The sequence below is a fragment of the Solea senegalensis genome, linkage group LG1, assembly GCF_019176455.1.
Source record: "Solea senegalensis isolate Sse05_10M linkage group LG1, IFAPA_SoseM_1, whole genome shotgun sequence".
Lineage (NCBI taxonomy): Eukaryota > Metazoa > Chordata > Actinopteri > Pleuronectiformes > Soleidae > Solea > Solea senegalensis.
Genome location: NC_058021.1, coordinates 42,313,008 through 42,601,365, shown reverse-complemented (window position 1 = coordinate 42,601,365; position 288,358 = coordinate 42,313,008). Strand labels below are relative to the sequence as shown.

Below are 288,358 nucleotides of genomic sequence, written 5' to 3'. Positions count from 1 at the left end.
GTCTGTCCCCGCCCACTGCTGCTGCCGTTTCTCATCCTAATCACGGAGTCACAGGCTGCTATTACAGACGTCAGGAGTGCTTAAAAGTTCCTCAAAGTGTTGTACGTGCATGAAAACTGTGAGTAGTGAACTCTGGACCTTTGAGTGCAATGTGACTGCAGCTGTATGTCACGTGACATGCAGCATTTTCTGTTATTAGTGATAGTCACGTTTTTGCTAGCTTAACTGGGTTAGGGTGATGTTAGCTCTATTGTAATGTTGATTACATGCTAATAGCCATAAAGGCTAGATGTGTGGAAGGTCCGCACAGGGCGACCATCTTGCCACAGTCAGCTCGCTCACCCATAACATGTGTTGTAGTGGTACATGGACTTTTTAAATAACCATAACTTGCTCAATTTCCCACCGATTTTCAAACGGTCTGGCACTACATGATTATGAATGACATTAAACAGAACATAAAGGTGCAATGAATACATACACACACAAGGTATTTATGCTAAATCAATATATGGGCTACTAAAACTCAAAATACAGAATGGCATGAGATATATGTATACTTTTATAATAGGAATATTACTAATATAATAAAATAATTTATTTAATAATTATTACTTGTTTAAACTGGGTTGTAGTAATTCAAATTGTTGGATTATGTTAGTAGTATTCCTATTATAAAAGTATACATATATCTCATGCCATTCTGTGCCGTGTGTGTATGTATTCATTGCACCTTTCTGTTCTGTTTAATGTTATTTGAAGCCCATGGTTATAATTATTCATAAATAGGTAGTGTCATAATAACTACATCTCTGACATTTATAACAAACCAAATCGTTTGAAAATCGGTGGAAAATTGAGCAAGTTATGGTTATTTAAAAAGTCCATGTACGTTCAACTCCATTGGCCAGCAGCGTGGACGAGACATCTAGCCTTTATATATATCTATGCTAATAGCTGTTACTGCTAACATTAGATGTGAATGGTAATTGTGGTCTTATTAGATGAAGTTTGTTAGCTCATGTGTGACGTTTTGTCACTCATTCTCTTGAGACTGAGTGGGAGTTTTATACCCTTTTATCCCACCGCTGTTTATGTTTAATGTTATGGAGATCAAGGTTTCTTATTTTCCTGTTATATCATTGGACTAATGTTATAATGTTAATGCTCTAAGTTACATATGCATATGGTGAATCTGAAGTTATTGTGCATATTAGGTAAATATACAATGTTTATTATTTTCAGGGTGTTTGAATCCTATACTAACCAGCATTAGTTTCAACGGGTGAGAGCTTCCAAAAGCTAACCATATTTTTCAGGTGCCGAATCGGCAATGCTGGAGCTGCTCATGATTTATTTAGGCACCTTCAGCATAGTTCTTGTTTTTCTCTTTGTCCAAGTCTCATTTTCTCACTCTTGGTTCTTTTACTTTTGTAATTCAGGGAAACCAATTAGCAGATTGTGAACAGCAGTGTTTCATTATGGCACCTGTTGATCCACATGTCTGATTAGGCCTTTTTCCTTGTACCTTAACTGCAGCACACATACCTAACTTAACCACTTCAACTTTTTCACTTTAATAATAGCAGCCCATATATAGCTTGAAACCCCAGTTATGATATGAAGTTTGAAGCAGTTTCTTTAGAAAATGTCGAACATAAAAATGCATATCTGTTGCAATAAATTAACTGCAGTGTAGAGTAAATAGTACATGGATTATGGATGTGAAAATATATTTGAGTGCAGTGTACTGCTAATCATACACAAGAGTTACCAGGTTCCATGCACTCGTGCTATTTCAGGCACTGAGTGTCCTTTTATTCCTTTACCTCCTAATAGCCAATCTGTATTGATTTTTCCCTCCAAACATCTGTCCTATTAGTATGTTCTCATAAAATCTCTGATGAGGCCTATTTCGAAGATGAGATGGAGCAAACTATGAAGCCTTAACAACAGAAGTCCATTAATGTTACCCTGAAAAGGTACCTACCTACAAGTAGATGGAAAATGATGGAGGAAGTAAACAAGGGCTACAGGATAAAATGGAAATAACCATGAAATAGAGGAGTTCCAATCATAACCAACGTTACTCCTGGGTTGAGAGTGGTCTCTCCATAAATGCAATCCATCTTCATTTGGCCTGGGCCTGTATCAAAGCAGAATGTGCTCCATATTACCAAGGAAACTAATTCCTATTAGCTTCAAACAGCTGAGAGAAGACAGGCGAGCTGGGAGGTGAGACAGAGAGAGGCAGGGTAAGTAATTGTTGATCAAAACAGTACAGCCCGTGCTTGGACAGCCCCTGTAATTGGGCCAGGCATACATTTCTCAAAGGTAAAGACAAAGTGCCTTTGGTACTTTTTGTATATTCTGTGTTTCATTACAAACAAGGAAGCTTCAAAGAGCTGTAAGATAGTGAAAATGGTTTGAAAACGCAATAACGTATGAGTATATACCAGCCTGATTAATGAAGAGCATTTGGGAAATTATGGTTTTCAAGTGCACTACCCGTTCAGTATGTACCTGTTTTTTTTAACGGGGGGGATATCTTTTAGCAATAGCAATTTATCCTTTGAAATCTTTCTTGCCACCTGTCTCCTCTTAGCGGTCAAAATGTGATTTTGTTTCTGCTGTGTGGCTGCTTTAGCATGTGTGCCACATCAGTCATTTTTAATATTTAATGTTCAATTTCCCAGACAATTTTACACTGATAAGATCAAAATGTCACCAACCTACAGAAACAATTGTCTGTATCACACTACACAAACTGAAGTTACACATCACACCCCTGTCTTGTCTGACATGTGAACATGACTCTGCTCAATCAGTTACTGCAGGTGGGGAATGTCACACTAAAAACCAGCTGGCAGTACAAAGAAGAGGACAGAGAGTGGTCCATATCTGATTTTATTGGTAAGATTAAGAAAAGTTTGGCTCCATTTAAATAAGACCAATGTTGGTAATGGGAAATAAAGGGGATCACTGTTGAAGAGTCGGAGGGGAAGTGACTGAAGAGGCATAAATCATACAGAAATTGTATGCATGCTGGAACTTCTGAAACAGCTGTGCAGCACAGCATAAATGCACCATGAAGACAGGTGCTCCCTAACAGGGAAATACAACCACCACGGCAAAAACAGAGCGGTCCTTTTTCATGTGGCGCTGCCATGTGGCATAGCCAATTCACAGTTCATCTCTGCTGACCCTCCTGTCCTTCAAAACAATTAGCCCCGTGCACAACTCAGAGCTAAAATGGAGGCTGCCCAGGCAGTGGATGTCTGGGTCTGGGTGCATCCCTTTGTCTGACTTTTTTTTTTGGGGGCATCTAATCAATGCTAAAAACACAGTGGAGCGAAGCAATACAAGAAGAACTGATGCGTAAAAGTGGCCAGCGTGCTGAAAGCAGAAGCCTTCACCAGTCTCAACAGCTCTTCAATCAAACTGATGCAATTTCCCTTTTTACAAACGCACTGAGTCGGTGAGAGGACCCCGACCCCATGCCCCCCCCACTGAAAATGAAGTCTGATTTCAATATGAAAGTGAGCTCTGTGCATAATGAAGCTCAAAGGGGACCTAGAATTGGACACACACTGATGGTTGAGATGCTTTTTTTTATGTTGATGTCCCAGCTCTGCACTTTTTTTTTTTTTTTGCTTTACCCTCTTGTATCCTATATACAACACATGGCTGGGAATTAAGATAATAAGGTTTTAGGATAGTGGCAGCAGGACAGAAGTTTTAAATTTCTAAGATTAACAGGGTTTTTTTTTTCTGAAATGCAATACTGGGCACATATTGTGCCAACTGCGCTTTTGAAGCCATTGGGGAAGGGGTTCAAGCTGTGATGATTTTTGACTCCACAGACTTTGTGAAGATTAAGGGCTAAGAGAGGCAGTGACAACAGGTTACAGGCTTACATGCAACACATGGAAAAGTAAAACTTGTAAGAGAACTCTCCATTTCAGAACTCCACATGTGTTGTATTTGGAGATGAGTGAAGGTGTTGTTTCAGAGGTGGGAGCTTAGCAGTCACACTGTGTCAGTCCCTGTAGAGCAGCTGATTCAGATGAACAGCTTGTTACTTGTTGACTTAGACTTAGACTTCCTTTTATTGTCATTGCACAGCTCGTCATTGCACTCGTTCATGTGACGAGCTGACCATCTGAATCAAGTGTGTTGGAGCAGGGCAACATCTACTGTTTTAGATGTGTTTAGATCTACAACACTATCTACTGATAGTATCTACTTATTAGCAATATGTTTGTACCCTGACCTTATAAATCATGTCAAGTTGTCAAGTCAGTTCCTTAATTGTTGTCTTACTTGGCAAAGATAAAGGGTAAAAAAATATCAAAGTTCTCTAATGTACCATTACTGCTATGATAGGATGAACTTGTAGTAATCTCACAAATTAAGTGAGATTACTGTCCACATGCATATCACTTGTTACCGTCTTTTGTTATATGTATCTGTTTAGATTCAAAACGAAGGTAGCATGACAAATGGGGAACAATTCTGTATTGGAAGGATCTGAGACTTCACAGTCAAAAAAACATTTGTTCGAAAGAGGCAACAAAATGCCATGATTAGCCAATGTTTTACTAGAGCACTGTTCATGTGATGCCTGTTTATATTTACTTAGATCTTCAGTGCAGGATATTATCCCTCACTGTTCAGTAGGGCATGGAGCCATTGCCATAAGGATGTCCTAATGGTGTCTGACTGACGTCCACCGTGTCACATAAAGCTTCATTTGTCTAGATCTGGACAGGGCAAAGCCATTACTGCACAGCATCGCCAGAGACAATAGCACGTGTTGAGGTACCAGTCCTCTATTGGATTAGTAAGAATAACTGAGAGAAAGACGATAGCCCATAACGACGTGTCATGGCTGCCTGTAAAGGCCCGGTCTCTGATGAATCTCAGTGTTTGGCCTCATAAATTATAATTATTTTGACCCAGCAAGCTATGAGTGAGCCACTTAGCATAACGGCTATCTATCAGTCCGCCCATATGGCACCGGGATTTACGCTGGACTTTGTTTCTCTCTCTCTCTTCAGGAAAATGACTCTGGGGGAGGGAGGACAACAGAGTGAAGTGGTTAAGGAAGCACAGTGGCTGCAGTGCTTGTATTAACCCTGCAGAGTTTAAAAATGTCTTTCATTTTGCAAAAATGTCATACACTAGAATAAAATCTAAATTAAATCGTGTTTTCATATGATCGTTGTTTCTCTCTGCAACTTACCCATTGAGCTAAAGTTAATCTTGACATGTTCAATGAACCGGTATTCACCGAGACAAGCAGGACCTCACGTTAAAGCCTTTTACGGTATCAAGGACATTGGGATACCTGTGCAGTTGCTTTTGATTACACAGGCAGGCAGAGCCTTTTTCAACTGTTTCTAGTTTTTTCCCCACAGTTCAGTTTGGCATTTGTGCATCTGCTCTGGTTAAATAACATTTATATAATTGTCAGTTGGTATCAAGAGCCTCATCTATACTGCTCAAATGAGGAAACAATAAAATCAGGACATGTTTTATTCTGGAAATAACATTAGATGCCAGTGCCGTGTAATTTTCATAACTTTCTGTATGTGTGGCATCCTACATTTTTTTGTTTTCACATGTGGTTAAGTTTAAATTCCCATCTGTTATGAAAGTGCTTGGCTTTTCCCCTTGCACTGAGTCTAAAATGGAAAACCCTGATATGATGCTCGTGAAATCCCACTTGAGCAGAGCGACACATGCTCAGACTGGCTTCTAGAGCCAACACTTGTACTGGGTTTCGTAATTTACAATTAGTGTGCAATTCCAAGTCCTAATTCAATCTTGGCTAAACTTATTTGCCAATTCATGTGGCAAGTCGTGCATCATCTAAAAATAACCCTTTGAGACATCTTGGAGTGAACATGTTATTGTCAGTCCTGGTTGCTTTGGTTAGTCTGAAACCAACAGATGTCTGCAGTGTAAAGAATAACCAAGTCAGAAATGAAATATAAGTTATATCAAAGAAAATAACAAGCAACCAGACTGAGCAACTGACAACATGAAGCCACAAAAGGGTTATAATCTAAACTTAAGAAAATGCTGCTTCCCACCTCGGTCTGGTACCTGACCAGTGGCTCATCTACAGCTTCCCTGATGTTTGTATACGACCAGACAGCAGACCACAGTGCACAGGTTGCTCTGCAGGTCCTCACATCTTGTCTCCAGTTTTCCTGCTCCACCAAGCAGCGAGCACTAGGAGACAACCTGCTGTCTGACCCACTGAAGGAGCGTTGGCCTTGGTGCAATGCAACTGTGGAGATTTCTCTCCATTCAGAGCCAAGTGTGGAATGAACATTTATGTTCTGCAAATTAAAATAGATACACTGCTTTAAAGAGGAGCCGCACGGTTGGTGTAGTGGTTAGTACTCTTGCCTTTGCAGCATGGAGACCGGATTCGAGCGCTGGTCTCTGCCTTCGTTCCACAGTCCAAAAACATCCAATAATCGGGATTAGGTGCATTGGTCAATAACCATAGGTGTGAATTTGAGAGTGAATGGTTGTTTGTTTCTGTGTGGCTCTGCGATAGAAGCCGAAGTGTCCAGGGTGTATCTGCCTATCGCCCTGTGTCAGCTGAGATTGGCACTCCCGCAACCCTCTCGTGGAGGATAAAGCGGTAGTTAATGGATCGATGGACACTGCTTTAAAGGAAGGAGTTTTCTTCCTTTAAAGCAGTGTCCATCCATCCATTATGGCAATTTCTTTCTATATTTTAATTAGCACCATGCAAAAGTCATTTAACTCATGTCATTTCACTGTTGTAGAGGTGGAGAAATTTAAGTTCTCAGTGGCACAGGAAGCCCAAATCATTTTTGGTATCCTTGGGGGCCACACAGGGGGGCAGCACAGTTTTCCCTGTATGTGCATAGGTTTCCTCCCACAGTCCAAAAACATGCAGAAGTTAATTGGACACTCTAATTGACTGTAGGTTTGAATGCAAGAGTGAATGGTTGTTTGTCTCTATTTGTTGATCCTGCGATGGACTGGTGACCTGTCCAGGGTGTACCCCCACTTTTGCCCTGTGTCGGCTGGGCTTGGCTCCACTGACCCTCAAATAGCAAAACAATCTGACACTGGGTCAACTACCATTTCTAGAAGATAAAAAATAAACTAAACCCATTTCATCCCCGAAAACCCAGACCAGGGCATAAACAAAAATGAAAAAAAAAAATTTTAATTCATGCTGCCAAAACCAGCATTCACCTCAACCAATCAGACTAATCAGCATGCATGGCCAACACCTTTGTCTTGCTCCTGCCTAAGGCAGAAACAAACATTCTAACAAAACAACCTAAATAAAAGATCCCCCTTTTGCTATGACCTGGCACTAGTGGCCACAACAAAAGGGAAGGAAACCAATGTTAATAATGAATGAGGAGTATCTAATTAAGCTAAATTAATTTCCAAATTAAATTGGAACCATGGTGTGTGGAAATCAGTCAGTGGTGCATGAATATGGGTTTGGTTGATGCAAAGCGTTAAGAAGCATAAGGACGAACACACTAATGGCTTTTCCTTACAATCTCCATTCAGACGAGCATTTTAGCTCTGAATTTGAAATAATAACTATTGATACTTACACCTGAAACCTTTTGTCATTGATTTTAAAATGCTTAATTTCCACATGTTCTAAAATGACACTCCAAATTAAACTGAACGTAAGTAAAACATCATTAACAAAAGTGTTGACTTTTTTTTGTTTGTTTTTTAATTAAAGCACATTAGTGTATGTATAGGCAATGATTATATAACCAAAGCCAGCAGATGAAGGGTCTGAAGAGTGGAGCAGTGAGCAGAGGCAGGGATTAGTCTGAAATGGAGCCTGGAACACACTGACCACCACAGGCACATAAGCACCACAGCAAAGAGATACAGATTTGTCTAAAATCCAAGCTTCAAAAGGACCCCGGGTTCATCACAGTGAAACTAAAAATCTAAATAAACACTACCTGTTCAACACTTGGTTTTGTTTACAGAGATAAGATGCCCAGAAGAAAATTTAAAGCTGGACAAACCAGGCAGTGATATTCTGTCGATTACAACTGTGCTTCTTCTCCCTCACCAGTGTGTTTACTCAATGTGCAGTCGAAGGTCCTGAAGCTAAAACACACTGAAAAACACATCACTGGGTTTGGTAAGTACAAGTCCTTATTGGTCACAATACATGATATTTACTTCAACCATCAAGCTATAGTAGTCATAAATACATATAAGTATAGTTTATTGTTTGTTTATTGTCCCACTTCAGTAATTACTGTGTGTTTGTCCTACTTGTTTTTGATTTATGATGCACTATAATGTAAACAAAGTTTAAAAACAGCTAATTTGATACTTCGGAAAGTTCACAATGAAGTCATATTGAATGCCAACTGAATGAATATATGAAGACACTTGAGTTTAACCTAGTAGTAGTTTTTCACACACCAAATTAAAGCACTTTAAACCTGCATCAATACTATAATATGCCATGTTTTTGAATGACCTATACATGTTTGTCACATGTTTTCCAATGTTATGTGTACCTATTGAAGTGATAGAGATGGTGTTCTTAAAAAGTGGTTATTTGAGTTGCTTATGGCTTTCTATCATTTTGAATCTGGTTGCCATTCTCCTCTGAAACCTGAACAATACATTTTCACCCATGCAGAGAACTGCTGCTCACTGGATATTTTCAAATTGTCTGACCATTATCTGTAAATCCTTCAGAAAGAAATCTCAGTAGATCTGCAGTTTCTGAAATACCCAGACGGCATCAAAAAAACATTTTAAAATAAAAAAATGTCCCCATTCTGATGCTTGATTTGAACTTAAGTACATCTCCAGGCGCCACATACATAAATGTGTTTTTGGCCAAATACCTTATGGTGCACTAGTGGCTCACCTGGTATACCCGATATTACAAGGCCAAGCAGTGGCCATGATTCAATGATCCCTTTTCCTGCATGTCATCAGAGCTCTCCCTCAATGTCTCAAAGTAGGCTTTCAGGGGAGCTTGTGCCTTATCCAGGGGAGACGAGCTCCCGTTCACTCCCCCCTTGATTTGAACCATGCTGTCAAACAAAGACATAACATCATGAGAATGACAATCGTTGTCTAAACCTTGACCACACACATAAGTGAGTCAGCCTGCTGTAGCAATGCTACATGGAAAACCAATAAAACACTTTCAATGTCAAGGTAAAGCTAAATAATGAACATAATTCACAAAATACACAGTTGTGACCTACATTGTAAGCTCAGTGCAAACACAACAATGATTACATTGTGATAAGGTTCCTAGTGGACACATTAGGCAGTGTTGTTATTTTAGCAGATAGGACTTTATGGTCCATTTATCAGCGTGTATTGTGTCTCTAGGTTATCTCGGACAGAGAAAATGGCTCAAAGGAGCCAGAAACCATATCATTAATTGGGTTTGTTGTTTCTTGGGTTCTGGATTTGCGTGCATTGATTTGTTTGTCTTTTTTGTTGGTTTTGTTCTTTTTTCATGTCTGTGTGCATTGTTGTGAATTAGCTTCAGGAATGGATTTTTGGTCTCATTTCCTGGCTGCAGAAAGGTGGAGTCTGGCAGTAATCAAGTAATTAATCTGACTAATCAATGTTTGATGCCTTAGGCACATGTTTAGAGTCAGCTGTTTGAGCGTCACCTGTTGTCTTTGTTTGTATATGTAGGTGAGGGTGTGTAGCCATTACAAAAAGCCAAAATGAGCCACTTCAATGTCCTTTCCTGACAAAGAGAGTAAATGTCTGAGGTCCATGACGAAAGTTTCCATGTGCTACTATGGTGACGCTTCATTACTCTTACTTTGCATAAATGAGTCAAGATAAATAAAAAATCCAATTTGTATTGTTTGCTACACTCAGATTAGATTACAGATGTATCAGCTAACTGATGCTAATTCGGTTGGCAGCCTCTGTTGTTCTGATGAGAATGGAGAGGAGTGAGGAGGTGGGTGCTGATTGTATGTGCATTGCTGTTTGTCACCATCTTCATTTAACTTCCGGCCACTCCACAGGCTGCAGGCATATGGCTTATGATAATTAGAGTATGTGTCAGGTTCTCACATCATCTGTGATCCAGCACTTCTCTTTATTCACTTCACTTTCAGCCTGAACCTCCAAATGTGATATCGTTAGAACGTTCAAATTACCATATGGCCCAAAGGTGAAAATTCTTCATCTTTCTTTTATGGCCTGTTCTTATTTTCCTGCTCCACAGAGAGGCTGCACAGGGAGGCGGTGTTGTGGATGTACTGTTTGTGATGATAATTTTATGTCCCAGTGGAAGCTGATAAAACAGTTTGGTTGTTATTCCTCTCTACATCAAGGTCTCACAGCAACAACACTGATGTCAAGAGAAAACTCGCTGCCGTCACATGATTTTCAGAGCAAAATACTTTACCTATCTCCATTACTTACAGTTTGCAGCAGACAGGAGGTGGAGCTGGTTGCGGCAGAGCATTTCATTTGGAGTGACCAGGATTGACAGATTACAAATTAGCATATTTGAGGGACAGTTTAGGTTGAATCGTTTGGAGATTAAGTATTAGAGGCAATATTGAGATGGTTTGATCACATGCAGATGAGGGATAACTATTATATTGGACAAAGGATCTTGAAGATGGAGCTGCCAGGCAAGAGGAAAAGCAGAAGACCACAGAAAAGGTTCAAGGATGTTGTGAAGGGGGGCATGTGGACAGCTGTTGTTATAGAGCAGGACACAAGGGATAGGGTAAGATGGAGAGAAATGAGCTGCTGAATGGAGAGAGTGGCTTTATTTGTTTTCATGTTTTCCAACAAACATATCTTCCTTTAGTGTCCTGCAGGGAAGTAGAACTTTAACTGTGTTAAAGGAGAAGGGCATGTTCTAACTTCATGAACAGTCAAGGAGAGAGGTCTCAAATTCAAATGACCCGTGGGCCTAAAAACATCTCGTCTGGTCAGGAGTGGGCCTGTCAAGTGAAAAAAGTCCAAGAGTTTGGGAAAAAGCAACTGTTCAGCAAGGGTGGGCAAAATTTGCTTAAGTTTATACCACAATAATGATGATGATTCATGATGATATCTCACAGAATTTCAACAAAAAAGTATTTATATTGATATGGAACAATTTACGTTTCACATTAATTTAGATTATTTTGACTTGACTGATTAGACCAGACTAACGAAAGAGTGAAATTAAATAGCCAATGCCAAAATTGTAATATTGTAGCTGTTGTTTGACCAGAGAAAGGCAGTAGGTAACTCACTTTTACATATGCTTTAACATATATAATGTTAACACTTTACTCTAAATTGTGCATCTAGATGCATCTAGATCAGTAAACAATCACACACATACACAACATTGTACACTGCTTTTCACTTGAAAACAGTGGTTTGTGGTTTTAGTTTTAGTGGTGTTTAAGTTTTTCATCAGGCAGTGGTTGATAGATAGCTAGATGGATCGATAGAGTAAGTTAAGTTAGAAGTTAAATCAAAATTCATTAAAGTGCAAAATGTCAGGACATACTCAGTGACAGAGAATAATGAATAAAAATTGGACTGCAGTTACATATCTGAGAATCCAAATTATTTTTCTTTTCTTTATCAAAGCTACCAAGGAGCCATTTGAGAAGGCCTTTCACTCTCTTTCCAGGGTATGGTTGAGAGGATGGTCTGGGTTATCTATGATCAATAACAGTTTAAGTGTCGTCCTTTCCATCACCACTTCAAATGTCTCCAGTTTGCAGTTTATTATGCTTTCTGCTGTCCTTACCAACCTATTCATTCTGTTAGTGTCCCTGGCTCCATAGCTGCTGCCACAGCAGACTACAGCACAGTACAGAATTCTGCTGCACACACTGAAGGATCTCCGCTTCCACCTCTTGACCTGTCAGTTCATTTTGTTGTTCATGTTGACTCCTATATTTGTAGTACCCGTCGTACCATATCAACCTCCTTACCAAGAATGCTCTCTCTGGTCTTTGTCAACATTTAGCACTAGGGTATCTTGTTCAGTCCATTCCACAAAAGCATCCACTGTAGTACTGTATTCCTCTGTCCTTGCCTGATACACCAAACCAATGCAAGGTCTTCACACAACTTCTGCAGGTAGCACAACTCAAAGATGTTACTGAACCCAGTCGAACAAACTGTGGTCAGGATGCACTGGAGAAATCAAAGAAAATTATTCTTACAGGGGCCACACAGTGAGCTAGTGAGTTCTTGCCGGGTTTTGCAGTTTCCTACCACAATCCACTAGTTATGGTGAATGGCTGTTTGTCTCTATATACGTTCGCCCTGCGATGAAGTGGCATCCGGTCCAGGGTGTACTCCACCTTTCACCTTATGTCAGCTGGAATTGGCTCCGGTGGCCCTGTGACCCTCCTGTGGAGGTAGCCAATGAATAAATGAATGACCCTCGCAGCACGGCCAGTGCCACCCAGGTGTGAATGGGCTCATTAAAGGTGGTAAATGATAGCGTCATCCACCCCCTAAAGGTGAACTGTATTGCGGGTCAATAGACAATTTCACTTGAGGCCTCAGGTGGTCCAAGAACAACATCTCTAGCACCTTCATCCCACGAGATGTGAGGACAAATGTTCGGTAACCGTTGAGGTGGTCACAAATGTGGTCTTTGGTGATGACAGTAAAGGTGTAAGGCTGCTGTGTCTGAAGCTGTGCAGCAGAGTGGATGATGTCACTTGCTAGCTCTGCATCAGTTGACAATAACTCCCTGGCCAAATAGTATGGATGTAACCTGACAGTAAGCAGTTCAGTGATGATGCCTCTTAGCCAGTAGAGGTTGACCAAATTACCAGTTTTGGCAAATTATCAGCCCTTGCTGTATTTCTTTTGTCTCTTGATGTTCTGAAATGTATAATAAAAGGTTTATGATCACTGTAATGGAGCAGCATTGTGGTACATGGGCTGGATTAATCCCCTGTTCATATGGTATGGACCCATTGTGTTAATTATGTTCAATTTAAGGGGACGATTTTTCTGACTTTGAGGGAATCTGCGGTGCACAGTAGATGTGACAACTTATTGTGTAATGCCATTGTGAAAAGTAGCCTGAATTAGAAATCTTTTTTTTTTTGGGGGAAAATAATTGACCAGTATTGGTCTTTGTTTACAATACAAAGCGTGGCGGAAACATCAATTTGACTGTAACTTTACTAACCTAGTTGACATTCTGTCTTCCAAATAATCCAGCCATTCATGAAATTAGATAGCACACTTTAGGATCCTCATTTACCCTGGCACATGCACAAACATTTAATGGTTTGCAAGAGTTGCTTTAACTGTAGCAGAAGTAATCCTGGCCTGTGAATAACAGCTCCCATTGTAAATACAACAATCAATGTAATCAACCAGATTACACACCACTATGTTCAGTTGAAGCAGTTAAACAAACACATACACTATATATACACAAAATCTCATCATGTGTCTCTGTATTTGTTATAGCAGGTCAGAGAGCAATGGGTGGTGACCAATAGTCTTCTACAGCTTTGTTCTATATTCAGCTTTCAGCAATGCTCATCAATAAATGAACAAATTAGTAAACCAGTAAAAATACGGCAATAAAAAAACAATGTTACTGAAAATTAAAAACACACCGACCATTATGAAACATCAAAGACTGCGGGGGAATTTGAGTTCTCAGAATCACTTGAAGCATCAAAAATGCTTCTACTTTCTTACTTTAATTCTTAAATTCATAAAGCACATTGAACGTCATTACAGACAGCTGATTAAAAGCGTTTCATCTGCCAGTGAAAGGAGTGAAAGTCAAATGACTGAGGAAAATGTCTGGAACACATTCACTGATGTCACACCATGTGGAATTGTATCTCTGTTAGCAATCTGACCCACAAAATATGAATTTGCAATACCCGCTGTTTAAGTAAGAATGCATGCATGACATTAATGCAGTATTCTAGTTGTTTGCAACGTGCATTGTTAATGTAATTAGCTGTAATGCTGTAATTTCAATTATTGAATTGAAGTTTGAATGATTTTTATTTAATCCAGCTATTTCCCCTAACTTGTTGAACCATGCTAACAATATTTGCAGCTAAAACTGCAACTCAGTGTAAACAATCATGTGTGCGAAGGTTTGGTTCGAGTTTGCCTTTACTGATATTTATGAAGTGGCCACTGCTGCAGGCCTTCTGTGCCAAAGGTCATGGCTGCCGTTTGGTGCCATGCTTATTCATGACATTTATCCTTTTTACTGTCACTTAGGATCACACATGCACAATACCATGACGGGTTATCCATGCCATTAATGAACGACACTGAGACGACCGGCAACAAAGACGAGGCTGTCTGAATGGTGAGGTGGTAATGTGTTTACCAGGGTAAAGAAGAAGAAATGGAAGAAGGAAGGGAGGGGATCATGAATACACAGCAAGAGAATTGAGGCTAAGAACTGGGATTTGTCTTACATTTTCCTGATCTTGTCCTTGAGCGTTCTCTGTTATTACCCTCAGAGGGAAGAGTTTATTTTCTATTCATTTCATTTTTATTTGGGTCTCTGTCTGGATGGATATTCATACGTTCATTTGTGTTGCCATTGGTGTGTGAGAGGCGAGCCGTGAAGTGCATCACATTAAACGTATTGACATAAACAGCTCGGCAGGCGTATTGCCTCTGCCTTTGATGAGGGTTTAAGTACAAAGCCATAGAGAGACTTATGGAGAAACATTCCCATGGGATCAATAGATTAGAGACCTAACTAATCTCACTGAGCGAGATAGCAGAGCTCGTAAGGCAAAATGACAGTCATATCAGTAACACATGGTGTGTCATCACTTCTCTCTGCCCTCAAACTGTAATTATTCTTCACTCTAATACGGGTCATGAACGAGTAAGAACAAGAGATAATGTTGATTTGTGTTTGTGTTTTGGTATTGAGTCATTTTTTTAGTATGTTATGGTTATATTACATTTTTATGTTTTACTTAAGTTCCGTTGAATGCAACACCAAACAATTTTAGAGCCCACGCTTGAATGTATGGAGATGTCATGTGTGAACGAGCTCTTAGCTGGCAAGACTCACCGAAATGACAAGCACTTCCCTACCATATGTTTGCTTGGTTGTACTTTTTGCCTTTGATGGTTGGGTCAGTCAGGGTGATTAATTGTGGTTAGTTGGTCTGCATAAAGGTTGAGGCAGTTTTTCGCCCGTGCACCTTAGGCGGGTGTTCTCTTTGTCTTGTTTCCATCAACAGAAGTCAATAAATATCCATGACCACTGCAGAGCAATGCATGCCAATTGTGCCCTTTCACGCTAAAGACAAAAGCCAGATGTTAGCTGGTATTTTCAGTCCGGTGTGAAAGAAGGTCAATAAATGGTTCTCCTGAAAGCAAGCTTCCACAAAATGCTGAGATACTGACTGCATATTAATGACGCAATCCTGAAACTGTTAGAAATGTCAGCCCAGCATCATATTTGGCCGTTTGTTGGCATTTTGGCTATATTTGGACAAACAGCTCAGATCTGCCATCTCAAATGATGTGGATATTTATTTTTCAAAATAGAGCGGAAGTAAAGAAGATAAACTCAAAAGGAAACCAGTAGAGGTTATGATTGTGTTAAATGATAAAGATCAACAGTCCAACAAAATATACACCAAAATGGGATTACTTCTGTAACCTTAACCAAAGCTTAGTTGCCTATACAGTCATTCATGGAGTATAGACATTTTCAAGTCTTTGATACTGGCTCCTTATGACTATGTTTACACTAATATGCAATATTAAGTTGATGTAGGTTATTTCCTGGTAGATTTGTCTGACATGTCCTTCCCCATCTCTCTGACTGAAGTGGCCCTTGCCTGACCGCTCCAAGGTGAGGGTCCCAGGACAGAACCTTTAGATCTATCTGCAGGGAGGGAACATCTGCATTCATCATGCCATTTCAATTAAACCCATCAAAGAAATGATTAAATAATCAGTTGTAGGCTAATAGAGCCACATATCCTTGTTATAGGAGAGCATTGGTCATCGGCTTGGGAATGTCTGGCAACTGCCAGATGTCAAACAGCAATGCCAAAAAGAAAAAGACAGATGACAGAGAGAGGGGGGAGGATGGCAATGAGAGATGACGGAAATTGAATGCTTATTAAGCCAGGGAATGCAAATGTGAATTCATTTCTGAGAAAAGGTCTCTGTGTAGGATTCTGTCCACATTGTAAAACACTGTGTGCATACCAAAGCAAAACAATGAGGCCTGCATGTGGCAGCAGTGGACAGTAAGTGGTGACACAGAAAATGTCATGATTGTTATTTTGTCTGCACTAATGCAGAGTCCTGTCACTGTCAGCTTCAACACAGATTCAGTTAGCTGGATGGTGCTGAGGAAAAGAGTTGTGTCTGCTGTAGATGGTGACAGACACTAAAAGAGAGCTAAACATGCACACACACACACACACACACACACAGTGTTGTAAATATTTGTCTTGATATGTTTAATAATTTCCATCACCCAGGCTTAACTCCCTAATTACACAAAGTCGCTTTTGGAAGTATGGCATGTGATACTCACAAGAGCCATACATGGTTAATCCTCTTATGGAAAGTTTTATTGCAAAATCTTTTACAAACACACACACACAGGTTCAATAGCTGTCATTATCTAGCTAGGTGGTTATAGAATGGATGTGACCCTGGACAGCTCTCCATCTTCCTGCCCTGCAACTGCACATTAATGGTTAATTGATGTCACATGGGACTGCTGATCAAAAGCTTTCTAACCAAGCCCCCTTTTTTAAGCACGCTCCACTGCTGTTCTATTAGCAAAGCAGGCCATCCAGATGAATGTGAGCACTGGGTTGCGTGTTGGGAGGTTCGAGGGTAGACAAGGGATTGGGAACTGGGACTGGGTGTGGGGGTGCGAGGATGTTGTTCTCGTACTTTTCACTCATCTCCCAACACTCCCTCCTCCATGATAATTAGCCCCTGCCATTCACGGTGCAAAACACGTATATACACACACACTCGGAGCTGCCACTGTATCTGCAGCTTAAAGTGTTGGTTTCCTGACAGCCATCAGCAGAAATAGAAGCACATTTTATTTACCTTGCTGAGTTTTCAGTGCCCACCCACCACCCTCATCCCATTTCTACATCACTTTCATGATTTCTCTCCTCAATATTGTCTATTCACCCAGTAATCTTGACTACAATGATTGATGTACTGTAGATGAATAACATAAATGAAAAGGAATTGATGCAGTTTATATCAGTCCAAATTCGGAGTCCAAATGAAACATGGCAATATAGCCTTCTAAATATTACAAGAAGATGCCACCCTGTATCACATGTTTTGGACCTGCTCAATGTTGGCTCTTTTCTGGGTGCTATTATTGACACCTATTCATACACTTGTATGCAACCAGACCCAGCAATCGCAATACTTTACAGTAGAACCGAAGGATGCTTCACAGGCTAATGTACTTGTCTCCTCCTCATTATTAGGACAGATGCTAATATCGTTGCAGTGGATGTCTAATGAAACTCCAACACATACCAAATACCAAGTGTTATTACAGTTTAGTAATTACAAAAACTAAAATATGCAACAGGAAAAACTAAGCACGGGTCTAGCAGCCATTTTTCCTATACTTTGAACACTAATCTGTACCCAAGCAGCAGAACGAGATCTGTCTGACTATTCTTTTTCATTTTGAAATTAAAGTGACTGAGCACGAGTGCATCATCAACTATTGTGCTCAACTCAAGTTTGTTTCACTTAATTGCATCACAGTTCATGTGACAATAGTGCATCAAAAATATATTAGAATTATTCCCAATTCTGTGCCATTTATTTGAAATTGCCATTGATTTGCAAAGGTCTTATGCCTTCACTTTGTGGTTTGCTTTGAGTGAATGACTGTTTCAGGGTGAACCAAGCTAAGCTAAGTTATCTTTCTTTTTTGCATTTTGTCAAGGTGGGAGTAATCTTAGTGTTGTGTATATTTAACATTGCACCAACAGTCACTGAAAAGTTTTGTGCTTGAGCTCAACATCAGCATCAGTGAAAAGCTGTGACTGCTTGGATTTCAGTTCCACTATTGCCTAAAACTCTTGTTAACAAATCAAGGTATGCAGGATACACGAGTCCATTTGCACCTTGTGCCTTGGGATAATTTAACCACAAATGAGATCCCTGCAACACCAAGCACCACATGGAGGCACATGAGGCATGATGAGTTTGCGAAGCTGTAATATTGTGAGTTAGGCGAGCCACTTGGAAGGTTTTGTGCTAGGTCTGAGCTACTCTTTGCTGGGTTTGCAGAGCATCCCCTCTCAGGCTCGTTGGCTGCCAATTAGCTCACACAAATAATGTTGCATATGCCCTGAGCTGTAATCTTGGAGTATGCAAACCTCATTCGCGTGACTCTTCTAATGGTTTGCCTTATACATTTCCACAATATTTCACAACATTTTCTGTGATTAAAGAGGTCGTGGGAAAGAGTGTTGCACACATACTGACAGAGAAAGAGGCTCATTGTGGATACACTTAATTAACACACTTGCTTGTTTTAACCAAACCCAAAATTTTTGTCAGAAGAGCAAAAAGCATCTAAAGTTTGATGAATCATAACTGCTTGTTTGAGCCATACTGTGCACTGAGAGCAAGGCCAGCAGAACCAGTTGTGCATCACAGAGGAAGCTAGATAAACGCATCATCCTCATCGCTCTCGCGCAGTGATTTCCCAGTAGTGGGTCTACTTGATGAAGTGCCAGTTCCCCTCCCTGTTATTCTCCGTGCGCCAGCCAAGTGTCCACATGTATGAGTGTATTCATCAGTCAGGTGGCACAAGCCTGACTTTTTTTCCTTCTCCTATTCTTCCCTCTTGCAGTACCCAGGTGTGAATGAGATTGGGCTTATTTATCTCCTTTGTGCTGCTTATCAGTAAATTGTAGTGATAACCAAATGAACTCAGGTGCACACGCTTAGTGATTAAATGCATTGTTAGCATGCAATTATGTTCCGTATCACATTTGCAGGGCATACTGTACAGAATATAATAGCAAGCCTGCCAATGAATCACCCGAGCTATGCTCTAATTCACTAATGGTAACAGCCAAGAAAAAGAAGACTGGCACATGTACAAGTGGCACATGTACAAGAGAAAAACTGCAGTGATCAAAACAGAGCTCCAAGCCATTGGCACATAAGACTGATATTTCTCAGTTTCTCAATCTGTTTCTTTTGTTTTTGGGGCCTAAGTGTCGGTGTCAACATAGTCCTGTCCTCACATGCAGCATACCACGCTCACGTTTTGTGTTCACTTTCTGTTTTTATCAGTCACATCCAAATCTATACAACATGAGTAGAGAGCAGGCCCTGCAATAGAATGCCCCACTCTCCGACCCTCATGTGAATGAATGAAATGAATGAATGGATGAGATGATTGTGATTAGTACACACCACCTTAAGACACAGTCGCATGCATCTGCTTGCATCCACGTTTTGGTATGTTACCATCATGGTATTTCATGTTTGTGACAAACCGCTGATCCAGCGTCCACCCTGCTATTTTAACCCTCATTACCGTCACCTTAAATGTACAACAACCACACTTATCAATTTAAATGCAACAATGCTGGTGATTTCTCTCAAACTCAAACAACCATCAAAGGTGGATTGATGATGCTGGATGAAGGGGGCTCTCTGATGAGCAATCTCTCTCACAGCACTTCAAAGAGGGAATTAACAGCATTAGCTGGTCAATAGAGGGGATAGTGGCTGCAAATGTCAGATGGAGCTAATCATCAGCTAGAAAAACACTCGCTGAGACAATGAGTCATTGCGTGGCCTTTGGACTTTGAGAGTTTCTGCCTGTCAGTGTTTATTGACAGACAGACATGGCCTGACGTCGTGGCCAGATGCTTTGTGGGTCATGTCACAAAATGCACTCAGCCAGGGGAATAGACAGACTATCAAAAAGACTATACCTGTTATCCTACACATAAAAGGAGAAAAAGGAGCCTCCACAGCATATTCTCTATTTAGTGGGAAAAATGACAAGTTTCCAAATAATTAAACAGGAAAGATTTCCATTTGAATCTATTCCTTGTGGCAACGGTCTACAGTGTGGATCGGTTTCATTTTACTTTGGTTTTATAAAAAGGGACACTGTGTTTCTATTGTTCCCCCTGATTCCCTGCACAAGCATGATGACACACATGCAGCTGGCAACATTGTAGACATTGCACCATTTGATTAAATTGCAAATATATACACTGCATTTAGAGTTCAATGATCGTTCACACTCACCAGATCAACCAAATCTATGTGAATTCATGCCAGGTTCAAATTAATTCCCATTGTTGTATTAGCTTTCCTCACAACAAATAAATTGCACTAAAATCCAGTTGGAAACAGACCAAGACCTACTTTTCCTCAGTGTGTTGTTTAGTTAACATCCAGTTAAAAGAAACCAAGATAAAGGGGCATGCATTCCTTCTGTATTATTTATGAAACAATACACTTATGATGTGATATACTACGCTGAAAATCTACATAGAAATGATAACAAAAACACCAGGACAACAAATAAATGCTCAGCATCAGTACAAACTACTAACTTTTTGTTTTTGTACAGTTGTTCATGGGTTTTGCACCACCCGTGCTCATTTGATGTGTGTATATATACATATAAATATATGTATATATATATATATGAAAAATGTTATATTTTTCCAAAATACAATCTTACATAGGACAATATTTAATGTAGTCCCCACAATTAGCCACATGTTTTTATATTGAGTATCTCATGCACATTAGCTCCAAAAGAACTCTCTGAGCATATGCTTGAAGCACTTATGGCTCTCATTTCTCTGTCATATTTCCATATTCCACACCATCATGATCGTCTGTATCCATGTGATTCTCATTAGTGTCCTCTGTCTGTTAATCTGTTGCATCACTTAGGATGTGCTTTAACGCAAGCTCTTTTGAAGTTTGTATAAATCCCTGGGTGTGTATGACTGAATTATTAGAGGTGGGAATGTACATTTCTGCAGTTATAGGACACCATACGTACCCACCCTTGTACTATAATGCCTGCCTTTTGTGAGGTTTAATTAGACATGATATCTTAATTTGCACACACATGTACCACAAGGTAATTATAGACTATTTTCCAAAGACTAAGCAGAACATAGTGAAATCCCCCAACTGCCTGTTGACTGGTAGAGTAAAAATAGCTCATTTAAAGACAGTGGAAAGCTGTCGTCTTTGAGTAAGACTTCTATAGTATGCCCTCTTGGGATGAGGCTCGCTCCAATTTATCAGAGCCACTAATTATTCCCGTTATAAGCCACTTTCTCTTGGAAAAAAGGGAAACATTTTAAAAACAGTCAAATACAACCATGGAATCACCATTTGTGTGTGAGCACTGACACAAGAGCAGAGCATTGAAAGCGCCATATGTCTAGATTGTGTGCTGCTCACTGATTATAAAACATGTGTCTCATCCAGAGGGAAAAGAAGTCTTGTGCTAGTTAAGGGAAGTCTCTGCTTCCAAGTCTTGATTTTTCAAAGAAAGAAAAATATGTCGCAATGTGATTACTAATCCCTTTCTACTCCTGTGATTCACCATTTTTGTTTTCATCTGAACAAACAGCTTCCTCGATGACCTCTACTTAATTAGTAACGCGCAATTTATTTGATTTAGCTCAAAGTATATGAAGATCCAATATTTTGACATATAACACAAAGGCCTCATTTCACTCTATGAACAATAATGTGTCTACTTTTGTGTATTATTGTTTTTGTGTTTTTTCCCCGTTTGTTTGTTTTGTGCATTTTTGTTGCAGTTGAATGGTTAATAACAGACGGACAGGCGGGGCACCGTGTAAGAAGAAGCAGAACCAATATCACTTTGCATTTCTCATCTAAAGACTGTAAAAATGAACACGGATGTCCTTATTGAGTCACCTCTTATGCGACCTGGATAGAATATTTGTTGGTGCTGTAGTGTGTAACTATCTCTTGCATTTCTTATCCACACACTGCCCTTAGTAAGTCACCTGCCAAGTCTGTTAAGTGACCGCAATTATAGATATGAGCTAAACTAAGAGCTCTGAGAGTCTACTTCACACTGAGTGTCATTTGTCATAAAGTTGCCCCGCATTTACTTTATTCTATGGTGCCCCTTAAGACCCATGATAAAGCAATCAGCGCAATTTAGACTCATTAGCTTGTTTATATTATTAATATGCAGAAAAATAAAGTGAGAAGCATCTTTAAACACACTTTTAGCATAGTTCACAAACAGATATTTTATGATATTTAGATATTGGAAGGTTGTGGGTTTCGATGTGTCCTTCGGCAAAATACTTAACCACACGTTGCTCACAGCATTTGAATGAGTAGAAAAGATGTGTGATGCGCTGCACACAGAATGTACATTATTTCAAGGCCCTGTACATAATCAACATCATCGAGAGCAGAGAAACTCTCCAATTCACACGATGAGCAAGCACTTTTAACAGGAAGAAATCTCTGATAGAACCAGACTCAAAGATGTACAGCCATCTGCCTCGATCGGTTGCGGTGAAAGGGAAAATTGGGACTGAGGAGAAGTCAAGTATACTTTATCAGAGAAAGGGTAAACTGGCACAGTCCACATTTCCAAAAAATAAGAGGAAAACAAATAATAGCATCTAATTACAGATACATAAACAAATATATTCAGAGACACCCCCTAAAAAAAACCCTAAACATTCCTTTTTTCAGATTGCATGGTAGCAGTGTGGATGATGATGGAAAGCAGAGAAAATAGCACAGGAAAAAGCTCCGAGAACACTTAGTTTCACCATGTGTGTCTTTAGGTAAGAGATGGTGGGCCGTCTATGTGATCAACCTGTGATACTCTTTATAGATAACCTTTTATTTTCAAAGTGCACAGTATTTTGTCAGTTCTTTCAGCCACAATTTAAAAGTTCATCCATTTTATTATATCCCTTTTTGCCACTAACTAAAGTGTTTTTTTCTGTGCTTTTTTTTTTTAAATGTAGATAATTTTCAATATGAATAGTCAGAATGTCAGAAAGTGTTTCCATCTAGTGTTTCTCTAAATTATGACATATTGCAAATACATATACCTCTGCTGTAGTGCATTTCTCACAATGTGAGAAGGAGCCAGTGTCTGGAATTGACCGAGCAAGCATTACTTTCTTTTCCCAGGTTGTGTCGGGTATTCTCTCCAACTCATTTCCTCGTGCAGTTTTGATTGTTTTCATAGGAGGTGGATTGACAGGTAGTAAGGAGTTAGAAAAGACACCTTCCCATTAGGAACTGTGAGGCATTTGTCTAAAACTGAGGCTGTTGCAATAGCAAAGGAAGGGATGTACCCTATATAAAACATAGGGCTGGCACAGTAGCAGCTTTGATGCCCATGTGAAAAACAGATGTGTTCAAAACGCAGCGATGCATTTGTCACGTTGTGCATCTGCACATCTTATGTGGCTTTATGTTGAAAAGACGAGCTGATTGTCCTCTCAGTGCTGTAGGGCTTGCCATGTAGCAACAGCTCAAACGTTCATACTCTACATAAGGGAGCACTATGTGTTAATGTGATTCAACATTTTAGCTCCTGTTCAGTTAAACCTGGAGAGTGAGCAGGTTAAGTGAACAGGGCTGTTGAATGATTATGCTCCTCATAATGGGGAGCAATAACTCCAGTAACGCTAGGTGAACCAGGGCATGGTGAGTCTGTTAACACAGCCTGGGTTTTAAGGATGACAACTGGAATACAACAGAGTCAGTCGGTTGTGTCGCTGCAGAACGGAGTGACATGGGCGCGACAAAGGAGAGACAATGACACGCTGCCATTTTCATTAACCTCACAATAATGATTAGAACTGTGGATAACACAAGCCACAGACATTAAGAGATACATGACGTCATTTAAATTACACATATATGTATGTGTTTATTAAACAGATGCATAAATATAAAGTGTGTGTTCAAAATAATGTGTCATATAATATAGGTTTGTGTTAATGACCAGTGAACAATAAACTAATCTTGTGTTGCTGACAAAACAATATGAATTATGACATGCTACGATATTACACACAGGGACAAATGTTTGTCTAATGCCTCAAGGCAGTAATTGTATATTCATTGTCCTTTTTTTAATATTCAAGATAAGTGCAGAGCAAGAAAGGTACTGTATTTACTCTCTCTGTTTCTTACATAAATCTGCATCTTTGTAATTCTCACATTTGTTTTTAAGAGATGCACAGCAATCTGTAGATGACTCTCGTGCATGACCGTGGATGAAAACGCTCAGAGTCCCAAGATGAACTGCATTTCAAAAACAGAAGCTGGTGCATGGGAACGTTTGTCAGCAGAAATATATAGAGAGGCATATGGAGAGATGCAGCTTCAAAGAGACACATCGGCTTAAGGTTGCACATGGTGAATGTATCCACTGAATGCCTGGGGGAAAGTACATTCACCAAGATCTCTTTTATCAAAGCTGTGCTGAGGTATAAGAACATCACAAATGCAGCATTGAAAGTCTCTCTCACTCACCAAATCCCATTTATGACATGTTCAGTCTGATTCTCAGCAATTTATTATATATACATGTATTTATTATGTTACAGAATATAAAGAAGGGCCAGATTCTCTGTGGTTGCTGCTATTGTGGCAATGTGTCTACTTATACTTCTGTATAGAAAGACTTAACTCAATAAGGTAAAACTGCACTTTTACTACTTTACTACGTGCAGTACAGCTACACTTTGGCATTACCTTGAACCGTACCATACTCATAAGCTGAAGGGAAAACACAACAAGCGTGGTTCATAAAGGGAGCATTCAAATATATTTTTGTGCAATGCAACGTTTATCATGCAGCAAAATAAATCATACATATTGCCACGGCTAGGCTAACAGAGTGCTGATAGGTACTAGACAAGAAAATATGATGAAAATCAATTTTTGTATTGGCGTTGTATCGACAGAGGTGCAGTGGCTGCACTGTGGCCTCAAAGCAAGGACGTCTTTCTGTCTTTCTGTGCAGAGTTTGCATGTTCTCCCCATGTGCACATGTTTCTCTGGGTACTGTTCTTCACGCGTGTCCAATTAACAATTCATTAACTTGAAGCCTTAAACCACATGTGTCAAACTGGTGGCCCGGGGCCACATGTGGCCCTCCATTCAATTACACTGTGTGAGGTGATGGAATAGAGACAGAATATAAGACTAAATGTATTTTCCGGCAATATTTTTTATAATAGTAATAAGACATTTGGTTGTAATCATAGCTTTATTAAATGTGTTACACTCAACATGAAATTACATATGTTTGCGCTGTTGTAATCACAATTATCCACGTCATTATTTGCTAAATTTTCAATTTAATTTTATGTTTTTATGCATCATAAATATGTTTTTATTGTGAATCATTTTATATCAAAACAAGCACTTTTACTTTGCTATTCTGTCTAATATCATAATGAATATCTTATATCCACCGTTTTTTTGACTTTTTTTCCTCTATGTCGGCCCCCGCTTGACCAGACTAGATGCTCATTGGCCCACAGGTCATTTGAGTTTGACGCCCCTGCCTTAAACTATATACAAATACCATATATAGACTGTAATAATGGTGAAAATTAACCCTGACGACTATGGTCTTTTTTCACTTGAGTAACACACACTTAACAAGGTCATCTCAAATGCAAAACCCAGGTCAGAACTTAACCCTCTGATCTGAATGCAACACCAAAAGCAAAATGTAATAACCAGCACAAAATGTAATGCCATACACCAAATGTAACATCATTTTATGACAATATGCACAGTTCCAACACATTTCTAGAGGCCACTTTCTGTCGAACCAACAGTCAATAAATAAACTGTCACAGTTTGTAAAAAGAAAATGCTTTATCCATCCCGCTGCATGTGTGGGAGTCCATCTGTTCATTTCAATAGCATACATGATAGATACAGTGCTGGGATTACTGTACACAGTGATAGAGGGACTACATTCCCAGCTTATCTTCCCAGTAGCCATTCATATTGCCTACTTGGCCAAGTACTCTGTTTCACACCCAAGGATATGATTAACCAAGAGAGGCCCAATGACTACCACTGAGAGTCAAGCCAAATCTCACAACTTGCAAACCCACATTCATTTCAATTTGATCCACAAGCTTCACATGACAATGGCGCCACATTACAATTCAGCAACATCCATTCAGTGAGTTTAACATTAGATGTGAATGTGGGTTGAATGTGCTTGATAGTGCATGTATTCAATTATGAGGGATTGAATGAGGGCTTAGCCGAGTATAATGCCGGTGCTCTTCCCTATTTGGGTTGTTTATTTTTGGCTTATTGTTTGCTGCCAGTGAGTAAATTGTTTAAGTGATCTAATTGGCAAGATGACATTCTTCCCTCAGCCTGGAAAACAACACCACAGTAAAGTACAGTTGAATGTATTCCAAGTGGGCGGGTTGATTAAGGATTAAAAGCCCTTTTTAAATCATCTTTCATTCGGATCACTTGTACTGAAAAACAAGGACCTGACTTCTCGCCATACCTGGGTCGCACATGTCTTTCCCCTCCATGTGCTGGTATACACAATGTGGACTTAAAACTTAAAAACAGGCCATCAGGAAAGCACGAAGGAGGCCGTCTAATGGAAGACACGAGGGAGTGGAGGGATGAAATTGCTCACTAATGGCCTCTATCTCCCAGCTGTAAGAGCTGCAGCTGTCTGATGTTGCTGAGACAAATAGGGGTGGCTCATGTAGGGACAACAGCCGCTCACATTTTTCCCCTCATACACTATTTGGCCACAACAAATTAATTCTGGACCACTGAGGAAGAAGCGGCAGCCAGCTGGGTGTTGGCTAACAAACATGTAACGTGTTTTCCGTGTGCCGAGTCCGCTCCATCATGGAGATGCGTGCATGACTGAGAAGTTGAGCGAGTTGAAGATACATTTCCTCCAGTTAGGGAAGAGATTCACCACAACATGACCTAGAAATGAAAGCGCCACAGAAATGTGAATCGAGAGCGCTTGAAGGATGAGCATGGAAAGGATAATGCAATTTGAGGAAAGGAGGAAAAAAATAAATGAATCCCCTCCAATTTTTTTTTTTCGGCATCTCCCATCTCCCTCCCTTTTATTTGATTTGGCAGAGGTGTTGAACACGGGATGCCCTTCCTGACACAACCCTCCCATTTATCCAGCACCAGGACTGGATGTGATCCCTATGGCTGGAGTCATTTTACAGTGTCCGATTAATCCAATCAAAGGGAATTGGGCACCTTGCTCAGGGGTACCTCTGCCCTTGACTTGTTGGGATTCAAACCCACAACCCTCCAGTTACAAGCCATGTTCCCTATGGAACATGCCCCATCACTACCAGCCCTGTGGCCAACATATTCTTCTATCCACATTTCTTCAACTGGATTTAGAAAGACATGGAGGTCAAATAATGAATAGTATGGATGATAGAAGAGCGATAGAGAGAATATTCCACACTTTAAGATTTACATTCAGTACCATTAGGACACCCTGGAAAGTACAGATGAAAGGTTCCCTGTTCTCAATCATGTTCTTGATTGAAAGCTAATATTTATCTTCCAACACAATGCAATGGAAGTAGTTTTTTGTTAATTAAAGTGAAATACTATTATTGTGACTTGAAAATGACTTGAATGGCTCAATAGCTGACATTTCACTCAACTATTTCAATTAGTTTTCGAATAAAGCAATAATTAGGATGGCAGAAATCTTTTTTTAAGATAATATAGACTCACCATGTCATGTAATGGTGCTTAGTTTTGAATTTCTTGCTATTACTACTGTATGAATAGTGATGTCAAGCGATAGTTGAGATTAGATTTTAGCCACTAAAATGATCTCTTTCTAACCAATGACAATAGTTGCTGTGTATTAAGATGTTGTTAACGCGTATGCATGGGATTAGATAGTTGTGTAGTTGTTTCTTGTCTGTTAACACACCAAGAATAAAAAGAACTACATCACCTTAGAAGTTGAGTTTAATTTGAGCTTCCATTAAATTATCATCTATTTTTCACTTTGATGGTGGATGTGTGATGAATTCATAATTTCGAAATGACAAAAGTTACCTTTTGTCTGGCAGCCCTCACAACTTGAGAAGAATATTGTGCACAGTGGATGTGAGCCTGGTGGATGGGTTTTACATCATCTCTATGGCCACATGATTTCATATTTGGAGACGAAGAAATGACATTTAACACATGTGTTGCACCTGTGTTACTTTTAAAATCAGGGCTAGCGTCCACATCCAGAAGCCAGTTTTTGCATTTTATTTTTGAATCAAAATGACATCCAATAGAGAACTTGCTACAGTTAAAGTTTAATTCCGCTTCCTTCGTATTGAAATGGAGACTTGTTTAGTCCTTGACCATTTTCATGGCCAAGGACATTTTCAAAGAGACTGGTAGTGTGCAGTGGGTTAATTGAACCCGTTTGCTGGAAAAAAAACAGCCTCTTGCAGCGTGAGATGAGGCTAATGAGTGCAAAAAGATATTACACGAGTTGTGAGCCATGAAAACTTAACAACCTCAAATACACGAGAGCTCTCATTACTGCTGGGAAGAACAACAGAGAGAAGAGAAACATCTCTGCTGGTTCACTGGTATAAGAACTCCAAACACATCACACAGTCATGTGATCCACTGTTAGCTGTAGGCTAAATGAGATTTGCATGTCATTTTCTTTTTTTTTTATTGTTTTTATGAAAACAAATGACCAAATCAACGTTTTACTAAAGCAGCAGGGTTTTGTAATTTTATCTCAGGATGATAAAGAGAAATATGAATCTGTAATTTTTAATTGTTGTTTTTACTACTGTTTCTTGTTACTCTTGATTGTTGTTGTCTTTTAACTCCTTTTGATTGCTTCTGTAGCACTTTGGGGTTTCTTTTTAGAATATAAAGTGTGTTACAAATAAAATGTATTATTATTATTATTATTATTATTATTATGAACAAAAGTAGCAATATTTGAAATAAATAAATGCAATATGGTCAAACTGACATGCAGTGCCACATAGAAGAAAGATAAAAGAAAGTTTACTTCAGGGAACCAACACTGCATTTTATATTATTTATACTTTTAAATGATATATTATGAATATTTTCATTTAAGACATAAAATAAGCAATTGAAGACACACATACAGTACTCACATCTGTATATTCTAACTTATATTTAAAGAAATGAAATAAAAATAACTCATTTAACTGCATACGTTCAATTTATTTTGAATTTAAAATGCTCATTTATTTTTACTTTGATGGTGGATATGTGATTCATTAATAATTTTGTACGGACAAAAATCTACCTTTTGTCTAGCAGCTCTCACAACTTGCACAGGTTGCGATATTATTTGCTGCATATTAACTCTGTGTTTGCTGAACACCGTCAACTTCCATGCTGATTCCTCCCGGAGATCATATACACGCTGTCTCCTTACTGTGGGGTTCAAAATGATCAGTGTTTTTTTCACAAACTCTTCAGTACCTAAATTAATTATGCTTCCTCTCATTTTTGAAGTGGAGCCGTACGAGCCATGATGGCCTTTGAACTATTCCTCCCAGACCAAAGACTGGTTATTAATTCATCTATTCTTTAGAAAAGAGTGCTTCATTATCATCCCCACATCAGCCCGTCCCGTGAGAAGTTGCAAAGCCAAGCCGTCAGGATTTTTGTGTGCCAGCTTCACAGGCTTGTCAAATTAAAAGGGTCTGGCAGTGACACTTTGAGGATGGCTCCCCCCAAAAAAAACAGAGGAACGGAATGATGAATTATGTAAGCTCTTTTTGAATATTGCATTGCAGAGGAGGGTGTCTCTATATACCCACAGTTGCCAGTCTCCGTTTCAAAGAAGACATCAATTACATGCTCACACTGGACCCCAAAACCTTCTCCTCTCCCCAATTGGCTGTTGGATGGATTTAGTGGATTCGGATAACACCAGAAGTTCTTGGAAGACGACCTGCATAGATACACCTGTCCGCTTTCTAACCCCTTCCCCTAATTCTGCTTTATTCAAGATTAGAGGAAATTCGATGTTTGTTTCTGTTAATGAAACAGACGTTGTGATTCAGCACTTGTTCAGGGATCAGGGGATTATTTCAGAAATGGCTCTCACTAAAGAAAATGAAAGGCACAGTGCACACGTGACTCGGGACATCAGGAAACTCAGCAGGGAAATTGCAGTTTTCCATCAGAAATGAATCGAAGTTGCTTCCGAAGGACATCAGTAAAGAAATACGCTCAAAACTCCCATTTCTGACTGAAACAAAGCAACTCAAATGACTCCCTGAGTACAATATTCCACAATCTATTAGTTTTACTGCTAATCACTTTTCTCTTTCACGCTGTTGCTTTTATTGACCTTTTATCGGTACCGGCAGCCTCCTGCTATTTCACTGTGTATTGTGGTTCCATCTATTCACTTCAATCCCTGCAGCAAAACAAAGAGATAATTGAATTGCACCCAACAGGCCACCTGATAAGTCGATCTCATATTCAGAATTTTTGATGAAGTCTCACCGTATGGTCTGCGTCCTTATTTTCAGCTCAGTAAGCCCATACCTAATTGTTATTATTATAATTACTTGAATTGTAACAATTGTTTCACTGGGAATAATGAGGAATGTGATGCAGCTGTTTTAACACCAGTGAATTAAACACTTTGATAACTTGGTGGCGAGCAGTGTCAGTGATGAATGGGACCACCAGAATGGAGCTGGAACAGTTGGGTTTACTTTTTGAATCCCAATTTCCTAATCATATCAATTATACGTGTGTAATTATAATAATTTAGTATTGTGTGAATCTGGAGAGGTGTGCCAAAGTAAAATAAATAACCCAAAAAGAAAAGCTATTCATGCAATGAGTAAGGACCTCAAGGGAGATTAAACGTATCCTACTGTCCATTGTACCATAATGTATTCAAATATGGAATGCTATAATAATGGTTGTATACTGGTAGAGTAGATAAAGGGAAACTGGTGGAGATGTAGTGGCGACAACTTCCAGCTATTTCAAAGCATGCGTCTTTTCTCTTTTTCAGTAAATAATGAATAAAAAAAAACAGGAATCACCGCAGAGGCTGTTAGCCTCATTGCCTCAGAGGAGAGGAGAAGATGGACCCTCATTCTTCTTCTGCAAACCACAAAACAGGCCCTTCAGATCCTCCCTTAATTATTTGCGGCTCTCTCATCAGCTGAGCATCTCGCTGCAGGATGCACAGTAATGGGAACCTGAGGTGAAATGCATGCTGGGTCACAAGTTGCAGGGACATGTTTAACATACGTTGGGAGCAAAGGAGGGCAAAGAATGAATGTGAAAAGGCAGGGGATGTAGTAAATGTTACAAACACTGAATATTACAACCATAGGCTGTATATTAAAACAGACATAATGAAGCCTTTAGATTCACGATTTGATCACTAGACGTTCAGTCTGGCTGCAATATTTTTTCGACTCCACCATAAACATCCATCCTCCCCCCTCCCTTCCCGTCTCAAACAATTTGTGTTTCTCGCAAGACCGATTCACGAGACCTCCTGATTCTGAGGACTCCAGTCCGGAGGCCCTGATCTAGGAAGGCCGTTTTCCTACTAGCAGATGGGAGGGGGAATGGAGATAACGCCCTAGCTGTTAAATTACAACTAATCCTGCATAGTTCTGCTTTAAATCTTCAGTAAAATGTTCATTGATTTTATAAATCAAGTGAGAAATCGACTCATTTTCGTCCAATTGCTTCCTCCATCTTACTTCCTGGGCTTCTCTTTTGCACACAGATGATGATGTCAACTTTATTTCTAATCTATGTTTACGACACCATCATTTAATATCATGACAAAAGAAGTCTTAAACGATTCCTCCTACAGTGGATTTGTGCACTGAGAACCAGGGAAGACATCGCAGGCAGAGTTGTCACACATGTCCACCATCTGTTGCGTGGCCCCTACGAGGCACATTTAGACAGCTCCTGGCAGTTCCAGAGACACGCATGCCAGTGGGCCTCTGCTGAGTGGCCATCAGCTACCAACGAGCCTCGCTGGAAGTGCTCATGCTCTGACATTAGCTAAATTTCTCATTTGTTAAATATTCATCATTCCTTCTGCACCAATTGCAAGCAGGCTGTTCTTACATGTGGGCCTTTGGTGCAACACATTTTGAGCGAAAATGTGTGGAGGAAGTGTGAGTGTGCACCGCTTGACAGCAAATAAGAGTCATGACAAACCTGCTGCACAATTTGGAAACTGACCGTCATTGATGAACTGGGTGTTTCTTTCACACACCTTTCTCAGTAAATGTTGCTGTCTAGTTAAAAATGTATATATTCCCTATTTTCGTTCATCATTCTGCTCAACGTTCAAACCTTTTGCACACTAGGACTGATCGATGTGGCAAAAAAGGTTATCAAGATAAACACTTTTCATATTAGTCAGTGTCAATAATTATTGTAATTAAATGTTAGGTAATTAAAAATGGATTTTTTTTCTCCTGAAAGGGGGACAAAATCATTTAATTGTAGAGTTTTAAACGTCTTCAGGAACGGAAAATAAACAATGAACAGAAACATTTTGAGGAAAAACCAATTGACTGATTAATCAAGGAAATAATTGAGTGAATAATCGATAATTGTTTGCTGCCCTGAAATAACTGTCTTGCCCAAATTTCTACTATTATTTTTGTTTAGATTTTACTTGTGAATAAAATGTCTCTGATATTCTGCCTGACGCCATTGGCTTGCCTCCAATGTGTTTGATCAACCAGATACTTATTTTCCTTGCATCGTTGGACATTGTCATGGCATTATCATGTTTTCAGGTCACATCTGTTACAATCTCAGCGTAATGAACCACCACAATAACTACAATACAAGACCAAAGCTTTAATTAACCAGATCCTTTCACCACATTGTAGATTGAATTAGTAAAGCCAATTAAAAAAGAAACTATTATCTTGACTTGCATGTCATTTTCTGTGAGCCAATATTGACATACATCATTTGCATATACGTAATCAGGTCACTGTCCTATTAGGATTACATGCCAAACTGTCATGCTGTTGCAGACTGAGCTGTGACTTTGCCTGTGTTGGGTTTAATAGGGATCTAGACCTCGTCCATTTTTGCCCACGAGGAAATCAATGGTGTGGCAAATCTGAGCTCAAAGCATTGAAGAAAAATTAAGGTTTCAAAACAGATGGTCTCATTTCATGCAAATGTTATTATGCAAAACTATGCCTGGAGCCTTGGCTATTTTTTAGCCTTTTAATTGGCAGAGAAGAGAGAGAGGTGCCAGACATTGCAGGTGGCAAGGTAGCCCCACTTTTGCTTGTGTTACATACTGAGAGATCATTCTTTGAGAATTGTATTTAGTGTTATTTCCACTGAGGCCCCGCCACAACCATCTGTACCCTACGAGGCTTGGTGTGATACTGCAGCTTCTCAGAGCCTGGTGAACTGGTGATGTAGCACACTTGTGCTCACAGCGGGGGGGCTGGCTCACCAAGACAACAATGTCTGAGAATAAACGTTCGCTTAAGAAGGTGAGCATTACCCACGATGCTCTGCTCCCTCCCCTTTATGACCCATACACGCTGAGCAGCTGATTAGCACCGGGTCGTCTGGAGTATGTCAGGATAATTAGGAAATAAGATCTGAATGGGTCTTCACATGGAAAGGTTTGCTCAAGTTTCCTCCTGACTAACGTCACAAACATTTATCTTCTGACATTGGCTGGCCTCTGAAATAAAACAGTTCAATTCAATTTAATTGAAATTGTGTTTTCCAGTAAAGAAAATGTAACACTCAGACGTGGTTTACGATAAAGGAACACACAAAAACACAATAAAAGCCATTTTAAACACAAACCAGTGAAGTGTGACGTCAGCTGATTAAACAGACTCAAGACACTATATTCGTGTGATCTGAGAATTAAGTAATGTAATTCAGCAAAGGCTTGAGTTGTGTGTTTGCAGAAGCAGCACAAACATACAAACCATTTAAGAGAAGGGAAAAAAAAGACTTGCAAAGTAAAACAGCCCAAACAGAATTACCCCCTTCAATACCTGATGAAATCCAGTTTTTTGGACAGTGATCAAATGAACATATTCTTGGGATTGAAGGAACTTTGAAGTCTTTAAAAATAAAACCGATCCTATCCTATTATATTAAGACACGCTTTTGATGTAGCATCCTCTTCCCAACATCAATCTTTCTGAAAAATGTGCTCCTCATCAGTGGCATATATAGGATATTTTGAACTTGCTTTTTTTTGTACATTCTTTCGAAAGTCTGCGTGTTGCAGTCATCTGCTCACCATAGGACCAGAATTACAGGAAATAGTGCGATTAACTGTTGGCACGAACTGTACACGTAGAGACCATATGTGGAACTGCTGTATCTGCCGTGGTGGTAACTTCCGAAATGTGTTAGCTTGATATTTAGTTTTGTAATAAAATGTGTAAAAATTATTTAGCCTTTTTTTTTTTTTTTCATACAGGCGCTTGTGTTTTAAAGGGGTAACAAAGACATGAGGCGCTCACATGTTTTTGCCTCTCAGTGCTTGTAGAGGGGTAACAAAGAAAACATGCGGTAACACGAGATGCCATGATCTGAGTGGAGCTGGACCTGTGAGGCAGCACAAACAGGCCTCACAACACCTCTGACTCTATAAATATGTAAAATCCTTGCCATGTTCCACTATCCCTGTTGAGCGCTGTGAATCATTCACGCCACCCCACCGCCTCCACTCGTGCCCCTGCTTGGCCTCTTTGTGGAACAGCTAGCGTAAACAATGTAAATAAGTCATGACGACGAGGACTTTGTTGACATATGCTCACAGAAACTGCAACACTTTGAACATGCAGCACAAGTCGCAGTCTGGAGAAGGATCAGTTGACAGTTGTTGCCTGAAAACAATGCAGTTATTAACCTTTTTCACAGATTTTGGCTTTTTTTTTGTGCCAGATTTACAGCAACTTGAATGCTCTTACATTTTGACGCTTAAAAAAAATTCCTTCTTAAGCTCGAAACATTTGATAATTTATCACTGTGCACAAGGTTAGGTTCATTCTTATTATAAGCTAGTTACAATCTGAGACAAAGACGATAAAGACTATTTTAAAACACACTGGAGACATGCATCAACCTGGGTCCATGTTAAACATGGTTGTTAATGATCGTGAATGTGATTTGCACTTTATCCACTTTTTTATTATTATTTCTAAACCTATTTAGACAAACAAGTTTATTTCCCCCGGGCTGCTTTAGACAAGCTCAATGCTTGCCAATTATAAAGCTGCCATTCAAATGCTGCTCAATTAAATTTTGCAAAATAACCAGGCTTTATAAAAGCAGTAGATTGAATACATTTGTGTAATGCTGTTAGTATGTGTTGTTAGTAAATGGAAAAAAAGATATTTGCTAAAATATTCTAAAATATTTGACTTGAGACTTGGTCAATGTGTTTATCAGGGAGTAAAATTATCCAGACAGACACATACAAACGTCTGGAAGTGACAAAGATGAGCCCACAGTTATAAAGGTGCAGAATGCTATGATTATGAAAGAAGAAAATTCCTAAATTTAACACACTATACCTTAAGGTTGTCAAATATGACTTTGTTTTTAATATCTCCATCTATTACAAAGTCAGGGATTAGTCACTGGATTAGAGGAACTGCACAGGACACATGAGTGAAGGTCAGCTGTGTGTAATGGGACAGTCAACACACGGGCTGTGTTTGGTTTGTCCAGTTAATTCACAACACAATGTGTTTGAATACAAGTATACACAGCTGTTGACACATTTCAAACACTGCAATTACACCGTGATGCAATTATACGTCATAGATCTGTGATTATTTCGGGCGCATTAACAAACACCAAGGCATCTGCTCCATGTGTGGGATAAAGTACATCAAATTATCAATTTGTTTGAGGATAGCCGTTCACGTGCCAATATTTCATAAGCAAGACAGCATTACAAACCTCTGTATCTCTGACACATCTTACCAAGTTTGGCTGCAGAATGGTACAGTACCACAAATAAAGAAGGGTGAATACCGGGTGCTCCACAATCCAAAAACATGGAGATTGGGGATACAGCATTTTAATTGCAGACTGAAGACGTAGATGGTTGTCTCTATAAATTGGCCTGGTGACCTGTCTGCGGTGCACTGTGTCTTAGGATCGAGGCTGCAGCTGGGCTCCAGCTCTCCTGGGACCTTCAAATAATAATCATTTTTGAAAAGCTACTGTTGAGGCAGAGGAGGACGGCCACTGCACAGATGAGATGTCTGATGCCAGTCACTCCCAACAATTAACCCTTTACAGGGCAAGAAATTGGACTGTATTATTGGAGGATATTTTCAAAATGTGTTATTTTCACATAGAAAATCAAGGTCGATGAAGTTACCATATCCTTGCCCCACCTGAAAAGAGTATATATTAGAATATACAAGAAAAACAAAAACAGTTTTTCCCAATCCTGGTCCTTGGGGACCGCTGTTCTGCATGTTTTAGATGTTTCCCTGCTCCAACACACCTGATTGATTTCATCACTTTACCATAATTATTTTCTGATGCAGGAGAAGGCTGAGCCATATGACCATACTTTTTGCCTTTTGGAACTGTTTCAAAACTGTTTTGGATGTCTGCGGAATTTACCAAATATAGTTCTTTGCCCGGTAAAAGCAATAAAAAACATAGCGGACTACATTTTTTTTGTAACTTGTATTTTGATGATGAAAATACTAACATTTTGCATCAAAATGCTGTAAAAATAATTTCTTCTTTGAAACATTTATTTATGGAGGTATATTAATTTAACTTTTCCAGACTTTGATATTGTGTATGTTCACAATCCTTCAGATTGTTATGAAATGTACAACTTCACAGGGTCACTTCCTACATCCAAATGTTGCTTGCCCATTTAAAATGTGGGCTTTTTGGTATTATATTTTGAAATGTATGTATTTTTGCCCATGCATGACCTTCTGTGTCTGTAAGATACATTTATAAAGCAGCACAAGAAAACTATGACATTCAAAGTGTTCTCCAATCAACAAAGCAGAAACAAAACAAAACATCTTAACCTCTCTTTTATCCCTCTGTGTCCATGATACAAGTCTATAAAGTTTTATAAAATTGGGCTGGGGAAAAAAATACGATGAATATTGTAGACCATTCATTATTTCTCCCATTTTTATGAAAACTCTCCAAATTAAAGGGCAACTATTTCTCAAAATAAAATAATGAATGTGAACATCAGTGTGCAGGTAGAGAGCCGCTCTGGGTTTAATTGTTGATAGTCCATGTGTTTTTCAGGACAGCACATTAAGGGCAAAAATACATGTGCCAATATTTTCTGTTTTGAGTTTCAACAGAGGAGAATTACTTAAATGGAAGTGGAACTTTTTTTTTTTTCCTGGTTGATAAGAGTGGCAAGGGGAGACACAAAGCAGACAGGGGAGCAAGATGAGTAATAGTGAACTTGATTATTGAAAGGCTTCACTCATAAGACGTACTCATCTCCCTACGGACCCAGCTCAGAACTGCGGGCTAAGCTCACGCTGTTGTTTTTTTTCATTACCAGAAATGTCCTCATAACACCATGGCAGAGAAAACAACACCCCCAGGGGCTGAGACGCAGAAGAATGGATGCTTTAAAACACCTATGAGGCCTCCAATTAATCCTGAGAGCATGTTACTGACTCAGTTTTTGTTCTCTCAATAAAAACATGTCCAAACTCAAAACGGGCCACAAAGAGAGGATGATGATGGGAGCTGAATTAAAGGCCACATTACATTACTGCCTGGCACATTAAGGTTTTCAAAGCAGCTCAGACACAATAGCATGGAAATGTTGTTCCATGTCTTCAAGAGCAATCAATGAAGTTCTTGTCAATGAAGATATTTTTAACTGTCGAAGGTTGATCCATTGTTAAATCTGAACCCAAATGCCCATTTAAAGAACCTTTGGCACAATCATGAATAGGCTATTGGTCAAGTACGCCGAGTGCTCAAATGACACTTTGAAAGCTTTTTGGAGTCAATAATGGACTGAGATGGATGTGGAGTGGACATGAACATAGCTCATTAAACACAGGGGTGAAAAGCTCTCAGCAGGCTCTCGACTGCATGGCTGAGCACTTCTAGTCAAAGGCGACCCACTGGCTAGAAGCTCTGGTTAGAGGACCTACTCCAGTCAAAGGTGCTTTATGTTAGTGTATATAACAACAGTTTAGCACTTGCAGCAAGGTCAAGGGAAACAGATTTGGACGTCTCTGGTGACAAATCTCTTTGCGGAGCTAAGAAAGGACTTTTTGTCTCAATTATTCTACAGCACAGTGGCATGAGACGGATTTTAAATGATACTTTTTATAGCTGGAGTCTTGTTCATGGTCCCAGTCTAAATTTAGAGCTCCTAAATACCCTCCTAAGTTAAAGTAGCTGTCCCCAAGGAGTAATTGTACTTGCCTTGAATGCCAAAGTAACAAGTAAATTTCGGCATTTAGCATTGGCCATAAAATGTTTATCTGTAACTTATGTCGGTTTCAGCTCTCACTAGTTTCTGTTTGGCTTAATATGCATGCGTTAATGCACCGAGACAAAAGAGAGCTGGTTTTTATCTTGCTAACGTTTTTTGCCTCCCAGTTGGTCTTATTAACCACATTCTTACTCTCTCCCACATGACTTGTTATCAGGGTTTACCTTGAAAATGAATTAGTAGGTTCTATCAGCCGATAATTTGTCATTAAGTCTGTTGTAAACCCTGCTTTATCATCTGTTAAATTCTTTATGCAGCCTGTAGGGTCACTGACCTTACAGGATGTGTCTGACTGCGGCGAGCAACAGCTACGCTCTGAGTAATTATGCTGTAGAGGGGACAAGGTCAATTAGAGAGGAAATTCTCTGAGTGCAATTAAATTAATGTTAATGTATATTATTTTCTACCTGAATTAAGTGCCTGTACTATCAGATTATTCTGTTAGGAAGGCCGTTAAGAAGTGAGCACTTCGGCTCTGCGTCAGCTAAAACTATTCTCTATTCTCAAGCGTCATCTTTTATTGTTCTGGATCTGCATTTCTTTTTAAATATGTAAGAGCCATTTGATCTACATGGTCTGTCAATAACTGAGATGTTCTGATGGGCAGCGGGAAATGGGCAGAACATCAGTCAGCCAGAGACAGATAAGTGAGACACAGGTAATGGGAGGAAGCCAGCGGCAGCTGCCGTTGGTGGTGATATCTCTATGGAACAGACGTAAAGCTTGAGAGGATTTGGGAGACAGTGCTGGCTGGCAGGAAGCATCCACACTGGAGGGAAGATACTGTAGCTGTCTCAGTGGGCTAACAAATGTCTACTGTAAGCACTTTTAAGTGTTTGTAAATGAGATGACTTCAGTTTTTATTTTTTTATTTTAAATGAAAATCATAGATATTTTCTTGCTGCCTATGGGGTTTCATATCAACACTGATATATTATTTTAATCCAATTTACACTCTTGAAAAGTGGACACCCACCTCTCTTTTAGACTGACGGTGGCTGCCCTTTCAGTGACAATGTGTCCCACAGAAAGTAAGCCCAAAACCCAGACAGAGGGAGGAAGAGCTGTCACTCTATCCTCTTATCATCCACCACAGCATTGTGGACGTCGGGACTCTCACTCTTAATTTCTCCAACCCCATTTTTCTATTCCTCCCTCCCAACCTTTGTTGTTTCTCCCCTGGTATTTAAGCATATATAATCTTCAACCAGCCAGTCTAAAGCCTCAAAGAGTCACTCAGATATGGGCAGATGGAGGTGAACTAACCTGTAACCGTGGGCCTAAGGCGATAATCATTTCAAAATTGTGAGGGGGGGAAATGGTTTTAATAGCACTGTAAAGGTAACATTTGTCTGCCTTATCACGCCTGGCAGATGCATCAGAGGGAGGGAAGGGGAAAAGGAAAACAGGGGCAGTGGGAAGAAAAAAGAATCAGCTGATAACAGTCCCTCCCCAGGGATGGATAAGTGTGGAATTAAAAAAGTGCTTCCTTCAGGAGAAAGTTTAGGGGATTAAGCTGAGGTGCTTTTCCCCTCTGTTCCACTGGCTCCTCATCCTCAGCTCACCTCATCCTTCCTCCCGCATCAGCCAACTGTTAACCCCTGGAATAAGCTTTTATAAGCCTTACAATGTGATTGACTGACGCTTTGTATTTTTACCCTTAGGGTTCAACAATTTCCTGACATTTCAATATAAATGTGACTTTGTTTTGCACATTAACTCTTGTCCCTTGTACCGACCAATGCAGTGGCAGCAGCTCCACCTGCTTTCAACCAAAGCCCCTTTTATGTCAGAAGAGTTTCCATGATAGCTGGCCTAAATTGAAACACCAAACCCATAGTTTCAAAGGCCTTTCAAAGGCCCGTCTCCCCTGGTTTATACTTGACCTGTGGGGTGATTCAGAAAGCTTCAATTGATCTTTTATGGGGAGCAAGGCCCTCTGTGCAGTGTTAGGGCATAACTGTAATATTCCACCATGGTCAGACCTGGATTCAATCTCTGGCTCCAGCTCTTGGTATTTGACAGTATTTTCTCGCCTGTTTCTGTCTCTTTCATCAGTGGTGTCTGCACTGGTTTAAATTGACTGGACCAACAATTGTTCACTTCTACGCCAACTTTTCTGGAGTTGTTTTGGAAAAAAGAGAGTGGTTTCTGCAGGTGCAGGTGGTGCCTTGTTGAACACTGCATAAGTAAAATGACAAATAGACTTTAAAAGCATTCTCACTTAAGGGGAATTGTAAATGTAATACTTTTCATTGAAATGTGATATTTGAAGGAATTTGAACAAAATTGAATGATTCCATTTGAAAAGTGTGCAAGTTAAAATATTTTCTATTTCTATTTATGGTGAAACCATGTTTGATGTAAGAAAAATCTGTGTAACAATTGCCATCGTATCTGATGAAGCTGCAGTGGTCATGACACTTGTGTTTATAGTGCACACATTCCAACTGACAGTCCTCAACTCCTGCACACGCCCATATGACGAAGACAACCCAGGACACACACCATGACCTGCAAATATAATTGGCCAATACTCAAGAAAAATCAAATATTGGTCCAATTCTAAACCAGAGCTGAGTCCAATTGTACTCAAGTCTATGACGATCCTCCCTGTGATGGCTGATTGTCAGCAGCCATGTACCACTGACAGTGATTTCACTTTAATGGCTGATTGAGCATGTCACCAGTCACAGTATAACCTGCAGTTTGATATGCTGCAGGCCGAGTCGTTTGACAGGCGTGACAGCGGCTGTCACCCTCACTCAAAGCAATAACGTTCCAGCAATCAGCTGGAGATGAGAGAGAATCGGCTTCCTGTGCACCTTTACATGTGGAGAGAGAAGAATTCCAACTCTGCGACTCTGCTGAGGTTGAAGATAAAGAGAAAGAAGAAGAAGAAGAAGAAGAAGAAGCGGAGCAAGTGCAAGCGATCCATAATTGTCCTCACATATGTAAAGTAACATTTGTTCTCCTGCCTCTTTCTGTCATATATAACACTTTTAAGTGTTTAGCTATGTTTAACATCAATTATGCTGCAGGGGGGAGATAACTCTCAACCCACCAATCTCCTTTTCGCTTTCTTCTTCCTCTCATTGTCTGCTTTCGGCTCTCAGAGGCATAGATACCGTTGCTATCTGCAGCTTTAATGTCGTAATTAATTTCCTGACACACTTGTCATCCCAGCAGTGTGAATTATTCTGCTACATACCTGTAGGTATTAGTTAACACTTTTTACTTTGAGAACAAGGGAGGTGAAAATGAACCGCGCCGTCAGTGAGACAAACTAGTTGGCATAAAAAGTACATTTTGACTGACAGATTAAGTTGTAAAATACTTTACTTTCTGATAACAATATATAGTGGAAAATTGCAGCCCAACATCACAAACAAGGAGAGTTATCTATCTGAACTCAGGAAACCAATTCTCCAAACAAGAAGTTTTATTATGGAAAAGATTTGCTGATTTTATCGTTTTGTTTTGACCTCCACATTTAAGCGAGCAGGGAAAATACTTACTCTTAAAACTAGATTAATCCTCCATGTTTGAGATGCCTTTTTGTTACGCCAAACAAAAGAATGGGTCACTGTTCCGCATTGTGGTGCCCTGAAAACTAATACCGAAGTTGACAGTGATGACATGAAATTCAGCAAATCTTTTGTTCAGTCAAACAGGGCTGCCAGATTGAGAATAAGTAGAAAAACACTTCTAGTGTGTTTTTTTGCCCCTTGATGTCCGTTGTTCATGCGAGCACAGAATTACGGAGGAATATAAAGAGAATAGTGTCTTCAAATGAACAAAAAGGTTCAGAATGCACATCCCAAATGCTCAGTATAGGCAAACGTGATTATTAAGTCATAAGTTAAATAGCATTCTTTGCCGTTGCCATGGACACTGAAGCACAACTGTATGAGAACTGAATATAAGTATTCACTTGGAAGGTGACGTGATATGAAAGTACATTCTAACAACATACGACCTTCCAGGATGTTTTTTTTTTTTAAATGTCATAATTGATGATTTAATTGAAGTGGTACTGTAGTAACCAAGACTTTAGATGGAGTTCTTCACTGGGCCTCAGCTGGAACAGCCAGCAGAAGAATCTCACTTGCCTTGATAAGCTTTACTGCTCACTGTTTTTCCTGTAATTCTCACCGTCTGACTACCCTTCACCAGCATCCAAATCCATCTCCCTAATCCTGCCTCACTTCCTGTCACCAACACCCCCTTTCCCTCTTTCATGGTGCGGCTGTCTGGTTGCTCTTAAGTCAACTGTGGTGGAAGCTTAGCAACAGCAGCAGCTAACTTTAAGCCCTCCACATGACTCTTAGACAGAAGGAAGTGGGGCTCAGCATCAGAGGCGGAAGAGATTCATCTGCTCTGGTGTCTCCAACTTTTCGTCTCACACAGCTGACACATCCTTTGCTGCGATTTCAAGACTGTCTTGTATTTTTGTACTAGACTCATGAAACATAAATAATTGTCAGCTCAGATGTAACCTTGTGTTTGAGTTGTGTCTGCTAACTACATCAAATATAATGTTATTTTAAATTCAGTATAATGGCAGAGATGGAACTTCTGCTGCTAAAATGTCACAGAATTTACCATTAATTTGGACTTTTGAACACATGTTATTTCTGGTAAGTGGGTGTTTGTAGGACATGTGTCTGTCACACACACACTCACAGTCTGGTTTCCATGACTTCAGAGGACATTGTCTTGACCTACATTTATTTCTTGAAGACTTACTCTAACCATAACGACCACTGGCCTAACCCTGACCCTAACCCTAACGTTGACCTCATCCTAGCCATACAACATTTATTCACCTTGAAATGTAATAATATATGTTCTTGTGACTCGATTGTTGTCCCCATAGAGAAGACAAGTCCCCATAATGTGACAGTGTGTCCCCAATAAGATTAGGAGTAATAGCTGGAACACACACACACACATGGTGGATGAGATGGTGTGAAACTGCTCAGGTAAATGGTAAATGGTCTTGAATGTTTCTAAGATGGACGAAATTCAAAATAAAAACCAGGCTAAAATCACATCATGACGTCATGAACCATGAGGGCTATGCTGCAGCAGAGGCTACAGCCTGAAACACAGATGTTTTGGGGCCCTCCATGTCGCTCTGACCTGTCGGAGCTGTCAGGGGAAATCCTCCTCCTGATTTTGCAGCACAACACCACAGATGTAAATCTGCAATTAATCCATATACCATGTAGCACTCCAGGAGGATAGGTGTTCCATACAGAACTGAGGTAAAATGAAGGTTCAACAATACTGCCTTGAACCGGCTGTATAAATAGGACTATTTTGTGCACATTAGCACACCACCAGTGGCATTCAGTACAGCGTAAGAGCAAGTACAGCCTCACAGGGCTGTTAGCAAGGCATTTACTGTCTCTGGCTTAAGAGGGTTTGGATTGATTGAGCCATTCTGCCAATCTAAGGTGAGGATGTTTCCATGATGCTCATCCTTGTTGTCAATGTCTAGATTTTCTGACATGAGCGTCAAATAGGAGGAGCCAAACTAATTAGTATAGGCCTCAATATCTCCCCATTCATTTTGTATTTTTGTTCCTTTAAAATCGATGATCAATAAAGGAATGAGGGAATGTAATGAGCTGTGGAGAAACTGGATGTTTGTTTGAATGTTTTTACAACTGGGAATTTCTTTGACAGTGGATGGGAACATATCTATAAGTACTTGCTCTTCCCCTCCATGTTTCTGTATTTTTAAGTGAAGTAAATCGGGACAGCTGTCAGGGGGCTGGTGTGTTTTCAGGAAAAGACACTCCTCATTCCTTCCATCATTGATGATGACTTTTTTTTTTTCCCTCTAATGTCAATGTATATGTTTGTGCATAGACTATATACACAGTGTCTGTCCTTTGTTCACTCTGTGTTACATTCTGCTGAGTGTAATGGGGAATAGCAGGTGGAGCTGTGGCCCACGCTTCTCGCTCTAAGTTTAACCTGTGAGATTCAACACCCCCTGAGGTGGTGTGACATGTCTCTCCCAATGGGTGCCTCCGTGAGTATTAATAAACTTTGGCGGAAACTAAACTTGTGTCAGTAACTGCTGCCATCAGCGATATGACTGAAGTCAGTGTTCTTGTTCTCGAGCAATTCTCTTGATAGTGTGGCCTTCCACTTTTTCACGATTTAGCAGTTTTATCTGTTTTGCTCCGTCATTATTGTCTTCACAAAGTCAGAATATTTACTTCTCAATAGCTGAGAGCCCAACTTGCAATGGCACACGGGCAGATACCACAAAAAGGCATTTCATTCTTTGTCATCCGTATAATTCATGAAGTGACATTACACAATGACATTTATGAACGATAAATCACTGAATGAATGAACTGTATTCTTAACGCAATAATGTATTGCTCTGACATGAATGTAATTACAACAGTCTCATTTGTATCAAGGCATTCATGTTTCTTAATGAAGTTACAGATTACGTAATCACAACACACGTTATCTCAAGGCCTTTTACATAGTAAGGTAGAAACCTTACAATATTATAGAGAGGAGAGAAACACAATGGGTCACACAAAGAGCAAGAACTTCCAGCTCACCAGTTTTTTTTGTTGTTTTTTTTGTCATGCTCCAGTGTTGGAGGAACATCCATTCATCCCTGCTGTTATTTATGGTTATTTGGATTGAAGATGCATTCTTTGATACCTTTTGTGAATATGTGTTTGGGAAAATTGTTAAAGATCAATAAACTATGATTGATTGCTTTCTGTGTGCTAATGCTTCGTTTGCTTACATTTGCCAGAAGGCCAATTAACTCTTCGGTTCCATCTGTGGAAAAAAACTAATACGAACCCTACAGTCAGCTCATCTAACAGTGACAAAGACAGAGACACAGATCAAGTTTGAAATTAGAGAGGTGATGATGCTTAATGGCCTGGAAGTCCTGCATTGAACCATTTCCTTCTTCTGTCCTTCCACCTCAGTGGGGTTTCATTATGTCTGACCATCTACTTTACTATCTATATTCTATTCATGGTTGACAATGCAAACGGCTAACAGACGTTAGCTTCTTCTGTGACTGTTACACCGCGCGGCGTCGCATTCACTCAGCTCTCAGACAGAAGGTTTGATACTGTGCATAAGTGCCATGGTCTATCTGTGACGGATATGAAGTTAAACCTCGTAATAAAAAAATCACATAGTATGATGATGCATAAACATCACTCTAAAATCTGTTCAAGTCTCCAATGGTAAAATGGTAAAAGACAATTCTAATCTTTCGAAACAACATTCCAATGTTTATTAACTTAAGTCTCCCGAGTATGCAATTCATCACTTAAGACTTGGATTGTGTCCCCCAAATACTGATCTCACTTAATTTGCTGGAATGGCACACTGTGTGGTCATACAGCTGAGAAAACAGAAGAAGAAAAGGCATGAGCACATTCAGCTGTTGAAATTAAAGGCTGAGATTCACATAAAAAAGTCCATGATGTGCTGAATTCATGGAATATTGCAATACTTAAAACTAAATTATCACACCTAAGGTGGTTTAATGTCTTAATCACATGGGGCTATAAAACCTTTACTGGCCTCATTAATCTCATGCACTCAGCTGTTGTGTTGAAAGTCATGTTAAATATCACTGTTTTTACATACTTTACCCCCAAGCAATGGCAGTTTAAACAGCTCCCATGCACAAAACGTTCCCTCGGTGCAACATTTCACAACATAGCTCTCTTCTTTCCTGTCTCTGTGTCCATTTCACTCTCCACCTGTTCTCTGTTCATTTCCTCTGGTCATTCGCTAATGTTCCAGTGCATGTCCTTGCTAAATAATTACAAAAAGCCTATTCTCACCTGTCACAGCAGTCAGGCCCTTTACTGAGAGTATGACAGCCATCTTGTCCCCTCACTCCTCTATTTCCATTAGCGTTACAGGTCTTTGTCACTGTTGGTCCATTCCGGGGTCAGAGCCCTTGACTAGGGGCTATAATTGCAGAGCGCCAGGAGCTCCAGTGCCGCTGCACCCACCTAATGAATTGTCACCCAATTTAATATTAAATTACATTAGCGTGAAGTGTAATAGATTAAGAGGGTTGGCAAGGTTAGTCTCAAAAGATAATCCATTTCAAATTGCTGATTACCTTCCTGAAATTATGATAAGGGACATGCAAAGATTGACTGATCACAATTGCTGGATTACGTTGGAGACGGGTGCTAATCCTTATCCTTCTTTAAAGGGTATTGACCATAAGCTTCTATTTTTGATGCTCTGTTTCATGTGTTTAATAGTCACTTTATATATGATCATATATATATATTTATATATGTATATACTGTACATATATATGTATATATATAAATAAATAAATAACCTTAAAATCTCATTTTATGGAGGGAACAAAAAAGTCATAGTTTAGTATGTGGTCAAAAATGTGACAAAAAAGTCATAGTCGTCCAATATTTAACCAATAAGTCATACTATAGTATTTCGTCCAAAATGTGACAAAAAAGTCATAGTATAGTATGTCGACCAAAATTTGAAAAAAAAGTCATACTATAGTATGTCGTCCAAAATGTGACAAAAAAGTCATAGGTTAGTATGTCGTCCAAAATGTGATAAAAAGTCATACTATAGTATGTGGTCCAAAATTTGACAAAAAAGTCATATGTTAGTATGTCGTCCAAAATTTGACAAAAAAGTCACAGGTTACTATGTCGTCCAAAATTTGACAAAAACGTCATACTATAGTATGTCGTCCAAAATTTGACAAAAAAGTCATACTATAGTATGTCGTCCAAAATTTGACAAAAAAGTCATAGGTTAGTATGTCATCCAAAATTTGACAAAAAAGTCATAGGTTACTATGTCGTCCAAAATTTGACAAAAACGTCATACTATAGTATGTCATCCAAAATTTGACAAAAAAGTCATAGGTTAGTATGTCATCCAAAATTTGAGAAAAACGTCATACTATAGTATGTCGTCCAAAATTCGACAAAAAAGTGGTTAGCACTCTTGCCTTTGCACCAAGAAGACCCGGGTTTGTGACCTGGTCGGAACAAGGGCCTTTCTGCACGGAGTTTGCATGTTCATGTGTACGTGGGTTTTCTCCGGGTTCTCCGGCTTCCTCCCACAGTCCAAAAATGTGCAACGCGACCCTCATGTGGACGATAAAGCAGTAAAAGATGGATGGAAGGATACTTTTGTTGGCAACAGTTCATGCTACTGCTTATATAAATGAAATATCATACATCTGCTGCTAGTCTCTGTCTACTGTCTCTTCCTTGCACCTCCCTCATGCTCTCCCCCTTGTTGCCCCCGCACCCCTCCTCTGACCCCCCGTTCACCCTAGCCGGCCGAGGCAGACGGCTGCACGTCTTTGCATCTGGTTCTGAGAGAGATTTATTCCCGTTTTCCCATTCGATTTTTTTAAAAGCAGGTGAGAGTGCAGCACTGAAAAGAGTGGTGATTAACACAAGTGATGTTTCTGTCTGGAAAACTACAACAAAGAGCTAAAAGTTGCCACAGAGCCGTAGCTGCCACAATTCTCAGTGGGTTCATCAACATGCAAGACCCCTCACTTCACCTCACTTGTAGTCATTAGATCATTGTTAATATAAACATCTTGATAACTGTAGCTTTAAGCGGCAGCTGCTGCGGAAATATGCAAATGACTTTATTGTCTAATGCCAACAGCAAATTATTTTCTATTCATCATTTTGTCTATAAAATACCAGAAGGTAGTTAAAAATGCTGATTATAATTTCCCAAAGGCCAAAGTGGCATTTTGAAATCGCTTGTGTCGTCCAATCAAGAGTCAAAAGCACAACAATATTCAGTTGACTGTCATAAAACAAAGAAACGCAGCAACTGGTCTCATCGGAGCAGCTGGAGCAAGTGTCTCCAGTGAGATATGGGTTTGTTTAATTTGCATATCGACGACTAACATCACATTTTATGGCACCATTTCAAGACAGAATCAAACGCAAATGAATGCAGGTTTTGGAAAATCAATACGGTGCTTGGTCTGGGTTGGGATTCTGATGAGACAAGACACAACTGCTCTTCTAATGCAGCGTTTGTCTGTTCATACTCTTTGCTCTTTGTTAATCGAGGGGATCTTTGTTGTTTTTCACTTGGGTCATAGTGCTAAGCTTTAATTATTACTCTTTGAATTTCAATGCAGTGAGTAATAATGCATATATTATAGGTTAATGGAACTGGAACTGGGTAATAGTGTCATATCAGTGTGATTATATATACATTCTGAATTTATTAAGCCATAGCCATTATGGAATAGTAACTATATTCTGACCAATTGTAATATTTGTATATTACTTAAAACAACAATAATTAACAAAGTTACATGGCGGTGCAGTGTTGCTTCACAACAAGAAGGTCAACAAGAAGGTCACAGCTGCTGCCACAAGGGACCAACCTGACCGAGTGTGTCTAACATTCATAAATGCATTCATTGAGGAAGGAACCCCACACAGACACAGGAACACACAGAACAGTTCTAAACGCTACTAGTTATTGATATTTAAAATGGTGATTTATCAATAATCTGAACAGTAAGAGCCTGCTGTGCTTAAAACTTTACTGGCAATAAATCTCATTTACTTTAAATGGGAGCTGCAAGGTGTTTGGACCTTTTTTCCTTGAAGAAGATTTTTTTTAAAAATGATCCAGCACCCTTCTAAATATTTTTATTGGATGTGCGTTCAGTCGGATATGAATTAGGTGACTTGACAGACTGATTGAAGACGGACTCATCTGTAATCTGAGACGGATGAGACTGCTATGAAGTGGCTACAAGTTCTGTTGACAGTGAGTATAGAGTGTGTGTCTCCAAATGTATATAGATGGAGCAGTGTGCCACATCATTTTGTCTGATCAAGACACACAGAGCAGCACATTTGCCATTTATCAATCATATACATTTTCAACTCCAACTCAACACCAAACCGAGCCCACACTGGGACGAAGCAATTAAGCAAAACAATGATAAGCGATGATGAAAATGATCCATGAGGTTGTGTCTCGAGCCTTTGATGTTGCCAAACGACAGCCTCACTGTGAAATCAGATGGCAGCGAACACAAATGAGACACCATCTGCATTTTAAGCTCACAGAAACACAGAGGCACATATAGCTCGAACAGACATTGCTCAGCAAACACACAAGCAAACAGCAACTGTGTGTCAGTCTCCCGGAATGGTAGTCATCTAGATTATTGCGAGACAAAGCGTAGAGAGAGTCGGAGGGAATGAGAGCTTGTACATCAAAGGCAGCCGGGGTTGATAGTGATCATAGCTCATGGCTGCATGGAAATGTGTAATGTGACACATCACTCTCAGCAGAGCTTCATGATAACACTGTGTGCGTGCGCGTGTATGTGTGTGAGTGTGTGTGTGAGTGTGTGTTTGTACTTGTATTTGTTACCTCTTCAGGACGCTGTCTGGCATAAACACGGACCTTGTCAGGACCAGAAGTCCTCATGGAGACCAAAACCTCCAGAACCTCATTTCTGAGAAGTTTAGGACTGAGATTTTAATTGTGGTTAGGTCAGGGGCTATGGTGTGGTTAAGGTTAATCCGATGTTTGTTCAGGGGCCACATACAGCACAATTTTATCTCAAGTGGGCCGGACCAGAAAAAATAGTAATATAATAGCATAATAACCTATGAACAACAAGAACTCCTTGCTTTTTTTCTCCTTTGTTTTACATTTAATGAAGGATATTTTTACAAAACATGACATTTCTTGAGAAATTTAAGTGCAATTTCAACAATATTGTGCCTAAATGTACTATTTACACATCACACTGGATCTAAAATGGCATAAACATTTAGTCACAGGTATCTGGAAGAGAAAAATATTGTATTTGACATTACATTTAGATTGTAATCATAGTGTGAAATTTTAACAAATTCATCCTGTGGGTCGGATTGGACCCTCTGGTGGGCCGGATCTGGCCCCCAGGCCGTATGTTTGACACCCCTGGTTTAGACTGTCCAAATGAATGAAAGTCAATGCAGTGTCCTAAAAAGAATAGCTGCACAAATCACTGTGTGTGTGGGTTGTATAGGGTTCAGGTATTTATTATGCATGATGTGCTGACCTATATGTATGTGCACACACTTCCATTATGGTCACGTGTCTTCCCTGTGTAGACGAGAGCAAGTTCCAAGAACTCAAATCAGATTATTTTTCTGTCAAGCCATGTGTCAATGCAGTTTTATATCCAGATATATATCGGATGTCTGGATATAGCCTAAAAATATCCAGAAACTATTTATGAGCAATATCGCCCAGCCTTACAGAAATCATTATTTGATTGATATTGAATGAAATAAAAAAGGTGATAGAGATAAGATTTGTTTGTTATTTGTATGACCAGACCTCAAACAATTCTACTACCATTTAGAATCTCTTTTATCATTTATTCGGAAAGGAGGCAACAACTTAAAAAGAAAAAAATGAACAATGTTTTTGAGACAATGTTACCAAAAACCTGCATTTGTACTGTTATGATTAGCCATACTTTTTATTTTATTAAAACACAATGAATTTGTTTAGACACACAGTCAAAGATTGACAGTGACTTGTTACCTTGGCGTGGTGGAGGTCCACACCGTACATGGATAGCTTCTTAGCATTTTCCAGGAAGTGCATCTCTGCTTCAGCTGGTGTCATCCCCCTGACACGACAAGACAGACTTCAAGTTAGGTTCAAGTTAAAACAAAATCAGATTGATATGAGAGACAAGTCCAGGGAGACCTAAACCAGGGATAATTCAGTGATTTACATCACTTTAACTGCAGTGCTACAGACTAACATGAGTGCATCCATTTTTAGCACACATGGCCTTCAGAGAAACCCGGAGACAGGATGTCATCACATTACATGTAATGACATGTAATAATTACACACAAACCACTGTAACGTAGGGAGAAAAACAAGAGGAAAGACGGCGAGATCCATTTAGAGTGAGACACACTAAACACATTGTCTGCAGCCATGTTGCCTTTCAAAGCAGATAATTAATAGTGGATAGTGACCTCGCTATCTTTAGTGTATACAGCAAAGTACTACTACTACTACGACTTATGTATTTGTACATTCTTTAATACTCTGCTTTGACATTTTGCACATACAGCAAAAGTTTTATATAATGCACAGTCGTCAGGAGCAACACGGGGTTAAGTGTCTTGCCCAAGGACACATCGGCATGTAGACTAGCAGAGCTGGGAATCGAACCCGCAACCTTGGAGCTGAAAGACGACTCGCTTTACCACTTTCAAATGTAGCGTTTTACAAAACAAAACTGATCAAATAGTAAAACACATAATTATTATTATTATTATTATTAATATATTTATTTACTTACATTCCTGAAGAGAAACAGTTTTAGTAGTTGAATGTCATGCTTGATTCATTCAGTTTGTTATTTGCCAAATAAACAACAATACATTTTCTTTAAAAAAAGATTTTTTACATTATTGATGTTTTCTCATTTTTAAGACAATAAATGTGTTAAGCACTGTATATGACAAAATGACACTCGTCTTTATTCTAGTCATTGTATTTATTCTGTTGACCAAAACAAACTCCTTGTATTGTGAAAGTTCTACATGGCAATAAAGAGCCTGGAAATCTGATTCTACAATCAGATTTCTGTTATTATGAGCAGTTTGTTTCATATGACAAATGCACATTACCTCATTGTCAAAAGGTTTGTGTACTAACAAAAACTTTAAAACATCATTTAAAAATCTGATTACATTTGTTTATGTAATAAAGTGACCAACAGCTGCAGCAATACAGATACTAAAAAATCATTTATTTTTAATATGTACTAAATCACAAATTTTCATGCTTAATAAAATCACAAACCTTAACTACTCTTAACTCTTTCATAAGCGATACAATTAGGATAATAAATAACACTGAGACTAACTTGTAGGTCTTGTGGAGTTCCATGACCTTCTCCTCCAGCTCTTTGGTTTGGTTGGGTGCAAAGCGCAGTTCGCTGATGTAATCGCTGGCCAGTTCTTCAGGGTCATAGTCTCCCAGTTCAGACTGCACTGTGTAGGAGCCCAGCACTGTGTGAGTGGCAAAGGAGCAGGGCAGGCGACCAGACACCACATCATCTCTGAGCTGCAGGCACAGGTAGTACCTGCGTGACCGAAGACGAGACGGAACTGTAGCATCATTCTCACCACATTTTCTTCTTCATGATCAACTATTTTCCCTTTTAAACGACACTATTTGACATGCTAATCATTAAAGGTAGAGATGAACTCACCTTGTGATATCCTCGGCCAGCTGGGTGGGGTCTGGAGGGTAAAACTTTACGTTGAATGCAAAGTTCCAGGGACCAGCTGGAAAAGACATTTAATCATCAAAATCAGCTCTTTCCAGGAGAATCCGCCTCAATTGTCGACTCTGAACGACCACAAAACACTTTCCAGGAGAATACGGTGCTCCGGTGCTCAAGCACCCACCGGGGGGGAGGCATCAAAAAAATAAAATAAATAAAAAAACAAACTAAATAAATAAAACTGCATCTTTAAAATGCCGGAATAGAACCGCACCCTCTCTGTGCTCCGAGTCCATCAAAATAGGCTATATAGCATGAATTAGAAAAGAAAGATATTCTTTGTAAAATCAGATGTTCAGAAGCAGTGAGCACGCCACCCGTATATAGTCAGAATTATATGATCTTTTTATTTTTATAGAATTTGAAATATAAATCGGCGCCTACGGCAAACACTTGAGTAAACAGTGCGACTTACTCCTAATCTGCTTCTTCAGCTCCTTGGAAGGGTCCAGCCAGTTCTGGAAACAAACCAAAGCATAAATCATCACCTGCTTTTTTTTACTATTTTGACAGAAATCCAAAATATGTACTAGACATCAACTTTAGAAGAGAACATTGTCACATAAGGACTTTTATTTAGTGCTTCACTTTTAAATGAACCTTTACAAGTGCAGTGTAGAGTTACAAATAGTAATTATTATGTTCATAATCATTTCTTAATGAATGTGATTTCATTGTTTGGTCCATAAAATGTCAGGAAATATTAAGCATGTTTCTCAAAGCTAAATGATTCGGTTTTAATGATTTTACATAAAACAGAAACACTAGAAAATATTTACATTTAAGAAGCTGAACAATCAAATAATGTGTATAAAAAGTATAAAAAAACCAATTTATCAATTATCAAAATAGTTAACGGTTCATTTTAAAATGGATTAATAATTGCAGACTTGATTCATTTTATTTCGTGGGTCATTCTAAAATGAGAGTTTACAGATGATACAGTGTGTGTTTTTTTATTACCTTCTGGTTATCGACATCTTTGTATGTGATTCCAAAGTAGTCTTTCTCCAGTAGGTTGAGGTGATCACACACTTTATCAAAGAGCACTTGTCCCTTGGCTCGTTTCTGTGAGGGGAGAAAAAAAAAAACCCACATCAGTTCATGTCCAAGAAAGCAATTATATCACAAGCACTAGACTTCATCTTTCTATTTACAATAACAGCATGATGATGCAGCATAATACACAGCTGCATGATGGAGCCTTTTCTGCACAGAACAACAATCAACATCATCAGTAGCATCATACATTTAGCAACTCTAAATGTATGAAAAAATAAGTCCAAACTCCTGAGCTCGAGGTGAACCTCACTTATGTGAAGGCTCAACACCGACAATGCCACTTGTCAATGCCAGTTTCGGCCATTTTCAGGCCCAAACTGTCACAACATAGTCGCTTCCTGCTTCGTGGAGATAAAACCAGCTCCTCGTGTCTGGATTAGAGCTGAAAGCCACTGCTACAGTTTAGCAGCAGGATTCACTCTGATGCATTGGTTGGATTCACATGGAGGCAGAGAAACGCCCACATATTCCACAGTATGAATACACACTTACACACACATACACACTTAATGAGAAAACTCAAGTGCATGTGGCTATAAAGATGCTGGAGGGAGAGTAATCCTATCAGAACATCTCAGAGGGAATTAGCACAGTCATGTCAGATTATTGCTGCCACGCTGTGACAACACTTAATCCCAGCTCTAATGACGGAGTCTGCACATGCACAAAAACACGCACATGCAACAGTGTGAGTGTGACGTGCAAACCTCTGTTTTAGGCTTAGTCACGACTTTAGATTCTAAAATCCCACTTTTTTTTTAGTAAGATTTAATGAAGGAACACGAACTTCACCTCAAACCATGTATTGGATATTGTCGTATTGTGATAAGGTATCTGCGATGACTTTTCCTGGATTTAAATGCTGCGGCATTGATTTATTACACTAAACACAAATGCACTATTACTTATTATATACAGTTATATTGATATTGAAATACTGACCATATCTATTGGGAAATGATTAGGTTATTGTAGAGAGTATTTACAGTATGTTGTCACTCTCCTTCCAGAGAAACAACCTGTGTGTAGCTTTACATCCCCATATATCTAGTTTATTGGAATATAGACAAAAAAATCCAGATATGATTTATATCATGATATATTGATTTCAAATTATTAAAAAAGTATAATGTTGTTTTTATTGCTCTTTGGTTGTTTGTTTGTGTAATGTAATGTAATAATGTAATGTTTGTCTTTCCATCAGTAGAATGACTCAAGAACTCCTGATAATGGGAGGGGCGTGGCACATTGATTTGGACTTGAAGTGGATAGAATATTTCCATTTATTCCATTTTCATTAGATCTGGCAGAGGTCTGTGCTCTCCGAGTGCCGCCCTCGTCAATTTCGGGGAAGACCATCGTATCATTTGATCTATGCAATTTGAGAAAATGATGAAAAGTGCTCTTCATATTTTCCTTCTAAAGATCGGCAAACTTCATAATGTCTTGTAAACAAGGACACAGAACTCCAAGAAGTATAAACTATGAACATTACATGAATGACCTTCAATATTGTTGATTGTCAGTATTTCTTGCACGTTCTGCCATGTCGTGTGGAAGAAGACTAAAGATGTACAGGGATTTCTAAAGCTGCACTTGTGGTTTCTAATCATTTTACAATGAAGTTATTTTTCCCTCCTCCACGGAGAAATAAGACCTTCTGAAGTGACATGCAGGAGACTCAGCAGTTCTGTGTCAGTTCAATGATAGAAAAGCGATGACCAAAGACTTTCTTGCCAGAGGAGAAAACCGAGTTAAGCTGGAAAATTGCAATGTCGGGATAAAAATGGATACAAATGTTAAAGCTCGACATTTTGGGCTTTCAAATGATGTTGGGAGCAGGATGTGGACTCCCTGCAGTTATACATGGATCCTCTGACCTCGGTCATATTACTGTGTCAAACTCCATAAGCTGACACACTATGGATTAAGTCTTTTAGGACTATTTCATACAGTTATTTTTAAGTCAAGTTTGTGCATGTCACAGTAAGAAGCCCTCACCTCACCAGAAGAGTTGGACAGTCCTGCCGTCCAACACCCCTGGTGGGAAGGAATCTGCTCAGAGGAGATGTGAGAGGCTGCTTCTTTACTTCAGCCTGCACACATTTTAAGAAAAGTACAAAGTACAAAGCTGAAAGTCTCCCAACTTTGAGATAAAGCTCTGCTTTGTATTGTTGGGAAGGAAACATGCAAGAAAGTGAAATGTCACTGGTCACTTTTATTTCTTAGTTCATTGAAGTTCAAAGAAATGGTGAGTGTTTGAAGACAGACTGCACAGCTACTGTTCTGTAAAGATCCAATACTACAACTAAAGGACTGACTGAAGGCGTTGTGTTGGAATACACAATGTAGAGACAAACAACCTTTCACACTCACATTCACACCTACAGTCACTTTAGAGTGCCCGCTTAACCTCGACATGTTTTTGGACTGTGGGAGGAAACCAGAGAACCTGGAGAGAACCCGGAGAGAACCCGGAGAGAACCCGGAGAGAACCCACACACACACACTGGGAGAACATGCAGACCCAACAATACCAGCCATTACACCACTGTGTGACCTGGACTTATGATCAGTTAAATTTAGCGTGTTACCTTTCTACAATAACTCAGCTACTTTATGTCTAGGGCAATTCCATCAAACATTTATTTTATATTAAAAAAGTACCATTTTACTGCATCATCTAAACTCCAGCCAAGAAAATAATGAATTCATTCAACACTTCCACTCGCTCTCTTGTTGTAAACCATTATGATTAACAGCCACCTCATGCTCTAAATCGTCTCTAAACAACATCCCATCCTAATATTTAACTTTTCCACAAGATACACATTTAAAGCACATTTTTTACTGACACTTGGCTCAATTTCTCTCAGGATTCATTTCTTTGAAATAAGAACTAAACATTTAAGGACTGTTATATGAATGAATGAATCATTTTTTTCCTCTCGAGACGACATAGAGAAGAAAAGCTTTGGAGGGAAATCAAATCTCCCAGAACAATTTGGCATGAAATCCATGAAAAGCTTATTCCTAAGAAAGGTTGCCCAAATACCAGATTTATATTCTTTTATATTACAGCAGGCCAAGTGTCACCAGATTGATATATAGAGGAAACCAAATGCAAGGTTTTCAAGCTCCTTAAAAAACACATTTTTTTATATTTGAATATGAATACAGAAATCCAAGCTATTCTACATGAACCATACATTTTATGTTTAAAAACAGGACTGAAATAATTCTGTTCCTTTTGAAATTCAATGCTGTGTGTGTGAAAGCCTTAATCAAGGTTTAGGACCTCATAGTATGTCTTCAATATACGGTAGTCATTTTGATCTTTAATTACATTAATAGAATAAGGTCATGAATTGCTTAATAAAAACAATACAAGCCTTACATGTAGTATCAGTTGAATAGATATTTGTTCTTTTGTGAGTAAGAAATCTTGTCATTTAAAATATGTCAGCCCTTCACTCAATCATGTGACTTCATCACAATCAGACAATGTGAAAATGTCCAGCAGCATCTTAAACGCTTTACTCTTGCTCTTCTTCTAATAATAATCATTTCCAGCAGTTTGTACAATGAGAGGTGCAATGCTGCCCTCCATAGGAACAAAAACTCTCCATCGCTTTATATTCTTACATATAGTCCAGTTACATGAAGAAGGGTTAAATAGGAAACCATGAAAGCCCCAGGTCAGCCACTTCTATTGTTCTTCTCTGTTGAAGCGACCACATGAAAATAAAGCATGTTTAATTGTCTCTGAACGTCCATGCTGGCACAGATGGCTGGTATAATCCACCATGTCCCAGTCTCAGTCTAGTTGGGACAACCTCATCCATTCTCTTTAACATCATTGAAAGCCACACTGCTCCTCCGTGACGCTGTCATTCTACAAAAAGCTCACCTCCACATCGAGTGTGTAGTCGGAGCCGTCCAGCAGGGTGACTTTACACTGCATGATCTTCACCTTCTTCACTCCTCTTAAAGGAGACTTGGACAGATGACTGATGGACGACCTGTGGGATTCCTGGTCGTCGTCCTGCGGCTCCTGTGCCAAACAGACAAAGTACAAATGACCACTAATGAGTATGTGATGTATGGTAACACATTATCTGACACTCTGTATTAGCAAAAGTAGAAAAACACAGTGTGCCAGCACACATAATTATTTATTTAACTTTGATAAAAAACTGTCACATGGACCAAACCTAAAAATAAAGAATGGGACTCCAAGTGAGTGTCCAAGCAGGTGCCACTGAGAAGACCTAGAAGTGGACCACCATTTTGTCTTAAACAGAATACAAAGGCTTTCTGACTGACTTTAAGATCATTATTATTTTTTTTGCCTCTTTACTCACACACACAAAAGGGAATTTAAAACCTCTTTTCATTCTTCTGTTGCTATTTTTTTGTTTTGTTTGTCAAATAATTATGATCACTGTCAGATATCAGTAGTAGTAGTAAGAATTAAAGAGAAAGCATAGTTTAAAATTGAATTGCATAAACCGATGTATGGAACTATTAACGATGGCCATTTCATTCATACGTGCATCTCATATGAGAGATTAACAGTGGCGTGTTAAGAGTGCTACAACATCCTCTTCAATAGCAAATGTTACCATGACTTACATAAAATATCACATGACAGTAAAAATGGAAATGAGCAGTTAATAAATATAAATAGGGCTGAAGCTATTATTAATCTATAACTAAATGTATAATCAGTTTGAATGAGTTTTTGCCTATTTTCTTAGAACAGGTGAGCAAAGAAAGATTCACTTATTCATTTTAAGAACATTTCTGATATGATACATTTTCATTTTTGGTAACAAACATGTTCACTTTCATAATCTGAATTTGTCATTGAATGTATAATATTATTCAACAACTTTATTTTCATGTCACTGAATATTTGTGCACTCGCAGCCACACCCTGTTTAAGATGAACATGTTTCAGAAAATGATTGCGACACAATTTGACTTTTGGACATAAAAAGCATTTTTGTGAAATGTTGTCATTCTTAGTAAGTCAATCTTTGAGCTTTGGCCAAAAACATGTTTGTGAAGTAAAATTCACTTTATCTTTGAGTTCAAGTCAACGTTTGTACTAAAGTTGAAGTGATAATGGATTAGACATCCGGCTACGGCTGCTGTAGAGACACAGCAAAACATCTAGTAATAAGGCTCAGATACAGCCTGAGAACCTCCATACACCAAACCTCTTACAAACAGTTTTCACTCTGGATTTTGAAACCATTTCCTGTTTTCCAAGTTAAACCCATTGACGAAGCAAGTTTTACCTGGTGAAAAATAAACACAGGAAGAGGCGTCATACCTTGTGTGTAACGGACAAACATGTGCGACAGCTAAACAATCACAAGTACGTGCACACCAAAGTGACGCTGCTAATAATGAAGAACAAATCTGTACGCCTGTGCAGCTGTTCCTTTCAAGTGCTAAATTAGGGAAGAGGCTCTGGTTTTTTTAAAAGCATTGGAAATTCATTCTGTGGATCCATTACACAGGAACCCTGGAGGTTGTTTGGACTGGAATCTGCAGACAAGCACTTCGTGTTCACATAAAAGCTAGCTAAGCAGTCTGCTTACAGAACATGGACAAGCTACAGGCTGCACTTACTGCTGTCCTGCTTTCTCTTCTGTTTCTCTGGGCACACGTGTTCATGTGTGTGTGTTCGTGTTCATGTATGTTCCTGTATGTTCATGTATGTTCCTGTATGTTCCTGTATGTTCATGTATGTTCGTGTATGTTAGGGTATGATTGTCTATGTTCATGTATGTTCCTGTATGTCAGCGAGCATTTTCCACTGGTCTTAGTTCTGAGATAATTCATTTTCTTTCTTTTTTTGTTGGTCCATAAAATGTTGAAAAACTGATTTTTCCCAAACCTCTAAACGATGATGTTCTTAATTAAAAGTAAAAGTTTTATTTTGTCCATAAACCACAATTATTCAGTTAATGATTTATTTTGTTATACTGAAAACCAGAAAGATAGAATGAATGTTTATTAAAACTGGGTCATCTATGTGGTAGAAATGTGAACTCATTTTAGAGAAGTGACAAGAAAGTGCAACACATGTACTTTTGGCTCATGTGGATGAACGGCAACAACTCCCAGAATGCACAACATACATACAACATAAGCATAGGCCACACCCCCTGCTTACCAAGTGTAGTGGGAGCACTAATTGAGTAAACACACAGTTGGCAAATAAATGACAGACTTGTAAATTCCTCTCATTTTTTTCTCTCAATATGGTGCTAAATTGTATCGGGGTGTGCAGTAAAAACAAGGAAATGACGAGCAGTACGTTTCCATCATCTGTCAGTCAGCAATTCAGAGCGGTGTAAACAGTCGGCTATCAACCACCGGAGGTTTGGAGAAGACACCAAAATGGTAAGACTATCACTAATGTGATATAGTTGTCAACACTACATATAAGTAATAGATAATATTGTTATAAATAAACTTATTTATAAACTTCAACGTGTGTGCTAACACCTAATGTTATTCTCAGCCTATATAGACAGGTGATGGTCAACGTTTCTACATCATTATGGTGGATGACACAAAGGAGTTACTCCACACAGAACTGATGCAGGAAAATAAATATAAAGCCAGTGGTTACAGAGGCCACCTGTAACCACTGGCTTTCAGAAGAGACATGACTGAGATTATCTTCCCTCAGATTTTATTTTTTTAATCAAATCTGAAGTACTTTCTTTTGATTTGTCTCCTTATTTATTTTAAATTGTACCCTAGAATATGATGGAAAAACATCTTTCTTTGTGAATAATGCAACCCTTTTTCCCACCTTACCCTGCACTCCTGTGTACACCACAGTTCAACAGTATAGACTTGTGGAAGGAGGCTGAATACTCACTACTTAATATAAATCACATGAATATTTCTGTTTCCCCTTTACTCTGAAGTGAAATGTAAAGATAGGAAAAGGTGATTTTGGTTTAAATATTGTTTATTTTTGTTATTTTTAAGTTGTTGGTGTGAAGCTCTATGGAGTGCGTCTTGTTTTAACATTGAGTAAAAGTTCTCTGTTATCGTATTATTGTCCAGCCCTACCACAGCCGACATGAATTAGAATTTTTAATTTAAAAAAAGCTGTCAAACTGAGCATCAACAGTCTCTTTATAGACACAGGAGCTGAGAATGTTCTTCTGATGTCCTGAACATACAAGACGACCGCAGGATCCACTCCACGCAGTGATGGTAGGCCGTCTCTGCAAATCAATGAGCACAGCGTCAGCAATGCAAACTATTTGCGCCCAAAGTAGCATAGATGTAAATGCACTTTAAAGATGCTAACGTTAGCTCAGCTGGCGTTACATGTCAACAGAGATGAACATTGTGGCAAAACAAAATACTCACTTTCTCCACGCTGGCTTTGCCTGGTGTTTCCCGTTCACCTTCAGGAGCATGAACTATGTCTCCAGCAGCCATCGATCCATGTGTGGCACAAAGCTGGAGTACTCTGTCTGTTACAGACTGCCGTTTCCTCGGTCAAGACTTAACTGACATTCACGGCAGCACAAGGACTCTCTGTCTGTGTCCGTAGACACACCGTGTGAGCACTGATACCACCACCACTCTCGCCCCTTAAGCCAAGTTTTGTGTTGGAGTTTGTAAATGAGAGATTTTCCATTTTTAAGTGCATATCACTTCTAAATATCAGTCATCGGCCTCATTAACTAGAAATAATCTATATTGATATGGGCTCTGAAAAAACAATATCAGTCAACAAACTAATGTCCTGTTTACACATTTATCAGACCCTGACCAAAATATTGATGTCCATCTTGTAAAGACATGAGTAAGCATGGAGGCCGGACATGATGAAGGACCAGTTCAGTCAGTGCGGTGATGTCTGACCTGTTCTTTCCTGGCAGGGGTGCTGTGTCCCACAGCGGCTGGAAGCTGCTCCGGCTGCTTCAGAGGTGAAGCGGGGTCGGCGGCTGCTTTAGTTTTCCCCTTCTCTGTCTCGTTGGTGTCCTGCGGCTGCTTGGCCTCAGAATCTGCACCCGTTTCAGTTGTCATGGTGAATCCGGCTGGAGGGAGAATAGGAAAACCAGATGAGTCAGCTGACTTGTTATGAAATGACGAGCAGCTCGCTGATGTAAATCCATACATGTGGATATTGTTTGACAGCGGAATCTTTTTTTTTTTTTTTTAGGTGCACTTTAGTCCTTTTTTCAGCAATGACAGCGTCAGCAGTCGATAATGTAAAGAGCTCACACTGCTGGCGCTCTGATATGCACACCTTTTACTAGAGATGGCATCATACCACATTTTCTTGTCTGATACGGATGCCTATATCACAGATCTGAGTATCTAATCACCTTTTAAACTATGAAGATGTTCATAACACCACATTTGCTGTCTGAAGAACTTTATTTATTTATTCAGGATAAACGGTTTTATGACTCAAATATATTCTTCATGAATCATTTGGTAAATGTCACGTACACAAAATACACACTTCTACACAAATGTCAGCAAAACCAAGGTGACGTGTAATGTCCTTCTATAAAACCCAACAGTATTCAGTTCACAGTGATCAAAAACAGTCAAAGTAGTTGTTTTCAAGAATTATGCAAAGTCCAGTCCCATCCTCTGATCCTGGTTCTTTATGTAAAAAGAATTGCACTAAAATGCATTAAAGGGCTCCGGACTGCAACGACCAACATTTGAGACAGTGCGAGTCAATTTGACATCTACTTGCATTCGTGTGGCTAAATGTGCCAGTTATTTTAAGAGTGAGACTACCGTTTAAACACAGCAGTCATCATTCATTCATTATGTACCAGTATACTGGCCAGCACCAATTTAATTTATAATATTTAGTGTATTTCACGATTTGATGCAACATAATAAATATGATGATTATAATTGCAACAGCCTTTAAAACCACCAGGAAAATCCATCACAGATCTCTTAACATCCATAATCTTTTCTCATGTCATGATGTGTGTATATATATACATATATATATATATACATAAAATATCACTATATTACCCTGACCTGGCACATACCTCCATTCATGTCATAGCCCCTCACATAGAGTATTTAAACACAAGCATCCCAAGTATGTGAACCTCTCTTGTAAATGTCTATCATTACTCAACCATCTCCCTCTGTCATACCAACATAAACACATGCTGTCCATTAAATGTGTATAAGCGAGTAATGAAAGGAAATATCTAATGAGCAGTTTCACCTAAACAAAGATGAAAGATGGGTCGGATCACACTGAGTCTGTGCTAATTGTACCCACAGGCATTCAAACTGCGGATGTGGGGTTTTGGGGGAGTGTGTGTGTTCGCTGGACAGAACACTGGGGTGCGTAGTAGAGATGCCAGTCATTCTGCTGTTGGCATGCTTCTCCCTAAGCACTATTTATAGGGTCGTGTTTACGCCAGGGCAAGATTATTCGGGGAAGGGATCGGTGACTTGCAGCCGTGGTTGAGGACACCGCTGAAGACCATGCTCTGGGGTTGAGGAGGTCATCCCCAAACTTTGATCAGACTGAAGAAGAAATGGAACAAAACATCAACATATTTTACAATCTACGTGCTGTAAAAGTAATAAGAAAACTCACTGACTAACTCCTGATGTCACAGTGAAGTTTGTACCCAAATGTTTAAATGCACTTTTGTAAGTCGCTTTGGATAAAAGCGTCTGCTAAATGACATGTAATGTAATGTAATGTAATGAAGGACACTGGCAGCCACACAGCTGGGGAAAGCTGTCCTCACCATGCCTCCATTACTTCAAAATACCTACTGATACTTTTCTTCTAGCTCTTATATGTACCCAAATGTTTAAATGCACTTTTGTAAGTCGCTTTGGATAAAAGCGTCTGCTAAATGACATGTAATGTAATGTAATGTGATGAAGAACGATAAACTGTTACTAACACAGGGCTTGACCCCCATGAAGTAAAAGAAAACAACGACAAACTCTCAAAACAGCAGTAAATCTGATGAAAAATGAGTGGAGTGTCTTTGCAGAAGCAAAGGTCACTGAACACAACATGCTGATCAAACGCTTTTTGAATTATAGGAACTTGTGGTGCCATAAAAAAGGTTATAAAGATTACTAAATCCACACAACAGGCGTGAGCTGCAGTAATGTGAGTGATGCAGTGATGATGAAGCCGCAAGGTGCAAACTCCATCTTTGGCTTTTAAAGCTGGAGTGTATAGCTTTCTAATGTCGCCTATCAGCCCGCTTCCAAGTACTAAAAAATAAAACACTGTGACGTGTTTTCCATCCCGACTAGTTTAAGGTGAAAGCATAACAGCTACGTCAGTTAAGTGAGCAACAAACGTGAGGTGAAATAAATGTTGATTCTGTTTTTATGATTGATCCAACTGACAATTCATATTTGTAACTCATCATCTTCTTAAATGTCAGAAAACAGGGAATAAATCCATAAAAGTATTCAGGCAACAGTGATCTAAAGAGTCAAGCCAGTTGTTTTCTACAATTACACAATCAATTAAATCACTTGAACTGACTACGTCAACTGCAGTCTCGCCCATCATCAACACCTACACATCTAAAAGAACAAAAAAGACACGGAAATGTCGGTTACTGACCAACAGACAAGGCAAGCAACACTAGGTTAAGTGAGACAGCAGTGAATTAATGTTCCCTTTTCTCTGAAAACCAGCTTAAGGAACTAACCCTGGTTTTCTCGACAGAGGTTGCATAATGGCACTTTTAAATAACAAGCTATTTTTTTACCACCAGTCACGAAAGAGGATAGCGACAGGATTATTTTAAAATATCTGTCCAGTTACAAGAGATTTAAAATTGTCTTTTGGCTAATTCCGGTTCATTTATGACATTTTAACGAAACCAATCATTAATAAAACAAACAAACAAACAAACAAATAAATAAATGAATACATAAATAAATAAATTAATTAATTAATTTCCACCAAAATCTTGTCAAAAACCTCTAGTGTTCCTTAAATGCACCGTGTGTGGCAGCGCAGAGGATCAACTTAGTGATCAGGTGACTGATAATGTCTGCACAGCTAACCTTTGCTTCTCTTAACCCCCGTGTAAAAACAGAAACTATAGTGGGAGGGAGGGAAAGAAAGGAACATCTTAGCACCATAGAACTGGAGGAAGAATACATTGAGTCACTGGTGACAGGCACCTCTTCACAGAGCCACACAACAACCCACACAGCGGCCCTCAGTGTGACCCTCACCATGAACTGGAACATACATTATGCATTCATAAAGCTGTATTCACTCATTTCATGTCTTGGGGTGGCTAATGATTGCACCAATAAAGCCTTATCATATCGTGTATCAGATTCCACTGAAGACAAAGGCGGAGTGTTTTTAATCTAATCATCTGTGACACTGTGAGTAAATGAGTGCTTTGCTGCGCTTTTCCTGAAAAGAGATTCAGTCTCTCTGGTCAAACGTTTGTGTTTGGTGCCTTTTTAATCAAGACAAGTACTTTAATTACAGACACAATTTTATCAAATCAAACATTGGAATTCCTCAATGTTCAATTAGGTTAAAGAAAAAACAGAAGAAAGAAGGAGAAAGAAGGAGAAAGAATTAGAAAGAAGGAGATCCCTGCACAGCCAAAACAAAAATATACATACAGGAACAAAATACAATGAAAAACGTTTCACCTATGGACAAAAGAAGAAAAGCCTCACATTTTGTTTAAGATTTAATCATACCCTAGTTGATGAACATAAAAAAAAAGGTTTACACGCACTAATATTTGATTGGACCATCTTTAGCTTGGATTATAGCACCCATTCGCTGCGGCATTGTTTCAATAAGACACCAGACACCAAGTACTATCAGTAGTGGACACGTGCCGTGCCGAGTCGAGTCGAGCTAGTGGAAACACGCCATTACACACAGTTCATAAAACATGCCATGTCACCACTGGACAGACTAAATCAGACATCACATCACATTCAGACATAATGCAGAGATAACCCAGTGCACTGCATGTCAGACGCTAAAAGCTCAGCAGAGTCTTATCTGTATTTAGCTACATGACATCATTGATTACTAACACTGAATGGTGGTGATGCCACGAATGCAAATCTCCATTTTAACACACACACACACACACACACACACACACACACACGAGGACTGCCAGCCATCTGTGGAGAGAGCCATTAGCTGACGTACACCACAGCTGGTCCACCAGCCCCTGCCCCCACACCCAGAACCTCCCTGGGGGTTCATGGAGGTTATATAGAAGGGGACAGCTAGTGTTTTGACACATCCCTGCCCATCCCGAGTGGGCCTGTCATATCTCCACATAGCTGCAGGGCTGACAGCTGTCACACAGAAACCTAGCTGACAGCTACCGTAACAGGATACTGTAAAGATGATCTGGCCACTCACGACAAGACACCTCTGCTGAAAGGTTATAGATCGCTGAGGTGTTTGGTGAGTTTTTAACTCCTGTGTTAAAAACCAAATACTAATGTGATGTGATTGTTCATGAAAACAATGTCCATCCACAGGTGTCAACAGGATTTACTGTTACTTTAAATACACTGTAAAGTAGATTTGAGGCATGACCACAACTAAATATAAATGAATGCAACATCATATCAAACTGTGGATGCATCCATTAAAATGATCATGACGTACAAGCCTTGACTTCAACTTATATTGACAAAAGACTTTGAGTACAACAAATGGTACATTGAAATAGTTCATAAATTACTTTTTAATGTACTAACCTGAGAAAACATCTGATATAGAGAGCCTCAATCATTGGAAATCACTTGGCAATAGTTGTGCAGTCAAAATAAAACAGACAAATCATCTAACTTATTATCATCTCTACCTAACTGACATGGCTGCACTTCCTTATGCAACACAATCAGGTTTTATTTGTTATTGTGCTGCTGCTGATGCTGCTGCTGATGCTGCTGCTGATGCTGCTGCTGATGCTGCTGCTGATGCTGATGCTGCTGCTGTTTAAGGCTAGGTTGTCATCTTGGAAGGCAAACACAAACTTCACCAAACTCCTGATGGGTTTGCTGAAGTTAGCACTCAGGCCAACTGCACTGGTTCTTGGACCAAATAATATAATCTTCCATTAAGGTAAAACAGATTAAAACTAAACCTTTGTAGCTTTAGAGGAGCTAATAAGGTTTAAGTATTGCCTGCAAATGGCCAGTACGGATCAAGCATTCTATGAGATTAGCTTTAGGTAATCAGCAAATAAGCTGTAACCTGATATACCACCCCCATAAAACTGTAGACAATCATTAAATGGGTCAAAACAAAAGTATGCCACTTCAATGAAATATGATCCAAAACATTACAACAGTCAAGGCCAGTCACAGATATGTTCTAACAATAGAGCAGGCTGCATTTTTGCAGTTTGACAATAGTAAAATACTGCAGTAAAACCAGTTTAATGTGCATTTTGTATAATGGATTTGATGGATTAATCTTATCAAATTAATTTTGATTTTGCCTGTAAGTGCTCTGTGGTGCACAATGCACATTTACTTTTTGGGCTTTCATTTATTCAAATCAGAGCAAACATTGATTATTAGACCTTTATTTTGTTTGAAAATGAATGAATATGATTGTCAAAAGTCAAATATAGCCTGAACCTGAGTGGTTCTTAACGTGCTTCTTATGTCCAATTTAAAAAAGGCAGCAGATAAAAGCAGCAGCAAATCCTCACCCGAGAAGCTGCCAAAGACCAGTCAGTGGATTATTGATGTAACTGTCACTGAATTTACTAGATAAATGGCTGGATTTGGGGTCTATTTCACTAGTTGAAGAGCTGTCACTGACTGGATGGCACTGTGTTTAGCTGAAGAACAGGTCTCACCCTTGATGAGATTTTGAATAGATTCTGAGCCAATTTGATCAAATGTTGGGAAATACCTTGTTTCTTTGATCAGGGTACTGCCAGGGCTGTCTAAATCAAATTAAAACATCTTTTATGACTTGCTTAAAATGTAATACCAGCTGTATAAATTGCTCCATGTTCTGTGAACAGGCTACCATTTAGCACCGCTCTCAGCTTGTGTTTTCTGTCAGCTGTCAAGGTTTGCAAAATTCTCCTTCACAAAGGCATTTCAAATATTATATGCAACATTCATGTTTTTAAATCCCTAAGACAATGAGAATTCGATCCCATACTTTGTTGTGAGTTCATACATATTTCAATTTCATTATGATCCCCTATTAATGATGTCATTTGCTTTACCGTCTCTGCTATGAATTCTGGGGTTAACCCCATATGAAACTTCAGAGTGGAAGTAAAGATTCAGTACTAATAGTAGTTAGCAAATGTACAGTATTTCATTTAACACTTTATTATTTGTATTTGTCACTAATAGTTGAGAACTGCTCGTTGCCGTTTGCTGTGAGTTCCACTTTTGAAAAACACATAATGAGACAAGACAACAATTTCTATGATCCAATGCTGCTGCATCCTGAGATCACCAAACTAGGTCTTTTATAATTGCTTTGATTAAGAGCCCCTAGCTGCATACATTACATACTGTGCATTTAAAACCATGCAGATTTAAAGGGCAATCACATAATGTCACATTTTGCCCCAAGCCCCTGTTCATTTCTGAAGAATTGCATCCTCAATGAGTATGGGTCAGAAAGAGGTGTAGTCACCTCCAACTTCCAAAGGGTATTGGAGCAAGCAATTGGACAGACCGAGGACCAATGATTAAGACGACGTACGAAGCGCGACAGAAAATGAGTCAACAAACAAGTCGCTTAAAATGGAAGCAACAGCTGACTTGAAAGACCACCATGTTGGATGTATACAAAAGCTGCTCGACGTCACTTCCCTGCCGTCACCGTGTTAAGCCCGCCTCTAGCGCGCTGGGGTTTGTCCTTGCCAGACATGTCTGCAGAGTGAAATCAAATCACTGGCAGACTTGGCTGACTTCACCCAAGCTAGATCATTTCTGACCTTGTTCTAAACAACACAATTATAACAACAACAACAACAACAATAATAATAATAACAACAACAATAATAATATTGAGACGAGAAGAGTTGAGGAATATAAGGCGCTGAAGATTGTTGGTAGTACTAGCAAGAACATAAAACTACTTGGAGAACAACTCTGTGTTTTAGGTGTGTTGCAGTCCAGTCTCCTGTGGAAAAGAGGTTCTTCATTTCAATGGGATTTGTTTCCTGGTTTATTAAATGTATATATATCTATATATCTATATATATACTGTATATACACACACTATCTCACACACACACACACACAGGAAGGTTGCATTTAAGGTGTGCACTCCTTATGAATGAAGCATGGAGCCCTGCTAGCACACACAGCAGCAGTGACATTACAGTGCATCTTCGTTAAACTGTCAAGTCAGAGTCCTCGAGGATGTGAGGATGCTAACAGAGGAGCCAGCCCGTGTCATCCATCCAGCCCGTGGCCACGCCTACCGCACTGCAGATCAAAAACACCCAAATATGTCGCCTTCACATTCCACCATGTCACTATTTGAATCCATTGAATTGTCCACAAACGAGTCTTTGGTTGTTCGTGAGCCATTGCTGCTCTTCTGTGTTGTAAAAGCGCCGCATTAAAGCTCAGAAAACCCTTCTCTATCGCGTCGTCTCGTCCATTTTTCCTCCACTTTCTCCTTCGGAATTAGCATACGTTAGCTAGCTGTGCTTTGCTTTGATCCGAGCTTTGAGCGTTGAGCTCGGGTTCAGCTCGGAAGTAAAAGCCGGCGACTGGAGTTCATTCACAGAGGACAACAACAACAACAACAACAACAACAACACACCAAACTATGGTTCATACTACAGCCGGGTTCACAAAGCGCGAGCACGGTGAGCCACCTCAGTGACGACACCTGGTTTTTAATGATAATTATGTGTCATTGGTCGCGAGTGTTGAGGTCCAGTGAGGCGAAAATGGCTGCATGAAGTATTCAAATGGAACTGTACACACCGGAGAGCAAATATCTGTGATTGTCTGATGAAAGAAGAAAAGCAGCCAAAACAGAGGTTCATTACCGGGTAGTCCGTCCGTGTTCAGCTGCTGTTCAGCGGTGATATTCTGCCGCAGCTTCCCCCTCCGTCCGTCTGCACCGTCTAACACTGTCTGCACCGTCTACACCGTCTACTACTACAGCAGCCTATCACACTACAGCACCAGAGCACAGCGGGATTATGGGATATCACACACACACACACACACTGGCCCCGACCAAAGATTATATACAATATCAATTATCTTGATGATCATTTTCCTTTTTAATAATTAGCAGTTTCGTCCGTAAAATGTTAGAAAACGATATAAATTGTTGAAATTGTTGATTCCCAAAACCTCAAAATGACGACATTCCTAACAGTGGTGCACACAGACATTCCAAGGTGCAGGGGCGCGTTACTGTGGTAAATCTCACACACACACATTCATTTCAATAAATGTACGATCATGCCGACGTTCATCGAGTAAAAAGATTACAGCTCAAATGCAAAAAAAGTTGCAATTGATGCTATGGGTGAAATAAAATGTCAAATTAGAAAAAGAAATTTAAAAACGGGCAGAGTTACATCAGTGTAACCAAAAATATTCACAACAACATGAGGGTTTACTGTAGGGCTGCAACTAATGATTATTTTCATAATCAATTCATCAATTGATGATTCTATTACTACCCAAGATTTTTTTTGTAGTGTATAATCACGTATCACTTAAACTCTTTGGTTGAACTGTATGCATACTTTAGACAAGGGCCTTGCTTTACAGAGGCCGCCATCTTGCCCTGCCATGTTTCTACAGCAGCCCGAATGGACAAAGCAGTCAGAGTTTTGATTATGCAAACAAAGAAGAACAATATTCATCCTGGAATGCATCGGCCATGCCCGAGAAAGGGAATTTGTTCAAATATGCAGTCACACATTTTTATACACTGGCCCTTTAATTTAGTAATACTAATGAATGAATCGTTGCAGTCATAACACACACACACACACACACACACACACACAGCTATTCTTTTTGGGACATTGCACTGATTTTCATCTGGACAGCTGAACCAAACCTTATGGTTAAACTTAACCTTTACTCTGATCAGAATCTAAACGCAACCAAAAATATAACAAGTCTAAAACCCTCAAAAAAGCCCTTTGAAGTTTCCTTAAATACTTGCTCTGTAAGATTTTTACAATCACTGACACACGGTTTGTTGTACTGAGCGAAGGCAGTGGCACTGAGAGGAAATGTGATTATGAAACCAAATGAAATCAGCTTTGGAATGAAACAAACTAAACTCACTACAGTTCTGTGCTTATGTAAAACAGAAAATGCTTTATGTTACAGTGAATGAAGCAACTTAAGGCAAACAGCTATGTGAGGACCAGTCAATTCATTCATTCATTCATTCATTCATTCATTCATTCATTGAAGCTCTTTTTTTAGAATTGGTTTAATAAATATCTTTCTGTTTTGGACGACACAAAGCTGCTTCACATTTGCCATTCACCCATTCACTCACACGTTCATACAGCGTGAGTGATACCCAATCACATGCCGCAACATGGGATTAAGTGGGATTAAGGACACGTCGGCATGTAGACTAGAGGAGCCAGGAATTGCATTTTTGAATTGCTACTGTTACCCGAGTACAGTCTGAATTATACGACGAACAATTAGGGTCATAAAAGTTTTAATATTACAAGACAAAAGTCGCAATATTATGAGAATAAAGTCGTAATATTATTTTAAAGTCGTAATATGAGAACTGATGAGGAACATGGATCTTTAAAATTACAACTAAAGAAAGACAAAATGTAAATAGGATCGCTGGTGTGTACTACAGGCAAACAGCTGGCTCCTCAACGACATGTAGGATATTTGACACTGAAGACATGTACAGTAAGTGGTATTACGGTATTACGGTTATTCAGATTCCTATGTGGACAAGCAAGCAGCAGCAAGCAGAGAGAGAGGTTTAGAGCTGCAGTGTGTGTGTGTGTGTGTGTAATAAAATACTACTAATAAAATAATGGTGGAAGGAGGCTGTCGATGTCAGACACTGCAATAACTCACTGAGCTGCCATCCCGAGCCTTAATGCGATACTTTCCATTTACCGTAGAATTAGTGCAAGGACAAAATCCAAGGGCATGATTTTACTGTTTTTACAATTTCACAACTGAGTGTTGTGTTCAGAAAATAAGTTGATTTTAAAGCCCTAAGAGTGGGAGGAGCATATTTCCTGTCATTTCATGATTTCATATTCACCCAATTTCAAAATGTCTTCACTGACAAATATGTATCCTATTTGAGAGACCAAAAAAGACGTGAACGATAAACAGAATTCAGTGTGTTTTAGAGGCATCTTAAATTCATGCAGTGGTGCGAGGACCTTTTGGAATTCTTTCTTTTTTCTTCTGAAAGAAAAGCATTTTTGACGTACTCAACGTTGGTGAATACAAACACAAGTTGAACAAATCAGAACCAGCTATTTTTTAAATAAAATAAGGGAAACACATAAGTTGGGTTCCCCTGCACTATAATCCATTATAACCATGAGATTACCCTGAGTTACCCCGAGTTACCCTGAGTTACACTACATGCAACAGTCAAACAAAAAAGTCTCCAGGGGAACAAGGCCCCTACTCAGTAGGAAGTCGGCCATTTTGGTGATTTGCACATTTCGTAAACAACCAGACTCCGAGCATGTTAACTGTCATGGAACTTCGCTGTACATCGATCGATCCGCTCGAAACTTCAAACGTGAGAGACGAGACTTCACATGCGAGATTGGACACCCGGCCAGAATACATCTGCGTCAAGGGCATAGCGCTACCTGCTGGCAGGGCCTGCACAGTGCAGCTTTTCTTTAGTTGGGCTTGGTTGATTGTAGTCATGTTGTACGTATTTCTCAGTTCTCCAACGTTCAACTCTTTCTCTTGTTTTCATTGTTTTCAAAGCAGGAACATTAATGTAATGAACATCTCAGTCTCTGAGAAGAGACTCTGAATAAAAACCAATAACGTCTTGTCTACACTTGGCAATAAACTACAGTGATCTACTTTTAGAGCAGGTAGAATCTGGCACAGTGTCATGACTCGACTGATGCTCCCAGACATTGCTCATCACTGTCTGGCCAGTGGGTGGTGACTGTGTGCCTGTGATTCACTGAACAGAGGTCTGCATACGAACGTCTCTCAAAGAAAATCACCCTCATCAGCTTGTTCTCACTGTATATTACTGTATAGGGCAATAAAATGTCCATTTGCGATGTATCTGTATCGTTGTCTATCATTGTCTTTACTGGTAACTGTAAATGTTGTTCTTTAAATGTACTGCAGCTTTTTTAGGGTCGTCTCACTTTAACGATCACATGTGCTGTGGTACAGTCTTTTTATTAGTCTGGAGAATCAATGCACAGCACAAGAAGGCTGCAAAAAAAATGTGCAAAAACAGTTTTGACATTTGACATTTGATACGCATTAATAAATCAAATGTCTACTTATCTAGTATGAAAAATAGCCTGGAGTTACTCTGTCTGTGCTTTCAGAATCTATTAAATATCATTGTACAATTTATGAAAAGAAATACACTGAACTATACACTGCTTTTTAAAAAGTAAGTATATGAAACAGCACCTTAGTTTTTTGAAATTTGATTTGAAGAAGTATAATATAAAACAGGCAGCACCCTTAATAAAGGAGCATGATTTTGATTTGATTGAACTAGGGCTGCAAATAGCAATTATTTTCATAATCGATTAATCGGTCGATCATTTTCTCAATGAGTTGTTTGGTCCATATAATGTCAGAAAATGGAGAAAAATGTTGACCTCAAAATTATGATATTCTCAAATGTCTTGTTTTGTCCAGAAACCAAAGTTATTCCATTTGAATGAATTCTTTGATCTATGGAGAAAAGAAACCAGACAATATTTACAATATTTAATACACTGAACAATTAGAACGCTTGTTTTAATGACCTAAATAGTTGTAAATGTCAGCCTATATATAGATTAGTGATGTTTCAACTTTCACTCTCTCACTCACTATGAGCAGATGTGACTGCTCAGTCGGCAGAATGATTAATATCACACGAGACAGACAACATGTGACCTCTGGACTCCATGTAGGTTCCATGTGGCTGCTGAACGCTTCACTTTATTTCTGCTGCGTACAGACAATTACTTCTTGTGCTGCTGCTGCTGCTGCTGCTGCTGCTGCTGCTGCTCATCTGCTCTTTAGCTGCGACCTTGAACTGCATTAACCTCAAATCCACAGCTTTTACTGACATGTTAGACAAGTTGTAGGGGGTGATGGGAGCTCAGGGGTGGAGCAAGACTTGCTAGGTAACAAAGACGATGAGTGATAGAAAGTGTGAATGAGTGAATGGCAAAACTGTATTGTGAAGCAGCTTTGAATGGTCATCAAGAACAGACAAGCGCTATACAAACCATTTACCATTGGCATTAACTAGGAAACAGAGACACAGTTTTCCTGTTACTTTTAAACTTATCACTGTTTTTAGAGTATTTTAGTTTTTCATCTGATTGATGTCATTTACTTTTCAATATATATTGCATACCTTCTATTCATATTCATATCGTTTTCACATGTGTGCTCAGTTTTCTGTGACTTCTCTGGTTTCCTCTTACAGTCCAAAATCATGCAGATTAGGTCCTTTGGCTGTGACAGTGATTCGAGTTGTTCTCCTCTATATGTTGACCTTGCATTGGACTGATGACCTTTCACCCTATATCAGCTGGGAGTGGTTTACAGTGGATGACTTGTGTTGGATTCATGCTCTCTTATTTTAACATGAAGTCATTTCTAATTAGCCCTCTTTCAGTCTTTAAAAAAACAGTTGTTATAACTGTGCTGCCATCAGTGGGTTCATCTCCCTTTAGTATCTCAATCTGCTGTCCACTCTGCTGTGAAAGCCTTCACTCCCCGAGGGCTGCAGGTCAGTGAGCATACAGGCCAAATTATGGGCTGATTCCTTCTGACACCACAAACTGAGCCAAATCATCATCCTAACTTGAGATGCACCATCGTTCCTCTCTCTCTCTCTCTCTCTCTCTCTGTCTCTCTCTGTCCGGCCTCCTCCTTTCATGTCACACACTGACGGTGCAAAGATTAACATGAAAGGGAATTTTAACAATGTGGAGGGGGCCACTCCCCTCTTGTGTTTTTGCTTACAGGAGGCACATCTTATCTTGAGGAATCATAAATGTGGTGAGTATTTCTAACCTTTGGAAATGGTGAGTGACGAGGCCGCTTCCTTGTGTCATTCACCCACTCTAACATACATATATATATATATATGTATATATATATATATATATATATATATATAGTGTAACATATAATATTACACTGATGAGGTGTCCAGTGTTCACGACATTGTTTGACTAAGTGAGCGCTACAGATGGAACGCAGCGTCAGTCTGAGGATACGGATCCAGGAAGTCACTTCTGTATATGAGGATGCAGCGTTAACAGACACACCAGCCACAGTGCATTCTGAAGCTAAGCTATGCTAAGACGCCACCGCAGCTACCTGATGGATCTGGGAGAGGGAAACGCGAGCATGTGTTTGAATGGGGTTGGTGAGGTTGCTCCAAATACCCTGTACACGCTGTACAGTACTCTATAAATACCCTGTACACGCTGTACAGTACTCGATTAATACCCTGTACACACTGTACAGTACTCTATAAATACCCTGTACACGCTGTACAGTACTCTATAAATACCCTGTACACGCTGTACAGTACTCTATAAATACCCTGTACACGCTGTACAATACTCAATTAATACCCTGTACACAGTGTACAATACTCTATAAGTACCCTGTACACAGTGTACAATACTGTGACTGTGGTAGTAAGTAACACAGCTATAGTTTTGTAAGTACATGGTCATACTGCCGTCATGTGATCAAGCATCACCGGGAGACAGGCTTATCTGTCCACTCATTGATTGAGTCATACGTGTTATCAGAGACCTCAGTGATCACGTGTGGAGTTCAGCTGCCCTCAGCTGACTGTGAACGACCACTAAAGCTGTGCTGATCATTTACACCAGTATGTCCCACTTTATATTAACATGACAAACCACTACGACCCAGTTCACTACATAAATCAAGAGCATGGATGAAGTTTCTGTCGATATTTACTGTCTATGACTTCATATTATTTTGTATATTTCAACCAAACATTTCCAAGAAATACAGGTTTGATAAATGAATCAGAACTTCATTTTTCGAACTTTTAATTTATTTGAAACATATACAGTTAAATCTTGAGTAAAAGGCTGTGACTCTATGATAATAACACATTTACATTCAAGTTTAAAAAACTCCTATTTTTACTGATCTTGATTGAACATTTTCAGTATTTATTTAAATTCTTAGTCTAAGAAATGTCAGTGAAATATATAAGAGATAATTCTGACATTTGAAAAGCCGAGTCAGCTATGTTTACCACCATCATTATTATTATTATTATAATAATATTCTTCCACTGTATTAAATGTATTACTTCCAGTTACTGGAACGTGTCTTAGAGACATTTCAGGAACTTTGGGTGTCATTTTTGAGTCCTGTCACTTTCTGTGATTGGAATATTGATTAGAATATTGATTCCAACGATTAAGCCATTGATAACAAGAGAGAATGATTCTACAATCGTCTCGGAAAGAAATAACAATTATGGTATTTTTCAAGTAAAGAACATTAACATTTCAATGAAAGAGTGATATTTCATAGGGTTCGAAGTGCAAATCTGATCATATTTATTTAGGTTTAAGACTATTTTAAATCATTTTTTGATGAATCAATAGACAAAATATTTTCAGTACTAACTGATCTGAATGTGACTTGAAGCTAGAGCTGCAATTTACGATAATTTTCAAAATATGTTATTTTCTCAATTCATCATTTTTTCCATGAAAGCAAAAACACTCAGTCATGTTTTCGTGGTCCCCCTTAGTGTAAGTATAGGCGATAAAACACGCAATGTTGAATTCCCTGCGCTTATGACGGCAGCATGCGCATTTCACCGCGAATGTTACCGCCCACCAGTAAGTTTACTTGGAGAGCTCCACCTTAGCTCCACCTTGTCCCTATAAAATGCAGAGTGCAGGCGAGGGAGGAAGAGCGGTATTATGTCAACGCGGAGGGACAAGTGTGCTGTTGGTGGCTGCACAGTGGAGCACAGTGTTTTACAGAGGATTTTATATATGAAGCTAATGTGCCGGATAAAGTCAGCAAACGTGTGTTTGTGTGTTCGCACCACTTCACATCAGTATTTAGTCAGCGACGTACAAACACACTCATTGTTAAGAAAAGGTCACAAAGAGCTCATAACTGACCATTCTGACACGTCCTAATTAAACATATTTGTTCAGTACGTCCTCCATGACCGGAGCACAGACTCAGTCTGATACAGTCACATACAGCAGAGTTTATGCAGCTCACCGCTGGCGATCAGTGGTTGTGATAATCGGTGCTGCACTCTCTGTGAAAATCAGCTGATCGTCACCGAGCAGCGAGCTGCCTAAACTGTCGCTGTATGTGTGAGTGCCGTCACAGGAACAGACCTCCGACACATGGATACTTAGGGACAGCACCGCTGATCGCCAGTGGCGAGCGCCGAGCTGCCTAAAATGCCGCTGTAAGTGACTGATCGCCGGAGCGCCGAGCTGGTCAGCGGTGGCGAGGTCTCCGGAGCACAGTCTCCGGTCTGATACAGTCACATACAGCAGCAGTTTATTCAGCTTGCCGCGCGCCGCCAGCGGTGGATCAGTGGTGCTGTCCCTAAGTGTTTTAACTGATTTACAGTTGGACAGTGTTCAGCTCCATCCTTATGTAGGACGTCTCTTCCTGTGACGGCACTCGGTTATTGAACTGCTATGGTGCTTCATCTTTATGGTATTTTGACCAAAGCATGTCACTGACATGTTCATTAGGACACCAGGGAACTATTTTAATGGGGGAAATAGGGTATAATATGTCTCCTTTAAGTAAAAGCTCCATCATCTTACAGAGAAGTGCATTGTGGGAAGGTTGTGGGAGTATCTATTAACCTTTAATCGCTTAGTTGTGTCAAAGCCATCCTTTTGCCACACACAGTGCCACACAAGTGTTATTGATTTGAATTCTCTGCTGAACAGTCTGAGATAAGTCTTTATCACTGATGTCACTTCATTTACATTTAATCTTGTTCCGTCATCCTGTGTGTTAGGGAATATAAAACCCTTTGAGATGCTTTTTCTTTCTGGGTAAAGGTTACAAACTGTAGGTTTGCCAAGATCACGCTTGTGTTGATTTAGTCTGAACCACATCTTCAGACGCTACACCTGATGACACCGACTGTTTTTTTAGTTTTTTACATACGCAGCATTCCACTCAGTGTCAGACTTTGGAAACTCCCCGCTGCATACCCATAATTACATCCCTTCTGTGTTCCAGTGGCTCAGCTTGGAAAAACCAGGCAAGAACCCTGGTTACCCACAAAACTCAAATACACTTTCCCATGTTAGGGCTGGTATCCCATAATTTACAGCATGGCAAGGAGGTCTGTTAGCTATAAGTGCAACTTTCCATTTTAAATTCGCAGCCAAGAGAATATGACGTTGGGACAATGTTGCCCATGATTAACTCTGTGAGACATTATACTTCACAAACCTCTTGGACCTAGTGCCAGAGTTTCCTAAATGGAATTCCAGTCCAAATGCCCAAAAAACGTTGCAGTTCTTTTCCTGCCAAATTCAGAGCAGTTTTGGTTTGGCCTATTGTGGTTTTTAGCCACTTTACTGACTTTAGGCAGCTTTTTCTTTTCTTTTAAGATAAAAGTAAAAAACAAACAAAAAAAACACAGAGTACACGGGTACACAATCTGCTAAAGACCTAACAACAGTCAGTGCCGGCATTTTTCCACTGTGACGTCTGACACAAGAATCAAACCAAACAATGCATGCAAACCTTTCTAAAATCTCCATATTTAACAGACGAGTCTGGTGTACGTAGAGATAGCGCTGCTGAAACCACAACCCATGCAGCATGCAACGTCATGCAGGACGTACTGAACGAGTCAACCATCAAATCTTTTTAATTCACTGATTCTAATGATTCAGTACGCCGAAAAGAGCTGCTTTGAGGAGGTACTACAGTAATGGAAAACATGCCTGATACCAAACAGAGTAGAGCTGAGTAGAGCTCCAACTGGCGCCATTAACCCCCGGGTATTTCTCAAAAAGATCTAATGAATTTACAAAACAACCCACTGTCACCACTTACACACCTTTAAATATTTCATTACCAGTCAGTCAGTCAGTCAGTCAGTCAGTCATCATCATCATCTACCGCTTTATCCTCCACCAGAGGATCAATCTCAGCTACATCGGGGGATAGGCGGGGTACACCCTGGACAGTTCGCCAGTCCATCACACACACACACACACACACACACACACACACACACAACCATTCACTCTCACACTCACACCTACGGTCAATTTGGTAATTGGTAATTTCATTACCAATTTAAATAAATATTCATTACACATAGGTCTCAGTAGAGTAGGAAAAACACTCAACAACAAGAGGACAACAGCTTTTCACTCTAATGTAATATTGATGCATGAATTTCTTTGTTAAAATATATAAACACAAATCAACCTGATCAGGATTGAGTGCAGCGTTTGAATTTCAGATAAAAAGAGCCCTGACCTCAGGTCACACTTTACAGTATCGGTATCAGCCCAATACTGACTGGAATCTCTGGCTCTGATATCAGACAGATGAAAATTCAAAATCTGGTTCAATCTAAAACTCATATATATATATATATATATGTATATATATATATATACATATATATATATACATATATATCGCGTGCTTCATTATACAGACAATGTAAAAATGTCAATAAAAATCCCTCACTCACTCATCTTCTACCACTTTATCCTCCCTTGGACAGGTGCCAGTCCATCAAACAACCATTCACTCTCACACTCACGGATCTCAAATCTGCATGTTTGTGACTGTGGGACGAAAGCGGAGAACCCAGAGAAAATCCCTGTACACGAGGAAAATGGGTTCATCCACTAGACTGACACAGAGCCTCTTATCTATTGATTAGGCTTCTTTACACTAAATGGTAAATGGTTTGTATAAATATAGCACTTCTAGTCTTGATGACCACTGCAGTTATTCCATTCACCCATTAACTCTCTGTTTTACACAACACATCTACGTGCAGCGGCACAGTCATGTAAACTCTGCCGTCCCAGAGTTCACGGCACTATAAAACAGATTCTTGCAAGATCAGGTGATTTAGAACGAGGCTCTAATGGCTGCCGTCTTTCAGCACTAGTCGCTCTGCTCTCTTGCATCTCAGTTGCCCTTATACTCTTTTTTTTCTCGAGTAATTCAGTCGTAGTGACGGCGCAGGAACGATGACTGTGGATAAACACATGCAGAGCTGCACACACCACTGACTTTACCCAGGTTTATCTCCCTCGTCCTGCACATTCACCGTCATCATTCTACCTCAGAAAACAACCTGTTAAAACCCAGTGTGCTGCAATATCGATAAGACGAAAAGCATCTTAAATATACATGAACATCAAATCCGTCTCCATTCCAGACGAACGGACACTTAGGGACATTGGTGAATTGTAAAATGAACCGGGGCAATTGTCCCTCTCATTTTAAAAGTGCTGTCGGTGAAAAGATCCAAGGAGCTCCTTCCCTCTTTGATTCCTGAGCAGAAGCACAAGCTGTGATAACTTCCTGTTTCCTAACCATTCGTCTGTGCTTACAGACACTGGATCAGGTGTGTGTGCGTGCCTGTGTGTGTGTGTGTGAGCGTGTGTGTGCGTCAGGGGAAACCACGTGTGCTTGAGAAACTGCCTTTGCAAAAATGCTGATCAGGCCGATGACGGACATGTCCCCACGTCAGGAGACAATCAGCGAGTGTTACGCAGGAACAGTTTGTGGATTCATTGAATGAGTTGATTTCAAATATTTATATATATATATATATATATATATATATAAAAATAACTAAAATAAAACAGTGTTTTTAACCTTTAATAACATTTACTCGGATGTGTCAGCTCAAGTCTTCCGTGCACTGTGCCGTGTAATAACTACTTCCTCTTTTTATTGTTTATCTCAGCTGTTACTATTTATGTCTTATGTGTGTACAGCACTTTGCTCAACTGAGATTAATCACAAATACAATTTAGATCTAAACGGTTTCAGACTGTGAAGTTTTAAAGCTTCTGCAGGAAGAAGGAGCGTATGTCACATTTAAGAACATGCTATTATAAATGTGCTTTTCAGTTTTATGAATAGTTTTATTTTATTATACTGTTTCTATCATTCTTGCTGCTTCAATTTTTTTTAAATTCTGTGTTTCCGGTGCTTTGCTTTAACTTATTTTGAAAAGCACTACGTTAGTAAAAGTATCATTGTTGAGTACTATGGATACTTCAGATACACAAACGTGTACTCACCATGTCACCGGTGTGTTGAGCAGCAGGTCACCGTGTGTTGAGCAGAACCAGTGACCGAACGTGAACCCGAAAAAGAAGGAAACAAACGAGTATTAGCAATGAAATGTGTGGAAACACGATCACAAGGATTCTGGTGATTCTGGTGAATCACTGTTTATGGTGAAGACATGAACCGAGAGTTCATGTGTACGTGAACGCAACACCGCACAAACAAACTCTGGTAAACAACAGTTGGTTCTTTACCTGACGGACAGCGGGGACCAGGAAACGGGACAGACGGCTCGTGTGGTCGGAAAAGGAGCGCACACCTGTGAACGGTGTCTTTAGACAAACTTCACAGTGACGGACCGCGGTGACACCGCCCCTCCCGCCCCTCCCGCCTCCAAGACCGGCGCTCATTGTACTCGTGAACGGGCACACCCACGCTTTTACAGCTCAACAGTCACTGTCCATGCGACACCTAGTGGCGGCTTGATATAACAAGGAAGAGATGATTATCTGTAGGTGTCATGACCGCTAGATGGCCATGTTCGATGGTTTCAAAGATAATGCTGTTCCCCATGTTATTGATTGATTGATTGATTGATTTATATTTGAGGCTCGTGTACACTGCTGAAAACAGGTGAACGTTGAATGGTAACAATATTACACTTGTTGGTTCAAAGCCAAATGTGTTGCCAAATTAATTTGCAAGAAAAAAATAATTATTTAAGTAATATTAAAGTTTATTTATTTACCCATAGGTAGATTTATTTTGCCATAAATAGGAGGAAGGCGTTCATATTACACACAGATTATTTAGCTGAGACAGCTAAAAAACACACAAAGATGGACCCGAGGGTTGCTGGTTGAAATCTCAGGACAAGTCCAGGGCCGGTCTATAAGCTAAAGGAACACTTGCATTATTCTGGGAAAAAGATCCATAGTCCTGTAACTGTTCCATGCTGCAACACATGGTGAAGGTGACGTTTGTATGAAATGCAAAATAAAATGTGGATTTATTGGAAAATGAGAAGGAGGAATACTTGGAACCCTTGTCATTTGTAAACGTTGCTTAATACTGATGATAAAAGGTAAACACATTACATGATTATTAGTATATGAAATACGAATTTCCATCCCTCCATCTTCTACCACTTTATCCTCCACGGGGGGAGCTGTGTGTCTCAGCTGACGTCCACCCTGGACAGTTCACCAGTCCATCGCAGGGACACACATAGAGACAAACAAATACCCACTCTCCCCTATGGTCGTATTAGTGTCCAATTACATACAAGTTTCATTATTGTTATTATCATTTTGTACTGACACTTGTATCACAGCCTTGGTTAAAAAGGCGAATGTATGCACACGAGTGGACACATGAATGTTGAATGTTGTCTTCCTATGAAGAACACAGGAAGCAACAGGATGCAACAGAGTGACGCGGTTTGACCATCATTCCAACACCAAAGTAATCAATTCTGAGCAAATAGTCAGATAGAAGTATGCCGATCAGCAACTACACCAGTATAGATCTGAGCTGTAACAGTAAAAGCCATTATTAAAAGGACATATTACAGGCTCTCAGTCCAGTTAACACAGAGAATGTCTCCTGGTAGAGCAGCTAAAATCTATATGAGTGGCTTTGCTGCACATTTGATCACAAATTGTCACACTTGTCTGGATATTTTCATTGTTTTCATTATTTTTCTTAATGATTTGGAGCAAAGAAACTCCTTTAATGTGAAATCACACGCGACTCTTTTGTTGTGTTTCTCTGTGATCATGGTCCTGTTATGAGGGATTAAATCCAGTTGGTGTGAATCATTCTTTTTAAACAATAGAAGAGATTTTAGTCGATCACAAGCTTCACAGTTTTAATCGTCGACACTACTTTTATGAACATTTCACCAAATCTGTTCTTACCTTCTCTTTGATTCACTTTCTTTAAATCAAAAACCTGCTTAGAGCTTATAGTGAAGCTTTGAAATTTGAAGTTTCGCTGGAACACCACAGAATGACCTCAAACACAGAATGACCTCAAACACAGAATGACCTCAAACACAGAATGACCTCGCCTCATTAATGTGGATTAGTGCTTATTATTCTATTCTTGTATTTCTTTATTTGTTGGGTTATTGTACCTTGAACCGTCAATAGATGCCGTCCAGAGCCGACAGGTGTTACAGTCAAGTTTATTCAACCATGAATGATTCATATAAACAAGTGTGCACATGGGAAGACCTTGTCCTCAAGGTCCTGATCCTAAACCGAACTTCTACCTGAGATTCAAGTCGTGTCACTTTTTCACATGATATTCACACAACAAGGTAGACTAGAGAGTTTCTGTGGCATGTGTCAGTGCTACAGGACAACAGTTTTTCATATTCTACTACAGCTACAGTGTTCGCTCTATTCTGGTGTACAAAAGAAAAGTTCTGTTCTGATTTTCCATCTCAATCTTGACTAAACCTCCTCATAGGTCTTTGTATTGCTCTTGCTACATTGAAAAAAATAGAAAATGTACATCTGTGTGTTGAGCTGTGGGTGTGGCGTTTGTGAAGATCCTCGCTCCTCACTGTTCATGGCTGTGCTTCAATAGTCCTTTGCTGCTTCACATCTGAGACGTCTGTTATTCCGCAGACGTGCCGGTCGTCAGCAGGTCGTCCTCTCCCTGAGCTCCTTCCTCCGCCGCTGCTACTGTGTCCACTGCTACTTCCTGTTCAGTGGCCACTAAAGAGGTGTCGGTGTCGGGGGCTTCGAAGGAGTCGCCCCCCAGATCAGTCAGTTTGATGTAGCCCTTGCTGTTGGAGCGCTCCAGGCGAGGGCAGCTGAAGCGCCTGCCTCTGTCGCCATGACTACACACAGACACAGACAGGCTGCACCGCCTCACAGACCGGGGCTGATCCGTGAGGGAGTTGAGCGACAGACGTGAACCCATTGCCCTGGCAACAGGCGATGGCGGGAACAGCTGGGTCCACTGTGGCAGAGGCTGAGCCTGTGGCACCCCCTGGTGGTTCACTGTGTCTGTGGACATGTCCTCATGGCTGTGATGGGGCGCGGGCTGCTCTGTCGTTGACGTGTCCCTCTCTGTTTGGGCGTCATCGTCGCCGATGTCTTCGGCTGCCTCCTCCGCTCTCTCTGACTCCTCCACCTCACAGTTGTTCAGTTTGATCACAGGGAGGGTGAAAGCGTTCACAGAGGAGGTGACGATGGATGTGGTCTCCCACTGTCGAGGCTGCGGTGCTTGCTTACCGCTATTGCTGTAGTCTTTGTAGATGCTGTAGACCGTGTCCGTGAAGGTCTGGACATCTCTGGACCAGCTACGAGGCCTGCCGGCTAAAGACGTGCGCCTCAGTGCGCCATCGCCCCCAAACTCGCCCTGCAGGCCGAGTGCGGTGGACGGCCAGGAGCTGCGAGTGAGCGTCCCACTCGCAGGGAAGGAGCCGGAGGGGCCCTCGGCGCTCCTGGACTGAGTGTAGTTCACTAAACCGTTCAGAGGCGAGTACTCCTTTGACCGTATGCTGTGAAGATCTATCACCGTGGAGTAGATGTCTCTCAGGTTGATGATTTTGGTTTTCTTGTCACGGTTTTCGTGTAGGACAGCGTTGGCACAGATGAAGAGGAAAATGCCGATCCCCATCACCAGCGGGCCAAAGACCTTCAGATTGTCTGAGTACAGGTAACGATCCAGGAAGTCACAGAGGAAGCCACAGTGAGGGGTGGGCTCAGCGGTGCTGCTGTTAGCGCGGCTCTGGTTAAACGAAGGGATCTGGCCGGAGCTGGACTTGTCATGTGTCAAATTGGAGGAAACGGTCACGGCTTTGGGGTAGCTGACTCTGTTGGTGTGGTACACTCCAGTTCTGCGGCGCTCCTGGTACTCATGCTGGCTCTGACTGGGCCAGTAGCCCAGTACAGCCATAGAAATCCCCACCATGAGAACCATAACTCCAACAGCTGCCACCAACCCGGCCGGGGAGCACAGATTGAGCTTCCCCTTCACCACCACCACATCATTCTTCTTCTTCTTCTTCTTGGATTTCCGCTTCCTTTTGTTTTCTGCGCGGTTTTTGGAGCGGAGGGAATCCTGGCGCCGGTTCATGCGCAGCAGGCCGCCCGTCGCTATCATGGTGGCGGTGAGACAGGAGGCTCGTCACTCAACCTGAGAGGACAGAAGAGACAGTCAGTCTCACACATGACGAGCACTTTCACACACTTTCTATTGTGATGGCAAATATCATGATGTCAATCATTACATAGCAACACATTTACAGTCAGATCCCTGACACCTGAACTAAAGGGCGGGGACCCAAAAAAGATCCAGCCCAGACTTCAGGACCCGCTGAGAGATTACATATGTAATCCAGATTTATTAAACCTACAAACAGTGTTGGATTACAGACCAGGCAAAGCTGACGACTAACCCTGAGGCACCACTAAGCCCCCGGTTCCTCTCTGTGACAATTACTTGATGAATTGCAATAATATGGTTGTGCAGTGGTCAGCATTGTTGCCTCATAGAGCCAGAAGGTCACCGGGTCTGATCCTGGTTTGGCCGAGGGCCTCTCTGTGTTCAGGTAGTCTGGCTTCCTCCCACTCTGTGAGTGAACTGGACACTCTCAGGTGAGTGTAGGTGTGAATGTTTGTTGGCCCTGTGATGGACTGGGAGACCTGTCCTTTCCCCCGTGTCAGCTGGGATTGGCAACCGTCACGAGGAGGATAGAGTGGCAGGAAATGGATGAATGGATGATTCATTCATTCATTCCAAAACAGGCATTTAAATGGCATAGAAATGTGATTTTCAGCTTCTCTCTAAAATCATGCACAGCCACAGTTATTCATATCAGAGAGTTGTGTGTTCTTCTTTTACGTGGTCAGCTCGGCTCATAATGTTAGCATTAAGCAGCGTTTACATTTCGATGGAGATCAGAGTCGATGTGTTGTTCCGTCATTGTCAGTTAAATCTGATTAAAGAGCACCCACACGGTCCTGGTTTAAAATAAACATCGAATCATTTCAATATCACTTTATGAGTCATGAATATTTAATATAACAGATCGTTATATTTGTTTGGCTTTTCAGGCAACGTTGGGAGGGGAAGATTTCATGGGGGTCAATCCAGCCCTTTAACCAGGATTATAACTCTATACCAACAGCTGCTGCTGCGGCTCTATAAATACAATGATGTAAGTGAAACAGATCTATATTCAGCTGCGTCAGTGTCATATCAGCCCTATGAAAATGGAATGTGTCCAGACAGGAGTCCAGTGGGCATGAACGCTCCACCTCACCCCTGCTTCACTCCTGCCTTCCACCCTAATCCATGTCACCATCAGCTGCTGCAGCCGTGCTTCAAGAAGACCGCAGGTCAATGAAACCACATATGACACTTGTTTATAAGCCAACTCGGTTAGAACGTGTTGACGATCGTATCCTACACTACTGCACACTGTACTATCGTCTACAGGGAACATTCCAACCATTGTCTGTTTCATGTCCGCCCTAAACAGCAATCAACACTCAACTCTGGTCATTGTCGTGGATTTCTCACCCTGTGGCTGAAAATGAAAACAACGGAGGAGTTGGTCCCTAAAAAGAACTCCACCTCCGTGACATGGAACAGGGTTTGGCTTTTTTGCCACAGACAAAAAACAACACAACAATTCTGTTCAAGCACGTGAAGAAACACGTTCACCTAAAGTAAAGGCAACGGGTCAATTTAGACCCAAACAAATCACTTTAACACAGATAAAGTCCGTCCACATGAGAAGACGATCACTGCACTGTCGTTTACCTTTCAATTTAAAATAAAAAACCGTGAAACTAGCTCAGTTACACGGTTTAGAAAAATGACTGGTGTCGTACCTGTATTTGTCCTCTAACATGTCAGAGTCCACACTACACACAAACCAAACCATGACACAGTTAAAGACAATGTTTCCAGATATATCTGATACATATCACATCAAAGAGGCCACTCACGCTGCTGCCTGCCTTTACACACACACACACACACACACACACACACACTGGCACCTTAGTGCTGCTCACTTTGAAGACTGTCATGTGACCTGTGGACAGTCATGTTTCTCATAGACAGCCATCCTTGCATTTAAAGATGAGAACAAAACGTTGTAAGCTGTCACATGACAATGTCTGAGACACTGATATCACGTGTGTGTGTGTGGACACACGCATGCATGCAGGTACGTGCACAGCCTGATGCTTCCTCCCATCCTCCTATAGACTGTGTCATCATCTGTGTCATGACCTTTAATATATTTCATTAGAATCAGGAAGAGACAAACTCTCTGTGGAATGATCCACCGTGGCTGGCTGTGCACCAGGCTCTGCTCGGTCTCTGGAGGTCAATTCCTGCTTCCTCCAGCCCAAATTCTTCCTTTGAGCAGATGTTCTACAGTTGGTGTCTGCAGAAGTTACCAAATGTGTTTAGAGGCTTAGGCCCATGTTGAACTGCTAATAGTATCTTAAATTCCAAGATTCCCCTTAACAACGGTTGAGAAGCTGTCTTATATTTTAGCGATATTTGTAAATGATGCTCAAAAGTCATTTATAGCAATGGTGCTATGATTAGAATAAATAATAATGAATAACTCTAAATACTGACTGCGGGTTATGAATGTCCCTTATAATAAAAACATATACTGTATGTGATTATTTACTAGCTAACAGTATTTCTACAAGAAAACTCTCCTTTTCACATCTCTGTGATGAGTGTTGCATTTACGTCATATTTACAGTTTGTAGATCATGTTGGATTTGACTTTTATGACAGGTCTGTCACGTGTAAATATGTTATTGATGTAGAAACCAGTGGTAATATTGCACCTCCCACTTCCAATGACTTCAGCCTGAGGTCTGTGGAGCAAGTTGCTTAAAATGGAAGCAGCAGCCAAATTGAAAGACAGCTGCTCTTGGGTCGCTGCCATTTTGGATGTATACAAACGCTGCTACATGTCACGTCTGTCATGAGCGTGTGAACTCATGAACTCATGAACTCATGAAGTTTATTGAAGTCTGCAGAGCAAAACCAAACCAGGGGCAGACTTTTGTGTTGTCGCTGCTAGAAAATCCAGCAGAGAGCAGCACGGAGATGATGCTGAGCTACAGCGACACACACGAGTGTTGGACACACAAAAGGGTGATATCGAGCTTTTTTCACTGCAGCAGCTGCGGACGCACTCGTCATGATCACATGACTGATGAGCTTGTACTCTAACAATCACATGATCAGCCTGATTAATCAGACAGACTGCAGCTTGTGCTGGTATTTCATTTGACTAATCACACCTCAGTGTGTGTGTGTGCGTGTGTGTGTGTGTGTGAGACTCAGGGCTCAGGGTTCATGAATAACTGATTCCACAAATGCAGAGCAGCAATTAATAAGGCTCTCCATTAACAGATAAATAGATAAAGATGATCCTCTGGGACATGATGGTGCTGGTGATGGAGGCCTATTTTGAAATCCCTTTATGATCCGAGTTGGACTCTGTGAGCTCATAAGTTGAGGGTGGAACACGGTGCTGTGCACCTGAGCTTCTGCAAACAACACAACAAACACACCAGCACTCAGCTGCTGATTATAGTCGCTCTCTGTACATCACATCCAATAACCACTCAAATGCCTCCGGGGTGAGAGCGAGTCAACCTGCGCTAAAGCTGATAAAGCCTGGGTGGACCTCTCTCTCTCTCTCTCTCTCTATCCCTCGCTCTCTCTCTAGCTCTCTCTCTCTCTCTCTCTCTCTCACTCTCTCTCTCTCTCTCTCTCTCTCTCTCTCTCTCTCTCTCTCTCTCTCTCTCTCTCTTCTCTCTCTCTCTCTCTCTCTCTCTCTCTCTCTCTCTCTCTCTCTCTCTCTCATCTCTCTCTCTCTCTCTCTCTCTCTCTCTCTCTCTCTCTCTCTCTCTCTCTCTCTCTCTCTCTCTCTCTCTCTCTCTCTCTCTCTCTCTCTCTCTCTCTCTCTCTGAGCAGCAGTGTGGAGCAGAAGTGGGTGTGGATAAGTCGGATTGTGTCTCTGTCCGTGGTGCTGAAGAGGAAAACTGACAGCTCCTCTCTTTTTCTCATGGAAGCTGCACGTCTGTGAGAAGATGGAGAGGACGACGACGACGACGACGATGATGATGATGATGATGGTGATGATGATGATGATGATGATGGTGATGATGATGATGATGATGATGATGATGATGGTGATGGTGATATTTGAGGTTTTAGTCCATGTCCAAATGCGAGGCTCACGCGCGGGGGCGCACAGTGTTGCATGATTAATCGACTCTTGACATTCGAGCGCGTGTCTGTTTCACTTCTGCTGTAAAAAAGGAGCGAGTGAAGCAAACATGAAAATGTCCAGACCTCAGAGTCCCTACAGGGACACAAAAGCCCGAAAGCTATTTGAGTGCAGACAGAACCCACACCTCTCGCTCTCTCTCTCTCTCTCGCTCTCGCGCTCACGGCCCTCACGAAGCCCACGCGCTCGCCACTGACACTACGAACTCAAGAGCTGCGCGGACACAATCACAAGATGGAGAATAAATGACAGTCTCTACAGATCTGCACTGAAAACTTCATCATAGCAACAACACAAAAGTTCAGATGAGCACCATTTTAAATAAACACACCTCCGTCTTTACTTCATCCATGTGGGATTTTTACGAATAAACAACAACAATAATAATAAAAATAATCATCATTTTCAATCGTATTATTAGAGTGAACTGAGTACAGTGCGTGTTCCTGACATTGGTCGATTTATTCCACGTAAAAACATAAAAACAATCTCTAATAAAGTCAATCTATGGCCAAATGACAAGACTTCTCTCCGTCGACACAGTGTGTGTCTGTTACAGATAAAAGAACTAATAAATGAGATGATTTTCTCTTACCTGAAATGGTGGCGTGGTGGTCGAGCAGCTCTCCTCGTCCTCGCTCAGCGCTGCATGTCATGGTTGTGCGCCTCTCTGGTGCCAGTGCTGGAAGACTGGAGTGAACAGGGGCGGGCCGAGTGCATTTCCATTGGTGGGCAACGTAAGAAACGCGGGGCTGCTCAGCACATGTATGTTTAAACATCTACAGTTTCTCTCCTGCACTGTAAAAACAGCCACACTAACAATAAGTCAAATATTCTTTTTTCCCTAAAATTCTTAAAAGCAGCTTGTAAATGGAGGCACTTTCAGACTGTAATGAGCCTTAAAATGATCAAAATGTAAGTTAGAACGAAAATAATCTATGATTCCTTGTGTGTACATTTATTTACACAACATATATTTAAAAGTGTGGATTTTGTATAGTTTTATATAAATACAGTCTATATAAATGCTGTCCAAATGTCATTGTACCTTTGCAATGACAATAAAATATATTATTTATGACCTTTTATTTATCTATTCATTTATTTATTTCAGACACAAATGATCTTATTCTACCCTTTGATCTCCTTTAATACTTTTGATCATGTCTTATCCTTTGTTGCGTACACTACTTCTTTTATCTATTTACTTATTTATTTACTGACCTACTTATCTATTTCATCTTCTCTGTTCCTAGTTATGTTTTGAATTTTCTTTTACCTCCAGTTTTTAGTGGAAATTCAGTCTATATTTAGTGTTTTCTTGTTGAGAGTTCTGTTTCCTCGCGTCACTTCTTTACTTCTTCTTTTCCTCAGTTCTTCACATCCCTGTCAGTGTTTTAATACATAACAGCAGCCATATGTTGTAAAGCCATAAATGAAGTTTGATTGACTGATTCCAGGGGGCGCTGTCTTGTGGCCCACATCTGACCCACATAGTGTTTCAAGGTTCATGAGTATATGGCTCTCAGGACCATTTTTAGTTATCTGAGATGGTGGCTCAGCGGTAGAGCAAGTCGTCTTTCAACTTGAAGGTTGTGAGTTTGACGCCGAACACTTAACCCCGCATTGCTTCTGACAGCGTGTGAACGGGTTTGAAAGATCAGCGATAGAAAAACGTGTTGCACATAGATGTGCTCTATGAATGGGTGAATAGCAAAACTTTGAGACATATAACACATCGCCATGGTAACACTGTTTTATAATAAATCATGATATTCACAACCAACAATGTGTGTCTCACCAGAAGATGTGCAGTTGTTCTTACAATAATGAGATTATTCTTTTTATTATGATTATTATTCTCTAAGTGCCAAACTTCCTTGCCCAGATAATTTTTCTTTTTATGAAAAAAAAAAAATAAATATATAAAAAATTCAATAAATACATTTCCCAGAAATATTATTATTGTTATTATTTTTTTGCTGTGTGTGTATTTCTATTTCACTGTTTATTTTCCCACAGTGGGGATTTTCATACTAACGATGACAAATGACTTTTACTAGTTACTTATTCACGTGCCTATACCTGTGGTGAGCAGATAAAAAACAAAAACAAAAAGAAAACAAATGCATGAATAAAAATGCAATGTTAGGTGTTGAACTCTTGGATTACTTTTCTTTTCTTCTAAATCATTTCTTTAATTTATTAATTTATTTGTATTGGTTGAGTTAACAAGGACAGTGCACATAATACACTTTAAACATTGTTGTAAATGCATCAGAATTATATACACTATCTGTACTATCTATATATATGTACTATCGATATTTAAACAACATATACTGTATATACATACAAGATATGGTCTTAGATTTTGTATATCATGACACGGTCTCTGTGATGACGTTTCCTGGTTTTAAAGGCTGTTGCATTGATAATTATTATTATATTTATGACATTAAATATATTTGTGACATACATTAAATATTACATAGTGACTGTAAAATACATTTTGTACATACATACAAAAGTCACTTTTTTAATTTTAAGTCTAAATATTTGATGAATGATTTGATTTTCATGAGCCCAGAGAACTGTATATCCTAACATATAGAGATAGGTACATGCTGCATCCCCATGTTTAACCAAACCACATATGACACAGTCCAGATGTGTTTCAGTGCAGTGAGAGAGTGGACAGAGGCAGAGAGGAGAATAACAAAGCTCCAGAGAGTTGACGGCAAATTTATGACCCAGAAAAGTGTTTTGTTTACAGCATAAATTAGTGGAAGGAATGCAGAAAACTCCAGTGTGCTGCTCGCCACAGTCAGCGTCAAAGTATATACACGGACAGAGGGAGTAATCCTGAGGCTGTTCTCCGCTGTCTGTAATCCTTCAGTGAGCCGTTGCTCTGGAGCAGCTTTTAGTGTATATAACTCTAAGCAGTGACACACGACAGATGCTTGTGAGCCATCGTAGATGATCTGCATGGTTGACTTGAGGATTGTTTTTGCCCTTCCTGATGCAACCCTTCCATTTACCCAAGACTGGGACCAGCACTAGGAGTTGTGAAGAAAGTCGGCCAGATGAGCATCAATCACAACAACACTATGCAACTTTTTCATCTAACAGATCCAGTGTCTAACATTTAATATACTCCAAATATTAAAATAAAATCTGTTAAGTTTTAGCCTCAGATGAAGCTTTTTGTGGATTGTCCACCATCTTGTGCTGCTCAAGTAGAAGCTAATGCTGTGTTCCATCTGCAGCTGGAATGTCCTTGTAATTCCCAAGGTGACTCTGATTTTTAACTCGGAAAACCCAGAGCAATGGACAATTGGACAATTTACAGTGTCCAATTATCAATGAGCAATGAGGACTGAGCACCTTGCTCGGAGGCTCTTGATCTGGTGAGGATTCAAACCTTCAAAATGAGGCTTTACAGACAGAAAGACCTTCACTACCAAACCAGTGTGTACAAATAATATGAATAGTAAGACAATTCATGATCATACTGAAATAGGACAAATGTCATTTCACCAGTCTGTCCAAGTGTCCTCATGCTCTCGTCTCACTGTTTTCAACATCTGCATGAGCTTCATGTTTGTAGCAATTTGCTGCAGAATCCAATCAAAACCACTCACATCACATCCCATCATGTGCTCATCATTCATCTCATATTCAAGAGATTACTTCACACCGCCGCCGACTCGAGATTCCAATCTGCAATCAGTGTGATGAGAACATGGAAGATCTCTGCACCGACACATGTCACATCTTACATCAAGGTTCTGCACACAGTGAAGCAGAAACCTTCACAATATGATCGCGAGTGAAAAATCTCTTTCTGCTTTCTGACAGGATCACCTCGTTATTTTCTAAATTTCGGACGTTACTTTGCTTCTTTTCAGCTCCTGAAGCTTCTCTTCTTGGTCCTATTCTGTATGTCAGCGTCGTAAACTCTTGACACCATGAATATGGAGGCGTGACGTTCAAATTAAGACCATTTTCAGGTTTACACCAGGATTGGGCGGCATACGCACTTGTCATGAGCAGACGGTGATATTTGCACCAGTTTCAATGAGAGGTGGTGCAATGGGCTGCAGGGCGCTCATATGATGGTTGTTGTCGTTGACTATAACGTGCACAGTGTCAAATCCCGATGCAGGGATGTTTAAGATATATAAGATAAGATATATATATATATATATATATATACATGATATAAGATTATAAACAGTTTCAGAGAAATGCTTTTCATGACCTGCAGCTGAAAAACTGCAAAAATGTGCTGTACATAAAAATCCTGTAGGTGGTCGCATGACGTGACAATGTTGCCTCACAGCAAGAAGGTCACTGGTTTGAATCCTGGTTTGACCAAGGGCCTCTCTATGTGGAGTTTGCATGTTCGGGTTTTCTCTTGGTGCAAATACACTTCTGTTTCACGCTGCATAAGATCTATTCATACACCACACAGCCAGCACTCCCAGGTGACGTGCAGTGTACCTCTGTGGAGCTCCAGCGGATCTCCGACATGAATCTGTGTCTGAACAGAGGAAGCACCCGTTTCCTCTCTGTCCTCTGGTTTCTTTTACTTGTCAGTCCATCTCTGTCGCTGTAGTTTGGAGGTGAGGTCCATCTCTCGAGCAGCATCAAGAGCTGCATGAGGTCAGTTCAGTCTCTGAAGCCTGGAGTGGACATGCTAATTGGGAAGTGTGGAAACTTGAACTCTAAACTCCCTCCAGGAAATGTTGTCATCACATCACTCCAGTGCTGGACTCTTTATACAACAGAATTTAAAATCCTCCTCCTCGTATATCAGGCCCCGTCATTTCACAAAGACAAGATTACTGAAGAGTAGCTTTCAGCTACCAAGCTCCCCCCCTGTGGGTCGATGAGGGTCCAGGAGGCAGACGCTCTCCTACATTTAAAGTTCAACTTTAATAAAGCTTATAAAGTTAGAGCTGCTTCAAGTCAACTCTGAACCATCACATGAGGAGCTGGAACCAATCCCAGATGGTGATAGTGTGTGTGTGTGTGTGTGTGTGTGTGTCACACCCTGATGACATGATGAAGATAAAACACCAGAGGAAGCTTGTGTACCACTGGTGCTACACCTACCACAGTTTGAGAACCATGGCACTAGTGTATATTCAAAGGAGCCTTGTTTCTGGGAGATTGTTGCCTATAAAGTAATGATAAAACTTTAAGATCTTCTGTTGGAGGACAATCGACTCTTCTCTCCTGCATTAAAAAACACTGTCACAGTAAAAAATAAGACATTCTAAGGTTTAAATTCATTTTAAGGAAAGATTTACTTCTTACAGAGGTACAGAATCTCTTTGCTGGTGATAAGAACAACTTTCTTGTCTTGCTTTTCCTTCTTTTAAGGCTCACAGTCTGAAAATGGTTCCATTTGTTAATAATACACTTGTTAATAAAATAAATAAAAAGAGATTTTTGTAAGAATTCCACACTTATTTTTCTTTAACCTGATACGTTTTACTACACCCACAAATTCACTTAAGGGTGACACTAACAAGCTCTAGCATCCTTATACAGAAATGACCACTGATGCTAACTGTGTACCAAACAGGAAAAGGACGACATAATAATGGTTAAAACACAAAATATTATATTCTAACAGTAAAAAGGTGAGAGAAGAAACGCCCTCATAAATCACTGCACAGGTTCATCCACACAATCGTCTTCCAGGACACAGTTGGGAGAAGACCTCCGCTTGATGGATGACCGGTCGGGTTCTGCAGCTAATGAGATGCATGACAGTGTAGAGACTCATGCAGGTCACTGAGACATATGGGCATCTCTGGTCCATCCATATCTGTGTGTGTGGAACACACCGGAAAAATGGAACGACCTGGAAGGTGTGGCAGGGAGAGGGACCAGGATAAGGAGAGTGAGCGGGTGGAGGAGCACCGTCTCCCAGCAGGTAGTCCATTCCCACTGGTGACCTTGTTTCATTTCTGTGGTATAAATGGCTGATGAATAGGCAACAGCCGGCTTTAGCTCATCAGCTGTTACACTAAAGGGAATTCATGGGTAAAATATGGAGGTAACTGCAAAAACACTAGAAATAAGCCAGATATTCTTAGATTCATCGAAATCTTCTTTTTTAACGAAAAACATGGAAATAGAGTCAGTAAATTGTGGCTATAATTCTTAAAAGTATTGTATCTGTTCATGTTTTCACTCACCATGAATACATGAACAGTATGAATGTTAGACACGTTGGGTCCATGGTGGCGGCGCTCGCTCAGTCGCAGCAGCTCTGATCAAAGCTCATCATTTCATTGGTTGTAAATGGAAACATGTAAAGCTTTATTTTAGCTTGATACTGGTAACTAAAGCTTAAAGTAAGCCGTGATAACTTATTGAACCAAAGTTAGGTATTTTTTATAGTGCAAAATTTGCTTGCCAAAAGCAGTTTTCTTTGCCAAGATTTTTTTGCAGTGTAACAGACGATAGCCTCGACACAGAATTCAGACAACTCTTTCAATTCTTCTTCTCATCATGATGAGAGTTTGTGTTTTATTTGTAGTGTTTGGATTTATTTATTTTCCTGCTTCGTTTTTGAGTTCCTGGTGTTGTGTGTTTGACTTGTTGTCCCTGGTCCTTCAGGTAGTGATGTCTGCTTTACCTGCCCTTAGTTTCCCCTTGGTTTTCTGTCAGATTGTCTATTTTGCTCTAATGATTCTGGTGTGTTCCTCATGTGGTATTGATCGTTGTACATGTTGTTACTTTACTCCTGTGTCCTTGTTTTATTTTAGCTCGAGTGAGTCTTTGTTTTTCTTACTCACACTTACCCTTGAGTTGTCTTGCACTTGGGTTCTACTTCACAACTGTCAAGGTTTTTAAAATCAAACAAGACCTCAATCAAAGCTTAAACCTGCGTTTCTATATATGTTTTTTTTCTAGGATTTTTGGGTCGATTTGTACCAACACTTGGACGATCACATACCCATCAGAAAATAATCAGATTGACCAGAACTGTAGACAGACAGAGAATAATATAGAATATATAGAATAATAAATATAAAAACACATGCTCTGAATATGCCCATGAACAGAGAGGACAGTAATTACAATCCTCAGGATCATCAATCTGTTTTTTCCACTCTTCAGCTTCACTGCAGTGAGGCAGTCGTGCAGGACGCTTATTCTAGGTGTGTGTGTGTGTGAGAGTGTGTGTGTGTGTGAGAGAGTGTGTGTGTGAGTGAGTGAGTGTGGAGTGTGTGTGTGTGAGTGTGTGTGTGTGTGTGTGTGTGTGTGTGTGGGGTGTGTGTGTGTGTGAGTGTGTGTGTGTGTGTGTGAGGTGTGTGTGTGTGTGTGTGTGTGTGTGTGTGAGTGTGTGTGTGTGTGTGAGTGTGTGTGTGTGTGTGAGAGTGTGTGTGTGTGTGTGTGTGTGTGGGTGTGTGTGTGTGTGTGAGAGTGTGTGTGTGTGTGTGTGTGTGTGAGTGTGTGTGTGTGTGTGTGTGTGTGTGTGTGTGTGTGTGAGTGTGTGAGTGAGATGCAAGCTTTGTGGGATCACAGTGAAAAAAGCCGTCTTTGATCTCCCATCCTAGATAATATAGGTCATCTCTTCAGGGAGAAACAACAAAAACCAAATGAGGTGGAAAACATCATTCAAGGCACCTCTTCAAGGAGGGAGCAGCCATAAATGACCGCAGCACACGGCCTCGTACACGTTCTCACAGGCTCTCCATCTTTGGCATTTTTAACACTGCTGCTGATGAGAGGAAGAAAACGGGTGAATTTGGAAACGTGAAATATTGCATCTGTCATTTTCCCACTCTGCTGTCTGTATGTGGAGCCTGTTCAGAGTGGGTATCCATGGCAACCATTTTATAATGCTTCACGAAACACCTTAGAAGAGGTTGGTTCTTATCTGGGTTGGAGGGCTGGGGCAGAGGCGGGAGCAGAATCATATCTGGGGGCAAAATGAATTTCAGCCGACACGTATGATGCCTGTCATTTCATCGAGAGGTGTTACTTACAAAAATGCAGCAGACACGGGGAAATGATGAAAAAAGGATGATCCACAAGAGGATGATGACATACGTCATCGCAAAGCCACATCTAAAAATATAAACCATCTTTAGAACCAAGCACCAAATTCTGCTTTATTAGATTCAAAGATCCCTGCTCTCACCATCAGACATTCTGGTGCAGACATGCACTGTATGGAAGCCTGAGCTCAGTGTCCTGGAGGACAAGTCCAGTCATGTGGGATACAGCAGGCGTGAACATGTTGGGAGGGGGGGAGGGGGGGAGGGGGGCGGCGCATGCAGCCAGCTGGGTCTTCTGCAAGGGGTACAGCAGAGCGCATGCCAGGAGCTGACAGGACCATTCAGAGGAGAGCTCGGGCCTCGTCCGTGCCGGGTCCAGGGCATCTGTGGCTGTTTGTTGCCATGGATACAGCAGCAGTCACACAATATTACCTGAGCAGGTGAACCAAGTGTCCTGGCGTCATGACCTTCTGTTACGTCAGCGACTCTCAGGGACATGAGGAAGCATCTCGAGACAAGATCGATATAAAAACACAGTTAATTGGTAAAAAAAACCCTCTTATAACTCTCGTTATAACAGCATGAACAGACAGACAGAACCTCAGGCGACGACCTGTATGCAGATTAGGGGTCAACAACATCCAGGGGCCACACTGACATAGATGAAGCAAGCACAGGGCCACAAATAAAAGCTTTAAAAGCCAAAGCACAACTCTCCATCTTAGACAAAATATCCACATCTGACATCAAAACAAAGAGGAATTAAAAACATCCCATAAACAGACATGTTTCAGCCGTGACATGTAACCACTGGCCAAATGTGAAGGTGTAAAACTGTCTGGTCAGTATTTGCATTAAGTTTGTGTAATGCTCCACAGGAGGGCGTGGCATGCTGCATGTGGGATGTTGTGTTATTTCTTCTTATTAGAGTTGGCAGCTTTCCCTGTCAAAGCCTCCTGTCATGTGACAGATTTACTGTGCGATGACGACCCGTGAACAGATCGGAAAACCAGTAATCTACTGACTGTGTGACAACATGACAACAGAGGTCCCGATCCAGGTTATCCACGGTTTCCATGGTGGTGGGTCAGGGTTAGCACAGTGTCTAGTCCCCATTAGTACTAGACACTGGGTACTAAAGGGTACTAATGGTGCTTTTCACTATACTGTATAGTTCTCGCTTGGCTCGGCTCGACTCTACTTCTGGGGAAGGTTCCAAGTGAGCTGAGCCGATACTAAACGGACTGCCATTGAATGTTGTCAGTGGAAGAGTCACGAGCACCACGGGAATCAAACTGAACAACGCTGGAGCGCACATCAGTTAAAAATCCCCACTCAACCCAAAGACATTAAAGACAAATAAAATGTGTTATCAATACATTTTATACATATACAAATTACAAATGTATTGGTTTTTATCAACAACCCTCGACTTTCTGACCATTTTCAAGTTCCATTTAATTTTCCTATGACAATCAACAGACGACTCGCAAATAACTATTACTGTTGTTCTAAATGTACAGAGAGAGTTCCACAGTAGAGCATAAGTGAGGATATCTTAAGTGAACTCCCACTCAAATTGATGATCTTATTAATAGTACAGCAGCTTCATTACTTGCAACCTTAGATTGTGTTGCCCCTCAGTGAAGATTCGGCCCTTGGTTTAACTGCACAACACGTGCACGTTAGAAAGGAAGTGGTGCTCCACCAATCAGGAGGAGTCTTACTTATCTGTGAGGGAAAGTCTGACAATGAATGAATGAATGAATGACCAGAACATCCTATTATTCATCTTTATAGAAGAAAACAAGAACAACAAAGAGTCAAAGCGCTGTTGAAGCGACCATCACACTGACTTAGGGAGGAACTAATAAGATTTAGAACCATTAAAGAAAAAAATAATCTCACTAATAATACAGATGTGCTGTTCTCACAACCTCCTGTAGCACCACACTGTCACTGGGATAACTTCTCACCCACAGATCTCCCTGAGCTAAAGTCAGTGGTAGCAGGATCTAAACCCTCAACCCCGTTCCTACAACAATGTGAAAGGAAGTTCTACTTATAATTAACAATCCCATATTGTATCAATTCAGTCTATCTATACTTAGAGGCTATGTGCCATCATTAAAGCTCTACTTAAAAAACCCACCTCCACCAGAATGTTCTGGCTAATTATCGTCCTGAATCTAACGTTCATTTCTAAAATCCTTGAAAAAGCAAATCCACAAAGTGATTATGATTTCAAGTTTGAGGACTTTCAATCAGGATTTAGAAAACAGCAACTGTTGAAAGTCACCAGTGACCTCCTGTTACCCTCATGACCCAATGACCTCGTGTCTACACTGGTGCTGTTGACATCACATGTTATTACAGAGGCTGGAGCGTGTTATTACAGAGGCTGGAGCGTGTTACTACAGAGGCTGGAACGTGTTATTACAGAGGCTGTGTTATTACAGACGTGTTATTACAGAGGCTGGAGCGTGTTATTTGGACAGAGTGCTTTGTTACAGACAGAGGCTGGAGCGGCGTATTACAGAGGCTGTTATTACAGAGGCTGGGCTGCGTGTTACTACAGAGGCTGGGCGTGTTACAGAGGCTGGAGTGTTACTACAGAGGCTGGGAGTTATTACAGAGGCTTGTTATTACAGAGGCTGGGCGTGTTACTACAGAGGCTGGAGCGCAGTTATTACAGAGGCTGCCGTTATTACAGAGGCTGGAGCGTGCTATTACAGAGGCTGTTATTACAGAGGCTGGGCTGTTATTACAGAGGCTGGAGCTATTACAGACAGAGGCTGGGCTGGAGGCTGGAGGCAGCACAGAGGCTGCGAGTTACAGGCTGGGCGTGTTATTACAGAGGCTGGAGCGTGTTTGAGGCTGGAGCAGAGGCTGGCGCTGTTGGAGGCTAGCCACTACAGAGGCTGGGCGTGTTATTACAGAGGCTGGAGCGTGTTACTACAGAGGCTGGGCGTGTTATTACAGAGGCTGGAGCTGTGTTACTACAGAGGCTGGAGCGCTGTTATTACAGAGGCTGGAGCGTGTTACTACAGAGGCTGGGCGTGTTACTACAGAGGCTGGAGGCGTGTTATTACAGAGGCTGGAGCGTGTATTACAGACAGAGGCTGGAGCGTGTTATTACAGAGGCTGGAGCGTGTTGGCCAGCATTACAGAGGCTGGGCGTGTTACTACAGAGGCTGGGCGCAGCAGACAGATGAGGCTGGAACGTGTTATTACAGAGGCTGGAGCGTGTTATTGGTCTAAATCTTGCTTGTCAGAGAGATGCCATTTTGTTCATGTTCATGATGAATTGTCTTTACCCACTGAAGCTAAACACGGAGTTCCACAGGGTTCGGTTCTCTTTTCACCTTATACATGCTTCCTCTAGGTAAACTGAACAAAAATCACAATCTTATGCAGATGACACACGGTTGGCACACACAGAGACGAGCAGCCATCCACTCTCACACATTACATTACATTACATTACATTACATTACATGTCATTTAACAGACGCTTTTATCCAAAGCGACTTACAATAAGTGCATTTAAACATTTGGGTACAAATAAAAGCTAGAAGTAAGTGAGAGCTTCAAGTAAGCCAAACTATGAAGTGCTAGTCATAAGTGCGATGCATACGTTTTTTGTTTTGTTTTTGTTCACACTCACGTCTATGGTCAGTTTAGAGGATCCAATTTGCCTAATCCCAAATGTGCATGTTTCTGGACTGTGGGAGGGAAGAACATGCAAACACCATGCAGAAAGGCCCTTGTTCTGACTGGACCATAATCTTGCTAAAAGGTTATCATTTTCAGTCATATAAAAGGTTTAAAACATAAAAACCCTGCAAATCTGAATGTTAGAAACTAAAAGCAAATAGAGCGCAGCGTGTGAAAAACATGTAGGTTCAAACACAGGAAGTGGTTGATCATATGAGTGGAATACTATGAGTGGATTTCCAGCAAATGTGGCCAGTTTTTCCTCCTACTTCTATTTTCAGTTGTGTGACACATATGGTGTTACCTCCACTTTGTGTTTGGTGGTTTTACAGACTTACGTGATGATGAACAAACAAACTGCCCACAGTGTTTTATATGTACTCATATATTACATTTAACTGCTGTGATTTAACAGTTATTAAACAATTAAATGTGCTGCCAATTGGTTTTATTAGGCATAAGTTTAGCACATCAATTTCTCTTCAAGACCTTATGTAACCGTGTGTGCTCATAATCAGCATCTTTGAGGTCATTCATCGTTTCATATGCTAATGTTTTAATCACATTTTTTCCTAATAAAATAAGCTTTCTGTGAGCTGGGGCTCATTTTTGTTATCAGACAAATGAACCTTTACTGCTGGAGGACATGTCTGTGTGTATGTGAAGGAGCTCATTTCCCCTCCTGTTACCCTGTGTAACAGCATATTATTATGGGTGCATTTCGATTAGCGACGCTTCAGTTCAAACTACATCCATCAGTTCTGACACTCATTTTCCATGAGCCATGAAAGGTCAATACAATAAAACAAAGAAAAGATTATGATTCAGACCATTTGAACACACTTATATTGCTTTGGTGCTATTCTCATATCTCTTTTAGTTTCAAAAAAGGTCAGCGTTCTTGCTGATTTATCATTGACCTTCTGCATTATCGGTGAGGAAGAACCAAAACAAAGCAGAGAAGAGCCACAAACCACTTGTGCTAATCTGTGTTTTTACCTCTCAGGGACACGAGCGCTGCTGTCGACTGCATTTGAGCTTAAGATGGACGACAACAACTCCTGTGGGCTACACTGTAAAACTGCTAAATGTACTGTGTGGACTTTAGTGTAAGAAAAAGTGGCAAATGTATTGTGAACATTTTATTTTGTTGTTGAGACTAAAATCTGTTCTCCCTTCTGTCCCTTCTTCATCAGTGAGCGCCAGAGTCCAGGTCCAGGTCCAAGGCTGGTTCTTGGCAGCTCACGAGTCATAGAGTCAGTGTTGATAATCCGTCAATACTCACACAACCACACACCAAGCTTTTACATGGAGTTGTATTTGTGTCCAGTTGATGAAAAGAAGGCTGATAATCAGTCTTTTATTGTTGCATTGATGGAAACATCTGTCTCTGCTGTTCTCTGGTGCTCAGCAGTAACGTTCTGTCCATGTTATGACAAGTGAGTGTGAACAGGCACACATCATCATCTCATCTCATGTTACTAATAAAAGCACATTATGATTATTATTAATAATAGATAATATAAGGTCTCATAACATGGTGATACAATATGGCAAACTGTGACATTACTTTGTAAAGGATAATGTCATTATAGTGTGAGCAGCTTTGATATGACATTAAAGACAAAGTAGGCATCGCAGACCATTTCAATATTAAACACAAGTGTGCAGAGATCAGAGAACAGGTGTGTTTGGATGAATATTAGACACAAACTGACTGAGCGTCAAGGAAGATCTTCACTGCAGTCAAACCTCTGTCACTCAAGCTTTGATCCTCCATGAAGAGCTTGATTCTGAATGTTCCTCATTAAGGTTTTGAGTGTATGAATGGACTGTCTGTGACAATCAGGTCCCTCTAACTGTAAGAAATCCATTTTTCATTCAGAAAATGAAAAATCGTAGATAATTGAATATATATGTCGCAGCGCCGCACTTGTTTTCAATTCAATTCAATTCAATTTTATTTGTATAGCGCCAAATCATAACATACATGATCTCAGGTCACTGTACATAGACAACATCAAGGAGAGCAGAGAAACACAACAGTTCACACAACGAGCAAACACTAGGCATCAGTGGAGAGAAAAAACTCCCTCTTAACAGAAGAAGAAGAAATCTCTGACAGAACCAGACTCAGAGATGTGCGGTCATCTGCCTCGACCGGTTGGGGTGAAAGGAAAATGGGGGACAGAGGAGAGGTGGGGGACAGAAAATGGGGGGAGAGAAAGGACAAGAGGGAGATGAGGGAGAGACAGAAGAGAGAGGGAGACCAGCAGCAGATACACAACAACTGTATCAGGTTACAAGTTTATACAGTTACTGATATCGACTTTTTAATTACAAAATAATAATAACGGTGACGATGAGCGTAGCCTCGGAAACTGGATCTTGATCCTGCAACCTGCATGATGAGAATACAGAGAGAGAGAGAGGGAAGGAAGGAAAGACACAAACTAGGGAGAGAAAGAGACAAGGTTAATGACATATAAAAAGTCATAATCAAATGCTGAGTGTGAGAGAGTGAATGTGTGTGTACCACAGGAAAATCCCCCAGCAGTTTAGTTCTATAGCAGCATAACTAAGAGATGGTTTAGGTTTCCCTGAACCAGCTCTAACTATAAGCTTTATCAAAAAGGAAAGTTTTAAGTCTAACTTTAAATACAGAGAGAGGCTCCGCCTCCCGAACTGTCATTGGAAGCTGGTTCCACAGGAGAGGAGGAGCCTGGTAACTAAAGGCTCTGCCTCCCTTTCTACTCTTACAGACTCTGGGAACCACAAGTAAACCTGTATTTTGTGACCTAAGTGGTCTATTAGGGTGATAGGGTAAGACTAGGTCTTTCAGGTATGAAGGGGCGTGACCATTAAGTGCTTTGTACGTGAGGAGGAGGATTTTAAATTGAATTCTAAACTGTGGGTGGAGCCAGTGTAGAGAAGCTAACACTGGAGTTATATGGTCTCTCTTTCTAGTTCCTGTCAGAACTCGTGCTGCAGCATTTTGAATGAACTGAAGGATTCTAACAGACTTGTTAGAACATCCTGATAATAAGGAGTTACAGTAATCTAATCTAGATTAACAAAAGCATGAACTAGTTTTTCAGCATCCTGTAAAGACAGAATGTTTCTAATTTTCATAATGTTCCGCAGGTGGAAGAAGGCTGTTCTGGAAATGAGTTTTATGTGTGAATCAAAAGACATTTCCTGGTCAAAAGTAACTCCAAGGTTCCTCACAGTGGAACTGGAAGCCATGGTGATGTCATCTAAAGTGACAATGTGATCAGAAAGTTTTTCTCTGAGGTGTTTAGGGCAGAGTATAAAAGTTTAAAAGTAGAAAGTTACAGGTCATCCAGGACTTAATGTCTCTGAGACATTCCTGGAGTTGAACAACCTGATTTATTTCATCCGGCCTCATTGATAGATATAGCTGTGTGTCATCTGCATAACAATGAAAGTGTATGTTATGCTTTCTAATAATGTTCCCTAGAGGAAGCATATATAAGGTAAAAAGTATAGGCCCAAGCACTGAGCCTTGTGGAACTCCACAATTAACTTGTGTTTGTAATGAGGCTTTATCATTAACGTGAACAAACTGGAATCTATCAGATAAGTATGATTTAAACCAGCAGAGGGCAGCACCTGTGATACCAAGAGTCTGCTCCAATCTCTGCAGTAGAATATTATGATCAATGGTGTCAAATGCAGCACTAAGATCTAACAGGACAAGTAAAGAAACTAGACCATTATCTGAGTTACTAACTTTAACTAGTGCTGTTTCTGTGCTATGGTTTAATCTAAAACCTGACTGAAAATCTTCAAACAGGCCATTAATGCGCAAATATTCACATCATTGATTAGCAACTGCCTTTTCTAAGATTTTAGAGACAAAGGGAAGATTAGATATAGGTCAGTAATTAGCTAAAATATCAGGGTCAATGGGGGCCACACGGTGATGTAGTGGTTAGCACTCTCGCCTTGCAGCGAGAAGACACGGGTTCGAGCCCCGGTTGGAACAAGGGCCTTTCTGCATGGAGTTTGCATGTTCTCCCCGTGTGTGCGTGGGTTCTCTCCGGGTTCTCCGACTTCCTCCCACAGTCCAAAAACATGCAATGTGGGGATTAGGTGAATTGGACACTCTAAATTGACCATAGGAGTGAGTGTGAGAGTGAATGGTTGTGTGTGTGGCCCTGCGATGGACTGGCCAACTGTCCAGGGTGTACCCCGCCTATCGCCCGATGTAGCTGAGATTGGCACAGCACCCCCCGCGACCCTCTGGTGGAGGATAAAGCGGTTAGATGATGACTGACTGACTGATCAGGGTCAAGGGTCAAGGGTCGCTTTTTTTAGAAGGGGTTTAATAACTGCTACTTTAAACGTTTGGGGCACATATCCAGTTAATAAGGAGAGATTCATTTGAGTTAATATAGAGTTGTTAATTAAAGGAAACACATCTTTTAAAAGTTTGGTGGGGATAGGATCTAACTGACAGGTTAATGAAACTAATGATGTTAACTCAGAGAGATCTATAGGTTTCAGTGTCACTGAATCATTAGAATCAGTTCATTACTCATATTTGTTCAGTTCTTCCTCCATGACCGGAGAGCACAGCAACACACAGTCTGTGTTGCTGCTGCTGTTGTTACTGCTGCTGCTGCTGCTGCTGTTACTGCTGCTGTTACTGCTGCTGCTGCTGCTGAGTGGGAGATAGAGAAAATGGAGAGGAAAAGAAAACACACACACACTCTGTGTGTCTTTGTCATAATTTGATGGAAATACATTTTTAAATAACTCATTCTAGTGTTGATTTTGACTTGGTTATAAAAACTTAAACACTATTGTCTCTTCCCACTCTTTGTAAATGTGAGGTTTTATTTGTAATCTGAACGTCACGTGTTTCTGTACATGTGTCTGTCTGTCGATGTGAGGGTGTGAGGACAGACTATAAAGCCCGTGATGGTGTTTGTGATGTTGGGATATATAAATAACAGCAGCACCGTGAGGAAGTGTACACTCAGCAGCCCAGAACAGTTTGAACTGTTTCAGGCACTGCAGTGGAAATCTGCCCCACGTGTTGTTTTTAGTTCAGTCCAACAGTCAGGTGACACAAACTGTATGAAGCTGTTCTGAGTTCTTGTTTTATTTCACTGCAACTGTCGTGTGAAAATAAGTCTCTCCACGTATAATAATAATAATAATAATAATAAATAATAAATAATAAAGACGTCATGTCACTGTGTTCATTACCTCAAATAATACATATTTCCTGCTGTGCTCCAAGAAAAGTCATTAGCTAACTAAAAAATTGTGCTTCTGGACACACACACACACACGCGCGCGCACACACACACACACACTAGGGATGTCCCGATCTGATTCATATGGGATTATATCGGAGTGCCTCTAAAATCTCTGATACAACAGTCCATTCCTGTTTTGATCACGTGGTCTCTGCGTGTTGGATGCATGTCGATCACATGATCACAACAACAGTGTTTGTGTCAGAGGTGAAACATTTGTCTTTAACCTTTGAACTCGAGCGCGAGTTAGCCGTTAGCACACGACACTGAAGTTAGCTTCTGATTCAGCACTTAAGGGGAAAGTTAAGGAGAAATTTACAGAACGTGCGACTGTTTGTCCACTCACTGGAATGGAATATGAAAACATTTTAGCCGTTTTGGGTATGACATTAACTTTGATTGACACCCACTTTTGTATTTGTGAAAATGCAATAAAGGCCCATTTCACTGTTTTTTTCAGAATATAGACCACTTTGGACCAGGTCCACAACAAAAACCACTCTACCTACATTCCCAAATCTGGACTGGATTAATCTACAGACCCTGAAGATTCATAAAAACACAGTCTCTGATTTGTGAAACCTTTCTTCTATTTGTGAAGATGCAATAAAAGCCCATTTCACCGTTTCTTTTACACATGTCCAATATTCAAACTCTTTTTTTTTTCACATTTATATATAGATAATTGACTTTTAAGCAACTTCACTGACAAGTCTGTGACTGTGAGTCTGACTCCTCTGTTTTTTACAGTTTAGGGTGAGAATGGTTCATGTCTGTGAAGGTTTCTGTGAGTGTCGTCTTTTTCACCAGCACATTGTTTTCACATTGTTCATATTACATGACATATGACACGCCTGCATGTATTTGAATTGTCTGATGAGCACACCTCACATCTAAGTGTAGCACCGCTCCAGATCTCAATATAGATACACCATCCTGACATCTACCTTCTCCCCCTTCGGCTCCTTTTGTCTCCTCACCATGTTGCGAGCGCTGAACACTCGGCTCAATATAATGTGTTGGAAGATAAAGGAAGTGACTCCCTGCCATGCCAAATCTATCCAGAACGCTATTACGGTGCCATGGCAACAGATGAAGACATGCAGGCATCTCTGGATGGGGGGCACCGCTGGTTCACTTGTCTTCTCTGCTAGACTTACAGGCAGTTAAGCTCCACAGGGCTACTATGGCAACAGACTGATATGCAGAGAGGGGCTGTTGGCTGCCACAGCAACATGGGGGTGAACGTCGTCACTTTCCCCCCTCAGTGAGTTGCAGGAAATTAGATTGACTTTGATGAGGACTTGACCTCCAGCAAATTCTGGATATTTTGACGTGATAGACATTAAAGGTGGAACATCAAACTCACACTAACACTGAATGGTGATATTTTCACTGGTGGCTTGACACTTAAATATGTAGTCAAGAACTACTGAAATATGTATGGCACGTCTGTGCCCAGTGACGGTTCCCCTGCCGTCTCCACACTCCCACCACCAACACTGACAAAGCAATCACATCAAACTGTCGGGGGGATAGGAACAATGTCAGGAGACTGCAGACATCGCACTCTCTCACATCTCCACTGCATCTGCATGAAAATGGAGGAAATATGAGATATGGATTTGCCTCAGATGTGAGCGCTCGACCGGGGGAGGGAGGTTTTTGTATGTTGAGCCGCTCCATCGATTGATCGCTCACTCCCCCTCGGCAGACGCTCGATGGCAGGTCAGCATCCCAAGAGCAAATATGCTGAATTATTGGAAGTCAGCTCGAAACAGCTGCTGCATCATTCTCTGAAAAAGAATAACACATTATTATTTGAATAAAAACACTCATGGAAATTATAAACCATTCAACATTAATGTTCTCCCTGTCGAGGGTGTGGTCAACATTCATTTCATCATATATGTGTCACAATGTTTGAGATAACTGGTGAATGAATGTCTTAAACGTTCAATCTTCTCACTCTTTTATCACATAAACAATTGTTGAGCAGCTTCACTGACTCTGTTCAGTCGATTTATTTTGTTGTCTATACGTTGAACAATAGAGTGAAAATCATGATTCATCCCCGTGAAGGTGAGGGAAACTGCAGGTTCAATGATGATGAGCTGCAGTTTCAGAGTTCCACTCATTCTGGATCCATAATCCATAATCCATAATCCATAATGATCAATCTACAAACCGTCTTTGAACGGCACTCAGCTGAAAGCAGCCATTTATGAGTCTTTCTTCAGAAGAGACACAATAATTGATATTGATGCTAATGCGGCGATGCTAGTGCGGCGCTGATGTGACACAAGGTGACAAAAATGTTTCCTTATTTGTGAAGAACTTCACAAGATGAAGAACGACTTCATCCAAATCTGACAAACGTATTATAATAATCCACACGGGTGCAGTTAGCGATGACGTTCGCTTCAGCTCTCATTTACAGTTGTTGGTTCTAGGAAAGCAAAGGGATGTTTGGAGGGAGGTGGGGCTGTTAGGAGGTGAAGAGAGGGAGAGACGGAGAGAGAGAGAGAGAGAGAGAGCGATTCCCTGGAGAAGGAAAGCGGCTGCTGTGCTCCACTTGCTTCAGCTGACCTTTGACCCTCTGCAGTTGCGTATGTGCGACTGTGTGAGAATCTGCAGTGTGAGAGTGAGAAAGTGCCGCAGGGTTGTTTCACTGTAATTCAGCGAACATCCTGATCAGGAGAAAATGCACCATTTGGTCTTCATGGGCATTTGCTGCGTGATTAATTATTCATTACATTGTTACACAAGCACAGAAGAGAAAGAGTGTGAGAAAGTATCGTGTCCATGACTGTAACCTGCAGAAAGAGATGAGACGTATGTGACATGTACACGTGCAGAAGGCCATCATTAAAATGATGGAATCAAAATTCAATATCAGAGTTTCAGTGAAGACTTAATGTGCTACAGTGTGCATGTGTTTGCTGTTAGAATTAAGGGTTTATAGTTCATAAGCTGCTGGTGACTGTGTCAGTGTGCAGAGCTCTACACTGCCACCTGCTGGACATTAATATAGCAGTTCCAAAGGCCAATTCCATCAGCAGCAGCAGCAACTTCACTGTTCTCATAAACGACTTCATCTCTCATATTATGTTTGAACATGTGAAATTTGATTCTTGCAAAACTGTTCAAAAATGTCCCCTACAAGTGGGTCCTGTCCCTCTACGAGTGGGTCCTGTCCCCCTACGAGTGGGTCGTGTCCCCCTACGAGTGGGTCGTGTCCCCCTGCGAGTAGGTGTAAAAAGTGCAGAAAGAGCGTTGCAGTTTCAAGTGTGACTGGTGAGCATGTAACAAAAAAAGGAAAGAATGAAGACATTTATCAAGCACAATGTTTCAAAAATACACAGTGCTATCCATGTGGCCCAGAAATAATTCATGCAATATGAAATATGAAACCTTGTCTGGTGTGAAACTGGCCGCATGGAACATTCTGAAAAAGAAAAAAATGAAGCAACAAACATTTCTCCTGTCTTCAGAGACACAAGTCAGTGAAATGTTCTTTGCTCACATCAGTTACAACCTTATTTTCTTAAGACTTGGCATATGATCAAACAGAACATTGTAGAGTGACCTCTTGTGGTTGAAAGTTGCATGTATAATGTATGCTGCCCGCTGTACAACAGTAGAAGTCCCGCCTTTTAACCGCGCAGCAGCCGGAGGACTCGGATGACTCGCAAATAAAAAATGTATTTCGGGCTTAAAGACCCGTGGGCTGGGCCGGGTCAGGTTGTTATTTTCAGAACTCTAGTTGCAGCCCTTTGCAATAAACTAATTGATCACCCTCTCCGTTACATGATGGCTCATACACAATCACATGGATCAGTGCAGCTGATGTAAATGACATCAAGTGCTTCTTCAGTTCAATCAACACAATCAACGACTTTTCACCACTAGGGAGCGACAAAACCTAACAAATCAAGACACACGGAGATTCTTTCTTTTTCTGTTAGCACAGTGTTAGCACAGTGTTAGCACAGCTCCATCAGGCTTCTGCAGAGCTTGGTGACGAGCTGACCATTTGAATCAGGTGTGTTGGAGCAGGGCGACATGTAAAACATGCAGGACAATGTTCCCTGAGGACCAGGGTTGGGAAACACTGTTTTAGCATATAGATATAAACACGCACATTAAATTGTATTTGCTTACAAGCAAGGGTACAGGTGGCAGTGCACAACCATGTAATATGTAGTATAACTTCATAAACAGAAAGAAGATGTGTTCAATTCAATTCAATGTTATTTGCATAGCGCCAAAGCATTACATACATTATCTCAAGGCACTGTACATAGACAACATCAAGGAGAGCAGAGAAACACAATTCACAATTCACACAATGAGCAAACACTAGGCATCAGTGGAGACAAAACAGGACAGACACTCTGACACAACTGTGTTTTCACAAGCAAACATTATTTTTTTACTTTGTTTTCTGAAGAGTTCTTAGTGTGACCTTGGTTATAATGCTCTGCTGCTGTTTGCATAAACTTCGAGGAGACAGGTTGGATGGAGCACTCGACACCTTTATTTCTGCAACATGGGACAAATAGACAACCAGTGTGTTCCCGCTCCAAACACAGTAACATGTTGCTTCTCAGCACAGTGATTCTATAGTGGCATCATTTACTTATTGTAAATAAAATATCTGTACTAGCGAGTAACAGTCAAAATATACAATATTTTATACAATATACAAAAATATACAAAATAAATGCTATTATTTGTTTTGACAGCCATTAGAAACAGCTCGTGAGAGACAGGACAACTCATACAGTGGTTTATGTATTATTTTATGACATTAAATAATAGAGAGCCACTGCATTAATCTAACATTAAATGACAATAACAGTTATAAGTTGTGACTTATAAGGAGTTCCGTGTTAGTACATCCGGACCACGCGCACCTCGCGCTGTTAGTAGCTAGCTTAAACACTCTTCACACATTAGCTAACGTAAAGACTTGGCATATTACGGCAACAATCCGCCGTAAAGCAATAAAACTACGGGTTTTACATTAGACAAGCATGTTATACAGTAAATGCTGACAGAGTTTACACATCATATGAAACACAATTTAATGTCCGAGCGAACAGGACAACAACTTACCCACAGCGTAACATTTAGCTTCTGAGCGCTACGCAGGATGCGCAGAAATAAGTGTAACACTAACTTCCGCTGTGGACTTTCAAAATAAAATGAAGCGGTCGTAGTCCCAAGTTTAACAGGAATTTAACTATGAAAATCAAGTCATTATTTACACTGTTACATTAGCATGGATTTACCAGTGTTTCCCAATGTCCTTTGTGACGTGAACTCTAAACAGTTTCTTCCCCTCAGCTACAGACCAACTCCATCAGACCGGGATTCCTCTCTGACATTCAACTTTACGTTTATTTTATTTCTTTATTTTATTTATTCTGCTTTTTTGCACCAACAACCAAAATAAATTCCATATATTGTGAAAGATTTACTTGGCATCAAACCTGATTTGGATTGAGATTACGGATGGTAGGGCCACACGGTTGGTGTAGCACTCTCGCCTTTGCAGCAGGAAGACCGGGGTTCGTGAACAAGGGCCTTTCTGCATGGAGTTTGCATGTTCTCCCCGTGTGTGCGTGGGTTTTCTCGGGGTTCTCCGACTTCCCCCCACAGTCAAAAAACATGCAATATGGGGAAAAAGGTGAATTGGACACTCTAAATTGACCATAGGTGTGAATATGATATGTTGAATGGTTGTTTGTCTCTATGTGTGGTCCTGTGATGGACTGGTGAACTGTCTGGAGTGTGACCCCGCCTATCGCCCTATGTCAGCTGAGGAAAAAATGTTTCTCATCAAAGCTTATTCACATACTTACCTCATGTAAGTGCCTTAAGCCGCACACGCGAGGATAATTGGCCAGATTTCAGTCCCAATCTGGCTTTTCTGACAATCGTGGGACTTCTGATTTGAGGCTGATTTGAACAGATTATCTGGCCAAATTATCATGTGGTGAGAGGGATTAACAAACACTACTGTAACAGTAAATCCTAAATTTTAAACACGTTTGATATTTATAACAATGATTGGGGCATGAGCACGACCCGACAACAAGCAATGAGAGTGAGTTGACCAGGAAACAGATGGTGCTTTTGTACGTTTGTTTACAACTGAAATTTACACAAACCAAGTCAGTTATTAACTGACAACGCTGACGGTCTGCCTCCACGTCTTCACGTCTCCACGTATCCACGTTTATATCCTGAAGTTTGTGTGAGATCCCAAATCCATGGACTCTCCTCCCTGGAATCGTTTGATTGTGTGTGATCGTCGAGTCTGTGCTTTCTCAGGATTAAAACATGTCTGGTGTCGTGTGTGGGAGCTCGAAGCTTTTCAACACAGTACTCTTTGGTGACATCTGGTGGTCAAAAGTATGAAGAGTAGCTTCAATCTACAACTTGAAATGATCTGCTTCATTATGAGTTGACAGCTTCAGTTTAATTTGCTATTGAGTAGAGTGTGAACTCATTTGACAGTGGATTGAATTTCGCCCCTTTTCCAGCAGCACAACATTTATTTTGCCAATACTTTGTTTAGTGTCAGCTCCAAGCTGAACCACACACGTGACGTACTGAACAAATCATCACATGTCATTTAGCAGACGCTTTTATCCAAAGCGACTTACAATAAGTGCATTTAAACATTTGGGTACAAATAAGAGCTAGAAGTAAGTAAGAGCTTCAAGTAGAACAAACTATGAAGTGCTAGTCGTAAGTGCGATGTACAAGTTTTTTTTTTTGTTTCTTTTTCTCGTCGTCGTCTTAGTCGAGGTAGAGTCGGAAAAAATGTGTTTTCAGTCGGCGGCGGAAGATGTGGAGGCTTTCAGCTGTCCGGATGTCGATGGGGAGATCGTTCCACCATTTGGGAGCGAGGACAGTGAACAGTCTGGAGTTCTGCGAGTGCCTCTGCGATCCTCTCAGTGAGGAGGTAGCGAGCCGGTTTGCTGATGCAGAGTGCAGTGGGCGGGCTGGGGTGTAGGTTTTGATCATGTCCTGGATGTAGGCTGGACCGGATCCGTTTGTAGCATGGAACGCAAGCACTAGAGTCTTGAAGCGGATGCGAGCAGCTACAGGAAGCCAGTGAAGGGAGCGGAGGAGCGGTGTAGTGTGGGAGAACTTTGGTAAGTTGAAGACCAGTCGAGCTGCTGCATTCTGGATGACAGACAGACAGACAGACAGACAACTTTATTGATCCCTTTGGGAGGTTCCCTCGGGGAAATTAACAGCTCCAACATCAGCACTTGCAGAGGTCGTATGGCACACGCAGGAAGACCAGCCAGGAGGGAGTTGCAGTAATCCAAGCGTGAGGTGACAAGAGCCTGGACCAGAGCCTGGACCAGAACCTGTGCCGCCTTCTGGGTCAGAAGAGGCCGCATCCTTCTGATGTTGTGCAACATGTATCTGCAAGATGGAGCTGTTGCAGCAATGTTGGCAGTGAGGGAGAGATGGTCATCAAGTGTCACACCCAGGTTCCTGCAGTATGAGAAGGAGTTACCACAGAGTTGTGGAGGGTGATGGTCAGATCTGTGGTGGGAGAAAGAGAAACTCGGTCTTGTCCAGATTGAGTTTCAGGTGATGGTCAGACGTCCACTGAGAGATGTCGGTCAGACGAGCGGAGATCCGTTCTGCTACATGTGTGTCGGAGCTTGAGGTCGGAGGTGAATCATTAAAAATCCTTTTAATGATTCAGTTACACTGAAAACAACTACTTTACAAGTCACTAGTCACTTGTTTGTGTGTCGCAGCAGTTTCATGCAGCTGTGCAGTCATGACTCCGCCCACATTTTGTAGTGGAAAACCAACCTAACCCCTGGGAAAAGGGGCTTTATTGGGACAAAAATGAAATTCCTGTAATTTAAATGATTTTAAGGTGGAGACATGTTGCAAGTCTCTATGAAATAAATGTAAGTCAATGCAATGTCCTGTGACGTCATGGAAACCAGAAAAACAACAACTGCTTCATAAATCACTAGTTTGTGTGTGTGTCGCAGCAGTTTCATGCAGCCGTGCGGTGATGACTCCGCCCACTCCACTCTGACACATACCCTGGTACCACCGTGTACCACAGCTTGAGAACCATCATATTATGGCATGTGTTTATTATAATTAAATGTAAATGAAGTTAAACTAGGATGAATGGCACCATTTGTTTGGATTTGATATTACAGAATTGAAACATTCCTTTCTTAATATACATTAAGTACAGAAGTAAGATTTAATTTTTATGTTAAGTGACAGCTTTGTTTACACTTTGATGGAATATGTGATACACCACAACCTGCTGACTTTGAGAATAAAGTGCTAAATAAAAAGTATTTTTTAATAACAATATTTGTTCTTATAGAACGCAGTGTTCAGTCACTTTTTACCTTTTGTCTAATCATAGTTCAGCGGGAGGACGTAAGATTTCACAAACATTCAATGAATGTGGTCAAATCTAAATATTTTCTTATATTTACAAGCACGAGACTCATTCATGAAAACGGCGGCACCTTTAAAACCTGTAAACACTGATGTTTTTCCACGCGTGTCCAGCAGATGTCACCCTACCATCATCTTGACCAGCTCCACTCAGAAAAGAGGCAGAAATCCAGAGTCCAATGTTTATGTCGATACACTTATATAATATACTTCTTTCTTTACAATGGAATTGATCCGTCATTAAAGATGACCAAAAAAAGAGAGCGCACAACACTGTCAATAAAACAAACCTATACAGAACATATGATTGTCACTTACTGCGAGTCACAAAAAAGTACACACCGTGAATAAATAATCTACAGAAATATGTACAATATGCACAACAAAGATTCAATGGAAGTGCAAATAAAGCTTTGGATCCCTGTACAGGAAATAGGGTAAGCAGATGTAGACCGGGCCGGCTGTGACGAAGCAATAATCATGTACAAGTCAAACATTAACAGGAATATATAGGAACATTTAGGCTTTGAGCTCCTGCATTTAATGACTTTCAATAATAAGCCCAGCAAAAGAAACCAACCAACAAAACACAATCAACAGAAATCAGAGAGAATCAAATGAATACATTACATTATGTACAGCGCATTTGCATTCCAGGGAAAAACATGAAAGATTGATGCTCACTGACCGATGAGGATCAACGCAACATCCACAGGACGACAGGTGGCTGAGACAGAGAGAGAGACAGAGAGAGAGAGACAGAGAGAGAGACAGAGAGAGAGACTGAAAGACCACTCTAGAGGAAGATTGTGCTCGTGCCGTCTTCTTTAGCCTGAACCGTCTGTGTTAACACTGTACAACAGCCAAACTGCAGTGTGTGTGTGTGTGTGTGTGTGTGTGTGTGATCCTTGGTCCTGTCTGGGCGTGCACACACGTTAGCTGCAGTCCTCTGTAATGTCCCACAAGTTTACGTCTCCTGCGACTTAGCCAGAGTTCAAGTACTCTAATGCCACTTCATAGCAAAACTTGTACTGGTCCTGGAAGACGAGAGGAAACAGAGGGAAGAGAGACGAGTGAAGACGAGCAGAGCAGCGGGGTCAGGTCTCCCGTTCACCTGCATACTCTCTGTATACTAAGATGATTAACGACATGATTTAGAACAATGTAATCTGAAACATTATGGTGAGAAGTGAGCGGCTAATAAAGAATGATCTCATCTTTTTACATGTTTTTAATCCAAACTTTGCTGACTTTAGAATCAAGTTTCTTGTTCAGTGAACAGTTTCCAGCTTCATATCATACATAATATTGAGGGAAGCAAATGCTCACATGTTTTCACATGAAACATGTCGAGTGTGTTGAGAGTGCTCCTCACCAGCAGATCCACCATGTTGGGTTTATTGTTCCTCAGTGTTTTGACGGCGTGGAAAACGTCCACAGAGCGCTGGTGCTGGAGCATCTCACACACGATGCTGATGGCACAGAACGTTCCACTGCGGCCGCCCCCGTTCCTGGAGTCATCACAGAAGAAGCCACGCGTTAGAAAATCAACTGCATTTCAATTACAAGGAAGATTTGCTCAGTGTAAGGAGCAGCTTCACAGGCCAGGCTGCAGTAAAGCTATTCCGTCAGTAGGTGGAGATGTTTCATTTCTTTCCCTGTGACTTACAGACAGTGGACCACGGTGCGTCCCTCGCCGCCGTCATACTCGTCCTGCCACTTGTCCACCTGTCGGATCAGCTTGAGGAAGGAGCGTTTGGACACTGGCGTGTCCCGGTACATGGGCCAGCCCAGGAACTGGAACTGTTGCACCATACGGTAGCCGTCCTGAGGCTGGAGAGGAGGTGAAAGGTCACAGTGGTTACTCCAGGTTCACACACACACACACACACAAGTTAATCACTGCTGTGGAGAAAGAGGATCAGACTGCAAGGATGTGTGGACGATGACAAGTAGGACAAGAGATGGACAAGAGATGGACAAGAGATGGACAAGAGATGGACAAGAGCACACGGAGTCACTGAAGAGATGAACGAGCAGATAGATGAGCACAGAAACTGCTACAGACAGACAGACACACTCACCTTCTAAACCACACACAGACACATTGATCAACAACTGTTGTCAGTGATAAACAGTGATCATGTGTGATTAGGCAAAAAAACAACACACAACAGAGCTACACTGTCATCCTCGTTCTATCCACTGGATCCATCTGAACGTAACTTTACCTGCTTATACTGTAGCTGTTCTGTTCACTACAATTATTATTGTTGTTATCATCATTATTGTTATTATTGTTGTTGTTATTAGGGTTCGAGCACAAGGTGTGCAAGAACCCTATTGAAACTGTAAGAGTTCTTCTTCTTATTATCATCATTATTGTTATTCCTCCCAATGAATCACGTTTTTGAGGCCTTTCCCGTAGCCCAAAACTCACCAATTCAGAACCGCTTGGGGTACTTATTATAATTATTATTATTATTATTATTTGTTTTTACATTCTTACCATCACAAGAGAAAGGCATGTCTTGAAAACATGATCATTTTTACAGATTCTTACCAACATTGAATGGGAACATTCTTGATCATCGACTCATCACACAACAATTCAGATTGTCAGAAACGTTGTTCCAGAGGTAACACAGAGGTGATGACAACATCTCATCTCCTTTGACCCTCAGCACCAGTGTCCTCGGTCCCCTGCCATGTTCCCTCTACACCCATGACTGGAGTTTGTGAAGTTTGCAGATGATAGCTACAGGAAGTGGGGGGTGACATCATCAGACATTGATGGACCTGACATGGACCAACCAGGAACAGGAACAGCATTTCTACAACCTTTCAGCCTGAGGCCACAAATCCTCAGGGACGCAATAGAGAACCTCCCTGAAAAACCACTTCACCACCTGGTTCGGGAGCTGCCCCAGCATGGAACAACAAGTAGCGCAGGTGGTGAGTGCAGTACGACGCATCACTGGATCTAAGCTCCCCAGCCTGCAGGATGTGCACACGCAGCGGAGCCTCAGGAAGTCCCGGAGAGTCCTCCAGGACTCATCACACCCTCACCACAGTCTGTTCTCTCTCTGCTGCCCTCTGGCAGGAGATGCAGGAGATACAGGAGTCTAACAACATGCAGACAGAGACTCAGAGGCTCTTTCTTCCTCAGGCTAGAAGACTGCTAAATAAATAACTCAGAAAACTCACAAAAAGCCTAGCACATACTGTGCATGCATCAGTTTATCAGTGTGCAAAACACCGTGCAGCAGCTTTAATACCCAGAATTATAATATAGTTATTATGCGGCCCACATGTGACCTGCACTTAAAGGTGTATAAAATAATAAATGAACATTTATTGGTGAATATTCCTCACTCCACTGAGTAGCCTTCAGTTAGCATATTTAAAATGGCTGTGGAAGTTACAGATATTCATCTTTTTATCAGAAAATAGTGTCAAGAAAAAAACATGACATGCTTTATCTAAAGCAGATAAACGCGTTTTTGTATTTTCAAAAAATACTGGATACTCATTTCTTTTACCGTTATGAAAACGAATTAGCTGCTTATTAGCATGCAAATTAGTAACATATCATCTCTTAATTAGTCATTATTAAGTACTTATTGAGTTTTCCCTCAATAACCTCAGAATTACTGCTTATTAGTAGTAAGTGAGGAAGTAGTTTATGAATGTGTATGAATTCTGAATTCTGAACTCTTAGTTAATGCTTTACTGGTTGTGTAATAAGGCAGTAATAAGTAGTTAATAATGACTAATTAAGAGACGATATGTTACTAATTTGCATGCTAATAAGAAACTAATTAGTGATGAACATGTGTTCCCTGATCTAAAGTGTTAACAAGGACTGTAAACATGTCCAACACTAAAGAGAAGAAAAATCAAAGAAAAGTTGTATAATGTGTTTATATAAAACGTAATCATCTGCACAGCTGGAATGTCCGTGTGTGACTGGTCCATGACTCGCTGAATAAATCACAGCAGGTTTGTTCTTCTATTGTATATGAACAATATCATTTATATATATTATATATATTTTATATTGTACATATTATATATTAAGATTTACCCGCGCTGCGTTGTAGATCCGAAATATCCGGCTGATGATGTCCTCCTCCAAGTCGGCGGAGACAAACTCCACCTGGATGTGTCCGTGCCGGTGGACTCCGTTTTCTGGCCAGTACTGTGGACACAACTAAACAAAATAGGCACACACACACACACACACACAGATGAACACATGAATAGCGCACACACACACACACATACAAAAACAAAGAGGAAGATGATTCATTAGTTTGGGAATCACACACTGACGTGTCATTGGTTACACTCATGACACATGAACGTAATAAAGACTCACAGGTGTGTGACAGTGAAGACGCTGAACTTTGATTATAAACACCTGTGCTTGTCCTACAGTGTGTGACATGTTCTACATGTACGTGACTTTACGTGACTTTACGTGACATTACATTGACTTACATTCATTAGTCTCACCTTAACCATACATGTCTTCACTGTCTTCATTGAAATCATTTACGTTACATTCACGTTTCATTTTTGTCCCGACAAAGCCCCTTTTCCACCTACAGTCCCAGCTCGTTTAGGTTGGTTTTCCACTACAAAATAGTGGGCGGAGTCATCACTGCACAGCTGCGCCACACACACACACAAGTGACTTGTGACTTGTAAAGCGGTTGTTTTCAGTGGAACTGAATCATTAAAAAGATTTGTTCAGTACTTCCTCCCTGACCAGAGCACAGACTCCGTGTGACACGGTCACTGAACTGTCACTAAACACAACAGACTCCTTTCATCTTACCAACATTTCACTGGTAATTGTTGGAGATGAACCCACGTTTTTAGGATTGTTACGTCTTTTTAACTGATCTACTGTTCGGCATCGTTTGGCTTGATTCTCGTGCCGGACTTTTGCTCACGCCTCTTGACGTCACTCTGACCAATCAGTGGCCGGCAGTCTGGTGGTTACCAAACACAAAATAAACGTGCCGAGTCGAGTCGAGCCGGTGGAAACACGTCATAATGTGACTGTCAACAGATTTAAGAGTTAAACCTGGGACACACACACACAGTTTTCATAATAAACTGAACAGACTACAGGTTGGTTTAGCCATGTTTGCAGTTGTACACTGTAAAAAGAAAATGGTTGACATTTCCTTCAACAGCTAAATGAATGAAGTACATTCAAAGTAAATTGAGCATGTTACACAAAGAGACAACTTACTTACTTTAGTTTGGATGAACTGATGATTTTTTTCTATATTTTTAGCTTTGTCATACATCTTCTTTTATCTACAATGTTTAGCTAATTCAAAAATATTAATTACAATATGAACATTATATATGTAAGGCTTCCATTAATTCTATAAATCAATGTACACTGTAACTTCAACTGGTAATACCTAGATGCATTAAGTTTATTCAAACTAAATTTACACTAGTTCATTTCCACATTTGTGCTACCAACTGAATTAATGTTTGTCAAACATTTTCTCTTTTCACTTTCTTAATTCAAAACACAATGTTTGAATCTTTGAGCTACAAGACGTGAAATCAGCTTTAATATTTTACCTCACGAGTGTGAAATATCTCTCTGTCGTTTTCAGTCCATTATAAAAGCTGCTGTTTTCCACATTAACTCTTCATATTTGACTGATATGAACAATGTTTTTCCGTGCTATCATCCAGCCTTATTTATATAAGACAAGTACATTTCGGTGAGCGCACGATATCTTTCCCATTCTCGCTCCTCAGGAGAAAACCCTGGTTCAGAACATGCACCTGCAGCCTCGCAGCAGAAATCACACGCTAACAGACCGACACATGCAGAATCGCTCAGTCATGAACAAATAGAGAGACGACCTGGGATGAAGGCAAATAACAGGCATGGGTGCATGCATACAGATGGACTAGCAAATATGTGCTCACTCTTTTTTTCCCTCAAATACACAAAAAAAAAAACAAAAAAAACACTTCTACAGTGTGTGAGTGTGTGTGTGTGTGTGTGTGCGCCTGCTTGCTTCCTTTGAGAGTACGTCTACACCTGTCAAACAAATGCAAAAACAAAGATGCTAATGGAGAAGACGCCGCGGCTCGGCCTCCCTCGCCTCGCCACCTTCTTCCACATCCCACCTGTGCTGCTTTCCTTGGCTGGCTGACTGGCTACAGTGAGAATATTGAATGAAAGGTCTTTCTTTCAGTCAGTCAGTCAGTCAGTCAGTCAGTCAGTCACCTAGGGAAAGGGGATTTGGATGGGGAGAGCAGCCTGGTTTCAGGCTTTGATCCTGGGGTGTTATGACAGAGCCTCAGGCTGAGAAAGCTGGAGAGTCTCCTCCACAGGCCTGTCTCTCCATCTACCCACGCTTTCATGGCAAGTCCTCTTCCACTCTGCAGCAGCTACCTCATTTCAAACACATCCTGGATGTGTGGGTAAACCCTCGTTCTCACGGTATTTGTGTTGACGATATCACATGCAAACAGATGCAAAGTTTATATCTGTGTGTATCAGGTCGGGTTTACCTGGGCGGGGTCAACGTCGTTGAGCATTACTATAGAAGTGCAGTGGTAGTCCAGCACCAGTCTCCAGAAATCCTTCACTGTGTTTGGTAAGGGGTGCTGGGTCACGATGAACGCTGAGGGCTGTTTATAACTCTGGAAAAGAGCCAGGAAATAAAAACACAGCAGTTGAAAACTTGAAGGCACCGCGTGCATGTCAGCTGATAACTTTATTTCTTAATAAAATGACCTCCATCCTTTGACCTGCCTCGTACTGACTCTCGTTCTCTAATAGAGATTTCATGTCTCGGGATTTATTTATTATGACAGAGCACTTTTAATGTGGTTTCAGATCCTGTTCATCTGAGGTCCTCAATCACAGGACACGTGATCTTTGTTAGGTCCGTTTATGAGGTTTGTGGCACACGTTTAAAAGTCTGGTTTAAATACATGTTGTTTCATTGCTAGTGTGCAAATTCACTTTATAGTATTTTATGTTGCATTATTTGTGTTTTATTCATTTGTATTTGATTCCATAATTCCTAAAGTTGACTTTGATCACCGACAAGTTCCATATTCATTTTAGGAGAAGTCTGAAAAGACTGACCATAAAAAAGTTTATTTTCAAAATGTACTATTATGTGATTATTGAAAACAAAAAAAAACTCTAATGCAAATACAACAGGTCTGTAGTGGATACTACATTTTAACAGACTTACATATATTATATACATATATATATATATATACAGTGTATATATGTTCCAGAAGTGAACCTTTATTCACTTTTTGTATTATTATTTTATCATTATTTTATTGCATCAGCACTCACCGAGTACAAATAAGATAAATGATCTATAATCCTGATTTTAATGGTCATTTTTTTTCTTTCTTTTATCATGTATTGTTTACCTTGAGGTTGTTTTATCAGAACTTAACAACAACGTGAGCAGATGTGTGTGTGTGTGGCTCTTACGTCCATGAGCGCAGCGTTGATGTAATTGGAGCTCTCCCCGTCAATGGTGATCAGGAAGGGGAGGCAGCGGTCGGGCGGCAGGACGTCCATGCAGCGGTTCTTCTCGTGGTTCCTGGGCAGCAGCGCGATGCTGCAGTCTTCAACCCGCAGCGTGGGAGTCACCATATTCAGAGTCTGTTATTTTTAGAGACACAGAGACACAGAGAGGTGGAGGTGGCGTGTGCTCGTTACAGTATCTCCTGACGTGGTAATTAACAGTCTAATTCTGTAATCAGTTAGAAATGGCCTGAAGTGACTAAAAGGAAAATTAGAGGTTGAAACATCTCATATCACACTGATTGGTCCAAGAACGTGAGCTGTTATTACAGATGAAGTGATATAGATTTGCTGATTGGCCTTGTTTACATGTTTACTTGTTTACTTGTTGTTGTGAACATGGAGATAATGATTTAATGACTTTAATGCTCTCCTCCATGCTGCAGGTAAATAAGCTTGTGAATCATCTTCTAATGTTTTAGTGTTAAAGTGGAATTGTCTATGTATGTGTGTGTGTGTGTATAAGCGTTGTATGCATGGATATCATGTGTGTGTGTGTGTGTGTGTGTGGTATATTAAGTGTCCTCATTTTCACTTCATGTTGCCATTAATGTAGGATTTTATGATGAAACGCACCTTTTTTAAATAAAATGCATTCCTATTTGATTCATGTTACATTTATGTGAAAAGATTATTTTGGATCATTTATGGATCATGACCTTCTGATTCTGCCAAAGTGAAACTATAATGTCTGTTTAGGGGAGCTAAATACTCTCAAATGTTAATAAACCATGATGTCAATGATTTGTAAATGACGTATAAATAAATGAAACTTTAAGACCTATAAGCAGCGTTCATGTGATTTTACACATTCATAGTGTTGTGAAATCAATTAACACATAATAATCGTGATTCATTCTCTGACAATAATCGTACCAAGAAAATCTGAACATATGGGTGGACATCAGTGTGATTGACAGCTGGCACTGCTGCCATGTTTAAAACACTTCCTGTGTACTTATAATATAATAGATTTAATACTCTCTGTATAAAGGTCATTACCCTGAACTCCTCCTTAATGGGGCTGGAGTTGGTCTGCGGGTCCAGGCGGTTCATGTCGTAGTAGACAGAGCGCAGTTGACTGGCAGGTATGGTGGTGTCGCCGCAGAGACAAGCTTCCAGAATGGCGTCATGGATGAAGACATACTGCTCCTGCAAAAAACAGCAACCTCACTGCGAATCCATTCTTTCTTAAATAAGTCTCACTTAAATAAAATAAAACTAATTTGAATCTCAATGTGAATTTCAAGTCAAATCAAGGTTAAAAGAATAAACAAATGAGCGTCACATTGAAGCCAATGACTTCAGACACCACACGACTCACTCTCTATTTCTTATTATTGTGATGGTGCCAGTCACAGGCTGCACACAGGAAGTGGACGGGCAACAGTAACCTAAAAGGTTTTAGCAGACGATTGTAGCCCCGCCCACTCCCTCAGATAATAAAAGATGCAGCATACAAAGAACGTGACATCATCTCTGTTCATGAAGACCAGAGGCTGAGTAATATATTTTAGAAACACATTCAATGACCTTTCCACGACTTTGGCCCTAAAGGCAGTTTCTGTGACTAATATTTGTCATTGTCTATAGTCAAAGGTTACGTTACATCGTTTTTTTTGCTTTCATTTCCTCCTAAAGCAAAATGTTCAGTTTCCGTTTATTAATCTATCAAACATCAAACCCTTAAACAAGTCATGATCCAGACATGAACGACAAGAAAAACAAGCCATGATATTCTTAACGTCAGTGAAACACATTTGCTCCTCCTCACATCAGTCAGTCAGGCGGTCGTCACGGTGACTTGATTTAAATCTCTTCTGAAGTGACATTTTCTGCTCACACTCTCCTGTCACACGTGTGCAGAGGTCACTGATTTACAGATGTGCAGAGAGATGTTCTGCCATTTTGACAAAGGTGAACTGTTCACCCGGAGTTTGACTGGGCCGAGCTGCAGGGGTAAACCGGTCTGAATCTGAACGCATCCGAGCGCATGAAACCTTAAATAAGAACAAGGCTCATTTCTGTGGACAGATTAAACCGTGGCCACAGGCACACGCACACGCACACACACACACACACACACACACACACACACACACACACACACGCACACACACACACACACACACACACACACAGGTCTGAAGGTCACTGAACTTGAGGAGAATGACTCAGGTTGAACAACATTTGGTCTCCAGTTACTCAATCTGCACGTCAGTGATGAAACATTTGCCCATTAAGTCCAATGATGCTTGTGATTTAAAATGAATTACGGGCAAATGATGCATTCAATGAGACTATGGACACGTCCAGATGGTTCGATGTCTCTGCGTAGAATCTTAGTCATGCAGGTCAGAGTTAGAAGTCCAGTTGCTTCTGTTTCAGTGACATTTGGACTCCAGATGGCTCGTGTTTAAAAAAGAGTTCTCTGGTCGGAGGATGAGTCAGAGATGTTCTGTGTCACTCACAAACCCAAACATAGTTATCTTATCTGTATAATACACACACACACACACACACACACAACTAAAAGTTAAAAACAATATGAGCCACGCTGTCACAGCTTGTAAATCCACTCCCACAGTTTGAAATATGCAAGAGTTAAAGTGATCCTTGAATGTTCCTGACAACATCAAATTAAAACTAACTGTGAGAATAATGATTAATAATAATCATCGGTCACTGGCAAAGTGCCGCATGGTGCTGCACGCTGAAAAACGAATCCCTCTGAGGAGTCTGAGCCGTACCTCGGTCTGGACCATGTTGACCCTCCGTGAGCGCAGCTCCCTCACGCAGTTGTAAATGTCCACCACGCCCTCTCGCTCCGCCATGTCCAGCATGATGTCGATGACGATGAAGCAGCCTGTCCGTCCAGCCCCGGCGCTGACATCAGACACACACAACACATGTGGTGAGTTCTACACGAGGGTCAAACTCAAGGCTTTAAAGACAATATGTCGCGTCTTTCCTGCTCGTCCTTTGACACACGCGCACACACACACACACACACACATCAAGTGTCCTCATCCGTAAAAGAAATAAAAAATGTGGACTTTGAAAACACAGAGCCGGAACCAGAGGGGGGTGAAAGGGGGAACAGAGGGGACTGCACATGATTACAGACACATTTATGTTCTTTTGTGAGTATTTTAAATCCTATAATAATCATATTTAAATCACCTCTAGTGTTGCGTGACGACAGACGACAGTTTTCAACTTAAAGCTCCAGTATGTAACATCTCACCACCTCACCCATGTTTCAGAGAACCAGGGTTGATCTCTTAACCTAAAGTTCCCTTCCAGTATAAAAACAGTTGAAGATTCACTTTCAGCTTAGAAATAAAAAGTCTTAATAGAGACAGAAATATAATTGGGATTGAAAATAATGGTTCGGGGTTCTGTTTTCCCTCGTGATGTGAAACACATTCCTCTGTGTCTCCACAGACATTCAGTGACATGTAAAGGTTACACAGTACAGCTTCAAATTCAGACTATTGAAGTTGTTGATGATGAAACATCATATCATTCTTCATTTAAGATGTTCAGTGCATGTATATTTTGTATACATTATGTCTATTATATTTTCTTAGTATCTGATCAAATGCACGTTTATTATTTATTACCTTTACCATACCTGTCTTTGCTGCTGTAACAATGTAAATGTCCCCATTGTGGGACTAATAGAGGATTGTTAGTCTTGTGTCGCATCTATAGTCTATTTCATAACTTTGACTCTCTGAATAACCGTAGTCAACAGATGATTGTCACAAATGACAGTTTAAAAATACTCCTCAACAACATCACGCCTCTCTACAAACATCGTCTCTGGTGCTCGGGACAACACTTCACTGTCGTCGGACGGAGACAAACAACGCTCACATGTCATATTCTTTCAATAGATAATGGTATAGACGTGGTATACAGTGAGAAAGACTGGACAACCTGCAGTGAACCACCATGGGCCCAGCGTTGGTCAGAGTCTTGGACTTGACTCTCCTGATGAACCCCAGCAGGCCTGTGGCGTGATAGGGCACACCGTGGTCCGGCCAGCCTGTGAAGTGAAACTGTCGGATCTCCCGGATCTCGTGAGCTCCTCTCTGAGGAACAGATGCCAGGAGATGAGACGAGTGAGAAGACATGATGTGAGGAGGTCGCTCTAAAGCAAATACGGAGCTGGATTAAAGGCAAACATACACTTCATGGACACAGTGAAGGAGATCTTTGCTTAAGGCTGCTGTGCCCTGATTTTTCAACCACTGTTGCACCTCTCAGTCTTTCCAGGGACAAGTGTGAGCTGCATCTATTATTTGAGCAATGTGCATTTCACTTCTACTGTAAGTGGAAGTTCCAGCAGTTTGAGAAATGATGGAAGATTGAGATTATTTTATTACCTGTATCGCGCTCATTAGAGCCAGACCTTAAATGTAGAATCAGTACAATATTTGACATATTTATGCAAATGTACAAGAAACTTGATCAATTCTGACATGTGCAACAAAACGTCATTTTTGATCCACGGCTGTATGTACAATGTTTCGTTTTTTGATGACCTGGTTCATGTATTTCCTATTTATTACATTATTTTATTCAGAAGTGTTGCCCAATAAATGTTTATTGAAGTTAAAAAAATATGTGTATCACGTGTTATTATTAAAGTATGATGTTTTCTCAGCCTCATCTCAGACACCATCTGCACTGACTCCTGAAGGTCAACCTCTACTTAAAATGCCACTGTGACTTCAGTAAGTGTCAATTAACTAATGGATTAACTCATCTCCAGATTTTTATCCAAATACAAGACAATACGAGAGTAATAACTAGGAGCACAGGGAATGGTAACTGTAAAAAAGTACATTGTCACTTTTTCTGTAAAAGGATGTGAAAATGAAATTAAATCTATTTCACATGTAAAAAAAAAAAAAATATGCTTTTACTTTGAATATTAAATGTTGGCTTAAATCAAATCAGAGCTGTTCTAATTATGAATTGTTGTATGGTGTCTGTGTGCTGTGATGTATTTCATTGTGTTGCTTTGTCATGTATTTCTATCATTTTTAACTTTTTAAAAATGTACTTATTATTTATTAACTTTCATTTCATTTCTTTTTAATGTTAAATCAAGTATATTTACGTGTGCTAGAAACAACTATAAAAATGGTCAAATTGTGCTATAACACAAATAATCATGCTTAAGTAGATTTTTTTAAAATATAACATATATATATGTATATAATATTTAGTGTATTTCACACATTTATTCAATATAATAATCTAAGACCGTCAATAAAAATATGTATATGTATTTTTTTATAATGTATATTACCAATAAAAGCCCAACTAGGGACTGAAGTTGTAAATGAGCAATTGCTATAAATAGTTTGGGCAGCTCAAAGATGAATAAAAAAGAGAGTTAGTGTTCATCTCAACCCTAACGAGTAGAAAATAGTTCCACTGAGAAATCTTCATTATACAAAGTCTGCTTGACATCCTTCCCTAGCAACAGCCACTGATGAGCCACTGAGAATGTTTCTGTCCAACATTTAAAAACAAATCAAGTTACTTTGAGGAAAACATTCTCTTGAACCACAAACAACTCTCTTTCCCCATAACTTGTCAAGTTGAAAGGTTAAAGGTCAAGCACCGAGCATCATTTCTTCACGACTGTGTAAAAAATGCACCTTCTCGATGGCGAACGTCCTGATGACGTACTCCGACAGCAGCTCCGTCTCTATCAGCGTCACCTTGACGTCTCTGTAGATGTCAGTGTCGTCGGGCCAGTACTTACAGCACTTCACCTGAGAGAGACAAAGGGTTACACGTGCTGGACACTAACACACAAAAGCACCAATAACCGTCATAGTCACGTGACACTTGCCCCCATTTGCCACCTGACATATCACTCTCTGAAACATTTCTTTCAAGTCCAGATGAGATTTGCTTGGTATTAGTTTCAGCCCGCGGTCAAGGATCTGCTGTAAATGAGAATGTTATATATTGATGGAGAGCTCATTCTCACGTTATTGCTTTTTTCATTCTCACATCGATAATGTGAGAATGAGTGTAAAGGTAGTAAAGGTAGTCTGTGAAGAGAGGGGGGGCCAGAACTGTCCACCTTAAATCTCAGCGCGGAGAAATGGAACCAAAGATAAAACAATATATAGTGTACGACAATTGGACAGGGGAGGAATAATGACAATCTAATATTGTATGAAATAATAAACCCTCAGCTATTTTAGAAAAGATTTCCCTGCAGGAATCTAAAACGCCCCACTGGAAATATTACGTGGATTAGGTGTCGTAAGAGAGCAAAATTACCCCACTCTCCCCCCGTTCAATTAAAGTGTTGCCACTGAGGGAGTGCGGCGGAGGAATATTAGAGAATGATGATTTTTGATGAGGGATGAATGCGACACGAGCCACAGCTACACGCAATTTTCATTTCTGGAGTCTATGCACTGATTGGGAATGAAATGAGATTATGGTTTGAGGGAGTGACACAGACGGGTGGGGGTATGGGGGCAAGGTCCCTTTCACTGACACCCCGGATGACTAATCCTCCTGATGACAATCACTAAACCACCGTCTGCTTCCAACCAGATTGAATTAGGTAAAAGTCATTACCTTATTAGATCACTTGGTATCAGGTGCCTGGAATTAGCCTTCGGGCTGAGTTATACTAGTTATACTATATACTATATATACATATATATACCTCTATATATGTACATGCACACAGATGTTCTTTTACGTTTAATAACATACAACACACACACACACACACACACACACAACAGCTAACTAACCAAACCAAATGTCTCATACATCAAAGCGTGCCGAGCGCCGCCCCGGCGTGCAGGAGCAGCAGGACACAGTGTGTGTGTGTGTGCATATCTGTGCGTGTGCCAGGATTTCCCAGAGTTCATCAGCAACTGTGCTGAGCAGATGGCCCACTGTGATATGGTGGAGTGATTTTATGGGCTCCTCTGTGGAGCCGCCACCACTGTGACCAACTGTGCCTACCGCCCGCCATTGGACAAGGATCATATAACAGACGGTTTGGGGGCCCCGCCGAGGACGGTGCTGCAGCTAAGCAGGTGTGGAGAAGGTGTGGGGCGGGGCGGGGCCGGGCTCAGCTACTGTAGAGGAACGGCCTAATGAGGTACCTCGAGATGAGCCCATGAATCATTATCAGGCTCTGCTACATTTAAGGCAGAAATGTGCATCAGCAAAATCAAGGTGTTGCTGTGTTTAAGAGACTTTCACCGAGCGTGTGTTTAAAATTCTTCAGGAAAAATCCCCCCAGGCAGTCAGAGCGATACGTTCTGTGTTAACACTTAACTCGGGGTCTTAATTATGACTTCACCAGCAGGAACGGCAGCGTGAGGTAAGTGGAACAAATCGGCACATCCTTCTTCCATAGTTGGGACACATGCTATCACTCTCTAAAAAAAGGAATCAAGGCTCTGCTTTTAGTTTGATCATTACAAAGTGCCCACACCACTAAATAAGATTCCACTCATTACAATGACGACAACATAAAGAGATGTTTGTGCTCGGGGCAGAGCAGGAGCTGCTGGCTCCAGTATCATCTCCTGTTACAGAGCCACTCACATGAAACGCTCGTCAGTCGCCTGGATACCTCTGTGCTAATGAAGACCATCGATCACTTTCTTCTCACTTCTCACTGATCACATATAGATGGAAAAAGAGCTGGCAGCACACACACACACACACACACACACACACACACACACACACACACACACACACACACACAAATGACAAAAGATGGCTCAGTTTCCGTCCAGATACAATGGCGCTCTCTGTCGACAGGGGGCGAGGTTATCGTATCTGCGATCTGTGGTTACCGTGGACATGTATTTAACACTCACCCTGCCCACTTCCACCAGGTTGGTCACCATGACGATAGCTGCCGTGTTCTCCTGCCAGACCATCCGCCAGAAGTCAAAGACCGTCTCCTGCATGGGGCCTTTGAGAGACAACGAGAGCAAACGTCATTTTTCAGCCACATTTACCTTCAAAAGTGCAGATATGTGAATATCAAAGTGATGTGAGAGTTCACACCGGGCGGAGCTGTCATGATAACAGAGAAGCATGTGCACAGTGTCACTACTTCCTGTGTAAACTCTTCAGAGCACATTCAGGGACTTATAATAATCAGTGTTTTAATTGTAATTCTAAGAAAACTAAAAAACAATAAGACAGTTTTATGTTATCTTCCATTTCAACAGTGTAACCTGTGATTACATATGTAACTGCAGCTAATAACAAAAGAGACACAGTTGAGTCCACAGACAGTGACTTTGACATTTGACTTCCCATGTAAAAAGATTGTCACTTACAAAAACACTCTATAAAATAAAACATACTTCTTATCTATGTTATTTTTATCATATAACACGAGTGATAACAGGAAGTCATTCTTCCATTGAGTTCCGTCAGCCCGCACACGACGTGTAAGAGCTGCCATCCACCATTTTATTTTTGCAAACATACATGAATTATTAAAATGACTTTGTTTGTAATTTTTGTCGTTCACTGCTACACAAAATATGACAGGGAGAAAACAACACTGAGTATTTAATGGTAATTAAATTTACACAGCACTCTCCTCAAAGTGCTTCATATTTAACTCTAGAGTTGGTAATGACTGTTGACCTCAGGGCTGGTCCTGGTTCTGGTCTCACCACACTTGCTGGTCCTGGTTCTGGAGAAAACTCAGCACACTTGCTGTCACATCAGGACCAGCGAACATTGCGATGAATGTTGTCAGAATTATAAAACGGACATTTTGTGTTCCCACCAGCCAAGCAGCAGCTGGGTTACCATGGCAACCATACCAAAAGGTATGTTGGTAGGAATCGCGTGCAGCAAGCTTCCACGCCATCTTATTAAGGTCACTAGCTCCACGATGATGACGACCTGAAAGCCAGTCATTGCGCCACCTACTGGCAACAGGAAGTACACCTGTAGTCACACATACTTTCATTTACATGGAGCTTTCAGGGTGTGGTCCACATTTGCTATTGTTGGTGGTATTATTATTATTATTGTTGTTGTTGTTGTTATCATCACCATGACAACACACTTGAATCAACGTAACTTTGTCTACTTCCATGGTGTAAGCTGCGACATGTTTTTTTTTTTTTTATCATATCATAACAATGAAGCATTTTCTTTTCAGACACACACTAACATTCAGATCAGCTCAGGGGATTCAGAGGTATTAGAGTCTGACAGCAACAATTCAGTTTATGGAGCAATTTCCTCTCCATTTTCAGTCGTCGGCTCGAGCGCCAAGAAACACGCCAAGTCAGGTTTATTTATAGTCCTCTACAACAGATTGATCCCAAAGTGCTTACTCTACAGCAGAGAGCTTAAATACAGATGAAAACAACGGCAGAAATTAATCATGAATTTGAAGATCAGGCTACAGCCCTTATCCACCCCCCCTCCCCCCTCTGAGTGTGTGTGTGTGTGTGTGTGTGTGTGTGCTTGTTAAAGCTCAAAGTAATTACCACTCCACCTCATCTGCTCATGGCCAACCTTTCCACCAAACTGAACCCAAATGTGTCTGGAGAACGTGGAGAGAAATTAGAAGAGAACCGTTCACTGCCTCCGATATTTAAACTTGACTGAGCAATAATTGTGAATTGATTAGAATTTAATTATTATTCTGGTTAATTAAAAATATTAATATTAGTTTCAATCAAGAACCAAGCTGAGACAAAAAAAAATCCCTTCTGACAAATTAATTAGTAAATGCAAATCTGCATTCTCTCCTGTGTCGGCCTGGATTACCTGGAGACACAGGGAAATGATTCAGACACAGGGACGCGACAATAACACAACATGGCACAGACACAAACTATTAGTGTTTTTCCTCCTTGACATTTGTGTATTCATTCATGAATAAATTAAATAACCTTTCCTCCCACACGAGACCTGTTAAAAAGCAGGTCAAAATTGTCATTATTCCATTATTTACTCAGCACTTATTTCTATTACAGGCCGCTTAAAAATGTATACTCCACAAAAGAAATAGAATGGAACAAGCGTGAATCCTAGTGACTGAGTGCAGCACCAGCCATAGACGGCAACGGCCTGGTCATCAGGAACAATGTGGACATGTTAGGCCTATGTGCCATGAAAGCTTTGCTCACAAAAGACTATCATTATGCAAACATTACATTTAATAGAAGTGTTTTGAGATGCTGGGGGAGCTACATTAGGCTTAAGGACATTTACATTTTGGACAAACACACAAACTGCACTTACATTGAATATTACAACTAGAGTCAGTGCTTGAATTGGTTTGAGAACTGAAGCTATTAAATAAATAAGTCTTTCTCTTTGACCGGTTAATTATTGTGTTTCATTTCTGATAATTAAAGAGAGATTTCTGCATTTGACAATCCTTCAATTGTGGTTTTAAAGAAGAACTCCACAGAGCTTCACATCCAATTATTACCGTGCATGTTTTAACAGTGTCAACTAATAGTCATCAATGAATCAATCAATCACTAGGTTTCGATTCAAATTCATTTCAATTTCCATTAAAGAAAACAATGTGTGTTTCCATTCACTTTCATTAAGCGGATATTGGAGGTGAGTTGTCACAGAAGAGTCTCGGTCGAGATCACAACAGACGGAAAACAAGAGAGTTACAACGTGATGACATCATTGAAGTGCCAAGCAAACAGGTACACGCTCATGTTTTGTTGCTATTAGCGTAGCTTCTCTCCACAAGTCCAGGAACATTAAAACATAAAAGTTATTATTCCCAGAGGCCTTGTCGGGTATGCATCAACCTCTGATGCTTTTCATTGCATATAAATGAATCTATACAGTTCATAAATCATAGCAGAAGGTCGCATGCAATTCTGTTAATGTGCTGCAGCCTTTTATTCACTTGATGGATGGAGCCATATGTGCATTTCTATATAGTGTACAAACAGTCGTGGAGTATCTGACATCTAATTGTAATCAAGCGCAGCTCAAATCCCGTGAAAACACTATTTTTCACATAGACTCCATTTAAACTTAAGAGGCTTTTGGCTGTAAAAGTGGAGCCAGTGTCTTTGTGATAACGTCTCCACTGCTGGCAGCCTGTTCACGCACCTCTTTTTGGATAACAAGAACGTTTTGCAAATAAACTTCAGCTGACCCAACTGTTTTTTTAGACATTTGGAACAAAACTCCATATCTTCCATTTGTATTCCCTCACTTCCTCGCCTCGAGTTTTTAACTGCAGGACCTCAACTCTTCCAAATCCAGTCACTTCCATTCTCTCCAGTAACAACCCAACCTGATTGAACCACCCACTCAGCTCCCTCCCACACTCGTCCCCGAGGAAGAATACACACTGCTGAGAAGTTTGGGAGGAGGAGAGACTGAGAAGAAGGACAGCTGGTGTGTAGGACTTCAGTAACACAATAACACTTGGCATTAAATGGTAAATCATCCAACGGGAGACTCCTGCCAAGCTCCAAGCAGCCAGTCTATGTTTCCATATGCATGCAGAGATGCAGGACAGGTGAGGAGGAGGTGTTAGGCAGCAACGAACTTGATGGCACTATAGATCCTGATGATCCAATGCAGATATGAAGGTCCAGTGTCCAGTAACATTTATAGAGCTCTGGGCGTCACATGACTTAGCATAGTATTAGCCACTGACAGCGGACAGCTTCACTGAAAAACAAATCCTGAGATCCAAGAGTTGGTTTATCCTCCAACTTAACAATGATCACTGCAGTAAATATGGTTCTCTTTAGATGCGAAGGTCCAGTGTGTAACATTTACATGACTTGGTTTCTATGATAGCGTTGTTAGTTAGCATTAGCAACGGGCTGTGTGATGAAATAAATGCTGTGTTAACGTAGCTCTGGGTAAATCTACCAAGAGTTTCCTGTGGAACGTCATCACTCCATCTTCTACTGCTCGTTTCATAGCAGTGATCCACCTCCGCCATCTTTGTGGGTCTGGTAAAAACGACAACATCTTCACTTTTATGATGGAAACAGTCGACAGAGAGATGACCCGTGTAGTCTACAGAGGTGAACGGCGTCATTTCCTGAAAGAGGCGGTTCCCTTGGTTGTGTGACGTCAGCTAACAGAGCTCTGTTGGCAGAAAGTGAATGTGCTTCCATGTTTCTACAGCAGCCCAAAGAGCCACACGGTGTGTCCTCAGTCTCACCAAATACTTCTTACACAGTGAACCCCGACGCGTGTCAACAAACGCGCTAGTTGTAGTTTTCAGTAATGGCCGCCATGTTGTACGTATACAAAAGCTGCTCGATGTCACTTCTCTGTCGTCATCGTTGCTAAGCCCGTCTCTAGCGCTGCAGAGGTTTGTGATTGGTTCTGAAATCACTGGCAGATTCTGGGTTCATGGGCTAACGTGCAACAACAACAACAACAACAACAATAATAATAATTCAACTTCTCATCGCATCGTATCTGAGTGTTTTAGTCAGATTTGACTTTTCTAACATTGTCACTCATTTACATTGTGACTTTTACAAGAGTTACAGACACTTGAGTGATAAAAAGTACTCGGGACTTTTCCAGTGCTGCGTGACTAAAGCCTGGTTGTGGATGTTTGGAGGAGACACGTCTCAGATGAACAACACCAGTAGCAGCAGCTTCACTCTGTTGTTTCGGGACCACGCCTGCTCCTCCTTAAGCAGCAAGGAGCGTGACGGCTGTGGAAATTCCCCCGCCAGGTACCGCCAGTAAACTGTTGACGAACGTGCCTGCACACACACACACACACACACTTGTTTCCCCCTCCTGCCTATTAATATTACATGCAGCAGACGTTGGAATAATGTACACTCACTTATCACTGATTTGCTCTCTCTCTCTGTCTGTTTGCCATCCCCCTGCAAATCCCTCACTGAGGTTTGAACACCTGTAAATAATAAAACTTTAGCGCTACTGGTGCAGGGAACACTGGAGGGGTAAAGGCTCGATGAAATCGAACCTTTTCCCTGCATCGTGAATATTTTTCCTCATCACCAGGAGGATGCAGGAGCTTATCAGAGGCGAACTGTAATTCACAGCCTCGGAAGTCTGATCTGTATTTAAATGATCCGCAGGACGTAAAAGTGGACGGAGGCAAGCAAAGCTGTTCTCTGAGAGGCCTGTGCCTCGTGCATGCACTCGCTCTGCTAAGTCGCTGAGATGCTGCTGGAGTCACGGAGAGTTGGCTGTTGTATTTCTGCAGCAAAAAAGAAAAAGAAAAAGTCCTGGATGAGAGAATGACCTAGATACTCACAAGCAGAGCTGGCTTGATGAGACTTTTATGGAGTGACAGCTGTTCTACCTGCCACCCTCACCTTGAAAGAGCAAAGGGACTCGTCAATAAACCTCCAACTAATGAGTGTCATTGTACTTTATAGAGTGGGAGAGTGGGGACAACGTTATCCCACATGCCTGCCATATTAAACACCCTCAGCCGTCCCTTCACAGCCAATTTATGACAAAGATTCTTTTTTAGCTTATCCAGCACTATAACCAGTCACATCATTTTCTGAGTAAGTCCCGGTGGACGAGTGGAAGTGTCACTCGCTGAAAAACTTTACTGAGAACAGACTACTTCCTGATTTGTAAGCTGTGGCGCTGATGCCCAGGTGTTCTTCTCAGGTGCTACAGTATGCACTTTGTCTGACTGAGAGAGACAGGTCTGTGTCTGGCTTCCCTATCATCTGTGGCTGCTCTCTGCCTTAGTGTCAGCAGAGTGAGCCTTCCTTCCTGTCAGTCTGCCAGAGCTGATGATGAATTATAAAAGGGCCTGGTCTCCCAGAGAATACAGATGTTTGCACGCACACGCACACGCACACATGCGCACACACACGCACGCACACGCACACACACTGAAAAGCCTTATCGTACTTGTGAATACAGATAATGGAAATGAGGAGTTATTGTGTGAGCTGAATGAGGAAGCAGGGGCTAATTAACTTGAATGGAAACATGTTTGGCTTCTTGAGCTTTTCATCTCAAACGCAGGACCGATGATCTCCATCAGCACATTTTTCAATGCAATATAGAATGCTCTTAATGACTGTGGGACACTTATGGAAGTCATAATAATGCAGCTGAAGTGTTTTGTGGAGAGTATGGGCCCCTCAGGCCCCTGAGGCCCCTGCAGCGGTCAGAGTAAACCAGATGCTGTTCATACAAACACAACGACAACGTCCACTTTCCCATTTGTACGCCATCTTTTTCTGATATAAGAGCAAACAGAGGGTTGTTTTAATTGAGACACTGAGGAAGAGAAGCGACGCACTAATAAACAAGTAATTATGCAACTCCCAGCTCCACCGAAGCAGATTGTGAATCTATTAAAACTCCTCTTCTTTGTTTCCCCCATCAAGGATTTCTTTTTTTTTACGTCAAATCCCCCTGCATGTGTGAGGGGAGGAGACCTCTCGACGCTGAATTCATAACAATTAACCATCAATCAGACTTAACCTCCGGGGTCGCGGTAAGTACTCCAGGCTCTGTGAATCTGCCTGCCAGATTAACACAGTGACAAAATGTGCTCGTACATGTCAGCTCATCCATTTATTTATTCAGCTTCCTCCCAGACTGTCTGATTAATCGCTACCACGCCACAGAAGGAAAGAGAGAGAGAGCGGGAGAGCGAGAGAGAGGGAGGGAGAGCGAGAGAGAGGGAGGAGAGAGAGAGAGAGAGAGGGAGAGAGAGAGGAGAGAGAGAGGGAGGGAGGGAGAGAGAGAGAGGGAGAGCGAGCGCGTGCTGCCTGTGTGGTTTTCACATGTGTGTGTATGTGTAAACCACAGTTGACTGAGCATGAAAAAGAACTTTGCAAACGTAAATAACAACAGGGGTGTTTGTCTCGCGATATCTGCACCAGGGGTGGATGAGACGGGCAAAAAATAACAACTTGATATTTTTGGGCATTTTGACGATAATGATAATTTGAATAAATCATTAATTGTTACTTACAGATTATAAGAAACAATGTTACAGGAAAACAACTCTTCATTTCTTTAAACTTTAGCATTCGAGTAAGAATTCAAAGCCTTACAGTGAAGAACCATTGAACTCTGGGTAAACATTTACAGGCTCTACTGTAAACTGTGCAGCCAACATCCCCTGAGGATGTTATCGAGGTCATGTGATCGCGTAGGCCCACTGGTGGTCATGTGACACTATGAACATGTGCAGTTTCAGTGCGTGTTTCCTCCTTTTTCGTAAAGTCTTCACACGTTCATCCTCACAAAGAACACATTTAAAACACAAGTTTGAAAAGAATTGATGAATTCTTACCTTGAGTTGCGATGTAATGGTTCGGCCGATGGTATCCCTGAAAGCACAGAGCACAAGAGTCAGATGTCGCTCCTCCTAACTTAGCACATAAAAGAATCAGAGGGTTAGCAGAGATTCACGTGTTTGTATAGAGCGGCTTGTGATGCCCGTGCATGAAATGTTCAGTGACAAATGTTTCTATTCTTTACTATTCTGTAAAGAAGATGAAATACAGCATGTAGAACAGCACACAACAGCTGGGAGATGAATGTGATTAAGCAGATAAAGAAGACATTTGCATGTTCACCCACATCGTGTTTGCCAGGTGGAGCTGAAGCTGATAAAACACCACGTGCATTCAGGACTTTTCATTTGACGTTAAACAGGTTGTGTGAGCAGCACACATGGAGTAGAAACTGCTTGAAAACAACACTTGTTTCCTTTTAGCAGCCTTAGAGTGAGCCTTTTAGATTAGGGCAGCAGCGATCATTTGATTAATTGATTATCAATCGATTACCGAATGAATCGTCAGCAGTTTATGATAATCGATGAATCAGTTTGAGTGTATTTTTCAATGAAAACAAGCTTTCAGATTTTTCAGCTGCTTAAACAGAAACAAAGAACAAAACAAAGACATTTGAGAGTCAAACAGGTCCTCGTTTAATCTGGAACATTATTGACAAATGACTTGATTCTGAAAATAATCGTTAGTGGCCTTATTTTAGATGTATATTAGTGAGTAATGTAGTATTTTGAAGCTTATTATGAGAACAAGGTAGTGCTGCGTGGTATCATGGTGTGTGTGTGTGTGTGTGTGTAAGACATTCTTGTGTCTCTCCGCGTCGTGTTTTCTGCTCATGCTTGCAGTTACTTCATCAGCTGAGTGTGTGGTGCAGCAGTGAAAAGGGTCCCCCGTCAAACAGTGATTTGTTGCACCACATTCCGTTTTGCGGCGTATACGAAAAATTCATATAATGAAAAAATGAAATAAATATGGGTTTTCAGTATGAACTGGTTTCATATCATCCAGCACTAAAACAGAGCGCCACCTTAGCTCCCAGACATGCTAACAAAGGGAGGGGTAAGTGTGGAAGTCTCACCAATGGGACGTTAAAACATTGAGGAAATGTGCTGCCACTGATTCCTTTAAGTTCAAGTGCTGCTTGAGAAACACTGCAAACTAATCTGCGACGCTTGCTGCCTCTTGTCCATCTATTCATGTCTTTGTCTCAACATCTAATTGTGTGAGGAAGATGCAGAATTATGCAGATGCATAAACACTCCCCCCCCATCACATGCTCTACATGCAGCACACCTCTGGAATCAGCAGCCGGAGCGTTGATAATCCCCAAGATACAACTAACAGCACTGATCTTCACAAACAAGCCTCTGTAGTCTCACAGATTACACTAATCCCTTCAAGTTTTTATTTGCCCAATTCCTTGTCTTCTCTCCAGAGATGTGAAGGCTGGAAACAAAACATTAGGACTTAAAAGCTCTTCCTCAGCCCCACTGCTGTTCTGCTTATCTCACTCATATTCAATTTAACTTGGACCGTGATTAACTCCAATGAAAGGGGAAAAACACAAAAGAATATTTCCTCACTTTCTCTTCCCTCTCATCCGAGTGCTCCTTCAGCTTTTCAGCTGTCCTCCATTTTTAATGACTTCTTTATCTCTGGACTGAGACGGAGATGTGTTTGTGCTTTCATGTCAAGTGTTGGCTCACTATCGTCACACTACAGAGGGAGTGAGAAAGGTGAGTAGAGATGATGTATGTGTACATGTACATATATATATATATATATATCTACACATACGTATATATAACATATATACTGTTGAATTAAGCGTGTTACATTAGGTACATACGAGTTTTCCCCTTCAACACAAAGTGCTAAATGCAGAAATATCCATGTTGAAATGATTAATTGCAGGTTTTGTTTGCAGGTACGTGTAAATCACCAAAGAGGGGCTGAAAATACGCTCTGCTCTCTGTTTTTTTCTTTTTGCCTCAGTGCTTATTACAATCATCATTTACATTAATTCTTTCCAGTAACAGTGGGATGTTGAACATCTAAAATATGCAGTGTTAAGTGTTTCTTGCCTGCAGGCATGAATCTGTATTTTGCAGCCTGAATATCATTACAGAGATCCACTTTGGTAAATCTGGGGGTTCGAGCCCCATCACCTGGAAAACGCATCCAGAATAAAATAAAGACTAAGTGCCGTCTTTATTAGCTTCACTGACGAGACAAGGTTTGTTATTTCAGCCCAAGGAGTTTTCATGTTTGCTGTAGTTGATGGAAGTCATAGAGAAGCATGAGGCCACATTAGTGAGGTGAGCATCTGAATGCATAATATGTAATATTAACATTACATATTAATATGTAATATTAACATTACATATTATATACATTGTCAAATAAAGTGTCCTGACTTAAATGATTAATCTAAATAAGATCTAAACACTTGTAACATGTTTTTTTTTTTTTTTAAATGTGTACAGTAAAAATGTCAGGGTTGAGTCAATTTAACACCAGTTCAAACTATGACATAGTCCATGATGGAATGGTTTCAAATGTAACCATTTTAGTAATAAACCAACACTTAATTCCAGAGTGTATTTTGTGTGCAGCATTCTGAGGACATTTCTATCGTGGGTTAATCTGCTGAGATCTCATTTCACCTCCAGGGTTAAAAAACACTGGTAGCATGCTGTGAGCCACAATTTGCATATTCCTCAATAAAATTGAGTAACCGTGAACAACCACAGGCGGTGGATCAGTGTCGGTGCCCATGGCTCATTTTGCCCCAGGCCAAATGCTGGCTTAATCCAGCCTGAGGATGTTTGGTTGGAATTTACAAAGTGCAAGGCTAAGCTTTGTGTCCCAACTTCAGGTGTTCCAGTTATCTGTCCTTGGGTTTGCAACTTCCTGTCTACACTTTCTGATGATTCAATCTGAATTTGTTAGTGATTAGTAGGTTCCACAGAATCTACGGTAATCTGACGTTATAGACCTTCATCTATGTTCCTGAGGTTACAGACCGTCATCTATGTTCCTGAGGTTATAGACTGTCATCTATGTTCCTGAGGTTTCATCTATGTTCCTGAGGTTATAGATCATCTATGTTCCTGGAGGTTCATCTATGTTCCTGAGGTTATAGACCGTCATCTATGTTCCTGAGGTTATAGACCGTCATCTATGTTCCTGATAGACCTTCATCTATGTTCCATCTATGTTCCTGAGGTTATAGACGTCATCTATGTTCCTGAGGTTACAGACCGTCATCTATGTTCCTGAGGTTATAGAGCCATCTATGTTCCTGAGGTTATAGTCATCTATGTTCCTGAGGTTATAGACCTTCATCTATGTTCCTGAGGTTATAGACCGTCATCTATGTTCCTGAGGTTATAGACCGTCATCTATGTTCCTGAGGTTATAGACCATCTGTTAACAAACACACTGGGCAGGTGATGTACGGGCAGCAGGAAGGAATGATTTCACTGACAGTTCATGTGGATTTCTACATTGTTTGCCCAAGTCTTTAACATTAAGGTGTAACTATATATGTATATATATATATACAGTATGTATATATATATATATATGTATATATATCTGGTCAAACACCAGCGATAATTGTGTTTCTTAGCGCACTTGTGTCACTGGTAGATTCTTTGGTCATAAGCTCAAGGCTGGTTGTCCACTTGTATTTGGACGCGTAAACAGATGCAGAGACATTTGCAAACCATTTTCTGTGGCCACTGAATGACTTGAGTGGATCGTACACAAGCAGACAAACCTTTTTGTGCTCTGTGTACATGGAGAGATCTCTGCAGACGAGAGGCCATTACACTGTGTTTCCTTGCCTCCTAAATGTTTATGAAAATACTCAATCAGCTGTGGAGAACTGACTGGCTCCGCTTACTCGTACATGACTTGAAATAATCGGCAGTATAATAACAAGCACAATAACAAACACTGTGGGGAATGTTCTACTGCATAACACTTTATTGGGCAGGACAAGCTTTTAGACGGGTTAAAAAGCTTTCTGAAGAGCAAAAACATCATTACCCATCTGCCTGCATTTCTACTAAGTACTTTTCCAATGAAGCTGGCGGAGCAGTGGAAATCCTTTTCAATCAGGGCCCTTTTTAATATGCGTATATTCTTATCTTATAATGGGGTGCTCTCTATTGTGAGAGTCTCGTCCGCAGCATCCCCTCTCGCAGCATAATGGACCATAAACTGAATAGTGGGAAAGGTAAATAATTTAGAACCCCGGCATTTACTGTGGCACACCTTGCATTATGAATTTATGCTTGAAGGCGTAACAAGAGATTACAAATTACCACATTAGAAGAGCGGGAGGAGGGGAAGAGAGGATGAGAGACGGAGTGAGAGTTTTCTCCCGAGCGGAAAACCACTTAGGGAGACGGGTACATCACCAGCCCATTACACATGGAGTGGAAGCATCTGCTCAAAGAGGCCAATGAGCTGCTGTGATTGGTCACATCCTGCGGCTAACACTGCTATTAACAGCAAATCAGGTCAGATCAGGAGGTTCTATATCGTCTGAGTAAAGTGAGTTCGATAGGTTTTTAAGGGGAGGTTTGTCTCCAGCCACTTTTTAATGACTTTTACTTACCGTATAGGTATGCTAAGTCACTGGAGTGCATGTAAAAGCTGTGCTCCAAGTGCTCTCCTGTGGTAACAAGTGTTACTAAACCACTGTTGCATGTACTCTGAGTCATTATTATATTGGAGGCAGAGCAACGATGAGGAAGGTTCACTCACTCATCGTCTACTGCTTCCTCCGCGACAGCGTCAGCTGCTGGGACCATCACAGGGTCAATATACAGACAAACTACTGCTCACATGAATGACACTTTTCCATTATACAGGGTTTTAGCACGAGTCGACTCGACAGCTGCACAAAACGGACGTCACAAACACACACACACACACACACACTAGTGACGAGCAAAGCAGCCCAATCACAAGAATCAATGATTCACAGAATCATGATCTCCAGCTTTTGTGTCACTGCATAGAGTTTACACGTGTCCATGCTAATTCATGACTAACATGTTTACAGCTGTGTTTCAAGGTAAAATATTGTTCTTATCCAACATTATAACTGAACGTCAAAGTCCAAAACTCTAACCTCAGTTTCCCTGGTGTCTCCTTTCTCTGTCATTCTCTGATCTTTATTCCTCTTAACACATCCAATGACTACAGCCATGAAGCAATAGCCCTTTAAAGTTATGTGTGTGTGTGTGTGTGTGATGGGCAGGCAGCAGGGGATGCTTTGTCCCTGAGGCTCCCTGCGATGGCGGCACCAGCGCCCTCTCCCTCCCTGGGAGGAAGCACGGTGACCTTTGCATTGGTGGCACAGTCGGTGTGTGTACTTACATCAACGTAATTTGCATTAATGTAATCGGAGCTCTGTTCCCCCTCCAGGGCCTGCAGCCTGACGCGGGAGTGATCATCTACAAGAGAGACACAGGGGAGGAGACCAGCACCGAATGAGTCATATTTACATCAGGAGGAGAGGGATGAAGGGACAGACAGTGAGAGTTAAAATGGTGACACAACTGGACAATGCATCACAAAGTGGAGCTACAGGAATGCCACATGGCTGAGAAATGGTTCCCATGCAGTTACGTCAAGATATTGGAATTGGACCTCATTTTCAAGTGTGTTTGACTCGTTACACTACGTGGTGATTTGCCCTCATTCAGCTTGTTAGTTAACAGTGTTTTTGCCCCAGGTTTGAAAAACGAATGCTGGCAACATTTTGTGTCTTTCTACCATCCTTCAATCTCAAAATATTGAAGTCCTTATGATGCCAGAGCAAAATTATCACGCTTATTTCAGTTTAATACTTGAAGATTTAGCCTGAATTCAATTGAAATTTGAGCATAACACATATGCATTAAAATAAAACCTCAACACCATTACAGACATAGTTAATTAAGCCCCCACCATATTCACAACCCATCACTTCATACTAAGTTCATGTAATGCACCTTTCAAGTCAATCAGTAATGAGGCAATCTCCAAAAGTTGATCTTGAAAGTTGAGAGAGGGTCAAAATGAGAGGGTCTCAGCATTAATTGCCTAATTTGCATTCAAGCTCAGCAAAACATAGGATAAGTAATAAGAATAAGAAATGCATATGTAGAAAAATAACCCAGTGAAATAGAAGTTTACATTGTTATAGACACTGCCGAGGCTCCATGTTTTGTGCCATATGCTGCACGGCTTATTTCTCATAACCTACAACACCCTGCAGGAAGATGAATATGAAAGTGGATTGGAAAGGTCAAAGCTGCTCTTGTTGGCTGATAATAAAACTCTGTTTGAGCAGCTTATAGTTATCCAGAGTCACAGGACTGGCCAATAAATCAGCCAGAAGAATGAGGATGGCACACAAAAATTCATGAGCACTGAGGAGGTGCTTTGTACACACATGCAATAATATTCCCATATCGGTTCTTCATGCGGTTCTCATCCTTCTTGGCAGAGTCCCATGGCGCAGACTGTCCTTCAAAAAAGCTCTGAAAAGAGAAAAAAGAGAGGACAGAGAAGAGGGAGATGAAATGTCGTACTGTCGAACTGTAAATGAAAACCAGACTGAAGAAAAAGAGCGGGGCGCTATATTCACGTCATTATTAGACATGAAACAGAGGGAGGACGCTGGATCCCGTGAAGCTGTGTCAAACAGCAAGTGCCATCAGGGCGGAGGCAGCGGGTGTCACGCTCAAACCTTTCCCCTGTGACACTCCGCCGGGGCAGAACCACTGCAGTGAGCTGTCAGTCTGCCTCCTCTAAAGGACTCAATCAAAAAAAACCAAAAATAAATAAATAAAGCCAGGCCATCGTCTGCAGATCAAAACTGCTCAGCTCAGATTACGCTCATGAAATATTTATCATCTCTCGCTGGGGAGATTTCCATTCTGATGGCACACTGGGCACAATTAAGCCAAATTATGAAAATACATCTCCACTGCCAGTGCACTGCTGTTGAGCAGGGGCGGGTGGGGGTTGGCTCCAAGTGCACTAGGTCTGGACAAAACATGTTATTGTTCTGTCTTTTCAATAGTTAGAGAGCTAATGCACATTTGAACAGTCAGCGGATACATAAAGAACGAGACTTTGAGAGTTTTTAGTGAAGGTCAAAGCAGATTGTTTGCAGACTTAAACTCTCTGTAAACTCTGTCTTCGATCATCACTGCTCTTGTAACTTGATGGTTCCCTGTGTCAGGCAGGAGGCCATTTGTCTCACAAATAAAGGCCTTTCAGACCCTTCACAAGGACATATTCCTATATTAAATCCTTTGGATTAGTGATTTCTCTGAGAAACAGCTTTAATATGCTAAAAATAAGAGAGATGCGTGATACAAGTCTCTGCCTCTCTAATATGAAGCATCCGGAGATGAATAATCTTCATTCTGAAAGTTACCTGGCAACTTTAGAATCGTTCCTGTCTGACCTGAATGACCCTGGTCGTCTCAGATCCTCTCAGTCCTGCAGCTGTTTTGTTAAAGACTAATTATATAGTAATGCAGTAGATTGCATGAAAAAAGAAAAAAACATAGATGACAGTTTGAAATTTTAAGGCTTTACACCCACACTGGCAATAATTGGTTAGACAGTGATGGAAAAACAAAGGATGACTCCACATTTTACTAGTTTTTCACCGTCTTTAAACAACTCCCAGTGGCCTGCATGCTTTTAATTTGTGTTTGCACTGCACATTATCTTCTCTGCATAAAAATCACTCCAGGAAAATCTACAGCAATACAAGAGGACTTCACATGTACAAGATGTCAAAATAAGAAATACAGGACGTGGCACAAAGACGGTTCACTGTGTGATTAAAGGAGACTAAAGAACACATTTACACAAAAAAACAGGAGGAAAACAAATGAAACACAATGACACGTTTGTGATCGATGACGTTAAGTTGTTTCCTGCTCCAAACTCTTGGTTAGTTTACGTCAAACATGGCTTTATAAAGCTTTTGCAAAGTTTGCAGTCTAGGACTGGGTCTTTTTTCCAATTACTGCTCATATCTATTTATGTAAATTGTAAATGAACTTTGATATTAAAACATTTATTGACCAAATGCTTTTATTTGTTTTAATAAAACAAATTCAGTGCAGTGGCAGAAAGACACTGTTTCCAAATATCAATACAATATTATTGTATATGTAAAAGCTTTGTAAGGCAACATCTGAATAACTCACAGTTGATGATTAAAGGGAGAACATTTCATGGAAAGGTTCTGGACAGAACTAGGGATGGAAAGATATATCACAAACTCCAGTATCAGTCCGCTACGGTCGTAGAAACAATACAACTGTCATATAAACGTAATAAAACCGTCTGTGCATAGTGAAACATGCCATAAATAGGATTTTTAGACTGTATGGTAATTTACATTTTTATCAGTCTGATATCCAATCCAGTGATTTTGACCAATATCAGACAGAAAGTTCTAAAATAAAAATGTTCAACATTTCTGTTTAATGTCATATTTTGGCAACTTTGCATAGCTTGTGTTGGTAAATGACTGTTTCAGATGAGGTCACATGGGGCCTTCAAAAAAAAAACAGCCAACAAGCACCATCAATCTGTCAGGTTTGTGATATCATCTCTACAAGTCTAAAAAAACTCACAAATAACCAAAAGTATTGGCTTACCTCGTTTATCTGATCCAAAGTAAACGTACAGAATAACAAGAAGCATGGGTCAAAGAGAGATATGGTACAGTGTAAGTCAACAGGTTTACAGGTGAACGAGGCTTAGTCTCATCATCAACATCAAACTTAAAAAGACAGACTGATGGAGAGACGACAGCGAGAACACAACAAATGAGAGAATCGGCTCCATCACACGGGTCCGAGTGTCTCACAGGCGTTTTCTGTGGACAGCTTCGTGATAAAAGGGGACGTGGGACCGGTCTTTGGTCGTGGAATTGCTTCCTCTTGACTGACTGTTAAGCGTTTGCGCGACGCCAGCCGCATGAACCCAAAACACCTTTATCCATAATGGATTAGGCCCAGAGGGCGGCCCAAAGCACTCCCTTTCAACGATCCGATGCTGCAGGTAGCGACGGGTGGCTGCATTATTTAACTCTGTAGTCATGAGTGAGGGGGGGGGTTAATTACTGATAAATCTGGCTCACGCATAGTAAAAGTAGGCAGGGAGGAGGGAAGTGGAGAAAGAAAGCGGGAGGTGTAGATAAGGAGGGAAGACATTAAGCTGAGAGGATGGAGAGAGCGAGAGAGTGAGAGTAAAGAAAGAAGCTGCAAGTGGCATAAGTGGCACTGTCAGTGAAAAGAGATTATACATTAGAAATGAAATGAAAATCATTTCAAAAAACAGGCTGGGATGATGCTGGGGGACAGTGAAGAGGCTGGAGAGTCGCCAGGGCCTGCCAGCCTCCTCCTGCACTAATGACAGGAAATGAGAGGAATAGTTATAGCTGCTCCTCACACATTTTACTGGAGGATCTTTTCTGTTTGTGTGAATCACACCGTAAACACACTGAGACGGGCGGAGTACATTAACTATTTATCATAAAAGAGCATCTGGGGAGAAACACAACAGTGTAAATGACAGACAGACAGACAAGGAGAAGGAGGGGCACAGATGAAGCCTCACATTGGACTGAGATACAAGTCTATCACCAGGCTGACCCTACCTCGTACTCCTCCTTGAAGCCGTAGCCCTCGGCACACTTCATCTGTGTGATGTGCTGGAGGAGGTCGGCCACGCGAATGGCCGGGTGCAGCTGACCGCTCTGGTACGGCACGTCCACCGGCTCGCGCTTCCTCAGAGAGTGAGTGTGAGACTGCACCAGGCTGCTGGTGTCACTGCCCATGTTCTGGCTCTCATCTGTGGGACACAAACACAGACAGGAGACAATCGCATGTCAATCATTAACAGACTCCACAGCATGTGGGTGACTTCATGCTTGTGTCAGTAAATGATGTTCTATGAAATTATTGTCAGGAAAAAAAAAGCTCGTTGACATCTGACTTACGGCCGCTCGCACGGACAGACGGCGCTTCATCTCATTTACTGGTTAGCATTATGTCACCACCCTCTCAGCTAGTAATCTGTTTGTTATGATGGTCATAACAACACAACATCACTGAGTAATAGGATGAGTCATGTGGTGAGAAGGTTCAGGTCCATCTGTCTCAATGTGTGGCTATAATATCATGAGCCTACTGTCGTGTACGACCAGCTTATAGCCATTAAAACACAAGTGAAACATTTACAGCATAAGTATTAAATATGTCAGAATAAAATGCATCAGTGGCTCTAAATATCATTGAGTAATCCAAAAAAAAAATGTTTTTGTTTCCTCTCACTGGCAGAACACTTTACACTTTACACTTTACGCTTTACACTTTACACTTTACGCTTTACACTTTACGCTGGTTCCAGTCCAGCTCTTACTGTAAATCCAGTCAGTGGGCAGACATGAGGCACAGATGCTTTTGGGGCGGGGGAGCCCGGACGATGGAGGGTGTGTCCAGAGACATGGAGAGGAGGAGGATGTGTGTGTGGTGGGGGATTGGGTTGGGTGGTGGTGGTGCAGTGGGCCACAGTGAGCATGTTTGAAACAGGCACCATCAGAAGCATCACAAAGACACACCTCCCATTCTTCCCCAAAAGACTGAAATAAACGAGAGAAAACCTAAAAGAAAATCCCAGGAGGGAGAAGCAGAGATGGGAGGAGAATGCATGGGGTGATGCTGCCATGGGCCACTGTACGCACTTTTACCATGCTAGGCTAATGGTGGCTTGGTGTACGGAGGGTGGTGAAATGCTAACATGTCCACTGGTCATGCAAGAAATAAATAAATGTTGTAATGTCCATGTCAGGATTCTCTGAGTAAACACCACCTCCTTCCCCCAGCCCAGGGCCCACATGGGAAAACTTACCATTAATGGGCACTTTTTAGATTATGTATGTAAAGAGAAGAGAGAGGAGAAGAGAGAGAGGGGGTAAGCAACAATACAGCATGAGAACCTGTTACAGTAGACTGTTTTAGAGCTAACGCTACAGGGCAACATCATGCCTCCTCAGTCCAAACTGCCTATGAATAAGGGGGTGGGGGTGGGGGGAGGGATGTCAAGTGGATGGATGGGGCTAATTTCAACAGTGCAAGACAAAAGTAAAAGAACAAAACAAGGAAAGTCATGGATTTCAGGGAGAACGTAATGAAATACTGGAACAAGCTGCAACTTTGAAAAATGCTGATTATTTTTCAGTATTCTGACGTTTTGAATTTATTCCTGTAATTGCTATAATTATATTTGCATGTACTTGTGGTGACGCCTGTATTTCTAACTTTGTTTTTTTTCGGGGAATGAGCATTGGAATCAGGTTTTGATCATTAACCTCATCTAATGAGACAATGCTGTGACTGCATGTGTCACAACTGAGGGCATGTAACCTTTTTCTGCTGCCGCAATTTCATGTTAATTGTTTCATGCTTCATTAAACGTGGAACTAGCATAAGCAGCTGTCATGACAGCAAAGATGAAAAATGCTGCTTGGATTTGTGTGAGTATAAAACTGTTTGTTTATAGAGCTCCGGACGTCACATGACTTGGTTTCTGTGAAGCGCCATGAGATGCAGCAAAAATGAAGGGGACTGGTGCTTGATTCATGGCACACTTTAAACCCACTGAGATCGATCCATATATGGCAAAACGTGACAGACTAAATATATTTGATCCTTTTACGTCTTCAACTTCCTGATTAACTTCCTTCATCTTCCTCCAGAGGGTCACTGAAAGTTTACAAAAGCCTGGAGGGAAACAAATGGACGCAATCTGTGACAAATATTTAACTCTGAAGTCGACAGGAGACGGACCAGGGCAGCATTGAGTCAATAGTCAAATCACTAAGGAAAATGACCAAGAAGAGTCTCGACACGCATATAAAACTGGCTGCGGCTCTGCCTCACTCACTGGTCCCTCACAGTTGTCTGTCTGTCTGTCTGTCTGTCTTTCTGTGTGTGTGTCTGGTGTCCTGTGGGACGCGGCGCGTTTGATTCGAGGGACTCTCCCATGAAGCAAGTCGTCAAAAAACGCAGCTGAAATACGTAAATATTGAAATTGTCGTTTGTCATCAATCTCTCTCATCGGCAACACCAAGGTGTAAAATTCCCACTATTTTGGATGAAGCCCGATAAAATAACCCTGCAATGGTCGCCATGTTTGGTGCTGCCCTCTACAGGGAGTATTATGTAAGCGCACCAACGCAAAGACCGTGAAATGGACAAAAATGGAATATCGCTGTTCACTGTTCATGTGTCTCTAACTCTACAGAGGTGAAGAGTGGCGTTTCCTGTCAGAGGGCGATTTCGTGGTTGTGTGGCGGCAGCTACAGGAGCTCTACTGCGACTTTTTATTTTATTGAGTATTAAACTATTACACTTAGTAGCAACATTAAGTGCTCTGCTTTTCCAAAAGCATCTGCTGCTATAAGAAGCTCCACTTGAGCTGTGTTTTCCTCAGAGGCCAGTAATAATTAACACAAGAACAAAATGCTCTTTGTATTATTCTATTTTATCACGGAACACGATGAGTAAACACCGGAAAAAACAAAAACAAAACAACAAGTAGGTCACTAGCAGTTAGCCAAAGGCAGGGGAGCAACATTAAAAAGAATAATAGAAAAGGTTGTTGTGTTGGAGGGAGGGAAGGAGGGAGGGAGGCAGGGGGAATGCGTTGTGAGTGGGGCAGGGGGCAGTGTCAATGCTAGACTTTGCATGTTCAGACCAAAGGAACCCTTTTTTGGGGGGGGGAATATTTTGTGAGTTTGTGCTGAGACGCTCACACTGATCCCCCGTGTTCCATGTCTCGGCGCTGTTGCTATGACTTTAGCACACTGTAGCCTCGGCACGGGGCTCCTCCCCCCGCCCCCCGCCGCCCCTTACATCCAGTCCACATGTCTGTCCATGCATATGAGAGGTCAAACACATATATGACATCACACGCACGACACAAGTAATACGGATGGGATGGAGTGAAGCCAGCCTTAGCCTCTCGTTTTGACGAGGGGGAAGGGGAGAGGAGGGATGAGAGGGGAGGGGGGAGGGAGGGAGGGAGGAAAGCAGCAGTCAGGTATGAAGGTGAGGAAGCCATCTTTTGTAAAAGAGCCAAAACAAAACTAGACAATGGAAAAAAAAAAAAGTATATGTGCTTCTTTCTGTCCTCACAGTTAAGTCATATGAATGTTAACTTACTGTCATTTTCTCTAAAGTTACAATAAACAATAACACTAATAATCAACAATAATGGGGAAAGGAAAATGTGTCTCACCTAAGATGGCGGTTGGCACAAAGGGATCTGCTCATACCCCCATAACAAGTGCAGAGGTCGGAGGAGGAAAGAGAGTCGCAGTGAATAGAGAAGCAAAGATAAGTCCACAACAAACAATAGCAACAACAGTTCTTTGTTCTCTTTTGCTTTTCTTGTCAAACTGCACGACAAGAAACTCCTATTTTCTGGGAAAAAGCTAATTATACAGCAAGTTGAGTTGATTATAACTCTCGCTGCCCTTTACTCCATCTAATCAATGAGCTGTGATGTGATAACATAAGACATACAATTAAGGGACATTATGTAGGGAAATTGAAACCATCAGCTAAATTCCAACTGGGTAAACTGATATGAAACACTTTGTTTCATGTGTGTGTGTGTGTGTGTGTGAACCCATCTACAGTCAATTTATCTACCTTCTCATTTGTGAAATTGTTGACTCATTTATAAAGCACACATGAAATATCGGAGAAACTCATCAACACTTAAGTTTCCATTAAAAAAGAACATAAAACTAATTAATACTTGTTGGAAAATATCATATTAATGTATCGTGCACTTTTCTGGTTCCATTCAGCATCACGGCTCCCTGTGGTGAGCACGTCTCTGTTGGCACAGAGGAAATCCAGTGCATGTTTACCTGGGTAGTAGGCGTTGGTGGGGATGGATGTGCTGAGAGTGTTGGCTTTAGGCAGCGTGAGGGAGGAGGGCGACGATCCAGCTGCAGGTGAACAACAGTGCTGTAAGTATTCAGAAGTCCAGCGCGGGACAAACACACACTCACACACTCACACACACACACACACACGGTCCGATTATACAATTATAAGAAACCAGAGAACCCTCAAACAACCCAAGCGCCTCAGGGAACAACATGCAAACTCCACACCGAGATTCAAACGCCGACCTTCTCACTGTGAGGCAACAGTGCTAGCCACTATCCTGCCATGTGGACTCAGAACCTTTAGTTCCAAGTTAAAACAGCAATAGCATTCTATTAAAATGAATGTGTTTGTTAAGCCCAGTTTAAAGTGTCATTATTAGCCAAAACTCATCAGTAAGTCTAAGTGAAACACAGGAGAGGACACGCTTGTTAAAAACACATATGTACAGTTTTACTATGATTGAAAATACACAATTCAAAATTCAATGATTTCTTTCTTGGGCCATAACCTACGTACATCCCTGGAAGATCTGATCGACATCAGTCCTTAAATCCAGACAAACAGACAAAAACAAACCTCCTCGGTGGTATTAAAGACGTCATTTTAAAAAGCCTGAAGTCAAAAATGTTGAAATTCTAAAGAGCTTTCTAAAGAGTAACCAGCATAAACAACCCGAGGTGACGAATGAAGACTGACATGTTTGAGTCATATCATGTTTCCCCGACTGAAGATTTCAAACAAATATTCTCTGCTGTTTATAACCAACCGTAAATGACACTATTGACAGACACAAAAGGTCATAAGCTGTGTGACAGAGGTCACAAGAAAAGGTTCTCAGGACCTGGACCAGCATCAGGTCCTGAGACAGACTAAATAAGAAGTAAAGCAGTTCAATCATTTACGCTGGCAGACAGTTAATCAAGGTCAGAGCATCTTCTGGGCTCATCCTCTGCAGGGGTGCAGAGGATGAGCCCAGAAGATGCTGTGGAGTTTTAATCTGATGGTTTTTGCCTGGGATTATACCAGGTCAAGCCCTGGGTGCAGATTTAGCTGAGCTGTCAATTAAGGATTAGGTTTAACCTGAGATGGAGAAAAAAATGATCACGATGGGTTTCTACTGGTGATCAAGCATTTTAATGACTCTCTTCAGTCTGATAAGTGGGATTTCAGTCAGTCAGTCAATCAATAACATTTTTCAGATGCAAGTTCATTTTAAGCTCATTTAACAGAAATGTATTAGACAAAAACGTGAAACCTTTCCAAAACTAATGTATGCAGCTACTTGTGGATATCTGATACCTATAATGTAGAGGCTACAAACAAATACAGTATGATTGTAATGTATGACCTAAATCTGTCCACAAAGATCAAGTCTCCATGTACGTTATTACATCTTAAGGTTGTTCAGACATGTTGTTCAGGTTAGTTCAGTAGTACGACAAGGTTTGAGTAAGTCTCCAGGAAAATAATCTAAGTCAATGCAATGTCCCCTGAAGTCATGGAAACCAGACTGTATGTGTGTGTCTGGTCCTCACAACTATAAAAGGGTGTTTTGGGGGTTAAGACCTGGTTTTAGGGTTAGAATAAGGTTCAGGTTAAGGTTCGGCATTTAGTTGTGATGTTAAGGTTGTTGCATGAGAATGTGTGTGTGTGAGAGAGGGTTAGAGTAAAATCTCATGGAGACCAAAACCTGGTCCCAGTGAGGCAGAACCTAAGAATTTGAATTGTGGTTCAGTGAAGGTTGATGGTGAAACGGAAGTCGACATAAGAACGCGTGTTTGCGTCTCACCTCGGCCGTTGAGCGTGAGGGTGCATTCACTGCGGGCGTTGAGCGTGAGCGCACACTCGCTGCGCGTGGTCAGCGTGTGGTTGTGCGTGTCCATGAAGGACAGAGCCTCGTCACAGTTGGTGCCCTGCTCCGTGTAGCTCTTGTCCATGGAGTTAACCATTACCGTCATTTCCTGGCGAGTGCTGTTCAGCGTCTCCTTGCGCTTCTTCGCCAATTTCCTTCACAGGAGGAAGAAATAAAGAACAAACAATCAGACACAAAAAAGCCCAACAACAATGACGACACTGGCGTGGATCTGATATGACATTGGTAACGATGTGAATGCAATGAGATGGCTGAGCTGATGTGCTCCAGGTTGTGGCCACATTACGGTTTATTAGGCTCCACGTGCTGTTTTTGCAGGCTGATATAAATCCTTGAAGACGTGGAAAGGTGCGACACCCTAACCCAGATACATCAGTGGCAAGTGATGATTTAAAATTAGCTATAGTATTTGGGGGAGTTGTGAACAGTGAACTGAAACAGTCAAACTGCTTATACTGACCTACATACTTTAAGTTGATGTGGTGGAACCTATAGGCAATCTGTTCCTGATCAAACCCCATTAAAGCCTCGTGTTAGCAGTAAACACACACACACAGATTCTATATATCACTGCATACATTATAAGTCTATTTATGTCATTTCTAATCTAATATTAGCTCTTAGGGATAATTGGTTTACCTGTAAGTGCATAAACAGTATTTATCTTTTTCATTACCAATAATGCCATGTATGTTACTGGGGTGACACCATCTTACTTATGCGGTTCATGCAGACCATTGTTGCACATAGTTTATATATATATGTATATATGTGTATATATATATATATATATATATATATATATATATACATACATACATATATATATATACATAGTAGTTAGGCATAAACTTGGTGGTGACAATGCTCGCCTCACAGAGCAGGGTTTGTGAGAGAGGATGGACTGGCCTGCCTGCAGTTCTGACCTCAACTCATCGAAAACTAGTGGGATCAGCTGTGGGTTAGTGTTAGCAGTGTTTGACCGAGCTGGTGACCAGCATGAGGAGGAGGTGCCAGTTGTGGCTTTACTTGCTTTACTTAATATTTGATTCTATTTTATTCATGTCTTTTTCCATTTATAGATTTATAGATATAGATTTAAAATCATAAACGTCTTCTTTTCTCTAGACTGGCCCCCTCTTGACCAGACTAGATGCTCCTTAGACCCCTGGCTCCAAAGACCTGGATTTAACCTTCACCTGTGACCTCATGGAGGAAAGAGGAAGTGACTCACATAAGAGATTTAAACACCTATGTGACATCATCATTCTGAGGAGTACATGTAGTACAGAAAAGTTCACTACGGACAAATGGTGAGAAATCTGCTGCTGCTGCTGCTGCTGCTGCTGCTGGCGGTGTAAAAATGAACTGTGGCAGCACTCACACTAATCCTCTCTATGTGACCCGTCTGCCTCTCTGAATGGACAACTGCTGTCTAATGACGCACTCCTGCTGCTTTGTTTTCGCAAACCTCCTGTGTTTGTTCAATTGTGTCGCTGTCTCGTGCCATATGGCGACAAACCCCCGCTGCCTTCAAACAGTCATTTGCTCTGAAGGCCGCGACGTGAGGCTAATAGTGAATCTTTTATTTCGGAGAGGAAAGTGACAAAGTAGTGACATTTTCATCTGCTGGACCCACTTCTTTGGTCTTTAATATGCAATTAAATCCAGGAACAAAATGGCAATCTTGTCTTCTTTCTCTTTTTTCCTATCATAGATAGCTTCATTTTGTTACAAGGAGGAGTGAGGAAGGAGGCGGGGGGGAGCTGTATGTACCCCAGGCAATATTCAGACTGATTCAGCACTGTGTGAACTCATGGGGAAGACTGTTAAAAACCACTAGGAAATATTCTTTATGACTGAATCACTGCCCAAGACTTTGATTCATTCATTCATTGTGTACCACTTTATCCTCCACATGAGGGTCACAGGGGCCACTGGAGCCAATCCCAGCTGACGTAGGGTGAAAGGTGGGGTACATTCTGGACAAAAATTCACTCTCACATTCACATCTACAGCCTTTAGAGTCCAATGTGGGACTGTGGGAGGAAACTGGAGAACCAACGCACACGCAAACTGCACGCGTGACTGTCCCAAAGTGTGGAAATTTAAACTCCATGCAGAAAGTCCCTCGACTGGACGGGGGTTGTGAAAAAAAGGAGGCTGCAAAAATGAGTAAAGCACCAGCAACACACTGGGATGGTTGCCACAAGCGCAGTGGGGGTTCGATGAAGATGAATTGGCATGCTATTCTCTCCTCATTTGTAAGGGAACTGTTAATGATCAATGACTATAATACAGGGTCTGATACAACACCATGCGTGTGTGTGTGTGTGTGTGTGTTGATGAATGTGACCATTTATCACCTCCTGCAAATAGTTAGCACATGTAAAACAGCAGCAGTAATTGATCGCTGGCAGACACGTGTGACAATAACATCACAAATGTCTCCAAACTGCTGTGAATATTAAAGGGACAGAGACGGATGGCAGAGGCGTCTGTAGAGGTAGAAAGTGAGCAAACAAGCCAAGTAACTAGAACAGGCAACTTCTCATTAGAGGGATTGTCTGCAGTTCAGCACATGACAGGCCCGGTTGGATGTAGGATCTAAGTGAGCAGTGAGCTCCTAACTCCATGAGAGTTGAGCTGCTCAGATCGTGTGTCTGTTCAGTGGGAGGTGAGTCTGCAGCACGCTTCAAAACCTCATGCTCAGCGTGGTGGGCCTGGTTTGTTTCAGTGCTGCAGAAGCCTGAATCCTGTGACACTGGGACAAAGACGGCTTCATTAGTGGATCCAAACATGTGTGTGTGTGTGTGTGTGTGTGCACATGTTAGATGACTGACACCCAGCTGGGAGGGGCTACAGAAGCAAATTTAATTAACCCAGTGGGGGCATTTCACTGGATGTTTGCACACTGTTTCAATTCAACCTTTTCTTTAACACATCTTCCCACAAAGTTGTCTGCTCATCTCATCCTTCATCTACTGTACATTTACACTCTGACAAGTGCAGAAAAGCTGAAACTCTCATTTTAGACTATTTAGTGATGCACAGTATTGGATATAAACTTGACTGCTGTAAACTGATCCTCTGATGCTCAGCGTCAAATTATGCTTTTCTGCTGATTTATTATTACCACTATTATTCCTTCTTAAACAACATGTGGCAGTATCTTTACTTTTGATTCTTTTTGTATTGTTGTACTATCATACTTGGCAATAAAGCTCTTCTGATTCTGATTCTGATTCTGATTCTACTAGTAGTTTAACTCTGATAACTCTATAGTGCTTTAATCACGCATTGCTTAGACCCATGGATCTCAAACGGTGGTACATGTACTGCTAGTGGTACATGAGTTTCCTGTGGTGGTACATGCTGTGTATATACCAGGGGATGTGATTGGAGTGGGAGGAAAAACAAAACATGTATCAAATAATAATTAGTCACCTTATCTCTTGCTCCCCTTAATAAAGTATTTCTGATTCTTAATGTCTGACTTATTGTATGTCAGTTGAGACTTAAGTATTTTTACAGTGTAAGAAAAAGTGCAAGCAAGTGTGTCAGAAGCCGCACTTTATGTTGCCCTTTATTGTTAAAACCGGACGTACACTTTCCCTTTGTTTTACATTTAGGGCCCTAAAATATCCACAATGTGGAAAATGCAGATGGAATCTTGTGGAAGTAGTCAGCTGAAATAGAGAGGGGACATTTATGCATGTGGGACAATCACAGCTTCCCTTCACAACCTCAGCGTCCATTTGAGACAAAACTGCCATCAAAAAAGTTACGGACTCCTGAATTCAACTGAACTCATAAAAAACGAGCACGCTACAAGCACGTCAACAGATTAAAGACTCATCAGTAAACAAGGAGGGGGTGTGGCCTGAACATGAGCATATCCTCTGACAAACTCACCAGTATCTAAAGTACAGTGTGTTGAAGAAAAACCATAATATGCTTAAAAGCAGTTTTTGTTACTGACAAACTCTGTATTTCAGACGTAAAGAACTTGATAAAACAGTACAATGTTGTGTTGCATAAATACATTTACTTGTATCAGGTCGTTTTAAGACACTTTTGTCTGATAAAATAAGAGTTCAGAACATTTTAAAAGTTAACTAGTTAAGCTTTGCTTCTCCCGCATTCCCTTTCGGTTATGTATATTGTGTGAACTGCACTGTGATGTGATGAGTGATCTAAATGTCATGACCGAAATAAACAAATAAATAAATAAAAAAAAGAGAAAAATGGAATAGAGAAAAAATAAAACCAGATTGACAATAATGAAACACTGTGTTTCACTATGATTGAAGTGACTACTACTACAACTAAAAAAGAGAGAAACATCAAATGCTTTGGTCTTTGTATCAGGACTTAAAACTTGCAACATGAATTTACTTAACTATAAAAATAAAACAAGTGGAGGAGCCTTTTATGGTGTTTATTTTATTTGGCAATTTAATACAGTGGCATTTGCAATATCTCAGACTATAATAATCTACAAGTACCACTTTGTAATCCTCTGAAATTGTTGTTTTGACTTTTATGAATCTCTTCATCCAACACATTTCTTAACTAAAGTATTTTTTTATTAGTTTACAAATTATTCTACAAAGCACATTTTTTCCTTGTCGTAATGTCACTGTCGATATTACGCCATAACTGTGACAGACTTCATTATATCGTGCATGACTTCCAACAGAGACTATTACACGTGAATGAACGGCTGATTTTCTTTTCTTTCTTTTTTTGCGTTAGGCTTTTCTCATTTTCTCTCACTGATATAAAACTGCAAGGTGACAGGCGTGTAAAGCTGTGTTTGCCCAGAGGGGCCACTCAATAAAATGCATCCCCTCTTCATACCTAAAGGGATTTACATGATATAAGTGACCAGATGTCAGATGGAATGGAACATGTCATTCCTCCACAGTTTTGGGAGGGATTGGATTTATCTTTTACGAGCTGAAACAACAACACAGCTGCCACAAACACTGAGTATGCATTTATTTTAAATAGACCAAATTTAATATATATACATATGTATATATGTGTGTTTTAACATTACTCTTAGCTCTGTTTTGTTCACTCCAAACTTCTCTCATCCTGCTAAAGGAGCCATTATATTTATAATATAAGATGCTGAATTTGTATTCCGTCTCCCGTTTACTGCCTGGTGTATAACAGGTTTGTTTTAAACATTGATCTTCATCAACTGTGTTGAGTGAGGGTGAAATATTGTCCACAAATCAAAATGATCATCTTAATCTCGCAAAAAAAATACAAAGCAAAGTTCTTTCTTTAATGAAATGCACACTAATAATCATGATTATCAAAATGACAGTGCAAATATAATTACAGTGCAAGATATTGGGGGGAGCTTAATGCAGGTTTAATATAAGAAAACAATTAATGCTATACTTTAGCAAGTGTCTCTTGGTAGAACAGCTGAAATAATACATTTTTAGAAATAATAAAATTGGGTCCAGTTGTGTTCTGCGCTGTAAGAGACGGCAGCATTTCCATTTTTTTCTTTTATTTCCCGAGGGAACCTCCCAAAGGGATTAATAAAGTCGTCTGTCTGTCTGTCTAAAAGCTATATGATAATTATATAATGCCTTTTTCAATACTGAATTAATTCATGTACAACAACATCATCTTTTTTTGCTTATTCACTTAGTTAAATGTATTTCATGATAAATTCAATTCAATTGTATTTGTATAGCGCCAAATCATAACATACATTATCTCCAGTACATAGACAACATAGAAAATACTTAAAGAGGGAATTGATGTTGCATACCTGAACTATGACGACCGTAATAGAGTACAACTACTTAACATGCCTGCTGCTTGATGGATGAATCCCATGCACATGGGAATAAAGAGCCAATTGCAAGCCTCACCCTGAGCCAGTTGGTCCATGTCTCGTCCCCAGTAACAGCAGGCGCAACGGCCAGTGCAACCATGTGATTAAAAGAACGGTCACATATTTGATCACACATGTAACTGCATCTCTAATGAGCGAGCTGACTGATGTTGCGTTGCATGCATGGCCCCTGCAGCCACCTCTGGCAGTACACCTGAAGTGCATATTTTGGGGAGTGTGGGATGTTCTCGTGTCTTTAAAAAAAGACTTTGATGAATGCATGAAAACATTAATGAGGCTCATCAATCATGGAGGTGTTGTAGCAATATCAAGGCTGCCATCAGATGTGCCTGATGATCACTTCAGAAAAGAGAGAGCTCCTTCAGCATGCAGTCTATAATTAAGTTGACAATATAAACTTTGGATATGTGCGATGTATTAGTCAGATGTGCTTGAGAACTAAGTTCAGACAGTTATAACGAAGTTTTCAGATTACGTCTTTCTACTTGAAGGTGATAATCAGGCAGATAAACGCACCTCAGCTGCACCTGAGACACAAATACAGACTGTCATGCTTTATTGAGGCCGCCACACTGCAATGTTTCTACAGCAGAGCATCACACTCTGTCGCTCCATCACTGTGAGCATCAAGCTGATACTAAGGACAATATATACTCTATTGTTAAAGATTATGAATGCTTTTTTTATTGGTCATGGAAACACTGACAATAATATTAAAATAAGAGTGTGAACAGTGAATATCCACTAAGCCATGGCTGGATATTTAAGCTAACCCTAAGCTCAGCCCTATCCTGGCCCTAAACCCTAAGCTCAGCCCTATCCTGGCCCTAAACCCTAAGCTCAGCCCTATCCTGGCCCTAAACCCTAAGCTCAGCCCTATCCTGGCCCTAAACCTAAGCTCAGCTCAACCTATCCTGGCCTAAAGTCCTAAACTCTAAGCTCAGTCCTATCCTGGCCTAAACTCTAAGCTCAGTCCTATCCTGGCCCTAAACCCCAAGCTCAGCCCTATCCTGGCCCTAAACCCTAAGCTCAGTCCTACCCTAAACCCCTGCTCCAGTCCTATCCTGGCCCTAAACCCTAAGCTCAGTCCTATCCTGGCCCTAAACCCTAAGCTCAGTCCTATCCTGGCCCTAAACCCTAAGCTCAGTCCTATCCTGGCCCTAAACTCTAAGCTCATACACTGATTTTACCACTGCTCTGCTTGGGTTCAAACTGGAGTCAATTGAAAACCCAGCGTGCCTCATTCAGACACAGAAGGATACCTTTTGCATCCGTCAGGCGACGCTGACTTAATGTCCTCTTAATGGAAGAGGAGACTCGCCCACAATATGAAATTAGCTGTCAAATCCTTGACTAGTTCTGCGTTTTGTTGTTGTGGCTGTTTTCATACAGCTGCATCCAGTGGCATTACACCACAGAGTGAGCACACAGTAATTAAAATAAGAAGAAAGCAGAATTTTGGATTGTTTCACTGACATCTCTTCCTGCTTCACTTGGCCAACGTGTGCATGCACTCGCAGCTTTGATGACACGACTCCTCTAAGTCATCTTGCTTTCCGTTGGAGACAGCTGTGATCTACTGTGAGTGACACCCAGCAGTATTCAGAGTAGTATTATCTCCAGGTGTATTCTGAGATGTTCTTTGATGCGAGGCAGCCTCCTTTCTCCCCTCTGATCACAGCCAAACTCAAGACAGATTAACTGGCATCCATCACAAAGACTGTACAGAGGGAGCGGTGTGAGCTACGGTGGCGAAGGCAGAGCTGCAGAATAAGCTTCTTTACCGCTCACACGTGTGATGTACAATCATCTGTTATATTAAGAGGGAATCAAGCGTAGCTATTGTTTCCTGACGTTGAAGGCGTGCCAATAGAAAGCTGTGATCAGCTCGGCTTGTTCAGTGGCATCTTGTCAAAGACGCAACCCCACCATCACCATCAATGGGATGAACGTGCAATAATAATAATACTACATGCATGGGGAAAAGATGAGAGCTGAGATGTTTGATGGCATAGTGAGAGAAAATAGAAGCTATAAATGATCACATGCACATGGAGCCAATATTGGTGAGACCAGCACGTAATTCTCATGCTTCCATTTACTTTCATTCAGTCAAACATCTAAAACCAATTCATTCTCTAGTGTTATTGACTGAATTGTGGATATTTCTTGTGAGTGTATACAAAATATTTGAACGACCTCATTGAGGTTCATGTAAAGCATGGATGCACACTATAAAAAAAGTCAAGAGAAGTGAAATCACTGGTGCGAGTCGCATTGATTTGTTTCCCCCTTTCACATGATGAGTTTCATGATTTAGATCAGATTAACAAACACTTTAAAAGTCTTGCACAAAAAGGTCTGTGGCAGGTTTTTGTGTTTGCCCCCCCCCAGCAGATATTTACAGCTGGGTCTCTGTAGTGGCTCTGGGCTGGACAAGGACCTGACAGGGCTCTTTGCATGCATGGGGGGAAAAAACAGCGTGTGGGTGAGACGCGCGGCACTAACAGAACACAGAGTGGTTACTTACAGGTAGTAAGTGTAGGAGTGATAGGTTCTTCTGCCGAGTGGGGTGGTGGTAGGATTTAAGCAGTGGAGGAGGAGGTGAGGGGGGTGAGGGGGGGGGAGGGGATGGAATGAAAAGGAAAGAAAAAAGTAAAAATATTAATGTTTTGGAAAAAAGAGTCGAAATGAACAAAATCAGATATGGTGGCATACGTGGAGGTAAAACTAGTGAGTGTGAGGTCAGAGGTGATCGCTTGGAGTCATGTCATGCTTTTGTTGTGGAGGAATTCAGTGACGCATTATTTTGACAGTCCATCGTTGACTCTCTGTTAGTAATCAACATCGTTTCAACAGATCATCAGTTGACGCTTATTCAACTGATGACATACAATTAACTAACTGCCATAGAAAAGTGTCTGTTAACTAAACTGACATGAAACTACTTCTCTGTAGGTGGTGCCAGCACTCTCTACTTGTGATTAGTCTGTCACTTGTCAGCCGTCCTATAGTCAAATTTTAGTCTGTAAATGTGTATCAGGACCATGGAAGAAAAGTGAAGAAGACATCAGTGTCACCTGATTATTTGTTGACATGTAAATCTTTCAGAATCTCGCACTTTGATTTGATTCTAATTCCTCAATTACTCAATTAAAACTTGACTCAAAACGGATTTCTGTTAATCTGAGGATCTACTCTAACGCTGTGTGCTGTCGTCATGAAATCAGAATTAACACAATCAAATCCAAGAATTTATCTTTACATTTATTTGAGCTAAACTTGTAAAAGTGAAAAAGTTACGTGAGGGTTTGACTTGCCTTGGCTCACTTGTAAGGATGAAAGTGAAGCCTTTGTTTTCTAATATGTTGTAAGGGCACAGATCGATCAATCAAAACTGAAGCAAAGTTATTATTTAAAAAACAACAACAACAACGACAAAAAAAGGGATCTTCTGAAGTTCACAAAACTTTGGTGTTCCCTCACAATAACTTTTGGTTTCCCTCCCTGCGGGGCCCCTGCGGCCCTCAGGCGGCCCTCAGGCAGCCCCTGCCTGGCCGTGGATGGCACTTGCTCCCAGTGAGACGTCAGTGGATGAAAGACTGTAGTTCCCTCACAATATAGCCTGTTATAGCTCTGTATATTGTATAGCCATGCATTTGTACGGCCAGGATAGGGATCCATTTTCTTTTGACACCTCGAGTTCCCATGAAACTGAATACCTGTTGATTACTAGTAGAGTGTGGACTATCAAAACAAAGTGATTCTAGAAATTCAACTGATATGAGGCTAATTAGCACAGTGAGGACTGTAAATCAGAAGAAACCATGCTGTGGCTAAACCCCATGTTTATGAATATGTAAATGTTACCCACCTATAAAGAAATTACCATATCTGACCTCCAAGGCCGAACTCTAATGAGTGGATGGAATGTCTAAACACAACTCTGATTCCCCGTTGGTGACGGTAAATGACACACAATTCAATCAATGAAGTCATCTCCACCTCTGCTTTGATTAAGGCTAATTGAAAACAATTCCATTACTGTGTGCTGATTTTCACACCACATCCACTGATCACTGTGCTACACCAGCAATAATCTGTAGAAAATGAAGGATCTCATATAACAGTCAAAAATCAACATGTGATATAAGGATTTTATTAGTACACAACCCCGACACTCCACCACATTTACTTCTGCACTGACCTTTACCCTTTGAATCAAGACCAACAATCCAGATGTATAAAAGCACTGTTAACATGACATTCAAGAATAAACTTGAATCTGCCAATAAAAGCTTTGCAGAAACTGTAAACGCTGGTGGGAACAAGAAAAGGGTTGATGTTTGTTGAGCTTCAGCTCCTGTGACTGCTGAGAAATGTACAGAAGCTCTCTCCAGTGTGGCGTCCAGTGCTAATGTAAACTTATGCCTTCAGCTACGAGGCCATCCTCTTTCCTTTTAAGCCTTTCATCATATTTTCTTTCTTATCTCCTCCACGCTTCACTCCATACCACAGGCCTCAAAAAAGTCCAGTGCCATTGAAGTGCTGTACATTTGTTTGAGCGTGTGGCGGAAAAAAGGGGATTAATTTTTCATGGCACACTGTATCTCATGGCTGTAAACAGCCTTAATGGGGCGTATCAACATAATCAAATTAATTATTTACCACGACGCTGACAATACGACTGTTTGAGGGAGGAACAGAAACGACTTATTTGTGGGAACTACAGTACTGTGCAAAAGTCTCAGGGCATCAGCAGCTTTGTTGTGTTTTATGTCTGTCAAATTATGTGATTAGTGGCATTTAGATTGGAATGATGGGACTTAAGCATGGTCCACATGGTAAACCTGGAAATGGTCCACAGGAGTGGGAAAATCTTAAAAAGGCTACTCTTACGTTTGGTCATAGTCTCACATCGATGTTGAGCTAACATTCACTCTGGCTCACTTTGTCGTCATCCTGTTTGGTGTGTTTGCTTTAAGATAACAATCAAGTGACTGGAACCATCAGGGATTCTCAATCCTGGTCCTCGGGAGCCACTGACCTGCATGTTTGAGATGTTTCCAACACAGCTGATTCAAATAGTCAGCTCATTAACAAACACTGCAAAAGCCTGTTAACTACCCATTTATTTGAATCCGGTGCTAGCATTACGGCTAGCACAGTTGTACCTCTGTGGCACACAAACACTCTACACTGACCACTGGAGTGAATGTGAGCGGTTGTTATGTTTGCGATCATGTGGAGAAATGATACAGCGTTGGTAAAACAAAGCATCTGATGACCTAAGACTTTTGCACAGTACACAAATCAGCATTAGTATGAACGTACCTTTTCTTCATGAGGAGAACGACCCCTAAGAAGATGATGACGAAGAGGAGGATGCCAGCAATGACCCCTGCAATCTTCACTGTGTGGTCAGTTTGTTTTTCTGGCTCAACAGCATCCGGTTTGTGAGTGGCTGCTCCTGAAATGAAATCAAACAAATCAAGTGGAATTCAGTTCAATGTGAAATCGAAAGACTATTTTCTATTGTCGTACATGAATTCAATGGCACACAGTATCATTGATTAGGCTCTGTAAGGGGCCAGACGTTGATGAATCAATACACTGATATTCAGTGGTATTCTGTAGACCGGGGTATCAGTGCACATTTATTGGCTCAGAGTCACGTTTATTCTTAAAGTAAGCCACTCCCTGTTGTCCACCTTTTGTCCCTGAGTAGAAATGAGGACTCTAAATCAAGCTGCACTGGGAGCGATAAGTGTGCGCCATCTTTACCTTTACTTAATCATGTTTGTTGCAAACAGTTGCATGACTGTGGAAAAATGTAGAATGCAGGACAACAAAGATAATACCCAATAAGATTTAGAAAAAAAAGCCTGAAATAAGCCAAACATTAAATATCAACTCAGGAGGAGATAGCCAATGACGGCAGACACAAAGAGAGAGGGAAGCAGCTTGTTTTAACAGCATCTGCTTCCTGGAAAGTGATAAGAAGCACTTTGAGGATGACAGCGACGCTGGAATCACAACTGTCCACCTGAACAACACCATTATTTCTTGTCGCCAGGGGTAAATTTAGAATGATAAATTGTTATGTCAGCCAAATCTGTTTTCCGAGCGAGCCTCTTTCACTCCTCAGCGTTGGCATTTTCTCCTGCTATCAAAAAAAATAAAGCATCCAATGCCAGGCTGCTACTTGTGACATATTGTTCTTGGTGCGGTGGTTTGTTATCTGCAGCCATTCCTTTGTTTAGACATCAGTTTTTACGGCAGAGTGGTGGAGGATTTTTAGGAGTGTGCACTGAGTTAATGTGGTCTGAATATACTGCTTCACACTGACACACCCAGTGATGATGAGCACCTAACAGGCTACAAATGCTTGTCGCTGGGGGTGGAAGCTTTTTAAAAACATCTTAGTAAAAGTCGTAGAATGTTGTCGACAAATGCACATGTGACCCAGGAGCAAATCTTTAGATAGTTTTACTTTAGATACAATTAAGTAATTAAGTATTTTTACAATTCTGTGGAAGACAAATGGACCCACTGAAAGGGTAGAATTCTAGGGAAGGGAACCGCAGGCATGACATGGGGGGGCCTATTTTATGGCCATGAAATAGTCATTAAATAGAAATGTGTGCACACAAACTAGTATTTCGTAGCTATGAAATAGATGTAAGGTGAGCACCAATCACGTCACTATAGGCGATGCAGCAGCTGCAGCCACACCGCGCCCTCGGGGAGAGGCGATTCTGGGATTTATAATTGATCATGCGCTATGGTGATTGTGCTAACCCTCAATAGTAATGCATGGGTGAAGGGAGTGAGAAAACCGGGGCTCCTGTCAATCAAAATTTCCGTAAAGACAAACACTTCACAGTGGAAAATGTCTTCAATATCGAGCTGCTGGAAATGTGTGACCCTGTGTGTGTGTGTGTGTGTGCGCGGCTTCTTGTTGTTGATGTAAGAGGAGGGATGACTGTGATCGGATAGCGGTCGGATCTTGATGTGGACTGATGTAAATGCGTGTGGACGACAGAAAACACAGCAGGACATCATAGCTGAAATAAACCTCACACCATTGTGTCAGTGGTGACGTGTTACTTTTCAAGTGCATCATCATTTGTTGTCCAGTGTTGTTGGTGAGTTGATTCTGTGTGTATGTCAAAAATAATCATGCAGTAAAAGCATCATCTGATGTGGTTTATGCAGATTGTCTAAGATTTCTGTGGCGCTGCTTCGATCTCATCATGCTCCATAAACTTCACATTACTGTACGATTGTTTGTCTATTTATTTAAAAAATGCCTTTTTGTCAGAGTCAGCGATGATTTCAGCACCACGGTGACACTGAACAGCTCCTCTGCTCTTTCACCTCTCAGCCGTCTTCCGTTGTGTAAATGTCACAGTGATACTGTAGTGAGGGAACATTCTGCCAAATGTACTACGACAGAAACAGACATGTTCGAGTTTTTCAGTGTGTTACATGATTACTCTCTGTTTCAAATCTCTACGTGAGCAACAAAAAGTGGAGGAGAATTTTTGTGCTGAAATAAAGTTAAGATTAACACAATAATTAGAAACTGAGATTTGAACTGATAGATGCTGCTTTCCTGTGAATCTCACACATCTTCATGCTGAGTTTCCTTTGGTGTTCTTACAGTTGTTACAAATGCAGCAAGCAACACTTAATCTCCCAGAAATAATGAGAAATATTCATGAAAAGGGGATTAACACTGACACATGAAATGTCAATGGCACCTCAAACCTGCCTCTCATGTCCAGTACTACTGAGAAGAGACAATCAGTGTGTTTACATGCATGTTAAAAGTCTTATTGTCTTATTTATTCAGACTAAGACAATAATTTGGTTTTCTGAATGTCATGTAAACAAGTTAGTCTGACTAAAATTAAGCCAGTCTTAATCTAACGCGCTTTCTCACTGCACAGTTACCGCACGGCTCGACTTTATGTCGGTTTGTTTTCTTTTCCATTAGAGATACAGTAGAGATGCAGCAGAGATGCAGTAGAGATGCAGTAGAGATACAGTAGAGATACAGTAGAGATGCAGCAGAGGTACAGTAGAGATACAGTAGAGATGCAGTAGAGCACAGTAGAGATGCAGTAGAGATGCAGTAGAGATGCAGTAGAGATACAGCAGAGATGCAGATGCAGAGATGATACAGTAGAGATACAGTAGAGATGAGATGCAGAGATGTACAGAGATACACAGCAGATGCACAGAGATACAGTAGAGCAATAGAGATAGAGATACAATAGAGATACAGCAGAGATACAGTAGAGATGCAGTAGAGATGCAGTAGAGATGCAGTAGAGATACAGCAGAGATGCAGCAGTAGGAGATGCAGAGATGCAGTAGAGATGCAGTAGAGATGCATAGAGATACAGTAGAGATACAATAGAGATGCAGTAGAGATACAATAGAGATACAGCAGAGATACAGTAGAGACACAGTAGAGAGATGCAGCCAGAGATACAGCAGAGATACAGTAGGAGATACAGCAGAGATACAATAGAGATACATAGTAGAGATACAGTAGAGATACAATAGAGATGCAGTAGAGATGCAGTAGAGATAATACAGAGATACAGCAGAGATACAGTAGAGATGCAGTAGAGATGGAGATACAGTAGAGTAGCAGAGGCACAGATACAGTAGAGATGCACAGAGGTACAGTAGAGATACAGGAGTAGGAGTGCAGAGATACAGAGCTACAGTAGAGATGCAGTAGAGATGCAGTAGAGGTGTAGGCACCAGTAGAGATACAGTAGAGATACAGTAGAGATACAGTAGAGATGCAGTAGAGATACAATAGAGATACAGCAGAGATACAGTAGAGATACAGTAGAGATGCAGTAGAGATGCAGTAGAGATACAGTAGAGATGCAGCAGAGATGCAGTAGAGATACAATAGAGATGCAGTAGTACCTGGAACAACACAGAAATTCATACATTTAACAAGGATATGTCTACAATCTCAATATGGAGTCTTGAGTATTTAGCGACTGAACTGACGAAAGCCAGCGATCGTGAGCTGCATCACAACAGGAAGTAGTGAACTAATCTAAACACCTAAACGTGCACGCTGATTCACACACACACACACACACACACACACACACGTAGTGTTTCACTGCAACAATAGACATGTACAGGCTAGAACCAGGTTGTGGTCAGAGAACGAGGTTCAGGGTCTGACCTGTTAGTGGGTTGTCACCGGCTGCTGGGACGATGCGGATGTACGGGGTCGTGAGCTGAGTCACAAGTATGGCGGCTGAGTAAAGTCAGTGGATCCAGCAAAGGCAAGCAGTAAAAAGAGGGAGAGAGAGACAGGCAGAAGGACGGAGAGAGAGAGACAGAGGGACGGAGAGAGAGAGGAGACAGAGGGACGGAGAGACAGACAGAGGGAGGAGAGACAGACAGACAGAGAGAGAGACAGACAGAGGGGAGGGAGAGAGAGACAGAGGGAGAGACAGACGGAGGGAGAGACAGACAGAGGGAGAGACAGACAGAGAGAGAGACAGACAGAGAGAGAGACAGACAGAGAGAGAGAGACAGAGAGCAAACTGAATTTCCACACCACCACTTCAAATTGTCATGCAACACTGAGGAAGTATTAGACAGTATTTTACATTTAGTCACAAACAACGAAACATTTCAAACTCATGAATAATACATTTATTATATAATAATTCACGATATAATTTATTATATCGTGTAAATAATTGAGGACCTTTGACCACCAACATCTAATCAGTTTGACACAATGGTGATAGTATCGCAATATCATCACATTTCTATTGTAATTACTATGTAATAGCTTACTAATAACATGTGTTTATGTTATGTTATGTATGTTAATTATACACTGATAGTACACTGTAGTAATTAGAGTTAGCACAGTATTACCTGATGGCTGCACTGCAATATCATCTGCTTATTACCAACTGTAAATAAGATGTGTTTACAAGAAGAATGTGATTGTGTTCTTACTATTTTTTATTGTTATATATCATTGCATGTATTGTTCTGCTGGTTTTACACCTTTCTTATGATTTTACACAACTGTGTGTGTTTAGGAACTGTCCTAAATGTCTTTTAGTGACAGTTTTTATGTATGTTGGACACGTGAAAGACACAGTTTTTGTAGTCTCTAAAGAAAAGATATTAAATAATGAACCAATAATGTTTCAGGGTTGAGGCTCTTGGTTTGAACCCCTTTTTTTCTACGTTGTTTTACAGCATGATGAGCTGTTGGCTGATGTTGGAACAGTGAACCATGTAACTGCCCTGTGATTGGTCAGGGGATGGATGTTTATCCTGAGCCCAGACAAGCTGCTGAAGTCTGGCTATAATGCTGAAAAGGTTATTATATATATATATATATATATTGTGCCAAATTGGAAGAAATTCCCTGGAGGCATCACTAATTTGGTATCATGTTCACGAGAGTGAGACGGCCACAGCTTGACACCAGTGCAGACGCAGAAAAATGTCTCCTCTCAGCTGATAAACTGCTACTTCAAGTTTATGCTATTTGATTTCAGCCTGTTGAGCCGTGCAGATGATGAGGATATCTGCATCTCTGTGCAAACTCCACAGTGATATGAGACTGTTGGGCTGTTGGGTTTCCACAGCTCGGAGCCGAGTGTGACGATGGACTTCATCATTCCTAATGAGTGGAGCAGGATGTAGAGGCAGCATGGCTAAGTACCTGCAGACCACGGTGAACACACACACACACACACGCTGACAAACACATGTTCTTCACAGGAGCATCAGACTGCACAATGAAACTAAATCTGTTGTTATTGTTATTTAATGATGTCACTGTCAGTGACTCTCACTCAAACATGTATTTGGTTTCTTGTTCATGTAAAGTGTCTTTTAGCACTAAAATGCTATAAAATGGATTATTATTATTATGTTTTCATGCTTGTGGGTTCATTTGTAAGTGAGTCCTTCTTTTAGCAACTTCTTACCGTTTTTGGCGTCTGATTTTTTTTTGAAGTATGTTTCCATTCACTTTTTAGTTAGTTAGTTAGTTAGTTAGTTAGTTTTTATTTTTGGTAAGAATCTACTCATTGATGACGTCATAAGAAAATCTGCCACATTTTCAACAAATCCCTATGTCATAATAGACCAAATGTGAAATATCTCCGTTTCTGTTATGTATATGCAGGATTGAATTTCATCCAGATTACGGATTACGGCAGTTTCAATTTAACATGGCTCGCTCCCATTTAACAAGTTCAGACGAGTATCTCTCAGTGATCAGGATGAATTTGGATGGTAATAATAATAATATAATGTTATAAACACACCCAGAAAGTAGAAATCTCAGGTGGTGGTGGATAGCTGCGCTCTCTGTCTTTGTGTTCTTACTATTTCTTATTGTTGTTAACATTATTGCTGATGTCATTGCTGCAGTTGCATGTTCATTTAGTTAGTTTTCAGAAATCACAAGCAATGGGAGACAAACTCATTCCCACGTCTGATCCATTGTTTTACCTTTGGTAGCGACTCGTACACAATCGATTTTGGTTTCCTGCGCAAAAAGGAAATTGGGGAGAAGGGGAGAGCAAATAATAGAGGGAGGGAGAGAAAGAGAGAGAGAGATCAGATATAACGTATTAAAACCACACGTACAAATATGACAACAGGAACAACACCTTTCTAAAAAGCCGTGGTTACAACAAACAGCTCGGCCAGTTCCACACCGTCCGCCTATCATCTGTTGAGCTCAATGACTGTGACACAAAACGCAGTAAGGCAAGAGGAGCCCATAGCACAGATTAGTGGTGCTGAGCTGCTGATTTGTCAGCCAGCAGCGATCTGTCGGCAGCCTGCAGCTCAAGGTGGTCAGCCACTGTGGAGAAAGCGGAGCTGTGTGACAAGCACCGCTGAACCCTGCACGCAGCGCTCCGAAATGAAACGTCGGGAAGTCTTTCTGAATATGTAATGAAGTTTCAGCCTCTGACAACATGAGAAACCAAGAAAATCTAAGAAAAAACAAACACTTGTCTTACTGTTGCCAGAAAACTTTCTTGTCAACAATGGTCTAGTAAACAGGAGCAAGGACATGGGCAGGAACAGGGAGGCGATGAGCGATACAACACAATAGACATGAGAGCTGTGTCCCCGCGTTCCACCCGACCAAGCTGTCCAATGAGACACGTGTGAGGACGCACGAGAGGGACGGCACTGATGCGGAGAAGACAGGAGGTGAATAAATGTAGAAGCATCCGAGTGCATTCCTTTTCAAAAACACCATTAAATACGTACTTTGAGATTTTCTATTTTAATAAACTGGTGGAAAGAACTTTGAGAAAAACTTGACTCTTACATTTTCTGAAGGGTCATTTTGTTTAAAAGGCTCAAACAAATCACTCCACCATCATTAGACAATAATTAATGTCTGCAGTTCTGTGACAGTGATGGTTTAATGAGGCCACTGTAAGCAATGAATAGAGAATAATGTGAAAAATGTCTTTCATAGTTTTATGTTTTATGCATCAACAAGAGACCAGTTATAAACCAGTTCACAGCACTCGCCGTTCACATGCTGGAAAGTTTCCTCGTCAAACACAAGCCGGTGCTTCTCAACGAGCCAGTTAACGGTGATTCTCATTCAAGGCAACAGTCTGCGGGGGTTCTTGAAGTTGCCACTGTCTGCTGCCGCTCTGTGGAGGGAGGGGCCCTCGCCAAGAGCCACTCGACGACAGCGGCTGTGACCTGTGCGACTGGTGACCCCTGTTGTTGTTGTCTGCTGCTGGGACCACTGCCTTGCTTAAGTGCAGTTGATCAAAGGTTCGTCTGGCACATGGAGAACATGGAGGAGAAAAGGAGCACGTCGCTGTGCAGGGCTCTGCATTCCAAGTGTGACCGTGCTGTTGCTGTGATCCACCAGAGGACTGACACGTTCATCGCAGGTCATAAGCAGTCGTGCTGTGGTTTGCATTTGCAGCAGCAGCAGCAGCAGCAGCAGAAGAAGACAAAGTTTTCTACTCTCTCAGAAACCATGTCAATAAATCTGTCCGTGAGCCAAACGCTCTTGTTAAATATGATACTCACACTTTAAGGTGCAACTTTTTTACACATCCAGTCATGACTGGATTATTCCAGGCACCAACATTCTGTTTGGACCTTTTTTAGTGTCTGGTTTTCAGTTACTTGTTTTATTTTGTAGTATTTCCTTGTGTGTACCTTGTTACCTTTTACTTCCTGTCCTGTCTTTCTTTTTGATCGTCTGCCCCGATGTCTTACACCTGAATGTTATTTGTTTCAGTTTCCATGTATTCCTGATCCTCGTGGTGACGATATTTTTTTGGTTTTTTCTTCCCTTGACCCCGCCCCCTCCTGACCACACTACAGTCTCATGCATTTCAGATACACAGACAAAAGCAAACATAGACAGAACAACTCACATCATTTGAATGAACTAAGAAGTTGACAACACCCACCCCGTTGGCTGTGCTCACAGCTTGGTAGTAGATGCTGTAGCTCTTCTGAGGCAGCAGAGGTGCGTTCCAATAACCATTGTAGGTCTTGTTGTCTCCCACGGTGAAGGGCTGAGGAGAGTGGATGCCAGCAGCTGGGAACTGAGCAGTGAAGTAGTACTGGGAGTTCAGCAGCGTGGCGTTCTGGAAGTGAATAGGAACTGGATAGCAGCGCAGGATTTCGGCAGTGCCTCTTGCTCTGCGTGGACGTTCCTCCTCCACCACCACCTGGTACGCACTGCAAACACAGGACCAAAGCAGAGTTAACACACGCCAGCGAGCCAAAGAGGAACTCGTACAACAATGCTGCCAACTGCTCCCATTTTGCCATTTCACACTTTTATTAAAAGGCACACGTAAAAGGCAAAGCTCCAAATCTCAGACTACTACATGGCTTGAGATGGATTTTTTCTTTAGACTCATTATCATGTGCATGTTCTCTGATGAAAACATCTCTCTCTGATTTCTGTTGGTGTATACAAGTTGGAAAACAAGCTGCAAGCCTGAGGCTAGAATTTATGATGTGAAATATCGTTATGTTTGGACTTGAAGAGTGATGACAAGAGAGTAAGCGGGTGAAACCTTTTCCCAAAAATATCACAAAACTTTCATGATAACTCTATTCAATGATTAGTAGTGTAAATCAAAATGATTGGTAGGAAATATATTTTGAGCGATATTCAGAATAATGTAGTGTTCATCTCAAACACAACTTTTCAATCTGAAATGTTCTCCTGGTTTCTTCCTTTCGGGGTCGCCACAGTGGATCATCTGTTTCCACGTTGCCCCGTGTGTCCTCTTCAATGTCAAATGGAAACTCAAATTGCTTTTGTCCATGTCATTTCCTCGTGTATGAATCCTCAGCCACTGCTGAGAGCACAGGCTTTCATGTTGTGGATCTCAAAGGTGTCTGTTTGCTCCAGAGTCTAATGACATGTAATGACATGTAATGTAATGACATGTAATGTAATGACATGTAATGTAATGTAATGCTCTTGTAGTTTGTGTCGGACGCTGTAAAAACCAACACGAGGCGCTTCATCAGCTGCTAAATGTTTTCTTAAAAGACTCAAGCTCAAGGACGGAGAAGCCGTCATCGATCCATGATTTCAAACATGTTTCTTCTCCCGCGCAGCATGAGCTAACGTTGGCTAACTAAAAGGGAAGTGTGTTTGCTTGTGTTATATGTGTGTGTGTGTGTGTCCCAGTTAGCATTAGGTGAGTGTGGTAAGCAAGCTAACAGCTGATGGCTACATGAGTTGGAGGAAGTGTGTGTATGTGTGTGTGTGTTTTCTTAGTTAGCACAAGCAGGCTAACTGTTCATTGTGGCGGGATTTCTGTGAGTTTCTGAAGTAATGATCAATGCTTATGTTTCCTCATGTAAATGATCAATGCTTATGTTTTCTCATGTAAATGATCAATGCTTATGTTTCCTCATGTAAATGATCAATGCTTATGTTTTCTCATGTAAATGATCAATGCTTATGTTTTCTCATGTAAATGATCAATGCTTATGTTTTCTCATGTAAATGATCAATGCTTATGTTTCCTCATGTAAATGATCAATGCTTATGTATTCTCATGTAAATGATGACGTTATTGAAAATACAGCATAACAGTTATTCACATGATCATGTGCTTCATGTGTGTTGCTAGGATACATTTATCATAACTTTTCATGTCTTTTAAATTACTGTTGAATTTGAAAAGTTTACATGTTCCATAATATTGTTTTTTTAGTATTTACCTCAAACAAACATCCACTTAAATGACTCTCCATTACCAGACTGCATCAGTGGAGGCTTCCACACCCGTGCTTTGCTCCTACATTGGAATGTTATGCAGGTGATGATGCACCTTATCAGAGTCCAGACGAGTCAGACAGAGTCAGACTGAGAGGAGCAGTCGACTGGCTCGTTTCCTCCTGCTCAATAGAATCACTCTCTCTCCTCTGCATGTGACCAAACTATCTCAACCTTGAATCTCTTACATTATTTCCTTGAATATGCTCATTTCTAATCCTGTCCATCCTGGTCACTGCCAATGAAAATGAAATTATTGTTATATATTTTTTTTCAATCAGATTGAACAGGACAGACAGAGGCAGAGACAGAGGCAGAGACAGAGACAGAGACAGAGGCAGAGAGAGACAGAGACAGAGGCAGAGACAGAGACAGAGGCAGAGACAGAGGCAGAGACAGAGGACAGGGGCAGAGGCAGAGCAGAGGCAGAGGCAGAGACAGAGACAGGCAGAGGCAGAGGCAGAGGCAGAGAGGACAGAGGCAGAGGCAGAGGTAGAGGCAGAGGACAGAGAGAGACAGAGGCAGAGGCAGAGACAGAGCAGGCAGAGGCAGAGACAGACAGAGACAGAGGCAGAGGCAGGCAGAGACAGAGGCAGAGGCAGAGGCAGAGACAGAGGCAGAGACAGAGGCAGAGGCAGAGGCAGAGGCAGAGACAGAGACAGAGGCAGAGGCAGAGACAGAGGCAGAGGCAGAGGCAGAGACAGAGGCAGAGACAGAGACAGAGGAGACAGAGACAGAGGCAGAGGCAGAGACAGAGACAGAGGACAGAGACAGAGGATAGAGACAGAGGAGACAGAGGCAGAGGCAGAGACAGAGGCAGAGACAGAGACAGAGGACAGGGGCCTGATGTTATGTACTTTTTCATTACTCATCAACTGAAAAGGTTAACGGCTCTTTCCATTTCCTCTCCATGGCGAGTGTGCAGCCCTGTGTGTGCCTCTGACAGAGATGACTCTGTCTCTGAGCTGCAGAGGAGAGACTGACTTGTCTTATAGACGCTGGTGTTAGTATGCATCTCGTATCCACCTGTTAAATCTACTGCGTCGCAGAGTGACAAAGAGTCTGTTTACAGCTGCCACGGAGAATAACGCCGCCGTGATTGCTACAACTGTGTTACTAATGTTTTTGCCATGAAAGAAATAAAGATGAATCAGTTGCAATGCTGCTGGTTATCATTATTTAAATCGTGAATAAACACAATCACAATAGACAGTTACGTTCTTTTTTTCTCCTTATAAGTTAAAGCAGAACTATGCAGGATTTGTACGCTATATTAACAGCTTTGCCGTCATTGTGATGGTTAAATGTCTTGTTGTGGGGAGATCGGGGGCCGTCTCTACTGCCCCTACTGGCTGCTAGTGGAAAACCGGCCTTGCAAGATCAGGACTGCTTCAGAATCTGGACCTCTTACAATCACATGAGTAAACATTAGGGCTGTTGGAACCAATTTCGGGAGTCGAATATAATTCAATGATAATCGAATACTGTAATTACTGTTTTTTTTAATACACGTGTTGGGACGTGGTGACGGAAGCCCCGCCCTCTTTCCGTGTGAGAAACAAAATGCTTTGCTCACAGAACAATAAAGTTTTCTGAATCACAACAATCTCACGTTCATTCAGAAATGGCTGACACTCACAGAGATGATCTCTTTTTAAGCCCGAGCAGGACTTAAAAAGTCTCCCTCCACATCGCGGGGTTCACAGCTGCTCGTCAGAATGCTATTACGGACAAACTGGTACGCTTTATTTGCAAAGACATGAAACCGATCAACTTGGATCCTATGATTTCCAAAAACGTATGCACAACGTGTTCAGGAAATTAGCACACTGCTCTTTTTATGACTGCACATTGCAAAAAATCATTTTCAAAAAAGTAAAATATGGAAAATTGCTTTTCAAAAAGAAAGAATAATAATTTTGGCGAGCAAGTTTTGCACTTAAGAAAAACCTAACTTTGTCTGAATAAGATATTTCAGTTTAATGTAAGCTTTAATTGCCAATAACAACCTGAAATTGGTTTGAACTGTTTTTTTTCTTCTTATTAATAGTGCAAGAACAATTGCACATCTCACGGAGAAGATGCTGCTCTTCTCTCTTAAATATAGAAGTACAATTTGTGTGAGCAGAGAGAAGAAAGGTGTAAACTCTTAAAGTCAAGGAAGATTAATTCTGAGAACACATTTCCTCAGTGACAACATTTCTTTGCTGTGATAGTTTTTTTAGTTACAGCCTGTTGTGTCTAGTTTTTGGCCAGCGTTTCCCTGCACGTTACAGTCTGAAGGTGGATATACTAGTTTGAATTCTGGCCAAGCAACATGTTTACCTCATTGGCAGATCATTTTCCTCAAAAGGAAAAAAATGAAAATATTTAAAAAATATTTGTCTTTGGGTTTTTTTGCAGTGTATCTTAGACAAGTCGAAGTTAGCATTGCAGTCACTGTGAAACAATTATATAAACATCTAATGACAGTAAAAAGGCTTGGCAGGATTTAGAGCTCGGACAAACCTGAACATTCGAGCTAAGACCAAATTATCGGAACAAGAAGTCGAAAGAAAATCCTGGTGTAAAATATCTGCGCTGCGTATTGGCTGCACTCTTAAACTGTGTCGCAGCAGAACAAACGGCTCTGGAGATGATCAATTGTTCCCCGCGGTTGGTACTGGATGATTAAATGTGCCTGTATGTGCTCAGCATATGCACTTTAACCCTATAGTTTATCATATGGTGTCTGCAGGCTCATTGGTAAATCCCTGTTTGCTACTACAGTGGGTGTGTCCCAATTCCTCTGAGTCCGCCTGTTTAGTGTTTGGTTGGGAGGCGATGAAATATTTAATCCTGCAGAGAGAGTGCAGGAGAAATCAGCCTTTAATTACTCTCTCCTACTGAGAGCAGAGGTCAAAGGGCACGTGGAGACAGTACACAGGAGTCACTTGTGTAGCTGCAGAGCAGCAGAGATGGGATGATATTAAAAATCATAACTGCTGTCAATTATTTGACAATTCTCATCAGGTTCAATGGAGCTGCAGAGACTATTGTTTCAGGATATAAGCAGAGGAAGATTCACAATAGAATAGATTCATTTAAATTCCTCTTTAAAAACGGGAGAGAGAATGGACTCGATGTCTTGTCGATGTGTTTTTTTCTCATGCAAAATTTGCTTGATTTTCTTTTTAGGCAAAAAAATAACAATTTCCCCAAAACAAGGCTGATTTTTTTCAGTGTGGATTTTATATTGAAAATGATAAAGCCAAATAAACAATTTAAATAATTATGTTCTAATATAAAAGAAGTGTAGACAATAAAATATGACAAATGAGTGACACCAGTGTCCATGAGAGCTGGTATCAGGCAACAGAATGATTCTGTTTTTGACTCATCTCTGCTTACATTCAAAATCAATCTGCAGTTAGTGAAATAGAAAAATAAAAAATCTGGCAGCTGTGCCATGACTTCATGACAGACTGTGAATGGGAGTGTTTTTCTTTTCCAGGTGTAAGAACCCTTGTAACGTGGAGATCTAAACCACAGTCACTGCAGCAACAAACATGAAACTAAATACATTTGCAATTTGCATAAATGATGGACAATAATACATACTTTGCAGTTTCACTCTACTCCTCATTGGTGTTAGAAAAAATAAACTATTTTTCATTTTTCTTTTGCCTGTTTAGAAAATGCAAAGGTGACTCACAGTTTCAATGATGGCCATTTCAAAAAAGAATGCAATGATTTCTATTTTTCTGTAATTACTGCTGTCATGTTAATGTTCTCGTAAGCAGCTGACACCTTGTCACCTCATGCTGAGTTCACAATTTACAGTATGAATCACTCTGACAGTGCAGAGTCTTTGAGTCATATTCTTGATTTAATGTGACATGAATGAGTAATGGAAAAACAACAAATAACTGATGAACAACAACAGCTTGACGGTAAGAACAAAACAAAGAAAAATCCTTCAGTCCCTGTGTTTCATTTAATTTGATATCAAATTGGAAGATTGCTTTCATACTGATGATAATAATGCAGTGATGGAAAAAGTATTCAGATTACTTTCTTACTGAAACTAAACATAGCAATATCACAGGGGTAAATAAATAAACAAAAGTTCAGTCTGTGTTAAAGATGTACAGATTCATAGTCTTTAAACCATATATGTTATAGAAAACCTCTGTGAAATTTACTGTAAAGTTGTGTAGCTATGCTAACCACATCAATGAAACTAATGTTACTTTCATAAACAATGGTTAGCATATTGTCTGTGTTGCCAAAGTAGCTACTGGCTGTCCTAAAAGTCGCTAAATGACGCGTCACCTAATTTGCATAATGTGTGTATGTGCATGTAGTTGTAATGGACAATGTAGTAGAGATGAATAACGTCATGGAATAGACATAAAGTGAAACAACCTAAATATGATATTTAGAACTACAAATGAACTTTCTTCTGTCAATTCTAGTTTTATTTAATCTCAATCTCAATCTCAATCTAGTCTCAGTCAGAGCGTTGTTGACGACGTCCAGTCCACAGACTCACAGCTAACCGGTCAGAACGAGCGTTGTTGACGACGTACAGTCAAGGGGTGTGGCTTATTCTGTTATCATTTTTGTCCTTACACTAGTGATGGGAAATTCATATTTCCATCATCTGTTGTTGTTGTTGTCTTTTTAAAATAACAGTTTGCAGTGCAGTTGCAGTAAATACAGAATCTATTTTAGTCAGGAGGCTACTACTAGTTTTAATATTTCAATTTTAGATTTTATAACCTGGCCATGCATTCATTGATCGTTGCATTTGTGTGTTTCAAAGATGTCACCCCCAACACCTACAACACACAATCGTAAAAATCTGTTCTATCAGTAATGCTAGTTAGTATGTCAGTCAACAACGTTGTGCATTTGGGATTTGGCTAAATGCTAACTTTTACTCCTGATTACAGACACAAACCTTGAAGAGACATAAAGAGTCATTGTGTTTCATTTCCAAACACCTGAAATCCTCACATTCTCTCTTTGGGAGAAGGATGCAAAGACACGGGTTGAACGGTTGAAGGTATTAGACGTGGTCCACCAGAGGGGCCAGCAGAGCACAGCTGTATTGCAGCAGTAGTGCTGCAACCTGAGCTGACACCAATTAGGCCTCCACCAGCATTGCTGCCCGATAGATTTCAGCTCTGCCGCCGTGTGACGCCAACCAATTATGGCGGATTGACTCGGAATCGACTGGATTGTGACCTGAAAGTCAGATTTATTTTTCATGCGAGCTGATAAGGGGGAGAACTCCAGGCGGTTTGAGCAGATGAGGAAGGGGTATGAGGAGCATTTCAATCACTGTCCCTCTCTCTAATGCTAATGGGCTGGCTCTGTGTGCCTGTATGTCTGATTTAAGAGCCGCTGTAAGTAACCCGCTTCTCCTGACCCAGCAGCCGTTCCTCCTCGCCTGTGCATTCCTACTCTATTCCCTTGGTGTCCGTAAACCTATAAAGCAAACAAATTGGAAGGTGCCATAGATTACGTTTGCCATTAAATCGTAAAAACTGTCGAGCTGTGTCACATTTATGCGCAGCTATTAGCGTATCTAATTCCGTGATCAAAGAAAGTTGGTGCTTATTTTAGAACTGTAGAAAATCACTTAACTGATTTCAGACCATGGTTGAGTGCAGATAATCTGCTGCTACAGGGTAAAAACAGTGGAACTGTGTTTCCTCACTATATGACTTACAGGACTGGTTTTTTGTGTTTTTTTTCTGACAATACGCATTTGTGAGCCCGATCGAGGCAAAGGTTACAGCAGGAAAAGGGCTGATTAAGTGCTCTGGATGATAAGGGAAGCATCGCAAATCATTTATCTCTGCTGGAGGAAATAAACATTTATTTTGATGCTGCAGAGTGAGGAGGTGTATTCTGGCCCTCACGAGGAGCTATTGCCAAACATTAGTGTAACATGACATGACTGATTGACAGTACACTAATCCTCTTAAAGGAACAGTGTCCCCCTCTGGTAAAAACTGTTCCCGGCTACGCGTGTCATCCCCGGAGATTGGATGCCAAATCCACGTTGGAAACGTTGTAGTGATTAGTAATTACACATGAATATGAAACCCTGAAAGCCTCCTTCAGCTGTGGCAGCGTCGTTCCAGATCTGTATAAAATTTGACTTCATCTCGACTGTGGGATGCTCAAGTGAAACGGATACACACCGTCTGTCATGTCATGCGTTTTTTATGAAGCGCCACTATCATGTCATCTTCCAGGACACTCCCCTTCCTGTATTACAGCAAAACATCTGCTGTTTGAAACTCCGACGTCTGGAGCTCTATAACCTCCCAAACCCAATCAGCGTGCAAGATTGCCTTATCATATCAAGCTTCATGCTGCACTGCTCTGTGGTGCTGAGGATTAGCATGTGCCCTGGTAAAATCTCTATTTCACAGAGGCTTTAAAAGTGATTTCATAAAGCATTCATTTCCAAAATGAGTCACTGTTTCAGAATGATGATGACTACTTCTGCAGCACAGTCAGAGATGGAAATATGATATTACAGTTCTTGCTTGGCAAAATTATATTGATCAATTAATTGATGTTTCAAAGGCTCAGTGCAATTCCCTGGCCTCTATCTACCCTGTCATATTGAACATTCACTTGTTCACTCGTGGTACATGAGCATTCAAAGAGACCAACGTTACCGTCACAGTGGTTAGCATTATACCAAAAGAAAACACAATCCAAACACGTAGCATCTGTTTCCGTATAAGCACATTCTTGAAGGAGTACATTTGTTGGGGTAGCCTTCAAACACCAATCCTTGTAACTAAGCGTTATCTACCCCATGAGAAAGGGGATTGAACTTCAGGGACTCATTCCAGGACTCCAGGTCCCACACATTTTGGAAAACGTCTCGTTGTTTGTGCTTTAAGTGAGAAAGTCACTTCGACATGCATCTCAACGCTCCAGGCCAAAACAGATTAGAGATGTTGTTGCTTGGGGAATTCTGATGCCTGCATTTATCATCTTTGGCGAGACAGCAGATCCCAAAGGAGCGCCAAACTCAGCCCCTCTGAATGGCCGCTACTTTACCAGTCACCTTACATTTTCAAAGGCATCTCATGTCACTTGGAGGTGGAGGTGGAAAACACCTTCAAAAGTATTCCGTATCTCGTCCTGTGCCTGCATCATAATCTCCCCTTGTTTGCTGCCCTTCTTTTGCAATTCATCTTTTTCGAGTCCCGGGGTTCACACATGAAGGGGATACACTGGCCTTTATACCCTGCGACACTTGACAAGTGAGGAGGTCGGAAAAGAAACGCGGACCTGGAAAGCTCCAAAGTTTAAGTAAAGAGAGGCTCTGCTGTGATCAAAGGACGCTTCAATTAGCTGTGAGGTGAAGTTGCACCACGGATGAATTGTGATGAATCCTTTTAAACTTGAAAGACTCATTGAACAAATAGTTTTAAAACACACTATTATCTTCAGTATTGTGTTGTAAAGCATTAGCACAGGTCTCAAACTAAAGCTAATCTCTCCAAAGACAAATCTTTCTTCCTCTGCACCTGAGGTGAGCATGCTATCCAACCAAAAACAAACCTGAGGACCCAGCATACTAATTAATGGAAGCTCTCATTCATGACACACAGTTAATTATAATTAGCTGTTTCTAATTAGTCCACTGAAAGAATGGCAGGCTGGGTAAGGCCCTCTGAGTTACAGAACCGAGCGTCTCTCCTGCTCGGGCCTCTCGGTTAGTGTGGGCAGCTGCATGTGTTGTAAACATGAGCTGACAAGCCTGACTAAAGATCTCCAGGCTGTAATCTTTAAAAGGCTCAGATGAGCTGATAGTGTAAAATTGAGTTTTACAGAAAGCACGAGTGTTCAATCCCCCCCCACACACACACGAAGGTGGATGTTGAACCAGTCTATTGGGGGCTGTCCGAGGTGTCATGGGCCAAGACCAGAAGCTGGTGATACCATCACTTTCTACAAATATTGGTGTTCCTGACTCCCACTGCTGCTGGTCGACAATGTAAAAACATTTCCACACCAATTACAACCAAATAACATAAATGAATACCAGTAAATGCCCAAATCTAACAAGAGGGGGTGCTATTATGAACACGCTGGTGATGGATGACATTTGGCAGAATCTCTGAAAGAACAGGTTTTCCATGCCTTGAATCGGCTGATGCATCCATTTTGTGTAAATGATCACGATGTAAATCGGTCGACTACAGTATGTGTAAGACTGATTTACAGTATAATAAAACATTTGCATTATTCAATTACTGTTTCTTTGTCAAAAGAAGGAAAAACTGCTCGACGTGTAACACAGAGCGACATAGACATGATCAAACACACTCCTGCTCAGCAAAATGGTGACTTTTGCCTAACAACTTGGCTTTTTATACACAACAGCAGTGCCGCTTCCCTTCTAATGACTAATAAATGCAGAATCAAGCAGGCACAATCCCTCCGTTCCCCCAGAAGCCCATGGTGGGGTGGGCAGCCTGGTACATAAAAGAGGCAAAAGATCCTGGAGTCAGCCTTCGCTGCACCCAGGCTTTGTTCTCATCTTCAAAGCCCTAACCTCCTTTTTCACAGGATCAAAATACACAAACAAATAAAAGCCAGAAAATTAGATACGGACTGTGAGATGGTGAATTCCCAGGCAGCTTTCCTTCACGGTGAAGCAGTGATAAACACAAACCCTGTGATCATTTGTGTTGTTGTTGATGCTGATGCTAGATCCTCGTGTTTTAATATGCTGTTTCTTTGGTTTTTATTCTGCGCTGTGATTTTGTGGAAGCCTACCTGACTGGTGCACCTCTGCTCTGGGCAGGTTTCAGCAGCACAGTCACTGTGCTGTCCGTTTGGTTGAGAGAAGTCTCCTGATCGTAGGCCGGCATTGAGGGAGCTGACGAGGCGAACACAAAATGCAGAGGTCAGAGTGCACAGTTAAACAGTCCTTCTCCATAACAAAGAAATACGCCATTCACAAATTACACAAGTTTCATTTGTCCCTATAGACACTGTTTGTGGGCAAATGACTATATAGAGCGTATATATATATATATATATATGTTGTATAAGAGAAGCACAGACGAAATGACAGAAAACAAATCTGTATGAGAGTTTTCAAAATTGTGCACAAACCACAGAATAAAAACTTGCCTCAAAGATAAGCAGCTGCTGTTAATGTGAAGGACATTCAGAAAAACCAGCTGCATTAAAAACAAGTTACATTTTTATCTATGAACCAAATCATCTATAAACACTAAATCATTATTTACATGCTGTTTTATAATGAATATATCATTTGTATTATTTCTATATTACTCATAATAATATATAATGTGTGTGAACATCTGCTGTTTGTTACATGACCACTAGAGAACTATTTCATTGTGTTTAGACGTTAAATATTTGCTTTTTTTAAAGACTGAGACTGAGCTAAGAGCGAGGAAATCTAAGACACCTGCCTGAAACCTGTGCACAGCGCTGTAGCTGCGTTATTTTCATAGCACGTGTGGACAATGACATGTAAAACAGGCACATTTCGTTTCATTCACACGTTTTGAATATTCTCCACACACTGACTGGGCATGCAGTTGACCTCGCTGACCTGAAATCTTCGTGGTGAACTGGGTGATGACTGGGGGGCCGTAGCCTTTGGCTGTGCTGGCACGCAGGGTGAAGGAGTATGTGGAGCCCGGGTAGAGGCCGGTGAACATGTGGGTGGTCTCGTTGCCCAGCTTTACTACCTTCCCACTCTGGTTGGAGAGGTCCAGCTCGGGGTCAAAGGAGCTCACCGCCTTGTAGGAGATCTGAGAAGGAAAAATAAACAAAATAAAAAATGAAATGATATATATATATATATATATATATATGTGTGTGTAAGTATGTTGGTATTTGTGTGTGTGTATAAGTACATATCGATCCATATCTATTTTTTTTTTTTTTACATATTCAAAATAAAGTCCAATCAATCAATCAGTTGATTTAAAATGCCATTCCATTTGTCCATTGTTTGCAGCTTGTTGTTTCATGGAGTGATGAAAAGCTCTTAATTATTATTATTATTGTTCCTTCTTTAATAATAAACACAGTGAGTTCTGGAGGGAAGCATTAAGGTGAATGTTTGTTTTTTTTATCCATTTTGATTAACTCTAAAGTCTGAGAAAATGCTTCTGCTTATGAAAGGAAACCTCCATTATAATTCCAATTAAGAAACACAAAGGGAGTTTGGAGTGGTGCATAATTTAAGTCCATCAAGTTGTGAAATGCTTCGATGCTTTCTCACTTAGTCTTTGTCTGTGAAATGAGTCTGCGATGTCAAATCCTATATCATAGCATTTCAGGGAGAACAACACTTGTGGACAGGTTTTTACAATCAGAATAATCAGAATAATCAGAATAATCAGAATAGAGCTGACCCACAAAAATGATTGGCAGTATTTGAGGAAATTCATTTGGGCTGTAGCGTCGACTCTACATCTGATATATTGAGATTTTTACAACGCATTAGTTTGACATTTTTCTTTTAATGTCAAATGTAGGAAGTGTTCATAAAATATGAATGTCTGTCTAATCTCCAGCACCATCACTCACAATATAATAAAGCAATGCCAACTGAGGAAGATTCATTTTACTCTTTTCTTGTCATAAAATACATAATATATAAAGGTGAAACAGAGTCTTTTTTTTTTTAGATGTGCAGTAGTCTTAGAGTTTTAACCTTCTTAAGCAAATATTAATCATCAGATTCATTTTAAAAGGCTTCAGAAATAAAGAAAATACATGTGGTTTTCTGAAAATATTATTTACTTTATATAATACTGGCTCTATTTCTAAAGCAACGTTAGCCACAGGGATTTATTTGATAACAGCTAATGCGACTTCAATGAATGAATGAATTTGTACTGGTAAATATGGATGATGAAGAAAAATCTAATGGAGCATGAAGATTCATTTCAAGCTGCTGCTCACACCTGACTGAAAACCTGTCAATTAGATGGCATTCGCCGAGCGAGCGTGGTCAAAAAAAAGACTTTGATATCAGGAATGTTTCAGTATGACTCCTTTGATAATGTCGATTCAAAGCAAGGTCCTGACTTAGAAGCAGTTACTTCTGGGGAATCGCAGCTGAAAAAACCTTGTTCATTTCTTGTACAAAACTGAAGCCGTGTAAAGGTGAAGGTGAGACAGCTGAAGCAAACCTTCTGTCACCCTGTTTAATACATGATGGAAATATGACTTGTATATTCTCCTGAAATCAAATCTGCAGTGTGTAACCTTCATGAACAAATATTTCATCCATCGTCAAATGAGTTCTCACCAGCGTTCATTTTGTTGACGGAAAGTTTGATTTGGTTTTAGTTAAAGTCTTAAGTTTTAGTCATCTTCAATGATTTCAATGATTCAATGATTTCAAATTAACAACAGGTCATATCAACTTAATTTTATTTACTAAACGCCTTGTTTTCTAGTATTATAGTATACTATAAGTATCATTACGGGCCACCCCTATGGTGCCAATGTATACACACACACTCGCACACACTCCTTTGCTCAGGTCTGATAGTATTTGTTGACAAAATCACCAGATGTTACATACTGCAGCTTTAAATCTGCAATGTTATGTTATATAAGTAATGTCTAATGACACGTCATAAAAAATATACCAACGTCAGTGACTTACTGCTTATTCTAACACATTATTATTGCATTATTGTTAATATTTTCTAGACACAAATAGAAGTAATTGCTGCTGCATATGAATACAGTGCAACACCTTGAAGTGAGTATTATACTATAAGTGACTCAGCAGCATTAATACAGTATGTGAGGGCGTTCACTGTGAATGCTTTTACATGTAAAATTACATGTGAGCGACAACATATTGTTTCCCTGCAGCAGCAGCAACAGCAGCGAGCAGCAGCAGCAGCAGTGAGCAGCAGCAGCAGCAGCAGCAGCAGCAGCAGTGAGCAGCAGCAGCAGCAGCAGCAGCAGCAGCAGTGAGCAGCAGCAGCAGCAGCAACAGCAGCAGCAGCAGCAGCAGCAGCAGCAGCAGCAGCGAGCTGTGCACACATGAATAAACAGGAGCGGGTTATGATTCTGACTTATGACTCTGGGCTTTGATTGAAATGTATCCGCAGCGGCGAGAGAATATCTATTTCATGTTTCATTCACCTCGGTCACTTGATGTCATGGCAGCAGATAGAGCGACGCATCGCCTCACTTTTACTATTCAATCTGCTCTCGCTGTGTGAGAAACTGTCTGTCACTGACGACTAACCTCGTCCAAAAAAATAAAACAACAACAAGCGTGAGCAAACGAGAGAATCAACACTGAGGAATCAATCTGCAGGATTACTTCCACCTCAAGCTAGTTAAGATCAATGTGTCAGTATATATACACAGTATATATACTGTATATATATATATATATATATATATATATATATATATATATATATATATATATATATATAGGTATAAAGTATATAGGGTGTGGAAACAAGGCTGTGTCAACATTTACTTGGTGCCGGATGGTGATGTGTTTGAGATTGTTTGTTAAGTGGAAGGACAGACGTGGACCTGCAGCTTACAGACGATGTGACGTTGGTTTCAGAGCATTTGTGAAAGAACGACTCGAGGTCCATATTCCCAACCGTTCATTTCAGTATCTCACTACCTCAACTCACGTCTCAGAGAACTTCATTTATTAAGGGCTCATTCTTAGTTGCTGGTGATTCACTTTGCATATCTGCTGTGTCTCTATAATTTATAATTCTAAATTCTAAATGCTTGTTTTACGAGTGTAGCCATTCTTCTGTCTTCCTTCCATCAGCTGTCAAGTAAAAAGCATCACTCTGTGTCACCGAGGGCGGAACTTAGCAAATCTTTTCATAATCAATGAATCTGTTGATTGGATAACGCTTATGGGAGCAGTGGTAAATCAGCTAAATGGAGCCAGAGCAGAAGTTTGACATCACAGACTATCTATGGTACGTAAGTATACTTTCACTGTATAGTGGCAGTTTTGACAAATAATTGTTTATTAATTAAAGTTCCCGACTTCGTCTTTAATAGGTGTAATATTTATCCGTAACCACTTAGAAATCAGAAAAAAATGTAAAAAATAACGTGATGATGGTGCTGTAGTGATGTAGATGATGGTGAGGAGAACATCACAAATATCACAATAAACTATGATGGAGACATGCATACATGGCGTCCCGATACCCAGACAGGAAAAAGTACAAAAAAGGGAAAAAAACAAAAAACTATTCACTTCTGAGAGTAAATCATTTGTAACCTCAACCTCGACAATTCCACCGTCAGCTCACGTTATAATAATTTAGTTCAGTTTATTTATTTAGATGTACAATTTTAAAGTTATTAGGGCTACAGAATGTCCAAGAGTGAATGTAATTCAGTCTGTAACGTAAGCTTAGATTGTTTGTTTTATGAAAAATGTTTTGTGCTGCGAGGCTGCAGAAGAAATCTATTTGCTTTTAGTCTGGAAGGAGGATTCAAAATCTACAAAACACTTCTGACCAGGTTCAGGTTGTGTTGATCTGATACAATACTCGAGCAGGTCTGGTTAAATCTTAGCTTATGAAAGCTTCTTTGTTCCCAAGCCTGAGCCTTAAAAAAAATCAATTTGGACATTTTTCAGCGGTTTCTGGATCAATATCGCTAACATTTGTCTAATATTATGGATATTATACCTCGTACTGAGTGATGATCCCGTAGGTCTGTGTAGGTTCCCTCCACTTCAGGATGATCTTCTCCTCGTAGGCGCTGCCCTGAATGGAGTCCAGAGGAATGGCCCCGGGCACTGAGGGACATGATCACAGACACATTCATTTATCCAGACACAAAGAAATGGTGGCAGAGATGTCATTTTCAAAGTAAAAATGAGTTTATAAAAACTCTTACAACAGAATTTCAGCGATATATATTGATTTTTGCCACCAGCTCCTGTTTGAGATAAAATGTTGTCAACACAATTTGGAGAAAAGCTGATTTTTCCTTACACTTTTTAGTCTTTTCTATTATGATTTAACCAGCCCAGCACTTTAAGCTGTGAATGTAATCAATAAAAAAAAGATTTCCAAGCACTTACAGAACACAAATGAGCCAAATATCAAGCATCTCTTCTATTCAAAGCTATTGTACTGAAGCTGCAAAAACAAACATATGTAAGAAACATGAACAAGTTCCCGTGTGGGAATAGTGCAAATCTATCTTTTCACCGTGTTTACTTGTACTTGAATTACTGCCACTGAGATGTGGTCCTTCAACACATCATGTGAATTGCTTTCATTGTGTGACTGAAACAGAATGATGTGGAGATGTCTTCAGGAATGCAACCACAGCTACACTATGTGTGTGTGTGTGTGTGTGTGTGTGTGTGTGTGTGTGTGTGTGTGTGTGTGTGCGCCATGGGACCCTAAACACACACACAGATCTGCAGACAAACACACTGAGAAACACAGAGCACTCAGAGAGTGAGAAACTGTTGCAACTTTCAAGTTTTCAACCACAGACTTCTGAGCCAGACATGACAACACTCTCTTTTTTCGTCAGGTGAGCCTGTTTGTTATCTCGCGGCCGGGGGTTCCTTGAGACTTCTGTAGCGCTCATTTCCTGTGTCTGCTGAGGCAACGTAGAAGGGTTTTCATCTTTGCAAGAGGTGAAACACCCTGAACACAGAGGCTTGCGCCTGATTTCATGTGCTCCTCACATTTTCAGACGTTTTTAACTCGAGCAGGCTGTTAGTCATCAGGTGAAAATGGCAAATTCAATCTTAAGTCATTCATTTATTAAATGAATATTAACTCATCAACTTAATATTTCAATAAATTGAAAACATTTGTTGAGGTCAAAGGATGCTGCGTATGTCATGGGAAAATAAGTCCTTATGAGATTTAAAGGTGTCTAAAGTTACCACTGCTATTACATTAGTACACATCATTGATATACAAGACTGATATAATACATTATTACACATAAGTATATTGAAGAATTCATCAATAATTATCAAACCTCCGATAGAGCTCCTGATGTCAGGTGACTCAGGTTGGTCACAGCACTATCATTTTATTTCATAAGTCTTCATAAGTGGACTCATGTGTCATTTTCTGCACGGACTTGATAATCACAAAAAGTCTTTTATCTTTCAAATAACAAACAGATATATTTATGACATCGTCAACTTCATCTTACTGCAGAGTCGGTCAAACTTTACAACATCCTGGAAGGAAACAATTGGACACAATTTGGTAAGGACAGTGTTGTTAGTGGGAGGGTAAGTGTTGCGTTAGCATTAACGATGTAAATAATTGCTGCGTTGATGTTGCTGTGCAGACTTGGTAAATCTAGTCTGAGTCCATGATTCGTCCTCTGCTTCTCGCATGTTTCATAGAAATGATTCACGTCCACTGTCTCTCTGCGTCTGTGGCGTCCAGTAAAATAACATAACATCTATCCACCACCTTCCAGCAACAGCTGCATGGAGACAAGTTGTGTGACATATTGCCTGACGTTGGTGTTGTGTATCATATACGTCTGGTGAACAGCGTTACCTTGGTTGCGTGACATTAGCTAATAGAGCTCTAATTTGTTCTCGTGTGGGCATAAATCAATTAAAATGAAAGTAATGACACGTCTATACTTAGAACTACAGTTCTCAAGTTACTCACACGAGAAATGTGTGGATGCTTTGTAACATGTTAGCTAGCAGGAAGAAGCAGCATGTCATCACTTTCTAATATTGTTGTTTTAGTTTGTTTCTTTGAAAGTTTCACTTTTTAATAAAACATTTGTGTTCCGTTTACAAATGATCCCTCCATCACACTTACCATCTTCATCCGTCTGAACCTCCAGCTCCACGCTCTCCTTGACCCCCTCTGGGTTGCGGAGCACCAGCTTGACACTGAGGTTGGTGAAGGGCGTCAGGTTGTGGATTGTGTGCTGAGGATTGCGGCTCTGGGTGTCGTAGCACACTTCCTCCCGGGTCTCCTCCTTCCCAGCCACTCTGGACCGGTACTGGACTGTTAAATTATAGCTGTGGCAGCGGGTCACGTTGTAGCCCAGAGGCTCCCACCGTAGCGTCACCTGCTTGGATTGGATGTCCATCACCTCCAGGTTTTGTGGGCTGTGCATGGGCTCTGGCAGGATTGACAGAGAGGAGGGAGTGTGAGCAGACATCAGGATTCTCAATTAGGCCACATGAAATGACAAGTAGGACAAGATAGATATTTCAATAAAATCTAGGAAATTAGTCATGTCTATGCCACGGCACACAAAAGCTATTGTCCATTTAAGTCAAAAAAAAAAAAGAGACACTTGAGACCTGTCCAGTATTTTCATTTATATTCAAATACAGTTTCCTGTTTGGCGTTTAAGATTTTCAGAATTTCAAAGCGACAGCCTGATACTGAGCACCGCCACATCCCGTCACCGTACATTACTGAGTCTCACAGCAGCTGCACACATCAGGATGCCAGAGGTCTGTTGGTATAAAACCCTCAGCAGGAGGTGTATCATCCCTTCAGAGTGTGACATCCCTCTGCTCCTTCTTCCACATCCTGTGCCCATCTCACCCAGTGGTGGTCAGCTATTAGCACCACACTGATACAGAGTCAGTCAGCCTGTCAATCCAGGCAGGGCACCACCCCCACTGCCATCCCATCACCTATAATCACATACACTATGTCTCATCGCCTTTTCTTTTCCACTTTCTCCATTTTCTCCATCCCTTCTCTCTGTCTGCTCCCCGTCTCTATTTCCTCTCTCCGTCCATCCCCCTTTTCTGTGGCTCCCCCATTTCCATTTCCCGCTCTATCTCTCTCTTTGTCCTCTGTCTGTATTTCCCGTCTATTTTTCCCTCCCTCTCCCTCTCCCTCTCCCTCTCCTTTCCGTCCCTATGGGAGGAGAGCAGCCCAAGCACAAGGTAATGGGATCAATTTCCATTCCAGGTTAAATTCGCAGTCCATTTCTCTGGAACTTAACACTTTACCACCTATTAGGAGGAGTCAGGGCTCAATTTCCCGGTTCCCCAGGAGACACAGTCAAGCAATTCAGAGGCAGCCGTGGTAGCCATGTTTAAGATTCTGGAGGTGCATGAGGGGACGACTGGCCTTGTTGTTCATTTCCACCAACATGACAAACAAGTAAACAACAAATCTGCAAAACTTACACGGCGATGCCATCAGAACTATATATATATATATATATATATATATATATATATGTCATTGGACAATGGATAATATTATTGTAATATAAAAGTGGATAAAAGCGTCTGCTAAATGACATGTAATGTAATGACAACTACAGCAAAACAACGGCTAAATGAAGTAAAACTCAAAACTGTGTTGCACAACAGACTGTTTTTTAAGACAATTGGGTCATGCCATGTGACATGACAGGAGCTTAGAAAAAGGATAACGTGAAACGCAGAAACACAGAGGGGAAAAAAAAGGCACCTGCTAGTTGAGTGAGCGATGGAACACTTAGATTTCACAAAAGAGAAACAACAGATGTGATCTCTCCTGCACTTTCATGAAGCACATGAAATATCAGAAGTGCCGGAAAGAGGCAGGGGAGCTGGTGAAGACGGATGACGATGTGGAGAAAACAGTTCATGAAGCATACGCAAAGATATACTATTATATTTCAATAAAAAGTAGAAAAAGGAGTGATTGTGTCGCACGGTCACAACTGACAGCAGTAAAGCAACATAATGACCAAAGAATTTAAACAATAGCTAAAGTTATATAAGGTTATATTTTGTGATGTAAGGAAATGCAGAATATTCTTGAAAAAACCTCCAGTTAAAATAAAGGTTTTTGAATTAGTATCTCATCATTAAGCAGGAATGTTTGGATGGTGCATTCACATGGAATGCGACGATACGATCGCTCGCATCACATGACCTGAGTCACACCAAGACACAACTTTCAATGTCAATGTCTACTCACGGAGGTCAGGGCAAAGGGGGAGGGGCTCGGTAGAAAGTTGCACAAGTGAAAATTGTGTCATGAAAACTGTTTCACATTCAGTGTGGATCCACCATGCCGACCTCCTATGACGGTAAAGAAATGTAGCTTCACTTGTGACTGGTGTGTTCAACAACAGACGTACAGTAAATCACAGCTGTAGTTGTTTTTATAATCTATGTAAATAAATGTGTAATTCACCTTTTTAATTCAATCACAGGCCAAAAGACAGAGATTCAAACGCAGAAGTGGGAAGAACTGGCATAGGAAAACAGACCTTTTGAAATTGGTTGCAATGTGGGGAACCGTCTTCCACAAAATAGAAGTTCAAACCCCTTTATTTGCGGAACTATCTGTTGGCTGCACTCGGCAGGCCGTGGTTACACTAAAAGCCCGGTGAATTGCAGCGTGGCCAGGCCCTGAAATCAAAGTAAACCAGATACTCTCAAAGTGACAAACGTAGCAAAGTGTGAATCTAAAGCAGATGTACATGAGTCTCTGTTCTGGAGGAGACTGTCACACTCATCACAGATCCACAGGTCTGCGGCTCAACGGGAGATACCAACAAGAGCAGGAAGCACGGTCCACCAAAACCAGTGTTGTTGTTACGTAAACATGTCCCAGAGTGGGACAATCTCAAAACAGCACCGCTGTATTTCTGTGATTATATCAATTGTAATGTATACTGGTTTAAATAAAGCTTTATTTAAACAAAAACAAAGTTCATACCCAGCATGCCCGGCTCAGGTGCATGCTCAACGTCTTCTTCTATTCTTGGTGGAGCAGGATAACAGCGCCACATACAGGCCTGGCATATGTACTACACAATTTTGAGTCCTTTTAGGTGTTTGATGAAGACATTTCTCAAAAATCATCGATCGTGTTTTCTGTCGCTCTGCATATGTCATACAGATCATTTATCTGATCGAATGAGATACAGTCTGCCGTTAGCAGAATGAGTTTTAGATGAGACAGTCAGAGGAAGCAAGTGTTTATATATGTGTTCATTCATTTATTTATTTATTATTTACAAGTCATATGCAGTGTTCATAAAGAAATATCAGCCATTGGTGAGCAGCTCATTCTCCCTGGTGTTTGCTTGAGAAAAGGCTAATTGTTTGTTGCCCCATTGGCTCCCTGCAGTGCAAATGCCAGCTGTCTGAGGGAGGCGGTAAAATGTGAGGATCTGTGGCAGACACCCAATCACAACTTGGGCCCCATGACTCAGGATGACATCATCGGTTTGCATGAACAACAAGGTGCCTGGTCATGGTCGACTGTGAAGAACGAAAAAAGGAAGAAAACATAGTGCACCATCGTTCACCTCTTCATCTGAAAAGAGCGGCGGACTGACATTCATGTCTGTGAATAGATGGAGGCCCATGAATGACAGCTGATGAGATGAGCCTATTTCCCCTCAGTCTACCATGACTGCTGGTTATGTTTTATTGACTGAGCCGTAAGAAGCTCAGCATCACAACCACAAACACAAACCACAACAACGTATAACAGGACTATCTTCCCCACACACAATCACACAGCGAGGGTGACACTGGGGTGGAAGTACAGAAAATATGATTGTAATATCTCTGCAGTGTGGCAGATATCTCTGGTGGAATAGAGTTATAATAATGGTGATGAAAGCACCCCTCGGAGCAGGAAATAGGGCAAACAGAACGAGCTCCAGTTAGAGCGAGTTTGGTTTTCCAAGTGATGGACAAATGATCAGCAGCTCTACAATCACACATGTAATTGAATGATTTGACTGAAGTATTAATGTTTTGTGGGTTTTTTGTCATTACAGCATGACATTTAAATGTTCGTTTGCCTCTTGTTCATTTGAATGGCCTCTGAATGCATGCATGACGCTGCAGCAGCTTTGAGTGCTCGTCACGACTGGTGTAAATACAAACCATTTACAAGTCGACCCTGGCCCCTAACCTCGGCCTCTGTCTTATATTACCACTTCTGCCACCAGTGGGTTTACGTTGGAGTCAACTGACAGCACATCGCATCTCTTTCAGACGGGGAAGGATACATGGTGCATCAGTAAGTCTTTTGACAGATCTCAGCTGTATATGATGGTCTCAGATGAGAATGTGTTGCCATGAACCTTCTCTGTGGTCTTTCTCTTTTCCTCCATCTTCAACATCCTTTGTTCAGTATAATCACTAACCCTCCTCGACACACGACCAAACCATCTCTTACTTGTCCCTGGAATATGCTCATTTCTAATCCTGTCCATCCTGGTCAAGCTCCAGCTCTGTCACTGTCTCCAAACCATGGATCATACCATCTTACAGACCCTCCCCTTTCACTTGTGCTGCTATCCAGCTGAGGTGAGAACATGATTTTCCCAAAGACTACAAACAAAAACAACAAAGAGCATGTTGCGGACGTCCGTCCTATAGAGGTGGCTTCAAATTGTGCACTTGGAGAAGATGGAGACATTAGTCGTGGGTGAGAGGAAACAAATTGTGCATGTCTGTAGCACAGCGTCTTTTACTGCGAGACAAGTGTGCGTATGTACAGAAGAACAATTTGCTTATCAGATTCTCCTCGGGCTCTGCAGCACACAAGTCATTCAGAAAGCCGGGATCTTTATCAGAGTGGAAAAAGCCTGGTGTTGGCGCAGGCGACTTCCATCTCTACCTGCTCAGCAAACACAACCATGGAGCAAATGATTCCCCAGTGATTAGAAAACACAAGCAAGTCAAAATGGCTCCTGAGCTCAGAATGAAACGGTGCTCATGAGGAGGAGGAGGAGGAGGAGGAGGAGGAGGGAGGAGGGAGGAGGGGGGAACCTCGTTGTCTGGAGATGGAAAAAGAAAGATGCCTTGAATTTCACAGGATGGCATGTAGATTGTGGGATTCCTGGCTGGAGCTTGTCACACACAGGTGCCTTCATGGCAGTCAGTGCCAAAGACCATGACGACAGTGAAGATTAAATCTCTGGTCAAAGGCCTGTTTCCATGTAATTCCATTGTAGGCAGTGAGGCCTGGCATTGCCAGTCACTTATCTCTGCTCTCTTGTATGTTTTTCCCCTCTGTTCTGTCTCAGCTGGGCGGGCCGGGAGGCGAGCACATTTGTTTTTCCCTCTTTGTATTACATCTCGTGATAGCACTGAGGCCATTGAGGTAATGACATGGGTTTTACACTTAGGAAATCATTTTCATATCCCACGGAGGCGAGCGGTAATAATAGCTTTTGATAAGCGACAATCAAACCTCCATCACCCTCCTAGAGTGCTCCTCCACACAGTCCTCTGGAGGAAGAGAGAGAAAGGAAGGAGGGAGGGGTTAAGAGGACCAGTCATGTGTGGGTGGTGAGTGGAGAAAGAAAGGAAAGACAGAGGAGGAGGACGATGGAAGTGACAGAGTTTGTGTTGCCTTAAAATGCAACAAGTCCAGCCAGGCCATGCAGCTGACATGTTTACACGATGTAATTGATTGCACTTTCAGAGCAGCCTCATACATGGACCACTGGTGCTTCAACATCACCCTATACAACCATTACAAAGTCAGAGACAAATGTCCACCGGCTCAGGACACACACACACACACACACGCAGAGTCACCTCGGAGGCGTGGATAATCACAAGGATTTATTGAATGGTGGTGGTCGCTCCTCACTCTATCAAGTCCATCTATATAGGCCTGGTGATGAATGGGACTGCCACGCTGGGTGAGGATGAGGGGCGGAGGGGACCATATAACACAGCACCATCCAATTGAAAGCACAGAATGAGCCCCGGTGTTGAACTTGGCTGGGGCTGCCACCTCGCCTGATGAACCCCCTGAAGCCTTGGCAGAGGAGATGAATGGGTGAACGTCTCCTTTTCTCATGGTGTTGAATAAATGGGGAGAGCAAAATTGTAAAAGGAAAAGTAAGACACGGGCGAGCCACGATGATGCATGTCAACACTCCCGACTGTCAATGAGTCCGCGCTCGTCTTTAGTCCTGATCCTGAACCTGTGTCGCCTACAAAACCAGCTGAAACAACTACATTATATACACACACACACGCATACACACAGGTAATGTATATATACGTATACTGTACACCAATGGTTCCCAAACAAATTTAGATTAAGATCAATAAAACCAACTGTCACTTTGAAATGATTCATTCACCAATATAAAATCATATGAGGTGTTACAGTTATGGCTATAAATGAGTTGCTACATTAAGCATCAATTTGCTCTTGTCACAGTTTCTACATTGATGTGTGTCACGATTGTTTTTTATCTTTGAAAAGTGAGTTGTTGTTGTTTTTTAATGAATTGTGTGATTAATTCATTTTCACTATTTCCAGCACTCAGTTTGGTATCATTTTGCATTACTACAGTATCTCCTCAACACGAGCGCAGTCATCATAGCACGGCTGCATGAAACTACTGTGACGTTGTTTAATATGCGACACAAACTAGTGACTAGTGTAAAGATTTGATCAGTACTATACACTTTCTAAACGCCCACAGCTGCAAATTACAAGTTAAAAAAAACAAACAAACATCCATACAGGAATAAAAGAAAGTAATAAATAAGAGGGTGTAAATGTCAGCAGGTAGTCTTTCTTTTCCATCACTGAGCATTTCGATGGGCTTAAAGAACAAACCCTGTGTATGTTTGTGTGCAGGAAGTGAAGTCCAACAACATGATGAAAACAAATGGACAGTCAGTTGATTGGAGGAGCAGGGGCAGGGGGGCGGGGCTGCAACTGGTTAAATCAATCTTTCATTCCATTTCCAGCACTATGCTGTGGGGTGATTGGGGTCAGAGTGACAGTGGGAATAACCCCCTTCATCCTCTACTTGTCAAACAAACACGTTTGTGCCGTTTCCTTGAAAAGAAATGCCTGTGGTTAAGGTTTATAAACGGGAAGATCACAAGCTTCCATTTACGACGGGTACACAATCTCCACAGGAGCAGTGGGAGGTTACCATGGCGATTGTCATTTGTTGCCCCCCCCAAAAAAAAAAACCTGCCACATGCCGCACTCAACCCGGGTGTTACCTGAAGTGTAAATCAAAGTGAAATGTTTGACTTTGTGAAATGGTTGCAGTTGTTTTTCTGAGCCACCTGCTTGGCAGATATATGGGTCAGAGATCTCGCCATCTCGTTTATACACTTCTACTGCAGGACTACTCCACTTGATAGTACCTGGTACCTGCTCGGGCGAGGTTCCAAGCGAGGTGAGCTGATACTAAAATGTGACGTCAACACACGGCTGACAAAAGTGCATCCGGATGTAAATTCCAACGTCAAGCAGAATATGAAAAAGCAAACAAATGATGAGGACAAGCGAAGGAATGACAAAACAAACAGACTCTTGACTTCACACATGCCGCTGCTGTCCGTACACGGACAACACTTGTTCTGATTGGTTAGCTGTGAATTTGTCGGAAAAGGAAGCTCAGGAAAATCAAAAAGTTACAGTTTCACACAGTTGTGAATGCTGCGTCGATTGGTGAAACACTGAAACTGGACCTGCACAGTAAAAAAAAACACAACACTGATTGGATGCCTATAGCGAGGGGAATGGGACATCTATAATTCAGCAAAAGGATGGAGAAAATGTGTGACAAAAATTACAGCAGATAGAACATGAATAATTTAACACAGAGAATAGAAACATTTAAAGACCTTGAGAAACATTTCACTTCCAATTGCAATCTCGCCAAGCCTGACTGAACTGCCACTATTTGAGACTTCAGAGTTGAAGATACAAACAACCTCAGTGACCATTTGTGAGGAGCTGAAGAACGATCGGTCCTGAGAGTCTCAATTCCTTTGTGTCTCATTAATAAATAGATGAAGCAATGGAGATGAGGGAAGAAATAATAATAATGAAAAAAAAGGATAAATCTCTTTTCATCTTTTCCTTTTCCAACGGCAGTTTTTTTGAGTGCGTCCTTGAGAAGAATACAATTTGCCTTTTACGGAGCCAGTATCATAGAACGCAATTTACCATTCTACTTCCAACTGGCTGTGATAAAAAAAGACGTATTATGGTCCTTCTATAACCTTCCTGCACACGGCAAACTCAATCTACCCTGTTTTCTCTGACTGACAATGGAACACAAATTCAATGGGCTTCAAACCAAGGCTTTTCATTTTCCTCCTCATGGGCAATGTAGGAACTCTATATGTCACATGACTGCCAGCTATTGTGGGTGACAGATGGCATCCAATCTTATCTCTGAAGGGGTGAAGAGGTGAAGCTCCATTCATGTCTCAAGGCAACATTAGCATTAATTAGACACATCAAGCCAAGCAAACAATTTCCTTTTTGACCGAGAGAGAATGATCAGGTCAATCTTAACCTTAGGAGAAAGAAAAGCAAAGGACCAGCTCACGATGATCCGTTTTCCTTTGTTAATAAACAAATGTACGGCTTAGTTTGGACAAGAATTAGCGAAGCAAAATTTATCGACTTCCTGCAGTGGGCCGGGAAATAATGGAAACTGGTGGATTAGCATGATCACACTGTCTGTTCTATTTCTGTCTTTCAGTGTTAACTAGGCAGTCAATGCACACACCAGCTGTTCTTCCTGTTCCAGAGGTCAATCACACCCTCGCTGGACAACGCCAACACCTGGACAGTGGACAGTCTCACTGTTTTTACAATTACAATTTCTATTTATACAATATCAGCAACATACAAAAACAGATGTGATATCTTGTTTATGCCAACAAGCTGAAGAACGGCATTTACATTCCAGGCTGTACATTTGAAAGAAAACACGGCTGCACAAAAGATAATAATCTCTCACTCACACACAGTGCAGGACAGGACGTTACCAAGTGGTGAGGAAACGATTCATTCTCAAATTTTGAACCTTAATCTCAGAATTAAGAGATTGGCTGGGCAAAGTAAATATGCATAAGTGAGCACAGCTTCCAATTCAAGTCAACTGTCATAAGTAATAATACTTACAGCAACCACTTAAGGTGTTATGATCCTGAATTAATGTCACCTGAGAAATAAAATGATTCTACCACCACTAAAGAACCAGTTTCTTTCACAAATTAGCCAGGGGGCTAAAATGCAAGAAAACAGCGTTGGTGTGGGTGAATATAATTGAGCAACTCCTCCATACTTTCCACTGTTGTAAACAACCATTTGATCAACGCTGATTCCCTTGTGTTTAATAGCACTGAGTGCAACAGAATGGCAGAAAGAACAGATGAGACTTTGCCCACGTGGAACCAGAGCGCAGATGGAGACAACTTATAGACAGAGATGTGGAGTTGGCAGAGGCTGCAGTCTGAGCAGGTGTTTGGACCCAGGATGGACATCATGCATTGCCATTTGTAACATGCCAGTGGGACAGCAAAGGCCATAGGGTGGAAAAGCAGGACAAAGTGTCCTTCTACCATTCACAACTAGAATTAACTCTGCTATATTAGAAACAAACTGTATGGGGAAAAAGTAGCAGATTCTAGCTGAAACAACTATAACTTATTTAAAAATAATCAGTAGATGGTAAGATATTGTAAATAACTCAATATTCACATCAAGCATAACACAGTTAAGTGGATAAAACATAGAAAATAAATAAAAAAACAAACACATTCTTAGCCAATAACGAAACCAACGGTGAAGAAGAATAAAGAGTTCCAGAAGCTTCACTGCTTCAGGTCCGGTGTGTAGCGTTTAGTCCAGATTAATGGAGAAACTGAATATACTTCCTATAAATATAGATCTATGCTGCACAATAAAATAATAAAGAGTTATATCAGAGAACTGGAAAGCGGGAGGGCTTTTACTTTGAAACAGGAACATGACGGGCCACGGGTTTGTGACATATGCGACACATATAGACGCTGAAACTGTGAAGAAATAACATTTTTGCTGGTGGGTTTTCCACATATATAAATATAAATACATAATAATACAGAAAGAAACGCAGGAGATGTGCATGAGATGCTCGTGCAGCCAGAGTTACAGGTGTGCAAATAAAAATAAATGTTCAATACAGATATTTTAGAATGGCTGTATTAGACTGTATATATTTGCTGATCCTAGCTGTGCACATGTGATCATTCATGTGAATAGTTTGAACGTCACATGTCAACAACATGCACAAACGTCTAGGACCAGTCACAAATGGGTTTTTTCCCCGCGGCACCCTCGAGGCAGGTTTATCGCGATGACAACATACTTGCTCTACAGAGTTCCCCGGGGCAAAAGTCATTAGACACCATCACTAGATAGCCATCACTCGTAGAAAACTACGACAAGCACGTTTATGCACTGCATACTGTATGTAATCCGGATTACTGGTCAGATTGGCTGTACTTGTCTACTACAATGAGTGTGAGTGGCAGTTACCTGAGAAGTGAACCTCTGTGAAACATAATCCAGGATGTGAAAGATAGCATTTGCTGGATAATTATTAGCATTAGCATGCTAGGGAAAAAAAAGAAAAAGCAAACATCTTAAGTGCAAGGGCCCATAACCAAACCCTAGATTAGAGTTTCATTCAGCACAAAGGGAAACAATCTATAGCAACACTTTCACACAGAGAACTAGAGCAGTAGTTGTTTAGACTTTCCTCGGGCTGAAGATTGTTTCTCAGCGTGAGGTGGACTCTCAGTAGTGTTGCTGAAGTGCAGAGCACCCTGCTGTGAACCTGGGGCATCACCTAATAATATAGTGTCTTCCTTCAGAAAACTCTGTGCTAAGTGGTAAACAACTTCACACAAGCAAGGCTAATGTACATGTTCCTCTGTTAGCTCATGTCTGGCCAGCAGCAAAGTAACAACATGACAAATTGTTAACAAATTGTGAAATTCAGCAGTGAACATACAAGAGGATATGTAAGAGCACAAATGCTGTTTGAATGGTTGTGTCATCCTCCGCCACTGAAACCCAACAAAATAACCTTCCCAAAGCAATCACAGGGCCTTGGATAAGACATTCTTTTGATGTTCACTCACAAAGTAATGAAAGTGCTTCATGGGAGAGAAACCCTTTCAAGGCTGCCCTTTTCTTCCTCCTGAGTCTGAAGTGAATTGGTGGCGTCCTTGCATTACATGTTCCCTATTTTACAGAAGATTGAATTAAAACATCCTTTGTCATCAGAAACATTGCTCAGTTTGCGAAGTGACCAAGGCATGGCAATGAATAATTATGTGAGAGGCAGTGCTCTAAAGTGGCCACAGATTTTCATTAGCGCCTCCAGACAGCAGTGGGGGGGACGGGGGGACGAGGGGACGGGGGCCTGTCTGTACCAACAGTGATGTATCACTCAGCCCCAGTGAGTCTTAACCGTTCAATTAGGAGTTCTGCTGAGGCCCGGCCTGTCAGTGGGAAAGACCTGCAGAGACCCGGACAAGATCAAGAGCTGCTTCCTCAAACACACTTCGGGAGCAGGGGCCATCAATCTCCAACACTGTGACCGGCAGGGTCGGCCAAGGGCCAGGACCCCCTGCAGGATCTGGGCCTGGCTCGGGAGGCTGCACAGGTAAGGCCATTCATTTCCATCAGCCAGACTAAAAATGAAAACGCTCTGACCTTCACAGTGAGAAGGATGGAGTTACACTGTGGCCAGTGAGGGGAGAGAAATCTCATTTTCATCAGCATTTCTCTGGACACCAAACAGCATTAGTGCGGAAAACTGCTGAGGCTAGCTTTGTTTTGCTCCCACAGTTAGCATCCCAGCGCAGCATGGGAATTTAGCTGGTTAATGTTGTGAGAAGGGCCAATTTGTACTAAATCATCAGGCATTCTCAAAGTGTTTATGCACATGTTACTGATACTGATCCAAATGGAAGGTGCCACTCTGCTTCACACATGTTGTTGTGGACTGAGAGAAATGAGAACGAGGATGAGGATGAATAAACACACAGTTATGTGGACCATGCAGCTTTCTGAGCTTTCTACAAATCATGTCAGTTATTGTGACACATGCTTGTATTCACGGCTCTAATTGTTCCACTGTGGAATACATTGTTTTTTTAAAAAGTGATCATTTGTTTCCATATTTCATATGAAGATTTAATGAAGACATACAGTAGGTGAGAACAATGAAGACATAGAGGCCTTAGTCCACTCTAGAAAAATAATTACCTAAGTCAACTGGCACTGACATTAGCTGCAGTTATTTTTCATTACCATAAAATGAAGCATTAGACAAAACACAGCGGTGCTTTACCAACAATGAAGCCCTGATGGCTATTTACTGTATGCAGTGAGGTCATTTGTAAAAGCTGAACTCAAACACAACAAGCCTCAGGCAACACAAGCTAAATATTATGTTTTCTAAATGTTGAAAGAATAAACTGCTTGAGCTTGAGCTGTTCACATGGATGTTGTACATTTCTGCATCTGTTTATTAAATTGGTGAACTGTGCTGGAGCTGCATGTGTGCCAACAGCAAACGAATGACACAAATCCCATGCTTTTACAGGATTTGGGCAATTCATGTCACTTGCAGAGACTGAGGCAACATTTATATTCATTTAATGATCAATTTTTCCCTTTATTGAGAAATTGAAAGAAATATATATAAATGCATAAGACCGGTATTTTAAATCATTCTTTTTTTTCTCTCTGATTCAATTAAAATTGCATTGACTTTTTTTTAAATTAATTTTAATTTGGCTTATTTATTACAGTAAATTGAATTCTGCATTTCCTCAGCTCCTTTTGTGTGTGTGTGTGTGTGTGTGTGTGAAGTACTTTCTATTGCATTTTAGATTTTTTTTAATACAATAAATGAATATGTACGTACCATATACATATTGTGTTCATGTCCTTCAAAAAGAGGTGTCACCGATAATCCTGTCATTTAACTCGACGAGAAAAGATTCTCTGTAGTGTGTAAGGTAAAAAGACTTTCAATGTGTTTATAAGCGTAGGGTCAACTTCACAGTACATTTCACATTTGAATATAAATGGATGAATGCCACTGAGGTTTCAAGTTCGTGTTCATCAACTCTAGTTTTAAAGCGTATCCCTGTTAGACAGTAAAACATTTTTTAGCACTTAAATCTCAGTGATGCTCTTTAAAGTCATTGTTTTTGTCTCACCAGCACATTTGGTCCTGGCCCTCAGGGGGGGTCCTGGTGCTCCAGTGCCTCCCTCCAGAGGTCTGGTCAGCAGAACGCTGATCTCATACTCCGTGTCTGGGTCCAGATGGCCGATCTTGTGTGTGGTCTTGTCTACAGGCTGCAGGTCGTACATGGTGCCCGACACGGTGCGGTACTCCACCTCCCTGTCAACAATCGGGCCGTCCCCATTGATAGAGTTGGCGTTCAACTGGATCCAAAGATAGGTGGCACCAACAGCCGTCAGCTGGGGTGGAGCTATGGGCACAGGAGGCTCTGAGGAAACAGAAAGTTAATGGTGAAACGGTTTGAATGGTGTGTTTAATTTCTAAAAACGAAAAGCACCAACAGTCTCACAAAATAAGTAGAAAAATGCTCAAAATCTGAGCATTTGTCTCGAGGAACATCTTCCTGTTTTCCAATAAACAAGATATTTCCAAATCTATCTTTTCAGCTTGGCAAATGGGATGGTGCATCATGGGCTCATCGTCGGTCACCTCCAAATTAGCTTCCTCTGACAGTCCAAAGACCTGGAGATTGTGCGTAGTCACCTCCCACTTTCAAGAGGCGTGACCAACAGACATCGACACAATGCAGTTGGATAGACAATGATCTGGATAACGTTTGCAGAGTGACGGAAAATGTGGCAACAAACATGCTTGTGTCCTGGTAGCGATGGCTATCTCGTAATGATGCCCATGATGCTAGCAGGCCAGGGGTTTGTGATTGATTCCCTGTTTTGGTTGCCCAAAATGTCATTCTTGGCATTTCATTCAAAACGGCATGCAAGGTGATAGGCTGAAGACCGGTCCATGGAGTCCACTCACTTTGACCTCAAAGGATGAGCAGTAGAGAATGACTGCATGGAAAACTAGCTCCTTATAAATGTAGCAGGATAGAAAATACTCCACACTTGATGCAGGCTGAGTATGGGGATGTTAAACTTCAATTATTATTTACTTTACAATAATGGAACTGATTTCAAGTGCAGTCACAAGGACCTCAGTCTAGTCAGTGCAGCCAGACTGGAGGTGAAATGCTGGAGCTTAATGTCGACTACTTCTTACAAGAGAGTTACATAATCCAGAACTATTAATTAAATGAATTAAAAGTGATTACAACAAGTTTTAATATCTGTCAATGCAACAATTTACTTATGTGCATAACCTTTCTATAAGTGGCCTTTCAGCTACAAAGTCTCCAAAGGCACAATGCAGACTGATCAGTGAGGTTAAACTGCAGCCAATGAGCTAAAGACTTTAAATAATCACTTCAGACGGATAACATTTTACCCCACAAATGATGGAACATCTGAGTTCACTGTGTTCCAGGAGTTCCAGGAAAAACCGTGGACAAAAATGTCTGTCGGGCTAGCCTTTGTTAGCTCTTTTTAGCAATAACAGTCGCTAACAATGCACACATAACAGCATAGCATAGACATCGCGCTCATGAGTGTTCCATGAGTGTGTGAGTGTTGACGTCATATTTCAGTATCGGCTCAGCTCACTTAGAACCTTGGCAGAGCAGGTACCAACAAAGCACCAGGTACTGACACTAATGGAAAAGCAAACAAACTGAGTAGAAGTGTATAATGGAAACACACCCAAACATGCCTGAATATGCCAAACACGATCATCACAGGTGATAAAAAACAAAGGTTAAATTGTTTGGGGAAAAACTGGTGCAGTGTCGAAGGGCGACGGATGGAACATCATGTACCTTGACATCGCAACATCATGGAGGGGGATAAATTCATTCCAGAGTGTTTTACAAGAAAATGCCAAAGGATCTGTCCACCAGTGAAGCAGCTGAACAATAACCACAAACATGGAAATAAATCTTCTTTGAAATGGCTTCAAACTAATCAAATCCACTTGATGGAGCAGCCTAGTTACGGCCCTGACCTTAACACAATAGAGTTATCCTGAGCACGTCACAGCAGACATTCAAAGAATATCTTGATGTATTGTGAGTCTGAGCGGCAGCTTTTGGAGTTTATTGCTGCAACCACTTCATTAGTGTCAAGGAGTTTTGATTATTGTTTCCACCTGCACTGTGAATGTTTAATGGTTAAGGCCAACAGAGATAAATGGAACATTTGTGCACATGGCTTTTGTCTACACATGTGATTTTAATGAACAGATCAGAGTTTCAAAGTTTCAGAAATGTACAGATTCCATTCGTATGTAATAAGTCAGTCAAGTCAGTTACAGTAGCCCACAATGGACAAACTGAAGAAAGTGTGAGATTTGATGCTAACACAAGGCTACGGTTTTCCAACACACTGGAAAACAGGAAAAATGACTGTCTTCACTCACGCAGCTGATGCTGCAGAGACGTTAAATGTTTGGACTGTTCGCCCTCAACAACAACAAACCTAACCTCTAACCCTTACGCTGAATGCTGCACTTATTTCATGCATGTTTCGAAAAATATTTAAAAAGGTGCAAATAATTTGCACAGAAAAAGGGCGTCGGCTGTGCAAAGGCCTGTGACCCGCAGCTCTTGTCACGTACTGCAACACTTACGTGTCCGAGAGGCCAAAAATGCTAATGAGCACACATATGGAACAGAATAATGCCATTAGCTGCTGGGCTGCTTCTCATGGAGCTGTCATGGCGAGGACTCCTGGAACATTAGGAGCAGGTTGAGGTGTCTCCCCCGGCAGATGGTTACCCCACAGTGACCTCTGTGCATGTCCCTAAACTCCCATTAATCTGGGCTTCCAGTGTTGCTGTGCCAAACGTCACCTAAAGTGAACTGGCTAATCCAGCAGGTCTTTCTGTCGCACTCGCATGCAGGACCCTGCTCTGCGTGTGCTGCAGCCAGACGCAGGAACAAGTCGACCCCAAAAAACTCGGTTCAACCACATACTTATTTTGATGGCTTTTCATGTTACGTCTTAAAAGGGGTTTAACCCAATTAAGGAGCAATATGCTGAGATTCACTTAAGCAGAATAAAAGCACAGCCTCTCAATGTAATAAAATGGTGGTTTATCTAAAATATTGCCTTTGTAATTATGTTTGGCATTTGTAATATTATGAAAACACAACATGAAACTAAAACAGAAAACGGGTTTTTGAAGAACAAATGATTCCGAATGTCGTGTGGTTCTTTGGCCTTGAGGCTTTTATTTAAACTCTTAAGAGAACAGCAGACGACACGTACAATCACAGGAGAAGATTGTAAAACGAGTCCCTTTATTTGTAAAATAAAACATACTTAAGACTAGGTTAGGAATCTGAATGAAATAATGATTTAAATAGTGTAATGGAGGATATTAGCAAACTTAATTGACACAATTGTCAATAGCTTTTAATCATATGAACAAACTGATAGTTCACTTTATGTTTTTTTATTCTTATCTATGATTGGCTGCGACACAGTCAGGACACATAAAGCAGGACTGGCCTCTTCAGTCATGTAATCATTCTCTGCAGAGAATATCGGCTTTTTAATGCACAGTGACGCTTTGACGCCGAGGCTCGTGTTGTCACTTCAGACCATTTCTGCAACAACATGGCTAAGTAGCATGATGTATTGTAACAATAAGCATTTCATTGAACTTTGAAAAGATGCTGCTTCAAAAAAGCAATACCAGGTTGTGGTGATGAAATAATTCCTGTAGGTGCAGTAATCCTCTGTTCAACCGCCGTAGCAGACGGATTAGCGGTGTGAAATACGCTCAAGTGCTGGAACACTTTAGGATATTAACAACTGGGTTCCCACTGTTAAAGCCTCCCGACGCAGCTTTGCAGCAGTGGGAACCCCTGGAAACGGCACTGAACCACGGTCTGTGCTGGCTGGAGTGGAGCTACGACGCGCGCACAACAGTAGCGGACATACGCGGGGGGTCAGCGAGCAGCTGTTGTCATGATGTGTGAACCAGATATGTGAATGACCCAGCGACAGCTGCGCCCTCCTTCACTGCGGCCCCCGCCTGCCAGAGAGCACACACACACGCACATGGAACACACACACGCACACTCACGCACATGGAACACACACACGCACACACACACACATACATGGAACACACACACATGGAACATGCGCACATCAGCACCTGCCTGCGCACATGGCACACACACACACACACGGAACACACACACATGGAACACACACACACGCATATGGAATACACACGCACACACACATACATGGAAACACATTATGGAACACACCGCACATGGAACACACACACACACACGGAACACACACACGCAAATGGAACAACACATTAGGCACATACACACACGCATGCACATGGAACACACGGACACGCACTAAACATACACACAACAAACACACTACATGGGCACATTACATGGAACACACACGCATTATGGCACACAAACACACACGCTATTAATACACATGGAACACACACGCACACAAATGCACATGGAACACACCGCATACATGGAACACACACACGACATGGAACACACACGGCACATGGAACACACACACACACACACACACGGAACACACACGCACATGGAACACACACGCACGTAAAACACACACAAACACACCTAAAACACATGTGTTGGCGTCACATTATAGTATCAGGAAAAGCACCAGGTACCAGGTACTATCACTGAGTCGAGTCAAGCCGAGCCGAGCCAGGTTCGGAAAAGCCCGTAAGGGATTTAGAGTGAATTTACCTCTAAAGGAGGCGTCGTCTCCAGTGTCATCACTTTTGATGACACCTTTGATTTGAGTCATTCATAATGTCAGTGCTGCACATGTTTACATTTGCACTGTTACGTGCTGCATTAAAGCTGCAGTGAGTCTCACTGATTCTCATCCCTAACACATCCGAACACATTCTGCACTGGCAGCTCTGGCCCTGAGCTCTGTCCACGTTCATTCCTGCTCATGCTTGAGTGATGATACTGTTCCACTGAGGGAACGAGGACATGTGTTTGCTTTGTCTGTCACAACTATAGGTAACTATAACATGACTCATCAATAATGAGAAAAACAGGAACAACATCCCAGTTAAAGCTTTGCAATGGTTGCTGGTGAAACTGCAGGAAATGTTCACTTTCTATGTGTTAGACATTTTCCTTGACAATCAGGAGTGAGAGACTGCAGTGAGGTAAGCGGCTCCTTTCACCGTGTCCCACTGTGCTCACACAATCACGCCATGAGCAGCATATAATATCACAGTCGCTCGGGAATGGTGGAAATGATTGCCCAAGTTCTAGTACTAGTTATTATTTGGCACTTAAATGATTAACCGGTTCTCAAATACTTTCATTTCTTTCTTGTGACTAATTGAGTATCAATTAATTGACAGAGACGGCGACGACACGAGCTGCCACTCAGCTCTGTTGTTAGAACAATTAGACCAGATTGTTTGTTTGATCTAAGCCTATGATTACAATGCTCATTAGCAACAGTGTTGCACAGAATCAAGAATTGATCTATTTCTAATATAAGGACAATGACAAGCAGGCCTCGAGTCAGAGCTGAGACGGAGGCACTGTGGACTCCAGGTGATTTTAACCAGTCTGAGAAAGGAGCGAGCGCTTGCACAGGGAAGTAATTACACTCCTTTCAGAACCACTAGCCGCACAACATGAGATCCAGATCACGGGGCGGGTGGGGGGGGGGTGGTGTTGCAGGAAAGGGGGCCGCACTGAGTCAATCCACACATGCAGTGCACTTCCGCATAAACCTGAATACTGAATACTGTGAGAAAGCAGAAGTGATTATCCAGGATAATCAAGCATTCACATGCACTCAAGGAAAAAGCTGCCGCCGTATGTTAATGAGAAAGTGCAGCACATTCACTCTGCGGTCACCCCAAAAAAACTCATCTCCACGTTTAAGGAGGATTTATGACTCAGACACAATGCTGGGAGGGTTAAGCTCTTGTTTTACGACTGCTACCATAAGAGGAGATATAAGCTTTTTTATGTGTGACATTTATAACCGTGAAAATGCCTATTTTCCTTCCTTTGATGAGCTGGCTTATGTCGCAGTCGCTGAGGTGTGAGATCTCCACAGAATTTAAAGGGAGCTACGACAGGACGATTCCATCATTTCCCCAAAATCTGGAGAATGATTCCATTTTAAATATTAATGACAAAAGCACTTTACATTTAACTGATCTGACTAGTGCCAGAAATATATCACAGCCTGGAAGCTACCATCAGCAAAAGCAGTGCAGTCTGGGTAGTACTATATGTGGAAGGATGTGCGAGTGATTGTGTTTTAGCGTGAGCGAGGTTTAGAGTGCCTCCAGTGTGTCGCTAAATTTTCTTTTGAGTACACCACTGACACCCACTGATACACTCGGGCAGAGAGACTTTATCTCCCCCTTCCTCACTCTGCTGCGTCTGGGCCCGGCCATTCTCGTATGATTGACAGACCTCGATTTGGACAGCCAGGATTAAACCTATCAATCACATGAAGCTTGGAGACAAAAAAAAAAAAATGGAGGGGCGAAGAAAAAATCAGGGCAGTAAATTCAATTGAGAGCACAGGGAGAAAATTGAGGTGAAGAAATATAGAAGGCCATTACTGGGCTATAGGGCTGAAGGAAAGTGAGGCCTTGCAGGATTTAGTTTCACACTACTCCATAAATTCATATCAGATGACTGCAGAAGTGAAATATCAGTGAGGTTTACAGTAAACCCTGGTGCCTCTCTCCTTTGTGATGTTTTCTGGTGGGATTGTGCTCAGTCAAGGACAGCATATTTACATCCTGAGCTACAAAAGTATTACACCTCTGGATAACAAATCAAAATAAACAGACGTGACCTGGGAGCACGTCTGCAATTACAATCTGCTGTTCGTTTCCTGTTGACTCGGACGTGTGCATGGACGTAGGATGAAATCAGGGACAAGGAGCATTATTATGTGACCAGTGCTGAGACGTCGTGTCGAATGTTGATAGATCAAAGAAACACAGGACACACTTTATGTTAGGACGCACGATACTGGACCTCATATGCCGATATATCAGGAGTGTTTGGGCCGATAACTGATACCGATAACTTCAAATTCTGCCTCCTCATGTTGCAGCAGAGGTAGACATATTATCAAGACTCTGTCTTTGTCTTCCAGCAGAAATGTCTTTTTAATAAGACTCACGTGTCCTGTGTCGCTTCACATCGTACTCATGTGGAGTTGCCACATATTTGATTTCCTTCCTGACACGACCCTTCCATTCATCTGAGCTTGTGACCGGTAAAAGTTCTGGATGTTGTAGCTGTGTCTTATTTTCTTTACATATTATTTTTTTCAAAAAATGAAATTAAAAACGTTTTGAAATTTGTTACAGACTCGAGCTTGTGAGGTCAAGAGGGAGGCGGAGTCCTGTGTGTGACAGGTTGATTGACATCACTCCAGCAGTGATAGCCCCCTCCTTTCTTTTTTCCACAGCCATAGGATGAAATGTACACTTTTAGAAAAGTGTCAGTCTAGAGCCGGGACATGTGGGACACGTGGGACACGTGGGACACCTGGTCACCCGACATGGAGGTCGTGTGTGTGTGTGTGTGTGTTTTACTCAACACTTACGTTTTATGGTTAACTCCCCATAATTGGACACTCCAACGCCTTTGTCTGAGTGGACAATGCAGCGGTATCGGCCCGAGTCGCCCTTGGTTGTGTTCTCCACGTCAAAAGTGCCGATGAAGCGTCGGTTGTTCCAAGGTTTAGTGGCTTTCATCGGGGCCTCCCGTCCACCGAGGCCCTGTTTGGACACGAGACAAAAAACTGAAAAACTGAAAAAAAAAAAGGTTCAATAAACAAAGTGGCTTGACCTTGTGTGTTGACCAAACTCTGGTCCAGTGCACTTAATGTGCATGTTTGTGTCCTATTGTTCCCGTCGGTTGCTGATAGTTCACATTCATCACACACACACACACACACACACACAGCTGTCACCCCTCACAGCAGGCAGATGGGGGACATTTGTTCATTAGAAATATTTCTTCATTACTGTCATCGGGGGACATCACTTACTGTTTGTTTTGCAGCTCCTGTGCTAATGAGGACGTGTTTGTTAAAATGATGGAGTATCTGGCGCGGGACCTTTCTCTGGCATCGTGCTCCCACTGATCACATGTGCGACAGGGGGCTCAGCGGCAGAGCCGGCAGGGTTGTGTCTGCCAGACACTTTACCTTTGCTGCTCACAAAAATTGAATATCAGACCAAAACACTGATTCTTAATCAGGCAAAACCTGTTTTCTTCTTCTCTAAATTGACTAATTTAGTGAATGTTTTGTGTAACTGTTGCTAATGTCTTAAAACGTCACAGACGGAGACTTTTACATTACATTACATTACATTACATTATTTTACATTACATTACATGTCATTTAGCAGACACTTTTATCCAAAGCGACTTACAAAAGTGCATTTAAATATTTGGGTACAAATAAGTGCTAGTCATAAGTGCGATGTACAAGTTTTTCTTTTTTTGTTGTCGAGGTTACGTTTGTGAGCTGCTTTAAACAGAAAGTTTTCTTTAACTTGTTACAAAAACTCTTGTCTTTGTTACTCGTTAGATTTCTCTGTGATTTAGTGGAATATGTGAAGTGAGTGGGCAACGTGGACCTTTCTGTGTGGACTTGACGTAGAACAGGTTCAGTCGGTGTGCATGTGACTTTTCGTCACTGTTTGCCCTGCAGTGGTTTGAGGATCTGTCCAGGGTTCAGGTCTTTTGCCCTGTGTCGTGTGAACAGTTACTGACCGAGTAAAGAAGCGGTGACATGAAAGTACGACACAGTCCTGCAGAAACAGCCTCTTACCTGAAGCCACAGACGGAAGTTGTCCCGTTTGCGTCCATTGACGGTGCAGTGAAAAGAGGCCGTTTGTCCAGCGTTGACCTCCACTCCCTTTATTGTCAGGAAGTGAGGCGTGTTCACTGAGAAAAGAGAGAAATATTAACCAGGCTGTGGCCAAGACTCAGTTAATCCTCCCTAAAAATGTCACTGTTATTAACTCCTCTGTCAAGATTTGTGTGCAATTGAACAACAGAGAAGCAGCTTTGAATGGATGGTGCCCCTTCCTTTATTTAATGGCCCTCAATGTCAATGCCCTGCATCACTTAGTGAGGATCATTTCAAAATAAATCAATAAAATGAGACATTACAGGCCGAACTTGCACCTACTAAACCTCACTTTAACTGCGTCCCTTTTCTCTTTTTTTGATGTTTGAAAACGCTTTATTCTCCTTCCAAATGTGCTCATTATCTGTGCACAAAGTAACTTATGTAGAACATTTCTGATTAGTACCGCTGTTCTGCATGGAAATATAGGGCAATTTCTGTGGAGCGACCTTGATTCAAAAACACAACCAAATCTCTGAAGACTCGGCAAAAGCTAATTCTATCACTTTCATCATCAAGACTTTCACTTCTACTTTATATTTTATAACCTTGTCTTCCAAAATTCACTTCTCCTTCATAAATCTGTCCCATCAATCCATGCCGGTGCCAAAAAAACCACCATCTTTAACGACTGATTGAGAGGCAGAAGGCCCGGTGGCATCATCACACCTTTGTGCTAAATATTCCACATGCTCGTATGAATAGAAAATTAATTGGCCGTGTTCCACTGGGGGTGAGGGGGGAGGGGGAGTGGTGGTGAGGGGGGGAGGGGGGTCACTCAAAGAAACCCGATTGCTTGTGAGAGTGTTATGGATCCACTCCTGCTTTTTACAGATTGAAACATTGATCGCGTCAGAATACTCGATAGGTTTTGTTGTGTTCATTTGTATGCGACACCAGTCACACACTGGAGAGTGTGTTTCCAGCGTGTTGACAATACAAGTTTGTAGGAATTCAAATGGCCACCGGGGGAGTTAGAGGCCAACGCTTGACACGTGATGGACTAACGAGAATCCTTCATCCTCGTTATCCCAAAAGCCGTTGCAGAAATTCTCCAAACGTGCTGGTGATTACATTTTGGTGTGAAGAGCACGATCCTAAACATCTGAGCAATGAGATGCTTTTTACTGAATGTCCTTAAGAGAGAAAATCCAAACACAAGCAGCAGCAGCAGCAGCAGCAGCAGCAGCAGCAGCAGCAGCAGCAGCAGCAGCAGCAGCAGCAGCAGCACTGTATGATGTTTGGAATTCTTTTTTTTCTCCCATCTCTCAAAGGAGAGATTGAATATGGGCACTTAAACATTACATCCTGAGCTCACTTCTTCTTCTTGCATGATTGTAAAGCTTCAGGGAGAAAGAAAGAGGAGAAAGAGGAGGAGGAGGAGGAGGAGGAGGAGGAGGAGGGAGGTATTACACTCTCTTTGAAGGCCCTCTTGTTTGACTGGGAGGCCTTGAACAGTACAGTGATGCACGTATTTGTGAGAGTGTCATGTAAAGGACAATGACACTTTGATGATATCATTTTATGGGGAAAGAGGAAAAAAATAAAAGCGATGACTTACTGCACTGGTGGCCCTGGATTGTGACGTCTTTGATGGCCAGCAGGCCGCGCTGCCCTGAGGTTACGGCTTCAAACACAATCTGAGGAGGAGAGAGGAGACTCATAACATCCAGTGATGAATGGACACACGTCTTCAAATGGCACCTGAAGTGAGGCCGAGAGGTTCGGCTCTGACTAATGTGACCTGGTCTTAGCTGAGCTGCAGCCGGTCGCACACACGGCTGCGGGCGGCTGACATTATTTCCACAATATGTCACGGGCGATGGGTGTTATGACATGCAAGTGTTAAATTAAGTTTGAGCCCCGAGACCATTAACACACGGTCTGTGACAAGAGGGAGGTGCCACACCTCAGAGTTCAGAGCAATGTGTAAAGGGGAAACGCATAAAAACGACAAAGGCATTAAATTACAAAGAAATGAAAAGGCATACGTCCTCGTTGTCATTTGATTTAAGTTTGTGATGCGTTCCTCTTTTACAACAGCAATGAGTTTGTTACAAGATCAGAACTTCAGCTATTTATGAAAACGCTACAAAATGTCAAGATTGACAACAAATTCAAGGACTTTTCAAGGACTTTCCAGGACCAATTCCCTCAAATTCCTTCTGCATGTACCTTGTACATTGTCGTACTATAAACATGTCATAACTGGTTCTGAACTACAACTGTTTAATTAATTCATTCATTCATTAATACAACTTCATCCATTAATATCAGCAAACTGAACAGCACAACCGCCGTGGCACGACACAGCTGCTCGACATTTAACCTGAAGTCAAGCGCGACTGTGCTGCTGTGTCGGACCAACATGCTTCTATTTTAAGGGACAAGAGGGTGTGTCTGAGTTATGTGCTCCATGGTCTGCACTCAGATAAAAAGGGAAATAGAATGCCGGTCCCTCCCCAAACCCAGGGTGTGGTGCGCACAGCCATGACACCGCACACATGTTTTACATGCCATCATTCCCTAAATATGAGTCTCTATCATCCAAGTGAATGTTATATTAATGGATCTAATCCAAATATGGTGTCACCGAGAATCATACATGCTGCTGCTGTAGCTAAGCAGCGCACGCACGACATCTGAGATTCCTTTTGTAGCGTTGGAATGTTGAAGCACAGATAGTTACCACTGTCATCTGGGAGGCCGGATGCCTTCAGATAACACTGTCTAATTATAAATGTCTTTTTTTGTCTGGTGAAATATGAAAGTGAACGTCTTGGGTGCCAATTATGGCCTCATTACAGGCTAATTTAAAGGAAATTAAAAGGCCAACCACTCCATATATTGCCACCAGACAAATGAACTGGCCCCCACACTCTAATTGAAATCCTTTGTTTGTGCAGCGGACATCAGTCAGCCTCTGCCTAATAGCTGTGATATAATTGAACATCAGTGATAGTGCGCTGCATAATTGGGGTGAAAATATTCACGCGGGACAGAAGCTGTTGATGTCGAGGGAAAGTTCACCATTGTCATTTGTCAGAGAGGCAGACGCTGAACTCAACATTCAATGTCGACATCACCACACCGACTACGGCCCTGAGGGACTTGGCTAAGTACGACATTACAGCAGGATTGATTATCTCTGCCATAGGCTGTACTGTATTGAAATCAAGATAGATGAGGACATTAAGGTTTTTCTTTCTCAATGCTGCGCGGCTGCATATCACGATAAATAATGGCTTTTCATCTTGTGCATGAAGCACACCTTTCCCAGTAGCATGTACACGACATAAAGAGGTTGTGCTTTACATTCGTTCAAGTCCTGCGTGTGATATTCAGCCGTTTTGGAACCACATGACAATCACAATTAAAAGTTTTAGGCATGATCTGACACAGAGTGATTATCAAAGGCTGAAGGGCTCACGATGACAAAAAGGCTTCGTGGTAATTAAAATAGAATTTCCAAGTATCAGGTGCTTTCCCTTTGACAATTACGTTGGCTACCATGCAATTACAGACACCCATAATTAGTACCATGTTGTTAATTAGTGACAATCTCGCGTTGGTCCCTCTTTTCTTAACCGAGAGTTGCTAAGATCATTAGCATCGTCACATTTATCTGTGTTTAGGTCAGACACTGTTACAAACAGAGACACACCTTCCACTGGGGCTTGAAAGGCAACAGATGCTGCGGGTTTGTGATGATGCATCACTCACCGTGGATCATGTAAGTCTTCCCTTTGCACCGTGACGGAGCTGAAACTCACCACACACTTTGATGCTACTGAATGCCACTCGTGATTTAGAAGCATCACGCCGTTATGTTCAAGAGTGAAGCTGCTGTTGAAGATCACGTGTCAGGGTTTGTTTCTTTTGTTATTTAAATTATAAGAATGTGTTAGGGGTACATTTTATTTACATGTAATATGGATCCAGACAACATCAGCTGCACCTACAAGCAAACCTCTTTAAGCTAGAGAGCTGGGTACCCCAATAAATAAATAACACAAAGAAAATCTTTTCAGACAATTACATATTAAGTATAGCTCCTTAGTGAAAGGTGAAGAAATAAAATATAATTCTCATTATATTCATTCAGAAATGTTCTTACTCAGTTCATAAAATACTTGCGTGTTCAAAATCACGGCCAGATTCATGAAATACGCTGAACAGCGTATGTTGTTCCTACTCCTGCTAATGTTTGTGAATCAGAATCAGAATCATTTGCATCCAGTTGAATGGTTCGGTTTAGTCTTGTATGGTAATGGTACCAAAACAACCAGTTCATAGAGTTCCATACGTCCGACACCCTTCACTTGGGGTACCAGAGTAATATGGTACAGTGGGGTCAGGGTGGAGTCTACAGTCAGCTCGTTGGGTGGTAGAAAAACATCGCTCCCTTTCAACAGGTGGAAATAAGAAGAAAACAGAAGATGCCAGCCATTGTTGTTGTCATCGCACCAGTGTAATGTCAAGCTATGCAGCCGCCTATCAAGTGACCCGAGGATTTACCGTTCCAAACCATGACACTGTACCAAACATACTGTAATCTGTAAGGACATTAGTTTGTGCCCTGAACAGTTTTAAGAGACTAGAATTGCACAATTGCAGATCATGTGTAAATAAAGACTGCATCAGAGGTGGTCACATATTTAAATCATTGAAAGGAAGAGTGGAGGAAATCTGTCTTGCATTAACTGACACGATGAACGTGCCGTATCTCCCGAGGTTTAGACGATGGCACAAGTAAGAGAAAATCATCTGACATTAAAGTTGATGCCAAAACAAATCACAGACTGGAAAAAGGAAAGTGGAACGCGACGAGAAACAGCAGATCTGCCAGCTCAGGGTTACAGGCTGCAGCAGTTACTAGACGGACTTCATGAAGTGTTCAAGAAATCAAGCAGGAAGTGAAGTCCACCAAAAACCATCACCCAGAGCTCTTTCATTTCATAATTGCACAGATAAGTTCAGCACATACTGAACATCATTGGGAGTTCGGATTCTTGATACTGGTTGTGCACACTGTTGTAATGAGCACATGCTCATCACAAGCATTATGTCCTTCTTAAATGTTGCCCCTCCCCCTTTCTATCTCTCTTTCGTCTGTGTGCCTCTCATTAAACTTCCTTTCCTGCTTTCAGGAGAGAGAGACGCTGAGCGGTGTCCTTGTTAACTAAGATATCAGACTGACTGTGATGACACAGCTGCAGCTCCAGCATGGACCTGCTCTGCCAGGCCATAATGAAATAATTCACAGAGGGACTGTTCCCCCGCTGGGAGGTTAAGGGGTTGCTCTGCATCAATTAACATTTGGTAGACTTGTGGAACAAGCCTTGGTGAAAACTAACATAACAGCCAGGCAAGTGTGAAATCACCTCGGTCCAGTCTGCAGTCGTGTGCGTTGGTCAGTGAAAATGAGTTTTCAGAACTGAAGGAAAAAAAGGGAAATGGGCTTCGATGAAAGGGAGAGAGAAAAGATTACCATGGATACGGAGTTCGCCCCACAAATCAATAATCTTAGCTGCTTTGAATGGGCTATTGTGCAATTGTTTGGACCTTCTGAAATAATTAATTTGTCTGGCTCCGCCCAGTCAACAGGCTTTAATGATTTTGGCTAAAGGATGAAAGCTACTTTCAATGAGAATCCCAAGTTCTGAACAAAAGAGGTTTATTCAGATCACATCTCCTCACCTGGTAGAAGTTTGGCCAGTATGTGCTGACGGCCAGCTCCACCTGGGTCCAGGAGCGAGTGGCGGCACCGGACACGTTCCACACTGGCATCCCCATGGGGCTGTTGTTTTCTTTGATGTACACGTTGAGGTGAGCGGGGTGGCTGTTGTCTCTGCCTCCCGTGTAGTAGTTGAAGATGACGCAGTGAGTGTCGTTCTCCTTCAGCTGTGGCGTCAGCAGTAAAGCCTTCTGCCCGGCAAAGCGTCCCGACGTGTTCACATACATGAAGGCTGAACCTGAAACACAAACGTCAGTCTGATTATTGTGAGTTAGGGTTAGTTGAGACTGTCAGCTAAACTGTTATTCATAATAAAACGTTCCAAGGAAGAGTCTTGCAACACACTGCTTATTTCTGAGGAGTTGAAGGGTTGGTAATGCCGTAACATCCAGAAGAGGTTTTAGACCAATGATCAGTCCACAGATCACAAGTCCCATCATGCAACACTGTCACCATCTTCTTCTTCTTTCTCTTCTAATAACGACAAGAGGTCCAAAGCCAATCCCTAACCACAGCTCAAAATGACCAATCACAGTTTAAAGTTCTTAATCAGCAGCTCATCTATCTATTGCGTATCTACCCGGCAATATGTCCACGATACGGCCATTTCATCTCTTTACTGGCTATATTCATAAAAAGTGAACGATGCCAGAACAATTCAGGACGAGCAATCTGGAGAGCATTTTTACCAGATCCTTAAAGATCCGGAGAGACGGCACAGTTGAATCACTGCCATGAAACAAGTGACACAAAACTCACAGACAATGGATTCCACTTCCCATGTACAGAATCCAACACTAACTAACTTTCATGTCTTTTGAGTTTACCTGTTTCATTGTATGTTTCAACATACAGTCCTTGTGATTGTGGTGATTGTGACAGGACATATGTCTTTTTAACTGTTTAATGTTGTTTGCATGTAACATGGATGCATGTTACATGCATTTATGTGCAGATTAATGTTGCAGAAAGATAAATCAGCAATATTCAAAAAGGTTTTAACAGCTGAATAACGGACACAATCTTCTCAAAGTATACAGAAATGACTGCACACTGAGAATCACAGCGTGTGAATGAGTGAATGCTCTTATCTTTGGATTGATGAAAACTCTCTAATCATAATCATTTATGAAAAAATACGGGAGAGAGAGGAAGACTAAAACTAAAAAAACCTGGATGTTGGAAACAAGTGTTTGGCTTTTTTTTTCCTTTCCACTCAAGGATCGAGAGATATGATGCAAAATCAATATATTGAAATCTATTTGCCAAGCAAGACCCATTTAGATTTTATCGCTTTGGTTCAATATTAAAGGTTAATCTAATTGTCTCCCCTCTTGCCAATAAAACATGAGTGAGAATTATTATATTGGCAAAGTTTCAGGGAGGAGGCAGAACGTATTCTATTTGTCATCATCCTATTTAGCTTGGCTTGGTAATGGCCGAGCCAAGAGGGAGTGAAACATATTATGTATTAATATTGAGAGTGTGGTAATGTTACACTTCGAGGTGAGACAAACACTCTGCTCCCTTGTATGTAAAGCAGAGCTGAAACGTAGTGGATGTGAAGTAATGTAATGTCAGTAAATGACTAAATGAGTCATTCAGAGTTTGTTCCGGCTTGCCCACTTGTCCTGTTGTGTTGCACTTGTTACGCTCACCAATTCCATCTGTCTCCAGCTTCAGATAACGAGCAGGGAGGGGCTTTCTGTCATGTTTACACAATGAAACAGCAGAGGGAGCAGAGGAGGAGGAGGAGCAGTGAGATGTGATGACACCAAGTCAGCCTCTTCAGCTTTGTTTATTGCTTTGTGTAAGTTGTTGTTTTGTATGTGTATGTGTACTGTTTGTTAACGAATGAGTTGTAAAGGGCTAGCTCAGGGTTTGTATGTGCGGTAGAAGAGCTCCGGTACCTGACGTCACACGACCAAGGTAAGACATACACGTACGTATATACTAGACAGCAACAGCACATACATCAGGCCCAATGTCAAACAACTCATGTCATCGCCAGCTGTGTATCATAAAAGTGAAGAGAGTGGACGGATCCGAAACAGGCTAAAGGCGTTCAGATCTGACCACTATGAAACGTGCTCCCAGCGATGGATTTCATGGTTAGCTCTTGGTAAATCATGGACTCCGACAAGATTCACCAAGAGCTAGTCTGCACATGAACGTTGACACAGCTGCCTGCTGCTAACGTGACCCTTCAGGATATGGGATAATTCAGGTCCTGTCCCGCTGTTTCCCGCTGTCGTAAAAATCACACTTTACAACACTTTATTATAAGGGTGAGATACATTCAGTCTGTCAACTTTGGTCGATTTAAATTGAGCTGCCGAATCCATGCTGCATCTTTCATGTTCATAAAAATGGAGTCATGTGACGCCCAGAGCTCTATGACCTCATAACCTCTCTCCCACACATGAGACAAACCACAAATCCAAACTAGTACCTTACAACACTGTTGAGTTATGAATGCCTGAATGTTAATGTGCAAATGTGGATCATAACTGGAATCAAGGATATTCAGAATTTCACAGATGTTTTTAAGAGGGAAACAGAAAAATAATACTTCTCGCTTTTACCAATTTTTCTCACTCAATCTCTATGGTCTATAAATAATGGACACTTAGGTTGGTTGGTATTTTCTTTATCTGAAAACAACTTTTATCTTTTCTTTACATCCCCAGAGCCATCAATAAATAAAGTCTGTCTGGAAAAACAAAATAAAAAGCCAATGGTCTGGTGCAATACTGGAATAAACATGACCAACCATTTTGTTTGGACCACAAAGAATGGCGTACTCGTTTGTCACTGAGGTAGCTGTCGCGGGTGCACTCCGCTCACAGCGCGACACGAGTCTTCACAACAAAGAAGACATGTGTACACAACTGAACATGCAGAGATAGACAAGCTTTTTGCTTTAATTACACTGTAAAGTTTAACTGTTAATCTGCTTCATTTTCTTTCAGACCCAGGCTGCAATAGTTCACTTAGTAATGAGCAGTACATTTTAATGTGTTCATTTTGCAACATATTGAAGATAAATTCACAAAACCAGCACATGGCTGAGACCACTGTCATGCACTATTCATCTGAAGAGCAACACTTTAAGAGGGATAATCTGTTTTACATTAACTTGAAAATGTAAAAGTTTTTTTCAAGTATTTGGGATTTTCTTTTTTTCTGATTTAACGTTTTCAGTCAACAAAATGGAGCATTACTATTGGAGATGCCATCAAAATATTAACTACACACTATAACTGGCTTGTTAACTAACTAAAAAAAAAAAAAGCCAGTACTAGTTAACCTACTACAGAGGGGAGCAGTGGTGTGACCTTTGGTTTTCTGCCAGAGTGCTCGGTTGTCATGGAGATAATCTGGATTGAAGTGTGGAAACTTCACATTGTTCTGGTTGACAGCTGAGCCGTCGCTACTACATGATGACAAGCCACATGTTGCCATAACAACTGACTATGGGATGCAAGAAAAGGCTTAATTAACTCTTTTATTTATATTCATTAAAATATCATTTCAATTCAGTTTTAATGAAAGAGATTTGTTGTTTTTATTTTTTGTCTTTTGGTAACATTAGCTCCTGTGTTTGCTGTAACGACCGCTACCCTTTCAACCTGTAAACAGCTATATATCTTTGTGACCTTTGGGGTTTTTTCTGCACAGCATGATTATGCTGTGATTCACACTTGTGTACAACAGGCAACTCCAACTCTTCACTTTTTAATCTATTATTCACCTTCAGATTCAAGAGCTGAGGCTAATTATCTCTGACGCTCTGCGGGAAGTTGTGTAACGTACATGGAGAAGGGGCAGGAGATGAGCGGACTTTGGTTTGTCCAGCCTCCATCAGGTGATGAGACATGACATCTTCATGTTCAACAATCTGCACTCGTAGCTACAATCACTTTGTTGTTGTTTTTGCCTCCTTTGAAACATCGACAGCCAGTTGTGTGATGTGAACCAGCACTAATAATCAGCTGTAGCTGACGTTACAAAGACTGAGCCGCTTCTGTTTGCCACTCATTTCACACAGATACATTGTGACAGTGCTGCACAGGAGACTTGGTCATGAAAGATGAGCATCAGGTCCCTGAAGAAGCATTTATACAATGCTTCTCAAACATTTTAATGACACATTAATTAAACAATAGATGCCTTTTGTGAGTAGTCATGTTTTCCCTTTAGTCTTTGCAGCACAACTGCTTGATGGTATAACAAGTGCTATAAACCATTTCAGAAAAATCAAAAGGTCAGACAATCACTATCAATTTTAATGATATTATTTTGCCAATTTATCATCATTTAAATTGTATCGATTTACCTTTTCTTCTTTTCCCTCGCCATTTTTTCACTTTTCCTGTTTCATAAAAGACTGTATAACAAGCAGTGGTCTCAGTATACACCACATTTACACATGTGCGTGAAGTATTATACTTTCATAAGAGTGCAATATCTAAAGTGCAGTTCTTATTTACAGGCTCATACTGTGGACACTCTGATTACTTACTATCTACAGTATGTATATTGTGTTCATTTTTTAAATTGTAATAGTAAATTGAGAGATTGATGTTATTTATGACCTTTACGGTCTGTGACACTGTAAAGACCAATACGGTCTGTCTTAGCACCCTTTTACCTTTTTTTTCACTTTTGCAAATGTTTGCTTTCTTGTTTTGTGTTGTATAAAAAATAAAATAATAAAATAAAAAAAGACGATTGACAAACCTAAAGACTAAACAAATGAAGTTCATTCAAACATTTTTTACAAATATATGTTGCTTAGTAAACTTTAGTTGGAATTATACTTTGGTTTATACCATTCTATTTGTTCAGTGTAGCTCATAAACAAAACTGCCTCGCCTTAATAGAAAGAATCATGTATATTTATATACTGTCAGGGAAGCAGCTGAAGCGTGAATTGCAAAATTCATCTCATCTTGATTTGGGTCAGTGAGTCTTAACACAACAAGGATAAAAAAAACATCAACATTTTTCTGATTATTGGCCGCCATAAAACATAAGCATACAGTATTTCAAAGTGACAGTGTGGCACCTCGTCATGGCCTAACAACAGATGACAGGTGAACACTGACTGTCAGTCACTTTCTCTGCTTTCTGAGCCAAATGACCGCATACTGTGTGGGACCTGCTGCACCATGACAAACTAATTAGCCAATGATAATGACACTGTGTTAGTGCCGTGCTAATGTGCTAGTGATGCACAAGAGTGTTTTCTCTTCCCCTCTCTTGCTTGTTCTCGATCTCGCGTGCCTTAACAATGGTGTGTTCAAGACCAATTAAAAATAGAGAGCTCTCTGCACACTCAAGCCCCGTCTCTGCGACTCCGTAAAGGCCAGGACTCGACTATTGTCTAAGGTATTTGGAGGAACAGATTTATTATTATTCCAATGTAGGCCAACTTCACCTTAAATTATAATGATGGCTGAACATGGGGAACAGGGAGGCTGGTGTAAAAAGATGGATTACTTAAAAAAGAGATGTATTCTGTTTGCAAATGCTACATATATTAATGCTGTTGTGCCAGTAAAGCAGAATGTGGGATTTTTATTGCACTGAAATATTTTAGACAATAGTAACAAGTCACACTTGCAGTGTGAATGAGGGCGGCTGTAACAACAAGCACAGCATCAAGCATGCATTGATTATCAGGCATTTTGCTGGCTGAGGCGAAACCTAAAGAGACAGATCACATTTAGCTGTGGCACACAAACATTTCCATTTACAAACTGGCATATATGATGAAACATGCAGCATCTCCATCCATATTAACACACCTGGAAATGCACCGTAGGTCACAAATCACATATCACGTGCATGTCGCATGTGAGCATTATTCCTCCATTATTCAATTATTCTAAACTCTAGTGCATGACAGCTAGTGAAAGTGATGCAGGGTTCACAAGCATTCAAAAACCCCATAGAAATGCATTAGTTCAAGATGCATTCAAGAAATATCTCAAATGTAATCAGTGCTGCAAACACACAAGAAACAACATGAAAACCTGCTCACAGCTAGACAGACAAACAACACTATGAGGAGAAATGAAATGTCACCGTATTGTAAGAAGCCTTATTGTATCTCCAGATGTGTCAAATCTGAAAACCTCAAAGATACTGTCACTTGAGTCAGGCTGGAAATTACAAACTCTGAATAGTATGTATGTATATATACATATATATATATACATATATATATACATATATATGTATATATATATGTATATATACATACATAGTTCATCATTGTTATGTTTTTAATTGAGCAATATGCAAATTCTCATGCATTGGTACAGTACTACAATGAATAAAGATGGTGAACAAAGCTAAACCATGATGAGTGCGATCAAAGTGAAAATCCAAAAAGGTCCAGGTTCAACTGGTTAATCCAGACAGACAGACAGACAGACAGACAGACAGCTTTACCTGGCCTCCTCTTGTGTATCTGATTCAGAATCTGATCTTCCTGACCAACTGTTCACATCATATAAGTAATCAGATATCGACATTGTTTAGACTAGTCTTCCACATGGATTTCTATAGTTTCCGGCCACAGCCTGGAAAAAAAAAAAAATTCTGTCTGTCTGTCTGTCTGTCTGTCTGTCTGTCTGTCTGTCTGTCTGGGCTCAAACGTTCTTTTAGATTTTCACTCTATTGTCTTCCACTGTGTTGATCTTTAACACACCTCCAACTAACTTCCGTCTCTCTGAATCTGCATCATCGTTGTTTGAGTCACAGAACGCTGGGATTCCAATTGTAAATACAAGCTTTTTATTTTTGTATTCCTAAAATAACCATATGTGGTTTGAATCAGCATTGGAAAAATCTGGTTCTGGTCTGGTGTGTATTTTAGCTGTTCAGAGTGCCATTTGGGCTGCAGTGTAAACAAGGCTAATCTGGCCTAAGCTTTACAGTATTATGAGCCATTCCATCAGGTTCATCCTTTAACCCATCAGTTCCACCTGGACTGACACAAGCTGTGACCAACTACAGAACTAACTATTAACCATGTGACCACGCAGCAGATCATCTATTTGGTGGTCACTAGAACCTCCTGCTTTTATTGAAGCTATTGTACTGAAGCCTTTTCTACCTGAGCTAACCATAGCTGTTATGAGATGATCCAGAGGTGAACGGGTGAACGGGTGAAATGTGATGACACGTACAGGATAAAATATCACACTTCATTTGTTAGTCACTTGATTGTAAGAGTATTGTTGTTTTTCATTACTTTTACATGTGGGAACACATGAGAAGGTCTGGTTGCATAGTACATGCTTATTTCACAAAGATTAGTAGAAATAGTAGAAAAGTAACCTGAGGTTTAAACTGGTTCCTTTTTACTATATGGAAATAACAGGAATTATGTTTGATATAATGTATTTCACCATCTAATCTGAAACATTTAAGTCTATAGGTAAAAGTCAATAGGTGCTCAGATTAATTATGAGTTGAGCGGAGGACATGATTTGCACTCAGTCCTCCTGCATTTGAGTCTTGAACTCTGTGAAAATCATTGTGTGTGTGTGTGTGTGTGTGTGTGTGTGTGTGTATGTGTGTGTGCGCGTGTGCGGGGGTTGGGGGCCTTCAGAAGGAACGGGGTGCTCTTTAAACCCAAACCCTCAAGGGCTCATTTGCTAATAAAATTCACTGAGGTCACCACCGCAGAAAAACGTGGCTGCTGCTTCGGAAATGTCAATGAAGACGGGGCAATTGTCTCTGTCTGCCACCAATCACAACGGCTCTCACTGTGAGAGGGTGAGGCTGTTCATGTGAGCACCGGTGGCCTCCAATCAATTTTCTAGAACTTTCGCTGCGTCCTCTGAAACATGAAAGGTGTGTGGTGAAATGACACTGAATACAGTTTGTGTGTCTCTGTGTAAGTCGGTGTCAAACACATTCACCTCCGACCATCCATCATGCACGTGTTCTAGTCTTAGTCTTAGACTTAGTCTTAGTCAGGCTTTGTTGCTGCATGTCAATCATCGAGCGATTCTTAATGGCTTCATGTTAATCTGCAGTGTGTGTGTGTGTGTGCTGCTGGCACTCCACTGCAATAAGTGGGTCATATAATGGCCGACACATAGCCATCACACACACACACACAGACACACACACACAGACACAGACACACACACACACACACACACACACAGACACAGACACACACACACACACACACACACACACAGACACACAGACACACAGACACACACACCATCATGATCTGATTTATCCTTACTATGTGATTATTTACTGTCACTGAAAAAGAAAAGAAAAGTATTAGAATATTAGTTAACATTCTAAAAAAATAAATATATATCTGGTGGCAACTGGAACGTTGTGGGTTCGATTCCCGGCTCTGATATATAATGTGATGTGTCCTTGGGCAAGACACTTAACCCACATTGTTCAAGGTTTTCTGACATTTTACGAACTATTAAAATATTTGTTGGATTCAGCTCTAGTGTGAATGAGTGAGTGAGTGAGTGAGTGAGTGAGTGAGTGAGTGAATGGGTGAGTGGCAAACCTGTAGCAGCGTAACGTGGTCATGGAGACTAGAAAAGCTCCATATGAATACAGACCATTTATGGTGGAAAACTATTATAATAAATAATAATAAATGATTACACGACAAATGAGAAACAATTGAAAATCATCTGCAAGAATGAACACATGAACCGATCGTTTTGTTTAATTGTGCAATCATATAATGGGGTTTTCTCCTTAACCCCTGCATGACCTTGCAAACACTTCACAGACTCTGATTTTCATACAAATTTGTGACCGGCTCAAAAGCAATTAGTTTATTTTCACAACACAGTGGCACTGAGCTCCTCAACAGCAAATCCCATCTTTGGCTGATGTGATTTAAATTCTGATTAAATTCCTCTCGTCCTTCAGTCAGTGGGCACGTTCTCTCTCATATTTTAAGTGGATCGTCGTCTCTTCTCTCTCATTTGAACGTCTCACACACACACACACACACACACACACACACACTGTAAACAACAATGCTTGTCCAGGTAATGCAAAGGTGAACGCTTTGGCTTCTGAAATGATCCATCTTATCTGTATGCAGCAGCTGCTCTTAAAGAAAGGCCTCTCCATCTGGGTTCAAGAGTGAGCTGCATTTGCATGAGAGCATTATGAACCTGACGAGAAAGAATAAGAAGGTGGAAGATCTCCGTTAACCTTATTGTGCCAGTCCTTCACCATTGTCGAGGTGTCATTATCGACCAAGGGCACGCGAACAAAACAAAGACCCTGAGCTGCACACGGAGAATGCAAAAAACATTCAATTTCTCTCCTGCAACATATTTAGAGCAGACATTAACAATGCAACAATAAGTCATTTTGCCTCAGCTGCATTTGCTATTGTCCCCAACATAATATAAAAACCCTAATTAATCTCAGTTAGAGGAACTTCTTTCTCCTCCCCCTCCCTATTACCATTATTCCCCACAATGAGTCTCTGGAGAGACTGCCGGCATCATCCATGACACCATCAGAGAAGAAGCAGCCTCTGCACCAGCTGCAGCTCACTAAAAACAGCTCCCCCTGAACTCCCTCACCTCCCAGCAGCACCACACCCCGTCAGCTTCATCCAACCCTCCTCTGAAACCCCTGAGAGAGGTGTGGTCCTAGAGGAAATGAATTTCTTTTTTAAATAAACGTCTTTCAAATGATATGCAATCAGAGTCCGCATCCAGCTCTACTCTCCAAGGCTGAGAGAGACAGTTTTAGACTCACTGTCCAACACAGATGAGGCTTGTTGTTAATTACACAACTGCCAGGCGGTCCCTCCAACTCTGGGGAGTGTCCGAACACACATACACAGCCCTCAGAACTGGGCTGAACCAGCCTCTCGGAGCCAAAGCATGCAATCAGAGCTGCGCACGGGCATGAACAAGGCGTGGCAAGGAGGCGGGGAGCGGATCATTGTAAACAACCATCATGTCATCAGAGGGCTCGTTTCAACTTTTTCCATTTCCATTCAACTCTGCTCAAGGCCTCTGATGAACCCTTTCTCTCCACTTAGCACCCTGATATGATGCAGCATGTTACACAGAAGCACTTCCACTCATTTCCAAAGCCTTTGATAAGTCTTTACGAGATATATCACGTCTTTAACGTCTAATGAAAAGAAGAAATTGTGATATTACAAAATGAACTTCACCTTGTAATAGTTACTGCCCTGTGGTTGTGTGTGGTGAGGTTCTGGGGCTGTAACGTCCCAGTCGACTGGTCCATTCATGACTCCATACGTTCTGGACTGGTCGACTTTTTGCCGTGTTCATTTCATACAGTCTATGGTCAATTTGATTTCATCTGGAGGAATGTACCAAGTGCTAATGTGTTCACGTGTGGACGCGTCCATTGTCCATCGTCAGTGTTTTACAACATTTTTTGCAGATCATATAAAAAACGGTAGGCAGGCACATTTTCCATTGCTATAGTACCTCCTTAATATGGGCGGAGTCATCATAGCATGACATTTTATAAGCAACAGTGAAGAGCAAAGAAGTTGTTTTCAGTGTAACTGAATCCTTGATTAAAAAGATTAGTTCACAGAATCGTTCAGTGCTTCCTGCATCAGTGACCGTCTGACACAGTCACTGATGTGAAATACCCCTGAACGGGTTGTGACTCGGCTCAGGATCACCAGCATTGACAGCGCTGTTGCTAAATACACCAGACTCCTCTGCTGAATATTTCAGACAGAGATTTTAGACATTTCCTTGCTAAGTGTGAGAGATTTTTTTAACTGATCTACAGTTCTGAAATTGTTCCATTTGATTCCTGTGTCCGACGTCAGTGACGACACTCTCTCACGCTGTCTGTTGACGTCACATTCAGAATCGGCTCAGCTCTCTCACCAGAGCAGGTAACAAACAAGCACCAGGGACGGAAAAGCAATAAACCGAGTAGAGTCCATTGAAGCCGAGTAGTGTTAGAACTGTACAATGGAAAAGTGCCGTGTAACGTGATGTAACGTGATAAGTGATGTGAAACTCTTGTCACCCTTTGTGACACACAAACATTAACCAGTAAAGAAGTTGTTATAGCGTCACAGAACCTTCTGAGAGTATGATGACATCATTCCATGGAGATCCATTCAAGTACATGTTGACAATGCGACAGCAATCACAGGTGAGATAGATCCTTCACCAGTGTAGCTTTCATCTAAATGCATTTCCACCCATCAACACCATCTCTAGTGGCCCTAATACAATCTCCGCCATCCACTAGGCCTACACTATACAGTATTTCACATCCATGTTGATGCAGACAAAAAGGACAGATCACAGTTTCACACAGTAGGTTGACACTCATCGTAAAATTGAGAAATGCTGCAGCCTATTAATTACATGCAATTCTACATGCACAGGTAAAAAAAACAAAAAAGCACTCAGACAAGGAAACACACTCAGAGAGACCTCGAAACGAGACATGGGATTTTAATCAGATATGTTAAATTTAGAAGGCGCGTGACGTGTTCATTTGTAGGTCATGGCTTTTCCAGATGTCGACGTAACCTTTGCCCAGCCTCCATGTGTCTCCACATTAATCAAATGCAGTGGAATAAACAAGACACTTAGCCTATCAATAGAAAGCAATTTCTCCCGGGCGGTTCAACACACATCATGCTGATATACACACAAAAACACGTCTGGCCACTGGCTGCTTAAAATTAGTGAGGGTCTGCTAATGAATTCCCCGTCTGTCAGTGGCAGTGCCCAGTGCAATCTATCTGTGATGCTTTCACACAGAGGAAGACAACAATATCTATGAGTTTGCTCTGTTACCTTTGTTAGAACATGAAAAACCAAGCAAAGCTAATTCCATCTGCTCAGAGGTGGAGATATGTCTGCATTTCAAATCAAATGAAAGGTGATTAATGGAGCATTAAACAGACACACACACACACACATGCAGGGAAGGCATTTCATTGGATTTCAATATGAGGCCGATGTTTTAAAATGCATTGGAATTTAATGTCACTTTGGTCCCAAAGATCATGCACTTAATGTGGAAAAGTTGCATCTTTATCGTACATTTAAAACAGAAAAAAAGAAAGTAGAGTAAGTTAGAGACAGTGGGTTCAAAGACTTTTATTTTGGAAATGCAGTGAGGTCAGGGATGCACGATATTATCTGCATAACGTCGCTATAGCTACATATGGGCTTTAAAATATATTATTGGATTTTGGGAAACACCCTTTACTTCCTTGACTTGTCTTGTGTCATTTCCAACAATTATCTTTTTATTCAGTTTATTTATTTTGTAAAACTAAGAAAAGTCATATCTGCATCTGCTGTGAATGGAAAATATGATGTGAAGTTCACAACAGGAGATAAAAGCTGAGTGACCTCTGCACTTAGGCATAAAGATAAATGTCTATCACTCCACACATATCAGATATCACACATTCATCATCCATATATTATGTTATTTACATTTCCTGGGTTCATTATTTAACAGTGACATGAAGAACACACACACACACACACACACACACATATGTATACTGTATATATACACATAAATACAATTATTTAACATCATTGTTAAATAATTGTATTTATGTGTGTGTGTGTGTATATATGCATATATAAATATACACACACACACACACACACACATATATATATATAGTTATAATTTCCTCTTCATAGTAGAACTTGAACACATAATCTGTATTTATTAGTGTCTCACAGTGAAGTTGTTTACATGGACGCTTTCTGTATATTATAATTAGAGTCTGATTGGAAACAAAACATCCCATGTAAGGATTTATAGGCGACTGAACAGAGGATTTGGACACACAGTACATTTAACAGATAAAAATCATGTAAATGCTCGGTCACATTTGTTATTCAGATCTTAGCCACTACAACTAAGTGCTGTTTACTGTTCTCAATGATTTCCTTAATCAGTGACTCATCACTTTGGAGCCATATTATTTTTCACCTAAACCAGAGACGTTGCAACAGTTTAAACAAGGACAGCAATTGTCTGGTGGTTGTGTGTTATTTGCCCATTTTTGTTAGTGCATATACACTATAAATAAAAACACTATTACAGCGTTACAGTTTTCTATTATATTATCTCCATTCATGCATTTTTCAGCAAAGAGAATCTGATTCTCATTTTGCTGAATTCAGTTCATACGACACTTTTAACAAGAACATCATTTATAATGAGCTCTTGAATTATTAATTTTACAAGTGAGCACACTGCAGCACATGTCAGATGAACCAGCGTGTCGACGGAACATGCAGCTGATTTTGAATGTAACACCACCACAATAAATGAAGCATCCGTTCAACAATGGTGCAGGCGTGGAGCCCGCCGCTCGTTAACACAGGAAAAGCAATAAAAGAAAAAACTTCTTTGGATTGTGAAAGTGTGTGTGTGTGAGCACGGCAACATTTTAGAAATGTATTAAATGTCCACTTCAGCTGAATAACTTTGGACTTCTTACCCGACATATTAGTTGATAAACTTTGTAGTTCTGACAAACTACAGTGTTTGTGCAACACTTCCTGTGTCAATCCTTGCAAATTAAAAGCATGCATTGTTGTCACTGACAGGTGGGCAGCCCTAATCACAATACCACATTGAAAATTCCTAACCCGTACCCAGCCCTAGTGTCTCTTGGTATTAAGCCTTTAAGAATATTTTGACACTATTCATATTAAATATTCTTTTATTATGAGCTTATTTGTGGTGAGGAAGGATCACAAACAAACTGACGTCCAGACTATTGCTATGATGAAGAGTCGTCATCATCCTTACCTGAGGGCATCCATGGATCTGATGAAGGTTTCTCTCTGGTATTGGCCTGCTCCCATTCAAGGTCATCATCCCTGCCTTGGCTGTACCCGCACGCTGCCAGCGGCGTCTCAAAGTTACAGTCGCCTGTGACAAAAGGAAGAAATGTATGTGCTTATACAGTTTTTCCATTAACTTGCTGCTCAAATGAATGAATAAATTAAATTCTCCAGGTTTTTTTTTTTCTCCCCGGCGCTATTCATAATGCAATACGCCAGACAATGAGATGCATTTAAGTGAGACAGAGTGAAGGATTACTGTAGTAGGCAAGGCACAACATACATTACCATCATTAGCAACACGGCGGTCCAATTTCACAATGACAAGTATGAAGTGTCTAAACTCCATCATCGTTAGACATTATGTTCCCAACTGCACAACCATCAGGGATAAATTGATTTATTTTCCTTTGCCGGCCACAGAACTTTGCTGTTCATGCGCCCGTACTCCACCGAGTCTCTCTAATCCTTTTTACAAGCTGCTCGCAAAAAATGACAGCAAGCAACTATTAAGGCCAGCCTTCAACAGCATGAGATCGATTAATACAAATACCCCTTTATTCTTCACACCTTAAAGGCCACACAGAGATTGGAAGCTGGAGCTTTTTCCCCCTAAAGTGCTTTTTAGTCCACTCATAAATCTAGAAAAATGGCAAGTGAGAACAACATGAAGCAGGAGAGGAGTTGATGCTGAGTAAAGCAGTGGCTTCTGTCCTTTTCAGAGAAGCCACATGACGATGAGAGGATATGATGATCGAGTCTCAATTACATGATTACGTTGACTTTTCTCTGAAAGCACATGTGCAACATTTTGAAATGAATCCAGCTAATGAATGACAAAATGTTTGCTTGCACATCGCTAATACATTTCTAGACACAGACGACACAGCTTACAAATTGTATTGCCTCTGGGAATGTCCTCTGAGCCAGAATCTATGCCAGGCAAAAACCAATATCTCATCTCTTACAAACTCCCTGTGACATTCTGCTGCACAACGGCGAGGAGCAGGGTTTTTGTTATTCCATTTATCTCTCCGCTGACATTTACAGTACAACTGCAAATGAGTGGCCAAACGAGGAGAATATGGGATCATAATTAATACGCTGCTAATGACACGTTTGCTGCTAGAGAGGGTGGCAAGAGAAAATGGACCGACTGTCAAAGAACAACAGGTACAAAGGTACGTGTTCACAGAACCACACATCCACACGGTCTCAGTACTGTATTTCAGATAGCTTTGTGGTTTGGTAAAGTGTTCATGACTGACTGACATTTCATTTTAAATCACACTAGAGAGGAACAAACTGCCGACATCCTTGTCAGCGCGAGGACACGTTATTTACGTCACACCAAATGTAAAATACGTCCATGAGCCCCGATGAAGATGTTTTTCACTCTTGATATGATTCAATAGCCAATAGATTCCCAGACTGATATTATTTAGCACACCACAGTAGCACTCCTGACGCTTTGTTACCAGCATCAAAATGTATAACTGCTTAAAATGAAAGCACATTTTCTATGATGAGATTTAGGGAAAAGCCTTGTGTGGAAGGTGGAAGAGGAACAACATCCTCTCTGCTCGACTTCCCGCACACTGGACCTTTACGACATTCACTAATGACAACCAATCAACGTGGAATGTTATATAAAAAGAGTCTTCGAGTCAGTATCAGAAACCTAAAGTTAGGATCTTTGATCACTAATCACTACAGTTACGTTACAAAGTCCATGTTTCCCTCTAACGACACATTTATATTTTAGTGGACGTTCATTTTATGCATTTGCAAATTTGACCTCACATCCAAGAAGATAATTTAAAGCTAGTTCTTTCCTTTCCTATTGGTCTTAATGCTTTTATTATTCTAATGTTTCTGTTGGTTTTAAGTTGGTCTTAGTGTTTTCTTATGTTGTTTTATGTCTAACTGTACAGCACGTTGGTCAACTTTAATTTTTAAATGTGCTTTATAAATAAATAAATGATGATGATGATGATTTGAAATATCAAGCTGCCTCATCCTTTGTATTTGCATGATAGCATGACATGTGCTTAAGAATATCTGAAGAGCTTGATGAAAACAAAGTAGAGATACGCTGTGTATGAGAACCAGCAGGATACACTTTAAAAGAAGGTGTGTAGCTGCTGCTGATAGGTGCATGTTTAGTCTTTAACAGCTGTTAACTGCCAGTGTATAATAATGTGCAAGTTCATCGTTTCAGCAGAGGGAACTAAAGAATGGATCCACCCACTGTACGGCAGCCTGTACAACCTGTAATGTTAATTGTTGATTAAATGTGAGGCAAAGGAAACAGATGGCCGACGGCTGAGAATAGGCGAGGACATTTTCTTTAATTACCACCAACATGCTCTTAGGCAAAACTCTTACCAACAACAGTTCAGTTGGAGCATTTCCAGAGGAATGGAGCTCCAAACATATGATGTCCACACTGAAACACAGCTTGTGCTTCGTGCTCAGTCACTTTCCGCTCTAAATAAATAAAATGGTCTGTGTTGCCAGCTTACGACTTTTAGGGGAACATTTACATGAGTCCTTGGCCGCGGCGTCACATGGACTGGCTGGGTTCCATCAATATTTTGACTCGATAGTTCCAAGCTCCTTCGCCCCCGTGCCGCCCACCTCCCCTCTCACAGCATGGCGGCGCTCAAACAAACCCAAAGAGGTGGCTTTTTATTGATGTTTGATATTGAAATCGATGGAGGAGCGAGAAAAGACTCGAAAAATGCCATAAAAAGAGAATATTCATCTATTTCTTGTTTAATTTAAAGACGTTTAACTTGTGTTTTTTTTCCCTCAAGTGTCAACTCGATGTCTTCATATTGAATCAGGAAATGAGGGGCGCTCGGTGTGAAACTTCATCATTAACAGATCTTGTTGCAAATAAGGTGATTTGAATAAAAAAGACATTAAGAAGAAACACTTCAGTTTCAGTTGTATGATTTTACAGATGGAGACGAGAAGAGAGTCACACAAAAAACAACATAGATCTGTGCACATGTCATTTCAACTGTAATCTGAACTTTTTACTACATGTCATAATTACAATAACTATTCAAAGATGCAAGATAATAACACAACAGGATGAACCCATAGTGACATTGACCAAACTAGAAAAGCATCCTCATCCACTGCTTTAACTGAACTCTTTTGACCATTAAGGCTGGGTAACAGGGTGTGAAGAAACAATAAATCAATCTGCATTGCTTTGATTTTCTTTACACAAGCTCCTTGGTGGGTGTTGGGCGTCTTTATTGGAGAATTGTCCAATAATTCCTGTAACTTGTCTCAGCTCATCTGTGGTAAAGATCTGAGCATCTTGTGCTAGAGGAATCACGAGGACTTCACTGTTGAGTGCAGTGAGACAAAATACACAAGAGGCGCGAATCGTTCAGAGAGTCACGATTGTTTCAAAATGGAGCTGCTAATTTCAGGGTCTACTCAGCTGTTGAAATCAGAGTAATGCAGAGTATAATGCAGAGTAGATTAGAAAGCTTTTATATGTGGAGTCCACGTGTATCAAACCACGGTGTTTATCCACGGAAATATACAGTATATATATCATAAAAAAAACAGTTCCAGAGTGGGCACCCTTGCCTGCCTCTTCTTGTGTGTGGAGATTGTTTTTCACTTCATGATAACTTTGATTTTCTTTCCTTAGTCACTCTGGGTTTCCATAATTGTCCAAATGTAATGTGTCCACTCGGGTTTTTGTGTTTTTCCTGCACATGTATTTCCTGCATATGTTGATGTGTATGATGAAGATATTTCCTGAAACAATCTCGTGTTTACAGAAAAAGACCAACAGATAGTTTACGTCGCGCGTGGATAGAGCCCAAAATCATCACCACTCACCACTTCATCGACACAAAAACAACTGCTTGCGAGTCAAGAGACGGTGCACACGCATGCAGATGAGCGCATCAATCAATAGCATCATAATAGTCCTTCTCTCTGTAGGAGGTTTATATCGCTGCCAGTGTGTGGCACAACCCCCATATAATCAACTGTGACAGCTGCTGAAATAGATAGCCCAACAAGAACCTGCCAACTCTCTGAAGGAGATTTAACTTTCAATAAATGCTTATGAGGTGTGGGTAGTCTGGGAGTATAGATGAATGTGCTCCCCCCTTTAAAGAGAGGCAGACAGCTCGTAGCTAAAAGGTGGCCTCGAATAAGTCATAAAACAATTTATACCTGAGTGAAAACACACAATGTCTTTTTATATTTGCACGCAGAGTGCATTTTTAGGAAATCTATCCATCTTTTGCTAGACTGAGCCAGAGGCTTGAATCAATACCTCAACCTCTCAACGCTGGAGCCAATGTCTCCTAAAGATTTTCAAGTCAGACTTAAAAGGCCTTTTGTAATTGCACCTGTAACAAAAGTAAACTTTCAGCATTTAAAGCTGCATGTGTGCGGACGTTTGCTGCTGGAGTGAAGTGCTATGCACAGTGATCTCCATGAAGGTGGGAGGATGGTGGGGGTGGAAATGGAACACTGTAAATGAAGATTGGCAGGGTTGTAAATTGATCTCTTCCTCTCTCTCATTTGTGAAACCTTAAGATTGTTTTTCTAAAGTTACCATTTTTATTACAAGACTTTTTGAAAACATCAGCCTTGCATTTAAGGATGCCGTCTTGACACGCGTGTTTCAAATCCTTGATTTGTGGGAGTATTTTGTATTTGCAGGTTTTCTTTTAAATGAATAGTTCAAGATTGTAAGACAAACAAATGTTTTCTTGCAAAACGTTGGATGAAAAGAAGCATGGTCAAATGTTTTTATGTCTATTCAACATAAATCTTGACCCAGCAGATTAGCTTAGCCTTAAGATTCTCAATGAGTTACTTAACCGACCTAGCATAACATGAAGGTAACACAATCTCACTCTTTAACACCAAAGTTAACAAAATGAAGTAAATGTAAAGAATTGCATACACTCAAGTCACAAGATAATAGGTTTAACATCACAGCACATACCAGCTGTTAATCCACTACTGCTTCCATCCATGAAATTCAAGTGTATTATCTTGCGACTTTAACATCTGGATATATATATATATATATATGTATATACGTATATACATATATATATATATATATATATATATATATATATATATACAGTATATATATTCTGAAGAGAACCTGAATTCAGGCCTCTGAAAGTACAGGAAGATGTCGCCACATACAAATGTGCACATGCACAAGAATTAGCTTAGTATATAATTACTGTTCATTTGCTCGCTCTGTAACTGGGCATGTGTAACTGTATCAGGAACAACATCATTAGTGTGGTGTACTGTAGTATTGATGGCATGAGACAGAATATCCTCCCAGGATAGAAAACTGAGACATTTCTCACTGGCTCATGCTGCTTTTGTCCCACTAGCAGATATCATTGCTGCAAGACCTCCTTAGCCCCTCTGCCAATTCTGCAATTACCAGCCTTCCAACCTGTTCTGTCGGGCTCGGAAATCGCAGGTCTGCTCTTCGCCCCAATCAGCCTCTATGTCTGCACTTGTTTTAACAAACATCTTGTCTGCCGGCAACCTCGCAAGACTGAAACCACAAGGCAATCTTGGGTAATTTAAAACCAATGTCGACTATCTTCCTCCACCGCAGCCAGTTTAGAGCTTCAGATTCCTGCAGCTAAGCCCCTTAGGGACTGATAGCCTTTTCTCTCTAGCCCTATTTCACTTATCTATTGGCAGCTCCTGCCAAGTCCTATCTCTGCACTGAATTGCATGTATATATATGATCTGTTTGGGGACTTTGAACTGTGGGAAGGGATTTAAGACAATCAATCTCAATATCATTATCAATCACGTCTTGCTGTTCATCACATTGATTTGAGGCAAAATAAAGAAGCAGGAGTGGAGATTTCCACTGATAATCTGCCTTGTTAAGCCGTGCACTTGTCAGAAAGGTTTTGCAGGAACACAAACAACAAACTACATTGTTCTAATTGAACAAAATACTGGGTGAATATTTTGTTTTTTAAATTCATAAAGAAACACACAAATTTGGTGCTTTAGCTCAGAAGAAAGTGGGAAAAAAAAGGAACAAATCCTTTCCTTCTCTTGATGGATGTGCTTTACATCAGCAGTATTACACAGTTCCTGATCAAATCCAGCCTCGTGCATGCTTAGATGTACACTGAAGATGACATGCTACATCTTTGACAGATGATTCTCAGGCTGTGTGCCCAGCATGGGGCTTGACGTTTTCTTCCACTGTCTGTCAAGCAACAACTTCCAAGTGAACGACTTCAAATCCATCTCCATTGGGTATAACCTGCCAGGCACCAATTAAGACGAATATGGACTCTAACTCAGTGACATGAAGGACCCTTACTGTCATTTCTCTCTAATGAAAATGAAGACTCTAAAGGTCTGAGTGCAGAGAAGAATCCTGCGGTGATAACATAAAAACATTATGCAAATTTCTCAGAATTATTCTCAGAATTATTACAATGATGCTACAGGGTCAAACTAAATGGATCAAAAGTTTGTACGGACTAACGAGTGGACTCCTTAATGTTGTAGATCAGCTTGAATCCATTATTAATAGACCAACAACCACCTGATGTGTTGTTTGCTCAGTTTGTTGCTTTCTGGTGCATCCTGCCTCTGACATGACAACAAGGCTGGTTAACTATGGCTTTTCCACCCCATTGTTCCCAGCATCCTCATTCTTGTCTCATTCCACACACTGTCTGCCCGTCGTTGCCCTCCAGAGAGACAGAGAGAGATAATAACACTGGTTCCTATTCGCGCATGTGGATAAAATGAATGGTGGAGCCAAATAGGTTTGTATGGTATCCCGTTTTTTCCCCATGGAAACAACATGGTAACTGAACACACACACACACACACACACACACACACAACACACACACACACACACACACAAAACACGCACAACACACGCAGATACAAAAATGCTGTTTATTTCTTCCATATGTTTAATATGCAAAAATAAATTAAAGCAAGATGATAATATACCACAAATTTAACAACAATTTCTATAGGAGACAGACAGATCAAGGAGAAAGGCTTCCATGGTTTCATTAAGAGTCTCATTGAGCATTAAAGGTGATATATGTAAGAAATGTCTGATATTAAGACATAAAATGACCATGGCGTGACAGAGATTAAGGAAACACAGTACATTTACATTCATGTCTTCTATGATAACAATGGTGCAGTCAGTATATAACAGTATATTCACCAATGTAGTAACCATCAAAAGTCACTGTTGTACGTACTAAATATCACCATCAAAAAAAAAGAGTCCTTATTAGCGTTCACGTCACCATGTTGTCCAGGATAAAGCGCCATAAAGCGTCATGTAGCTAGTTAACATGTAGCATATGTGCTCTGAGCATCCAAGCACAACTACATGATTGTTGTGTGATTGTCATCTGAAAAACATTTGGGAAATTCTTTTTTTAAAAGCATTTATTTTGAGATTCTAATGAAATAAGTGCTTTTAGATGCATATGTCTAATGCTTTTTAAGTAGAGAAGTCATTCACGATGTTATTCCTTGATTCAAATAAAAATGATTTTCAAATCAAAATCATTTCTATTGATTCAAAATTCAATCAATACATAGAGCTGTTAATTGGAGTTTCTACAGAAAAGTCATCATGAAATCAGAGTCATAAGGGTTTGCATGATTTTACGTCCAAGACAAATGTTCCATTTATTTAAGGTAAACTGCAAAAATGAACCCAGGAAAGTTATGTGAGTGTATGCCATACCTCGTCTCAACTGTCATCAAACTGAAGCTGTGATTGTCTACACTGTAAGGACGCAGAGCTTTTGCTGTGCAAATCAAAAGTGAAGTAACATTTAAAAAAGACATCGTTTGAATAAAAGTCAAGAAAACGGCGAGACAAATATCTGGAACAAACAAAGATATGAAAAACGTCACCCTGCTGTGTGATGATGTTGTGCTGCAGAATTAACCTAACCCTGCGTATCCATTCACATGGTTTTAAGCTCAATACTGTTAGACTTGGTTTAACATTGTGATCCAGGTGTGATGGACTGCTGGCCTGAGCTTCAGTCAATGAAAAGACAGAACTCTCTCTGGCTTCCTGAGGAAAATAAGATTCACACCTGGACAGGAAGCCGTCTGGAAGAGAGGAAGGAATAAAGAGTCGGCCTGTGCTCAAATCCATCTGGCTCACTCCATCAGAAAACAACAGTGGATGACCCTTCAGACTGAACCCCTTTCAATCCTCTCAAAATCTGCTAAGTCAACAAACCTTTGAATTCGGCCTGAGGAGTATTACAAAGACGGGTTGAAATGCTAATGTCAGTAAGAATACCCCCACACCCCCCTCCGCCCTTGTTCTCTCGAGTTTCCCAGAGTCTAATTTGTCAAACATGCAAGTAACAATGCTAGAAATTAGCCCAAAGGGAGATTTTCTCCAGAGGAGAGAATGATTATGTTTGATCAGAGAACAAACAAGAACATTAGCACGCTTTGTTGGTTTTCCACAACTGGAACAAATGCTTGTTTTTAATGCGTGGAGGAGGGGAATAATTCAAGGTTGAATGTCAAAGAATTGGGAAACCGCTAAAGCTAATTAGAAAATGGAGAAGAATAGAAGATAGGTTGAATCAATCCCCTCTTGAGTGAGAGTGAAAATCTAGGCCACAACGCAGAGCTTCCACATTCAGGTCAAATGATCAGCTTTGTTGAAATAGCATTACTTTGCCTTTGTGTCATGACGTGTTGTCAATCACATGTGTGGTGTGTTTAATCCACACACACACACACAGCCGGGCTGACCAGCACGAGGAGCGATGGAGCACAGGTGTAGGGGGTTACCGTGTGGATGTGAGCGCTGCTTTTTCAGGTGTGGCCAAAGGGATTTCAATCCCAGTGGGGGGTTTTTTCAAAGTGTCGTCTTAGGGTCCTCACCTGCACACTTCAAACAGTCAAACCCCCTGTTTCTCTTTTGAAGCTCCATAAATCAGCTAACTAAGAGAAGAAAAAGAACCTCAATCCTCCAGGGTCGGGGACTTGGCATCAGGAGAGTCCGGTCAGTTTGAATCTTAAAACAAGTGGAAGGGATCTCGTCTGGGTGTCAAGCGTCACTTCTCACAGTCAGACAACATGCAAAAATATAACTACTAGTAGATACTGCTCTATGTCTCACAGTGTTATCAAAATTAAAACATTGGATTTGCTTTGGTCATATTCCACCATGTTTCCAGACAGTTGGTTAAATGAGGATAAATCAATAGATTAAGTTAATTGCAGATAAATAGCATACATTTGTGTAAAGGGCCTATGATTTTTTACCACTGTTGCATTATATTTGATGAGTTAATCCTTTCCTCTGCCAATACACACCTGGTAGTACCAGCTTTCCTCCTCAGATGTATAAAGTCTTAATTGATTCATTCTCCCATTCAACTACAATACTGCATATCCAGGTTCCATTTAATAATGATTGTCAGAATTATTGTATATAATCTGCTGGAAAGCACAAAAACCATGAAATAAGAATAAATCATCATGTGCCCCCTGTTTCACTATATACTATATATATATATATATATATACTGTATATATAGTAAATATATGTATATATACATATATATACTATATATACTGTAACCAATATGATATTTTGTCAGTGTCTAAATGTTTGAAGACATAATGCAGTTCACTAAAACATTTAAATGCATGATCAACAGTAACTGATCAGCTTGTACCTACAAGCTAACTATATCACAGTTAGTTTGCTAAGATGTGCTTAGCCACACAACTGGGCTAACGTGGCCTAAAGTGAGCTCATGTTTAGTCTTCATCTTAGCCTCCACCAACATGATCCCTTACATTTGCATCCATCTACACAGACAGAAATGCCACTGGACAGTAACTCATTTCATTGCTTTTATCTTTTAGCACAAAAAGTAAGACATTTGTGTTTCCTTTGCTGTAACAATGATTCTTGGCAATAAAGATTATACTGTTGAATAGCCTGTTCATTTCCCTTTTAATTGGTGCCACATTTTTTATGGAAAATACATTTGTGGGTTGAGCAGCAGAGTTGACTACGTGGGTTGTCATCATTGGAAGCAATCTCAATGCAGAGAGAAACCGAGATAAGATTCTGCAACCAGTGACAATCCCACATCTCCACAGTCTGGGACCAAACTCTATCCTCCAAGATGACAACACTGGTCCCCACAGAGTGGAATGGCCTGAATGGCCTGCAGTCACTGAAGTGCCAGAATGACCGACACAACCACACTGGCTGACGTGCGACAAATGCTGCTTGAAGAATGGGATGCCATCCCTAGGTACTGATATAATATTGAATATTTTGAATCAATACCAGCACTAAAGGCCCTGGTATACTTGTTATAGTTGCAGCCCTAACATATACATTTAGAAGGCCAATAAAATATCTAGTCAGTGGGGGTCTTTGCAGCTGACCCACTTTCAATATGAGGATGATAATAATGTATGTACAGGTCATCTTTATACAATGAGACAAATTACTTTAATAACTTTTCATCTGATTTGCTATCAATTCAGACAGTAAAGTGGCATGAATAAGTGAATGTAACAAAGGGAATTCCCAGAGTCGCATTAATATGATTAATTTTTAAATCCAATTATTGTATAATGGCTCGTGACCTATTTCCTGATTTAAGTGCCCCATCAAAACCTTACACATCACAGCGTGGAGAGGAACCTGTATTGTTTGACATGGTGAAGCTCGTGCAGGAAGAGCCTGCGGGGAAACTTTCCAGTGTCAGTCGCCAATATTACAATCAGCTGCTGGAACACTGAGGTGAGTTACCGCGGGTATTAGAGGGCGCGGGACAGTGCGTCTCCAATTCCTGGTTACACTGCAAGTTTCTTTCATTAACAGTGTGACAAACGTGCGTCTGAAGTCACAAAGCAAGCACATTCTAGTTGTGCAGAGGAAGGAGGATGACCAGTGAGAACACAGTCAGATAACCTGGCTTTCATGCAGCACAACACCACACTGCAATATTAATAATTCAATATAAAAGAGAAGACTAGAGACTAAATATTGGAATTATCACATTTTAATCGAATTCATTAAATGTCTTTTGGCCATTGGACAAAACGAGACACTTGAAACTAATGGACATTTTCTTTTACTATATTTCACTAACTGACACATGAATGGAAATGACGTTAACAGATGAATTAATCGTGGAAATAATTGTGAGCTGAAGCCATTTTTGTTAAGTTGAATGATTTAAGTACAATACAGTATCAAGTGTGATTTTTCTGACATAGCCCTATACGACACCCATAATGTGCCAAAAGAGCTTGACATAAAATGATAAAACTTACATTAAAACAGCAAAAAAAGGTCACCGTGCTACTAGGTATTCAAAGCAAATCCGACTAAATAAGTTGTAAGTCTTTAAAAAGTGCCTCATCAGTGGGGTAACCTGTTCGAAAGCTTTGGAGCCGCAACTGCAAAGGAACAGTCACCCCACAGTTTGTATCTTTCCTCACGTATAGTTAAAATCTGTTTTTAAAGCAATGAATCAATCCTAAAATGAACCGGCAGCCATTGAAGAGCATGGAGAACAGGAGTGTGTTCACGCTGAGGTCACTGAGACAACATATATACAGTAATTCTATACATATAGTCATTTACATTTGATTGTGGTACAACTTTACACTGCAATGATATTTACATTTAAAAACTACAATATTTAACTGCAATGACGAGAAGCTAAAAGAATTTAACAATTTAAATAATCTGTTTGAATGTTTGTTAAAGAATTAAAAACTAAACTAAAATTCCAATACTTTGTGGTTTATTAAAAAGGAAATCTTTAAAACGGAATAATTTAGGTTTCTGGACAAAAACAAGACATCAGTTTATGGATTTTATGGACCAAACAATTACTCGATTCATCGAGAAAATAATAATCACATTCATAGATGATGAAAGCAATCGTTAGTTGTTTTTTTTTTACATAAAATAGAACGGTTCACCAGCAGCCAGCTCTCTGCTCATTCAGATTGTGATTTTCGATCTGAAAACGATTAACTGACGGTATCACACAAAACCCAACAAACTCAACGGGAATAAACGCAAACCTTTATAAATGGAGATGATGAATTTACAAAAATATGCACCAAAAACACAATCAGAGGCTAAAAGGTCAAATCAGCATGACTGACTGAGCACCTGTGTGATCAGATGGAGCCACATTGAGCAAACTCACTCTGACTGTGTGAATGCCGAGCTATGAAGAGATGCAGCGAGCTTTCATTTGAAAGTGTCAAGTGCACATAAAGGGTGATTTATTGAGGGCTGTAATCATCTTACACTCTGGCCCATAGAAAACTCAACAGACACATCTTAAAGGGATGGAGATTAAATACTGCACATACACTACAACAGTCCAACCGTCCAACGTGTAGAAGATTGCATTACATAAAAGCTTCAACTCTAAAAGCCAAAAAGACCCAACAATGAATGCAGTGTGTACTTTTCTCTTCTCCTGACTCGACGCGTGTCATTCTCAGATGAACAAAGACAAACTTCAGCGAGTGGCTGAGTGGTAAAGACAGTGTCTGCTTCAACAGAAATGTTTCTGTGACATGTTTAAACCAGTCACACACACACACAAGGACTCAGCATCTGTAATTACATATACGGCAAAATTACGTAGCAGTTTCCTGAACTATATAAAAAGAAACTTGACCTCTAATTCTCCTAACCCAGTGCAACTTATTATTTAGAGGAGAGACAGAAAAACTCTTGCTTAAAATCATGTGGTTGTGTTTATGAGCATGGGCATGAAAGCTGCTCATCTCCTAGCACAGCGACTTTTATGATGGTATTATGTGTTGTTATTAGAAATAGAGATGCACAATACTGGACTTCATGCTTATATTTGAATATCAAGAGTGCCAATATGTGTCTTTTCTAATATAATTACATAGCATTGATGACAGGTCACTTCATTGTGCAGATTTCATTCAGAATAGCTTCGATAAATATTGTGATCTTGTTTGGTTTGGATAATTGTTCAGTAACGTCTGTCAAACCTTCAAGAAAGTCTGGTCTTGTGACTCACCACAAAGGTTGAGTGAAGTGTCACATCCATTCAAATGTCACAGCTGCTTGACCATCCCACCGGCCTTTTCACCACAAGATGTAAATCAATCATGAAAAGGCGAGAAGCCGCCACAGCGCTCCTTCACACCCGACACTTCAGCTCCTCAGTGTCATGTTTAGGTTATTTTGACATGGACTCACAAATGTCACGACCATCAATAGGGACAGCAGTCCCTATGGGGGGGGGGGCGGGGGTCAAAGCGGAGGGGTGAGGGTAAAGAGATGATCACATATAAGACTCTAAAAAGCAGAAAATGTTTCAGTTTAGTTTCAATCAATTTCCTCTCATTTAAATGATCTCTTTAATGGGGTTCGAACCTCGGGGCAATGTGAGATTAAAGTGGGAGAGCGAGGGGGATATAAAGGAGGTGATGATGATGATGATGATGATGGGGCAAAGGGTGTGGTCAATCAATTTCACCAAAAGCCATTAGCTGTGGAGCTGCTGAAGAATGGACCCCAACCACAGAGTGGTGGTTGGGCGTCTAATGTCAGAATCAGCATGTTTGTCATTTCTACGCATGACGACCATCGACACCACACAACAAACCTGATGACACACGTAAAGATGCAGAGGGACCATGTATTGTGCGTCATAATCCCACCTAATCCCACCTATTCAACACAGAAATAACTGAATCAGCGTTACTTAGCTACAGTTAAGCACTTATTAACCACTGTTAACCTTCATTAATCCACTTCATAATGAGCCATAAACAGCCACACATTTACAATAACAAAAGCCACAACAAAGCGTGATAATAGGTAATAGTTTTAGTGCTACTATACATAAATGATGTGACATTTAGGGGAAACTCATTTTCAACTTTACACACACATAGAAACCTTTAACTAAAGTTAGTTACTTAAAGCTTAATATTATTGTACTGATTTTCACAGTAACTTTCCCTCCCTCTCGTCCTTTGTCTCCCCTCTTTTATCTCTGTCCCCCATTTTTTCTTTGACTCCAGCCGGTCGAGGCAGATGCTGGAGTCTGGTTCTGAGTCTGGTTCTGAGTCTGGTTCTGAGTCTGGTTCTGTGGGAGATTTCATGTGTTCTTCTGTCCCCTGATGCTGATTGTGTGAACTGTTGGGTTTCTCTGCTCTGTATGACGATGTAAAGGTTTCATGTATGATGTGATAAAATATGAATGAATAACTTTGTTGACCTGACTGACATAAATACTTGGTTAAAGCATTAATTAACCATTAGTAAATGTTAACACACCCTTATAGTTAAAAACATGCATGTTGGTGGAGCATGTAACCAAACACTTGATTTTAGAGTGATCACAAAAGACATGAACTTTAAAGAAAATATGAACACACCTTATCGTGGTGTGTTGTTTCAATTTGCCGCCCATCTGTACATCAACACTCATCATCCGCCCTCTGCATTTACTCAATTTCATGTCATTTGGATGTTGTCCACTTCAATTTGCCTTTCTCAGGGGCTGATTGGGAAAGTCACAGGGTTGACAGGCACAGATGGTACTGCTGTGTATGTGTTACAGGTAGATGACAGTGATGATAATCATCAGATATGTGAAAATACACATTTCTATACTTTGAGTCTCCTCAGGTTTTGTTTCAGTCTCCAAAGCAAATCAAAATAAAATGTTTTTAATTTATGAGAAGGAACATGTGATTATACAAACTGTTGTCTGCCATCATCCATATGTTTAAATGAAAAACTAACAAAGGATATTTTACTGTGACCATCTGTATTGTTGCACTGGTACTAAAACAACAAAGCACCTGGATTTGCATCTCCAGCAATTAAAACTGCAATTATACTGAATACAAACATGGGATCTGTGAAGCAGCAACACTGGACATTTTTAATTAACACTCAAACTTGGGAGAAACATTATGCATATGTGCAAAAACAAACTATGCACGTCACACAATTGCATCAAGAGAGTTGTCAAACTTCCACCAGCTTCTACACGACAAACGTGAACATGACGATAGTTGAAAATGTGAACATTCGGCTCACAAATGCATTCAAATAATAAACAAGCTTTTTCATTTAATAATCATCAACGTTTAAACTTGCAAAGTGGTCATTTAGTAACACTCTCTTTTTTTCCTCTTACAGTGGATTGGGCCTCCAGCTTCAACTCTTAATGAACTGGATGTGTGAAACTTTTCAAGAGGCGTCCTCCATCTCACACACACATTTCATTAACCTGGAGTTCATTCATTATTGCTGTGGGTGTGGAGTGAAGTAGCAGCCCCAGATATAATTGCGTTATTGGGGTTGTAGGGCTGTGGCTAATTACTGGCTGAGAACACAACACAGGCACTTAGACATCAGTCTGATGGAACAGACCACAATGCTTTGTGACAAGAGCTGTCCTCCCTGGAGTTGCAGGAGAAGATGATAGCACAGTAATTCATGACTCACAGTGGAACCACATCATCCACATAACATGGAAGATGACACAAGGGAGCCGGAAATAAATTGTCAAAGTTTGCCACGACTTGACGAGAGGACCACATGTGACGGCTAAAAACGGCTAAAAACGGCTAAAACATGAAGAGCATTTTGCAGAAAGTCACAATTTGAAACCGTTTTAATCAAAGCACATTGTCCAGGCAGTGCAGGGTCTACAACATGGTGCTAATGCTATTCATGGAGTGAACTGGATGGAAGCCATAGAGCTGAGGTCTTAGTTCAGCTCATCTGTTTACAGGAGCCTTTAATACGCAGCGACTGATCCTTGTGATTAACTCAGGATTCCAGTGAACCTGCAGATAATGACTTACAATCACAAGTGAGCATGTGCACACCTCGAAACGCTCAACCGCTAAAGCTAAAACGATAGTTAGCATTAAAGCCTGACCTTCTTTTAGATTTTAACATTATTTAACTTTGTTTGTTTGTTTGCTTACACTTGGGCCAGTTTTACATTGTTTTAAGGAACATTACAGTCTGAAGTGACTACATTTGAATAACTTTAAGACTATTTGGCTTATTCCTTGTGGGGCCAGCGGAGTTATTTCACCTCTGATTTGTCCGTCATGTTACTCATGCAACATGGTGCTGGGCTGTCCAGGCAAGGGCGGAGGTTTGGTTACAAGACTGATGAGGACACCTTAGGTTTGGCACCAAAAACTCAGCGCTGACACGTCACCTGCGCTCCATGACTTTCTGCTCGGCTTTGACGCGTTCACTGATGCTCACTCTCCTCTCACTGCATTGACCATTGACGCACACGTACACATTGTCCTGTCTCTGCTTCATATATACATATATACATATATATGTACAGTATATATGTATATATGTATACATATATATACACACACACACACACATATATATACATACATAGCTACAATATCTCTATGCACATGAAATGCTTGGCCACTTAAACATTGGGAAGATGAATGTGTATGAACAATCTCTCAGACTATTATGAAATATCCGTGATCGGAAAGCGATCTTTGTTTCTTTCCTTGGTTTCTAGTGAGATATGTAGTTTCATTTTGAATTAATAAACATCAATGGAAGTAAATGTAATTCATTATTTAATGATGGATCTTTAAAAAAAACAATAATGCAGTTAGGTGCACTTGAGAATTGTGAGGTACCTAAAAGATTTCCTCTCATAATAATTAGGCCTATAAAGAGTCAATCATACTGTGTTTAAAAGACTTTAAATGTGTTCCTTTGGTCCATTCAATAACTGAATGTTCTGACATGAACAGCAGTAGACATGAAAGTTGAAAGACCGTCTGTCGCCTTATTGTTACTTTATCATATGGCACAAAAAATAAAAAAACATGTGCGACTCAATCCAGCTCTGAAACTCTTGAAGCTCATAAAAAGTGTCTAGACGTCCACAGCAGCACATTTCTCCACAATCAAAGGCAGAGAAAAGCGAGAGTTATCCTTGTGAATCTCTGGCGAGGTTTTCATTTTCTCATTTTTCCTGCAAGCCTTTGTGATTCTTTGAAAAAGCCGGCTGTCACTCATATCTATTTGTATTTTAATTGAATCCTCTCCATTCATTGTCCTTGGAAAAGAATTAAGAGTTTTCCACTCTTAATTGCAGGTATTCCAACTTCAAGCAAATCTCTATCATGTTCTTACAAAAGGGCGAAATTAGTGAAAACCTGCATGAATCTCAGCAGTGTCAGAGAGTCTGCTGTGGAGACGAGTCTATTTCCTCTCTCTCTCTCTCTCTCTGTGTGTTCACAGGTCTTTCAGAGTCCATTTGTCCACAGTAAGGGCCTCTGCCTGGCAGGAACCATCACTTTGGACAACAGTCCCCCCCACCTGCGTGAATTGGGGCGACGTGTCGCATCGTTCCAGTGACAACAACTAACCGATGTATCTGGGCAGACTGCCAGTGCGCTGGGGTTAGGATCAGCCTGGGGTGGTGGAGGAGGAGGAGGAGGACATGGTGCAGGGTGGTGGGGGGGCTGCACACTCCAAGGAGACCAAGGTTTAGCTCACTCCAGTGGCAACATAAAAAAACTCTCACCGTGACATCCCCTCGGTCAACAAAGTCCCTGACATGTCATGTGTCAAGAGATGAGATCAATCTGTGGTGAGAGGCGGACTCTTGATACTCTGTGTCCGGAGGCCGGAGTCACACGGTCCAATAATATGAAGTAGACATGGGGGTCACTTCATTCATCCTCTCCTCCCTCCCCCTCATTTGCATCCCCAAGGTCAGAGAAGATGCCACAACATTTTTTTTTGGGGGGGGGAGGTAAAAACACACTTTCACCATAAATAAACACTAATTGGTAACTAATTTTCTACGTTCTTGCCTGGATGATCCATTGCCTCTGGGCTACTATGAATTATTCATAACTGGCATAACAGCTTTGTGTAGGAACGTACGAGGCACCGTATTCATTCCAGCCACTGACGGCTGCTATTAGAATAATATGCATATTGGGTATTCTTTTCTTTTTTTCCCCCCTGGGGCATTGGCAAGAATTAACAGGGCTTCTGTTGGCAGAGACTGAGAGGGATGCAACAACCCTAATGGCTGACAACCGCCCCCACCCCCCTTGTTTTGTCACAGTGATTCAGCTCTGCTTGAGTGGAGAGCGGATTAAGCTGTGTGGTCGTGCTGCCGGGTGGCACAGGGAGCTGGTGGGATATGTTATCGAGTCAATCCTCACAGACCTGCCCCCCGCCACGCCCCGCCCCCCCTCTGCAAACACACACCTGGCCCGGCTGCGAGAAGCTCATCAAGCTCACAGTTCTCCCCTCCAGGAGCCAGGCTGCATCACAAGTGTGTCTGACTGCAGAAGGACAATTCAAAGACATTCATACTGTGAGGTTACCAGGTTCCCTCCTCACCATCACATCTGCAGCCCTCTGCTTCTCCCTGTACACAACTTTACAACAACAGCAGCAGCAGCAGCAGCAGAGCTGCGAGAGATGGTAAAACGCAATTGTCAGATCAGAGTAGGGCAAGTCTGTTAAATGGCAGCAGGCTCCTGGGCTGAGGTACCCGTCCTCCCAAGTGTTCCCTGTCACTGCAGATAGGTCTCTGCCTTGGAGATACCTCGTCTCCGGAGGCCCACGCCATTGTCCTCAGGCTATGGAAACAGCACTGAGAGTGTGCTCTGGCAGCTGGTGTCCTCTGGCATGTTGACAGCGGTGGAGCTTCATAGTAAGCACTCATTTAGTTACTTACTGTGTTAAAAAAAAAACGGGCACATTTGCAGAATTTTCCCCAAGTATTAAGTTCAGATTTGTATGTGTTGTATATATATATATATATATATTATATTATATTATATTATATAATATTGTATATTTTAAATAACACGCATTAAATGAAGTTTTCAGCTCTTGGAACTGATTCACTGAGACATTCTCACTGAGGCGTCACAGATATGGCTGTAAAAATGTAAGAAACACAAAACATGACAGCAAGCACAACAAACCGTCACAACCTTACTGTCGTCTCATGTGATGCTCGTTCTATCTGCTGATGATGCACGGGAATGAATAACGGGTTCAGTGACAGTTACAGCATGTGTAAGAACACAGCGGCGTAACGTCTGTGTTTTCTTGTTTGACGTTCATGTTCTGCCACGTTGTGATTTGGTATTGCAGTAATCATTTTAAATGCTACAGCTCTTTACCTTTAAACAGAGACTGATTTCCTCAGAACGTAAACACATGCCGCTGTCTGGTTTACTGGACGACGCTTTGAATATCTGAGCATCTGTATCACTTCTGTGTGTTTATCCTCAACATCCTAAAATATTGTAATGCAGTGCTATATAAAAACTCTATCATTTATTATGCAAATTAGGCAGATCAAGCAAAAATAAAGCAAATTAAATAAAAAAATACACTCATTTATTTGATGTTCACCCAAAAAAAGTATAAATGTATAATTTTATTAACCAGAAAAGTGGACGATGGTGAAGATGAGTGAAGGTATCTGGGTGACTGCAGCCCATTTGTCATTGTCTGGTATCATTGAACGAGATCTGTGGCCCGTGTGTCACTCACTGAGCAACAACACCACAACACCACTAACACTAAAGTGTGCATGTTTGAGTGGAATGATCGGTTTTGCCCGTGTTTCCCCCTCATTATACCGAGGATCAAACTGTGTGTGCCAGACATTTGGAGGCATTAACATCATACATGTCTGCTGGCGTGGAAATGTCGCCCGTCTGTGCACCCGGACGGCTGCTGTTTTGTTCCGTTGGGTTTTTTTGCATGACGTTAATTTCGGGAAATTAGACGACCCGGGGCGAGGTCAGGTGCTGGCGCTCTGCTGTCGGATTCAAACAAGTTTACAGTAATGTGTCGTCCATGGTACGGCACATTACTGTATATATGTGTGTGTGTGTGTGTATATATATATACACACACACACACACACACGTCACCTCACGAACCTCACTAGTAAATCGAAAGCACACAAAAGGCACAATGAAACATTTATAACTTATGAAATAGTAAAAGAAATGTGAAATATTTTGAGCTTTGCTTATTAAAAACAACACAAGTACGTACTGTTATTCAGAAACCCCTCATATCCAAGGTACAAGGCACATACTGTATAATGAAGGACAGGATTTTACAGCTAGGAAAACATCAGGACTGCGGCGTTTGACTTTACTCCCATGAGAAAGACGTATTAAATATGTTCAGCAAATCTACACATACTATTCCCAAGTAAATAGAGAAGACATTTAAAAACATTAGCAAAAACGCGATAATATCCCTCCTGGAATAAGGGATTGACAGAATTGGAGCAACTCGGGCGAAACATTAATTAAGCGCGGGGGTTTCCAGAGGTTTGTCTCGCATCCAGTCCAACGTCCAATGATGAAGCCTAATGCACACACATCTAAAATGTCATTGCATATCTTTAAGATGATTACATATTGCATATTTTAAGAAACATCAGTGATGCAAGACCAAACTATTCAGACAACTCAATTTATACTCTGAGGGCAGATCTTACCAACCATGACACAAAGTCACACCCTGGTACTGAGCACAACAGTAATGAAAAACTGTGACGGAATCTCGATAGGGGTGATATCATAAATCCCAGGGCAGAAAGCAAAGGTGAATTCTCAGAGTAAATGTCAGCTCCTCCCCCGGCAGGATAAGTCTCTTTACGTCTCGCCACCGTTACGGCTCTGTAGGGAGTGTGTGTGTGTGTGTGTGTGCGCAGGTACGAGATAAGGTGCACACGTCCAAGGGCGTCGTACTTAATTTCTGAAAATAGCACCTTTTTACATCTGTAAGAGATGAACTTCCACCTTGCCAAGCTCCATACAATGAAACTTCAAAAACCTTCCACAGTTCCAGATAATCGTCCGCTGAGCTTACAAAACAACGTGACCCCTCAACTGACCCACTCTGTGACAAGGAAATTGCCTCAAATAACACATTAAGGACACGTCCTCACATGCAGTAACTATGGTTACCCAGAGTATTAAAGAATTAAAGAAAATAATCATGCATCTCTCATTTTAAATCACAGCATTAGGACTGCAACAATTGATTGATCACTAAACTGTGTGTTTTTAATAAAAAGTTATCTTCTTAAAGCTTCTTAAATGTGAAATGTCACTTTTGTTTTATTTTGTACCATAAAAAATATCAAAATGGAATATTTAAAAGTGAAACAGTGAAAAAGTATTGGATTTATTTGACACAGTATTTGATCAGATAAATCATAAACAGTGGGACAGTCAGTGGAAACACCTATGAACACATGATGGAAGAGATGGACCTGCCCGGCATGGAGGACGAATGTGACTCCTCCTCCTCCTCCTCCCTCCTCTTCATCTACAGATGTGAGGACAGAGACGCTGAAGAAGCCAGTGATGGACCACTGCCTGAGACCAGCTCTTTCAAAAGGGACCAGAGTCAGACTGTTTGGTCCACATCAGAGGTCAAGGACCATATTCACACTGACCCAAAGGAACAGGAGTGAGGGTGTGAACGCTAAACCAGGCTGGTGTGAACACAGCTTCACCTCCATCAACAGACGTGATGTTCTTTGTTGAAATGAAGTTCGAAAAACGATTTGGTTTGTGGACAAAACATGACATTTAAGATCGACACTTCTTAATTTGGGAAACTCAGATCAACATTTTCTGACATTGTTTTTGGACCAAGCGATGAATGGATTCACAGAGAAAATCACTGACAGATTCATCGATTAGAACAAAATCATGGTCAAAGTTTCAAAGAGAACTTTGATGTAAAATGGAAACTGTACTTGTTTGAATTGAATGTGAAGGTTGAAATAGCAAACGTTTGTAAAGGATAGTGTTTGAGGTCGGCACTGCTGGGTTCGCATCATCACACATGGGCATAAGAAAATGAAGAGACCAGGCAGACATCAAAATAAAGTATGTAATTATCTTGGATGAAATGAATGTGCAGGAATGCATTAACAAAAATGAATAAGACTAATCCTAATCTATCTTGTCTGAGGCAGGTGCTGCTGGAGAGGCTGGGCCAGTCTTCAGGGATTTCCTCAATTAAAAATGTGGCAACTAAAGCTCAGACCTGGTTCTTATGAGTCTCCCCCACACCTTCCTTTCATCTTCCAGCCCAAAAATCACATATTTTCCTGTTGTCACTGCCGAGGCAGACGCTAATTACAGCGCGTACATAATCTTTTATGTAAATGTTGTTGCCTGCTTTGATCTCCCCATGTAGCCGAGGAGAGCGAGATCACAGACTTGGGCTCGATCTGTCACTTGAGTCAGAGAGAGGGAAGTGAATTATTGTGATGTTTGTGAACACAGAGGACGTTTGATCCAGTTATTACAACAACAACAACAACAACACGGTCAAACCATTGAGATTCTTCTGCGATGAATATGCTTTAACCTCAGATGTGAAGGATGGAAAGAGATTACAACACCTTTCTTTTTTTTTTCCATTTCAGGATTAATCTTCCCTGAGCTGCAATGCAATCGCCGCTCTACGCACTTCTATCACTTAATGAAATGCTGACTACACGTTGGAGTAAGTCGTTGTTCATAATGAACTTTTAAACGGCTGATATATTTATGAACTCCAAAGACAGATTATGATCGTGATGAAAATAAACGGAGCGAGTCAGAAACAGCAATCGGACGATCTGAGCCTCACACATCAGACTATCTGAGCCTCACACATCAGACTATCTGAGCCTCACACATCAGACTATCCGAGCCTCACATATCAGACTGTACCTAAGATCAGACTATCTGAGCCTCACATATCAGACTATCTGAGCCTAACGTTCTGACGCATAAACACAGCTGGAGGTCTAACAGACAGAGACCGGATGTGCTTTACTCCTCCGACCAACAGACAAAGGTCAACTCTGACCCCCTGCAGAGAGACCTCCAGTTCTGATGCACATAATGGAGTCAAACAGTGAGGAACGACAACCTCAGGCATGTCCATCTAGTCCATGTTTCATCCACACAACACATACAAAATATTAGCTATAAATCTTATTATTATTATTATTATTATTATTATTATTATGTAGGAGCTGCAACTGTACACAGTTTAAACTGAAGTGAATTCACACTGTAACACACAGTGTTTCTACCTGATCCATTACTGGAACTGTGTGACTACTTCCTGTTACAGCTAATATTCTACGACAGTTGTAGAGCGACGACAGTGAAAGACGCCATTTTCTAACTAATAGAATGAAAGATGCAATAAAATGTGAGACGCACTAATTGACAGTGAGTAATGTGTGGACTGAGGGCGCGTTATTAGCCTCTTGTGTTATTAGCTTTAGAAAAACATTACATGTCTATTTTATTTTGTAAGAATAGTTGAGAAAATGTGTATTTTAGCAGAAAAACTATTAACATGTAAAAGAAAATGATTTTATCTAAAAAAAAAAAAACCTGAGGTTTTCCGTATAAATCAGACACTTAGACAAGATGAGCTGGAGGAAGTGGATGACAAGACGTACTCAAATAAGAGTGCACTTTGCTGTCGATAGCTTTCGATACTTCATTTTCATTTATTTTGCTTAAAGTTTTGATCAATTCAACAGAAAGAAAAGGGGACAAAGATTCACTCCAGTCAAAGCTGGCGAGGAGGGAAGGAAAGGAAAATATGCTTATACCTGTACTATCTTTAGTCGAGTAGCAACAAGTTCTGCACTTTCAACATTGTGATAAGATGGTGGAGGTGTTCCCGCCTCGTGTGGATTATACAAATGAACACGACAGGCTTAATTCAGTGATGTGAGGGGCCGGACCCCCCTGTCCTCACTGGATGGTCATAGTATAGTATGTCGTCCAAAATGAGACAAAAAAGTCATACTTCAGTATGTCGTCCAAAATTTGACAAAAAAGTCATAGTACAGTATGTCGTCCAAAAACACTCAAAAAAGTCATAGTTTAGTATCAGAAAACTTCCAAAAAAGTACAAAACGTAAACTGCGATTGTTTAAAAACCGTAATATGTATAAAAACTTTGACTTAGGTGAGAAAAGTCCCAAGTCTTGTGTCCCGTTTAAAGTTCTAACCACATTTCTACATTAAAGTATGACGACACTGTGATGCTCTAATCTGGGCTTGTTTTTTCTCCTTCTTTTGACCGTTTCCCATTCATGTGTATGTCGAAATTATTTGCAGTTTCCCTCGATTGTTGTCACCATGGTTACTCGAAACACTTGCTCTCATATATCATAGCACACGATTCCCGATCAAGCCGAACGTTTTAATATAACGTGTGGGGGTTTTCTCAAAACTGTGGGACGAGTTACGCGGCAGATTTTTGGTGGGAGACGAATAAATAGTTGAAACGCAGTAAAATAACAACAGATTCTTGTGACTGACTATTCCAATGACTGTAACTTCAAAAGCTGCATATAAAGGTGTAGTTAAAGTTCATTTTTAGGTAAATACTGAAGATGAGCTTTTTTTTTGTCCTCACAAAGTTTTTTTTCCAGCTACAGAGGATTTGTATCTTTTAATGCTCCCTATTTTTTAACAATGACAACTCTGACACACAGAAAGCTTTTAGTCCAAACTCTTTCTAAACGTTTCTGACCATGTTTTGATTAACAATGTCACTTGATACGCCTCTCTGTCTTGCCAAGACCATAAAACAGGTAATGGCAGGCTTTATACTCTAATAAAATGTTATTACAGCTTGAAAAGCAACAACAGACCGTTTCCCACCATTCAGTTTTTATGTACCCTTGCCTGATGTCAAGTTGACTGGAGCTTCTTAGAGCAGTGTGTCTTTATTAAAGAGCTGATTTGGACGGTTGGATAAATGCAACAGTCGTAAACTTACACAAACGGACAACTTTATGACTTTGTAGGTTCAGTCACCTGGTGAAAAATGCACGGCTACAGCTAAACAGCAGCTGAAGCAGAACTTCTAAATATGGTTTCTGGGTCAGGATTCAGGTTATAAATGATTATGTTCATTATAATAGAAGTAGTTTGGTGGACAATAACAATAATAATAACACTAATGCTACTACAATACACGTCATTTAGCAGACGCTTTTATCCAAAGCAACTTACAAGGGAATTGAGTATAATCTGCCAGGGGTGGAGTTGAACTTGCAACCAGGAAGTCTTTATACACACGGTCATAACCACTGAGCAAGTGGTTCTAATAACAACAATAATAATAATAATAGTTGAAATAAGTGTTTTTTCAGGGGCAACTTGGAGGTGGAAAGAGAATCAGTGGGGACGGATGGAAGGACGGACGGAAAGACGGGGGAACCGTGAATGTGAAAAGCAGAATGTTGTCATTAATGTGAGGTGTGATTGTAACCAGTGCTGCAGAACACGAGTGGTGTGATGAAAAGAGGGCGTCGTAGTGACGATACATGCACCAGAGTTCTGGACCAGTTTGTGAAGTTTGTGAAGTGACTTGTGTGGAAGAGCAACAGTCATCTAATGGAGGACTAACAAGGGTATGGACCACAATCAGCCTGCTGTCTGCAGTGAGGGACGGGCTACGAGTGAGCGTGTTATAATATAAGAATTACGTTTCTCATTGAGCTATTAAAGAGTTGTAGTTTAGGCAAACAGTATATACAAATGTTGGCCCTTGTAGCTACAAAACTGACTGAGAGTCATATAAAATGCCTAAAAACTAAATAAACAGTATTCATTTACACTCATCGTGATATCACTGAAGTGTCATAAAAGTGCCCTTGTACAGTTGTCATAAAAAAATAATTGATTCATATTATTATTATATATATTATATTTATTATATTATTTATACAATAATAAAGAATGAATTTACTTGTTGCTTCAATTTCAAATGAATACAAAATGTTTTTCATATTTAAAGGCAAAGCAAGAAATGTTTACAAAATGCAAAAAAATAAAGGAACATTAAAACAATAACAAGTATGATCGATTTGGAAGCGATAACTTCACATATCCCAGACATGTGTTCTCTCCTCTTTCACTCCTCTCCTGGGTCATGACTGGCTTCACTGCATCACAGCCAGAATTAAGCCAAACACATAGAAGCACAGTGCAGAAAAACATCTCCATCCTGTCTGAAAACTTACGGTTAAATTAGATTAAAGTCTCAGATTCTGCTTTAGTTCTTGGATTTCAAACCTCAAAATGTGAAAACCCTAAACAGAATATTTCTATTCTCTGTAGCTGCCAGTAAGAGAGAGATAATAATTTGTAATAATGAAAGTAGTTTTAAAAATACATCTCTTGCAGTCAGGTTAATGGAGACCTGTGGTTCCCAGAGTGTCTAAGAGTAGAATGGAAGACACTTTCCCTATATTTTAAGTCTTAAGACTTAAGACTTAAAATGTTCAAGTGAACTCTGAACCATGGCTTAGTATAGATCAGATATAGAGATATAGATATAGATATAGATATAGTATACATCAGGACATCAGGAGGAAGACATCAGGGTGATGTCAGGGTGTTCAGGGTTCAGGGTGCTTGTGGTGCATCATGAGTCATTTTCACAGCAGTTCACAGATCCTGAACATTGTTGTACTTCACCAGCACATGTGGACATGTTTGTCTTTCTGAGTGTTGTGATCACATCTCTTTGGTCTTATTTTACAGGTATCACTGATTCCAGAGCTTCAACACATAGAACTCATATAAACAAGTACATAAACATACTTATGATATAACAACTCATTACAAACAGTAGTATTATCTTTCATTACAGTCTTGTCCTTTTCTGAGGGTCACATGAGGGGCAGGAACAAACACTAGGTGGTGTTGGGCCAATGATGATGTCACACCCAGGACGAGATGATGAAGATAATAGTGATGATTGATTCTTGAAATGCTCTTGGTCTCTGTCTGTCCTCTTGTCCTCTTCTTCTCTCCTGTCCATTCTTCGTTTCACCCACATCTTCACATCTACCCCTTCCCTTCCTCCACCTCCTCCTTTCTCTCCTCTCTGACCCCAACCAGTGGAGGCAGATGTCCGGACCCTCTGAGTCTTCACTGTTGTTTCTCTGTAATAATTGTAAATTGTAAATAAAATATTGCAATCATCAAATTATTCTTGCAAGTTCAGACAGCGTGAGAGTCTCTTTGCTTCCTGGTGGGCAGAGACAGTTTTTATTGTTTATTCTCTTTTGTGGCCACGCAGCTCTTAACTATTGACATTTTGATAAGTGACAGTGTATTAACTAAAAAAAATAAAAAATAAAAAAAAACAACCACCTGCTGCTTCATCACAATCAACCATCAAAGTAAAACAGAGCAAGCCACAAGAAGGAGAAAGCTACTGTTGTTGTTGTGAGAGAAGCTCATTAAGAATGCAGAGCATGGCTCACACACACACACACACACACACACACACACACACACACACACACAATAAAAGCCCTTTGTTCAAGTGTGTCAAGAAACTTCTGTCTGCTTCTCTGCAGCAGCTCCTTGAGTTTGAGTATTCTCTGTTCAAGTAATTTCACTTTCACTGTTTTCAGACGTACACTGAAGTCTGGACACGGTTCACAACGTCTATTGTCTTCCTAGTCACATGTGCACGTAGTTATTCTGAGTGAATATGGAAGATAAAGCTTCAGATAATCCACAGTGTGGAACTGCTGTGACGTCGTTTTATACGCGACACAAACACACAAACTGAATCAATAGAATCAGTTCATTAAAAAGATTTGTTCACAGAATCGTTCAGTGAACTGAAATACCACTGAACGGGTTGTGATTCGGTTCACGATCGGCGGCTTTCAGCACTGCTGTCGCTAAATGCACCAGAAATGGAGATTAACGTTTCTAGTAACAGATTTTTAACTGAGCTCATGACTCATGACAGTGACGTCTGTTGACGTCACATTTTAGTGTTTTAGACTCCACCTGTCCTCCACCTGTCCTCCACCTGTCCTCCACCCACACACTGAGCAGGGGCTCCCCACAGGGGCGCGTGCTGAGCCCCCTCCTCTACACACTCGGACTGCAGCCCCGCCCACTCCAGCAACACCATTGTGAAGTTCACAGACGACACAACAGTGATGGGGATGAGTCTGCCTACAGGTCCTGGTCCTGTCGACGTGGTGTTCGGCCAACAACCTGATGCTGAACACCACAAAGACCAAGGAGATCCTCCTGGACTTCAGAAAGAACAGGGCAGACCTGTCCCCCCTCCACATCAACAAAGACTGTGTAGAGAGGGTCCACTCCTTCACCTTCCTCGTGGACTGAAAACAGGCCCAGCAGCACCTGCACGTCCTGAGGCTGCTCAGGTTAAACAACATCAGCCAGAAGCTGCTGGTGAACTTCTCCCGCTCCTCCATCGAGAGCGGAGGAGGCTCCAGGGGGTGAAGACGGCCCAGAGGATTATCGGCTGCCCCCTCACCTCCTGATGCACAGTGAGTACATCACTGTGTACAGAGTGAACTGTTGCCCTCAGGCAGGAGCTACAGGTCCATTAGAACTCGGACCAACAGACTGAGAGACAGCTTTTTCCCAAGCCCCATGCAACACACTACCTCATCCAATATTATGAATTCTGTGCATTGTTCCTATAACACTGCATGACATTGTCTCTTGTTGCTGTCGTTATTAAGGAACATGTTTATATTTCTGTCATATTCATGTTTATGTTTTCACATCAGCGCAGAAGCCTCCCCAAATGTGTTGTGTTGTTACCTGAATAATGACAAATAAAGGCTATTCTATTCTATCCATGTATGTTAGTAAGACTAGCACAATTCAGATTATTGTCTTAGTCCGACTAAAATCGTGAAAACACACTGACTGATCCAGGGAAAATAAAAGATTGGATCAGGGTCGCAGTTCTATCGATCACATATCACAAACTACTGATACTGATATCACAGTCATGTTACACAACTACGAAGAAGTTAACCACATAATTGTGCTGATGCTACAGCTATTTTAAGCGCTTTCAAAGAGACAGTTCTCCATCTGTGTATGCAAATATTCTTCTCCCATGAAGAAGAAGAACTGCCCACAGCATGACTCTAAAAGGCTGCTGCTGATTTAAATGTTTGCAGTCTGTGCATATGAAGCATGACATATAAAGGAAGTTTGGACTGTCTCATATAACTATAACTATAACTTTCTAATATCAGATCCAGTGATGTTGTGTACTGTTGGTTGTATTTAGTCAATTACTTTGTGTGTAAATAAGTCTCATGGGCATAGATGCTGGTAAAATGAGTTTGTATGTATGATTTTTAACATTTGCTCAGCAGGTGACCTGGGGCTGCGCTCTCATTGGTTCCTTCCAGATCCTCCCAGAGACGCAGCTCCATGGCTAATCAAACGACACTGTCAAGGCTGTCATTCAAAATCACTCCCCTGGTGTTCACTCTCATAGCTGTGAAGAATGAGCATCATGTTTCATCTTTAATCGATCAGGTTTTTTTTTCTTCTATTCTTTTGATTCTTTGGAATGTTTCAGCTGTAGCTGCAGATCAAAGTGTGGAGGATCACAGTGAGGCTTCATTACCCTGAGACCTTCACGACGTACTCAACTTTTCTTTCCATTCACCATCATCTTTATGTTCATGTGTTGCTGAAAAACACTCTTCACACGCCAACATCTGCAATTGGTGGTGAGATTTGTAATGTGACTAAAGCCTGTCCCACACTGGAGGGTAATTGGCCAGATCGTCCAGCAATCGTGGGGGAACTTCAGATTTTAGGCTGATTCAAACACATTATCTGGTACTTTAAATCGTAAACTTACTGTATTAAACATGAGCTGTTTGGGGCGGATGTTGCTTTTGTATTTTTGTTTAGAAGTTGATTCTGTTTTCTCAGCACAAAACATCGCACACACAACAGCTATTAACTGACAATGCTGACAGTCTGTTTATATTCTGAAGTTTCTGTGAGATCCCAAATCCCTGCAACCTCGTCCCTGACATCAAACACAAGAGTGTGATCGTGAATCTGTGTTCATCTCTCAGGATGAAAACATTAAAAGGTTTGTTGTGTCTCACATGTTTTTAAAATCAAGTGTAGACGGACTTCACTGTGCTGTCTTACCTTAACGGGCAAAATATGTTCACGGTGTATTGGTTCAGTGTAAATCACACATTTTTCAATGTAATGAACATATTTGCATAAAGATAGTATATATTTGTAGATGAAAGTATTACAAAAATGTAATAATATTAATTAAAAGGTACATTTTCCACCAGAAGGCCAAAGAACATCTACATGGAATAAAAACAGTCATTGAAGTGGCATATAATATGATATAAAATATAAAATAAACATGGTAATCTTACAGTTTATTACATTTTCTCAGTAGTAATAGTATCTCCTGTATTAAACGCACACACACACACAAAGCTTTATTTGTGTTTGCATTAGATAAAAAAGTGGGATTAATATGGGATTAATGCACATGATTAATGACAATAAAACAATTTAGCTGACTATAAAATATAAAATAAAATAAAATAATATATACTTCTAGGATTCTAAAAGTGTTCTTTAATATAAGAATAAGACTGTGTTTAACAGTGATAAGTGAACTTCAATAGTCATTTAGAATCATTTTAATGGTGTCATTTGTCACATTTAAGCAAATACAGGTGGACAAATTGGCTCAGGTTACAACATGGCCGACTCAGTCTCCTCTAGGGCCTAATCACGTTTTTTATTTATTTTAAATAAAATATATTTACAGCCTGAGGGTTTATGTTCAGACAAAAGTTACCATCTGAACACGCAGCTGTTTGTCTGCATATGCAAAGAACTCTAATGAGAAATTCTCCACTCATTATTTAATACCTCACCTCTGTCGTATTTAGCTCTAAAAACACTTTTGTTTTCTCTCTGAGAGGAACTTTTGGAACAGCACAGCTCCAGGGGTGACTCAGTGCACCCTAAAAATGCAAACTACATTTTTCTTCTTCTAATTACTTCACATTTTATTTATCCAGGCAGCGAGCTTGTGTTTTGTTCTTGAGATATCAGTCTGCTGCTTTTCAGGTAAATGGGGTTTTCATTATTTTGTTCTCGTTGTTGTTGTTGTTGTTGACTGGAAGTTAATGCATCTTGACCCATTTCACACAGACATGACTAGGAAATTAATTTTGGTCATGACTGCACATTAAAGTGAAAGTGAATCCAAATCACAGAGCAGGAGCAGGGTCTCAGAGACCTGTCATGCACTGCAAAAAGAAAATGGTTCATCAACTTACTAATATTGTTACTAACTAAACTAAAATGCTTCAGCATTTTAGTTTGAACAAACGCGACAGACACATGAAGCTTTGTGGTGGATCTTTGGACAGAAACATCAGTGAACATCAGTGATGTTTCTGAGGTCACTGGGTGTTTCAGGTCTTTCAACATCAGACATCCTGGCTCAGACGATCCAGAAGCCTCTGGTTGTGCCCGAGCAGGATTCTACCAAGGATCAGCTCTCTTGATCCAGAGTCATCTTCTGCTGAGCATCCATCTCAGCAGCCTCCATGTTGCTCTGGTTTGCTCTCCTCCTCCTCCTCCTCCTCCTCCTTTCTCCTGTGATGCTGAGTGTCTGTGGCAGTCGCTGACAAGGCCCTCATACTACTCCCTTATTGGATTGTAGCTATTGAGCTTTGATAAAGAAGTAAATAAGCTGTACCTTTATCATATTTCTATCATATTTAGATTTTTACATTTATCTCTTTGAAACAATCGACCATCATCACTTCAATCAACATTTGTATCATCATCATCAATAAAAAAAATCATCTCAAAAATCTCTAATTAACAAAAACGTTTGGATTTTTCAAATGCATCGTAACATATTAACATGTTTGATGTTGTTATTTTGAACAGTTTATTGTTGTTTACTCTACGAGGCTACAGTAGCTCAGTGGTAGAGCGAGTTGTCGTTTAACTTGAAGGTTGTGCGTTCAATTCCCGGCTCCGCTAGTCTATGTGTCCTCGTGCAAAACACTTAACTCCGCGTTGAAACGTAAATCTAGACCATTTACTATTCGTACTATTCCATGTAGAGCTTCACAAGCCTTCTTTGGAATTCTTGAATCTTATAATGAAGCTCCAGTGGTGAGACTGCAGGTTGTAGCTGTCGCTGAAATGTGTCAGGTAACTACGGTGGCTTTCATAGAACATAAAGAATGACAGGGTTAGGGTTCGGGTTAGGGTTGCTTCGTTTGCATTGTAAACTTAGAACAAAAAGTTAAAAAAAACACTCTCTGGTTGTTTTTTCTGTTTGAGTTGCTGTAGAAAAATGGCGGCTCCAGTAAAGCAAGGCCCTTGCCTACAGGTGCACATAAAAGGCTCATAAGCAAAGAGATTTTCTTTCAGGGCAATTAAACCCTTACACTTAGAGGTGGTAAATTGAGCTTCTGTCTATAAACTCTTCTTAATGTTACATGCTGGACCTTTAAAGCTTTCTTTATAGCCTTCCTCAGCTTCCCTGCACAATTTCTTCAACTTTTATAGTATTTATAGTTTTATCTACTATACTATTGTAATTTTAGAATCCATTTTAAAACGATTTTATTTGTTTTCAAATCCCTTAATGGCCCTGCCCCATTCTATCTCTTTGAGCTGCTACACACACACACACACACACACACTCAACACCTGAAACACAAGCTCAGAGGGAACTCTCTTTGACCTTTAACCCTGTTAAGTTATTTCTTTTTATTTATTTGATTTGTTTTTATGGTTTTTATTTGTATCCATGTATTTTATTGCCTCATGTGAGTTTTAACATCTTTTTATTTATTTGATATTTTATTTATTATTCAGTACAACACTTTGGTCCACGTGGTTTTTTAAGTACTTTACAGATAAAGTTGGATTGGATATGCGATTGGATTTTATTTATTTTTATCAGATAATGTCCAAATAAAACTTCATCTTAATGCATCTTAATTTTTACCTCTTTTACGTTTGTCACTTTTTTTTCTATTTGTTGACACACATTTGCTTCCATGAAACACATGAAGAAAAAGATGTTATATATGATATATGCTTGTTGGCATCATGCTACACTCTCGCGCACTTTGTCTCGTCCTCCTGCGCGTGCACTCACGCAGCCACAGAGACAGCAGCAGACGCTTGATCTGCCTCATTGTCACCGTACAGCTGTTACTGCTGTGGTGGTGGCGCTTACACACACACACACACACACACACACACACGTTCATCAGAAGTCAAGCCAGGCAGCTGGGTGATGTCATATCTGCGAAGTGTCCCTGAACGCAGCAGCAGCAGCAGTAGCGCGGATGGTCACCGCATGAATTCCCCGCAACAAACTTTTCCCTCCTTTCTCGCTGTGTGACGATGTTTCTCACCGCTGCCCACCCGCCACGCGTGACGGGGACGAGTGGATGGATGTGCTCTCCTCCTCCTCCTCCTCCTCCTCCTCTTCTCCAGGCAGCCACGATTTTCACTAGTGCGTAGTGGACGTGGTGCTGGTGTTGTGAGCCGAGGGGAACAAACTTGCGTGAATTCTACTTTTTCCCCAAACCTTTTTTTGCCCTTTTGCTCCTGTCGCGGCTGATCGTGGACGTGGGAGGCATGGACGCAGGCGGCAGGATGTGGTCGCTGTCCGCGGTGCTGAACCCGCTGCTGTTTCTGCTGCTGTTCGGTTACTGCCCTACTGTGGTGAGTTGTCATCCACTCAATACTTTATATTTCCTCTTTTTTGAGGACTTTTTCCAGCACAGTTTTAGTCACAACGCTGTAAAGTTCAGGTTTTTGTTTGTGGACGTTGTAAATTTGGGTGGAGCGTTGACAACAGTCAGTGAATGTCCAAAAAACCACAGAATGAGTCATTTCAGCTCCCTGAGACTATTGCTGACTTAGCTGATGCCTTGCCTCAGTCACTTATTATTGATTTTACTTATGTATAAAGAAGTAAAATCAATAATAACAACATACACGTGTGTCACTTGGCTCAACTCAGGCAGTTTTGACTACATTTTTGGAATTCATTTATCAATCCCTAAATGTATACAGACACAGCATGAAATGTGGGAACATTACTAACCCCGACGCTCAGGTATAAAATGACAAATAGGGAATTCAAAGTGGTGATCGGAGGAAGAGGCAGACTCACAGTGGTCATGTTTGTTGCTCACGTCAACCACACATCACTGATATTGATCGTGGAGTATTGCCAAGCATATAACTCACCTGTAAGGAAAGACTTCAGTCATCGTAAAGGTGGGAAAACAAACATCAACAACAAACATTGCAGCAATTTTTCTTATTCCATCCAACTCGCTCTCTCACTGCACGCTTAGCACTAATACTGACAAATTCTGTTTCACGCTGTGTAAAACTGACTTCAGCTGAATGCGGTTGTCTCTCCAATCCACCCACCTCTCTCCTCTCTTTTTGTCTGTTTTGTTTTCTTTCTTTTTTAATGTAACGTTTTCTAGGAAATAAGGTTCCCCCGAAAATGGGAAAGCATTTTGCGAGCATTACCGCAAATTAGGAGGAGCAGCTTGCAGATCACCGAGCCATTTGGACAAGAACACTGGTCGATTAGGTTCATCCCACCCATGCAGGGAACAATCCCTGTGCCAGTGTCTTGATTGCAAAGCAGTGTCCTCACATCGTATCACTCTGCCGTGATTGAAAGTTGTGTGCGGAATTAATGCTGTATGTTCAGGGAAAGAAAAAAATGTTTACAGGATGAAGAGAAGCTGCATTTGTATCTGTCAGAAAGTGAAAATGAATGAATGCATCAGACAAAAAAGAGGAGCCAGCTGTCTGGATTATTTAATGAGAGGAAAAAGTCTTTGTGCAGAGTTCCTCATTAGAGTGCATCTGGCTTGGCTGTGCTACAAATTCATTTTGCTATGAGGAAACAAGTGAGAGAAGAAGAGGGAGGACAGGATGTGCGTCACTCAAGAGACGGAGAAGAAAGGCCGCTTTAACAGATTAGTGGAACTGGTTTCATTTTTAGGAGCCTCTCAAAGCAGCGTAAGGAAAAAAGATGAGGAGTGAGGATTTTCTCCCTCTCCGTCTAATCATGGTGCTATAATGCCATGAAAGGGAGGCTGATCCAGTCCAGGCTGATACAGTCAGGATGCACCAATCCATCTCATTTCCCCAATCATTTCACAAGCGCCTCACATGACCCGCCGTGTTTGAGTGCACTATCACCTTCTTCTCTGCTGCTTCTCTGTTTCAAACATCAGTGATGTTAATGTCCTGCCTCTTTTCCAGCATTTAATCAAAGACAAACAATACATAAAAGTCGGGACATTCTCATTTTTTTCAGAACAGAAGAACATGTTTTTTGGTGCTTTTCCATTATACAGTTCTAGCACTTCTCAGCTCGACTCGCTTTTCCATTAGTGAGAGTACCTGGTGCTTTTTTAGTACCTGCTCTGATGAGGTTCCAGGCGAGCTGAGCCGATAGTAAAACGTGACGTCAACAGACTGTTGTCCACTGATTGGGCAGAGCGCGTCGTCATACGCCTCTTTGGATAATACCGCGGCAGAGACTGTCGTCACTCTAAGACTCATGAGCACGACACAAGAATCAAACTGAACAATGTCGAACTGTGAATCAGTTAACACGACTTAAAAATCCTGAAAACATGCGTTCATCTCCAACATTTAATAATATTTAACAGAGGAGTCTGATGCATTTAGAGACGACTCACAGCTGAATCACAGCTCGTTCAGTGACTGTGTCAGACGGAGTACTGAACGATTCTGTGAACAAATCTTTTTAATGAACTGATTCTAATGATTCAGTTACACTGAAAACACGTCTGTGTGTTTGTGTCGACGCCATGGCAGTTTTGTGTAGGCGTGCCATAACGACCCCGCCCACGTTGAGTAGGTCATGGAAAATGACGTGCCTGATACTAAACTGTGTATAATGGAAAAGCGCCTTCACAATGTTCTGATGTACCCAGAATGACTAAGAGTGGCTCCGGTCTTATTTGCTCCAAAAAAGATTCAAAGTCAAATAAAAATATTGCAACCCAAAATTCCTGTATCTTATGACACAGTGCATGAGTCATAAGCTCTGACACATGTTTGGTTACATTTTCCACAGAGAGGTGACATGTCTGAGAAGATTTTATACAATTTTACCCTCGAATATCTCTACAAAACTTTGAACTGGAGCAAGGGAGCACATACGTTGTCCCTTATGTCCATCCCCAGCTCTTCTTATCAATCCCTTCACCTGTCTATGTTGTGCTGTATATGTGTTTTTCTACTAAACAAGGAACTGCCCTCAAAGTTGTCCAGATGAGTTTTCACAAAATGAATGAATTCTTATATTTGACTTTATTGCTTAATGAAATAATCATATCAGGATGGCAGGCATCATTAGCTGAATCTGAAATTCGTAGATGCCAAGCTTAGTAACCAACGGGAAGGTGGAACCCTAACCCTACAGTTTTGCGTTTTGTTGGTGATGAAATTCTTCAATAAAATGTTTGTTTTATTGTAGCTTTCTGTAATGTAATATATTTGCAATCAAATGAAATGAAAGTACTACATAATAATAATGTTATAGGCTAATTTAGAAGGCTAAAATATGTCCTGTGGCTCCACACTCATCCTGGTGGTGGTGATGGTCGATAAACATCAGATCAGCACGTGAAATACTCACGTAACATTCTAATAGCCTTTCCTCCTCATTCTGATGCTTGGTTTGAATCTCTGCAGATTGTTTTGACCATGTCAAGCTGTGATTGACTAGATATTTGTGTTAACAAGCGGTGGAGCAGGTGTACCTAATAAAGTGGCTGGTAAGTGTCACACGTTCATAGCGTCCTTCTCTGACATCACCTCAGAGGCCGCTGGTTGCCATCATTCACGTGTTCCACACAGACAGGTCAAAAAACACACGCCCAAATGATGGCTGGGTGTTTGCCAATGAGGCGAGATTTACCATCTGCAGTCAAAGGTTTGCCAGTATTGGCTGCAGGTTTATGGCATTTCTCCAGTTCATTGTCAACACAAGTATTGTTCAAATACTTATTCTGCTTGTCTGTATAATATAATATATAATATAATATATAATATATAATATAACAGGGGTCTCAAATGTAAATGACCTGTGGGCCACTGAGCATCTAGTGTGGTCAGGAAGTGAAAAAAGGTTCAGAAAAACATTTCTGGTGATGGGTGATATATACAGTATATCCTAATGTTCCTTTGTGATATTGCAATAAAAACAGTTTGTGTTGATATATTGTTCACAATAAAAATGTATTTAAGATGCAAAATCTTATAAAAAACAACATGTAATGAAATAACTCGATATAACTTGATGGATTTATTTCTGCAGGTTACAGAAATAAACAAAACGAGTATTTAATGAAACAAAAATCCATTCCGATCAAAAAACAACAACAGCTGAAACAAAGTGCTGTACATGTGAGATATAAAAACTTAAGACCTAATAGACCTAAGAACAAACAATACAATAAAACAACAAATACTGATAAGTATTAAAATAACATAGAATAAAACCGACTCAAGAGTAAAAAAGGGATTTAAGATGTGTAAACAAACCACTGCAGGAGGGAAAAGCACAACAAGAATCAGGAACCACAGGGAAACAGGAACAGCATGAACATCAGGACACTGACACAAAATGAAGTGACATAGACACTGTGGAGACAAGAGGAAGTCAAACTTGACACAGCACGCGAGGAACGACTACAAAATAAAACAGGAAACAAGGAACAGAAACCAAAAAGTGAAGAAAGAAACAGAAATACTAAAGAGTCCTAACAGACAGGATTGGGGGACTGCATGTGGCCCACGAGCCACAACTTTGAGACCTCTGGACTATTAGATATCCAGCACTTCAAAGCACTTTGATCAATATTTGTAGAATAGCTAGTATTTACTGCACGTGCTCTCCGACACTGGTTGATGGTGTTGCATTAAATTATGCGGCAGCGGCTTATGATGCATAACGTTATGTTCTTTAGACTTTATGCTCTGGAGCTGTGAGGCATATTGAATGTAATAAAAAGCAGGAAAAGCTCCCACAAATCACGTTTATCTGCATCTTCCAGCAGGACATTCAGAGGAGGCACTGGATGGCCTAGAGAGGAGAAACAGAGGAATTTCAACATTCGGGTTATACATCAAGGCCAGGAAACACTATTTATTGTTGGAGGGGAAACTCACCAGAGACCATACAGAGGAATATCTTACAGCCCAAGCACTTTGTTCTTTCAAAGCCCAGACTTTTCATAAGTCAGTGGAAGTAGTTGGTGTCAAAGCTTCGGGGGCATGAGGCAAAAAAAAGAATGGATGGCCCGTGAGATAAAAACCAGAAAAAGAAGTGTCACAATTTCATGACGGTGATATCATCATAGCTGAATTGATTTTGTGTGTCTCTGAAGGTGTGTGTGTGTGTGTGTGTGTGTTTGTGTGTGTGTGTGTTTGTGGATGCAGACCATCAGGCCAAAGGAGGGATGGCAGGTGTACAGCTCCGCTCAGGATGCAGATGGACGCTGTGTCTGCACTGTGGTGGCACCTGAACAGAATCTGTGCTCCAGAGACGCCAAAGGCAGACAGCTGCGCCAACTCCTGGAGAAGGTGTGCACACACACACACACACACACACACACACATTTACCACAATATGACGTCTGACACTGATTTCTATCATCATTGATGCTTCTGTGTTGCTCTAATCCTCAGAGAGACTGTTCCACCCAGGTCTCTAAACCTATTTCCTTCTTATACAGTATATTATATGGATGATGGCTGCTTGTGAAGATGATAACAGTATAACAGTACTGCCAACCGCCAACAGGGCAGTTCATAGAAACCACATGACATCCGGGGCTCTATGACAGTGAGAAGCCATTTTAAATAGGGTTGGCTGTGAACAGCAGCACAGATTTTTGGAGGTTGGTTTTGGAGGATCGTCAGATTCCAAGATCTGGGATTTGAGATTTCACAACTGCAAATTCAGAGGACACCTGCAAACAGGCTCTTGCTACACATTTTATCATCTATTTTCCTCTAAATGGGAATATCATTTATAACATTAATGTTCTATTCTATTGAATAAAACCTGAAACTAACATTATAAATCAATTCCGTAGCAGCAGCTCTATTTCCCACTGACTTCCATTGGAATGGAGTTATTTTTGCGACTAGCAATGTTCACTGTAGTTTTCCTTCCTCACTCTTTACACATGCTCTGTGGTTATCAGTAGAAATGAGCGACAATTAAAAAAACAGATACAAACGTCTGTAAAGGATTCATGCATAAGCAGAAATGTCTTGTTAACAGCTTCACACTTTCTGAGCATTGGAATCATCCCGACTAGAAAATAGCTTCACATCCACAACCATTTGTTTTTCTTTTTATGAAATAAAGAACTTTAAATTCATTTGGTAACACAAACTCTCAGCATTCTTTGGGAACTGGAGCAGAAACATTACATTTAATATTATGATTTACATTTGTGACATTTGTGCATTATTATCTACAAACAAACAGCACAAGACCAGTGGACTCGCTGTCCTCGATCCGTATAAGGAAACACGGCTCTAACCTACATTTTAAAGGAAAGGAAGTTGACTGTCATTCACCGGGCCCTTTTGACACTAATGTACTCAGCTGCCTCTGGGCTTGTGTGAGGCCATATTAGGATTCTAGAGTCTGCAGAACACAATGCGACGTGTTGTTCCACTTTGTCACTGATGTTGTTAGTTTTCAAAGATAATAAAAGAGCAAAGAGAAAGGGCCACATTTCATCCTGTTCAGATGACCCATCAACCTCGTGAGCTTACACTAAACCAGAGAGACACTCAGTGTCTGCTTCAATTCTTCGTCCTTTAGAGGTCGCCACAGAGCATCATCTTCCTCTCCCTTGTGTCCTCTTCTGTCCTCATGTCCTCCTTCACAACATTCATGAACCGTCTCTGTGGTCTTCTGCTTTTCCTGCTGCCTGGCAGCTCCATCTTTAATATAATCTCTGTCCTTCCTCTGCTCGTGACCAAACCATCTCAACCTTCACTCTCTCACTTCATACAGATGAAGTGAGAGAGTGAGAGTGTCTTTGGAATATGTTCAAATGTGAGCATCTTCATCTCTGGCACCACCAGCTCTGCCTCTGCCTGTCTCACTAACATCTCGTAGACCGTCTCTTTCCCTTCAGCTGCTACCGTGCTGTCACTCATCAGGCCTGACACTCGTCTCCACCCACTCCTCCCGGTCTGCACTCTCTTCTTCACCTCTCTTGTGCACTGCTCCTCCTCCTGTCATTCACACACAGTTATTCTGTGAATATGTTATAAATCACATCTGATGTTACAAAACATTACAAAACAGCTTATATAGCAGAGAGAACACAGAGGACAGTGTCAGCGTACACAGGCGGTTAAAAAACAATCCCACTGGAGGTCAAAATGTTGATTTATTCCTTGGGACGTTGAAGCACGGCGGCTCGTGAACAGCTGAACATGGAGGACATTTTAATCTTGTGCTGGACAGAAAAATCGATGCTGCGCTGTTTCACTCTTTTCAAAAAGGTGCAGAACATGTCGCAGTCAATCGAGGTGCTGAACCTGCGGACACAGAGGGACTTTCAGTACATCATGAGGATGGAGAGCCAGATCAAAGGCCTGCGCTCAAAGTTCCGGCAGATCGAATCGGACAGGAAGACGCTCGTCAACAAAAACTTTCAGGTGACAAAGAACTCTTTGTTCTAATGATACCAGAGAAACACCAGAGAGATTCTTGATGAAATCGCACAGTGAAGCCAACGAGTTGATCACGGGCAAAGTATTACATTTGAATTTAATACAAAAATGGTTCTTTTTTTACTGTACTGTATTGTACTGTCTTTTATGGGGACTACAAATGCTAAGTCTGCAGCTCAGAGACTGTGTTTTGCATCAATCAATAATGAATCACATTATATTTGTTTAGCCCATATTCACAAATCCTAATTGTCTCACAGGGCTGGACATGGTGTGACGTCCTCTGTCCTGCACGGCCCCTGTTTCATGAGCACAAACCTTGGCCAATGTCACTCAGTTTCCCACATTGTCAATATGTTTGAGTGTCTGGAGCTGGAACACCAGCAACATTTCATTATTTACGTCCCCTGACAATGTGCTCACATACTGACTTAGTTGTTGAGTTATGCTGCTCACAGACAGACAGGCAGACAGACACATGCCAGGAAGAAAATAATGACTGACTGACATACACAACAAATCCATCAAAAAAAACATTTTTTTAACCAAAGGTCTGATGTGTAATTTTCAATTGGCAGAAAATCAAGATAAAGTACTTTTACTCAGAATGAGCATTTTATATTTATATGAGGAGCAGCTCAGTTTCATTACACCTGTTAAACCTGAATCCTGAATCAAGATTCAAATCTGGATCCGAAATGTTAGATCCTTTTTATGGCCATAACTCAAAAACATGTCATCCATCATCAATCTGTTCTTTACTTTTGGAGTTATAGAGTTATAGAGTTATACAGTTATAGAGTTATACAGTTATACAGTTATAGAGTTATATAGTTGTACAGTTATAGAGTTATACAGTTATACAGTTATACAGTTATAGAGTTATACAGTTATACAGTTATACAGTTATAGAGTTATAGAGTTATACAGTTATAGAGTTATATAGTTGTACAGTTATAGAGTTATACAGTTATACAGTTATACAGTTATAGAGTTATACAGTTATACAGCTATAGAGTTGTACAGTTATAGAGTTATAGAGTTATACAGTTATACAGTTAAGAGTTATAGAGTTATACAGTTATAGAGTTGTACAGTTATACAGTTAGTTATTTATACAGTTATACAGTTATACAGTTATAGAGTTATACAGTTATACAGTTATAGTTATAGAGTTATACAGTTATACAGTTAAAGAGTTATAGAGTTATACAGTTATAGAGTTGTACAGTTATACAGTTACAGTTATACAGTTATAGAGTTATACAGTTATAGAGTTATACAGTTATAGAGTTATACAGTTATACAGTTAAAGAGTTATAGAGTTATACAGTTATAGAGTTGTACAGTTATAGAGTTATGCAGTTATACAGTTATAGAGTTATACAGTTATACAGTTAAAGAGTTATAGAGTTATACAGTTATAGTGCTCACATACACAAACAAGAAGACAAAAGCAGTCATAAACATAACTTATACTATAACAATTATCTTCAGAAGATAAAACTTTAACATTGTTTCTTTCTTTCTTTGAACCAAACAAACATCCTTTGACATTTTCACAAGATTTTTTACTTTTTACTGTTTGTTTTTACAAGAACATAAAAGAAAGACACGTTATTATGTACAAGTTAGTTAATAATCAGTTAATAAGAAGTGGGTAAATATTGGTGAAAATATTTACTCACACACTGCTTTTAGATAATGTCAGTATATTTGGTATTGCTTTGAGTTTTAGAAACAGATTTCACACTAAAGGAAAAAATCCTCCGACAGTCTTTCTGAATGATTCCTTTCCTTCCTGAGCCTTTAGCCCCATTTTGGCCTTAATGCTGTGAAATATTCTCAAAGGGCCGCATTCAAATCAATTCTTCTTTCATAGAGCAGTGTGTGTGTGTGTGTGTGTGTGTGTGTTGCAGGAGTTAAAGGGAAAGATGGAGTCCCTGCAGCCACTGATCCCTGTCCTGGAACAATACAAGACAGACACCAAGCTGATTGCACAGTTCAAAGAGGAGATCAGAAACCTGTCTGGTGTGTTGATGAGCATCCAGGAGGAGATGGGAGCCTTTGACTATGAGGAGCTGCAACAGAGGGTCCTCAGCCTGGAGAACCGGCTCCGTAACTGTATGAACAAACTCAGTAAGTCTCACAAGAACACACGCTGGCGTGGTGATTTGGTCGTCATCTGAACACACGTGCGACTTTCCACACACAGCAGAACATATGTCAGCAGAAGGTAAATGTTTGTGGTGAAAGGTTTCTGTAGTTGTTTGGTTTCCTGTTTAATTGTGTAGTTCTTGTGTTGTGTGTATCTTGTCAGGAGTTTACTGACAGAGTTGAAACAACTGTAAAAACTAAAAGTCTAAACACAGCAGCGTTCAGCGTAACCCGGCGTCGTGGCATTCACGTGTTGATTTTTATATTTTTCAGTCATTCCTTGGTGCTACAGTCCAACAGTGGACATCACTGGGAACAGTTGTAAGCTCTGTATCAACATCAAAATATTCTTTATCTAAACTTGAGCAATAGTACGTTTTATTTCCCTTAGTGAAGGTCTGACATTTAAGCTTGTGAGCTGCACATCACAAAGCTTGTAAACTGCTGTTTATCACCATAGTAAATACTAGAGAGAAGATCATTTCAATTCTTTATACATAAATTCTGCAAATGAGCAACTACAACAAGGACATGCTATAATGAAATAAAACTGCTATAATAGGGTTTGTATTTACAGTTTATATGTACAAATGAAAATGGTCTATATTGCCAAGCAAATAACACACAACAACCAGCTTTTAGTCACACAGGACAATAAAAAATCAATAAAAAAGCCCAGCGTCCTGAGCTTCAGTGGAAGTGCCATTGTTGCCATATTTGTCCAATCACCATCCAGTTCACAACAGTGGAAACGCCCCTATTCTGTGTCGTCATGGAGAACAGTTGATCTGAGCTTCAAGTGGTTTCATGCTGCGACGAGAATCTGTGATAAACAACTGATTCTGAACAAAGTCTTGACACATTCTAGTCGCGTTACAGCGCACTGTTAGTATTGATACGTAAATACAGCACTTTACATATGTGACGTCTTTTTAAACTGGATTGCTCACATCTAATAGCATGATTACACTGCAGTATAATAGGATTATCTGTATTCACACACCTGAAGATCACTCAGGCACTCAGGTCATTCATTCACTCACACATTCATACAGTGTCCCAGGGACACATTGGCATCAATCGAACCTCCGACCTTCCAGTTGAAAGACGACTTGTTGTCCCGCGCAGACACCGCAGACACCATTTGTAATAGTGAGGACGAGAGTCTCCACATGTGCTTTCAGTTCTTATTACCAAGTATTATTTGGTGATAAAATGGAATTACCATCATTTAAAATAAAATAAATATTATGCACAATAAACATGGATCAAGTACCAGAAACATGCATCATTCATCGTTTCCTGTCTCCAGTATTTCCAATTTATAGATAAATTATTGTTCTGTGGGTTTTTTTTCAGTTTTTATATTTAATCTCTTTAAGTTTTTACATGTAATATTGCAAACAAACAAAAACACTACATATGGACAAAAGTATTCAGAGGGCAGACCGGGACTGTGATGACATCAAATACATATACAGTACTTTAATATAAAGTCAGTCCCTTTATGCAGCGATTTTGAAGTCTTTCTGTGGGAATTTGTGTCCATTCATACTGTCGAGCGGTGATGATGTCACACGCTGTCAGTCATGCTGTCGAGCGGTGATGAGGTCACGCGCCGTCATTCATGCTGTCGAGCGGTGATGATGTCACACACTGTCAGTCATGCTGCCGAGCGGTGATGATGTCACACGCCGTCAGTCATGCTGCTTGTTGTCTATTCTCTGCTTTAACACTAAAACAGAGGATTTGCAGTGTGGGCCCCTGAGGCTTCAGAACAATGTGCCTGACTTAGTAAATGATTTATTTAAATCTATTTTTCCTGAGGCATACTTTTATTTTAAAGCCTTTGCTGATTATACCTAATTTTCAAACTTCTTTATCAACTTCATCTGAGGACTTTATGGCTTTATATGTCTTATTACAGCTTTAACGACCCACTTAAAACCTGTACTTTGTAAATGTCTTAATCAGTAATTATTACTATGATAATAATTTAGTCACAGTTAGGAACTTGTGGGTTCCTTTTCTCGAGCCACTGACATTGAACTCAATAATAAGCTCGATTCTGCCTCCAGACCTGCTACTGTGTTACTGTGTAACATAAATAGTGAATGTGAATCAGTTTGAGCTTGAAATAAATGCTTCTATCTTTGACTGATTGGATAAAATAGTAGGTAAATGTTCGTCACTTTTCTTCATCCACGTTTAAATCTTCACAGTTAAGTGTAAAGTACTGAAAATGATTCATGTTAGGATAAAAACGTGTGTATCTGCCTCTCTGAGCTACTCACACTCACCGTTGTCTGTCTTAGTCCACTCTTGCTTCACCCTCTTGTCCAATCAGCACAAGGCTTACTGTCCCAGGCCCCTCCCCCTTTTGTAAACGCTGGAGCTGCCATTTCATCGCTTGTGTTGCGACTGAGAGACTCGTCTCACTGAGCAGTTGCAACTCAGTATTAGATTTTGCTACCAGACCACGCCCCCTGTCCCTCCCTCGCTCACTCAGCTCTCAGCCCACTTCTCTGCATTTTTTCATTCATTGGGCGGAGTTACCCTTTAACCCTTTAATCATGTTCACCCAGCTTTGACTGAAAGACGTTTCCTTTAGTTGTTTTTTTAAATCTTGGTATCTTCAGTGTGTCTTTCAAAGAAAATAGTTACAGTCCATTTTCTTAAAATATTAATATATGAGCAACAAGTGACATGGTGGTGCACTGGCTGGCAATGTTGCCTCACAGGAAGAAGGTCATGGTCTTTGTGTGTGGAGTTTGCATGTTCTCCTCAGGTGAGTGTGGGTTTTCGTCAGGTACTCCCAGGTTTCCTCCCACAGTCCTAAAACATGCAGGGATTTGGGGATTGGCTCCAGCAACCTCCAGACCCCCATGTGTAGGATAAAGTGGCAGAAAATGGATGAATGGATGAGCCACAACCAGACTGAAGTCTACACTGTGCTATGAGGTGGATTCTAGACGTAGCACAGTATCATGGTTTGTAGTTTGGGAAACATTTGTGTCAGGAGATGTGTGATGTGTTCACAGCATGTGGCAAGTTAATGAAGATCACTGGGCCAACAACAGTGAAAACATCAGGGACAAGATTCGGAGCCTGGATGACAGATCCACAGGCATCTCTCAAAAACAACCGGGTGAGTCCTGACAATCTGTTTGTCTTTTTCTGACTGTGCTGTGAAGCCACTTATTTAGAGGAGAAGATATGATGTTGAATTACAAAGTATTTGGTTTGCAACGCGACACTTTCAGCATGGAGCGTCAGCTAAAGCTACGAAACACACAAATCCTCCACGACTCGTCCAAAACAAACTCCAGCATTCAACATTCAAGACTCAGCAAAGTCTTCAAACCACACAAATATTCGAGTTACACTGTCGCCCCATGAAGTGTTAGTATTGTGTGTAACCTGTGTGAAAGCTCATCATCTAACAAACTGGTTAAATACTCTCTGAGGTCAAGTCCCAAGTTCCTCATGAAGCTTTTATTTAGTCAGTCATCACACCAATACTTTTTAAAATGATTTGTTTGAAATATTTCCACTTATCATCATTCTGTTTGTCAATAAAGAAAAACTGATTAGTTGTGCTTTGTTTACTTCTTTCAGATTAATTTTATTTAAAGACAGGGGCCCTGTTTCTGATCTATTTATTATTTTAGATTTATTTGATTTATTTCAGGTTGAAGTTGTTTTTATCGGACCGCTGTTCTTAGATGTTATATTTATGTTTAAGTTAAGTTAAGAAGTTACTGTAAGTTTTGTCCTGCTGTGATTTTACTTTTATTTCTTTAATTCTTTGAGTGCACAATCTTGTGTTTCACCTTCCTTTGATCTGTACGTGGGTTACCGTGGGCAACAAAGGACAGTATGTTTGCAGGCGTAGTGTTCATGGTTCCGCCCACTTTGATTCTTTTCACTTTCTTTTTTAGCACCACCTTCAGTAACAAACACCCATTTACATGAAGCTTTTCAGGGTGTATATTTGCTAAACCCCTCCCTCTCTCTCCCTCTCTATCTCTCTCTCTCTCTCTCCACACGTCTTTTTTTCTTTGTTTTTCATTGACATGACGTCGCCACGTAGATCAATTTTCTTCAGTGTTTCTTGTGTTTCTTTGTCTCCAGGTCTGGTACATGGACAGCTACACCAACAACAAGATCGTAAAAGAGTTCAAATCCATCGCTGACTTTGTGGCAGGCGTGGAGTCGAGAACATACAACCTGCCTTTCAAGTGGGCTGGGACCAACCACGTGGTGTACAACGGCTCTCTGTACTACAACAAGATGCAGAGCAACATCGTGGTGAGGTACAGCTTTGAGACGGGCCGCGTGGTCACGCAGAGAGCACTGGAGTCGGCGGGCTTCCACAACGTTTATCCCTACACGTGGGGAGGCTTCTCAGACATCGATCTGATGGCGGACGAGCTGGGCCTGTGGGCCGTGTACGCCACCAACCAGAACGCTGGGAACATTGTCATCAGCCAGCTGAACCCTGACACGCTCCAAGTCCTTAACACCTGGAACACAGAGTACTCAAAGAGGAACGCCGGCGAGTCTTTTATGATCTGCGGGACACTCTACATCACTAACTCCCACCTTACTGGCGCTAAGGTGTACTACGCTTACTCCACTAAAACCTCCTCTTATGAGTACACAGACATCCCCTTTCATAACCAGTACTTCCACATGTCTATGTTGGACTACAATGCCAGGGACCGCAGCCTCTACGGCTGGAACAACGGACACCAAGTCCTTTTCAACGTCACACTTTTCCACATCATTAAAACTGACGATGACTCTTAAGTAGGCGGGACACTAGAGAGTGGAGGAAAAAAGCTAAATTAATCTGAGTATAAATCCATGTTCAGACGAAATGATCAGCTTTTTGGTGAATTGTTCATTTATTCATCAGTTTGTCGTCATTTTATACACATTATTCACATTCTTTGATGCTTTGATGCTTTGATTGCTCACATGATAAGGTCGTTAACTGAGGTACTTTCTCTGTTTAAAAAAAAAATAAAAAATGGCAGCACAAATTAAAAGAAATTCATGGCACGGAGGAACATATGCAGGTAACAACGTGTGGATGAAATAATGGCACTTAACAATGGTTCAGAAATCCTGAAATGCCATTGATTGTTTTCTCCAAAAAAAACAGACGCTTTTCTGAAGTCAAGTCATATTTAATTCAGCATATATTCATGTCCTCTAATTCGTTATTTATTCCCACCATTTTCTTCACTAATTGTTCATTTCTTTTCCATTCTGTTTCCATTTGCACTTCATCAGCTGCTAATTTATTCCTGCCTTTCTATACCACCACGTTGCTTTCAATTCCTCTTTGCACTTGACCTTGTACATGACATGAGAAATCAGTTGAACCATAATGAACCCGTGTCGTGATTGTACTTGGCTTTTTTCGTGCAAGGTCATGGAATATCTGGAAGTACAGAGTCCAAACCCGGTTTCCTTTCACTTAGTACTTTGAGATATTAGCTTTTTTGTAACTTAAGCAGCAGTTTGTATGCCTTATTCAGTGCAGTATGTACTTTAAGACCAAGGAAAAGAGCTCTTGTGCATGAATGTTGGCTATCCTAACAGCATTTTTACAGTCAGTGTACATGTGTGTATTCTGTATTTGCACAACATCCCACTCTCCTCCTCTCCAGCTATGATAAAGATCCATTTCTACAGTCAGCAGGTTATAGATGACTTTAATAAACATCTGTTTGTGTAAATAAGAAGTAATACATAACCAAAATAAAAGCATTGTTTTCATTAAAGCAGCGCCTGCGTGTGCATGTGTTTGCATTTAAGACGCTCATCTGCATCTTAAAGGAAAGGCTGAATGAGTCAGAGGTGAGGTGATGCTGCGCTACACTTTCATTCCTTCATAGACGTGAGTGCAATAATGACTTTCTGCCAAAAACATGAGAGTTACTTCTCCGTCCTCTAAAGTGACTTCTTTCTCATTTCCTGCACTACTTTATGCCAAATACACATCACAGCAGCTCTCTGTCAGAGCTTTTAGCACATTTAAAGATTCATGATTTGTTTACAGTCAGTCAGAGAGAAGCACAGCATCCAAAGATGCTTTGGTTTGTGGCTTGAATTGATTGCTTTTTACCACAGTTTCAGCTCGAGTGCACAGTATTGATTGACCCTGTGTTGCATATTCCTCTACTGTACAGTGAAGCAATAGTTATTAACTTAAATCACTGAGAGAAGGCAATGCAGCTTTATTTGGATAACATATTTCATACACATGTGCTTTACATAAGACAAAATAACAGTTCAAATTTCACCATTTCAACAAAACCCAATTATGATATAAATTAAACACAGTACAGAAAAATAAAAAGAGAGAAAGACAACAAATGGTTCGGTTAAGTGAAGCATAAAATATGACAATAACGTGATAAGTGATGCACAATAAAAGATTAAAGAGGTCAATCATAGGCATATGAGAAGATACATGTTTTAACCTAGATTTAGGTAAATAGCAAGAAAAAAAGGAGGAGTTACATTTGAACACCAGCCCCTGAAATACAAGTTAAAGAATGTATATACATGTTCACTTTATTTCTGTAGATAATACACTGAAAGAAAAACTGAGTAACAGCTAAAGAAATAATCAGATAACAACACAACCATGTTGATGTTCTTCATGTGAAACGTTGAAGTTTAATTGCAATAGTTTGGACATTTTCGGCCATTGTTGACTCTGCTGGTAATCAATAGATATTCAGTGTCATGTCAACAGATAACGTTCCCAACTTTAATCAATAAGATGATCCTGACACACATTTATTGATTGATTTTTAACTAAAGGATCGTTGACATGATCAGATAAGCAACTGATTGGCCACGTTTTTACGATTTTACATTTACTTTACAATAAACACATCGTCAACACATAATAGACTAGGAATTGATTCATGTTGACATGATGCTGTCAACAAGTCAAGTGACAGACTAATCAGGAGGAGATAGTCAACTAATAAGATGCTGTTACACAACAATCAACAATCTCACTGACTTTAGATCATTGATTTCATATGTGAACAGTTAGATGTTTGGCACTAAGAATAAGGAAAGAACATGTGAACAAAACAAACGTCATCATTTTGTTGACAAATCTATTGGAAATGACAGACTTTTACTTAAATAGTACAAATATGTTACTGATGTGTTTCATTAAATATGTAAATATGTCAATAAAAAGTTGTCTGTTGTTTTTTCTTGGCAGTTTCCTTTAGTGTCATGCAGTGACACCTGATGACATAGTAAATGTATAGCAGATTGTCTCTGAGCAGATATGTATTGTCTGAATGCGATAATAATCAGTTTTATCAGATATATATATATATAAATAAAAATAAAAGGTGTTTTCTTTTCCTCCACACAAACGCCAGTCATGAGACGTAAACAGGTGCAAGCTCATATAACAGATAATAAACCCCTCTTACTAACACAAGGTCCATTAACTGCAGGCAGCCAGACTCATAAATAAGTGTGTTAATGACGGACTAACCTCCAGTGAATGTGTGTGAATAAAACGCAACAAGAAAAGAAAAACAAATCCTTACGTTGTAATTTGAGACATGTGCTTTAGCTAATGATACGCTAACAGTGAGTAACTTTGAAACGTAAACAAACCACTGCTGAATGACGTCAGTCAATAACATGGGGTTTCGATATATTGTGTCACCTGGTGACATTCCCACCCTGCACACAGGAAGTGTTTACCTTCAAAGTCTGCAGAGTGTGTGTGGTAACAACATGGCGACTTTTACCGTTTACTGCATGGCGAGCAGCTAATTCAATGACTCGCTACGTGTATCGAGACCAAGTCAGCCCAGAGTACGTTTGATCATCATGCAGAAGTATCGCTTGAAGCCGTTCTTATCCATACGGAGCTCCTGATATTAGCCACGGTTGATGGTGAAAGAAATGGCCGTTACTTTTGTCTTCTCTTACCGCCGAAACATGGCGACTTCCGGAAATGCACAAAAACTGACTGGAGTGATTCACATTTGGTGTGGACGCAGCATGAGAGTGAAAACACAAAGGAACACAAGTGAATTCTACTGCTCAGAATAGAGGCTGTGCAGCAGCATGTCACCGCTCTGCTGCTGTATACACACAAACACACCCTCAGTCAAGTGTGATGGTGATGCTCGACATTAAAGGCATATTTCACCGTTGGAAAGATGAATGTCTATTAAAACTATGAAGTAGAAATGTGAAATAATATTTAAAGCAAGTGTCTTCTTGGTCAAGAAAGGCAGAAAAATGAGACAATATTAAAATATCGTAACAACAACTCCCAGCATGCACTGCACTCGCTGCCCTGCGCGAGTCTCAAGCTTCGAAGCAAATACAAAATGAAACACCTGCCACCCGCGGGGGCCAGTGCTCGCCGCGGCCCGACGGCGTCTGGTTTCCACAGAAATGCAGGTCTTTTCCTCGCAGCCATATCAGTTTGAAAACTACGTTCGATCATCGTAGTTCTCAGTTTACTCTGCAGACCAAGAGCCGGTTAGCGTAACTGTTAGCAAAGAGGGCGGACACAGTGTTTACAGTCTGGGATTGAAGTCTCGTCCCCCTATGGGTGAGTCTAAAAAGTGCAGAACTGGTGTTTCAGTGTCGGGCAACATTGGAAAAGGAAAAACTGATTTTTTATTAACTATTCTAGCAAAACAAAGCCACATGCAGATTGGTGAAGTATTCCTTTAAGGACACAGAATACAAATCATTTTATCATTTCAAAGTATAGATTAACATCAACGTCTCATAAAGTTACACACTGTTGCTTTAAGAGACTAAAGTCCAGTCAGTTTGCATGTGCGCGCGTGTGTGTGTGTGTGATAGCTTTGAAGTATTTTTTTTTAGCTTCACTACAACGTGACCAAAGGTGACGATAAGAATCCTACGCATGTATGCAGTAACGCACACACACGCGCACACACGCCTGCACAGGTTGCGTGTGGAAATTCACGGCTGGTCAGATCAATGCAGGTCAGCCAGACAGGAAGCAACTGAAAGGTCAGAGATCACAGATCCACGGTCTCCCACTCTGCTCCACGTACAGTACAAACATTAACTCATATCCTCCTCCAGCTTTGTAAATGATAAAACTCTAGTTCTGCTAGTTTTTTTACCTCAATGTGGCCCTAATACTCCGTTGTAGGTTAATTATTCAAATTAAAAAATAATGTGGGTATTTTTATTTTTTTCAGATATGATGAGTTGTCATCTATTTCTCAAACTGGTTTACTGAAGCCAAAATAAAAGATGAAAACTCTTCAGTGACAGGGTGTTAAGATTAGGGATAATGCTTTTCTTGTTCAGTGGATTTATGTTGCTAGGTAACACCTTGAAATTTCCTGTCAACTTGTGACATCAACAAGCCACAATAGGAAATGAAAACAGACCAATTAAGGCAGCAGAATGTGAATGTGTGAACAGAAATGAAACAAAGGCTCCACATGACACACTGCAACCATTACACACCAATGACCGACAACATGAACAGTCACAACATCATAGGATTGTACGTGCAGCACCATCATGAAATCCTCTTAAAAATGCCATAATGTAGCTCTGTTAAAATCATAATATGAATATTAACACATTCATACATCACAAAATACAGATGTGTGGAAAAATGCAGACACATTTCTTATCTGAAAAGTAAAATACAAACCAAAAAAACCCAACAATATTCAAAACATCTTTTCCTAAGAACTCATTTCCTTTGCCATTTTCCAACCTGACAGGGTGAAATGGTGCTTTTAGAAAACGTGTTGTGGTGTTTTTCTTATGCAATCAAGGCACGTTGGATGTCAGTGGAAAACAGTTGGAGTCCCAGACTGATGTCACTCAGACTTGTCAAACGACGGGATTGAAGTCATTACAGTTAACAGCTGCTGGTGGAAGGAAACACACTGACTTTACATTTCTTTTTCTCCTCCCTGCACAGGTCACACTTGATCACTGATTGTGAACATGGACGCAGTTCTCTGATGGACTGATATTTTTTTTTTTTTACAGATTTGTAGATATTGTGAGTAAAATCCCAATAATTCAAAAGTAATGTATTCATTTATTCAGCTCATGTGGTGCTTGTAGCTTACTGAACGTTAATCTGCCAAAGTTATTGTGCATAAAGCAGTGAGACGTGGTGCTCCGGCTTTTTGTGACCCGTCAATATTAATATATAATTAATTATATATAATAACAACCTTAAATCTATAATGAAAATGTGAGTATGACGTGTAACAGCTCAATATTCCCACATGTTAAATTTCACAATCACTGGGTCTATGGTTCTCAAACTGTGGTAGGTGTACCACCAACAGTACGCAAGCTTCCCCTGGTGGGACTCGGAGGCTTTAGCGAAAGGACAACACAAGGTATCATGGGCCATAGGACCAAGGTGGACAGAACTTTAACAGTTGACCCTCACAGTGAGAATCATCACCTGCCTGTGAATGTGAATGTGGAACAAAAAGACTTCTTCTTGATATAAGAAACATTTACACATTGCTTCATAACAGTTACTGACAAAATCATGTTCTCATGAGTAATAAAAATGAACCCCACGAGGTTATGGATGACCACAGCTACTTTCAACAACACGCAATTATTTCAGATTGTTCTGGATTGATTTGAACTTCGGTAAGAGACGTAAAAAGCAAAGAGAGAGAGAGAGAGGCTCCTCACCAGCAGCAGCAGCAGCTGCGTGTGTGTGTGTGTGTGTGTGTGTGTGTGTGTGTGTGTGTGTGTGTGTGTGTGTGTGTGTGTGTGTGTGTGTGTGTGTGTGTGTGTGTGTGTGTGTGTGTGTGTTTGGCCGCACTTTGCAATCATCCCTTATTTGTGTGCAGGGCAGATATGAGGCTTTGACTCTGAATGAATGGGCTCAATAAAGCTGTCACAGCAGACTCAGGTTACAAGGATTCATCCTTTTGATGGTGTTGACTTTGACATCAGTGTTCTCACACGTGACGACGCTACTAAACTGTGAAAGTGCTTAACGTAGTCCACCCCAAGAATTATATTTAAAAACACACTTCCACATTTTGGGTTTCTACTAGCCATGCAGCAGGATCCTGCCCAAGCAGACTCCACCCTCACCTTCCTGTGACCGGTTACCACGGCAACCATGGTAGTGGTCAATAGTATGTTTGCAGGAATGTCTCTGTGTGCGGTTTTTGTGTTGTGGAGAAAATGAGGATGATGTCGGCAGACGTGCAGGTTTCTGCCTCACAAGACAACACAAAGTTAAAAAGACAAGAGAAATGGACCATAGATGCAATTACATTCTGCTTCTCTGTCGAGTGTAGATCTGATCACTCTGTACTGTAACAGACGTGCCACGTTTTCCATCCTGTGTGTGTGTGTTTGTATGTTGATAAGCAGACAGATCTCGTCCTTGGGTTATATGTTATATATATATACATTTCCCCATCACATATCCTCCTCTCACAAAAGTTATTTCTAAATTATTTTTATTTCTCCAATTCTTACAGTTAAATGTTTGTTTCATGTAAAGCACATTGAGTTGCCTTAGTGTATGAAATGTACTATATAAATAAAGCTGCTTTGTCTTGTCTTGCCCCGCTCCCAACAAAAATAAATAAATCACATAATGGCAGCAGATAACATAAATATTCAATATAAATATACATAAATATTGCATTTGTTGCACATTAAAAAGAACCAGCTGAAAGTCTGATATAAACACATCAGTTTAGGTGAAGTGAAAAGCCAGGTAATGTTTTTAATGACTTTGTCATATTTCAAAAATTTTACATTAGATTTTGACTACATTTTGTAATCAAGTGTAAGTTATTGCACCAAAGAGAGTTTCTCTATTTATCTCTTTATTTATAACAGTTGCTAACTTTGAAGGACGTTATGCTCTCTTCCTTCATTGCAGTTTGTGGTATGGACACATGTTTATGTTTATCTGTGTTTGTTTAAATGCACTTATTGTAAGTAAGCTAAATGATATGTCATGTAATGACACGCCACTTTATAACAGCTTTGATACACTATGCTTCAACTCTTAACATTTACTGTATGTATTTGTCCAAACTGCTTTTGTGCCATTAAAACAATGGAAAAGCTCATTCATGAAGTTAAGGCAACAGATCAAGTGTATTATGGAATATTACACAGGTGATTGTACAAAGGTAAATGAGACACTTTCTGCAGAACATAAATGAGTTTGTTTACATTGTTGTTGTTGTTGTTTATATGAATATAAAAGCAGCAGTGTTGACATTACTTACAGTAATTTACATTCATTACATTTATTCACGATGGACGATAAAGACAGTCATCGGACAATCAGGATGTGAAGT

At 40.8% G+C, this 288,358-nt stretch overlaps 4 protein-coding genes across 8 annotated transcripts; 1 reads left to right on the top strand and 3 right to left on the bottom strand.

Annotated features, from left to right (window-relative positions):
* Positions 1-51,193: 51,193 nt before the first annotated feature.
* On the bottom strand, positions 51,194-70,268 carry LOC122781084 (band 4.1-like protein 3). Its single transcript, XM_044044591.1, has 8 exons — positions 70,175-70,268; positions 62,010-62,185; positions 58,009-58,152; positions 54,000-54,104; positions 53,452-53,494; positions 52,962-53,037; positions 52,614-52,832; positions 51,194-51,353 (listed from the first exon to the last, which is right to left on the bottom strand). Exons 2-8 carry the CDS (start codon positions 62,172-62,174, stop codon positions 51,209-51,211), a joined length of 897 nt encoding a protein of 298 aa, XP_043900526.1. The 5' UTR covers positions 62,175-62,185; positions 70,175-70,268; the 3' UTR covers positions 51,194-51,208.
* A 13,560-nt stretch (positions 70,269-83,828) lies between these two features.
* Positions 83,829-90,675, bottom strand: LOC122779972 (transmembrane protein 200A). Its single transcript, XM_044042753.1, has 2 exons — positions 90,551-90,675; positions 83,829-85,811 (listed from the first exon to the last, which is right to left on the bottom strand). The coding sequence occupies exon 2, from the start codon at positions 85,776-85,778 to the stop codon at positions 84,282-84,284; it is 1,497 nt and encodes a 498-aa protein (XP_043898688.1). The 5' UTR covers positions 85,779-85,811; positions 90,551-90,675; the 3' UTR covers positions 83,829-84,281.
* A 24,957-nt stretch (positions 90,676-115,632) lies between these two features.
* LOC122772761 (receptor-type tyrosine-protein phosphatase mu-like) lies at positions 115,633-233,052 on the bottom strand. Of its 5 annotated transcripts, none has more exons than XM_044031027.1 (35): positions 232,984-233,052; positions 219,108-219,382; positions 214,969-215,047; positions 213,327-213,442; positions 212,091-212,265; positions 204,533-204,826; positions 191,349-191,657; positions 189,213-189,322; positions 185,102-185,303; positions 184,291-184,393; positions 173,651-173,924; positions 171,699-171,735; positions 169,387-169,461; positions 165,495-165,630; positions 162,691-162,720; positions 154,190-154,407; positions 152,376-152,456; positions 151,736-151,762; positions 149,345-149,356; positions 148,092-148,285; positions 147,088-147,096; positions 144,852-144,939; positions 143,792-143,868; positions 138,394-138,430; positions 130,967-131,064; positions 128,753-128,869; positions 127,017-127,171; positions 125,822-125,957; positions 124,074-124,223; positions 122,976-123,149; positions 122,024-122,155; positions 119,550-119,663; positions 117,132-117,295; positions 116,838-116,973; positions 115,633-116,499 (listed from the first exon to the last, which is right to left on the bottom strand). In XM_044031027.1, the coding sequence occupies exons 1-35, from the start codon at positions 232,991-232,993 to the stop codon at positions 116,446-116,448; spliced, it is 4,398 nt and encodes a 1,465-aa protein (XP_043886962.1). In that variant the 5' UTR covers positions 232,994-233,052; the 3' UTR covers positions 115,633-116,445. The 5 variants fall into 5 exon arrangements, with proteins under 5 accessions (XP_043886962.1, XP_043886953.1, XP_043886970.1 ...); XM_044031018.1 differs by having other exon boundaries at positions 119,550-119,675; positions 124,074-124,217; XM_044031035.1 differs by lacking the exons at positions 147,088-147,096; positions 149,345-149,356 and having other exon boundaries at positions 119,550-119,675.
* A 33,285-nt stretch (positions 233,053-266,337) lies between these two features.
* Positions 266,338-283,198, top strand: LOC122776398 (noelin-3-like). Its single transcript, XM_044036924.1, has 6 exons — positions 266,338-266,768; positions 271,554-271,697; positions 273,648-273,803; positions 275,738-275,957; positions 279,017-279,123; positions 280,110-283,198. The coding sequence occupies exons 1-6, from the start codon at positions 266,682-266,684 to the stop codon at positions 280,785-280,787; spliced, it is 1,392 nt and encodes a 463-aa protein (XP_043892859.1). The 5' UTR covers positions 266,338-266,681; the 3' UTR covers positions 280,788-283,198.
* The last annotated feature ends 5,160 nt before the right edge of the window (positions 283,199-288,358 follow it).

What these genes read in the sequence shown, in the direction of transcription:
- LOC122781084 (XM_044044591.1), bottom strand. Translation starts at nt 62,174, where the DNA reads ATGACAACTGAAACGGGTGCAGATTCTGAGGCCAAGCAGCCGCAGGAC. An exon ending in ACTACACACTCGATGTGGAG is followed by an intron (nt 54,105 to 58,008) that starts GTGAGCTTTTTG and finishes CTCCCCTCACAG; the next exon opens with AAACGAGCCAAGGGACAAGT. An exon ending in GAACTCCACAAGACCTACAA is followed by an intron (nt 51,354 to 52,613) that starts GTTAGTCTCAGT and finishes TTGTCGTGTCAG; the next exon opens with GGGGATGACACCAGCTGAAG.
- LOC122779972 (XM_044042753.1), bottom strand. Translation starts at nt 85,778, where the DNA reads ATGATAGCGACGGGCGGCCTGCTGCGCATGAACCGGCGCCAGGATTCC.
- LOC122772761 (XM_044031018.1), bottom strand. An exon ending in GTTCACCACGAAGATTTCAG is followed by an intron (nt 184,394 to 185,101) that starts GTCAGCGAGGTC and finishes TCGCCTCGTCAG; the next exon opens with CTCCCTCAATGCCGGCCTAC. An exon ending in CGGTGACAACCCACTAACAG is followed by an intron (nt 165,631 to 169,386) that starts GTCAGACCCTGA and finishes ATTTCATTTCAG; the next exon opens with GAGCAGCCACTCACAAACCG.
- LOC122776398 (XM_044036924.1), top strand. Translation starts at nt 266,682, where the DNA reads ATGGACGCAGGCGGCAGGATGTGGTCGCTGTCCGCGGTGCTGAACCCG. An exon ending in TAACTGTATGAACAAACTCA is followed by an intron (nt 275,958 to 279,016) that starts GTAAGTCTCACA and finishes ATGTGTTCACAG; the next exon opens with CATGTGGCAAGTTAATGAAG. An exon ending in CATCTCTCAAAAACAACCGG is followed by an intron (nt 279,124 to 280,109) that starts GTGAGTCCTGAC and finishes CTTTGTCTCCAG; the next exon opens with GTCTGGTACATGGACAGCTA.